Source organism: Pogoniulus pusillus, unplaced genomic scaffold (assembly GCF_015220805.1).
Source record: "Pogoniulus pusillus isolate bPogPus1 unplaced genomic scaffold, bPogPus1.pri scaffold_58_arrow_ctg1, whole genome shotgun sequence".
In the NCBI taxonomy this organism is placed as follows: domain Eukaryota; kingdom Metazoa; phylum Chordata; class Aves; order Piciformes; family Lybiidae; genus Pogoniulus; species Pogoniulus pusillus.
In genome coordinates, this window is record NW_026974711.1 from 637800 (window position 1) to 898190 (window position 260391).

Sequence of the window (260391 nt, forward strand, 5' to 3'; positions counted from 1 at the left end):
AACCATACCACATCATGCCTGTGCCATACCCATACCATCCCCTGCCTGTGCCATACCCATCCCGCGCCACCCCATCCCATGCCCATACATTCCATCCTACAGCCGTGCCCCTGCCCATCCCGCCCCTATCCCGTATCCCCCCCCCATATCCATTCTCCGCCTTTCTCTCCCTGCCCTATTCCTTTCCCTACCCCTGCCCACCGGCGCATGCGCACAGGACACCCCAACGCCCCCCGGCCCCATCCCCGCCTCTCCCCCTCCCCAAACTCGCCCCCTCCCCTTCCCCTCGCGCACAGCGGCGGCAGCTCCGGCGGCGGCGAGGGCTCGCGCCCGGTGACGTCAGGCGGGCGGCGGCGCGCGCTCCATCCCTCCCTCCGCCGCGGCGGCGGCGCGCGCAGCCCCCCCCCCAGCCTCTATCCCCCGTCCACCCCCCCCCAACACACCTCCTCCCGTTCCCTCCCCTCCCACCGCCGCCACCCCCCCCCCCCCCCGCCCCGACCACCGCCACCGCCTCCTCCTCCTCCCAGCCCCGGAGGGTTCCGCCCGCCCCGTCCCGTCCCGTCGCTCCCTCCCCCGCCTCCTCCTCCTCCCGCCGCGGATGTCGGTGCGCGGGCCCGGGACGCGCCGCCCCGCGGGCAGCACGGCGTGAGGAGCTGCCGCGGCCGCTGCCTCCGCTGCCACCGCCACCGAGCCGCCGGAATGGGGCCGCTGCTGCCCCTCGCCGGGTGCCTGCTGGCCGTGCTGGCCGCCCCCGCCGCCCGCGCCCTCGAAGGTGAGTCCCGGAGGCGGCGGGGACACCGAGGTTGGGGGTGGGAAGGAGTAAGGGGGAGATAGCGCGGCCCCGGGAGTAGCCGGGCTCCGTTCAGCGGGGCCGAGAAAGGGGGGCGGGAGGCGCCGCGCCGCCGCTGCCGCCGTGACAAAGCAGAGCGGGCGCTGCCCGGCCCCGCCGCGCTGCGGGGGGAGCACCGAGGGGAGCACCGGGAAGGTGGGGGGGTACCGGGAGCGGACTCGGCCTTTGCCTGCGCCGCAGTGCATGGATGCGGCCTGTCCCCCCCCGCCAGCTCCGGCCCCGTCCTCCCACTCCGCTCCCCTTCCCCCCCCCCCCAAACCGCAGCCGCGGGGGCTGCTCGCTCCCGCTCCCCATTTTCTCCCGTTTCTGCCCCATTCCGGTGACTCTCAGCTCCTCTCCCATCCCCTTTCCCTTCTCAATCCAAAGTTTTCCCTGCAGCCAAGCAGCGAAGTTGGAGCTCGGCGCTGTTGAGGGGGCCAAGGACAGGGGGAGGGGTGCTGGGGGGGGGTCGGGTCCCCTCTGCTCCGTGGGGACACCCGTGACAGCCCTTCCTCGCTCCCCGTCTTGCGTAACCGGAGGCGCTTCTCCGGGGGCCGCCACAACCCGGCTGCCGAGTCCGGTGGCACCAGGCAAGCGTTTGCCCAGGGATGGGGGCAGCTCGTCCGTGCGTCCTGCTGCCCGTCCATCCGTCCGTCCGGCTGCCTATCCGTCTGTCCGTCCGCTCCTCGCGGCCCCGTTTCACCGAGCTGCTCACATCTCAGCCCCACTGGTACCAGCTGGTCCGGTAAATAGTTTATCGGTGCCCGTCAGCCCCGCTGGACTTGGCACGACCGTGCCGAGGGCCTTCTCTTGGCAGTGCGGCTGGAGCTGGCAGCCAGCGCGCCGGGAAAGGCGCTGGAGAAGTTCTTGTGACGCCTGAGCGTGCCGGGCAGGGAGGCGATGTTCCCCTTTTCCCCCTGGAAAGCAGAAAAATGTGGATCCCCAGCTGGTTCCCTCTGCTCTCCCCTTGTCCCGGTGGGAATGGCCTGGAAAAGGCCAGGGACTGGAGCCGTGCGTTGGTTAGGGTGAGGTTTGGGGACGTTTTGCTGTCCCTTTCCTTGCACCTTGAGGCAAGAATCGTTGAGGTTTGGAAAAGAGCCTTGGGGTCAGCGAGACTCACCAAAGCTGCGGCGTGGCAGCGGCAGCGCTGACCCTGCACCGGCTGGGAGGGATGGAGGAGGAGGAGGAGAAGGTTGGGGCTGGCACCAGATGCCGGCCGCTGCTCAGTATCTGGGGCTCCAGGGGGCTGGAGCCTGCGGTTCCTGTCCCTCCAACCCCTCCTCGCCCTGCTGCGAGCCCAGGCGCTTTTTGGGGTACCGCCGGAGCAGAGGGGCAGGAGCAGAGTGGCTCCGGCACCCTGCTGCCAGCCGCGCTCGTTACTGCAGGGTCGATTGAGCTGCTCGACAGCGCAGGAGAGGGCTGACAGCTGAGTCCTTGCTCCCAGCCGGCTCCTGGGGACCCCAGACCTCGCGTGTCCCCCTCAGCTCGGCGATGGCAGCTCCCCAGGCTGGGGGCGGAGGGGCAGGCGCCGCTCGTTGCATAAGCTGCGTTGCCTCTGGAAACGAGGCTGTGGAGCGGGGATGTGCTGAGGAAGTTCCTCTCCATCCTCCTCTCCGCCCTGCAAGCTGTGCCGGGGCGAGAGCCGGAGCAGAGCTGTCCCTCCCGCTCCAGTGACCCCTGCCCCCGCCTAGGAGCTCCCCTTTATTTTGGAGGGGGATGGCCTTGGGTGTGCAGTGCTGTTCTGCTCCGCGGAATCTCGGGCAGGGCAAGAGGTCCTCCAGGAAGCTGTGGAAGCAGCTGTTGAGGGGCTGTGCGTGGGAGGATGAAGAGGGGGCTCTGCAAGCCTCCCCACTCTATCTGGGCCATGACTGGGAAGCAGAAGGTGACACCTTGATGGCACCTGGACTGGTGCCTTGGCCACAATGTTCCTGGCCAGGCACCGATTTCTCCGATGGGGAGAGGATCTCCTGCTGCCCAAGCCCTGGGGGATCTGTCATGGAACTGATGCCACCCAGGTGCCACTGGGAGTGGGGTGCAGGTCCTTGTCCTTTTCCAGAACCCAGCTCCCTAAACCTGCTGCCTCGGTTGGTGACTCTGAAGCCAGGTTTGTTCCTGGCATCAGCTGCAGGAGAAAGAGGAGGCAAAGTCCAGCTGGTTAGGGGAGAGCCCTTCTAGGGGGACAAAGGGCACCGGTGTCCAGTTTGGAGCTTTCCTGCCTCCCAGGGCCTTGGCAGCCAGAGCCTGTGGGAGAGGAAGGAGGGTGGGAAGGGGTTGCCCCACTGGGCATAGCCATGGCAAGGGGTGGCTGCTGTGGGGTTTCAGTGCAGCTCTTCCCTCTCAGCACCTTGGTGGTCTGACGTGTCCTGGGAGCGCATGTGCCCTCGTGTGCACGTGTGTGTGCCCACACGTGTGCCCTGCTGCTTTCCTGGGCATGCATGGACATGCCCAGAGCTGTGATGGGTTCAGCAGAGGTGAAGAGAGGAGTGTCTGGGGGGGAGGCTGCTGGGAGGGGAAGGCAGGAGGTGATGGGGGCTGCCATGGGAATGGAGACTGCCAAAAGGACCGACCTGGGGGTCCTCTGTGGCATGGTGTGGAGGGAAGGGTGCCTGGCATCCCCACATGGAACATCTTTGGGGGTGAGGATAAGAGGAAAGGGTCCAGGTTGGCCACGAGGAACAATTTCTGTCCTGCAAGAGTGGTCAGGCTCTGGCACAGGCTGCCCAGGGAGGTGCTGGAGTCCCCATCCCTGGAGGTGTTCAAGAAGCCTGTGGCCGTGGCACCTGGGGCCATGCAGATGTGCCCATGTTGGTGTTGGGTTGGTGTTGGAGACCTTTTCCTTCCGAGGTGATTCTGTGGTTGTATCTGGGAGATGCTGTGGTGGGATTCCAGCATGTCCTGGAGCTGCTGTGGTGTTTGGAGCAGAGCACTGAGCTCCAGTCCCCATCCCTGTCTGGTGGCATGAGGATGGGGCACCAGTGAGGCATCCTTGGCAGTGCCACTCATTTTGGGGTGAAACCGAGGCACTGCCTTCTCGCTGCTTCCAGAGCTGTTTGGAGCTGCTGTGGGGGTTGGGGCAGCTGTGGTGTGCCTCTGTCTTTAGTGTCTCAGCCCCACCACTTGCCCCTCAGTTTCTCTCTGTGCCATTTCTGTGTGTTCTGTGGGAGCTGCTGATGTCTCTGGTGTTGGCTGGGCTGAAAGGGAGCAAAGCCACCTTGGCCCTCCCTGCTCCTCAAAGCCCTTGGTCCCTGAAGCTCCATTCCTGCAGGAGCTGACTCTGCTTTGGTGTCCTTTGGTTCCTCTTCAGCCCGTGCTGGATCCGTGGCTGGCTCCTCGGTGGGGCAAGGCTGGTTGCTGCGTGGGGACCCCAGAAACACAATCTTTGAGTGTAGGGAGTGGGGACAGGAGGGTCACCTGCCCCTTGGAGATGTCTGAGAAAGGACCATGTGCAGGTTAGGCTGAGCTCCACTCCTCCAACCACCGGGAGGGTGTGGGAGGATGTGGCTGCTGCCTGGGATCTGCGGTAGCATCCTGCTGGTCTCCTGGCGCTGGCTGTGGGCTGAGACTGAGGATGGAGGATGGGCCAGGGTGAGGAAGAGCCTGGAGCATCGATGCCCTCCACGAAGGTGACCGTGGTGGGGCCGCGGGGCGCGTGGGCATCCGCGGAGCATCGCCGGTGTGTGGCGGGGGCTGCCCGGTGCCGCGTTGCTGCCGGCGGGGGCTGCCCGGTGCCGCGTTGCTGCCGGCGGGGGCTGCCCGGTGCCGCGTTGCTGCCGGTGGAGGCTGCCCGGTGCCGCACTGCTGCCGGCGGGGGCTGCCCGATGCCGTGCTGCTGTCGCAGCTCGCTCCTGCGCGGTGACAGCGCCGCGAGCTGCCGCTGCCGGTGCCGGTGCCGGGGCGGAGGGGGCCGAGCTGCTGCCAGCTGCATCCATCCAGTGCTGAGCTCTCGCCACCATCTCGCGAGCGCTGGGGAGGCTGCACAGCAGTGGGGCTGCTCCCTGCGCTCCGCTGCCCCTGCTCCAGGCATCTTCCCCCCGGGCATGGGGGGGTTGCCCTCGCTGCCCTGTGTGGCACCGATGCCCCAGGGTCCAGGAGGAGCTGAGCTCACAGACCTCCAGGATTTTGGCTATGCCTTCAGGATGCCTTCCTGTGCCACTCCTGGATGGTTCTTCAGCAGGGATTTGGTCCTGAGGAGCTTTCCCCAAAGGGAGCAGGGGCTCCGTGCCCCTCCAAGTGCCCTTTACCCAGGGGAGGGGTCCCATGTTTTGGGAATCCATGGGGCAGCCTGGTCAGGGCTGGGCCCTCAGGAGCTGGTGAGCAGCCGGGGTGGGACAGGCTGTGCCACGGTCCCGCCGAGCCTGCCGGATGAGTGCGGTGGGAACCAGGAGGTGCAGCTGTGGCTTGGCGGTGGGGCAGGCGGTTCCTCATCCAGGCACAGAGATGATTTCGGTTCCCAGATGCACACTGAGCACATTCTTCGTGCCAGCACCACAGACGAGCTCCCTGCTCTGTGCCCCTGAGACCCCCCCCAGCCTGACTCACAGCTTGGGGGCTTCATCGCTCCTAGAGTCCTTCTGCTCCCAGCTCATCCCAACGAGTCTGGGCTGAAATGCCCAGGATGACTCCAGTGGTGCCAGGGTTGGGCAAGGAGCTCCCTGGGGATGGTGCCGGCGGCCGCGGCTCGGCGGGCGAGCGGTGGCCACGTCTGCCCAGTTCCTTCCTGTGGCCCTGCCTGGCCAGGCAGACAAGGCTCTGCTTGTGCCTGGCCTGAGGCTTGTCTCTGGCCACGTTCCCAGGGATGTCCTGCTCGCTGTGGTATCCTTGGCCCTCAGCCAGGAGCCTGCAGGCTGGGGTCCTTCTGACAGCCACCTTGGCCACCCATGGGGTCCTGCGTGGGGTGGGAGCCTAGGCTGGAGGCTGCCCTTGTTGGGGTAGGTGGTGGTGGCACCTGGCTTGGAGGTTTTGTGCCTGATGTCAGCTCTGTCCGTGCTGGAGCTGGTTGCTGAGGTGTCACATTTTCCTCTGGGTCAGGCTTTGCAGGCCAGCATGAGCCCAGCTCAGGCTGGCATGGCCTGGGTGTCGCTGGCGACAGCTTCCCAGTCCCTTCCAGTTGCCTCTCTCTGCAGCTGACCTGCAGTGAGCACCAGCAGCACCTTCAGTGTTTTCCTAACTGGGCTCCAGCTTCTCATTTTCTTCTCTGTGCCACCTTACTTGAAGAAGGGAGAGGGCTGGGTGCTTTGAGTGCCCCCCTGCCACGCCAGGCTGCTGTCCTCAGCGCAGCCCAGCCACTTCTGGGGCTAAATATAGACACCCAAAGTCCTTCCTGAGCCAGGGGACGGAGCAGGCTGGAGCTGCAGCCCTGCTGGTGCTCTGCAGGATCAGAGATGGTCCCAGCACCGCCTGAAGGCTTGTGGGGTTGGCAACAAATGCTGGGTAAGGAGCTGGGGGTTGCTCCTGTGGGACCTCTGCTCACACTGGGGACAATGAGAGGGTCAAGATGAGCCTGGGGAGCATCAGCCTGCTGCCAAGGTGAGAGCAGCTCTGTGATGGCCAAAAGAGGTGGACTGAGGCGCTGGGGAACTGCGGGTGGCTGGGAGGGAATCTAATGGAGTTGGAAGCTGCATCTTTAATTGAGTGGACTTAATTAGCCTCTTGCAAGATGCTGCTTCTCCAAACTGGAGCGCGGCAGGGATGGGCAGGCGGTGACGGTCGCATGCCGGTGACGGACAGGTGAAGGGCGAGGGGGAGCGGGAGCCAGCGGCTGGCTGGGTACAGCCTGGGGGGCTGCTGCCGTGGTTGGCGTGGGGGTAGGCAGGGAGGCGATTCCTGCTTTTATCCTTCCTGCCAGACCCGGAGCTCAGGGCTCCAGTCCTTGGTGATGGAACTGAGGAGGAGGATGTCAGCTGAGGAGGGGTGGGGGGAGGTGATGAAGGTTTTCCAAGCTGCAGCTGCCCTGGCTGGGGTGGGGGTTGGGGGGTTGGGGAGGGCTGTGCTGCGCTTGCTGGGGGCTGCCAAGCAAATTGTTGTTTTAATCTGCTGAGAGCTCTGAAGGCAGCCACCGGCTGCCAGGGGTGACAATGATGCAGCATCAATCTCCTGCGAGGGTGACAATGATGCAGCTCTTTGTTCGCTGCCGCCGCAGCCGTCTCAGGCGCGGGCATCCAGCGCTCGTGGGGTCCTGGGCTCTCACAGCCTCTCATTGTCACCCAGCGTCCCCTCTGCCCGTGCCATCGGCCAGGTGGGCACTGCCCGGGGGTGCCTGACCTCTTGCCGCAGCGTCAGGCTCTGTGGAGGCTCCTGGTGTCCCCTCCATCCCTCCTCACCTTGGGGCACAGAGCCCCTGGATGGTGCAGGGGCAGGAGCTGGCACGCTGAGGATGTGCCCAGCGATTGTCTGGTGCTGGCTGTGCTTGATACTTGGATGTGGTGGTCTGAAGGATTGCTCGGGAATGAAAGGCTCTGAGGGGCTGGAGCGGGGCCAGGGAAGGGCAACCAAGGTGGGGAAGGGTCTGGAGAACAAGGCTGGGGAGGAGCAGCTGAGGGAGCTGGAGGTGTCCAGCCTGGAGAGAAGGCTCCAGGGGGACCTCAGAGCTGCCTGCCAGTGCCTGAAGGGATCCTGCAGGAAGGCTGCAGAGGGACTTGGCATGAGGATGTCTGAGCCAGGCCAAGGGGCAATGGTTTGGAGCTGAGGCAGAGCAGGGTTGGAATGGATCTAAGGAAGAAGTTCTGCAGCAGGAAGGTGCTGAGAGTCTGGCACAGGCTGCCCAGGGAGGCTGTGGCTGTCTCCTGCCTGGGGATGTTCAAGGCCAGGCTGGATGAGGCCTTGAGCAGCTGAGTCTAGCCGAGAGGTGTCCCTGGGCACGGCAGGAGGTTGGGGATGAGCTCTGAGCTCCCTTCCAGCCTGAGCCATGCTCTGATTCCGTGACCCTTGTGCCCACCCTGGGCTCCCGCAGCTCCGTGTGCTGGATCCATCCCCGCAGGCAGCTGTGGGGGGAGGCTGTGAGGGCTTCCTGGCGGCGCTCGGCGGTGCCGGTGGATTGTTTGCAGAAGGAAGCTTTTGGCTTTAATGCTTCCCGTGGTGGCCACGTTCCTGCGGCCCGGGCGGACGCCGCGGGGCACCGGGGGCAGGCGCCGTGCGCGGAGGTGTCCGGGGCTGGCTGCTGCCTCGCCCCTGAGCCCTTCCCAGGTCATTTCCAAGAGGGACTTTTCTTCCCCTAGTCCTGACAGCGTGAGCTGAAGTGTCTGCAGGCCCCCGGGACGATCTCCTGCCTGACCTTGGGGACAGCTCCTGGCAGGAACAATGGTGCTGAGCTGGGTCAGCATCCCTCGGTCAGTGCTGGCACCACGGCAGGCACTGGGCACCACTGCTCCTTCCAGATGGATTCCCTCAGTATCTCCTCGTGTGCCCAGAGTGTTTTGCCCACTCATGCTGTGGCATAGGTGGCACCGTGGCTCTGTGACCTTGTCCTCCCCAAGGCTGTGAGATGCCTCCTGGAGCAAGAACCTCAGGAGGAGGCCTGGAGGTGCAGCTTGGTCCCCAGGTCCTGTCAGTGGTGCCCAGTGAGAGGATAAGAGGCAATGGACACAAGCTTGAGCAGAGGAAATTCCACCCCAACATGAGGAGGAACTTCTTTGAGGGTGGTAGAGGGTCCAGGCCACCCAGAGAGGCCATTCAAAACAGCTGGGCACCATCCTGTGCACCCTGCTCTTGGTGCCCCTGCCCTGGCATGGGGCTGGACTGGATGATCTCAAGAGGTCCCTTCTAACCCCTCCCATGCTGGGCTGCTGTCCCCCTCTGAGAGCACCCCACAGCAGGACCTGTCCCCTGCTGTCCCCCCCAGAGCATGCCACAGCAGGACCTATCCCTTGCTATTCCCCCCCACCAAGCACCCCACAGCAGCACCTGTCCTCTGCTGTCCCCCCCAGAGCACCCCACAGCAGCACCTGTCCCCTGCTGTCCCCCCCAGAGCACTCCACAGCAGGACCTGTCCCCTGCTGTCCCCCCCAGAGCACCCCACAGCAGGACCTGTCCCCTGCTGTCCCCCCCAGAGCACTCCACAGCAGGACCTGTTCCCTGCTGTCCCCCCCCAGAGCACCCCACAGCAGGTCCTGTCCCCTGCCATTCCCCCCAGTAAGTACCCCACAGCAGGTCCTGTCCCCCCCCCCCCGAGCACCCCACAGCTCCCGGGGCAGGACAGGTGAGTGCAAAGGGCAACTCCTCCTTGAGGCAGTACCCACACTGGCGACCACCCTGGGGTGGCCCTCACAAGCTGGTGCTGGCCAGGGTCACCCTTGGCACTGGGGCTGCGTTCACACGGGCAGGTGGACCAGAATCCAGAGCAGGTCTGCGCGGGGGCTGCGCTCCTCGGGAATAAAAGTCCCTTTATGCTGGATAATTAAAGTGCTCAGAGCCTGCTAATTATTCCGGGATAAAGGTGACTTTTATTCCGGCAGAGTGGCCTCTCAAAGGGCTCTTTCTGCCCGCTCCGGGGGCACAATAGCAGCTCTGCTCCGCTTCCCAATCCCAGACAAAGTCCTGCTTTGCCGAGCCAGCGAAATGGAGTTGACTGAGGAATTAAGGCCAATGGCTCTGGCTGGGCTCCAGCCCTTTGAAAGCCTTTGGCCAGCTGATGCCCGGGCAGCACCCAAGCCCAGCACCAATCGTGACACCCAACCCCAGCACCCAGTCCTGGCACCCAGGAAAGCATCCAAACCAAATGCCCAGCACAGCAGCCAAACATGGCACCGAAGCATGGCACCCCAAAAGAGAACCTGCCCAGGGTATTCAAACTCAGCCTGGCACCCAACCCCAGCACCCAGCCCTGGCACCCAGGAAAGCATCCAAACCCAATGCCCAGCACAGCAGCCAAACATGGCACCGAAGCATGGCACCCCAAAAGAGAACCTGCCCAGGGTACTCAAACTCAGCCTGGCACCCAACCCCAGCACCCAGCCCTGGCACCCAGGAAAGCATCCAAACCCAATGCCCAGCACAGCAGCCAAACATGGCACCAAAGCATGGCACCCCAAAAGAGAACCTGCCCAGGGTATTCAAACTCAGCCTGGCACCCAACCCCAGCACCTAGCCCTGGCACCAAAGCATGGCACCCCAAAAGAGAACCTGCCCAGGGTACTCAAACTCAGCCTGGCACCCAACCCCAGCACCCAGCCATAGCACCCTCTGGTGCTGTGCTGTGGGGCTCTGGCCGTGCCTGCTGCCCATTTCCCATGCCCATGAGGTGCTTGTTAATTAATCTGTGCCCTGCGGGCAGGGCCCTGAGGAAGCTCTTAGCAGCTGGAGCCAGAGAGAGCTGCAGAGCATCAAGGGCTGCTTGGGCTCCTGGCTGCCCAGGGTGGCACAGGAACAGAGAACTGGGGTTGGAAGGGACCTTCAGAGGTCATCCAGTCCAACCCCTGCCAGAGCAGGGTGCCCAGGGCAGGTCACACAGGAACACATCCAGGAGGAATTGGAAGCTCTCTAGAGGAGACTCCACAGCCTCTCTGGGCAGCCTGCTCCAGGCTCCAGCACCCTCACACCAAAGAAACTTCTCCTCACCTTGAGGTGGCACCTCCTGGATTCCAGCTTGTGCCCCTTTTGCCTTGTCCTGTCACTGGGCACCCCTAACCAGAGCCTGGCACCTTCACCTTGCCCCCCACCTCCCAGATGTTTACTGACACTGATCAGGTCCCCTCTCAGCCTCCTCCTCACCAGCCCAAATAGCCCCAGAGCCTCTCAGCCTTTCCTGCACACCAGAGACGTTCCAGGCCCTTCATCATCCTCGCAGCATCTGTCAGACTCTCTCCAGCAGTCCCTGCCCCTTGAGCTGGCTCCATCACAGCCACAGAACTATCCAGGCTGGAAAACCCTCGGGAATGATCCAGTCCCAGCAGTGCCCCAGCAGTGCCCCAGCACCACCATGGGCCCTGCCACTGCTTTGCCCTTGGCTTGATTTTCCCTTTGATTCCCCCCACACCTTTCCCCCCCCCTTATTTTTCTGTCTTTGTTTTGCCTTGCTTGGTTTTTTTTCCTTAGTTTTTCCTCTTGTCTTCTTTTCCTTGTTTTTTCTTTCCTCTTTCCCATCTTGTTTTCCTTTGCTTTCTTTTCCTTCTTTTCTTTTATTCCCTTTCTCCTTCCTTTATTTCCCCCCCTTGTTTCCCCCCTTGTTTCCTCCTGCCTTCTTTATTCCTTTGCATTTTCCCTGGGCTTTTTTTCCCTTGTTTTTTTTATCCTTTCTTCCCCCTTTCCCCCTTTGTTTCTTTGTTTCCTTTTCCTCGATTCCTCTTCCCTGATTGTTTCTTTTTCCTTTTTTTTTTCTGTTTTTTTTTTCCCCTTTTTTCCCCCATTTTTTTTACCTGATTTTTTTCCCCCTTGGTTTCTCTTTTCCTTGTTTTTTCTTCCCTGCTTTTTTCTTTCCTTGCTTTTTTCTTTCCTTGCTTTTTTCTTTCCTTGCTTTTTCCTTTCCTTGCTTTTTCCTTTCCTTGCTTTTTCCTTTCCTTGCTTTTTCCTTTCCTTGGTTTTTTTTTCCCTTGTTTTTTTTTTTCCTTCCTTGGTTTTCCCCTTTTATTTACTTTTTTCCCCTTCTTCTTTTTCCTTGTTTTTTTTTTTTCTTTGTTTTCTCCTTTTCTTTTCCTTGTTTTTTTTTTGTCTTTTCCTTTTTTCTTTTTTTTTCTTGATTTTTCCTTGTTTGTTTTTTTTTTCCTTGATTTTCCCTTTTTTTTCCCTTGTTTTTTTCCCCTGTTTTTTTTTTCCCTTGCTTTTTCTTTCCTTTATTTCCTCCTTATTTTTTCTCTTTGTTTTTTTTTCTCTTTGTTTTTTTTTTTCCTTGTTTTTATTCTCCTTTTTTTCCTCCTTTTTTCCCCCTTGCTTTTTCCCTTGGCTTTTTTCCCTTTTTTTTTCCTGTTTTTTTTTCCCCTTGCTTTTTCTTTTCTTTTTTTTTTCTCTCTTTTTTTTTAATGGGTTTTTCTCCTTGTTTTTTCCTTTCCTTGTTTTTTTCCTTTCCTTGTTTTTTTTCCTCGTTTTTTTCCTTTCCTTATTTTTTCCTTTCCTTATTTTTTTCCTTTCCTTATTTTTTTCCTTTCCTTGTTTATTTCCTTTCCTTATTTCCTTTCCTTGTTTATTTCCTTTCCTTGTTGTATTTTCCCTTGTGTTTTTTTCCCTTTTTTTTTTTCCCACATCTTGTTTTTTCCCTTTTATTTTTTTATTTCCTTGTTGTGTTTTTTTTTTCCCTTGATTGTCTTGGGTTTTTTCCCCTTGATTTTTTTCCCCTCCCTTCCCTTTTGTTTTGTTCTGGAGTTGCATTTCAATTGCAGATAAGCCACGAAAAAAGAAGAGAGAAAGAAATCCTCAAATCCCAGGATTCTTCCTTGAAAGCTGCTCCACTGGAGCTGGAACCTGTCCCTCCTGCCCCCCTCTCCTGGGTGGGGTCAGCCTCTTCTCTCCCCTCTCCCAGTGCTGAGGAAACTCTGGACTGGGTTCAGCTGCTTCCATCTCTGCCATCCTTCAGCCCATTCCCTGGGGAGCGCTGCGAGGGGCCAGAGGCAGCACTGGGTGGGAGGGGGCAAGGGGGGAGCTGTGCTGCAGCCTCTGGGTTTGGTTTAAAATGCAAATCTCTGGCCCGGGGCGGGGGGGGGGGAACTTGCTTTGGGGATCTTTTTTTTCCTTCCTTCCTTTATTTACTGGAAAAAAAACCACCACTCCCCTTCCAAATTAAAAAATAATTATTTCCTCCTTTTTCTCTTTTTTATTCTTTCCCTCTTTTTTTTCCTCATTTTTCCCTCCTCTTTTTTCACCTCCTTTTTCCCCCCTCTCTCTTTTTCCTCCTTCCCCCCCCTTTTCCCTTCTTTTTTCCATCTCTCTTTTCTTTTTTCCCCTCTCTTTTTTCCTCCTTTTTTCCCCTCTCTTTTTTCCTCCTTTTTCTCCCCTCTCTTTTTTCCTCCTTTCCACCCCCTCTTTTTTCCCTCCTTTTCCCCCCCTTTTCCCCCCCCCCCTTTTTCCTCCTTTCCCCCCCCCTTTTTCCTCCTTTCCCCACCCTCTTTTTCCTCCTTTCCCCCCCCTCTTTTTCCTCCTTTCCCCCCCCTCTTTTTCCTCCTTCCCCCCCCCTCTTTTTCCTCCTTTCCCCCTCTCTTTTTTCCCTCCTTTTCCCCCCCCCCTTTTTTTCCTCCTTTTTTCCCCTCTCTTTTTTCCTCCTTCTCCCCCCCTCCTTTTTCCTCTCCTTTTTCCTTTTTTTTTCTCCTTCCTTTTTTTTCTTTCCCCTCTTTGTTTCCCTCTCCCTATCAAGTCAGTATTGATTCAGTCCTTGGGCAGCTCCTCCCCTCCGTGCATACCTGCGGCTTTTCCAGTGGGAATGACAGAGCAGGGAGGGCTGGGAGTGGAAGTGGCTTGGATCAGATATGACCAGGAGCAGGAATGGCTGGGAATGGGAATGGCTGTGAGTGGGAATGGCTGGGAGAAGAAATGGCCAGGAGTGGGAAGAACAGGATTGGGAACAGCTTGGAGCAGGAATAACTGGGATCAACAATGGCCAGGATCAGGAACAGCTGGAAGTGGGAACTGCCAGAAGCAGGACAGGAGCAGAAATGACTGGGAATGGGAATGACAGGGAGCAGGAAGGGCCAGGAGCAGGAATGGCTGGGATCAGACACGGCCAGGAGTGGGAAGGGCCAGGAGTGGCTGGGAGCACGCAGCAGGATCTGGTTTAAATCTTCCCTTTGGATGGGGCCGGCTGCAGGAATGGCAAAAATGCATCGGAGCTGTTTGGAGCTCATTTTTAAAGGCAAAGCAAACAAATGAGCTTCACTTTCCCCTTCCCTGCAGACATCTCCCTCCCAGCTCCTGCTGCCTGCCCCTCTGCAGCTCCCTGGAGCTGGAGGTGCTGGAAGGTTGCCGGTGGCCATCAGCTGGTCCTGCCGTGGGCCAAATCCTGGCAGGTTTGGGCATCAGCTGCCCTGGTTCTGGCTCAGCTCCTGGCCTGGGTGGGCTGAAGGAGCTGAGAGGTCTCTGTGTGTTTCCGAGCCTTATCCCATGGGAAGCTCTGGGAAGTCTGAAGAGTGTAGAAAGGGCTTTTGGGAAGCCTGGGGGGGGGAGCCTGGGGTGATGTGGGGCAGCAGAGGGCAGGTCTGAGTGGCTGAGTCCTGGGCTGGGTGGGTTGGGTGCTTTGGATGCCCTCTCAGCCTGAGTGCCATCGGTCCCGGTGCCAGGGGACTGTGCCAGCAGCTCAGGGGGTGCCACAAGGACATAGGCTTGGCTGTGGTTGGGAAGAGAGGTCCTGGAGCTGTGGAGTGCTGTGGGAGCACAGCAGCACCTTAAGGTGCCTCAAACCTTCCTGGTGTGCGCTGGCACACCCATGGTGCCAACGTGCTGGCCATGGTGGTGACCTCACCATGGCTCAACGAGGCTGGAGCATGCTGAGTGCTGCCTTTGCTGGCCAGGGCTTTGCCCTGCCTCCTGCTCCAGGCTCTGGTGGTTTCCCACCCAGCTTTTGCCCTCCAGAAGGACCTGGCAGCTGTTTGTTTGGCCAAGGCGACGCATTGGGTGCCAGGAGCATCCAGCTGGCAGTGCCCAGCGCCGGCTGCCCAGCTGTTTGCCTGGCACAGGATGGAGGAGGGGGGGGGGATTTGACCAGCTCCTCACCATGTGGGTTGGGTTGTGTGAGCGTGGAGCTGGGGATGGAGACCTGGGAGGAATGTGGAGAGGTTTATTTTGCTCCCTCAGAACATCTGGTTTGCACATCAGGCTCATTCCAAGTCTTCTTTATGGCCAGCGCCGTTTCCTCTGCTCACCTCCTCCCGAGACCAGCAGGAGGAGGAGGAGGAGGAGGAGGAGCTGGGCTGAAGAGGCTTTGCTGAGGGAAGTTCTTGCTTGGTTTCGTGGTTTGCTTCCAGCCTCTCTGCTCTTTTCCTGCTGTGCCCAGCTGTGCGCTGGAGGCTTCTGCTCGTGGTGAAGCCCTCCTGCTCCTCAGCCTCTCCCTAGGGTGGGTTCTTTGTGTTGGGCAAAGCTGGCACAGTTGTGGCTGTGAGTCTCTTGGCAACCTTTTCCCAACCCATTGCACTCAGAGCCTCTGGGGATCCATGTCCATGGGAAGGCATTGCCTGAAAGGGGCTGCAGGAGAGCTGAGGAGGGACTCTGGGCGAGGGCTGGGAGTGCCAGGCAAGGGACAATGGCTTTGAGCTGGGAGAGGGGAGAGTGAGAGTGGAGAGGAGGAAGGAATTGTTGAAAGTGAGGCTGGGGAGACACTGGCACAGGTTGCCCAGGGTGGCTGTGGCTGCCCCCTGCCTAGATGTGCTCAAGGCCAGGCTGGATGAGGCCTTGGGTGTGTGGGAGGGGTCCCTGCCAGAGCAGGGTCACCCAGGGGCACATCCAGGTGGAACTGGAATCTCTCCAGGGATGGAGGCTCCACCACCGCTCTGGGCAGCCTGCTCCAGGGCTCTGCCACCCTCAAAGCCAAGAAGCCCCTGCCCATGTCTGGATGGAACTTCCACCATTCTGGGCAGCCTGCTCCAGGGCTCTGCCACCCTCAAAGCCAAGAAGCCCCTGCCCATGTCTGGATGGAGCTTCCTACATCCCAGTCCCCTTTGTTGTTCCTATTTCTTGTACCCACCTGACCATTTTGTGCCTTTCTCCCCCCCATTTTCCAGGCTGTGCCCCCTTTGGGTGCCCTCCCAGCAGGGCTGTCTCTGGAGCTGCCAGGACATGTCCCCTGGGCTGGCTGTTGCAGCTGTCCCTGCCATGCTCTGAGCCTGGCATTGTGTGCCCATGAAGGCCTCTTTATGCTCCCGGACGGAGCTGCTGCTGCTGCTGCTGCTGCTGCCTTCCGCAGGGAACTTGGCTGCTGCTGAAGGCTGCATTAAGAGACCCCTCCTCTGGCTGCCCACCTGGCACTGAGGCCCCCCAGCCTTCTCCAGTGCTCTTCAGCTGGCTGGGGATGCATTGTGCCAGGACAGGGCTGCCTGGTGGGGTGAGAGCCAATCCCTGCCCTTCTCCCTCCTGTGTGGGGGCTCCTGCCAGGGCCCCAAAACCACTCTGGGAAGGGCTGAAGCTGTCCTGGTCCTGGGGGACACACTCTGGGTTGAGTTGGGTTGAGATGCCCAGTGGTGGTGAGGAGCAGGGGGATGGTTCCGTGGGGTTTGCCTGCCCCAAGAGGAGGTTGACTGCAGGAGGAGGCTGAGTCAGGTGGGGTTGGGCTCAGCTCCCCAGTGCCAGCTGATAGGAGGAGAGTGAATGGCCTGGAGTGGTGCCAGGGGAGGTCCAGGTTGGCCACGAGGAGCAATTTCTGTCCTGCAAGAGTAGTCAGGGACTGAAACAGGCTGCCCAGGGAGGTGGTGGAGTGTCCATCCCTGAAGGTGTTTCAGAAACCTGTGGCCATGGTGCCTGGGGCCATGGTTTGGTGCCAGGGTGGGGTTGGGTTGATGCTGGACTGGATCCTCCATGCTGCTGGTGAACATCTCTGCTCCAGGACTGCTGTCAGCAGTTGCAAAGCAGGGCCCTGGGCTAGCTCTGGCTTTTCCCATGGGCTGGGAACCACTTTCTGGGAGTTTGTCCTTCTCTTGCAGCTCTGCCCTCAGCGGGCAGCTGCGAGCCAGCAGCTGAGCTCAGCCAGGGGCTGGTGGTGCCCACTTGGCCCATCGGGCAGGGTGCTGGGCGCTGGCTGCGGTCGGTGCGGTGCTGGCCGCAGCTGTAGGTCACTTTGTGGCTTCTGGAGCCCTGGGGGCTGAAGGAAATCCCGAGGGAATGTGGCTCTGCGCTGTGGTTTTCCTGGTGGATCCTGCATCTGCTGCGCCGTGCCGGGAGGTGGAGGCGGCAGAGGAGCTCTGGGCTGCGGGAGGGACCGAGCCGGCTCCGGGGCAGGGATCTGCTGGTGCCCAGGCAGAGCATGGGCACAGGCTTGGTGCCCAGGCCACCTCCTGCCCGCAGAAGGGAGGTGTGTGAGGTGCTGGGACCAGGCAGGGTTCATCCATTTTGCTCCGTCCAAGCTCCATCTTGGCTGCTCCCAGCTCCCCGTGGAGCTGCTCCGGCTCCAGCCGATGCCGTACGGGGGAAGGAGCCAGGTCTGGGCTGGGGGCAGCTCCTCCATCAAAGCTGTGCCCCCCCCCCCGAGCAGCCTGTGCCGGGCGGGGTGCAGCGAGACCCCTCCCATTGCATCCTGTGCTTTGGGCAGGGGGTGCAGGGACCCCCTCCCTGCTGCAGCCACCCCCCCTGCTGACCCTCACACCCTCCCACCCCCCAATTTCCTAGGCAGGGAATGGGTGCAGACCTCTACACCTCTCCTGTCCCCCTGCCTGCTGCTGCGGTTTAAACAACCTGACTGAGATTTGGTCTCCTTTGGCCTTTTTTTTTCCCCTTCCTATTTTATCTTTTGCTGTCGAACAGAGAGAAAACAAAACAGCCCCGGCCCGGCCCGGCCCCGCCCGCCTCGGGCTGCCGGCAGCAAAACTCCTGCCGGTGAAATGGGCTTTAAGGTCTGCTGCTGCTTCCAGGACCTCAGGTCCTGTTCTCTTCCCCTGCGTAATTGATGCTTCCATTGCAGCTTCTCCCCCTCCGCAGGGGCAGGGCTGATGGATCTGCTGCCAGCCTCCGCTTCTCGTCCCCGGACCAGCCGGTGGCAGCCGCCCCCAGCCCCGGTTCCGTCCTGAAGTGACTTTGCTTCCCTCTCTGGGCTCCAGGACCGATCCTGGTTACTCTTCCTCTTCTCTCTCTGCAGCGCCCAAGACCTGCAGCCCCAAGCAGTTTGCCTGCAGGGATCAGGTCACCTGCATCTCCAAGGGCTGGCGCTGCGACGGCGAGAAGGACTGCCCCGACGGCTCCGACGAGGCCTCCGACATCTGTGCGTATGCCCTGCCAGTCTGCCCGCCCTGCCTGCCTGCCTGCCTGCCCTATCAGCTTTCCTTTCCTTCCTCCTCTCTTCCTCCCCTCTTCACCCCTTCTCCCCCCTCTTCTCCCCCCCATCTCCCTCCCTTCTTCCCCCTTCTCCCACTATCTCCCCCCCCTCCTCTCCCCCTCTCCTTACTCTCTGCCTTCCTCTCCACCGTCCCCCTGTTCCACTCCCTTTCCCCCCTCTCTTCCTCCCCTCTTCTCTTGCTCTTCCCCTTCCCCCACTTCTCTTCCTCTTCTCTCTTTCCCCCCCTCTTCTCTCTTCTCTCTTTCCCCCCCTCTTCTCTCTTCTCTCTTCCCCCCCCTCTTCTCTCTTCTCTCTTTCCCCCCTCTTTCCCCCCCTCTTCTCTCTTTCCCCCCTCTTCTCTCTTTCCCCCCCTCTTCTCTCTTTCCCCCCTCTTCTCTCTTTCCCCCCCTCTTTCCCCCCCTCTTTCCCCACTCTTCCTCTCCTCTTCCCCCTCTCTTCCTCCCCCTCTTCCCCCACTCATCCATTGGTTTGCTGCCATCCACTCTCCCTCCAGAATCCCAGCATGGTGGAGTTTGGAAGGGACCTCTGGAGCCAGAGGGAGGGTTGGAAGCTCTCCAGAGAAGGAGACTCCAGAACCTCTCTGGGCAGCCTGCTCCAGGCCTCCATCAGCCTCGCTCCAAAGTTTCTCCTCCTGCTCTGGTGTAACCTCCTGGGTTCCAGTTTGTGCCCCTTGGCCCTTGTCCTGTTCCTGGGCACCACTGAGCAGGGTCTGGCCCCTGGTTCTTCACCCCCAGGGTCAGGACCCTCCACTTGCCCTGGCTGAGCTTTGTGAGCTCCCACTCAGGTGGCATTGCACAACCTCTACCTCATCTCCTCTTTGGTACCAGCAGCTCCAGCATCTCAGGAGGTGGAGAGGGTGGATGAGCACCACCCCAGGCAGGCATCCCACCTGTCCCTCTGTCCGTCCTCCCTGGCTGACCTCCTTTTACCTCCACAGGGGCTGGAGATGGGGCATAAGGGCTGGGGCTGGGTCAATGGCTGCAGGGAGGAGTGAGCCAGAGCCATGCTGGCACTGGAGCTTGGCTCCAGCTGTGCTGGAGTGAGGATCTCCCTCTCCTGCATCCCAGTGTCTCCCCCTGCCCACTGAAGGGGGCCAGTGGCCATCAAATCTTGCCCTCTGGTCCAAGCACCCTTGGACTCCTGCTTCTCACTGTGCTTGGCAGAAAGGTCTCTTCTGAAGCCAATTTCTGGTTCATCCCCAGGGTTATTTATTTCTTAAGGCAAAATGATGCAACCAACCCCTCCGTGGGAGGGGTGAGGGGGCTGGGTGGGGGGGGGCTGAGATCAGCTGTCTGGCTCCAGGCAGTCAGCAGCCCTGGAAAATTACAGCAGGAGGACTTGGAAGCCCTTCCCTGGCTGGAAGAAATCCGTCCTGACTGACAGACTCTGCTCAGTCCACCCCATCCACCCCGACAGGTGGATGCAGAACGAAGCCCTCTGATGCTTCTCCTTCTTCCTCCTCATTCTTCACTGTGAAGGCTCAACTGGTTGAGCCCAAAGTGTCCATCCCCACTGCAGACCCTCAGCTCTGGACATGCTCTTTGCCTCTGGTGCCTCAGAAGTGACTGCTGAGGTTTGAGGACCTAAGGGGTCTTCAGACAGGACCATGTTGGCCTTTGTGGGTACAGTTGGAGGTGGCTGCTTGGGTAGGGCTGGAGGTTGCTGCCTGCTCCTTGCCTGCTCCTGCCCAGACTTGCTTGAGCCAGAGCCTGACCTGTCAGCACATGCCAGGACTCCCAGCCTGGCATCTCCAGGGTTTCTAGGCCAGCTTTTCTCTCACCATTTTGGCACTGGGCTTCTCATTCAGCAGCTTCTCATCTCCAGTCTCAATCTCCCCTCGCTGAGCTCAAAGCCATTGTCCCTTGTCCTGGCACTCCCAGCCCTTGTCCCAAGTCCCTCCCCAGCTCTCCTGTTGCCCCTTCAGGCACTGCAAGGCTGCTCTGAGGTCTCCCTGGAGCCTTCTCCAGGCTGCACAGCTCCAACCTTTCCAGCCTGTCCCCACAGAGGAGGTTCTGCAGCCTCTGATCACTTTGTGGCCTCCTCTGGACCCTGTCCAGCAGCTCCAGGTCCTTCTTGTGCTGGGGCCCCAGAGCTGGAGGCAATGCTGCAGGTGGGGTCTGAGCAGAGCAGAGCATAGCAGAGGGGCAGAATCTCCTCCCTCAGCCTCCTTCTTTCCCGGGCTCTGCTCTGGTTCCAGGACTCCCCTGCAGGGCTCCTCCTCCCCGGGGAATCCTTTGGAGCATTCCTGGCGTTGCTCACGACTGAGCTGAGCACAGGAAGGGTTCAATTCCCTGCTCGTGTCTGCGCGAGTGGCTCCTGCCCTGTTCTTGCCCAGTCAATCGAATTTTCACTCCTGGGAGGGGAAAATCTTGGCCAGGAGCCTCCCTGCTCTCAGAGTTGCAGGGCAGTGAGGGGCTCTGCGGGTTGGATTTGCTGTGCCTGGGCTGCAGCTGGCATCTGGCCGCTGTGTCCTGGCTGGCTCCGTGCCCGGTGCTCTGCCAGCTCAGCTGGGTGCCCTGGCCAGCCTGGGCCTCTGTCCCTGGGCAGGGTGGTTGAGCTCCCAGCTGATCTTCCTCATTTCTTCACTGGAGGTCACTCTGCAGGTCCACAGCCTTCAGTTTCTTGGGTGTTTGCAGTTTGTCATCCTGGGGTTCAGGAGGTCTCTCTGGTCCTGCTGCCAGCGTGGCCTTGCTCAGGGTCAGGCACACCTTGAGCAGGACCTGCAAGGCTTTTGCTCTGCTCCTGCTGCTGGGAAGGCTCAGCAGACCCATCCTGGCCAGGCTGTGCCAGTGCTTGGCTGCTGGTCCTACTCTCAGCTCCTCCTTTGCCCATTCCTCCACATCCACATCTTTTTGGGCTGCTGCCAAATCACCTCCAGGCTGCCTTTGCAGGAGGAGGATTTTTGCTTTTCTTCTTCCCTTCTCTTTTCTTTTCCCTGCTGCTTCCCAGGTGGTTTGGAGAGGTTAGAAATTCCTGCCCAGTTCAGCTGCTTGGGCTGTACCAGGGCCTTGTCCCAGGTGATAAATTGGCTGCTTTAGACTGTGCCAAACACAGGCAAAAGCAAACAGTGGCTGGGAGGTTAAATCCTGCCCTGCCTGCCATAAGTGGCTTGGTCCAGGCTCTTTGCAAGGCAGGAGTGGATGCAGCAGAACAGCTCTGCCTGAGCAGCTCTGCCCTGGGGCTCAGCCCCTCCATGCTTTTGGCCTCTGCATTGCTGACCCTTCATGAACCCTTTGTTGTCCTCTGTAGTGTTGCTCTGCAGCCTCCTCCCTCTGCAACAAAAGCTTGCCCAGGAATCATCTCATGGGTGTCCCGGGCTGGGAAAGAGGAGAAAGCCATGGCCTGGGCTCCATGGCACCATGGAATGGGTTGGGTTGAAGGGGACCTTAAAGATCAGCCAGTTCCAACGCCCTGCCGTGGGCAGGGACACCTCCTGCTAGCCTCATCCAGCATGGCCTTGATGGGGCAGGAAGGGGGCTGGAGGAGGAGGAGGCTGGGGTGGAGGAGGCTGTGCTGGCACATGCAGTGCTGGAAGGTTCTCTCCAAGGAGAGCTTATCCAGGCCAACCTCCCACAGCAGAACCCTTGCTGGAGCTGCCTGCTCCGTGGAGCTGCCTCTGGGACTGTGCCTGGCCAGAGCCTGCCATGTGCTGTGGGTGCCCTTCTCAGGACATCCCAGGTGCCTCTCCTGCACTGAAGGACAGGAGGTCCCCAGGGAGCTCAGGAGCTGTTTTTGCCACTCTCCCCATGCCAGCAGGGCTGGGAGCTGCCTGCCCTGCCAGGGGCTGAGGCACAGCCAGACACAGTCCCCCTGGCAGATGGGACTCGTGCAGATGCTGGGCTGCAGGAGCCTCCTGTGGTGCCTCTGTGACACTTCTGCCTTCTTCTGTCCTGCAGGTCCCCAGAGCAAGGTGTCACGATGCCAACCCAACGAGCACAACTGCCTGGGCACGGAGCTCTGCATCCACATGAGCAAGCTCTGCAACGGCCTCCACGACTGCTTCGACGGCTCCGACGAGGGCTCACACTGCCGGGGTGGGTGTCTGGGGTGGGGGCAGGGCCCTGGAACCATTGGGGCTGGAAAGGACCCTTCCAGCTCATCAGGTCCAACTCTTACCCCAGCACTGCCAGGGCACTGCCAAGCACCCTCAGCACGGAGATGTGGCCCTCAGCATCACATCTCCAAGGCTTTGAAACCCTTCTAGGGATGGAGACTCAGTGGATGGTGGTTGGGAGGGGGCTGTGGTCTGGGGGTCTGCCCTGTGTGGTGCTGCCCCTGCCCCTGTCCTGCCTGCTGGGTGCTCAGGGACAAGGCTCAGTGGGGACCTTACAGTGCTGGAAGGCAGATTGGGCTGAGAGGATCCTGAAGGCATCTTCCAAGCAAGGATGTTCTGGGATGCTGCCACAAGGTCTCCACTTGCCCCTTGGCTGCCTCTGGCTGTGCCTGACTGCCTCTAGATGCCCCTGGCTGCCCCTGGTTCCTCTCTGGGTGGTGTGAGCCCCAGGCTGGGTTCGTGTGGCAGCTCCAGGCCGATCCCATTGCTCTGCCCTGTCCCGGGGCCATGGATCCAGGGATTATCCCGCGGCTGCAGTGCCTGCTCCCCAGCCTGCAGGTCAGAGAATGGCTGCATTGTGCCCAGGCTCTGCAGGCTGGCAGGGGCTGGGCACTGCTGCAGATGAGAGACAGCAGCAGGGGCTTGTGCCTAATTTTCAGGAGCTTTGAGCCCCCCTCCTGTTGCTAATCCTGCTGGAAGCCTCTCCCGGGGCAGCCTGTGCCAGCTCGCTGGGCACAGATTAGTGGCTCAGAATCGTGTCCTGGGCTGACCTCTGGGCTGGGGCTCTCTGAGCTCTGCTCTCCTGCCCAGTTTGTCCCATCTCAGCTGCAGGACCTTGCACTTCATGTCCCATGGGATCCATCTCTCCTTCCCATTCCAGAGCTGAGCTCCAGCTGCCAGGGGAGGAGCAGCCCGGGGTGGGTTCTGCAGCTGGCAATTAACATTTGGCTAATTGTTCTCATTGCCCCAGGTGGGGGTTGGTTTCTCACAGCACGTGGCCAGCACACACGAGGGGAGGGCAGGTCGTGCGTGGTTGCTGCTCACAGGTTTGGGCATGCTGGAGATATAAGCCCAAACCTGTGTCAGATGCCAAGGTCCGGCACGGGCAGAGCTGATGGTGCCACCCTGCTGAGGCATTTCCTTGCAGCTGGTTGTGAGCCCAGCCCCAACCTGCCTCTGCCTCAGGCTTGGCCTCAGGAGATAAGTTGGCACCTTGGTCCATGCTGCTGGTTGCCTGTTTGTGTGGTGGGACAAGAGGGAGTGGATGGAAGCTTGGGAAGGGAGGTTTGGAGTGGAGCTGAGGAAGAAATTCTTGAGAGCGAGGGTGGGGAGACCCTGGCACAGTCTTGCAGCTTTGAGTACCCCCTGGTGACCTCCTGTCCCCTCTTGTGCCACAGAGCAATTGGCCAACTGCACGGCGCTGGGCTGCCAGCACCACTGTGTGCCCACACTGGCTGGACCTGCCTGCTACTGCAACAACTCCTTCCAGCTGGCAGAGGACCGCAGGAGCTGCAGAGGTTGGTGTGGGCTGAGCACAGCTGGCACCAGGGCACGGCGCTGGCAGCTCCTCAGCTGTGGTTGTTGCTGTGGTTTTGGGGCTTGAACTCAGGGCACTGGGACTCAGCAGACCTTGGTCTTATGGGAGAGAATGGAGGGGCTGGTGGGATGGGAGTCTGGGGTGGGATGGGAGTCTCATGGGATGGGAATCTCCTGGGATGGGACTCTGGAGAGGATGCTGCCAGGCAGGAGAGGGTCAGCAAGGCAGGATGAGATCAGTGGCTGGCAGTGTGAGGTGGCAGCAGCTCCATCTCCTTCCTTGCCCTGAGCAGAGCTGCAAGAGACCTCTGCCAGCTCCTGCAGGCAGCTCTGGGGCCAGAGGTCCTCGCTGGGGACTCCTCTTTCATCTGGCAGAAGGAAGCCATCAGCAGGAGCTTCGGGAGCTGCAGCTGGAGGAGCAGAGCTGGCAGCGGGGGAGGGGGGGGCTGGGGAATGATGAGGGCTGGGGAAGGCTCCTCCGTGGGGCCGGAGCTGTCCCTCGGCTGCTGCTGCAGGTGCAGGATCCCTCAGGCAGGGATTCCTCCCAGAGTTTGGGGGTCACATCCTGCCCTGCAGCCCTGCCCGGGGAGAAGGGAGGTTCTGTGTCCTCTCAGGGGAGCTCAGGAGATGTTGGCAGGTCCAAGCCTGGGGCTGTTGCTTTCCTTCTCAGACTTCGATGAGTGCAGCATCTATGGGACCTGCAGCCAGACCTGCACCAACTCGGAGGGCTCCTACACCTGCAGCTGCGTGGAAGGTTACCTGCTGCAGCCAGACAACAGGTCCTGCAAGGCCAAGAATGGTGAGAGCCTCGGGGAGACCACAGCCTCCATGCCAACCGTGGCCTCCTGCCCTGCTTCCTTGCTTCAGGCTGCCCTTGCTTGAGGACTCTTCTGTGCTCCCAGCTCCCTGCCCGTGTCGGGCTGCACATCGTGGCCTTGTCCCTGGAGCAGAGGAGCAGGGCTGCAGCCTGGCTCTGTGCAGCCATGAGCCCTGCCATGGCCTCCCTGCCACAGCCACAGCCTCCCTGCTATGGCTACCTTATCACAGCCACAGCCTCCCTGCCATGACCACCCTGCCATGGCCATGACCTCCCTTCCATGGCCATTCTGCCATAGCCATGACATCCCTGCCGCAGCCACCCTGCCATGGCCACGACCTCCCTGCCACAGCCTCCCTGCCACAGCCTCCCTGCCACAGCCTCCCTGCCACAGCCTCCCTGCCACAGCCACCCTGCCACAGCCACAGCCTCTCTGCCACAGCCTCTCTGCCACAGCCACCCTGCCATGGCTTCCCTGCCATGACCTCCCTACCACAGCCTCCCTGCCACAGCCATGACCTCCCTGCCACAGCCACCCAGCCCTGACCACTCTGCACCCCTTCCCCCCAGAGCCTGTGGACCGCCCCCCGGTGCTGCTGATCGCCAACTCCCAGAACATCCTGGCCACCTACCTGAGCGGAGCCCCCGTGCCCAACATCACCCCCACCAGTGCCAAGCAGACCACGGCCATGGACTTCAACTACGCTGAGGACACAGTGTGCTGGGTGCACGTGGGGGACAGTGCCTCCCAGACCGTGCTCAAGTGTGCCAGGATCCCCAACCTGAAGGGCTTCGTGGAGGAGCGCTCCATCAACATCTCGCTCAGCCTGCACCGTGAGTGCTGCTCCCCCCCAGGGCTGCTCCTGCTCCCCACCTGGGGCTGCTCCTGCTCCCCACCTGGGGCTGCTCCTGCTCCCCACCTGGGGCTGCTCCTGCTCCCCACCTGGGGCTGCTCCTGCTCCCCACCTGGGGCTGCTCCTGCTTCCCACCTGGGGCTACTCCTGCTCCCCACCTGGAGCTTGCTCCTGTTCCCTGCTGAGGCTGCTCCTGCTCCCCCCTGGGGCTGCTCCTGCTCCCCACCTGGAGCTTGCTCCTGCTCCCCACCTCGAGGCTGCTTCTGCTCCCCCTTGGGGCTTGCTCCTGCTCCCCCCTTATACTTGCTCCTGCTCCCCACCTGGAGCTTGCTCCTGCTCCCCACCTGGAGCTTGCTCCTGCTCCCCCCTGGGGCTTGCTCCTGCTCCCCCCTGGGGCTTGCTTCTGCTCCCCCCTGGAGCTTGCTCCTGCTCCCCACCTGGATCTTGCTCCTACTCTTGCTGCCATCTCCTTTCCAGCCCTGGTGTGTCCCCAGCAGTGGCAGTGTCACCAGGCTGTATCTGGGCAGGAGACAACTTTCTGTGGGTCCAGACACTGAGGGTTCAGCGTCCTGGCTCTGCTTCTCCTTCCTCCTTTCTATTTGCAGCAGGTTCTGTGGTTTCTTTCATGAGGAGGAGGAGGAGGAGCAGGGCTGGCACCTGTGGAGCAGGTTCAGGGGTGAAGGTTTCCCTGATTCCTCTTGTGTGTTTTTTTTCCACCCTTTGGCCAGGCCAGGAGCTGGTCCCACCCCAAGAGGTGACAGCAAACCCCAGGGCAGCTCTGTGAGTCAGCAGTGCCCAGGGGCAGGAGGTGGTTTCCTTGTGCCAGGGTGGTTACAGCTCCAGCTGCAGCTTGGCCTTGCTGGTCCCAGCTCAGCAGCCACAATGGGAGCAGAGTTCCCTGCTGGGGTTTCAGCTTGCCCCAGGCTGGTGGCTGTGTGGTGAACTCGAGCTGGCTCTGGGTATTTTTAGGGCAGGTTTATTTTTAGGGAGAGGCCTCACCCTCTGCAGGCCACAGCCTGAAATTAGGCTCAGCTCTGCTCCCCCCACCCTGCTTTGAGGAGGTTTGGGTCTCTTGCTCCTCTCCTAAAGCTTCAGAGATCCAGGGAGTGGTTTGGGTTGGAAGGGACCTTGAAGACCATCCAAGGCCAACATCCTGCCATGGGTAGGGACACCAGGCAGGGAGCAGCCACAACCTCCCTGGGTAACCTGTGCCAGTGTCTCCTCAGCCTCTCTCTCCAGAATTTCTTCCTCCTCTCCAATCTGTCTCCCCTCTTCCAGCTCAAAGCCTTTGGCTCTTGTCCTGGCACTCCCAGCCCTTGACCCAAGTCCCTCCCCAGCTCTCCTGGAGCCCCTTCAGGCACTGCAAGGCTGCTCTAAGGTCTCCCTGGAGCCTTCTCTTCTCCAGGCTGCACAGCCACAGCTCTTCCAGCCTGTCCCCACAGGGGAGGTTCTGCAGCCTCTGATCACTTTGTGGCCTCCTCTGGACCCTGTCCAGCAGCTCCAGATCCTTCATGTGCTGGGGCCCCAGAGCAGGAGGCAATGCTGCAGGTGGGGTCTGAGCAGAGCAGAGCAGAGGGGCAGAATCCCCTCCCTGTGCTGCTGCTCTCTTTGCTCCTGCTGCAGCCCAGGACACGTTTGGCTCTTTGGGCTGCCAGTGCCCATTGCTGGCTCATTGCATGGCAGTGCCCAGGGCTTCCTCAGGCTGGGTTTGCTCACCCTGTGGCTCCCTGGTGGGGCAGCTCCGTGTGGAGCTCAGCCTCTGCTCTTCCCATCCAGCTCCTTTGGTGTTGTAACTTCCTGAGCTGGGAGGGCAGCAGGGTGGTGGCTGGCAGCGGGCACGTGAGGCATGGGCTGTGGTTGAGCCAGGGGAAGGGAAACTGCTGGGGTGCAGCTGGGAGGTCTCGAGGTGTTCCTGAATCAGAATCACAGAGTCACAGAATCGTTTGGGTTGGAAGAGGTTCCCTGAGGCCATCGAGTTCAGCTGCTGAGCCAGCACCGCCATGGGCACCAAACCGTGCCCCCAGGTGCCATGGCTGAGTGGGGTTTGAACACCTCCAAGGATGGGGACTCCACCACCTCTCTGAGCAGGCAGCCCAAGATGTCCTTCCTCAGCCAGGTGCCCATGCTGGGAGGGTCCTGAGCTGTCTGAGTTGCCTTCTGCTGGCTGAGGATGCAGCAGCTCCAGGGGTCGTGACCTGGCTTGTGGGTTTAGGGTGGCTGCAGGAAGCCCACCCTGGGCAGAGCAGGTGGTGGGGAGGTGCTGGTGCAGGACCTGCAGCACCCATCCTGGCCAGAAGAGACTGTTGGCTGCTGGGGGCTTGGTTGGGCTGCAGGAGGCTGCTGTGAGCCGTGCCCAAGGGGAGAGGGCTGCTCCTGAGGAGGGCATCTGCAAGCCCAGGCAAGAGAAGCTGCCTTGGCCTCCTGCTGGGCTGTGACAGCTCAGGATGGAAGAGAGGAATTCAGCTGACCCGGGTGGGGAAGGCTCTGCCCTTGCCCCAGGGCACAGGAAAAGTGCCCATCCCTTGGGCCGGGCTGGGTGAGCTCCAGAGGTCCCTTTCAAGCCCACGGTGCTGGGATGCTGTGCAGCACAAAGGAGCTGGAGGAAGAGATCTCCCCCAGCCCTGGGGGTGATGCTGCAGCCACTGCTGGCAGGTGCCCAGGGGTCCCTCATAGAATCAGTCAGGGTTGGAAGGGACCACAAGGATCATCTGGTTCCAACTCCCCTGCCACGGGCAGGGACATCCTACCCTAGGGCAGGCTGGCCAGAGCCTCATCCAGCCTGGCACAGAAGTGGCACCTTCCAGCCAGCCCCCGGGGCTCAGCTCCCCTGCTGGGGGTTGCCCTTCTCTCTGGACCCACCTTGCAGGGGCTGATCCCTGCCCTCCGAGGCCTCTCTGGTCCCGTGGGTTTCCTCGGTCAGATCCCAGCCTCCACGTGTGCCTGAGACAATGTCCTCGTTTGTCTGGAGCTGAGCTTCCAAGGAATTCCAGAGCAAAACAACGCAGCAGAAACCCCAGAGCCCAGCAGGAGCTGCTGCCAAGCCTTGCGCTGCTGAGCCTGGGCACTGCTGGGGGGTCCACTGCAGGTCCTGCCCAGGGCTGGGATGGCTTTGGGTAGCTCTCCCCCAGCTCTGCCCACCCAGCTCAGTCCCCTGCCTGTGTCCCAGCCTTAGGCTGGCATCTGGGCCAAGCCCTGAGCTCTGCAGCCCTGCGGTGCCAGGGTTTGGCTCAGTGCAGTCTCTGTGCTGAGAGCTCCTTGGTGCCAGTGCTGCACCCACTGGTGCCAGGTCACAGCACCAAAGCTCAGGTGCCAGAGATTTGATTCCCTTCCAGCACAGGGCAGGTCTGAGCATCCCAGGGGATTTGGGCTGGTGCTGGGGGAGGGGTTAGAGCTGGCTCCTAGGAATGTCCTCTGTGCTGTGGGACACAGCCAGGGCTGCTGGGGAGGGGCTGCTGGGGAAGGGCTGCTGCAGCCTCTTTGATTTATTATTCCTTGGGTTAGGGTTTGTTGTTTTCTCTCTTTTTCTTTGGGCAAACAACTCCCCCCCCCAGGAAGGGCTTTGGAATCTCAGGAGGTCAGGTCCTGGCTGTGTTACCAACCCTGAGCAGCAGCAATCTGCCTGGTGCTGAAGGCTGCAGCAGATGAGCCTTGGGGTCCCTTCCAGCCTGGCATTCTGTGCCTCTGATTGAAATTCCTCCCTGGGCAGCTTCCTCCTCACCCAGCTGGTCTGGAGGTTGTTTTCCTTGACTCCACTTCAGCTCTGTTACTCCTAATGACCCAGACCTTGCCAGCAAGCAGAGCTGGGCCGGAGGGCTTGGGGACAGAAAGATTCCAGGAGCTGTAGCTCTGCAGAGCAGCCCAAGGTCATTTCTTGCCTTCCTTGGCATGGAAACCCAATTTGTGCTTCTTGCCTGTCTCAGCCCAGCCAGGAGGAGGCTCTGATATGAAGTCCCTTGGCAGGAGACCCAAAGGATTGGGAGTTAGCTGCTGGTGGCTTTTGCTCTGCCCTTGCTGATCCCTGGGGCTTAGGGACTTAAAAGCCCCAAGAGCCACAGAATGGTTTGGGTTGGAGAAGGCCTCTGAGAGCATCCAGGCCAACACCAACCCAGCACCACCATGGCCACCAAACCACAGCCTCAGGTGCCATGGCCACAGGGGTATGAACCCCTCCAGGCATGGGGGCTCCAGCACCTCCCTGGGCAGTCTGTGCTCCCTGTCCTGTCCCTTGTTCCTTGGCAGAAGAGCCCAAGCCCACCTGGCTCCAGCCTCTTCTTGGGGAGCTGCAGAGAGCCAGGAGGTCTCCCCTCAGGCTCCTCTTCTCCAGGCTGAGCACTCCCAGCTCCCTCAGCTGCTCCCAAACCTGAGCCCAGTTTGTCCAACAAGGGGACACAGCCTGAAGCTGTGCCAGGGCAGGCTCAGGCTGGATGTTGTTAGGAAGTTGTTGTCAGAGAGAGTGATTGGCACTGGAATGGGCTGCCCAGGGAGGTGGTGCAGTGCCCATGGCTGGAAGTGTTGGTGCCAAGCCTGGCTGGGGCACTGAGAGCCATGGTCTGGTTGGTTGGACAGGGCTGGGGGCTGGGTTGGGCTGGATGAGCTTGGAGCTCTCTGCCAACCTGCCTGATTCTTTGGTTCTATGATTTGTGGCCACTGCAAGCCTCTGATCACAGAATCACAGAGTGAAGCAGGTTGGAAGAGGCCTCTGGGATCACCCAGTCCAACCTAACACCTAACCCCTCTAATTAACTAACCCCTGGCACTAAGTGCTCACTCAGCCTCCTTTTAAACACCTCCAGGGATGGGCACTCCACCATCTCCCTGGGCAGCCCATTCCAATGCCAACAACTTCCTCCTAACATCCATTCTGAACCTGCCCTGGCACAGCTTGAGGCTGTGTCCCTGGGTGCCTGGCAGCAGAGACCAACCCCACCTGGCTACAGCCTCCCTTCAGGTGGTTGTAGAGAGCAATGAGGTCCCTCCTGATGGAGCAGGGAAAGGTCTTCTTTGCTTCTCCTCTTCTCAGGACAGAGAAGTCCTCACTGGTGTCCCCCCCCACAGAGGGGGAGCTCATTGCCAGGCTGCTGGAGGCAGAGGGGTGAGGAGAATGCCTGCAGAGGTTGGGATGCTCCTGTGCACAGAGCCTGCTTGGGTTGCCAGTGGATCTCAGATCCATGCTGGTGCCAGGTGCCCCACAGCTGAGCCCTGCTGGCATCCTCTCTACCTACCCTGCCCCCATTTTCCCTTTGTGGTCTCTCCTGCTGCCCAGAGCCATCCTGATGCCATCTCCCCGGGTTCCTGTGGAGCCTGTGGCCCTCTCCTCTCACCCCAAGAGCCTTGTGCTGAGCGTTGCTGCCCACCGAGTGGCCTCATTAGGCACAGTAATTAGCGAGCCCTTGGCTGCCCTCCCTGGCACTCAGAGGAGCAAGACCCAGCTCTGCTCCTGCTCTCCCCAGGCTCCCGTGGCCATGGTGGTGCTGGGCTGGAGGGTCTCAGGGCTGTGCCAGCCTTGTTGGCTCTGCTGCCCCTCTCTGGCTCCCTACCGGTGCTGGCCAAGGCTCCAGTGTCTGGGGCTGGTGCCAGAGGGCTCCAGACAGCCCAGGGCTCTGTGGGGGTGCTCCAGAATCTTCCATCCACCTCTCCCTGGGGGTGGATGGGGCTGGGCATTGCCCCACAGAGCAGGGTGGGCTTTGGGGGTGCTGTTGTACCCCCTGGCAGTGCTGGGGCTGTGTGGGTTGGGGCCACGAGGTCCTGCCCAGCATCCACTCAAGTTGTCCTGGCCTGGGCCACCAATTTCCACCCAGCATCACCACCTCCTCCTCCTCCTCCTCCTCCTCCTCCTCCTCCTCCTCTTCCTCCTCTTCCTCCTCTTCCTCCTCTTCCTCCTCTTCCTCCTCTTCCTCCTCTTCCTCCTCTTCCTCCTCCTCCTCCAGGCTCAGCAGCTCCAGAGAGGGCAGGGGGAGAGTTTATTTATTCCTTAGCCTAGTTTCTTTGAGGGAATGAGACTGAGGTGATCCTGGGGGCTCTACCTGCTGCTCACTGAGCTCCCCACATGCATGGTGTGGTGGGGCTGGAAGGGACTTCTGGAGCCCTCCCAGCCCAACCCCCCTGCTCCATCCAGCAGGGCACCCACAGCATCTTGCCCGGGCCCACAGTGCCCAGGTAGGTTCTGGAAACACCCAGAGAAGGAGACTCCAGTCTGGGCAGCCTGCTCCAGGGCTCTGAACCCTCAAAGTCCAGAATGTTTTTGTGTGGTCCCCACTTGGGGAGCAGGGTCGAGGTGGTGACTCCTCAGGCAAGGGGAGCGGGGGGTCTGTTCTGGGCAGCAGGGGTGGGCTGTGTCAGAGCCTGGAACAGTGCAGGGTGTCTGTCTGCCCTCCCCTGGCAAGCACCCTGAGGGCTGGAGTTTGCCTTTATGCCTGTCCTGGGGAGGGCAGATGGAGCCCAGGAGCTGTGTTTATCCAGGGCTGGGGCGCACAGAGCCTGGCTTGTTCTCGCGGGGGGGGGCAGGGGAAGAGCCTGCAGATCATGGCATTCTGTCAGCCTATCCAAGGGATCATTCCCTCCCAGAAGGAGAGTAGGAAGCCGATGGATGTGTGGAGCCCTTGGGACCACATTCCTGGCGAGCCTGCAGCCTGCGTCCCTCTGCTGGAGGCGGCTTGGAACCGAAGCCTTCCGCAGCAGCCTCCCTGCCTTGGCTCTCTGGTGCCTGCTGCCCTGTGGGCATCCTGCTGGGTGGCCCTTTGGACACGGCCCACCCCTGTCCCCAACCCCTGGGGCTCTGGCTCGGGGGGGGGGATGGGTTGCCAGCAGCAGGAGATGGTTCAGCACTCGGCCAGCCCAGGAGCTGGCTCTCAGAGTGGCTTCTCTGCTCCCATCCTGGCGTGGGCTGCTGTCTGCTTGGGCTGAGGGCTCCGTGGGTGTCCTTTCATGGGCTACCTGCCCACATCCCTGGCACCATCCCAGGTCAGGTTTGGGGCTCTGAACAACCTGCTTTGGTTGGGGATGTCCCTGCGGGCTGCAGGGGCTTGGCCGAGGTGTGACCTCCAGGGGTCCCCGTCTAAGCCGATGCAGCCTGCGGTTTGCTGAGCAATCTGCACCTTTGCCTCTCTCGGTGGTTGCTCTTCCACGTGGAGCTGAGCAGGAGCCCAGGGAGCTGCTGCTGGCCGTGGGCAGCCCCGGGGCAGCTGCCCTGGCGGTGTCGAAATCGCTGCCCGCAGCCGAGCAGCGCAGGGCTGGAGCCGTTTCCTTCCTCCGGGCTCAGGCCACGACTGAGCTGCTTGCAGAGTGCACAGCAACTGATTCACGCCGGGGGGGGGGGAAGTTATCTGCTGGCTCAGCACAGCTCCCTCCCCAGCAGCCCACAGCCGTGCTCAGGGCTGAGTTGGCTGCTCCAGCCCTCGGGGCTGAGGCAGGGAGAAGCTCTGGCAGGACGATCCTTGAGCTGCTGACCCCTTGGTGTCAAGAGACTCTTTGACAGGGACAAGATGATCCCAGCACAGGATAAGGCTGGAGCTGGGGAGGGAGAAGGTCAGTGCTGAGAGTGCCTGGAAACGTTTGGAAGAGTAGATGAGGCCAAGAACTCCTTGGGTGGAGGCTGGACCCTTCTGCTGGGACTGTTGCTGGCCCTTAGCATGCCCTGATAGTGCTGCACTGGGTCTTAGCCCAGGGCCAGAAGAGCCTGGGCTGGAGAGGACACCTGAGAGTCTTCTCCAGCTAGCCACAGGGCTGTTGGCCCCAAAGCATTTTCAGCCTCCTCCACTGGTGACCATGGCAGTCAAAGGCCTTGAGCAGTCTGGGCTGGTGGAGGTGTCCTTCCCATGGCAGGAGGTTGGCACTGGATGGGTCTTCAAGGTCCCTTCCAACCCAACCCATTTGAGGAATCTATGACCAGATTGCCAGGCTGGGAGGGACCCCAAGGCTCATCTGGCCCAACCTTTGCAGGTGGCAGTGGAGGTGACAGGAGCTGGCCCAGCACTCTGTCAGGCTGGGTCTTTAAACTGCCCAGCATGAGGAACTCCACTGCTGCCCCTGGGAGCTGATCCCAGTCTCTGGCTGAGCTCATGGAGAAGGGAACAGAGATGGCTTCGTGTGGGAACTGCAGCAAAAGCTTGGTCAGGATCTCTGAGCCCAGGAAACATCTGCCAGGGTGGCTGCCAGGCTCTGCTGGGGTTGCCAGCCTGCCCTTGTTGAGCAACCTGCTGTGATGATGAAGTTCTTGGTGCTCCCTCTGCCCTCTCCCCGTGAGGATGGCCATGGGCAAAGGCAGCCTCAAATCCTGGGGTCAGCCCTGGGCCCCTCACTGCAGGAAGGACATTGAGGGGCTGGAGCAGGTTCAGAGAAGGCCAACAAAGTTGGGGAAGGATCTTGAGAGGAGAACTGGTGAGGGGCAGCAGAGGGGGCTGGGGGTCTTCAGCCTGAGAAGGGGAGGCTGAGCCTCACACCAGCCTCCTTCAGGGAAGCTGGAGCCAGGTGAGGTTGGTCTCTTCTCCCAAGGACCCAGGGCTAGAATGGGAGGAAATGGCCTCAAGTTGATCCAGGTGAGGTTTGGTTTGGCCATGAGAGACAATTTCTGCCCTGCAGGGGTGGTCAGGGACTGGCACAGGCTGCCCAGGGAGGTGGTGAAGTGCCCATCCCTGGAGGTGTTCCATAAACCTGAGGCCATGGCACCTGGAGCCATGGTTTGGTGCCAGGGTGGTGCTGGGTTGGTGTTGGACTGGATGGTCCTGGAGAGCTTTCCCAACCCATTCTGTGATTCTCCTGCCCTGTGGCTCTGAGTGGGGCTGTGGCTGTGGCTCCCCAGCTGCTGAGCCTGCTCAGCTCCTTCCAGGAAGAGCCTTCCCAGTTGACCTTCCCTGTTCGTGCCCCCAGCTCGTTCCTCAAACTCCAGCCCACAGATCAGTCTTGGGCAATGAGCTCTGAGTGTTGCAACTGCTCACAGCCCTGGCTGAGCACGGGGGAGGATGTGGAGTGGGAGCTGGTGGGGGTGGACTCACCAACCAGCTCCTACCCACTGCTGGCAGCTGTGGGCAGGAGGAGAGGGGGTGGGCACCACCTCCTGGCTTCATCCTTTCAGGAGGGTTGTTCACAGGCGTGGACTGGTCCCTGCTGGTGTCCCTGGGCTGGGTCCTTGCTGCAATTTGTTGCTCATGGGTGGCTGTGGGATAGAGAATGATAGAATCAGTCAGGGAGGGACCAGAAAGATCATCCAGTTCCACAGTTCCAACCCCCCTGCAATGGGCAGGGACACCCTACCCTAGCTCAGACTGCACAGAGCCTCATCCAGCCTGGCCTTAAACCCCTCCAGGGATGGGCATGGGCAGGGACCCTCTACCCTAGCTCAGGCTGCCCACAGCCTCAGCCAGCCTGGCCTTAAACACCTCCAGGAATGAGTCCACAACCACCTCCCTGAGCAACCCATTCCAGGCTCTCACCATTCTCATGCTGAACAACTTCCTCCTCAACATCTACTGCCCTCCTCGGTGGGGGGCACAGAATTGGGGTGGGGAGAGAGGCTGCATCCCTCCTTCCCTCCCCCAAAGGCAAGGAGGGGGGGAGAGGTCCCTGCAGGTTGCCAGGAGGGGTTCAAAACAAGCATCTGCTCCATGAGCTCCTGGAGAAGGGTCAGGAGGAAATCCAGGTTTAGCTGAGGCTACGAGAAAGAGCTGGAAAATAATGATGGTAAATAATAATTATTATCATTAATAACACAAAGTGGTTCCCGGGGAGGGGCTGGGAGGCTGTGGAGAGCTGGGAGAGGAGCAGAGAGCTGCAAAACAAAAGCCTTTGAGCAGGGTAATGCTTTCCAGCTGCAAAAATACAGCCTGGGAGGGGAGCTTGCGTCACCCCCAGCACTCTGCTGCCCCGGGATGAGCTGGGGGCCTGACTGGGAGACCCCCGGGAGGAGCAGGAACCTTCCCCCTCCCAGGAGCAGCAGGACCCCCCCCACTCCGGTGCTCAGCTGGGGTCCCAGAGTTTGCTTTGTGCCTTTCCCCTCTGATCCCTGTGCAGCCTCTGAGGGACTCTTTGTTGGTGAACTTGTCCCTGCTGGCGAGCAGGAGGTGTCCTGGCTGCGGGGGCAGGAGATGGCTGCAGCGCAGCAGGGCAAGGCTGGTGAGGTGGCAACCCCCGGGGCAGCAGGGTGAGGGGGCACAGCAGCAGCGAGGTGTGCTGGTGATGATGATGGTGGCCATCCTGAGAGGAAGGCAGTGAGGAGCAGCCCATTCTGCATCCAGGGAGAGCTGGAGGCCTCCCAGTGTCCTGCTCCCATCCTCTCCCTCCCTCCCTCCCCCCCCCCCCGGGTCCTGTGACTGTGACTCAGCCCCGCGGGCGCCAGCCCAGACCTGCTGGTTTGGGGAATTCTCGCACATCGCTGAGCTGCAGCCGCCCCCTGCCCTGCTCCGGGGGTGAATCAGGCCTGGGGGGTGCAGGGGCAGGTGGGTGCTTGGCCAACACCACCTCAAGAGCCTGGCCTTTGCCTGCCCCAACCCCCCCCCCCACCAAAGCCCCCCACCCCAGGCACATTTTGGGTGGTTTTCAGCACAAAACCCCTTGGGCACCCAGGCACTGGGCAGGGGGTGCAGGGGCTCTGCCTGCACTTGGGAGCCCAAATTTTGCCCTGGGAGCCCCCCAGCAGCTCTGGCACGTTGGGCAGTGCAGCAGGAGCTGGTCTGAGGCCAATTCCTTGGCTTTTGGCTCTCCCTTCTTGTTTTCATGAGCTGCATCATGCTGGGTGGTGGCCGCAGGCTTCGCAACCTCACCCTTCCGCAGGGCAGGGTGGTTGGTCACCAGCTGGCCACCACCACTGCCAGGACATCTCCATCCCTGAGGACACAAAATGCTCCCTTGGAGGAGAGCAGACTTGATCTGGCCTCCTTGGAGGGCTTTGGGGTTTGTGTTTGTGCTGGGACAGGACACCCCCAGGCAGCAGAGTTGCTCTGCTGAGGCTCACCAGCGGCCAAGGAGGACTTTGTGGTGCTGCAGCCAGACAGGGCCTGAGCCCATGGGGCTGAGTCCCACGAGCAGGGGAAGCCTGAGGCAGAACCTCCTGGCTTGGGCCATCCTCTCCTTCTCTCTGCTTTAGAGCTCCACAAGATCTGGCTGGGCTCCTCCAGGGCTGCCTGGATCCTGCTGCCCACAGCTGGTTGGGCTCCAGGGATGCTCCTGTCCCCATGGAGCTGCTGGGTCACTGCACGAGGTCTTGTGGAGCACCACCACCCTAAGGGACAGACCTGCTTTGGTCTTGGGGGCACCAGCCTAAGGGCCAAGCCTTCCAAACACTTGGCATCATCCCACAGAGCTCCCAGGAGCTTCAGCCTCTCAGCCTGGTCTTTGGGCTGGGGCGGAGGGTGCAGAGCAGCTGCAGGCACTGCCTTGGGTGCAGGGTCAGACCACCTGTGGGGTCCCTGGCCCCATCCCTGCCTGCCTGAGCTGTCCTCTCCCTGCCTGCAGACGTGGAGCAGATGGCCATCGACTGGCTCACAGGCAACTTCTACTTCGTGGACGACATCGACGACAGAATCTTCGTCTGCAACAGGAACGGCGTCACCTGCGTCACGCTGCTGGACCTGGAGCTCTACAACCCCAAGGGCATCGCCCTGGACCCAGCCATGGGGTGAGAGGTTGGGCTGGGAGGGCTCCTGGGCCTGCCAGGGGAGGTGCAGCAGGGCAGGAGGCTGCAGCTGCTGTTGGGTGCTGCTGGAGAAGTGGTGGAGGAGAAGCTCAGCAGGAGCCAGCAGTGTGCACTTGCAGCCCAGAGAGCCAAGCAGAGCCTGGGCTGCAGCAGCAGCAGTGTGGCCAGCAGGGCCAGGGAGGGGATTCTCCTCCTCTGCTCTGCTCTGCTGAGAGCCCACCTGGAGTCCTGCATCCAGCTCTGGAGCCCCTGGGCCAAGAGGGCTGTGGAGATGCTGGAGAGTGTCCAGAGCAGGGCCAGGAGGATGCTGAGAGCAGCTCTGCTGTGAGCACAGCCTGAAAGAGTTGGGGCTGTGCAGGCTGGAGCAGAGGAGGCTCCCAGGGGACCTTCTTGTGGCCTTGCAGGATCTGAAGTAGCTCCAAAAAAGCTGGGGAGGGACTTTTGAGGATATCAGAGAATGACAGGACTGGGGGGGAAGGAGCAAAGTTGGAGGTAGAGAGAGTCAGACTGGAGGTGAGGAGGAAGTTGTTGGGCAGGAGAGTGGTGAGAGGCTGGAATGGGTTGCCCAGGGAGGGGGTTGAGGCTCCATGGCTGGAGGTGTTTGAGGCCAGGCTGGGTGAGGCTGTGGGCAGCCTGCTCTAGGGTAGGGTGTCCCTGGGCATGGCAGGGGGGTTGGAACTGCCTGATCCTTGTGGTGCCTTCCAACTCTGACTGATTCTGTGATTCTAAGTGATCCCTCCTGTCCCTGAGGTCCTGCTGGCCTTGGGGGGCTAATGGAGCCTCCTCTCCTACCTGGTGCTGGTGGGGTCTGGGCTGAGGGTGGTGCCCAGGCTCTGAGCCCCTGCTTTTGCCTCCTGCTCCTGCAGCAAAGTCTTCTTCACCGACTATGGGCAGATCCCCAAGGTGGAGAGGTGTGACATGGACGGGCAGAACCGCACCAAGCTGGTGGACAGCAAAATCGTCTTCCCCCATGGCATCACCCTGGACCTGGTCAACCGCTTGGTCTACTGGGCTGATGCCTACCTGGACTACATCGAGGTGGTGGACTATGAGGGCAAAAACAGGCACACCATCATCCAGGGCATCCTGGTGAGTGCCAGAGCGCCTCAGGCTGGGTCTTGCTGGTGCAGCCCAGGAAGGGGTGGAAAGCCTTTGACGCCGTCGGCCGCAAGCAGCTCCTGGCACAGCTGGCAGCTCGTGGCTTGGACAGGTTCACTGTGATATGGCTCAAGAACTGGCTGGAGGGCTGGGCTCAGAGAGTGGTGGTGAATGGTGCCACATCCAGTTGGCAGCTGGCACCAGTGGTGTGCCCCATGGAGGAGTGCTGGGCACAGTCCTGTTCAATATCTTTATTGGTGATCTGGAGCAGGGGATTGAGTCCAGCAGCAGTGAGTCTGCAGATGGCACCAAGCTAGGAGCAGCTGTGGAGCTGTTGGAGGGTAGCAGAGCCCTGCAGAGGGACCTGGCCAGGCTGCATGGGTGGGCAGAGGCCAATGGGATGAGATTGAACAAGGCCATGTGCAGGGTTCTGCACTTTGGCCACAACAACCCCAAGCAGCTCCAGGCTGGGGCCAGAGTGGCTGAGAGCAGGCAGGCAGAGAGGGCCCTGGGGGTGCTGGCAGAGAGGAGCTGCAGAGGAGGCAGCAGTGCCCAGGTGGGCAGCAGAGCCAATGGCATCCTGGGCTGGCTCAGGAGCAGTGTGGGCAGCAGGACAAGGGAGGTTCTTGTGCCCCTGTGCTCAGCACTGCTCAGGCCACCCCTGCAGTGCTGTGTCCAGCTCTGGGCTCCTCCATTGCAGAGAGCTGTTGAGGTGCTGGAAGGTGCCCAGAGCAGGGCAGCAAGGCTGGGGAGGGGCCTGGAGCAGAGCCCTGTGAGGAGAGGCTGAGGGAGCTGGGGGGGTGCAGCCTCCAGCAGAGGAGGCTGAGGGCAGAGCTGATTGCTGCCTGCAGCTGCCTGCAGGGAGGCTGTAGCCAGGTGGGGTTGGGCTCTGCTGCCAGGCAGGCAGGGCCAGGAGAAGGGGACACAGCCTGAAGCTGTGGCAGGGCAGGGTCAGGCTGGATGTTGTTAGGAAGTTGTTGTCAGAGAGAGTGATTGGCACTGGAATGGGCTGCCCAGGGAGGTGGTGCAGTGCCCATGGCTGGAGGTGTTGGTGCCAAGCCTGGCTGGGGCACTGAGTGCCATGGTCTGGTTGGTTGGGCTGGGCTGGGGGCTGGGTTGGGCTTGGGGAGCTTGGAGCTCTCTGCCAACCTGCTTGGTTCTATGATTCTATGTAACTGCTGCCCCCCCCCTCTACCAGTCCTGCAGCACCTCCTGCCCCAAAGGAGAGCAGGGCCAGAGCCGTGGGGTGGGAACAGGGCAGGCGCCGGGGGCTGGCAGGTGGCATTGCGGTGTCGTCTCCTGAGTGCCTGGCACGGTGCCCACCCCCCCTCCTCCCCCCAGATCGAGCACCTCTACGGGCTGACTGTCTTTGAGAACTATCTCTACGCCACCAACTCGGACAACGCCAACGCCCAGCAGAAGACCAGCGTCATCCGGGTCAACCGCTTCAACAGCACCGAGTACCAGGTGGTCACCAGGGTGGACAAGGGTGGGGCCCTGCACATCTACCACCAGCGGCGCCAGCCCACAGGTGCGACCCTGGCAAGGGGCAAGAGCCTCTGCCCCCTCCCCCAGAGGCTGGGTGGTGGTGCTAGGGAGCTGCTGCGCTTCCCACGTTCCCGCTCCTCGTGGAGCAAGCTCCCTGCAGCGGGATCCTGGAATCAGGGAGTTGATTTGGTTGGGAAAGAGCCTTCAGGTCGTTGAGGCCAACCACTGGCACCTGTGTGGACTTGAAGCTGTGTGCCTCAGTGCCAGGGCAGGATGGGTCCAGCTGCCTGGTCCCTGCAGCTCCCCCCCCCCCCCCAGCTGGGCTGTAGTGGGACCCTCACTCAGGGCATGGTTGGGCAGCCAAGAGCCCCAGGGTGGGGATGGGACCCACCTAAAGCCCAGAGAGGCATGGCAAGGGTGGGGGCACCTTGAGACTAGGCCCATGTCACTGCAGTTGCATCCTGGTGTCCCCTTCCTGGATGGCATGGACCTGTGGTGGGGCAGGGCATTGTTGAGCTGGGGCAGCAGATCCCTGCAGTGGATCAGGACACTGCTGAGCTGGGGCAGCAGATCCCTGTGGGGGCACAGCAGATGCCTATGGGAGGGGGTGGTGTCAGCAGATCCCTGTGGAGGCACAGCAGATCCCTTGTGGGGAGGGGGGGAGTGGATCCCTGCAGGGGGCACAGCAGATCTCTGCAAGGGTGGCATCGGATCCCTGTGAGAGCACAGTGGATCCCTGTGGAGCACAGCAGATCCCTTGAGAAGGGGGAGTGGATCCCTGCGGGAGGCTGAGCAGATCCCTGGGCGGGGGGCACAGCAGATCCCTGCGGGGGGAGGGGAAAACGGATCCCTGCTGGGGCACAGCAGATGCCTGCGGGGGGCGCTGCAGTGGCTCCCCGCTGCAGCCGCCCCTGGCCGTGTTGCAGTCCGCAGCCATGCCTGTGAGCCGGACCAGTTCGGCAAGCCCGGGGGCTGCTCCGACATCTGCCTGCTGGCCAACAGCCACAAGAGCCGCACCTGCCGCTGCCGCTCCGGCTTCAGCCTGGGCAGCGACGGCAAATCCTGCAAGAGTGAGTCCCGGCAGAGCTGCGGGGTCCGGGGTGGGGGCTGGTGGCCACCCCTCGGCGGTGCCAGGGGCAGGGGTGGCGGTGCCAGGGGCAGGGGTGGCGGTGCCAGGGGCAAAGCTGGCGGTGCCAGAGCATGTGGAGCACAAGGCTGCTCTCTTCTTGGCCCTAGCTGGGCGCTGCTCTGGGCTCCCCAGGGAGCTGCTGGGTGCAGGGGGTGGGTCGCTGCCTTGGTGTGGACCCCTCCCTGCAGTCCCATTGCCACGGGCGTGGGGCTGCCCAGCGCTGCTCTGGCTGGTGGGGATGGTTCTGTCACCTTGTGCCCTCCCGTGCAGAGCCCGAGCACGAACTGTTCCTGGTGTATGGGAAGGGGCGGCCTGGCATCATCCGTGGCATGGACATGGGTGCCAAGGTGCCAGACGAGCACATGATCCCCATCGAGAACCTGATGAACCCTCGTGCCCTGGACTTCCACGCCGAGACTGGCTTCATCTACTTCGCCGACACCACCAGCTACCTGATCGGCCGCCAGAAGATCGACGGCACCGAGCGCGAGACCATCCTGAAGGAGGGTGGGTGCCTGGCAGCCCCTCCTGCCCTCCTTGCCCACCTGGGCAGCGCCCTGCAGCGGTGCCCATCCATGTGGCCCCTATGGAGCAGCAGCTCCTGTCCCTTCCCTTGGCTCTCAGAGCTTTCAGATGAAGCCCCGGAGCTGCTGCTTGGGTTTCTCTCAGGTGGAGACCGGACAGGTCCATGTGCCCCAGCAGAGGTGGGAGAGGGAGCTCAGGCTGGGGTCAGATGGGAGGAAGAGGAGGAGGAGGAGGAAAAGGAGGAGGAGGAGGAGGAGGAGGAGGAGGAGGAGGAGAGGAGGAAGAAAAAGAAGGGGAGGAGGAGGAGGAGGAGGAGGAGGAGAGGAGAAAAAGAAGGGGAGGAGGTGGAGGAGGAAGAGGAGGAGAAGGAGGAGGAGGAGGAGAGGAGAAGGAGAAGGAGGAGGAGGAGGAGGAAGAGGAGGAGGAGGAGGAGGAGGAGGAGGAGGAGGAGGAGAGGAGAAGGAGGAGGGAGGGAAGATGCTCAGGCAGGGTCCCTGGGGTACAGATGACCCATCCCCATGCTGCCAGCTGTCTTGCCTTGGGGTGAAGCAGCCAAGGATACTCCTGGTTTGCCTTTCTGCAGCCAGATGGCTTCTTCCATCATCCTCCTCCTCCTCACCTTGTGCTGGGTGACCCCCATGGAGGTGTCGCTTCCACTGCTCGCCTGCAGCCCTGCTGAGCTGCTGCTGCTGCTGCTGCTTTCCCCAAAGGCATCCACAACGTGGAGGGCATCGCCGTGGACTGGATGGGCAACAACCTCTACTGGACAGACGATGGCCCCAAGAAGACCATCAGCGTGGCACGGCTGGAGAAGGCTGCCCAGATGCGCAAGACGCTGATCGAGGGGAAGATGACTCACCCCAGGGCCATTGTGGTGGACCCCCTGAACGGGTGAGTGGGCCAGGGTGGGCAGGGCTGGCTCCTGGAGCTTGAGGAGGACAGGTTGGGACTGGAGATGAGGAAGAGATTCTTGAGAGTGAGGGTTGGGAGACACTGGCACAGGTTGCCCAGGGAGGTTGTGGCTGCCCTCAAACTGGAGGTGTCCAAGGCCAGGCTGGGCCAGTGGGAGGTGTCATGCCTGTGGCAGGGGGTTGGAACTGGATGGTCTTTGAGGTTGCTTTCAACCCGTTCCATGATCCAGGTGTTTGTGGTGGCTCATGAGCTATGGCACCTGTGTGCTGAGGATGGGCACCATGGGGTGCTGCCCATAGGCACAGGGCAGCAAGATCCATGGAATGGGTTGGGTTGAAAGCATCTTGGAGGTCATCCAGTGCCAACCCCCTGCCAGGGGCAGGGACACCTCCACTAGCCCAGGCTGCTCCAGGCCTGATCCAGCCTGGCCTAGGACTCGTCACTGCTGCTTTGGCTCGCTGGGTGGAGGCTGAGCTCAGCCTTCTCCAGATGGGCACTGGGTGGGCTGTGACGGGTTGGTGACCGCGGCAGGTGGATGTACTGGACGGACTGGGAGGAGGACCCCAAGGACAGCAAGAGGGGCAAGATCGAGAGGGCCTGGATGGATGGCTCCAACCGCAACATCTTCATCACCTCCAAGACTGTGCTGTGGCCCAATGGGCTGAGCCTCGACATCCCTGCCAAGATCCTCTACTGGGTGGATGCCTTCTACGACCGCATCGAGATGGTTTACCTCAACGGCACCGAGCGCAAGGCCAGTGGAGCCCCAGGGGCTGGGAGTGGCCCAGCTGCTCCTCATCCTCTGGGTCTGCTTGGTGGGGGCTGGGTGGGGGCAGCATGGAGAGGAGAATGCTCCAGAGAGACCTAAGAGCAGCCTTCCAGTAGCTGAAGGGGCTCCAGGAGAGGGACCCTGGGCAAGGGCTGGGAGTGCCAGGTGAGGGACAGTGGCTTTGAGCTGGGAGAGGGGAGAGTGAGAATGGAGAGGAGGAAGGAATTCTGGACACTGAGGGTGGGGAGACACTGGCACAGGTTGCCCGGGGAGGCTGTGGCTGCCCTCTTCCTGGAGGTGTCTAAGGCCAGGTTGGATGAGGCCTTGAGCAACCTGGGCTGGTGGGGAGGGTCCCTGCCCATGGCAGGAGGTTGGCACTGGATGGCCTTGAAAGTCCTTTCCAACCCGACCCCTTCCACGATCCCATGTTCAACCTCACTCCACGGCCACCTGTCTCCTTCCTGCCCCCTTCTGTCTCTCTGTCCCCTTCCAGGGTGGTATTTCCCTGGGCACCCCTCCTGGTTAACCTCTTGGGGCACCCTGCAGATCGTGTACGAGGGCCCCGAGCTCAACCACGCCTTCGGGCTGTGCCACTACGGCGGCTTCCTCTTCTGGACCGAGTACCGCAGCGGCAGCATCTATCGGCTGCAGCGCAGCGCCAAGGCTGTGGCCCTGCTGCGCAGCGAGCGCCCGCCCGTCTTCGAGATCCGGATGTATGATGCCCAGCAGCAGCAAGGTAGATGCTGCTGGGCATCACCTGGCACCGCACACGCAGCCGTGGGGCTGGGGGAACCTCGTCTGGGATGTGTCCCTGCCCCTCCGTCCATCCCCGCGCGCAGCTCCTGCCCTCCCAGCCCTTCCTCTCCTCCTCCTCCTGTGCCCACTCTGCCAGGCTTGAGGTTCCCTGGGGGTCACCAGTGTCCTGGGTGAGCTCCTGCCCTCTCAGCCTTTCCTCTCCTCCTCCTGTACCCACTCTGCCAGGCTTGATGTCCCCTGGGGGTTACCAGTGTCCTGGGTGGGCTCCTGCCCTCCCAGCCCTTCCTCTCCTCCTCCTCCTGTGCCCACTCTGCCAGGCTTGATGTCCCCTGGGGGTCACCAGTGTCTTGGGTGGGCTTCTGCCCTCCCAGCCCTTCCTATCCTCCTCCTGCTCCCAGTCCCACTCTGTCAGGCTTCCATAAAGCCAAACTTGGTGTCCCTGGGCATCACCTTGGCTGGGCTCATGAACTGGGGGCTCCAGCAGGGTTCCACCTGTAGAACTCACTGAGGGAAGGTGGGGTGCCAGGGACACCTGGTGCCAGGGACATCCGGTGCTTGCTGTGGCTCCCTGGGCACTGCAGCCTGCCCTCACCCCTGCCCATCTTCCGCAGTGGGCTCCAACAAGTGCCGGGTGAACAATGGAGGCTGCAGCAGCCTGTGCCTGGCCACCCCCCGCGGCCGGCAATGCGCCTGCGCCGAGGACCAGATGCTGGGCTCCGACTCTGTCACCTGCCAAGGTAGGTGGGCATCTATGGCAGCCTGAAGGCAAGCTCCAGGAGCACAACTGCCTATAGGGTCACAGAGCTGCTGGGCATTTGTGCCAACATCCGAGAACCCCCGCGTGGAGTGGCAGGAAGGGAGCTCTGGAGCTCAGGCAGTGCCCTCAGCAGGGCAAAGCAGAGCCCTGGGAGAACCTCCCTGTGCCATGCTGGCACCAGCGGCGTGCCCCGCACTGCTGCCCTGTCCGGGTCTCTTGGCTCACTCCTGCCTGTGCCCTTCCCTTGCAGCCAACCCCTCCTATGTGCCACCGCCGCAGTGCCAGCCTGGGGAGTTCGCCTGCAGGAACAATCGCTGCATCCAGGAGCGCTGGAAGTGTGATGGTGACAACGACTGCCTGGACAACAGCGACGAGGCCCCGGAGCTCTGCCGTGCGTGGGCACCCCCGGCCTGGCGGGGTCCTGGGCTGGGCGCCACAGAGGGCACAACCAGGGAATGGGTTGGGTTGGAAGAGACCTCAGAGATCAGCCAGTTCCAACCCTCTGCCGGGGACAGGGACACCTCCCCCATACCAGGCTGCCCAAGACCTCATCCAGCCTGGCCTTGGACACCTCCAGGGAGGTGCTCAGCACCAATTTGGGCTAGAATGGGGATCATGAAGGTTGGAAAGGGCCTCTCAGCTGGCGTTGGGTGGGGGGTTAGGGACATGGATGGGGCTGTGTACAGGGAGGTCAGAGAGGAGTGAGGGTTGGAAGGCAGCTCTGGAGCTCAGCCAGTCCAGCCCCTGCCAGAGCAAGGTCGCCCTGAGCAGATTCCATAGGAACACCTTCAGGTGCTCCATGGAAGTCCCCAGGGATGGAGGCTCCAGCGCCTCCCTGGGCAGCCTGTGCCCGAACAGGGATCGGGTCCTGCCTCCCTCTCATGCTGCTGCCCTCTCCTCTCCTGGTTTTCCTCCCCGCCAGCCGTGGGGGCATCGCGGGGGCGGGCTTGGGGCGCGGGGTGGTGCTGAGTCCTTGCGGGATGGTGCTGAGGCCACCGTGTCCCCCCCAGACCAGCACACCTGCCCCTCCGACCGCTTCAAGTGCCGCAACAATCGCTGCATCCCCAACCGCTGGCTCTGCGACGGCGACAACGACTGCGGCAACAACGAGGACGAGTCCAACTCCACCTGCTCGGGTGAGGGCCAGCCCCTGCCCAGCCCCTGCCCCATGCGCCCCCGCCCCCTCAGTTGCTAAAGCTGTGTCTGTCTGTCTGTCCCTGGCCAGCCCGGACCTGCTCTCCCAACCAGTTCTCCTGTGCCAGCGGCCGCTGCATCCCCATCTCCTGGACCTGCGACCTGGATGATGACTGCGGGGACCGCTCCGACGAGTCTGCGTCCTGTGGTGAGCTGGCACGGGGGGCACGGGGGGCACTGTGGGTACAGGACTTTCGTGGGGCAGCTCTGGGGGCATGGAGCTCTTTTGGAGAATGTTTGGGGCGCAGAACCCTTTGGGCACAGGACCTGTTGGGGCAGCGCTGGGGGTGCAGAGGATTTTGGGGCATCTGTGGGGGCACAGAGGGTATTGGTGGGGCTGGGGGTGAGGATTGGGGTACAGGGTGTGCCCTCCCCCCGCTAAGGGTGCCCTCCCTCCTCCACAGCCTACCCGACCTGCTTCCCCCTGACGCAGTTCACCTGCACCAATGGGCGCTGCATCAACATCAACTGGCGCTGTGACAACGGTGAGGAGCCCACCGGGGCTGGGGGGCATGCAGCCAGGCACTGCCACATCCCACACAGGGGTGCCAGCCTGGCAGGGCTCCCTGTTCCTGCAAGGGCCACTTCTCAGCACTGTGCAAACCAGCAGAGCCCTGGTCTGAGGGAGGAGATGTTGGCTGAAGCTCATCCTACAGCAGCAAGCCTGTGGTGTCTCCTTGGCTGCCCTTGGGGCACAGAGTGGCAGGAGGAGGCTGGCAGGGATCATCTCTGCAGCCCTTGGCCTGCTTTGCAAGGTGGCCAAACCCTGCCACAGTGCCTGAGAACAGCAGGGCTGGGGGGAGCTGTGCTGGGGCTGAGCCAGGGCCTGCAGCCCTGGGGTGGGCAGCAAAGGTCTCCTGGAGCTGGCAGGGTGGGCAGCAGAGGTCTCCTGGAGCTGGCATCTGGCCTCGAGTCAGCTTTCAGGACCAGGTCTGTGAGGAAAGGGACTTGGCCTGGGACTGCTGTGCTCCCCCACAGCTTGAGTGCAGCCTTGGCAACCCTGGCACCGTTGGGTTTGATCAGTGCTCACCTTAGAGCTGCTGGTTCAGGGGGTCAGGGGAGCTGCAACTGCAGAGCTCTCCTTGGGGTCTGCTGGGCAGACAGCTCCACCCCGTGGGGCAGCCCCACCAATGGACCACCCCCACCTCAGGACCACCCCCACCAAGGGACACTTCACTTTTCCTGGGCACCCAGCAGTGCTGGCAGCCCTGGCACGGAGCACCCTGGTGCCCCACTCAGCACCCATGGGACAGAGCTGCAGGATGAGAGGCTGCCAGCTCCACTGCCCCGCGCTGCCCAGCACCCTCTGCTGCTTCTGGTCTCTCCTCCCGTGCCTGTGCCCTTTGTGTGTCCCTCTCTGTGTGTCCAGCTGCCTGTGTCGGTTTGCCACTGGTGCCACCCTGTGTCTGTGCCCCGTGGTGGTGTCTGTCACTGTGCCCACTCCTGTCTGGTTGGTTCTGTGTTTCAGAAAAAGATTGTGGGGATGGCTCTGACGAAAAGAACTGTGCACAGCCTGCCGGTTAGTGCAGCCAGCATGCACCAGCCCCGTGCCAGCCCCGTGCCAGCCCACTGCCACCCCACGCCCCCACAGCCGACAGCCCCTGGGCTGCAGCTCTGGACACTGGCAATGCCCCCCCCCCCCCCCCGCCATGCTCCCTGGCAGTGCCAAACTTCCTGGCAGTGTTCCTTGAGCTCTTTGGCAGTGCTGCATTCTTGGGCAATGTCCCCCATGCTGCCTGGCAATGCCACTTGAGATCCCTGGCAATGCCCCTCATGCTCCATAGCAATGCCACTCGAGATCCCTGGCAATGCCCCGCAATGGTCCCTGGCAATGCCACTCAATCTCTCTGGCAGTGCCACTGTGTTCTTTGGTAATGCCACTCTCAGCCAACATCCCCTGTGTTCTCTGACAGCACCCCTCAGGCTTGCTGGCAGTGCCACACTTGCTGGCAATGCCCCCTGAGCTCCTGGGTAATGCCTCTCAAGCACCCTGCAATGCCACCTGTTATCTCAGTCAATGCCATGCTCCCTAGCAATGGCCCTTGAGCAACCTGGCAATGCCCTCCATGCTCCAGCAGCCAGCTGGGGGGAGGCTGGTGAGGTCACTGGAGCCACAGCAGCTGTTGGTGCCATCATCCCCATGCCCACCTTGAGCTGCCCTTGTGTAGGCACTGACAGGGGCAGAAGGAGACAGAGGCCTTTTTCCAGCCCTGTGCCCCATTTCCTCTGCCCAGTGCCAGCAGGGCAAGCACAGGAGTTGCACTGCCAGCATCATGGCATCATCAGACCGAGGCCCCCCCAGCCCATCAGCAGGTTGTGAGGTGCCATCCAAGCAAACAACCCCCTCCACATTAGCCATTACCAACCTACCCCCTACGGATGCCCCCCAGAAAGGGGTGCCCAGTGCCCCCCTAGCTGTGCTGCAGAGCAGCCTCTTTGGCACTGTGCCGCCTGCCAGCCCCTCAGGTCCATGGCTGATCTGTGCAGTTTCTGTGTTTCATTCTGTCTGTGCTGGGGGGGCGGGGGGGGGGTGCTGGGAGCAATCCTCAGCTCTGCCTCCCCAGTGGGGGGGGTGCCCCCACCCTGTGTCCTGTCTGCTGCCCTGCTCTGTCTGACCCTTGTGTGCCCCTGGCAGGCGCCCTGGCAGCGGGTGGGTGTCTCTGCTTCTGTGCCTTCAGCAGCCTTGCTCCCTATGCCCCTACCCCGGGCAGCTGGGCACTCCCTGAGCACTCCCCCCCCCCCCCCGCTGCCCTTTGCCCCTCTGCAGACAACGACTGTGGGGACAACAGCGACGAGGCTGGGTGCAGCCACTCCTGCTCCAGCAACCAGTTCAAGTGCAACAGTGGCCGCTGCATCCCTGTGCACTGGACCTGCGACGGCGACAACGACTGCGGCGACTACAGCGACGAGACCCATGCCAACTGCACCAACCAGGGTCAGCCACTGCCCCCTGCCCTCTCTGCGGGCACCCAGCTTTGCTATGCCCTCCTGCCCAGAGAGCCAAATTCCACCCCACACCCATACATGCAGCAGACCACCCCCCACCCCTGGGGTGCTCAGATGACCCCGTCCTGCACCTCTGGGTGTCCTCAAGCCTTTTCTATGCCATACTGATGCCCGATCCTCCCTGTACCCCTCACCCCAAGCCTGCCCCATTGGCAGCCGCCAGGGGCAGAGGCAGTGAGCTGCTGCTCGTGCCCCTGCCCAGCCACGCGGCCGCCCGGAGGGTGCCACACGGACGAGTTCCAGTGCCGCCTGGATGGGCTCTGCATCCCCATGCGCTGGCGCTGCGACGGCGACACCGACTGCATGGACTCCAGCGACGAGAAGAGCTGCGAGGGAGTCACCCACGTCTGCGACCCCAACGTCAAGTTTGGCTGCAAGGACTCTGGTGAGAGCCCTCAGCACAGGCAGTGCAGCCCCAGCCGGGTGTTGGCATCCTGGGCAAGCTGCCCCTGCTTGGCTCAAGAGCGGCCTCGAGTTGTGCCAGGGGAGAGTCAGGTCTGAAGAAAGGCACCAAAAATGGGGAAGGGTCTGGAGAAGAGGGCTGGGGAGGAGCGGCTGAGGGTGTTGAGCTTGGAGAAGGGGAGGCTGAAGGGAGACCTCTTGAGAAGAGGCTGGAGCTGGGTGGGGGTTGTGCTCTGCTGCCAAGGGGCGAGGCACAGGAAGCTCTTTGGTGCCCACGGCGGTGCTGGGTTGGTGCTTAGGCTCCATGGTCTTAGAGGCCTTCTTCAACCCCATCAGTTCTGTGGCTCTCTTGGTGATGCTAAAGTCTCTTAAGTGCTGCAGCTCTGCTGGTTGGGCATGGGGACAGCAGTGAGGGGACAGCAGCTGCGGGGCAGCTGAGCCCCTGCAGTACCCGAGGTAAGCCCTTGGCACCTGCCGTGCCCCACAGCTCGCTGCATCAGCAAGGCCTGGGTGTGCGATGGGGACAGCGACTGCGAGGACAACTCCGACGAGGAGAACTGCGAGTCCCTGGTGTGCAAACCTCCGTCCCACACCTGTGCCAACACCACCTCCATCTGCCTGCCCCCCGACAAGCTCTGCGATGGCACCGATGACTGCGGCGATGGCTCCGACGAGGGCGAGCTCTGCGGTGGGCACAGGGCTGGGGCTGCCCTCCCCCAGGGGTCTCCGTGGGCTGGCATGGGGCTGGGATGTTGATCTGGTGCCTTCTCTCCACAGATCAGTGCTCCCTCAACAACGGTGGCTGCAGCCACAACTGCACCGTGGCCCCTGGCGAGGGCATCGTCTGCTCCTGCCCGCTGGGCATGGAGCTGGGTGCCGACAACAAGAGCTGCCAGATCCAGAGCTACTGTGCCAAGCACCTCAAGTGCAGCCAGAAGTGTGAACAGGACAAGTTCAATGTGAAGTGCTCCTGCTATGAGGGCTGGATGCTGGAGCCCGACGGCGAGAGCTGTCGCAGCCTGGGTGGGTGCCTGTGGGCACGCAGGGCTGGCAGCGACGCTGCGGCCGAGGACGGTGCCAGGGCATGTGTTGAAGGTTGAACTTGGTGGTCTTGGAGGGCATCTCCAGCTGAAGTGATTCTGTGATTTGTGATGGGCATGGCCAGGGCCTTGGTGGAGGGATCTGGAGGTGTTCAAGGCCAAGCTGGATGAGGCCTTGAGCAGCCTGGGCTGGTGGGAGGTGTCCCTGACCGTGCCAGGGGCTTGGCACCGGATGAGATCTCTTCCAACCCAACCCATTCCATGGACCAGTGAATTCTGACCTGTCACCAGGGCACCCTTCTCTCCCCTCACCAGGCACAAGCAGTTCTTGAGGGCATGGCAGGGTGGGTGATCCCTTAGCTGGGGTTGGTGCCCTGAGTGTGGACATCCCTTCCCCCTGCCATGCCCATGCCTCATTCTGACCCTGTCTTGCTCTGCCCAGACCCCTTCAAACCCTTCATCATCTTCTCCAACCGCCACGAGATCCGCCGCATCGACCTGCAGCGGGGGGACTACAGCGTGCTGGTGCCAGGGCTGCGCAACACCATCGCCCTGGACTTCCACCTCAACCAGAGCTCGCTCTACTGGACAGACGTGGTGGAGGACAAGATCTACAGGGGCAAGCTGCTGGAGAACGGCGGTGAGTAGCCCTTCTCGGGGGTGCCAGTCTGGGCTAGGGTGCTGGCAGCGGCTCCTTGGCACCCCGCTGTAGTGGTGATGCCCTCCAAAGCTGCTCGTGGAGGTGTTGGGCACCAGCTGGCAGGGGTGAGGTGGGATGTGGGTTAGTTGCCGTGGGGGTGCTGGGTAGAAGGTTGTACTTAGTGGTCTTGGAGGCCTTTTCCAGCCTGCTTCAAGCCCTGTCTGGAGGTGCAGCTTCCCCCCGACTGCCCCCAGCCAAGCTGGGTGGAGCTGTGCGGGGCTGGGATGTGCTGGTGGTGAGTGGCCTGGGGAGGAGGAACCATCCTGAGCCTTGCTGGTGCTGTGCCCCACAGCTCTGACCAGCTTCGAGGTGGTGATCCAGTATGGCCTGGCCACCCCTGAGGGGCTGGCTGTGGACTGGATCGCTGGCAACATCTACTGGGTGGAGAGCAACCTGGACCAGATCGAGGTGGCCAAACTGGATGGCACCATGAGGACCACACTGCTGGCAGGGGACATCGAGCACCCCCGTGCCATTGCCCTGGACCCTCGCTATGGGTAAGGCAGGAGGGCATCAGGCACTGGGACACTGCATCCAGGTCTGGGCTCCCCAGTTCCAGAGGGACAGGGAAGCACTGGAAAGAGTTCAGGGGAGGGCTGGGTAGAGGCTGAGGGGCAGCTCTGAGGAGTAAAGCCCTGGGACTGAGAGCCTGGAGCAGAGCAGCCCCAGAGGGCATCTGAGCAATGCTCAGCAAGAGCTGAAGTGTCAGGGGCAAGAGGCTGGGGCCAGACTCTACTGAGTGGTGCCTAGGGCTGGGATGTGCCCATGCTGACCGTGCCCGCTGCTGTGCCTGGCAGGATCCTGTTCTGGACAGACTGGGATGCCAGCCTGCCCCGCATCGAGGCTGCCTCCATGAGCGGCGCTGGCCGCAGGACCATCCACAAGGAGACAGGCTCGGGGGGGTGGCCGAATGGGCTCACCGTGGACTACCTGGAGAAGAGAATCCTCTGGATCGATGCCAGGTGGGACCCAGCTCTGCCCCAGGCCTCCCCTCTGCACCCCTCTCCTCCCTGTGCTCTCTGGACCTTGTCCCTCCACGTCCCCTCTAGACCCCTGCCCTCTCCATCTCCTCTGGACCTTGTCCCTCCACGTGCCCCGTGGCGGTGGTGGAGTCACCATCCCTGGAGGTGTTCAGGACAAGCCTGGATGGGGCACCTAGTGCCATGGTCTGGTTGATTGGATAGGACTGGGGGATAGGTTGGGCTGGATGAGCTTGGAGCTCTCTGCCAACCTGGCTGGTTCTATGATTCTATGACCCATCCTTCCTGGCCCTTGAACCCAGCCCTGGCTCTGGGTGGGCTCAGGTCCTGGTGTCCCTCAGCCGCTGTCCCCTCCGTGGCTCTGTGCGGAGCAGAGGAGGAGGCTGCTCAGGGGCTCCTTGCTGCTGGGTTGAAGCGCTGCTGGCTGCCACCCAGGCGTCCCCCTCCTCTCATGCCCTCCTATCTGCTGGGCACAGGTCTGATGCCATCTACTCAGCGCTGTACGACGGGACAGGGCACATCGAGGTGCTGCGGGGCCACGAGTACCTGTCCCACCCCTTTGCTGTCACCCTCTACGGGGGCGAGGTCTACTGGACCGACTGGCGCACCAACACCCTGGCCAAGGCCAACAAGTGGACAGGGCACAACGTCACCGTGGTGCAGAGGACCAACACCCAGCCCTTCGACCTGCAGGTCTACCACCCCTCCAGGCAGCCCCTGGGTGAGGCTGGGAGAGCTGCAGCTGCTGGGGTGGGCGGAGGGCGGCGGGCAGATGATGCCAGTATGTTTGCCATGCCCACCTGGGAGCTGCCTCCTCCCCTGTGTCTCTTCTCACCCCCAGAGAAGGGTCCTGGGGTGATCAGTGGGGGTCAGAGCTCCTGGACAGGCCAGGCAGGGTCTGGGACATCCTGTCTGGATGTGTTCCTCTGTGGTCTGTGTTAGTATGGTCCTGCTCGGGCAGAGGGGGTTGGACTCGATGATCTCCTTGGGTCCCTTCCAACCCCTAACTCCTGTGATCCTATGGGAGGTGCCCAGCTCTCAGGGGTCTTCTCCCGGGTGGGTGTCCCCTGGGACAGGGCCATGGCTGAGTCTCTCCTCTTTGCAGCTCCTAACCCCTGTGAAGCCAACGGGGGCAGGGGGCCCTGCTCCCACCTCTGCCTCATCAACTACAACCGCAGCCTGTCCTGTGCCTGCCCCCACCTCATGAAGCTGGACAAGGACAACACCACCTGCTATGGTATGGACTGCCCAGGGTGCCCTGGGTGGGGAGGAGAGTGGCAGCCTGTGTGGTGCCAGCTGTCCCCTGAGGTGTCAGCAGCAGCTCATGAGGTGCCAGCTGTGCTCTGAGGTGCCAGCTGTGCTTTGAGGTGCCAGTGGCAGCTCGTGAGTTGCCAGCTGTGCCCTGAGGTGCCAGTGCCAGCTGTGCTCTGAGGTGCCAGCGGCAGCTTGGGAGTTGCCCACTGTGCCCTGAGATGCCAGTGGCAACTTGCAAGGTGCCAGCTGTGCTCTGAGGTGCCAGCGGCAGCTTGGGAGTTGCCCACTGTGCCCTGAGATGCCAGTGGCAACTTGCAAGGTGCCAGCTGTGCTCTGAGGTGCCAGCAGCAGCTCTCAAGGTCTCAGCTGTTCCCTCAGATGCCAGTGGCAGCTTGAGAGTTGCCCACTGTGCTCTGAGGTGCCAGCAGCAGCTCGCAAGGTGCCAGCTCTGCTCTGAGGTGCCAGCTGTGCCCTGCGGTGCCAGCTGCGCTGTGCCCTGCCCGCAGAGTTCCGGAAGTTCCTGCTGTACGCGCGGCAGATGGAGATCCGCGGCGTGGACGTCGACAACCCCTACTACAACTACATCATCTCCTTCACCGTGCCCGACATCGACAACGTCACCGTGCTGGACTTCGACGCCCTGGAGCAGCGAATCTACTGGTCTGACGTCCGCACCCAGACCATCAAGAGAGCCTTCATCAACGGCACCGGCGTGGAGAGCGTCGTGTCCGCAGGTGCGCCCCGACCGCTGCCCTGCGCGCGCTGCCCGCGGCTCCCTTGGCACCTCTCGGGAGGGGCCATCCACAGCCTCCCTGAGCGACCTGGTCCACAGGCAGCCTGGTCCAGAGGCAGCTTTCAACCCTTCCTCTTCGTCTCAGCATCATCCCAGCTCCGTTCTCGCGCCTAAGGACTCTTCCTTGCTCTGCTCCCTTCCAGACCTGCCCAATGCCCATGGCCTCGCCGTGGATTGGGTCTCCAGGAACCTCTTCTGGACCAGCTACGATGCCAACAAGAAGCAGATCAACGTGGCACGGCTGGATGGCTCCTTTAAGAATGCTGTGATCCAGGGGCTGGACAAACCTCACTGCCTGGTGGTGCACCCCCTGCGAGGGTAGGGCTGGGGGCACATGGGGCCAGGGGTGTTGAAGGAGGAGGAGGAGGTGCAGGGCCCTGTGTGGTGGGCAGAGCCCAGGGTGCCGGAGCAGTGTGAGGGGTTGGTGCCAGCCCCATCTGTGGCTCTGATGGGAAGCAGCAAGGTCCCCACAGCCCCAGCACAGAGCTGGAAGCAGCCTGGGGGTGGTAGGGGCTGTCAGGGCTGGGAGGTGACCACCAGGCTGAGTGCCCCTCACTGGTGCAGGAAGCTGTTCTGGACAGATGGGGACAACATCAGCGTGGCCAACATGGATGGCAGCAACCGCACCCTGCTCTTCACCAACCAGAAGGGGCCTGTTGGTACGAACTCCCCCATGCCCTCCGGTGCCACCTCACCTTGTGGTGCCCTTCTTGGCCCAGGTAGCCCCAAGCATCCGTGCTGGCTTCCTGATTGCTGACAGCTGCTTTGTACCCGGTCACCTTGACCTCATGTACCCATTGCCTCCCATCGCCCCATCCTCAGTGCTGCTTCCATCCCACCTCCTGGATGGTGCCAGCCCCTTGGTGCCAGGTGGGCACTGATGGTCCCTCCCTTTCCAGGCCTGGCTATTGACTACCCAGAGAGCAAACTCTACTGGATCAGCTCTGGCAATGGCACCATCAACAGATGTGACCTGGATGGCAGCAACCTGGAGGTGATCGAGTCCATGAAGGGTCAGCTGGCCAAGGCCACCGCTCTGGCCATCATGGGTGAGAGCTGGCAGGGTGGCAGGAGCAGTCACCTTGCCCTTACTCCTGGCCCTGCCTGAGCACAGGCAACTCATTGCCACCTCCAGCAGCCACGGAGGGGACACTGTCCCCCGGCAGCCGAGCTCAAGCTCTGGTTTCCGGCCCCTTGCATGGAAAGCTGCAGGGAACCACAGCTCGGCGCGGCTGAGGCGGGAGGGGCTGGGGCCAGCTGCTGCATGCTGCTGCCTTGTGCCCGCAGGGGACAAGCTGTGGTGGGCAGACCAAGCCTCGGAGCGGATGGGCACCTGCAGCAAGAGGGACGGGTCGGGGGTGCGGGTGCTGCGCAACAGCACCACGCTGGTGATGCACATGAAGGTCTACGACGAGAGCCTGCAGCAAGGTCAGCAGGGGCTAGCAGGGGCTCTGCAGGGCAAGTACCACCTCAGCCTCTCTGCCAGCCCCTGGCCCGTGCTGGCCAGGTGGTCCTGTGAGCCCTGTCCCTTCTTGGCCAAAGCCTGGGCCCCACTCTCCGGCCAGGTCATAGCAACATGGACACAGAATTGTTTGGGATGGAGGAGACCTCCCAGATGCTCCAGTCCAACCATTGCCCAGCTCTGCCAGGGCTGGGGCTGACCCTTGGCCCTCAGCACCACAACTCTGCCTTTTGCAGACACCCCCCAAAAAGGATGGGCATTCAGCCACCTCTCTGGGCAGCCTGTGCCAGGCTTTGAGAACCCTTCCAGGGAAGAAGTTGCTTCTGATGTCCAACTTGAACCTCCCCTGGGGCAACTTGAGGCCATTTCCTCTTGTCCTGTCCCTTGTTCCCTGGCGGCAGAGCCCAACCCCCACCCGGCTCCAGCCTGCTCTCAGGGAGCTGCAGAGAGCCAGGAGGTCTCCCCTTGGCCTCCTCTTCTCCAGCCTCAACACCCCCAGGTCCCTCAGCCTCTCCTTGCCAGCTGGCACAGAGCATTCCTGTCCTCTGTGGCTGCCCTCAGCAGTGTTGTCCCTCAGCCTCTCCCCAGTCGCCCACAGCCCTGGGGGGGTTTGTCCTCTGTGCCCTGGCTGCCTCTCACCCCTTTTGTCTCCTTGGCAGCTGGAACCAACCCCTGCAGCCTCAACAATGGAGACTGCTCCCAGCTCTGCCTGCCCACGTCTGAGACCTCTCGCTCCTGCATGTGCACCGCAGGCTACAGCCTCAAGAGTGGGCAGCAGTCCTGTGAAGGTGGGCAGCACCCTAGCCCCCGACCCTGACCACCCCCTCAGAGCAGAGAGAGACTCCCCTGGCCATGCCCACCATGTCCTGCAGCTCCACCGGTGCCACACAGCTGTGTGCCAGTGCAGTGCCCAGGGACTGGTGACTCCTCGCTCCAGCTGCCCTGTGCCTCCCTGCATCCCCTGCATGAGGCAGGGGGCTCAGGGCACAGCTAGACCCTGGTGTGAGCTGTCCCTGTGAGGGTCTGGCAGCAGCAGGCATTGCAGGGGGGCACTGAGGGTTTAGTGGGAAGAGGGCAGCACACTGGGACCCTTGGTGGGCAGTGGGTTTGGGTTACTGACTTGCCACCACCACCAGGAACATTGTTGGCTCTGCACAGCCCCAGTCCCTGCCCAGTTTGCCACCATCTCACTCAGGAGAGAAGAGCTCCTCCTACCCCAGCTCCCTGGGCACTGCCAGGGCCTCTCAAAGGCTGTTTGTGTGCAGAATGTTCCGGCTGGTTTTGGAGTGGGCTGGCAGAGCTGTGGCACCATCTGGGTCAGGGCAGGGGCTGAATACCAAATGCTTGCCCTGACCCAGATGCAGCTCAGAGCCTTTGCCAGGGTTGGGAGTGGAGGTGGCTCTGGAAAGGGCCTCTTTTGTGCCTCCCTGTGCCCTGGGAGCCCCCCTTGAAGGGGCTGCTTCGGAGCTTGCAGCCCTCCAGGGAGGTCCAGGCAGGGCTTTGCTGGAGCCCATCTCATCCATCCCATCCCACCTCATCTTGTCCTATCTAATCCCATCCCACCCAATCTCATCCCTGTGCTTCACCACGGAGCTGCTGTTGTGGTTTTCCATGAGCTGGGGCCATTGGCTGGGACACTGTGGGACACACCTGGCTGTTCTCTCTTCCCTGGCACAGGCGTTGGCTCCTTCCTGCTGTACTCAGTCCATGAGGGCATCCGTGGCATCCCCCTGGATCCCAACGACAAGTCAGATGCTCTGGTGCCAGTGTCTGGCACCTCCCTGGCCGTGGGAATCGACTTCCATGCAGGTGACAAAGGGACTGGGAGAGCTTGGAAGGGGGAATCACAGAACCATGGGATGGGTTGGGTTGGAAGGGACCTTAAAGAGCATCCAGTGCCAACCTCCTGCCAGGGTCACCTCCACCAGCCCAGGCTGCTCAAGGCCTCATCCAGCCTGGCCTTGGACACTTTCAGGGAAGAGGCATCCACAGCCTCCCTGGGCAACCTGTGCCAGTGTCTCCCCATCCTCACTGCCAGGACTTTCTCCCTCCTCTTCACTCTCAATCTGCCCTCTCCCAGCCCAACGCCATTATCCCTCATCCTGGCATTCCCAGCACCTGCCCAAAGTCCCTTCCCAGCTCTCCTGCAGCCCCTTCAGGCACTGGGACCATGAAGGGAGCCACCACCAGACCAAGGAACATCTCTGAGCAGCTCTGGGTGCGGGAGGGGTCAGCCCAGCTCTGTGTCCCCTTCGGAGTGACCCAGGGGTGGTCACTGACAGCCACACTCCTGCTCCCCAGAGAACGACACCATCTACTGGGTGGACATGGGGCTGAGCACCATCAGCCGAGCCAAGCGGGACCAGACGTGGCGCGAGGATGTGGTGACCAACGGCATCGGGCGCGTGGAGGGCATCGCCGTGGACTGGATTGCAGGTGAGGGCAGCGCCAGGGCAGCAGGGTCGGGGGCAGGCAGCGGCAGGGTGGGGGGCAGGCAGCGGCAGGGCGGGCAGCTGGGGTGGCTGCTGCTGCTCACAGCCCTCTCTGCAGGGAACATCTACTGGACGGATCAGGGCTTCGACGTCATCGAGGTGGCCAGGCTGAACGGCTCCTTCCGCTACGTCGTCATCTCCCAGGGCCTGGACAAGCCGCGAGCCATCACGGTCCACCCGGAGAAGGGGTGAGGCAGGCACAGAAGCCACCCAGAGGGGGCCATCAGCTGGGGTGGGCACGTGCTGGAGACCCCTAGCACCCTCCTGGCAGAGCCCTTTGTGCTGAGTGGGGAAGGACTCACTCCTGGGTCTCCTGTCGCACCAAGGGACAGGGTCCAAAGCAGCTGAGTTTAACCCCGTGGGTGCTCCTGGTGGCTTCCTGGATGCCAGCATCTTGGAACACCTAAGTGGAGCCTCCCCAGAGCAGCTCCAGCTTCAGACAGGGCCAGAGGGCTGCAGGCTGCTGGTGGGCTCCATGGTGCCATCCCCACAGGTACCTGTTCTGGACGGAGTGGGGGCAGTACCCCCGCATCGAGCGGTCGCGGCTGGACGGCTCCGAGCGCGTGGTGCTGGTGAACGTCAGCATCAGTTGGCCCAACGGCATCTCGGTCGACTACGAGGTAGAGTCTCTGGCTGGGGCTGCCCAGGAGTCTGTGGCCCCTCGGTCCCTGCTTGCGGGGGGGGGGTGGGGGAGCTCTAGGGGCACCACCACCTCCCCCCTTAGGCCCTGGAGTCTCCTCCCCAACGCTGGGGAGGGTTGTGCAGGGCAGTCAGCAGACAACTTCAGACCTTCTGCCAGACGTGGTGGGAGGCATGAGGGGTGTCCTAGTGCCACCCCCTGCTTGCCCGTGGCTGACCGGGTGGCCCCCCCAGGATGGGAAGCTGTACTGGTGTGATGCCCGCACGGACAAGATCGAGCGCATCGACCTGGAGAGCGGCGAGAACCGCGAGGTGGTGCTGGCCAGCAACAACATGGACATGTTCTCCGTCTCCGTCTTCGAGGAGTACATCTACTGGAGCGACAGGTAGGGGGTCCCGGGGCACTGCTGCTGCCAGGGGTGCCACGGGCACCAGCAGCGCAGAGGCTGGCGAGCGCCGCGGGGCAGGGGGCAGAGCTGGGTCCCGCCGTGAGGTGCAGCTGCGGCGAGATCCGCTCTGGCTGCTCACCACCCCTGGGCCTTTCTTAGGACTCATGCAAATGGCTCCATCAAGAGAGGCAACAAGGACAATGCCACCGAGTCGGTGTCGCTGCGGACGGGCATCGGTGTGCAGCTCAAGGACATCAAAGTCTTCAACCGGGCCCGGCAGAAGGGTGAGCGCAGGCTGTGGTCCCTCGCAGCATCTTAGGGGTCGTAAGGGAGCAGCTGAGCAGCGAAGGGCCACCGAGGCTGGGCTCTGGCAGCAGGCTGCGGGGCAGGGACAAGCAACTACAGCGCCCTCAGGGAGCTGCTCAGCTGCTTTCCTCAGCCCCTTCCTTAGGCAGCAGTGCGGAGTGGTTGGGCAGGAACACACAGAGCTTGCCCAGCCCCTCAGACCGCCCCCACGACCCTCCCTAGGCACCAACATCTGCGCCCAGAACAACGGCGGCTGCCAGCAGCTGTGCCTGTACCGCGGCGGCGGGCGGCGGAGCTGCGCCTGTGCCCACGGCATGCTGGCAGAGGACGGGCAGGGCTGCAGGGACTACGACGGCTACCTGCTCTACTCGGAGCGCACCATCCTGAAGAGCATCCACCTGTCCGACGAGAACAACCTCAACGCCCCCATCAAGCCCTTCGAGGACGCCGAGCACATGAAGAACGTCATCGCCTTGGCCTTCGACTACCGCTACGGCTCCAAGGGCAGCAACCGCATCTTCTACAGCGACATCCACTTCGGCAACATCCAGCAGATCAACGACGACGGCAGCGGGCGCAGGACCATCGTGGAGAGTGAGTCCCTCCCCTCCCCTCAACTCCCCTCCCCTTCCCCTCCCCTCTTCTTCCCCTGTCCCTTCCCCTCCCTTTCCCCTTCTCCTCCTCTTTCCTCTCCTCCCCTTCCTCTTCCCCTTCCCCTTCCCTTCCCCTTCTCCTTCCCCTTCCCCTCCCCTTCCCCTTCCCCTCCTCTTCCCTTCCCCTTCCCCTCTCCTTTTCCTCCTCTTTCCCTCCTCTTGCCCTCCCTTTGCCCTCCCCTTCCCCTCCCCTTCCCCTTCTCCTTCTCCTTCCCCTTCTCTTTCCCTTCCCTCCCCTCCCCTCCTCTCAACTCTCCTCCCCTTCCCCTCCCCTCTTCTTCCCCTTTCCCTTCCCCTCCCTTTCCCCTTCTCCTCCCCTTCCCTCTCCTCCCCTTCCGCTTCTCCTTCCCCTTCCACTTCCCTTCCCCTTCTCCTTCCCCTTCCCCTCCCCTTTCCCTCCTCTTTCCCTCCTCTTTCCCTCCCTTTGCCCTCCCCTTCCCCTTCTCCTTCCCTTCTCCTTCCCTTCCCTTCCCTTCCCTTCCCCTCCCCTCCCATCCCCTTCCTTTCCCCCTTCCCCAAAGGCTTTTCCAGAGTCATTGAGCTTGCAAACTCCTCTAAGGCCATCAGGTCCAACCCTCAACCCAGCACCTCCATGCCCACTAAACCATGTACACAAGGGCCACATCCCCATGGTTTCTGAACACCTCTAGGGGTGGTGACTCCACCACTTCCCTGGGTAGCTCTGGCTGGTTGAGGTGGGGCAGGCAGCCTGGCCAGGAGGATGGGGCTGGATGTGACCCTCTGCTCTCCTGGCCTGCAGACGTGGGCTCGGTGGAGGGCCTGGCCTACCACCGTGGCTGGGACACGCTCTACTGGACCAGCTACACCACCTCCACCATCACCCGGCACACCGTGGACCAGAGCCGCGTGGGGGCCTTCGAGAGGGAGACTGTGATCACCATGTCAGGGGATGACCACCCCCGTGCCTTCGTGCTGGACGAGTGCCATAAGTGAGTTGGTACTGATGGTCCAATCTCCCATCCGTGGCTCCACCTGGTGCCAAGGCCAGCGCCCAGGCAGAGCCCCCGCCCTGCAGTGTGTGGGGGGCACAGGTCCCCAGCAGAGGCCCCCAGGGAGGGGGAGCCCCAATCCAGCCGCTTCACAGCACCATAGAATGGTTTCAGTTGGGAAGGACCTCTGAGGGCATCAAGTCCAAGCATTGACCCAGCACCACCAGCCCATCAGCACAGAAACTCCATCCCACCTGGAGTTCATCACCCAGGGTGCCCACTTACCCACCCAGGGTACCACAGGGTACCACATTTGCCAGCTGGCTCGTTCAGCCCTTCTGGAGGGTCTCACCTCTCCCTGGAAGCCCTACAGCAGCAGAGAGATGCCCTGACCCAGCCTGTGGGTGGCTACCAAACCACCAAATGCCTTTTCCCTTTCCAGCTTGATGTTCTGGACCAACTGGAATGAGCAGCACCCAAGCATCATGCGTGCCACCCTTTCTGGTGCCAACGTGCTCATCATCATTGACCAGGACATCCGGACCCCCAACGGCCTGGCCATCGACCACAGGGCTGAGAAGATTTACTTCTCTGATGCCACCCTGGACAAGATCGAGCGCTGCGAGTACGACGGCTCCCAGCGCCACGTGAGTCCAGGGCTGTGCCAGGGCCACGGCAGGGAGGGGGGTGCCAGAGGAAAGCAGAGCCCCTGTGGTGTGCAGGGAGTTGGGCACATGGGTATGGAATCACCCAGTGGATCTCTGGACATCACCCAGTCCAACCCACCTGCCAGAGCAGGGGCACCCAGAGAAGGCTGCCCAGGACGGAGTCCTGGTGGGTTTGGAATGACTCCAGGGATGGAGACTTGTCCACCCCTCTGGGCAGCCTGTCCCACGCTCCAGCAGGTTCAGTTCCTCCTGACATTCCAGTTTGTGCCCACTGCCCCTTGTCCTGTCCCTGGGCACCACTGACACAAGCCTGGGCCCATCTTCCTCCACTGAGAAACTCCTCGCTGGGCTTGCAGCCGGGGTGGTGCTGAGTGCCCACTGCCAGGCTGCACCACGCTCGTGGTCCCTGTGTCCTTCAGGTGATCCTGAAGTCGGAGCCTGTGCACCCCTTTGGGCTGGCAGTCTATGGGGATTACATCTTCTGGACGGACTGGGTGCGCCGTGCCGTGCAGCGTGCCAACAAGTACGTGGGCACCGACATGAAGCTGCTGCGCGTCGACATCCCCCAGCAGCCCATGGGCATCATCGCCGTGGCCAACGACACCGACAGCTGTAAGGACCCCTCCCTGTGCCCCACCTCCTGCCCTGCACTCCTGCCACAGCTCTGCCCCTGCCCGGCAGTGCTGCTCCTTCAGCCCTGAGAGACAGAGACAGGCTCTAAGGTCCACCCTGCAGCCCAGCACCACCACGGTCACCAGACCCTGTCCCTGAGTGCCATGGCTGTGGCCCCGGGTTCCTTGAACCCCTCCAGGGATGGGCACTCCACCGCCTTCCTGGGCAGCCTGGTCCAGGGCCTGACCACTCTGGCAGGACAGAAATTGTTCCTCATGGCCAACCTGAACCTGTCCTGGGGCAGCCTGAGGCTGTCTCTGCTCATCTAATGCTAGGGAGGACCCAAGTGCAGGACCCAGCACCTGACCTTTTCAGCCTCATAGCAGTGACCTTGGCCATCTTCAGCCCTTCCCACCACCCTTCCTGGCCTGTCAGTGCCATTCTGGGACCCTCATACCAAGGTCTGGCTGTTTGCAGACCCTGGGCAGGCTGAGGAAGGAGACAATTTACCCCTTTTGTGCTCTTCCTGAGGAGACCTGGGGCAGCTGAGTGCTCCCAACTCCAGCATTCCCTGGAACCCCATCTGAAGAGCCTGGGGGGAGACCCAAAGTTCCTCCCCCCAGCAGAGGACAAGGCCAGGCTGGATGAGGCCTCGAGCAGCCAGGTCTAGCTGAGAGGTGTCCCTGCCCATGGCAGGAGGTTGGAGGAGCTGAGCTCTGAGGTCCCTTCCAACCTGTTGCGTGACAGCTGAGAGGTGTCCCTGCCCATGGCAGGAGGTTGGAGGAGATGAGCTCTGAGGTCCCTTCCAACCATTCCGTGGTTGTGTGACAGCTGGCAGTGCCCCTGTGGTGACTGCTCTCTGCCCCTCCCAGGTGAGCTGTCCGCATGCAGGGTGAACAACGGTGGCTGCCAGGACCTCTGCCTGCTGACGCCCAAGGGCCACGTCAACTGCTCCTGCCGCGGGGAGAGGGTCCTGCAGGAGGACTTGACCTGCAAAGGTGGAGATGGGGAGCTGGAAGTGGGAGCTGCTGGGGGTGGGGAGGGGAGGTTGGGCTCCTCCTGGCCGAGCTGACGCTCCTGCTGCCCTCCCCAGCCTTGAATTCCAGCTGCAGGCTTCACGACGAGTTCGAGTGTGGCAATGGAGACTGCATCGACTTCAGCCAGACCTGCGACGGCGTCGTGCACTGCAAGGACAAGTCTGACGAGAAGCAAACCTACTGCAGTAAGGTTCCTCCTGCTGCTGCTTTGCTCAAACGCCCCCAGCACCCTGCCCCAGCTCTCTGCTCCCCCCCAGCCACAGACAGGGCTCCTGGGTGTCTCCTGCTGTCCTTCCCTTGCCCAGGGTGTCCCCTCCCTGGAGGTGTTTCAGGCCAGGCTGGATGAGGTCTGGAGCAACCTGGGCTGGTGGGAGGGGTCCCTGCCAACCCGTTCCATGGTGCTGTGCCTTGCCAGCTGGGGTTTAAGAGCTGTGGATCTCCCCTGGCTTTAGGAGCAGGCTGGAGAGTGAGAACATCCTGAGCTGCCCCAGCTGCAGCTGCCACTGCCAGCAGCCCCGGGAAGGGACTGTGCTGGGGGAGGGCTCTGCTTGGCCTCACACCGTGGCCACCACACCACGGAGCAGCCTGCCCGGGGAGGCCCCTGAAGAGCTGAGATCTGGAGCTTCCAACCCAACCCTTGTGCTCACCTCCTCTTCCTCCTTTTTGTCCTACTCCCCCTGTCCTCCTTTTCTTCTTTCTACTGTCCTCCTCTTCCTCCTCTTTTTCCTGTCTCCCACTTCCTCCTGTCTTTCTCTTCGTCTTTCTACTGTCCTCCTCCTCCTCTTTCTCCTCCTTCTGTCCTCTTTCTCCTGTCCTACTCTTCCTCCTCTTTTTCCTGTTGCCCATTTGCTCCTCCTGTCCTTCTTTTCCTCTTTCTCCTGTCCTCTTCCTCCTCTTCCTCCTCCTTCTGTCCTCTTTCTCCTGTCCTACTTCTGTCTTCCTCTTCTTCATCCACCTGTCCTCCTCCTGTCCTCCTTTTGCTGCCCTGCTCCTCCTGTCCTCCTTCTCCTGTCCTCCTTCATCCACCTGTCCTCCTCCTTCTCCTTTTCCTGTCCTCCTCCTCTTTCTGTCCTCCTTCTCTTGTCCTTCTTCTCTCCTCCTCCTCCTCCTCCCCTCCCCCCGCCCCCGCGCAGGCAGCCGCCGGTGCCGCCGAGGCTTCCTGCACTGCATGAACGGGCGCTGCATCCCGAGCCGCCTCTGGTGCAACGGCGCCGACGACTGCGGGGACAACTCTGACGAAGTGCCCTGCAACAGTAAGCCCCCGGAGCCGCTGCTGGCCACCAGCCAGCCTGCCGGGCACGGGCACGGGCACGGGCACAGCAGCTCTGGGAGAGTCACTTTTAGCTTGACAGGAGCAGAGCAGAGCCAAGGGCTGACCCTTGTGCCACCAAGCTCTTGGAAGGAAGCTCCACGGCAGCTGGGAGGAAGAAGTCCTAGACCCAGAGCCTCCTGAGAGGCTTTGGCACCCAGCAGGGGCACAGGATGATGCCAAGGGGCAGTGTCACCATGGCACAGCACCCCCAGAGGGCTGCAGGAGCCTACCTGCTTGCTTCAGAGCTGCTGGGGAAGGTCAGGAGCTTCCCGGAGCCCGTCCAGGTCTAGTAGTGACTATGCAGGAGGTTCCCTGAGCTCATCCAGGTCTGGTACTGACCCTCCAGGAGCTTCCCTGAGCCCATCCAGGTCTGGTAGTGACCAACCAGAAGCTTCCCTGAGCCCATCCAGGTCTGGTAGTGACTATGCAGGAAGTTCCCTGAGCTCATCCAGGTCTGGTAGTGACCAACCAGGAGCTTCCTTGAGCCTGTCCAGGTCCAGTACTGACCATCCAGAAGCTTCCCTGAGCCCATCCAGGTCTGATAGTGACCATTCAGGAGATTCCCGGGACAGAAGAGTTGAGCTGGGGAGGAGCCAACATTCCCTGGGGGAAGGGATCAGGCGGTGCTGGGCACCACAGGAGCGGGGCCACAGGGCACGGACTGAGACCTCCCGGCCCAGCCTGACCCCTGCTGGGGGTTCTTGCAGAGACCAGCTGTGCCCCCAGCGAGTTCCGCTGCCGGGATGGGAGCTGCATCGGGAATGCCAGCCGCTGCAACCAGGTCATCGACTGCCAGGATGCCTCGGATGAGATGAACTGCAGTGAGTGTGCCCGCAGCACTGCCTGGTGCCAGCATGGCACCTCGACACCCACCGCCCCTCACAAGCGTTTAACTGGTCCCAGCAGCTCGGGATGCTGGTGGACAGAGTGCCCCCGGTGCTGCCAAGGGGTGGGCAGCGGGGCGAGGGCTGTGCCAGGCCATGGGTGCTGTGCCATTGGGTGAGCAGTACCCCTCAGCCTGGGCTCCTGCTCTGCTTCCTTGCAGCTGCCACTGACTGCAGCAGCTACTTCCAGCTGGGGGTGAAGAGGTTGAGCTTCCAGCCCTGCGAGTCCACCTCGCTCTGCTACGCTCCCAGCTGGGTCTGCGACGGTGCCAACGACTGTGGGGACTTCTCAGACGAGCGCAACTGCCCCGGTGAGTGGCACAGCCCTGGTGAGTGGCACAGCCCTGGCACCGAGTCCAGCTGCCAGCCCAGCACCACCACGTGCCTTGGGGCTGTGTGCTGCTCACAGGAGCTGTTGTCTTTTGCCTGCACTGCTCTACCGTGGAGGGGGCTGTGGGGTCACAGAAGCTTTCTAGGGGGGGGATCTCTGGGTTGGGAGGAGGCAGGGCCTGTCTGTGCCACCCTCCTTACTGCTGTTCCCTTCCCACAGCAGGGGGAAGGAAGCCCAAGTGTCCTGCCAACTACTTTGCCTGCCCGAGTGGGAGGTGCATCCCCACGACCTGGACCTGCGACAAGGAACCTGACTGCGAGAACGGCGAAGATGAGACCCAGTGCAGTGAGCGGCAGGGTGGGACAGTGAGGGACCCGGGGGCAGCTGGGGGGGCAGTGAGGGACCCGGGGGCAGCTGGGGGGGCAGTGAGGGACCCGGGGGCAGCTGGGGGGCAGTGAGGGACCTGGGGGATAGCTGGAGGGGCAGTGAGGGACCCAGGGCAATGAGTAGCAGGGTGAGACAGAGGAGGGACCCGGGGGACAGCTGGGGGGCAGTGAAGGACCTGGGGGACAGCTGGGGGGGCAGTGAGGGACTCCAGGGGACAGCTGGGGCTGAGCAGGACCTGAGGTTTTCACTTGAACTTAAGGAGGGATCAGAGCCTGGAGCAGGCTGCCCAGAGAGTTTGTGGAGTGTCCTCTGGAGAGCTTCCAACTGCCCCTGGCCATGGTGGCCCTGGGCAAGCTGCAAGCTGCTGGGTGCCCAGCTGGAGCAGGGTGGGGTTGGACTGGGTGGGCTCCAGAGGTCCCTGCCAGGCCCCCACCCTCCTGTGCTGGGATTCTGAGCCACAGCCCCTGTGCTCTGCTGCTGTGTCCTTCCCCTGACATCCTGGCACCAGCCAAGCCCTGACCTGTCCTCTCCTGCTCCCCCAGACAAGTTCTGCTACCCGGTGCAGTTCGAGTGCAACAATCACCGCTGCATCAACAAGCTGTGGGTGTGCGACGGCGCCGACGACTGCGGCGATGGCTCGGACGAGGACAGTCGCTGCCGTGAGTGCCCCTGCCCTGCCCTGCCCTGCCCTGCCTTGCCCTGCTGCTCGCCCATCTCTGTGTGCTCCAGCCCCATCTCGGTGCCCTCCTGCCCTCTGTCCATCCTCCCACCCTTGCTGTACTCACTCTTCCCCTGGGTTCCTGGGCTTCCCTTCAGACATGGGGAGGACACTCAGCCCGGCTCTGCAGCAGGGGGGATGGCTGAGTGCCCTCTGTCCTGCCTCTGCCCTGCCCAGAGCTGACCACTTGCAGCGCGGGCTCCTTCCACTGCCCGGGCAGCCACGTCTGCGTGCCCGAGCGCTGGCTCTGCGATGGGGACAAGGACTGCGCCGATGGAGCCGATGAGACCCTGGCTGCTGGCTGCTGTGAGTCCCCCAGGGCTGGGGCACAGGGGCTGAGGGGCAACAGAGCTCCGAGCCTGGAGATGCTCAAGGCCAGGCTGGATGGGGCCTTGAGCAAGCTGGTGCAGGAGGTGTCCCTGCCCATTGAAGCTCAACGACCTTTAAGGCTTCTTCCAACCAGCCCCATGCTGTTGTCGCTACAGTGCCTGGGTGCTGTTCACAGACCTGGGAGCTGGGTGGGGGTGAGGAGGTGGGACTCCCTGCTCCCTCAGCATCCCCGGGGTGCAGGCTGGGGGTGCCAGGGCTGATGGAGCTGACTGCCTGCAGTGTACAACAACACCTGCGACGAGCGCGAGTTCCTGTGCCGCAACCGCCAGTGCATCCCCAAGCACTTCGTCTGCGACCACGACGACGACTGCGGCGATGGCTCCGACGAGTCCCCCGAGTGTGGTGGGTGCTGTCCCTGGGGTCAGAGAGCACAGCCAAGGCACCTCCTCTGGCACAGCATCTGGGCTCCCTGGGTTGGGGGATGGGATCCCGAAAGGTTGTCCATGATTGTGGCATTGTGAGCTCCAGGCGAGTGGTTGGACTCGATCCAAAAGGTCTCCTCCAGCCTTGGCACCAGTGTGGTTCTGTGGTCCTGTGGTTCCACAGTCCTGTGGTCCAGAAGGGATTTGATAGGAGAGAAGGGTGAGGGGGAACCAGGAGAAGGAACAGGAAGGGGGTCAATGCTGGAGTGCCACAGGAGAGCTGCTCTGCCAACCACAGGGCATCCAGAAAGTCATTCTGCAGACACCCAAACCCATCTGCCACCCTGCTGGCACTGCAGTGCAGCCTGCAGCTGCATTTGGGCACCTGTGCCACAGGCCCGTGGTGCCCTGATGCCCCCCACTTGGCTCCCGAGGGTGGGCCCTGCCCTCTGAGCCAGCCCCCTCTGAGCCAGCCCCTCCTGCAGAGTACCCAACCTGTGGCCCCAACGAGTTCCGCTGCGCCAACGGCCGCTGCCTCAGCAACCGGCAGTGGGAGTGCGACGGTGACTTTGACTGCCACGACCACTCGGATGAGAAGCCCAAGAACCCTCACTGCAGCAGCCCAGGTACCCCCGGGGCCAGGCTGGGGGGTGGCACTGTCTCACCCACCCCACGCTCACCACCACCACATCTCTCCTTTTCCCCTTCCTTTCCCCCTTCCTTTTCCCCTTCCTTTAATTTCCTTTCCCCTCCCTTTCCCCTTCCTTCCTTCCCCTTTCCTATTCCCTTTCCCTTCCCCTTTCCCTTTCCTTTTCTCCTTTCATTTCCTCTTCCCTTCTCCCTCTCCCTCTCCCTCTTTCTCTCCTCTCCAGAGAACAAGTGCAACGACTCCTTCTTCCTCTGCAAGTCCGGAAAGTGCATCCCAGAGGCTCTGCTCTGTGACAACAACAACGACTGTGGGGATGGCTCAGACGAGCTCAACTGCTTCATCAATGAGTGCCTCAACAAGAAGCTGAGTGGCTGCTCCCAGGAGTGTGAAGACCTCAAGATAGGCTACAAGGTAGGGACCTGCAGGCTTCGATCTCAGACTGGATCTAAGGAAGGAATTTGGGATGTTGAGGGTGGCGAGACGCTGGTGAGCTGCCACATCCCTAGAGCCATCCCAGGTCAGGCTGCTGAAGGCTTTGCTCAGCCTGCTGTAGTTGAGGATGTCCTTGCTGGCTGCAGGGATTTGGCTTCCAACCCCAACCAGTCTGGGATTCCACGAGGAATGCTCTCCCAGCTTGCCCAGGGTCACAATGGCATGGGGGGGTTGGAAGCTCTCCAGAGAAGCAGGCTCCACAACCTTTCTGGGCAGCCTGCTCCAAGCCTCCAGCACCCTCACACCTAAGCTTCTCCAAGCTGTCCACAGCTGAGCCCGAGCCCATCCCGTGGAGATTCCTGTCACGTCCCAGGCTGCAGCTCCTGGCTGTCACTAACAGCTCCTGGTTGCCTCCCGCAGTGCCGCTGCCGCGCCGGGTTCCGGCTGAAGGACGACGGCAGGACCTGCGTGGACATCGATGAGTGCTCCACCACCTACCCCTGCAGCCAGCGCTGCATCAACACCCTGGGGAGCTACAAATGCCTCTGCGTCGAGGGCTACAGGCTCAGGCCTGACAACCCCACCAGCTGCAAAGCTGTCACGGGTGAGAGCCAGGGCGGCTGCAGGGGGCAGGGAGCAGCTCCTGGCAGCCGCCAGGGGCTGCCAGACTCGGAGTCGGTCATAGAGCTCTGCAAGTCAAAGTGGCTGCCCCTGACTCCGGGGGAAGATCTGGGGTGCAGTGGGGCAGGGGATCTGCCCACATCCCAGCTTCCTCACAGCTCTGCTGCTTCCCTGTGCAGGTGAAGAGCCCTTCCTCATCTTTGCCAACCGCTACTACCTGAGGAAGCTCAACCTGGATGGTTCCAACTACACCCTGCTCAAGCAGGTGGGAGCAGCAGGGGACATCAGCCCCGTGGGGTGGGGCTTTAGAATCGTAGAATCAGTCAGGGCTGGAAGGCACCACGAGGATCTCATCCAGTTCCAACCCCGCTGCCATGGCCAGGGACACCCTACCCCAGAGCAGGCTGCCCACAGCCTCATCCAGCCTGGCCCTAAACACCTCCAGGCACAGGCCCTCAACCACCTCCCTGGGCAACCCATGCCAGGCTCTCACCACTCTCATGGTGCAGAACTTCCTCCTCACCTCCAGTCTGAACCTACCCATCTTCAACTTCACTCCATTCCCCCCACTCCTGTCACTCCCTGACAGCCTCAAAAGTCCCTCCCCAGCTTTTCTGTAGGCCCCTTTCAGATCCTGGAAGGCCACAAGAAGGTCACTTTATTGGGGCTGGAGAGGGGGCCTGGGGGTGGGAGAGCAGCTCAAGCTCTTGGCTTCAGGTGCAGCTCTGTCTGAGGGGTGCAGGAGGTCCTGGGTGAGTGTGGGCAGGGCTCGGGGCCGTTGGCTGCTGAGCTGTGAGCTGTCCCTGCAGGGGCTGAACAACGCCGTGGCGCTGGACTTCGACTACCGCGAGCAGATGATCTACTGGACAGACGTCACCACGCAGGGCAGCATGATCCGGCGCATGCACATCAACGGCAGCAACGTCCAGGTGGGCACTGAGGAAGCCCCCCTGGGTGCCCTCTGCTTGGGCAGCTGGGCTGCACCTCACCTCCAGCTCAGAGGCTGCCTGAAGGGGCCCTGAGCGTCACTAGGGCCACCAGGGAAGAGGGCACAGGCCCTGCTGCGGGGCTGCCGTTGAGGTTGTTCTGGGGATGTTTTGCAGCAGCATCCTGGGCAGAGGTGGGCTGCATGGTGCCCAGGAGCAGTGGGCAAGGAGAAGGAGACTGGGCAGGGGGGTTGCAATTGGTGGTCTCTGAGGTCCCTTTCAACCCAAGCTGTTCTCTGATGACCTGCAGAGACGATGCTGGGTGGGGGGAGGCTGTTGTCATCTCTGGGGCACCAGGGCAGCCCTGGCTGCTCCCTGTCCAGCCTCAGCATCTCTTATTCTCTGGCAACAGGTTCTGCACCGCACTGGGCTCAGCAACCCTGATGGGCTGGCAGTGGACTGGGTTGGGGGCAACCTGTACTGGTGTGACAAGGGCAGGGACACCATCGAAGTGTCCAAGCTGAACGGTGCCTACCGCACCGTGCTGGTCAACTCCGGCCTGCGCGAGCCCCGGGCACTGGTGGTGGATGTGCAGCATGGGTGAGGGCCTGGGCACCTGCAGGGGTGGGCTGGTGGCCTCTGGCTTGTCAGGGGTTTGGATGCGAGAAGGGAGTGGGCTGGGAGATGAGATGAGGCTGGGAAATGGGATGAGGATGAGAGATGGGATGAGGCTGGGAGAAGGGATGAGGATGGGAGGTGAGATGAGGATGGGGGAAGGGATGGGGCTGGGAGAAGGGAGGGGCTGGGAGAAGGGAGGGGGCAGTGAGATGGGATGAGGCTGGGAGAAGAGAGGGGGCTGGGAGATGGAATGGGGCTGGGAGAAGGGAGGGGGCAGGGAGAAGGGAGGGGGCTGGGAGAAGGGATGAGGCTGGGAGAAGGGAGGGGGCAGGGAGATGGAGTGGGGCTGGGAGATGGGATGAGGCTGGGAGAATAGAGGGGGCTGGGAGATGGAGTGGGGCTGGGAGATGGGATGAGGCTGGGAGATGGGATGAGGCTGGGAGAATAGAGGGGGCTGGGAGAAGGGATGAGGCTGTGAGAAGGGTCAGAGCCAGGAGCTGGTCCTTGCTCACCTCTGTGATGTTCCTCTGCCTCTCCCTGCCCTGCACCTGCGAGCCTGAGCTTAGCCACAGCCAGCAGAGCGTGGCCACCGCCGGGTCCTGGGCCAGACCCAAACTCTCTCTGCTCTCCTGCCCCCAGTTACCTGTACTGGACGGACTGGGGGGACCACTCGCTGATAGGCAAGATCGGGATGGACGGCAGCAACCGCAGCGTCATCGTGGACACCAAGATCACTTGGCCCAACGGCCTCACGCTGGACTACATCAACAGCCGCATCTACTGGGCCGACGCCCGCGAGGACTACATCGAGTTTGCCAGCCTGGACGGCTCCAACCGGCACACGGGTGAGTGCCCCACGGTGCCCAGGGGCCCTGTGCTCTGCTTTGGTCGTGCAGTCGTGGAATGGGTTGGGTCGAGTTGGGAAAGCCCTCCCAGGTCATCCAGTTCAACGTCAACCCAGCCCCACCGTGCCCACCCAAACGTGGCCACAAGTGCCATGGCCACGGGTTTTATGGAAGACCTCCAGGGATGGGGAGTTCACCACCTTGCTGGGCAGCCTGTACCAGGGCCTAACCGCCCTGGCAGGACAGAAATTGTTCCTCATAGCTGACCTGAACCTGCTCTGGGGCAATCCGAGGCTGTTTCCTCTTGTCCTGTCCCTTGTTCCTTGCAGAAGAGCCCAGTGCCCAACTGGTTCTTCTCCAGCCTCAACACCCACAGCTCCCTCAGCTGCCTCTCCCCAGCCCTGTTTTCCAGGCAGGAGCAGGAGCCAGGGCTGCTAGGAGTGGTCCTCAGCTGCAGCAGCTGCTCTGGTACAGGGCAGGGGTTTGGTCCCTGCAGAGCTGTGGGATGGGTGCCCAGGGCAGGGGTTTGGTCCCTGCAGAGCTGTGAGATGGGTGCCCAGGGCAGGGGTTTGGTCCCTGCAGAGCTGTGGGATGGGTGCCCAGGGCAGGGGTTTGGTCCCTGCAGAACCGTGAGATGGGTGCCCAGGGCAGGGGTTTGGTCTCTGCAGAGCTGTGAGATGGGTGCCCAGGGCAGGGGTTTGGTCCCTGCAGAGCTGTGGGATGGGTGCCCAGGGCAGGGGTTTGGTCTCTGCAGAGCTGTGGGATGGGTGCCCAGGGCAGGGGTTTGGTCTCTGCAGAGCTGTGAGATGGGTGCCCAGGGCAGGGGTTTGGTCTCTGCAGAGCTGTGGGATGGGTGCCCAGGGCAGGGGTTTGGTCCCTGCAGAGTGTGAGATGGATGCCCAGGGCAGGGGTTTGGTCCCTGCAGAGTGTAAGATGAGTGCCCAGGACAGCCCTGACTCAGCTGCCCTCTGCCCTCCGCAGTGCTGAGCCAGGACATCCCCCACATCTTCGCCCTCACCCTGTTCGAGGATTACATCTACTGGACAGACTGGGAGACCAAATCCATCAACCGGGCCCACAAGACCACGGGGGCCAACAAGACCCTGCTGATCAGCACCCTGCACCGCCCCATGGACATCCACATCTACCACCCCCACCGCCAGCCCGACGGTCAGCACCGGGCAGCTGCGGCAGGGGCAGTGCGGCAGGGCTGGGCACTGCGTGGGAAGGGGCACTGGGCTGGGCAGGGGCAGCAGCAGGCGGTGGTGAGAAGGCTCCTGCAGCTGGTGGTCCACGAGGGTCTCCTGCCCTCGGTGTGACCCAGGATTGTCTCCTACTCTCCCCAGTTCCTAACCACCCCTGCAAGACCAACAATGGAGGCTGCAGCAACCTCTGCCTGCTGTCACCGGGCGGGGGACACAAATGTGCCTGTCCCACCAACTTCTACCTGGGCAGTGATGGCAAGACCTGTGTCTCCAACTGCACAGCCAGCCAGGTAACAGCCTGCCCCTGCCTTCTGGGTGCTGGTGGGTGCTGGTGGGTGCTGGTGTGTTGTAGCCTCCTCCAGGAGCAGGCAGTGCCCTGCTCTGTGGCGCATCCCAGCAGATGCAGGCTGCAGGGGCCTGGGGCATGCTGGGGTTGTCCCCATCCTGGGGCAGCCCTCAGCAGCTGCCTCCTGTCCCCAGTTCGTCTGCAGGAACGACAAATGCATCCCTTTCTGGTGGAAATGCGACACCGAGGACGACTGCGGGGACCGCTCCGACGAGCCCGAGGACTGCCGTGAGTGTCCCGGGAGGGCTTCTGGCACTGCCCCTGCAGCCAGTGCCCAATGTCCTGCTGCTGCTTGGGTCCTGAGGTAGCCTGGTTCTGGGACAGCCCAGCTCTGGCATAGCCTGGCTCTGGGACAGCCTGGCCCCAGGATTAGCCCTGCTCCAGGACAGCCCAGCTCTGGGACAGCCTGGCCCCAGGATTAGCCCTGCTCCAGGACAGCCCAGCTCTGGGACAGCCTGGCCCCAGGATTAGCCCTGCTCCAGGACAGCCCAGCTCTGGGACAGCCTGGCCCCAGGACAGCCCTGCTGCTCCCTGCTCAGCTCTGGCAGAGAGGAGCCTGTTACCCCCTTACCAGGAGGGTTACCCCCTTACCAGGGCTCAGAGAAGCAGGAGAAGTCACTGTCCCTGCGGAGGGCATTACCCTGTAGAGGAAAACAGCCACCTGCTGCCCTTGGAGCAGTTGCCCCTTCACCGTGCCAGAGCCCAGGGCTGGGTCCTTGCTGAGGTTTGTCCCCCCAGAGCAAACATTTTCCCCTCTCTACCTCACCTCCACAGCTGAGTTCAAATGCAGACCAGGGCAGTTCCAGTGCTCCACTGGCATCTGCACCAACCCAGCCTTCATCTGCGACGGAGACAACGACTGCCAGGACAACTCGGATGAAGCCAACTGTGGTAGGTTCTCCTCCTCCCCCTCTTAGGGCCCTCAAAGCCCAGCAGGGCTGCAGCTGAGGTGCTCCATGGCAGCTTTCCCTCTCCCTGCCCAGACATCCACGTCTGCCTGCCCAGCCAGTTCAAATGCACCAACACCAACCGCTGCATCCCTGGCATCTTCCGCTGCAACGGGCAGGACAACTGCGGGGATGGGGAGGACGAGAAGGACTGTCGTGAGTAGGGGGTGGGGGCTCAGGGACTCCTGGAAGGGCTTGGGTTGGAAGGGGCCTTAAGAATCATCCAGTGCTGACCCCCTGCCATGGGCAAGGACACCTCTCATCATCCCAGGCTGCTCAAAGCCTCATCCAGCCTGGCTTTGAGCACCTCCAGGGAGGGGGCATCGCTGGTATAGTGTCAGGGTGTGGCAGACCCTCCCCCCAGTGCCTCTGGCTGACTCTGCTCCTCACTGCTGCAGCGGAGGTGACCTGTGCCCCCAACCAGTTCCAGTGTGCCATCACCAAGCGCTGCATCCCCCGCGTCTGGGTCTGCGACAGGGACAACGACTGCGTGGATGGCTCTGACGAACCTGCCAACTGCAGTGAGGACCCCTGGGAGCTGGGGGGGGGGTGTCCTAGAGGGTTCACCACCCTCATGGGGTAGAGCTTCCTCCTAATGTCTCAGCTCAATCCAGCTGCTCCCAAAGCCCTCATCCTGGCACTCCCAGCCCTTGTCCCAAGTCCCACTCCAGCTCTCCTGCAGCCTCTCCAGGCACTGGAAGCTGCTCTGAGGTCTCTCTAGCCTTCTTCAGGCTGAACAGTTCCAACACTCCCAGCCTGGCCCCACAGAGGAACTTTTCCAGCCTCTGATCATCTTCCTGGCCCCTTCTGAACCCTTTCCAGCAGCTCCATGTCCCTCTCATGCTGTCATCTTGCTCCCCCCCCAGCCCAAATGACCTGCGGGGTGGACGAGTTCCGCTGCAAGGACTCAGGCAGGTGCATCCCTGCGCGCTGGAAGTGCGACGGAGAGGACGACTGCGGCGACGGCTCCGACGAGCCCAAGGAGGAGTGTGGTGAGCAGGGGCTGGCAGAGCAGCTCAGAGGGCAGCTTGTGCCCCTCAGTCCCTAAATCACAGCATGGTGGGGTTGGAAGGGACCTCTGGACATCGTCCAGTCCAACCTCCCGCCCCATCCAGAGCAGAGTCACCCAGGGCAGGGCACACAGGAACACATCCAGATGGGGTTGGAAGCTTCCCAGAGAAGCAGATTCCAGCACCTCTCTGGGCAGTCTGCTCCAGGCCTCCAGCACCCTTCTGTTACCTCTGCACGTTTAGATGGAACTTCTGATGACAGAGATGTCCCAGTGCCCTCCACAGCCCTTTGCTGTTCCCTCTCAAGCAGTTCCCTGCCCTTCTTTAACTGGAGAACCCAGAACTGGCCACAGTATTCCAGATGAGGCCTCACCAGGGCAGTTTAGAGAGGGATAAGAACCTCCCTAGACCTGCTGGCCACACTTCTTGATTCCCCTCAGGAGCTGATTGGCCTTCCCTAGGGTCAGGCTGCCTTGGCTGTGGCTGTCCCCTCCAGTGTGCCAGAGCTAGGAAAGCTTTAGCTGCGACTAGAGCACCCTGCTGGGCACTGTGCCCATCCCTCCCCTTGTGCTGAGAGCCTTGGAATCTCGAATGCTGGAGAAGACTTCCGAGATCCCCAAGTCCAAGCAGTGACCCAACCCCACCCTGGCCACCCAGCCCTGTCCCCAGGGTGACTCCTGGCCCTGTCTGCCCCCCCAGATGAGCGAACCTGTGAGCCCTACCAGTTCCGCTGCAAGAACAACCGCTGCGTGCCAGGGCGCTGGCAGTGCGACTACGACAACGACTGCGGTGACAACTCTGACGAGGAGAGCTGCAGTACGTGTGCCACCTGCCCCCACTGCTGCCAGCCCTGCTGCCAGGGCTGCCAGCCCTGCAGTGCAGCACGTCGAGGCCCACCAGCCCTTCTGCCAGTGCTCCTGGAGCAGCCTGGCGCTGGCAGCTGGGCAGCTGCAGGAGCAGCTTCTGCTGCCTAGCCAGAACGAGTCTGGTGCTGGGGTCTGGCTAGAGTGGTGCCACAGCCAGGGCTAGGAGAGCCCCAGGGGGGATAGGTGAAGGGGAGAGGTGACCTGTGGGGCTCCTGAGTGCCTCATCCACCCACGGTGCAGCAGCTTTGCTTCGGACCATCAGCCCTGGGCGCTGGGCAGCCTGGCAGGCAGCAGCCTGTGCTTTGGCCTGGGAAGGTGGTGGGGACAGATGGAACTTTTGGGACGGGAGCTGTGGAACTCCTTGGACCTAGGCCAGCCTGTGGGACAGTGCCCGGTGCCCAGAGGCTGTGGGCAGGTGCTGGAGTTTCTGCCTCTTCATGACTTACCTCTCCTAAGAGATATGCCAGCACCTGCCCTGCTGGGCAGCAGAGGACCATGACCAGAGGTGGTTCCTGGGGCTCTGCTGCCAGCTGGTTGGGGCTGGAAGGGAGCTGAAAGATCATCCAGCTCCATCCCCCTGCCATAGACAGGGGCACCTCCCAGCAGTGCAGGCTGCTCAAGGCCTGTCCCTCGGGAGGGAGCCAAGGTGCCTATGGGCCAGCACCAGGATCTGCTGCCTGCTGCAGGAGCCTGGGTAGAGCCAGATCCTCTTCCCACCCTCAGTGCCCACCCCCGGGTCCCTCCTGTCTGCTTGGCAGCTGTTCTCAGGGTGCAGTTTGGTGTCTGTTCTGTGCTCTCAGTGGTGGGGGTCACCTGGTGCCATTTCACCTCATCTTATGTTTTTCTCCATTTCCACACTGTCGTTCTGGGGCGCTCAGAGGTAGGTTCCTGCCAACATCTTTTGATTCCCTCTGCAGTCTCTGAACAATAACCCAAGACAAAAAACTTGTAGGTGAGGGCAGAAGGGCTCAGGACTGGACAAGCTGAGCACCAGCGCCAGCATCTCTGCCTCCACTGGAGCTGCAGGCAGGGAGAGTCTGATCCTGCAGCCTTCACTACCAGGGCCCATGCATGGCTCCTTCTCTGCTCCAGAGGCTGTCCCTCCTTTGACCCTTCCTGCTCCAGCTGGATCCCCCCTGCCCCTCTCTTCCCCAGCAGCCCTCTTGGCTCTTGCCATGTGCCCAGAGTGGCTGCTGGCCCCAGCTTGTCCTGTGCTTCAGGGAAAGGGTCCCCAGAGCCATCCCAGGTGGGTGGCCACACCGTGTGCCATTCTCCTGCAGATGGATTTGGCACAGTCTGTGCCACCCAGTGCAAGTTCAGCAGGGGCACTGAGCTGTGAAGAGTCTGTCCCCATGCCCTCTAAGGAGGGGACAAGGGGATGACTCTGCCAGAACTAGTCAGGCCCTTTTCCTCCTGCTGCTGGGGCTGTGGGGAGCTGTGGGGCAGCCTTCGGTGGATGATGATGTGGAAGCTGCCAGGAGTGAGTCTATGGCTGCAGTACCCCCCACACCTCCCCAAAACCTGGAGGTGGTATCAGATGTGCCCCTCTCTGGCAGCTCCCCTGGCTCTGCTTGCACCTTCCTTGTCCCCAGTGCCACTGGACGTGTGTCTGTGTCACCTGTGCCCCCTGCTCCTCCAGCTGCTGGCCAAGGAGGCCTGGTGCCCTGGCAGCCCAGGCTCAGGGGCACCCTGTGTCTGTGTCCCCAGCACCCCGGCCCTGCTCTGAGAGTGAGTTCTCCTGTGCCAATGGGCGCTGCATTGCCGGCAGGTGGAAGTGCGACGGCGACCACGACTGTGCCGATGGCTCTGATGAGGTACTGAGGGCAGGGGCACCCTGCCACCACCTCCACCCTGCCAGGAGCACCCTGCCACCACCTCCACCCTGCCCACCTGCGGGACCCGCTCTGCCCACGGTGCTCTGCCACCACCAAGCAGGGGCTGAGAACTGGGTGCTGGGTGCTGTGCTGGGACAGGAGGTTGCCACAGCTGGCATTGTCCCTGCTGAGCGTGGTGCCCTGCCCTGCTCCCGCAGAAAGACTGCACTCCACGCTGCGAGTTTGACCAGTTCCAGTGCAAGAATGGGCACTGCATCCCCATGCGCTGGCGCTGCGATGCCGACGCCGACTGCATGGATGGCACAGATGAAGAGAACTGCGGCACCGGGGGTGAGGGCAGCCCTGGAGCTCCCCTGCGCTCCTCTTCGCCACCCCACGCCCTGCTGCCCCTGCTGGGGTTTCCCTGTGCATGGCCCTAGGGCACAGGCAGAGTTCTGAGCTCCTCCCCCCACCCCGGCCCCAGCTGGACTGGCAGTGGGTGTCCGGCGAGGGGTGGCACTGTGGCAGCCCGGGGGCAGTGTGTGACGCGTGTCGGTGCCCTGGCAGTGCGCACCTGTCCCCTGGACGAGTTCCAGTGCAACAATACCCTCTGCAAGCCCCTGGCCTGGAAGTGCGATGGGGAGGACGACTGCGGGGACAACTCCGACGAGAACCCCGAGGAGTGCTGTGAGTGACGCCGGGCGGCGTCCCCTGGCACCCCTCTGCCCCGAGCAGCCGCACACTGGGCACGGGTGACAGTCCCGCAGTGTGGGCATTGCTGCAGGCACCCGGAGAGAGGGAGCTGGCACCTCTGGCAGCTCCGAACATCCCCTTGAGATGGGTGGGGGTGGCGGATGGGGCCGAGGGGACAGGAGGTGGCTTTGGTTGAGAGGGTGAAGTGGCAGAGACTGAGCCGGGCAGGGGCCAGGAGGTGACCCTGGAGGAGCGGCGGAGTCTGAGCCAGGCAGGGGCCAGGAGGTGGCTCTAGAGGAGTGGCAGAGACTGAACCAGGCAGAGGCAGGAGGCGGGGAGCGGAGCCTGGGTGTGAGGGGCTGGGTGAGGACCCTCCCGCAGCAGGTTCCCCCCGCCCCGGGGCGATTTTTCTTTGCTTCAATCTCTTTGTTCAGCCTCCCGGAGCCGCTCGCCCTGCAGGGCTGGGGACGCCCCCGGGCCAAGGAGGGCAGGCAGAGGCCGCGCAGCAACTCGCGACACGTGTGACCGCCTGGCTGCGGCGTCTCCTTTCACCGCCACCGTTTGTTTCTGTTTGCCGGTGCAGTGAAATTCCAGTGTCCCCCCAACAGACCGTTCCGCTGCAAGAACGACCGCGTCTGCCTCTGGATCGGGCGCCAGTGCGACGGCGTCGACAACTGCGGCGACGGCACCGACGAGAGGGACTGCGGTGAGCGGCGGGCACCAGTGCCCAGCGTCGCAGGGTGGGGGAGAGGGGGGGCTAGGAGGGAAGGGAGGAGGGGGTCTGGAGCAGGCTGCCCAGGGAGGTTGTGGGGTCGTCCTTCTGTGCAGAGCTTCCAACCCCCACCCTGGTCGTGGTGACCTGCTGTGGGTAGCCTGCTGGAGCAGGGTGGGGTTGGACTGGGGTGTACTCCAGAGGTCCCTTCCGTGCTGCATGCTGCGGGGCCTGGCACATCACAGCCTCTGCCTGTGCTCCTGCAGAGTCCCCCACGGCCAAGCCCAGGAGCTGCAGCCAGGACAAGAACGAGTTCCTGTGCCACAACCAGCAGTGCATCAGCGCCAACCTGCGCTGCAACTTCTTCGATGACTGCGGGGATGGCTCTGACGAGGAGTCCTGCTCCCACGGTGGGTGCCAGGGCTGGGCAGAGAGGGTGCTGGGGGGCAGCAGAGGGCTCTGGTGCTGACAACTGATCCCACCCCAGACCACAAGTCCTACGACTGCGTCACCAACAGCACCATGTGTGGGGACGAGGCTCAGTGCGTCCAGTCGCGCTCCGACTCCTACTGCAGCTGCCGCAGAGGCTTCCAGAAGGTGCCAGGCAGGAACTACTGCCAAGGTGAGGGAGTGCCCACTGTTGCTGGAGGGGTCCAGAGGCAGGCTTGTGATTGGGTTTAGTAGTCACAGGATCGTTAAGGTTGTAAAAGAGCTTCAAAATCAACTCCAACCATCAACCCAGCACTGCCTGCCATGGCTCCAAGAGCCGTGGCCACAGGTTTATGGAACACCTCCAGGGATGGCTACTCCAGCACCTCACTGGGCAACCTGGACCAGGGTCTGACCACTCCTGCATGACAGAAATTGTTCCTCATGGCCAAGCTGAACCTGCCCTGGGGCAACCTGAGGCTGTTTCCTCTTGTCCCATATCTGAGGACAGGAGATCTCAACCTCACCTGGCTCCAGCCTCCTCTCAGGATGCTGCAGAGAGCAAAGAGGTCTCTCCTTGGCCTCCTCCAGGCTCACCACCCCCAGCTCCCTTAGCTGCTCCTCCCCAGCCCTGTTCTCCAGACCCTTCCCCAGCTTCATTGCCCTTCCTTGGACCCACTGCAGCCCCTCAACATCCTTCTTGCAGTCAGAGGCTGGTGAGATGTGCCTGGGGCGTCAGAAGTGGTGTCCTTGGGGTGCAGCCACCAGGGCTGGGGACAGACGAGATCTCAGAGCCCTGAGTGGCTTAGGGAGGGACCACCTGCATGAGACACCCCCTGGTGCCCCTTTGACCCCCATCTCCTGCCCAGACATCAACGAGTGCCTGCGCTTCGGGACCTGCTCCCAGCTCTGCAACAACACGAAGGGCTCCCACGTCTGCAGCTGCGCCAAGAACTTCATGAAGACAGACACCATGTGCAAGGCGGAAGGTGAGCAGCGGCCGGGGGCCTCCGCACCCTCTGTCCATCCCTGCGCCACCTTCCCTGCTCCTCCTCCCCGCTGCGGGTGGGGGCTGGGCTCTGCCGGTGCTTCCAGTCCCCCACTCCGAAGGACTGCCAGGCTCCAGCACTCCCCCCACGCCCGGGGCAGGGCAGAGCTCTGTGCCCGTGCCCTCGCCACAGCCGCGGCTGCCCCGCAGGCTCGGAGCACCAGATCCTGTACATCGCGGACGACAACAAGATCCGCAGCATGTACCCGTTCAGCCCCAACGCCGCGCACGAGCCTGCCTTCCAGGGCGACGCCAGCGTGCGCATCGACGCCATGGACATCCACGTCAAGGCCAACCGCATCTACTGGACCAACTGGCACACGGGCAGGATCTCCTTCCGCGAGCTGCCCGCCTCTTCCAGCGCCTCCACCGCCTCCAACCGCAACCGGCGCCAGATCGACGGCGGCGTCACGCACCTCAACGTGGGTCCTGCGGGGGGTGCGCCACCGGCAAGGGGTGGTGGGACCGGGCTTGCTGCTGTGCTTTGCCCTCACCCTGCCTGCTCCCTGCCCTCTGCAGATCTCGGGGCTGAAGATGCCGCGGGGCATCGCCGTGGACTGGGTGGCAGGGAACATCTACTGGACGGACTCGGGGCGCGACGTCATCGAGGTGGCGCAGATGAAGGGCGAGAACCGCAAGACGCTGATCTCGGGCATGATCGACGAGCCCCATGCCATCGTGGTGGATCCCCTGCGAGGGTGAGAGGCTGCAGCTCCTCCCTCTGCCGGTCTCCTCCCACTGCCAAGCCCATCTGTGGTGGGAGCCGTCCAGGAGCCACCAGCGCTCTTCGTGGCAGCTTGAGCTGCTGGGGGGTCACATTGGTGACTCTAGCACACAGCGAGAAGAACATGGACGCATGGAATGGGTTGGGTTGGGTTGGGAGAAACCCTCAGGATCAGCCAGTTCCAACTCCCTGCTGTGGGCAGGGACAGCTCCCACCAGCCCAAGCTGCTCAAGGCATCATCCAGCCTGGCCTTGAACGCTGCCAGGGAGGAGACAGACACAGCCTTCTAGGGCAGCCTGTTCCAGGGTCCCACAACCCTCACTGCCTCTCCAGACACTGCAGTGCTGGACTGTCCTGTCCTTCCCCTCTTGCTCTCTGATGGGAGTGACCCCCCCTGTGTGCTCCACAGGACTATGTACTGGTCAGACTGGGGCAACCACCCCAAGATCGAGACAGCTGCCATGGACGGGACCCTACGGGAGACCCTGGTGCAGGACAACATCCAGTGGCCAACAGGTGAAGGGAGGTGGGGGCTGGGGGTGGGACTAGGACTGCTGCTGGTCACTTGGTCAGGAGAGGCTTGGGGTGAGCCTGGGGCCTGTTCCTCACCACGGTGAGCTTATCCCTCAGGCCTGGCCGTGGACTACCACAACGAGCGGCTGTACTGGGCCGATGCCAAGCTCTCCGTCATCGGCAGCATCCGGCTCAACGGCACTGACCCCGTGGTGGCCATCGACAACAAGAAGGGTGAGCACCCTCTTGACCTTCACTGTCTTGTCCTCCATCCTCTTGAACTTCCACCCTCTTCCTGGGGCTGTTAAGCCTGGGGAGGAGCAGTCCCAGATGGGATCTTCCCAGTGCAGGAGGGTTGGGCTTGGATGAGCTCCAGAGGTCCCTTCCAGCCCCTCCCTGATGCTGGGATTCTGTGACCTCAGAGATCTTTTCCAACCAGGACAATTCTGTGTCCCCTCTTTGCTCCCCCAGGGCTGAGCCACCCCTTCAGCATTGACATCTTTGAGGACTACATCTATGGTGTCACCTACATGAACAACCGCATCTTCAAGATCCACAAGTTTGGGCACAAGGCTGTCACCAACCTGACCTCTGGCCTCAACCATGCCACCGACGTGGTGCTCTACCACCAGTACAAGCAGCCAGAGGGTGTGTGCTGGGCTGGGCACCTTCCTGGGGTGGCAGAGAGGCGCTGATCTCTGATGTGTGGTGCCAGAGGGTGAGAGGAGCTCTGGCAGAGCTCGAAGCCACCAAACTTCTCTGCCCAAAGTGGAGGGTGTCCGGATGGGCAGAGCAGGGGTGGGTAGGGAGGAGGCCAGGTGCCACGGTGAGCTGGGCGCAGGGCCGGGGCAGCTGTAGGGCTCTGTGGGATGTCTTGAAGCTGTTGGGGGGATGTTGGCCAGGAGGACCATAGTGACCCTGCACTGTCCCCTCTTGGCAGTGACCAACCCCTGTGACCGCAAGAAGTGTGAGTGGCTCTGCCTGCTGAGCCCCAGCGGCCCTGTCTGCACCTGCCCCAACGGCAAGCGCCTGGACAACGGCACCTGCGTGCTCGTCCCCTCCCCAACCCTGTCCCCTGCCGGTAGGTGGGAAAGGGGAGGGGGAGGGGAAGGGAAAGGCAAAGGACAAAGGAGGAGAAGGGGAAGGACAAAGGAGTGGAAGGGGAAAGGGAAGGGAAAGGACAAAGGGGGGGAAGGACAAAGGAGGAGAAAGGGAAGGACAAAGGAGGAGAAAGGGAAGGACAAAGGAGGGGAAGGGGAAAGGGAAGGGAAAGGACAAAGGAGGGGAAGGGGAAAGGGAAGGGGAAGGACAAAGGAGGGGAAAGACAAAGGAGGGGAAGGGAAAGGCAAAGGACAAAGGAGAAAGAGAAGGGGAAGGAGGAAGGAGGGTCAGGGGAAGGGTAAGGACAAGGAGGGGAAGGAGAAAGGGAAGGGAAAGGACAGGAGGGGAAGAACAAAGGAGGGGAAGAACAAAGGAGGGGAAGGACAAAAGAGGGGGAGGGGAAGGACAAAGGAGGGGCACTTGACCTGACCCCTCTCACACCCTCCCTCCCCGCCCAGTGCCCACCACGGACACCTGTGACCTGGTCTGCCTGAACGGTGGCAGCTGCTTCCTGAACGCCCGCAAGCAGGCCAAGTGCCGCTGCCAGCCGCGCTACAACGGCGACCGGTGCCAGATCGACCAGTGCTGGGACTACTGCCAGAGCGGGGGCACCTGCGCCGCCTCCCCCTCGGGTGAGCCTGGGCCGCGAGGGCCGCGCAGAGGGCGGGCAGCAGGCGGGCAGCAGGCGGGCAGCAGGCTGACAGCTCTCCTCCTCAGGCATGCCAACCTGCCGCTGCCCCACCGGCTTCACCGGGCCGCGCTGCAACCAGCAGGTGTGCGGCGACTACTGCATGCACAACGGCAGCTGCAGCGTCAACCAGGGCAACCAGCCCAGCTGCCGCTGCCCGCCCGGCTTCATCGGCGACCGCTGCCAGTACCGTGAGTGCCAGGGCTGGGGCTCTGCTGGGGTCTCCTGGGGGCAGCTCCGGAGAGTTTGGACCCCGCAGGTCCTGGCTCTCCAGAGGGATGCTCCACGCAGATCTCGCCTGCGAGGTTGGGCTCCTGCGTAGCCCTCCCGGGTGGTGCTCCCTCGGCTCCCCCTCTTCTCAGGGGTGATCTCTGAGGACCTGGGGTGTTGTGGTAGGGCAGTGGTCCAATGGGCTGGTGTGGGGCTGCCTGCCCTGACTCCAGCATCTACTGCAGGGCAGTGCTTCGACTACTGCGAGAATGATGGCATCTGCCAGATGACTGCCAGCGGTGCCAAGCAGTGCCGCTGCCCTCCGCAGTTTGAAGGCACCCAATGCCAGGACAGTAAATGCTCCAGGTGCCAGGAGGGCAAGTGCAGCATCAACAAGCAGAGTGGAGAAGTCTCCTGCATGTAGGTACCAGGGACATGGAACCCAAGGAAGGAAGGAGGGGGTGATGGGCATGAGGACCCAAGACAACACCTGTGGCTGGATTGTTGGGGATCAGCCATGGCTGAGAGATGCCACAAACCTGAGGGGCACAGGCAGGTTGGAGGGTACACTTGTGCCTGATCCTTTCTGCTCCACAGCTGCCCAGATGGCAAGATAGCCCCCAGCTGCCTGACCTGTGACAGCTACTGCCTGCATGGTGGCACCTGCTCCATCAGCGACAAGACGCAGCTGCCCGAGTGCCTGTAAGCAGGGCTGGGGGCTGAGGGCTGGGAGGGGAGAGGGGGCAGGTGGGCTGCTCACCCACGAAGCAGAGACAGCTCTGACTGACAGACCCCACTCTGTGTGCCAAACCCTCCCTGACCCCCAGGTCTGTCCCCCCTACCACCTTGCCCTCACCTTCCCTGCATGCCCCCACTAACCCTGGTGCTCTCCCTGTGCCCTCAGGTGCCCGGTGGGGCTGACAGGGACACGCTGCGAGGACTTCATCGTTGGGGAGCAGCAGAGCAGCCGTGCGTACCCCCAGTGCCCACAGTACCCCCAGTGCCCACAGTACCCCCAGACAGCCCTGCCCGGGGGTGCACTGTGAGGCTCAATCTCCTGAGCTGCTGCACCCCCTTTGATGGAGCGGGGCCAGGTCCTTCCCCGTGGGGCAGGGCAGGACTTGCTGCTGCCCAGGAAGGGTGAGGCTGACCAGACCTCTGCTCCTACAGGAACGGCCTCCATCGTCATCCCCATCCTGCTGCTGCTCATCCTGCTCTCCGTGGTGGCTTTTGTCTGGTACAAGTGGAGGATTAAAGGGTGAGTGGGGCAGGGGAAGTGATGGTGCCCCTGGACTGGGCCACCTTGGGGCCAGTTTTGGGCCAGCTGGGATACAAACCCTGCCTGCAGAGCTTCCGCACCCCTCTGTGGTGCAGGACAAATGGGCGGGGGGAGGATGGGGGCTACACTCTGTGTTGCTGGCACTGACTCCTCCTCTCACCACCCCCTCCACAGTGCCAAGGGCTTCCAGCACCAGCGCATGACCAACGGGGCCATGAACGTGGAGATTGGGAACCCAACCTACAAGATGTACGAGGGGGAGCCTGACGACGACGTCGGGGAGCTGCTGGACGCCGACTTCGCCCTGGACCCCGACAAGGTGAGGGGCAGGAGGTACCTTGGTGTGGAGGGGCTGTGCAGGGGGGTGTCACTGCGGTGGTGCTCTGAGGGGTGACAAAGGCTGGGTGGAGGTGGTGGGCAGGGATGGTGCCAGCGGTGGGGCTCAGCGCTGCTGTTCTGCGAGGAGGTTGCGGCTGGTGCCCGGCGCTCACCGAGGCACCACAGGGCAGGGGGCACCTCAGGGGAGCTCTCTGCTGGGCAGAGAGGTGTCCGTGCTCCCTCCCATACACTACCCCAACTCTCCACAGCCCACCAACTTCACCAACCCCGTCTATGCCACACTCTACATGGGTGCCCACAACAGCCGCAACTCGCTGGCCAGCACGGACGAGAAGCGGGAGCTGCTGGCGCGGGGTGCGGACGATGACCTGGCAGATCCCCTGGCATAGGGGCAGGATTTGGGGAAGGGGGGGGGTGGGGAGGGTAGAAAAAAAAAGGGCCAAGCGGGCAGCCGTGCCCAGGCCTGGCACAGATAGCCGTGGCAGCGGGCGGGCAGGGCTGGGGGCAGCCGGGAGCCGCTGTATAAATGTACAAATGAAGGATTATTACTTTTCTATGTGAGCAGTATTATTACCTGTATATTCCCCTGGCACCCAGCCTGGGCACCCAGCCTGGGCACCTCCCGTGGCCAGACCTGCCTCTGGTTTTGTTTTAAATCTCTTTACATTGCCCACACCCCCCCGCCCCTACCCTCCCCTTTCCTACCCTCCTGCGGGACAAGCAGGGACGGTGCCACGCTGCGTGCCAGGCGGTGCCACAGTGGCAGCACCGGGGTGACAGCTACGTGGGGCATGGGCAGGGGGCATCAGAGCAGAGGCTAACACTCCCCTAGTTCTCAGCTTTGCCCCTCCCCGAACCCTCTCCAGGGTTTCCTCCTCCCTCTCCTCAGATCACCTCCTTCCCACGTCCCTCTCTTTTCCCCTGCAGCTTGGCCTCTGCAAGCCCCACCCTGGACCTTCTCTCTCCCACCCCCTATCCTCTACCCGACTGTTACAGGGGACAAGGACAAACCAACACCCCCCCCCCCCCCCACCCCCTCCTCCCAGCCCCTGCTGCCCCCAACCCTGGCGGGGTGCAGAGGGTCCCCGGTGGGCTCCTCACCCTGGCTTGTCTCTTGCACCATCCCCCCCCCAAAAATGCACATTTTTTAACAGGAGAAGAATACAAATCCCCTCCCCTCCCCCCCCCCCGGCTTTTGTAGTAGAGAGAAAGGAGAGCATGCGGGGGCGGGGGGGGGCGCCCCAGGCTTTCACTGGGGGGGGGGGAAAGCGTTTTAATAACTTTTGCTGGATTTCCTTTACAACTAAACACGAACAACAGAAATTGTTATAAATAAACTTTGTACAAACTGAGCCCAGGCTGCTGCCTGCTGCCTGCTGCCAGCCGGGGGGGGGGCTGGGGGGGAGAGGGCAGGGTGGGCACTGTGGTGCTGCTGGAGCTCTTGGGGCTGCCAAGGTGGTGGTGGGGCTGGGGGTGTGTGTAGAGGGGGTGTGACTTTGGTCACTGTGATGGGGTTGGGGCTGTGGGAGCTCTGAGGGGGGGTCAAAGACTGGATGGAGGTGGTGGGCAGGGATGGTGCTGAGGGGGTGGCTAGGGGTGTGCCAGGCACTGGTACCAACTGGGCATGGCATCACTGGGCGTCGTGGTTGTAGCACCTTCAGAGCCCAGAGGTGCTGGGTTGCAGGGTGGGGAGGTGAAGGCAGGAGGATCCCACTGAGGTGGGGAAGCACAGGGTTGGCCGTGCAGCAGCCCCCCCGATGGGTGAGCTGGGTACACTGGGTCTGGTGATGGGGTGCTGTGGGGTGGCAGTGCCCACGGGTCACGTTGGGCGATGCATGCTTGGGCACTCGGGTGTGTGAGAGCTCTCTGCTGCTGGCAGCACCTCCTGGGGCTGCTGCCGCACTGGCTCCTCCCTTCCTGGCAGAAACACCGGGAGGCACCGGGCACTGAGCAGTGGGTACCATCCCGGGCACTGAGCACTGGGTACCAGCCACAGGGCACTGAGCGCTGAGCGTTAAGCACCAGGCACTGGGCGCACTCCCGGTAGCCGCCACCAGATGGCGCCGCTGTCCATAGGAACAGAGCCTGGGGGGGGGTCCTGTCTGTGCACCCCCTCGCCCTGCCGTGCCCCCACCGCTCCTTATGCCCTTCGTGTGCCCTCATGTGCCCTCACCTCTCCGCTCCTCATCGCTCCGTGCGCCCCTCGTGTGTTGCCCTACGTGTGCCACCCCACCTGCTATGTGCCCCCTCCCCGCGCCCCCCCCCAGCTGCACGTGCAGAGGCACAGGACCCCTTCCCACCCAGCTTCTGACGGGGCAGTGTCCGAGGGTCGCTTTAGCCAAGGTCTATCCCCTCCCTGGTGTCCCCACCCCACCACTCCTTGCCCTGGTCATGCTCACCTCAGCATGGCACCGGGCAGCGGGCACTGGGCACTGGGCAAGAACAGCTGGGGCAGCAGTGGGTGCTGAGGGAGGGGAGCTCTGGGGAGCATCTGCAGCCTTCAGCCGATGGCAGAGGTTTGGAGGGCGAGGCTGGGGGCTCAAAGCCACCCTGCTGGGCAAGGGCTGGCATCTGCCAGAGAGGGCACCAAGCTGGCAGCCACACCCAGCCACCCTCACCTTTGCCATGTGCCCAGAACGCGCAGAAGAAGGTCGTGAGGAGAGCCCACGGGCAGGGCAGGACCTGAGGTACCCCCGGTCTGAGCCTCGGCCCTGAGCACCCTCTGTACCAGCTTCCACCTTGGCATCAACCCCCACCCCGGGTATCCCCCGGTGCCAGGCTGGTGCCTTTGAAACACCCCCCCCCGCCCCGAGCCCCTCGGCAGAGGCTCTGCGGCCTCAGATCTATTTCGGCAGCGACTCCTTTGTTCCCTTATCGGCTTCTTTATCTCCTCCGGAGCCTTTTTCGCTCCTTTTCCTTTTTCCCTTTTTTCCCTTCAATCTCTTCACATTTTTTTCACACACAGACGCCCCCCAACCTCCCTCCCCCCCCCCCCGCCCCATCCTATGCCCTCGCAGATCTCAGCCCCTTGGGTTGTTAATTGTGTGGGAGGGGTCTTCCCACGGCCCCAGGCCGGACCTCTTGCAGTCTCTTTGCTCCCTGGGCAGACCCCAGGGACCCTCCTCAAGGACCTCTCACAGCATCCTTGCTCCCTGGGGAGACCCCCAGAGACCTCAGGGACATCACCCACCCCCCTGGGGAGACCCCCAGAGACCTGAGGGACATCACCCACCCCCCTGGGGAGACCCCCAGAGACCTCAGGGATATCACCCATGCCCCTGGGGAGATGCTCAGAGACCTCAGGGACATCACCCACCCCCTAGGACATTACCCCAGCGATGTGGGGTGAGGACCTGGCTGCACAGGGGGAGTGGGTCTGGAGCAGGGGAAAGTTGAACCCCCCCAAGCCTCCTGCCAGGGCTCAGCTGCCCCCTCCCCTCCGCAGCCCTGAGATGAAAAGGGTGAACACAGCCCCGGGTGGGCAACCAGCCCCGAGAGGGCATCCAGCCAGGTGGGCTCCCAGCTGGGCAGGTAAGACTCTGACAGTGTGGGAAGTGAGGAGATGGAGAGGAGCAGGACCCTGGCTGTGGGGCTGTCAGTGGGTCTCATGCCAGCTGCTAGCATTGGCACCAAGCTGGCACCATGGTGGCTGCAAGAGAGACAGACTGAAGGGATCCTTCAGTGGAGAGGGGTGGGGAGCACTTTGCACCCCAGCTGCAGACCCCAGACCCTGACATCTACACAATGTTGGCAGAGGTGGGCACTGCAGTGCCCAGGCCTGCTGTGGGGCTGGCATGGGCCTGGCTTTACGGTGCCAGGGCTCCTGCATCCCCTCCTCCCACTGCCCTGTCCTTTGCCTTCCCTTTCCTTCCCTGTTTTCCCTCATTTTTCTCCCGTTCCATTGCCTCTTTCTCCTGCACTTTTTAGTCATTCCAGCTCCACACGTCTGCAATGCCCCCCCCCAGCCCACGCGTGTCTGTGTCCCCCCAGCCCATGAGTGTGTTCCCCCAGCCCATGCTTGCCCCCCCCACCCCAAGCCCCACTGGTAGCAAAGCACCCCCCATGCCCAGCAGCTCCCCGGGAGGGGTGGCAGGGGGCTGACAGCTCTATAAGGGCAATCACCAGGAATTAATTGGGGGGGGGGGGGTGTCCCCCTGCTGAGCTGGGGGGGCTGAGGATGCCTAGCAGGACCACCCTCCCCCCCCCAAGAAAAGGAGAGGCCGAGCTCAGGGCTGAGCACTCCTGTGTGACACGAGTGGCAGGGGTCGTCTGCCCAACTGGTGGGGGGAGGCTTGTCCGGGGGGGGGCTGTTTGTGTGCTCTGGGGTGTGAAGAGCCCTTGGTGTGTGTGCAAGGCCTGGGAACTGCCCCCCAGAGACCCCCAAAGGGGTGGTCCCCCCCTTCTGTGGTGGACTGTTGGGCGGGAGGAGGAGCAGCAGGGGACCCCCTCCCCAGCACAGGATGGAGATGGGCAGGGCTGTGTCCCCCCCCACGCTGTGAGTGCATCGCCCCAGCAGGGACAGCACCGGCAGCATCCCGGGGTGCAGGGGTCCACCGGGAGGCGGGGGACAGCACGGGAAGCACCCCAAGGTGTGGGGGGGCTCTTGAGAAGGAGGTGGGGGGGCAGCCCCTTTCTGACCCCCTCCCCGGACCCAAACCTGACCCGAGGCCTCCTGTGGATGCGGGCAGGTGCCGGTTCCCAGGCGCATTCCGCCCAGGGAGCCTCCGCCGCCCCCTCCCGGTACCCGGTACCCGGTTACCGGTGCTCCCCCTTCCCGTGTCCGTCCGTCCCCCCCCCGCGGGTCGGGATTGGCGGGGGCTCGGCGGAGGCACCGCCCGGCCCCAGCAAGTCTCCAACTTTCTTCCTGCCTCCCGCCGCCGCCTCCCGTCGCCGCCCGCCAGCCCCGGAGCCCCGCGATGCTCCGCCGCCGCCTGCCCCGCTTCGGGCCGTGGCTGCTGCCGCTGCTGCTGCAGGTACCGGGAGGGGACCGGCGCTGGAGCCGGGGCTGGGTAGTATTGGTCGGGGGGGGACACACACAACATTGGGGTGCGTCCCGCCCGCGGGCGGCAAAGTTGCTGCTGCCACCGCACCGGGATCTTGGGGTGGGGGCTATCGGAGGGGGGGTCCCGTTACCGGGGGCTGTAATTACCGCCGGTCTGTAATTACCGAGGGGTGGGTTGTAGTTACCGGGGGTCCTGTTACCGGGGCAGCAGTTCAGTTACCGGGGGGTGGGTGACAGTGTTGGGGGGTGAGGGGGGAGTCCGTGCAATTGGCGGGGGGGGGGGGAGACGGTGCTGAAGGGTGACAGTGTCGGGGTTGGGGGGGGGGGGGGCTGCAGCAATTACTGGGGGGGGGGTGCAAGAGTCGGGGTGGGCAGATCGTGCAGTTACCGGGGAGGGGGCGATAATGTCGGGGTGAGGGGGGTGTGATGTTGAAATTACCGGGGGGGTGAAGGGTGCCGGGGAAGGGGGGGGGGGGGGGAAGGGGAGGTGCCGTGCAATTACCGGAGAGTGCTGTAGTTTGGGGGGGGGGCTGCAATTACCATGGGGCGAGGGAGTTCAATTTCGGGGGGTCGGTGCAGTGCTGGCGGCGGGGGGGGGGGGCGGGGGGGGTGTCTTGCAATCACCGAGGCGTGTTGTAGTTTCAGGACCAAGTGTGTGTGGGGGGGGGGGGGGGGGGGGGAGGTCTTGCAATGATTATGGGGAGGGGGGCACAGTTTCGGAGGGTCTGTGCAGTCTAGAGTGGGGGGGGGAGGGGGTTATGGCAGTGGAGGGGACGCCGTGGGGGTTATTGAGACATGCAATTTTGGGGGGGGGGGGAGAGAGGGGGTGCTCGTGTAGCCGCGGGGGCTTGTGCTGCCACGGAGGTAGCAGATAATTGGGGGGGGGGAGATGCAATTTTGAGGAGGGGGTCGTGCAATGATTGGGGGGGGCGGCGTTTGGGGGAGGTGAGTGACAAGAGTTGCACAGCGCTGGGGTGGGGGCAGCGGGCAGGGATTACGGAGCTGCTGGGGGGGGGAGGGGGTGTCCGAAGTTGGTGAGGGCTTGGGGCTGTCCTGGGCTCTGTGGGGTGGGGGGCACCGCGCCCGGGCACTGGGAGGAGTTGGTGACCGAGAAGGGAGGGATTCGTTGGGCTTGGGGGTGCTGGGTACAACCCCCCGGTCGCAAGCAGAGCCCCCCCCCCCCCCCCATTGCAGAGAGCAGAAGGCGTCGTCTGGCAGGGGCCGGGGGGGGGGGGGAACGCAGCAAGATGAATCCACGCGTGGGAGGGGGGGTCCTGGGCACTTCGCATCCCACACCTGCGAGTGGGAGCGGTGGGCAGGGGTGGGAGGCAGGGTGAGCCCCCCCCCAATTCCTTGGCTGGCTGAACTGGTGATGCTGGGTGAGGGTCCAGCTGGGAGGGGCTGTGGGGGGGTGACAGAGCTTCTTCCACCCCCCGAGGGCTGCGAGCACCCAAACCACCTGCAGAGGTGACAATGCCTCAATGCCTCATCCCTGTCGTGACTCAGTGCGGGCTCAGCTCTCTGAGCTGAGTGGGGAGCAGCTCTCGTCCCGTGCCCCCACCTCACTAAAGTGCCCCCCGGGCTGGGGGGGGGGGGGGCTCTGGGCATTTACCCCAGGACAGGCTTGACCTTGCCCAGCTCGGGGCCGGGCTGGGGGGGTGCTTTTTGCCTGCTCTTACCTCTTCACCTGTGCGTGGAAGGTGAGGAGCAGCTGCAGCTGCAGACACCTGCCCCAGAGCCCCCCCCTACCCCCCCTTCAGAGCCCCCCCACTCCATGTCCCCAGGTCCCAGATGCTTCCCAAGGCCACTTACCCTTGTGCCAGTCCCCTCCTCCCTGCTCCTTCCTCCTGGAGCCCCAAGAGGCTTTATCCCCCCCCTACCACGGGCTGGGGGCTCCAGCAGCCTTTGGTGCTGGTGTCTGTGGTGGTCATCAATAAGAGGGGGGGGGGATCTATGAGCTCCCCCCCCCCCACTCGCCGCCTTGCCGGGTTTGGGGAGGGGGGGGCAGGCTCATCGCCCAGCATCTGTGATTTCCTGACACTCCATTTTTACTTTCCGTGTTTCATGAATAAAATCAAACGAGTCAATTCCCTCTCGGGAATTGGATGCACATCAGGGACCCCCCCCCTCCCCCTCCTACCAGCCCCCCCCGCCCCGCAACCCTACACAACCCTACCCCCCCTCAGGCATAAGCTCTTGCAACTTGTCTCTCCCTGCCACGCTCCCCTCGCCGGGCGCGGAGCCGGGGATGGATTTGTGCGTGTGGCTGTGTGTGGGGGTGGCTCTGCGTGACCCCCCCCCCACACACACACAACCCCCCCTGCCCGCCGCCCCCCTCCCCGTGTCCATCTAACGCGGAGCATCTGTCGGTGCTGGAGCTGCTTCAAGACAAATGGGTTTGTTTTGATGGAATCAGGAGCAGGGCGCTGCCCCTGCCCCCCCCACCCCTGCCCGTCAGGCAGAGATGATGGGAGGGTGGTTGGGGGGGGGGGGGGGGCTTGCAGCTGGGGGTACTGGACCCGTCCTGGGGCGCTGAGAGGGGGCATAGCCGCGGGTGATGCTGGCAGGAGTGGTGAACCCCCAACCCCTCTGCGGCTGCTGATGCGGGGATTGGGGGGGGAGCCTGTTCTTACCCCTCAGTCCTCTGCATTTGTAGGGGTGAAAGCTTCGGGGGGGGGTGGAACACGGACAGGAGGCAGCTGGATGAGCGGGGGAGGGGCCCCCACCGGCTCCCCCCAGCCCAGCTTCTGCACTGAACCTAAGCTCCCCTGCACCGCGTCCCAGGCAAGGCAGTGTGGGAGCCGTGGGGCAGGTGTGGCTGCAGTGGAGGCCTTCACCCCTGGGTGGGTGTTGGTGACATACCCCAGGGGGTGTGTGCCCCCCCCCAGCCAGGTTGCCCTTGCTGGGTGCCCATCTCTCTGCTGCCACGGACAAGCTCTCGGGGCCCAGCAGGTGCCCGGTGGGTGCCTGTCTGTGCCGTGTGTGTGGTGCAGAGCACCTCCCCTCAGCCCCCCCCCCCACCTTTCACCACTGCTGCTGCCCAGGAGTTGCCTTCTCCCTCCTTGTGCCAGGGCTAGGGCCGGGGCTGGCACAGCTCAGAGTGGTGCCAGAGTTGCTGTTCCAATGCCCCCCATGGGTCAGCTCCCCACTCACCCCACCAGGCTGCTGCTTTGTGGGTTAGTATCTGGATGTGTTCTGAGCATTAAATCTTGGGGGTCCCTCAGGGCGGGGCTGGCTGCCCCCTGCTTTGGGGCCCATCCAGCCCAGCCCAGGTGCACTGGGAGCAGTGGGAGAGACACTGGGGCTGGGGCAGGCTGGGCTGGGCTGGGGCAGGCTGTGCTGAGCTGGGGTAGACTGAGCTGTGCTGTGCTGTGCTGGGGCAGGCTGTGCTGAACTGGGGTAGGCTGGGCTGGGGCAGGCTGAGCTGAGCTGGGGTAGACTGAGCTGGGGCAGACTGGGCTGGGGCAGGCTGTGCTGAACTGGGGTAGGCTGGGCTGGGGCAGACTGGGCTGGGGCAGGCTGTGCTGAACTGGGGTAGGCTGGGCTGGGGCAGGCTGGGCTGGGCTGGGGCAGGTTGTGCTGAGATGGGTTAGGCTGAGCTGGGACAGGCTGCGCTGAGCTGGTGCAGGCTGCGCTGAGCTGGGACGAGCTGAGCTGGGACGGGCTGGGCTGGGGCAGGCTTGTCTGGAGCAAGCTTGGCATAGCTCTGCCCTTGGGCTCACAGAAGCAGCTGTCACTTTGCAGAGGAAGGACAATTCCTGGCCAAGACCTCCTGGCCTTCTGGGATGTAGATGCCAGCCTTAGCCCCACGGTCCCCGATGCCCAGGTGACAGCGTTACCCACACCAGGTGCCCAACAAGAGCCAGCGGTGGAGGGGGGGGACCGTGTGCCACTGATCCTGAAGCAGGGTGCTAGACGAGGGTTGGTGCCAGGGTGCAGCCTGGGAGGGGAGTGGGATGTGGGGGCTCAGAGCCAGCACCAGAGCCCAGCTCCTGTGCCTCTGCAGGAACGTGCCTGCCTGGCACTCTGCCTCGGTTTCCCTGCTCGGGGAGGTGAGACGGTGGGTGGTGGGCGTCTGCGAAGCACCTGGAGTGTTGCTGGCAAGTTTCTCCTTCCTGGATTAACCCTTCCGAGGAAAATCCCTGCCTTGCAGTGCCTGGTGGCCATGCCAGTGGGAAGCTGGTGGCGTGGGATGCCAGCCTCTGGGGAAACTCACCCTGCTGCCACCCAAGAGCTGTCACACGTCTGCGGGGCGGTTGGCTGGCAGATGGCTTTGCTCTTAAGCAGACGCTGCCACCCCCTCCAGAGCAAGGACATCCCCTGCCCCCCAGCTCCCTTCACTGAGGACCATTTAACCAGTTCATAGGCTCATGGAATGGGTTGGCTTGGAAGGGACCTTCAAGATCAGCCGGTGCCAACCCCCTGCCATGGGCATGGACCCTCTTACCAGCCCAGGCTGCTCAAGGTCTCATCCAACCTGGCCTTGGACACCTCCAGGGAGGAGACAGCCACAGCCTCCCTGGGAAATCTGTTCCATGGCTCAGATTCCCCATCTGGAACCAGGCGCTGGGCAGCTGAGATTCGGGTGGCAGTGCAGCCCTGCCAGTCTGACGGACGGTTGCTGCGGACACGGAGCCGCAGAGATGGGTGCTGGATAGTGCCCGGGGAGCCTCTCCCGGCGTGCTCCCGCTGCCGGCTGCTGCGGCGCTCGGCGCTGCCCGGCGTTGCGGCTGGGTGCTGTGTGCTGTGTGCTCGGCAGGGCTGAGCTAATCCAGCGCCAAACAAACAGGCTCTGCGCTTCCCGAAGAAGGTTTCCAAGCGACTCATTTCCCTTTTTTTAATAACTCTTCCCTCTGGTGCCCTTTGCACCCCGAGCTGGGAGATTCAATAAGGCTGGAGCCTGGAGCGTGGCGCGGCTCAGCCTCCCACCCAGGCGGGGGGGGAGCAGCAGCTAGGGAGGAAGAGGAGGAGGAGGGGGAGCACCCCTGGGTGCCCCCCGGCCAGACTCACTCCTGTTGTGCCACTGCCTTGTTCTGACTGGAATCTGGGGCCTGTTTTATTGCTTCTCCCCACCCCCCTCCCCCCCATCACCACCTCCCCTCTGATTTTTCATCGTCAGTTTTCTGCCTGCTGCCAGGAAGGGGTGCCCAGAACTGGGACAACCACAAAGCTGAGCACCCATCACCACTTCCCCCCCCCCTCTTCCCCCCCCCAGCTAATCACATCTGTGCCAATTAACACTCCCTGATGAAGGAGTTTTGCCCCTTCTGCCCCTTTCCTCTCCTCTTCCCATCCTGCTCCCCACATCTACAGCTCCTCCAGGGAGCCAAAGTCTTGGCACTCGGTGAACCAGCCATGGGGGGGGGTGATAATGATGATGATGATGGTGATGATGATGATGCCACATTGAGACCCCAGCAACTGAACCTTCCAAATCCGCCCCTCCCCTGCCCCCACCTCTGCCTGCCCTGGCCAAGCTCCAGCATCACTGAAGAGCTGCTTGGCTTAGCCTTCGCGCTCGGGCGCTGAAGGTAAATGGCCCAGGAAAGATGAAGGTTCCTCTCCAGCCGCTTGGATTGCTACTAAAGAAATAATCACGTCCCTGGGCCCTGGCTCTCCCCCCCCTCAACTCCAACCCCCTCCTTGCCTTTTTTTTTTTTCCCTCCTCTTTTTTTTTTTTTCCCTCCCCTGATCGCTGTTGCAAAAGGAAAATCATTGTGGAAATGAGAGCCCAGCCTGCAGAAATGAGCAGCAGCAGCAGCAGCAGCAGCAGCAGCAGCACAGCCTGCGGGGCCCTGCGCTCGCTGCCGGATCTCTCCCTGCCCTCCCCACATAAATCCCGGCCAGGTCCCGCTGCTCAGGCTGGGGCTGGCTGCTGCGCGCTCAGGCTTGGTGGCATTGTTTAGTCAGTGCTGCTACAGACATCGTCTGGCCCCCCTCGTGGGTGTCCCCTCTGCTGCGTGGGTGTCACCGTGGGCAAAGAGGTCCTCTCATTCCCCATCCTGTCACTTCAGCACTGGGATGCCAGGGATCTGTCCTTGGCATTGCTGGGCAGGTGTTTGGGACCAGGAGCTTGGGCAGGGCTGGGTGTCACAGGGGACAAAATACCCACCCCCACCTTCTACCCCACTCTGTGCCCTCCAGCACTAGGAGCAGATTCTTGGGTTTGCTGGGCACCTGCTTGGGAGTGGGAGCCTGGGCAGGGTTGTGTGTGCCAAGCAGAGCACTGGGGTCATGAGGGGCTCCTGGAAGACCCTTTGTCCCCTGGTGCCTAGTTTCAGCAGGGCACAGTCCTTGTAACCTCAACAGTGCCCACGGGGGAGAGTCCCTTGCACCCTTGGGTGTCTCGGAGGGTTTTAAGCATCCTCTGCTTGTGTGTAGGGGTGCAGGGGACAGTGAGTCTCTGCCACTGCTCCTCCCTGCTTTCTGCTCCTGGGGGAACAAATCCTGGCTGGCCCTGGGAATGGGCAGGGAGGGGAAGATCATAGAATCATAGAATCAACCAGGTTGGAAGAGACCTCCAAGATCATCCAGTCCAATCTATCACCCAGCCCTATCGAGTCAACTAGACCGTGGGGCAGGGAGGGGGAGATGGGGTAGGGAAGGGGAAATGGGGTAGGGAGGGGGAGATGGGGTAGGGAGGTGGAGATGGGGCAGGGAAGGAGAGATGGGGCAGGGAAGGGGAGATGGGGCAGGGAAGGGGAGATGGGGCAGGGAAGGAGATAGGGAAGGGGAGATGGGGCAGGGAAGGGGAAATGGGGCAGGGAGGGGGAGATGGGGCAGGGAAGGGGAAATGGGGCAGGGAGGGGGAGATGGGGTAGGGAAGGAGAGATGGGGCAGGGAAGGAGAGATCGGGCAGGGAAAGGGAGATGGGGCAGGGAAGGAGAGATGGGGTAGGGAAGGGGAAATGGGGTAGGGAAGGAGAGATGGGGCAGGGAAGGAGAGATGGGGCAGGGAAGGAGAGATGGGGTAGGGAAGGAGAGATGGGGCAGGGAAGGAGAGATGGGTCAGGGAAGGGGAGATGGGGCAGGGAAGGAGAGATGGGGTAGGGAAGGAGAGATGGGGCAGGGAAGGAGAGATGGGGTAGGGAAGGAGAGATGGGGCAGGGAAGGGGAGATGGGGCAGGGAAGCAGGACGTGAGGGCAGTGAGTGAGGTGTGGGAACAGGGACAGCATCCCCAGCGGCAGCCTCGCGTTTGCCCCTCTCTCTGTGCTGACCTTGGCACCGGCCCTGTCGCCTCACGGGGAGGGGGGGTGTGGAGGGTGTGTGGTGCAGAGGGAGGCGGGGGGGGGGGTCTGGCAATGCAATTTATGATCCCTCCTGATACGATCTTATAAAATTTCCCGGGCACACTCGAAATTACATTTCCATAGCTCAGGAGCAGCGAGCTCGGCGCTCCGGTACCTGCCACTTTTATGGCTACATTTATTGCAATAATAAAGTGAAATGGGAAGGCTTGAGGGGGGGGTTGGGGGGGGTGGGGTTGGGGAGGCAGCTGGGCAGGAGGTGGGGGCTGTGTCCCCAGGGGTTTTCTGCTTTAGGGCGAGGGGGAGGGCTCAAGGGAAGCTGCCAATTCTTTGCGCCCCGCAGAAAGATGTCACCTGCAAGAGAGCTGCGAAGGGTGGAGGGAGCCCTGAGCTTGCTCTGCGGTGGGGACACTGAAGCTGAGTTGTGGGGACACTGAGGCAGAGACACAAGGATGGAGGTGGGGGGAATGTAGTGTCCTGGCTGGACAGCCCTGGCAGTGGGGGGCACTGGGGTGTCCCTTCTGGCTCTGCCTGCAGTGAGCTGCCCATGTCTGCCCGCTCCTGAGCATGAGGGTCTCAGCTGAGGAAGCCACAACTCTGGCACTGCACAGGAAGGGAACAGTTGCTCTCCCCAGTGCCCCCCAGCCCCTACCACCCATCTCGTGCCATGCCAGACCCTACCAGCTGAGCCAAGCTGGGCATTGCAGGCAATCTGGGCTCTGGCTGGTAGCAGGGCTGCTGCCAAGGTGCTGCCTGGCTGAGCAGGATTCATTTCTCCCAAGCCCATCAGCCCATGGTCCCTATTCCTCCTGCCACCCCCGTGCCCCCCCCTCTCCTGCACACCCTCTCCCCTCTTCCCGCTCCCTTTAGCTCCTCATTTTCCCATTCATTCTTTTTTCTTCCTTGAGTCCAATGAGTCACACAAGCCCTGAATCCTTTGCCTGCTGCTGTCTCCTCCCTTCTATTATGTTTCTTTTTTCTCCTTTCCTTTGCTCTTAACAGCACTTTTCTTTTTCACCCGTGGGGGGGGAGAGACTGGGGAGGAACATTTTTTTTCCCTGCTCCCCCTCCCCTTCCCTGCCTCTCCACCAGCCACCTACCAGCTCCTGTCTCACCGCGAAGCCCTTAAAAAGTAATAAATAAATAAACCCACGGCTGAGAAAAGAAAAGGCAGGAAACGAGTGACAGGGAAAAGGAACCAAAACGAAAGAGAGAAGAAGGAGGAAGAAGGAGGGGGGGGGGGAAAGAGAGAAAGTCCTACTCGGGCTATGAAATATTTATCAGGCAGCGCGTGCCGAGCGCGTTAATAAAGCCACAGCATTTGCATATCTGCCTGCGAGGAGCCAGGGGTCTGCCCGGGGGGTGAAACGTGGCCGTGGGAAGTCAGCTCCCCCTGGCCCCACTCCGGCCGTGCTCCTGCACGTCAGTGTCACCTCGAGCTGGGTGCCACCCAGAGCAGGAGCCCAGAGTGGGTGCTGGCAGCTCCAGCAGCCCTGTGACATCGTAGTGACCCCAGGGGTGGGTTTGGGTTTGTGGAGCTCATCTGGATCCTTCCCTCCCTCAGGTATCCCAGGGCTGGGTTTGTCTATTCCAGCGCTGGCTTTGTCCACCCCAGGGGTGGTTTTGTTCACCCCAGTGCTGGCTTTGCCCATCCTGGTGCTGGGTTTTTCACCCTGATGCTGGATCTGCCTGTGCTGGGGGTCTGCAGCTGCCTGCCCACCATGCCCCTGCGGATCCTGGCCAGGGAGAGGGAGATGAGTGATCCTGGGGGGGGGGGGAGCGCTGCAAGCTGAAGAGGGGAAGGGATGTGGGGTGTGTGGCTGTGTGGTGAGCTGCTGCCTGCACTGAAGTGGGTCTCTGTGCGGCATGGCTGGTGCCAGCGGTGCCAGGGAGGGCACCTCCTGGGTGCTCCAGTGTTGCTGGCCATGAATGGGCTTTTGAGTGTCTTTGAGTGGGGAGTCGATGGGACACGGGGGTGGCTGCTGGGAACAGCCAAATTGGCTTCTCCTCTTGCCCTTTGAGACTGTCCTGCACCCCATTCCCACACTTCTTGCCCCAGGGCACCCCACAGCCCTCCCCCTAGTCCCCTCTGACTCTCTCCTCTGCCCCAACCCCCATCCCCCAGCCTTGTCCTATTGCCCTTGATCCCTCAAGGAGCCTTTGGCCACAACCTCCCCGGGGCAGTCAGGATGGGACTCACTCTGCAGCCCTCAGCCTCCTCCCAGCTCCACCAGCACCCTGGATCCAGCCTGAGTGTGCCCAGCATGTGAGGCTGGGCATACCCTGGTTAATCCGTTGCCCTGGCACCAAGGAGTCATCTCTGCAGATTCGCCTTAGGGGGACTTGCATGAGCAGCACCAAGCCCCATCTGCGCTTGCAAGGCGGTGGCAGCAGGGCACAGACGTTGGCACAGCCATACCCTGACACCTCCTGGGGCAGGAGGCACCGGAACGCGTCCACCCTGGGGGTGCACAGGCGAAGGGAAGAGCAGCAGCAGCTTCCCTGCAAGGGAGGGCAGGCTCCACGCGTGTAACCGTGCAGGCAGGGACACGCAGGACACATGAAGGCTTCCATGCCCGCTCTGCTGCTGCTGCATGCGTGCGTGGGCAAAGGCTCGCTGCGGGTGCACGCTGGGCCGGGCGGGCAGTGGGTGATGTGCCTGGCACCCTGCTTGCTGGCACACACAGCCATGGGGACACTGCTTCTGACGTTTCGTCGCAGGCTTGGGCGTGTGCCTGGGGGGCCCTGCCCGCAGCCCACCCTGCACCGCCGCATTAGCACCCGCGCCGTGCCGGCGAGATAAATGGGAGCTGTCAGCGGCACCTTGTTTGCTGCTAACCTTTGGAAATGCCACACGGCCCCGAGCCGGGGGGGAGCCAGCCCGAGGGGATTGTTCCTCACCACCTCCAATTAATCTCCTGGCGCTAACGAAGGCAGTGGGGTGACAGGGGAGAGGCTGCATTGACCCTGCGCCCATAGGGAGAGCTGGAGAACCCCCATCAGCAGATCAGTGCCTGCTCTGACACTGACCCCCCCACCCAGATGGGGGAGGGTTTGGAGTCAGGTCGGGGATGTGGTGCCGAGGGGACATGGTTTAGCACTGGTTGGACTGGATGATCTTAAAGGTTCCAGCTCAAATGATTCCACCTTTCTATGGAGACACTCAGGATGAGAGTCGATGTGGCCCGGGGCAGCCTGCTCCAGCTTGGGATGTCTCTGCTCCCCGCAGGGTGGGGGTTGGACAGGATGACCTTGGAGGGTCCCTTCCAACCCGGTGCAGTCTGTGAACGGCAGGGCCTTTGTCCCGGGTGGTGTGCCCCTGGCACGGGCAGGGGCTGGTTTGCCTTCAGCTGGCACACCAACAGCCGCAGCCCTGTTCTTGGGGTGCTGGGAGCTCACCACAGCCCCTCCCTGCCCATCCACTCCCCTCTGCCAAGGTGACCGCAGGTCCCGGGGGAGCAGCTGCCGGCGCCTTGGTCCTGCTGGCAAATCGGATGTGAGTGGCCATCACCGCTGGTCCTGACAAGCCAAATTGATGCCGGCACCGAGAGCCTTCCCAGTCCCTCCCAGCCCTTCCTGTACCCTTGCCTTGTGCTTGAGCACGGATAGAAGCGACAGACGGGGTGCCCACGGACGCATGGCACAGCCCTGCAGCCACACAGTGAAGTGCACCAGAGGCTGGAGAGCAGCAAAATCATCTCTCCGTGTCTGGGGGCCACGCGTGGATGCAGCAGAGTGGGTGTGTGACAGCAACAAACAAGGGCAAACAGGCAGGAATGGTGGAGCTCAGCACATCCTGGAGCTGGGCACGGCCTGCTTCTGGCTCAGGGGTGGTTATGGAGGAGGAGGGGGCTCTGCACACACCCGTGGAGGACCAGGAGGCACTGGCACCCCCGTGAACCGTGTCCGAGCGCTTCCTGTGCGTGCTGCACCCCAACTGCTCGCAAGCAGAGCCATGAATATTGAACACGAGGTGCAACCGGGACCTGCCCTGCATGCCAACAGCGCTGCCAGGGTGCAGGGGAGATCACCCTGGCTCCCCCCGGTGCTTGTCCTAGCTCTGTTTTACTGTGCCCCTTGTCCACAGGCTCCGACACCCCCGGGAAGCTGGGGAGGCCGTGGCAGGGGTGCTCTGGGGGCTGTGGGGCTGAGGTCTCCCCACACCCTGCTCTGCCCGCGGCCCCCGGCTGCGCTCACGCCGCGATCGATAGCCCTGGCTGCAGCCCTGCCCTGCAGCCCTGCCCTGCTCTGCAATTCCCTTTCATCCCCAGCAGCTCCTGGGGAGGGACCTGGGGGTGGGCGGAGGCTGCCAGCATCGGCCCTTGTCCGGGGGACGGCACATCTCTCCCAAGAGTGTCCTTGCTGTGCCCATTCTGTGCCCCGCAGACCCATCCTGCCCCATCCTCCTGCACAAGCCAGGCCAAGGGACCCACAACTCTGAGCAGGGCAGGGAGCTGGTGCCTGAGCCCCCATCCCCAAAACCTGCCTGTCCCCATTGTGTCCCCTCTCCACTGCCTGTCCCAGGCACTTCCCTGTCCCTACAGCATCTCTGTCTCCGTCAGTTCCCCTTCCCCATGTCCACTGCTTCCCCACTACTGTGGATCATGGAAGAGGGATGAATTGGGAAGGGAAACTGAGGCAGAGGGCAGAAGGCAGCAGCAGCTCCTGCAGCAGTGCTGGTTGCACTGCTCACAGCCCCACCTGAGATAGAAAACCACTACAGAGCTGGAACCCTCCAGAAATCTTCCCAGGCTGGGGGGCTCTGAGGCAGTGGGGGGCTCTGAGGCAGTAGGGTGCTCGTGTCCCCCACGGGGGCTGCAGCCTCTGTGCTGCTCCCTGTCCCCTCTCCTTAGGTGCAGGGAGGGAGGTTTAGGGGCTCTGCCAACTGGGTGGAACTAAGTGCCCCCTGCCCTCCTGGGCTCATCTCATGGAAGGAGGTCCATGGTGGGCTCCTGGGGTGAGGGTGATGGACTCCCCATCCCTGTAGGTGTCCCATGGTTTGGTGGCCATGGTGGTGTTGGGGCCATGGCAGGACTCGATGGCCTTGGAGGTCTTCTCCAGCCAGAACAGCTCCACAATTCTGCAGTACCTGAGTGGGACTCAGGACGGAGCATCGGCAGGGTGGAGGTGAGCCACTGGTCTCACCAGGGCCACTCTGTCCGTGTGTTGCTGGCTGGAGGGAGGGGCGCTGGGGGGCTGCCCTTCTCCCCCTCCCCCATTTATCTTTCCATCCGCGCTCGCTCCCTCGCTCCCTCCCTGCCTGGCACAGGCACCAGGCTTTGAAGCTGCCTTGAAATATAGATAAGGGCGAGAGCAGCAGCGGCAGTGCTCAAAGAGAGGCTGGGGAGGGAGCTGGGGGGCTGCTCAGCTGCTGCTTCTCCCTGTGCTGGCCTGAGACCTACCCCCCCTCCCCCCCAAACCTTCCTCAGACCCAAAGCTGCATCTTCTGCTGGGTGACAACAGGCAAGAGTGGGGAGATGCCCAGGCAGATTTAGGGGCTGAGCCTGGCACATGTGGCACTGCTGGGATGAGGGAATAGATCCCAGTAAAGAGACCCCTCCCCAGGAATATATCCCTGTGAATACATCCTAGTAAGTAAATCCCAGCAAATAGATCCCAGTGAATAGATCCCTGTGACAGCTGAGCACAGCCTGGCTGGAGACCCCAGCAAAGCAGCTGGAGGGGACCAGGACACCCAGCTGGGGGCCCTGAGGGTGTTCAGGCTGGACAAAAGGAGGCTGAGGGAAGACCTTCGGACTCTCTGCAACTGCCTGAGAGGAGCCTGGAGCCAGGTGGGAGCTTGGTCTCTTCTGCCAAGGAGCAAGGGACAGGACAAGAGGAAACAGCCTCAAAAGTTGTCCCGGGGGAGGTTTAGGTTGGCCATGAGGAACAATTTCTGTCCTGCAGGAGTGGTCAGGGACTGGCACAGGCTGCCCAGGGAGGTGGTGGAGTCCCCATCCCTGGAGGTGCCCGAGAAGCCTGTGACCATGGCACCTGAGCACAAGATTTGGTGGCCATGGGGGTTGGACTCCACCAACCTGGAGGGCATTTCCAGCCCAAACCATTCTGTGATCAGACGAGACCCCAGCAATGCCAGGCAGCTCCTGCCCTGCTTCCAGCTCTGCTCCATGCCTCACTCTCCCACGGGAACACAGCCCCCCTGCTCCTCCTGGTCCATCCAGCTGTCTCCTCCACCCCACACCCTGCTTGGGAAGGAGGTCAGTGAGAGCAAGAGCTGCCAGAGCAGCCCCAGCACCTGCCAGCTCCGGGGTGACAGTGATTGACGAGCCCGGGGCTGACAGAGCAGCATCCTGCACGCAGGAGCAGCTGGCAGGGCAGGCAGGGCACGGCGGGCACCGGGGAGGTGCAGAGCCAGGAGCAGTCAGGCTGAGGGACAGGGAAGCAGGGGGGCAGGTGGGCTCGGGCAAGGAAAGGACAAGGGACACGTCAGTGCTGGGCTCCCAGGGCTGAAGAGGTGCCAGCTGGCTCAGCTCATTGCTACTGAGCTGAGCTGTGGCCTGGCAGCTGGACAGGCAGTGCCATCACTGTGGGGAAGCTCAGGAAGGAGACAAGGTGGCTCCCAGACCCCGAGGTGGGTCCCAGTCCCCAGGGTGGGTTCCAGCCCCTCTATATGCAGGGTCCTCTTCTCAACTGGGAGCTGCTGCTTGCCACCTCAGTGCTGGCTGCATCTCCAGAGGGTCGTGGTGTGCCAGTGCCCACCAGCACTGTGGTAGCAGCTCACTCGGTTTGGAGAGACCTATCTCCATCACAGCATGGGCAGGGTGCAACCATGCTCAGCTCAGGGCACAGCAGCGGGCACGGTGGGTGGGAGTGGGCAGTGTCGAAGTGGTGTGTGGTGCTGGAAGGATACGTGGGCACCAAAGGGGTGCAAGAGTGGTATGTGGGGTAAATGTGTGATGCTGGAGGGGTACACAGGCACAGAAAGGCTCCTGGGCACAGTCAGGGGCAGGAGGATGAGCCGGGGGCTGGGGGGGGAGGGGGAGGAGGGGGCGTTCCAGGCGCCGCTGGTGCAGTCTCTGTCTTCTCTTCCAAGCCCTTGTGTGCTGGGGGCCACATCACCAAGACCCTGGGCTACCTGGAGCTGGGCACCTCCGGCCTCCTCAAGGATGTCCCTTACGGCACCCTGAAGCCCCCAACGCTCGATGCCGGGCGGCTGATTCCTGCAGAGCTCCCGCGGGGCGCGGGGACCCCCTCGGGCGCTGCGCGGACCCCTTGGGACTGGCAGAAGAACCAAACCGCGGGGGAGCTGCTGAGCGGCCGCGCCCGGCGCAAGCCTGCGCTCAAATCCGGGCGCACCAAGAAGATCTTCGGCTGGGGAGACTTCTACTTCAACATCAAAACGCTCAAGTTCAGCCTGCTGGTGACCGGCAAGATCGTGGACCACATCAACGGCACCTTCAGCGTCTACTTTCGCCACAACTCCTCCAGCCTGGGCAACGTCTCGGTCAGCATCGTGCCCCCGTCTAAAGCCGTAGGGTTCGAGGTGCTGGTACCCGGCCCTTGGGTGCCTCTCCCACCCCTCCAGCAGAGCACCCTGCCCGAGGGGCGCCCCACCAAAGCCCTCAACTGCCACGTGGAGTACGAGAAGACCAACCGGGCGCGGAAGAACAAACCCTGCCTGTACGACCCCTCCAAGGTCTGCTTCACCGAGCACACGCAGAGCCACGCCGCCTGGCTCTGCGCCAAGCCCTTCAAGGTCATCTGCATCTTCATCTCCTTCCTCAGCATCGACTACAAGCTGGTGCAGAAGGTCTGCCCCGACTACAACTTCCAGCACGACAATCCCTACTTCGGCTGATGCCACCAGGGCCGGGGCAGGGGGAGCCTGGAGGGGGTCTCCTGCTCCTCGTCTTCTGACGGCCACCAGAGCTGCGCGGATGGAGGTTGGGCTTCTCCTGCGCCTTGCCCCCTGCCATCACCCCTGCACCGGGCTCCTCTTCATCACAGCAGCGCTCCTGGGGTGTGGGGTCAGGAATGGTGCACCCAGGACACAGCTGGCAGAAGGGATCCTGGTCCCGATGCCCACCGCAGCCACGCTCCTGTCCGTGCAGCTGGGGTGGGGGTGCAGGCAGCAGGGGCTGGGGTCCGTGGGGGAGTCAGGGTGTGCAGCCCTGCACGATGGCCTGGGCTGGGTGTGTGTCTCCTCCAGGGTGGGCACAGGGGCAGCTGTAGTGAGAGGGTTCCACCATGGTCATGGTGCTGGGGGAGTGGGAGCACCTCCTTACCCTGTATTTTGAGGGGGGGGGGGTGACACCTGGCCAGGTATTCTGAAGCTTTCCCTCCACCTCCCAGGGTGAGGCAGTTTTGGGGGCTCCAAACCAAGCCCTTGGTGCCCCACGGAGCACCACACACGCACTGGGAGACCCCTGCCCAGATTCACCACCCACAACCCGGGTTTGTAGCCCCTTGCCCACCGGTGCTGCCTGCACCCAACCCCCACCGTGAAGAAGAGCCACATCGGAGGCAGGGACCTGAGGGTTTCTGGGGGCTACCCCTAACCCCCATCCCCCACCCCCGCCAGGGTCATCTTCATATTTTTTTTTTAGAAAAAAAAATAAAATGGAAAAAAAAAAAAAAGGAAAATAAAGAAAAAGATTTTGGGGGGGAAAAAAAGAAGAGTGAAGTGTGCTGAGCCCAGGAGCCCCCGGAGCGAGGGGGCAGGGAGAGGGGAGTGGGGCAGGGAGGGAGGGGACAGGGAGCAGGGGCTGGGGGAAAGGAGGGAGGGGCAGGGAGTGAGGGCAGGGATGGAGGGGACAGGGAGCAGGGAGCAAGGAGGGAGGGGACGGGGAGTGGGGGCTGGGGGCAGGCGTGGAGGGGACAGGGAGAGAAGGCTGGGGGCGAGGATGGAGGGGACAGGAGAGGGGGCTGGGGGAGAAGATGGAGGGGACAGGGAGAGGGGGCTGGGGGCAGGCGTGGAGGGGACAGGAGAGGGGGCAGGGAGCAAGGAGGGAGGGGACAGGAGAGGGGGCTGGGGGAGAAGATGGAGGGGACAGGGAGAGAGGGCTGGGGGCAGGCGTGGAGGGGACAGAGAGTGGGAGATAGGGGCAGGGATGGAGGGGACAGGGAGAGAGGGCTGGGGGCAAGGATGGAGGGGTCAGGGCTTGGGATGTGGGAGGGGTCCAAGGTGGGGGTGTGGGGGGCAAGGATGGAGGTACAAGGGGATAGAATTGGGGTGCAGTGGACAGGGATGGGGGTATGAGGGGATGGGACTTGGGGTGCAAGGGGCAAGGATGGGGATGCAGGGGATGGGGATGGGGGTACAAGGGGATGGGAATTGGGGTGCAGCAGACAGGGATGGGGTGCATGGGACAGGGATGGGGGTGCGGGGGGATGGGAATTGGGGTGCAGGGGGCAGGGATGGGGGTGCGGGGGGATGGGAATTGGGGTGCAGAGGGCAGGGATGGGGGTGCGGGGGGATGGGAATTGGGGTGCGGGGGGCAGGGATGTGGGTGCGGGGGGATGGGAATTGGGGTGCAGAGGGCAGGGATGGGGGTGCGGGGGATGGGAATTGGGGTGCAGAGGGCAGGGATGGGGGTGCGGGGGGATGGGAATTGGGGTGCAGAGGGCAGGGATGGGGGGTGCGGGGGATGGGAATTGGGGTGCAGAGGGCAGGGATGGGGGTGCGGGGGGATGGGAATTGGGGTGCGGGGGGCAGGGATGGGGGGGCGGGGGCGGCCAGAGTTCGCGATGCGGGGGTGAAGGTCAGGGATGGATGTGGAGGGGTCATGGTCGGGGCACCCCCGTTTGGCGGGGGGGGGGGGGGGGGGGGGGGGCACTGCCGCTGCACCTCCGCCTTCCCATCAGCCCCCGCGCTACCGGCAGCCTCTTGGCCCCGCCCCGGCAGCGCTCGCGCGGCGGCCCCGGTGGGGGCGGGGCCGGGGCGGGGAGCGGGAGCGGCACCGGGAGCCGGCCGGGAGCCGCCGGCAGCGCCAACCGCGATGTGGCCGCTCCGCCTGGGCAGGGTGAGGCACGGAGCTGGGCAGGGGGTCCCGGGGCGGGGGTGTCCCGGTATCCGCGGGGCTGCCCCGGTGCCCCCAGTGTGTTCCAACACCCGGAAAGGGGTCCCGGTAACTGGGAGGTTCCCGGTGCCCGTAGGGTATCCGAGCCCCCGGCGTGTTTTGGTGCTCATAGTGGGGTCCCGGTGCCCGTCGCGGAGGGGAACGGGGCGGTGTGTGTGTGTGTGGGGGGGTCCAGCTAGCCACGAGGTCTCCCGGTGCCCGGTGGCTCTCTGCCTAACTTCTCCCGGTTCCTCGCTTTGCCCCACACCCGCAGCTCTGCCCGGTGAGGGTCTGAGCAGTGCTGCCCCCTCCGCCCCCTCCCCCAGCCCCGGTCCCCGTTCCCGTGTTGTGTCCCCTCCCCAGCCCAGCTGTCCCCCCCCGGTGGACTTTGCATCCGTCTCAGAGTCCCCGGTACCGGGGCAATCACCGCCGCCGACCTTGGCTCCTGCCCAGTGCCCGCGGGCCCGCGGGTGATGCAACGAGGCAGCGGCGGTTACATCACCCGGGCACCAGTTAGCCCCCCCTCGGTTGATGGGGAACAAGTGGGAGACCCCCAGGGCACCCCCCCCAGCGGCACAGGGAGGAGGGTCCCCATGTGCCCACCCTGCAGGGTGGCTCTGGGGTCTTGCTCCTGGCACTGTCACCTCCCTGGTCTGGGGGGTAGCTTTGGGGGGGGGGGGGGGTGTCCCATCGATGTCCTTTGCAGGCTCTGCAGCGATGTGGTGGTCGGGTGACCGCTGGCAGCAGCCGGAGGGCACAGCATGGCACCGCCGCGGCAGCTGCCCCCGGGCATGTGCCAGGCTGGACGGGGCAGGAGAGCCTGGCCGAGAGCGATCCCGAGGTCTGGAGCCTGGTCCAGAAGGAGAAGGATCGGCAGTGCCGGGGGCTGGAGCTCATCGCCTCTGAGGTGGGGTCTGGGCTGCTTGGGGCAGGGGCTGGTGGTGGTCCTGGGGTACCCCTGCTGAGGTGGGGGCTCTGCTGGCACAGCTCTGAGCCCCTTTTGTGCCCCACTCCCCTCTCTCCCCCCAGAACTTCTGCAGCAGGGCAGCGCTGGAGGCGTTGGGATCCTGCCTCAACAACAAGTACTCAGAGGGGTACCCTGGCAAGAGGTGAGAGGGTAGGGGGGTGCTGGGGGGGGCAGGAAGGTGCTGTTGGGGGCCAGGAGAGTGCTGGTGAGGAGCAGGATGGTGCTGGTGGGGAGCAAGAGGGTGCTGGTGAGGGGCAAGAGGGTGCTGATGGGGGCAGGAGAGTGATGGTGGGGGACAGGAGAGTTCGGGGGGGGGCAGGAGGGTGCTGGTGAGGGGCAGGAGTGTGCTGGTGGTTGCAGGAGTGTGCTGGTGGGGGGCTGGAGGGTGCTGATGGGGGCAGGAGTGTGCTGGTGGGGGGCTGGAGGGTACTGATGGGGGCAGGAGGGTGCTGATGGGTGCAGGAGTGTGCTGGTGTGGGGCTGGAGGGTGCTGGTGGCTGCAGGAGTGTGCTAGTGGGCAGCTGGAGGGTGCTGATGGGGGCAGGAGGGTGCTGAGGGGTGCAGGAGTGTGCTGGTGGGGGGCTGGAGGGTGCTGGTGGGGGGCAGGAGGGTGCTGATGGTGATAGGAGAGTGCTGGTGGGGGACAGGAGGTTGCTGGTGGATGCAGGAGGATGCTGGTGAGGGGCAGGAGAGTGCTAGTGGGGGACAGGAGGGTGCTGGGGGGGGGGGCAGGAGAGTGCTGGTGGGTGACTGGAGGGTGCTGATGTGAGGCAGGAGGGCACTGGTGGCATCAGAGGTCCTCCTGCAGCTGGGACTGGGCTGCAAGAAAGATTAATCCCAGAATGGCAGCACGGAGAGGCTCTTCTCCAGGCTCTCAGCCTTTGCTCCAAGCCCTTCAGCACCTTCCCAGCCTCCCCTGGACTCTCTCCAGCAGTTCCCTGCCTCCCTTGACCTGGGGAGCCCAGACCTAGGCCCTTGTCAGCAGTTCTACAACTACCATAAAGGAGGTTGTTGCCAGCTGGGGTTGGTCTCTTGTGCCAGGCACCCAAGGGACAGAGAAGACTCAGCCTCAAGCTGTGCCAGGGCAGGTTCAGGCTGGATGTTAGGAAGAGGGAAGAGAGACTGGCATTGGAATGGGCTGCCCAGGGAGTGCCCTGCCCTGGAGGTGTTGAAGAGGAGACTGAGTGGTGCCAGGGTTTAGTGGATGAGGCTTAGGTGATCCTGGAGGTCTCTTCCAACCTGCTCCGCTCTGTGGTCCCCTCCCCCCTGCAGGTACTACGGCGGAGCGGAGGTGGTGGATCAGATCGAGCTGCTCTGCGAGCAGAGGGCTCTGGAGGCCTTCGACCTGGACCCTGCCCGCTGGGGGGTCAACGTCCAGCCCTACTCGGGGTCCCCTGCCAACTTCGCAGCCTACACAGCCCTGCTGCAGCCCCACGACCGCCTGATGGGGCTGGACCTGCCCGACGGGGGCCAGTGCGTAGAGGGGGGGGGGCGCCTGCAGCCTGCTGTGTGCCCCAGGGTGGGGTCCAGCCTCACCCTGCCCCTCTCTGCCTTCTCCTGCAGCCTCACCCACGGCTACATGTCGGACGTCAAGAGGATCTCTGCCACCTCCATCTTCTTCGAGTCCATGCCCTACAAACTTGATGTGAGCCATGGAGTGGGGGCAGGAGGGGGTCTGCTGGCCAAGCTGCTGACCCTGTGGTGCCCCTGAGGTGCCCAAGCTGCTCTGCCATCCTCTGCCCTCCCCTCCCAGTGTCCTCCAACTCCATGCCGCTGCCGCGGTGGGCTTGGGAGCCAAAGATGCTGTGCGAGGGGCTGGGGACAGAGGAGGCTCAGGTGCCTCAGCGAGCTCTGTCTGTCTGTCTGTCCCTCACAGCCAGCCACGGGGCTGATCAACTATGAGCAGCTGGAGGTCACAGCCAGGCTCTTCCGTCCCCGCCTGGTCATCGCTGGCACCAGCGCCTACGCCCGGCTCATCGACTACGCTCGCATGAGGAAGGTGGGTGCTGGGCACTGCCACCCTCTGCAGCAGCTCCAGGCTGGTCACTGCCTGCCCCTGGCCGTGGGGACAGCTGTGACTCGCAGTGTCCCCAGGTGTGTGACGAGGTGAAGGCCTACCTGCTGGCAGACATGGCACACATCAGCGGGCTGGTGGCAGCCAAGGTCATCCCCTCGCCCTTCGAGCACGCCGATGTGGTCACCAGCACCACGCACAAGACCCTGCGCGGTGCCAGGTGAGGCTGTGCCCTGCTGCCACCTCCTCCGCAGGGTGCGGCGTGGTCACAGGGCAGATGTGGCACTTCTGGGGCCAGAGCTGAGCGGGAGGGTGGTAGGGCAGGAGAGACCCACAGGAGAGTGACAGAGCAAAGGGACCCACGGGAGGGTGGCAGAGCAGAGGGATCCCTGGGAGGGTGGCAGAGCAGGAGAGACCCACAGGAGAGTGACAGAGCAAAGGAATCTATGGGAGGGTGGCAGAGCAGAGGGATCTATGGGAGGGTGGCAGAGCAGAGGAGTCCACAGGAAGGTGGCAGAGCAGGAGAGACCCACGGGAGGGTGGCAGAGCAGAAGAGTCCAAGGGAGGGTGGCAGAGCAGGAGAGACCCACGGGAGGGTGGCAGAGCAGAAGAGTCCAAGGGAGGGTGGCAGAGCAGGAGAGACCCACGGGAGGGTGGCAGAGCAGAGGAATCCACGGGAGGGTGGCAGAGCAGAGAAGACCCACGGGAGGGTAGCAGAGCAGGGGTGTCCCTGGGAGGGTGGCAGAGCAGAGGAGTCCATGGGAGGGTGGCAGTGGTGTCGGTGCTGCCTCACGGTGCCCGGGGGCAGTGACAGGCAGGAGGAGCAGCTTCAGTTGTCTCTTGCCCGCAGGTCAGGGCTGATCTTCTACCGCAAGGGCGTGCGCTGGGTGGACAAGAAGACAGGCAAGGAGACCCTCTACGACCTGGAGGACAGGATCAACTTTGCTGTCTTCCCCTCGCTGCAGGGGGGGCCACACAACCATGCCATCGCCGCCGTGGCTGTGGCACTCAAGCAGGTCTGTGCCAGGGTGGGGGGCTCGGGGCTGGGTGTGGCCCAGGCCCCACTCTGACGCCGTGCCCCCTCTCAGGCCAGCTCGCCAGCGTTCCAGCAGTACTGCCAGCAGGTCCTGAAGAACGCCAAAGCCATGGCACAGGCCCTGCTCCAGCGTGGCTACACCCTGGTGTCAGGTAGTGCCCCTTGCCCTGTGCCTCTGGGGGCAAGGAGGGGTGAGGCTGCAGCAGGTCACAAGTGGCACCGCTTGCCCTTGGTGCCCAGCGTGGCTTTGGGGGGCAGAGGATGGGGGTGCAAGGCAGGACAGGGCTTGGGAGGTGGACTGGGGGTGCAGGGAAGGGGCTGGGATGTGGCAGGGTGGAGGAGGGGTGCTGAGGGGTTTCCTCACCCCCTTCCTTTGTTCCCCAGGTGGCACAGACAACCACCTGGTGCTGGTGGACCTGCGGCCCAAGGGCATCGATGGGGCACGGGCAGAGCGGGTGCTGGAGCTCGTCTCCATCACTGCCAACAAGAACACCTGCCCCGGGGACCGGAGCGCGCTCACGCCGGGGGGGCTGCGCCTGGGTGAGGCCTGGGGGGTGGTCCTCCTGCCCCCCACCCAGCCCCTTCCCTGGGGGCCTCCCCAGCCTTCACCCCAGGGCATCCCCTCTCAGTTTCACCTCTCTCTGAGGGCTCCAGGGTGGGAATTTGGAGCTGGTTCCTGGCTCAGACTGGGCACAAGGTCCCATGGGGGCCGGGACTTGGGCAGAGCCGTGGTGGGGTTGGCTTTTGTGCCCACTCCGAGCAGCTCCCAGCCCTGACAGGCTCCCTCCCGTCATGGGCTGCATCCCCCCAGGTGCCCCTGCCCTGACCTCCCGCCACTTCCGTGAGGAGGACTTCCAGAAGGTCGTAGCCTTCATCGATGAGGGCATCAACCTGGCCCTGGATGTCAAGAGCAAAACCAGTGAGTGACCTGGGCTGGGGTCTCCCCCATTCCCCTCCTTGGACTTTTGGGGGTGCAGGGATTGTGCCCCAAGCGTCTGCCAGCCTCCCCCTTTGCAGTCGTTGAGGTTGGTGAAGCTCCCTGAGCCCAACCCTGCTCTGCAGACCCCTCCCCAGCTCCATTGCCCCTCCCTGGCTCCGCTCAGCCGCTCGGTGTCCGCCTGGGAGCAAGGAGCCCGAAGCTGACCCCAGGGTTCCAACTGTGGCCTCCCCTCCCCAGTGCCCAACCCGGGGGGCACCTTCTCACCCTCTGCCCACCTCACCCACAGGCAAGCTGCAGGACTTCAAGAGCTTCCTGCTGCAGGACCCTGGGACGCAGCAGCGCCTGGCACAGCTGCGCCAGCGTGTGGAGAGCTTCGCCCGTGCCTTCCCCATGCCAGGCTTCAGCGACCACTGAGCACGGGGCTGGGGCACCTGGGGGGCTGTGGGGGAGCCTTGACCTTCCCCTCTGCCTTCCCCACCAGCACCTTTGGCGTCCTGGGGTGGGGACAGCCCCTACATCCTGCTGTCAGTGTTAGGGGACAGAGGGTCCCCCCCCCTAACCCAAGGAGATGCTGATGGGGGAGGGACCAGACCTGGCTCCAGCCTTGTGCCCTCTGTCCAACTCTTGCACTTTTCTACCTGGGGGGTGAGGCTAATAAAAGTGGGGGCAGAAGCTGATGGCACAGAGATCTGTGGGTGCTGAACTGGGCTGGTGACAGTGTCCTTGGGGACAGTGCCAGGGTGCTGGGAGGGTGGGCACAGAGCTCTGTGTCTCACTGCCCATGGTCGTGCCCCAGACTGGGATGGGTGTGGGAGTGGGGCTGTGACCCAGCTGCTCTCCCTGCTGTGAGATGCAGACACCTCCCCCCCCCTCCCTCCCCGAGCCTGGCCAAGCCTCTCTTGCTCCCTGTGGCACTGCCTATCATCCCAGCACATCCACGCTGGCACGTTGCCCTGGCACACACACCCCCGGCACACCCCCCCGGCATACCTCCTGGCACACCTCCCCCGGCGCACCCCCCTGGCGTTTCCACACTCTTCCAGGTCATCTGGCCAGGAGCTCCCAACATGACCTTGGCCAAACCAAACAGCACCAGGCAGGATTCACCCCCTCACACCCCCCACATCTGGCAAAGGCCAAGCTGTGATCTTCCCTTGGCCCCAAAGGTCTCTTTATCTCTGGGGGGGGGTGGGGGGGTTGGGGGCAGGGTGGTCCCCAGGCAGCCCCAGGAGCGTGGGAGAGCGGAAATGCTGCTTGCAGCAGGCTGGGAACCCCCAGCTCAGCCTTCCTCACGGGAGAGGGACACACACACAATGTCCCCTGTGCTTGTGAGCCTGGGAAGTGACACTCAGCATCCACCCACCACACCCTGCCCTCTGCCCCCCTCCCCGTTTATTGCTGCCCCGTGGCACCTTGTGGGGGTATTGTGGCACCCACAGTGATGTGTTTATTTGGGGGGGGACCCACAGCCCCAAGGTTTGGGGGTGCTGAAGAAGCAGATGGATGCGTGGTGACTGCCATGGAGCTGGAGGGGTGCTGCTGGAGGTGTGTGTGGGGGGGCACATTTTTCCTTGCCCCAGCACATCAGACCTGGGGGGGGCAGCTCAGAAGCTGGGGCGCTCCTTCTTCAGGTTCTTGTAGTCAGTGGAAACTGCCAGGAACTGGAGAAGGGGAGGGTGGGGCTGAGAGGGTCCTGCAGCCCCCTCCCATCCTCAGCCACTGCTGCAGCCTGGCCTTGGCTGGGGGAAAGTCAGCATTCATCCCCCCCCCCCCCCCTCCTCCCCCAGACTCTGGGCACACAGAGCTGGAGGGCTCAGGGTGCTGCCACCTCTGCCCCTTCCCCGAGGAAGATGCCAGGTCTTGCCCTGAACGTGGCAATTCCACACCCCTCCACCCAGCCAGCCCCACGGTGCCAGGACCCCCACCCCCCCAGTGCTCACTTTGTACTGGTCCGTGGGGCTCAGCTTATTCCAGGGCTCAGGATTGTTCTTTCGGTCCCAGCTGCAAGGTTGGGGGGCACCATCAGCACCTGCAAGGGGGGTGGGGGTAGAAAAGCCTCCCCCCCAGCCCCATCTCCCTGCAAAAATGACCCCAGGTGCCAGCACAGTCCCCTCCTGGCTTCTGCTGGGGTGGGCAGGCTGGTGGGAGGCTCTCACCAGGTCACTCCAAGTCCCTCCCCAGCCCGCGGTGTGGAGCTGGGGCGGGGGAGGTCAGACCCAAGGGGTCCCATGAGGCTGCTCCCAGAGCATCCCGGTCCTGGCTGTGCCACAGCCGTGTCCTGACTCAGCCAAACCGCAGCCTGGCAGCCGCCCTGGCTCAAGGCTGGCCCGAGGTGTACGTGCGGGAGTGCACATCGGCCTGCCCCCTCCCCCCCCACCACAGCCAGCGCGGCTGTGGGCACTGCCCTGCTGCACCCCCGCCTGGAGCTGGGGGAGAGGGGGACCGGGAAGGGGGAGGGGGCACTGCCTGCTCTGCCACTCTCCTCTGGCCCCAGAGCCTCCCTGAGCTCCCAGACCTCATCCACTCCGTGTGCAAGAATTGGGAATATTGAAGTGTTAGGGGTGTGGAAGGGCTGGGAATGTGCAAGGGTTGGGAGTGTGCAAGGGTTGGGAGTATGGAAGGGTGGGGAATGTGCAAGGGTGGGGAGTGTGGAAAGGTTTGGAGTGTGGAAACATTGGGAGTGTGCAAAGGTTGGGATTGTGCAAGGGTTGGGAATGTGGAAGGGTTGGGAATGTGGAAGGGTTGGGAGTGTGCAAGGGTTGGGAATGTGCAAGGGTTGGGAATGTGGAAGGGTTGGGAGTGTGCAAGGGTTGGGAATGTGCAAGGGTTGGGAATGTGCAAGGGTTGGGAATGTGCAAGGGTTGGGAGTGTGCAAGGGTTGGGAATGTGGAAGGGTTGGGAGTGTGCAAGGGTTGGGAATGTGCAAGGGTTGGGAATGTGGAAGGGTTGGGAGTGTGCAAGGGTTGGGAATGTGCAAGGGTTGGGAATGTGGAAGGGTTGGGAGTGTGCAAGGGTTGGGAATGTGCAAGGGTTGGGAATGTGCAAGGGTTGGGAGTGTGCAAGGGTTGGGAATGTGGAAGGGTTGGGAGTGTGCAAGGGTTGGGAGTGTGCAAGGGTTGGGAATGTGGAAGGGTTGGGAGTGTGCAAGGGTTGGGAATGTGCAAGGGTTGGGAATGTGGAAGGGTTGGGAGTGTGCAAGGGTTGGGAATGTGGAAGGGTTGGGAATGTGCAAGGGTTGGGAATGTGGAAGGGTTGGGAATGTGCAAGGGTTGGGAATGTGCAAGGCAAGGGCCCGGGCGGGCTGACGCCGGCCGCAGCCTTCCCGAGGAGCGCACGTCCCGTCCCGTCCCGTCCCGTCCCGTCCCGTCCCGTCTTGTCCCGGGAGGGGCCGCGGAGGCTCAGCGAAGCCGTGGGATGGGTCCCCGGAGGGACCTGCTCCTGCCTGCCCCTCTCCCCCCTCCGCTGCTCTCCTCCGGCGCTGGCCGAGAGCAGAATTTTCCATCCGGGAAGAGTCTCGCGTGTGTGCGAGCACGGCCGGGCCGGGGCGTGGGCGTGGGCGTGGGCGTGGGGGGGTTGCGCTGCCAGTGCAGACCCCTGGAGCCGTCTAATGGCACTGACGCGCTGGGGGGGTGCTGCTGTGCCTGTGCCCCCTCACACGTACGCACTCACAGCCCCGCGACTGCACCATCGAAGCCGAGGTGCTTGGATCTGCCAACTGCCGAGCCGAGCCCCCTGGGCAGCGGCTGGCACATGGAACCAGGGAGCATTTCCCTGGGAGCAAACAAATCCTGCAGCTGCCCCGGGGACGCTGCGGCTGTGGGGGGGCTGTGGGGAGCTGCGGGGCCGTGGGGCTGTGGAGGGCCGTGGGGGCTACCAGGGAAAACCCAGCTCATGTGGCACAGTGTCCTGTGCCACTCCATTCCTCCTCTCCATTCACCCTTGTCCTGGGGATGCTGTGGCTGTGGGGGGCTGTGGGGAGCTCTGGGGAGCTGTGGGGGGGGCCGTGGAGCTACCAAGGAAAACCCAGCTCATGTGGCACAGTGTCCTGTGCCAATCCATCCCTCTGCCCCCAGCCTGCCATCCTTACACCTCCTCCCCCTCCCCATTCATCCTTACAGGCTGCTTTGTTCCCATCCATTCCTTCCATCCTTCTCTCCTTTGCTCTTTCTCTCCCCATTCCTTCTCCCTCTTTCCACCCATCTCACCGGATCCCCACTCCTCTCTCAGTCCCTCTCTCCCTGCACTCTCTCCCCAGCTCCATTGGTCTCATTCTGCTTTTATCTGCCCTGTCACCAACCCATCTGTCCTTGTCACCCTCCTCTGTCCCCATCGCCATGAAGGTGTCACAATGTGCCCAGGCATCCTGTGTGCCCCAACACCTATTTGCTGCTGCTGGGCATCAAACTCCCAGCTGCAGGGACACGGAGCAGTGTGCCCAATGGGTGCCCAGGGGTGCAGAATGCATGCTTCAGGGGAGCCCATGCTCATGAGGTGGGTGCCTGAGGGGTGCCCAGCAGCATGGGTGCCCAAGAGCTGCCCAGAGTGCTGGAGGGATGATGAAGGGCTCCAAGTGGGTGCTCCAGGGGCATCCATGAGCACTCCAACCCATACCTGACATCAGGGCTGTACAGGGCCAGCCTCAGCAAGTAGAGGACAGCACTGCCCATGCCAACGCTGATGAAGCCAATGAGGGGAATGAGCTGCAGGGAGAGAGAGAGGAGAGAGAGAGAGAGAGAGAAAGAGAGAGAGAAAAATGAAAAATACCCCAATAAAATGAATATTTATCAGGGCGAGCAGAGAGTGAAAGGCAGAGCTGACACCCGGGAGATTTACAGGGGAGTGTGGCACAGCAATCCTGTAGCCAGGCTGCAGTACACAGTGTAGCTGTCAGCCTGAGTGACTGAATTAAAAGAGGGAGAGAAAAATCGGCTCGTGCTGGAGAGGAATTGGATTTGGAATGAGGAATTGCTGCCTGCTGCTGCCCGGTGCCTGTGCTGCCTGGCACGGCTGGGGGCGAGGGGCTGAGGTTCCTGGTGTCTGCAATGCCCACTGCTTGAGCCTCCATCGATTCCTCCACCAATGATTCCTCCACCAATGATTCCTCCCCAAGGGATTTGGTCACTGCCTGGCACAGGGCTGGAGCATGGGCAGGGTTTGACCCTGAGTCACGTTGCCTACACCAGCAGGTTTGCTGTTCCCACCCCCGGACACTGCATACACCCCCCCCTCCACACACACCCACCCACCCACCCCCAAACACCAAGATCAGGAGGGTTCAATTCCTCTGCCCCTAAACCCCCACCAAGGATGGGCTGGGATGCACTGGGACCAGACATCACACCAGTGGCTGAGCAGCTGGGTCCAGAGCAAGTCTGGGGGATACGGTGCCAGCATAGCATGGGGGGCACTGAGTGCCACCCCCCAGCAGCCATCCTTGCAGGCAGGAGATGCCCTCTCCTGGCTCCGTGCACACAAAGGCTCCAATCACACTTTGCGAGGCCACCAGCTCCATCTTCTGATCGGCGCCGCCGCTGCCAATCCCCTGCTGCCCAGGGGGACGCGGCCTCAATTCCAAGGCTGCTTTGACCTCCCCTAAATTGCCACAGCCCTCCCCAATCCCCCCGTGCCAGGGAAGACAGCCAGAGCCTAATGAACCTCCCGCCAAGCTGTGCCCCTGGGAGGGTGAACGCGGCCGGGGCCTCGCCGTGCCCATTAGCCGGGAGCGGGGCTGGCGGTGCCGTGAGAGCTGTGCTGCTTCCAATGCCACCCCCCGAGCCACCCCCCCCCCCCGCCCCGGGTTAGGTTTGTAGCTCTGCTCGGCAGCTTGAGCACTAAAAAAAACCATCTCCAAGCATAATGCTGGGACTCAGTTTCCCCACTTGGATGAGGGTGAGGTGGGGGTGACTCTAAAGCATGACAAAGAGGGGACCCTGGAATGGGTTGGGTTGGAAGGGACCTTAAAGATCATCCAGTGCCAACCTCCTGCCATGGGTAGGGACACCTCTCACCAGCCTCATCCAGCCTGGCCTTGAACACCTCCAGGGAGGGGGCAGCCACAACCTCCCTGGACGACCTGTGCCAGTGTCTCCCCACCCTCATTGTCAAGCCAAGCAGCTCTCTGCGCTCTGCCAGCTGATGGAGCATCGGGCGGGTGCCAGCACCAGCCTGGGAGGTTGGAGGCATCAGTGGCTAATGATCTTCTGCGCCGTGTGCGGCCAGGTGCCAGGAGGATCTGGCAGTGGCCTCTGCCCAGCCGCTCAGGCTAATCAAGAGGAGCTCCGCAGCGCCGGGAATTGCGCCGGGAATTGCGGTGTCTGCTGGAGGAGATTTGGGGCGAGAGGTTCAGTCTCACCATCTGCTGCCGACACCTTCTGGGTAATTAATGCCTGGGAAGAGTTAAGGATAAGGGGGAGCTGGGGGAGCAGCTCCTGCAGCAGCAGAGGGGCTCTGGAGCTGCAGGTGCCCCCTTCAAGACTGGCACACAAATAAACAGGATGCGTGGAGAGCTCCGCCCGAAGCCTGTGGAGTCTCAGCGCTGCTGCTGCTGCTGCTGCGTGTGTGCAGCTTTTACCTCCTAACCCTGCTCCTGGGGACCTCATGGGAGCGAGGTCGGAGCTGCACTGCTCTCACGGACCCCCCCCCCAGTCCCACCACGGCCCCAGCCAACACTCAAGTGACCTGACAGAGAGCTGGCACCACTCTGCCAGGGTGAGGGTCTGACTCTGTGCTCCCACTGTCCTGGCTACAAAACCAGCGGGAAGCAGAAAACCACCAGGTGAGGAGGGGGCTCTGTGCCTGGACAGGATGGGACCCTCATGCCAGGGTGAGGTTCCTTGGCAGAGGACCACATGCCAAGGTGAGTGGATGATGTGATGCAGCACTGAGCTCTGCCAAGTGCCCAAATGGTGCCTACTGAGCAGTGCAGCCCCCACCCCCGGACCGCCATGCCAGGCTCCTGTGATGGCCCAGCGGTGCTGCACCTCCCTGCCTGGGGCACTGGTCGCTGCCAGGCGGGCAGGCAGCTGAGCACACTGTGCTATGACTGCCTCTTGCCAGGTGAAAGTGCTGATGTGCCCCCCCCGGCGTGAGCTGCAGCTGATGGTGTGTGATGGATGGCACAGCCAGAACTGCCCCAGCACTCATCCTGCTGAGCAGCACTCGGCAGGCACTCAGCACCAGCCCCATTGCACACAGACTGTTTGGGGGCTCTCTGTGCCCCCCTCCTCTCCATGTCAGACACAGCCTTTTGTTTGACAGCTTGGCAAACCGTGGTGGCATCAAGCCCCAAGCCCCCCTCTTCTGCACCCAGAAACACGCAGCAGTGTCCTGAGGAGGGCACAGAAGCCCTGGCCTCTGCCATCTGTCCATCCACCCACACCCAGGCACCCTGGGGACCCATCTGTCCTGAGCCTGGGCTGCTGGCAGAGGGCAGGAACCTGCCTTTCGCTGGAGCAACCCTGCCGAGGATGCCTCCTGCTATAGCCCTGGATCCCTCCCCCACTGCCAGAGCCCTCCGATGAGGCAGGAGTCTGTCTGTCCTGCTGCCCAGCCGTGGCTCAGCATCCTCCCCAGCCTGGCTGCTCTACCCAGCCCAACCCCAGCTGCCAGCAGCTTACGTGAGAGCCTGCAACTCCTCAATGCTCCACAGCCCCTGCCAGGGCTCCAGGGAGGTCACTGGGAAGTGTGGACAAGCGAGGGGGAGAACTGGGGACCTCCAGGCAAGGGTTGGGTCTCTGCTGCTGCAGGAGGGAATCCATAGGCCAGCCCTGGGACCCTCAGGGACCCTCACCCAGCTGCCACCAGCTCTAAGGGGCTCTCATTTCTGAGGGTTTCAGCAGCTGTGTACAAAACCTCTCAGCTTGGGATGTTGAGGGCAGTGGATGGGGACAGATCTGAGCTAAAAGGACAGCTGGGAGGTGACACTTCCAAGCTGGGGCTACCAGATGAGTGAGGAAGGGGCTCGATTTCTGTTCCCACCCTCCCAAAGGTGTCCCCCGAGCAGGGTGTAGCAGCAGGAGGAGACGGAGCAGCAGCCTCCAGCCAAGCAGGGAGATCACCCAGCTGCCCTGAGGGGTGCTGCAAGAGCCGGGAGGGTGGCATGAAGGGTACACTGCAAGCAGGGGCAGCTGGGGAGGGCACAGGGAGCTGGACCAGGAGGCTGAGAAGTGGTCTGGGGAGCGGGGGCAAGAGGGGAGCCGTGGAGGGCAGGGGAAGAAGGGAAGGAGAGAGAAGAACGTGGAGAAGGAAAAGATCCCCGAGGCACAGGGTGGGAAAAGAGCCTGTGGGGGTCCCTGGGAGGAGAAGAGGCACAGGGGTGGGGAGCAATGCGGGGGTCCCTGGAGGGGTGAGGGGTGACTCACCCCGGGGTGCCGCTTGACATGCCGGGAGAACATAGCTCCGAGCAGGGGACCCTTCATGGCGAGGCAAGGTCCGGCTGCCGTGGCAGGTTCCCGACTGCTGTCCGAGGATGGAGCCTGGGCAGGAGGCGCAAGGGAGGCGTCTGCGGAGGGGCTGGGAGGGACGGGGCGGGACAGGGACCAGCATCCCGGCCCAGGGAAGCTGCTGGCTGGACTGGGAGGAGGAGGAGGAGGAGGAGGCTGAGGTGAGATCCTGAGCCTGCTGCACCCTAACCCATGGTGAGCCCCAGTGACTGCGTCAGCTACCAGCTTCGGGGTTTGGACTCCCGAGGTGCTCACAGGCTGCTGCTGCTGCTGCAGCCCGAGGCACCACTCGTGCCTCAGTTTCCCCTCTCCGAGCCAGCAATCAGCCCCTTCCCTCCCCTGGCTCAGCTCCTTCAGCGGTTGCCCCTGCACCTCGCTGCCAGGGCGAGGGATGAGAAGCCTGATTTGTTATGACAACTTCGCCCATGTTTGCTGCCTCCCCTCGGCAGCGCCCCCCCCGCCCCCCCCACTCATGATAAATGGCATAACACCCAATTTACATTTAGTGATGCAGATCTGCCCGGCAGGAGCAGCTGCTGCTCTGCATATGGAAACCAAACAATTTGCACCCACTGGTTCTTAACAAAGGACTGAGGAGCTGGACCGAGCCGCCAGGAGGCTGGGCCAGAGCCGGGACTGGGCCTGCCAGGCCCTTAGCAAGGGGCAACTGGTGGTGCTCTGGCAGCCTGTGGCTGAGGGCACAGCACGGGGAGGTGACCTGTGACGGTGGCAGTGCCACTTACCTGATAGGCACAGCAGCAGCTGCACCTTCAGCTGAGGGCTCGTGGTCAAAAGACAGTGTCCCCCCCCACTGCCCTCCCCCACCATGGGTGAGTCTTTGTCCCTATAGATACACACACGTGTGCACAGGGAGGGAACACACAGGGACAGGCTGAGAACAGGCATGGACAGGCTGAGAACAGGCATGGACATGCAGGGAACAGGCACGGACAGGCTGAGAACAGGCATGGACAGGCAGGGAACACACAGGGACAGGCTGAGAACAGGCATGGACAGGCAGGGAACAGGCATGGACAGGCAGGAAACAGGCATGGACAGGCAGAACTTACATGGACAAGCAGGGAACATGCATGGACAGGCAGAACATACATGGACAGGCAGGGAACACACACAGACAGGCAGAGAACATGCATGGACAGGCAAGGAACACACACAGACAGGCAGAGAACATGCATGGACAGGCAAGGAACACACATGGACAGGCAGAACATACATGGACAGGCAGGGAACATGCATGGACAGGCAGGGAACACGCATGGACAGGCAGGGAACATGCATGGACAGACAGAACACACATGGGCAGGCAGAGAACAGGCATGGACAGGCAGGGAACACCTCTGCTCAGCACCCCCACTTGTATGTGCACACACACAGAGCTCTGCAGTTCATCTCCTCACTGCCCTGCAAGCCCCAACCTTGCACCTTTGCCCTGAGGCACCCCAAGGACCCTCCTGCACTCCTCCCCCATCCCTCTGAGTGCCTCCAGCCGCCTCCCCCATCCCAAGCTCGCTGCCCCAGCTCAGCATCCCCAATCCCTTCCTTCTTGCTTCCAGCAGAGTCTGAGAGGACAAAGGGGAGAAACTTCTCCGGAGCTGCTGGGAATGAAGCAGCAGGAGCTGAGCGCAGCCAGCGGCGCCGTGTGGAGGCCTTTGGTGATCCAATTAGGGTTTAGAGATGAGATTGATTAAGAGCCACTCCCAGAGGCACCGCCGCTGCATCCTGCCCACGACACGCGTGGCCTCTGCTGTGCCCTGCTGCCGGCGGCTGCCGCGGCGCTGGAGCGGTGGCACTGTCACCAACTCGGGCGGGGCGGGGGGAAGGGAATCTTTTGCGGGGACAGGGTCTTGTCACCTTCCCATCAACTCCTTTGCAGCCCTGCGGTGATGTGGTGGTCACCAGCAGCTGGAGGGCAGAGCAGGGCACCCACCAAAGCACTCAGCAGGCATCCCAAGGGGGTGTCCAGCAGCGTTAGGACCCCAGGAAGCACCGGGGGGGGGGGGGGTGTGGGGTGTGTGTTGTACGGGGAGGTGTCCCAGTTCCACCTCAGCCAGACCTGCTTTGGAGCACCTTGCATCCCAGCTCCGTGCAGCTCCTAATTCCCCAGGACTTCCCCTGGAGCTGCACTGGGATTCCCTGCCCACAGAGCCCAGCTGCCTCCATGCTCATTAACGACTGTAATTAAGAGCCGCTTTAATTCTCTGCTGCGTTTCTCTCTTCATGCTGGTTACAGCTGCTTGGGACCACCCCCCCTCCCCAAACCCTCGACCCCCAACCATGGCAGGCTGCCTGCAGTCCCCTCCCTGGAGCCTGGCAGGGGCTCAAGCTCGACAGCGCAGTTGAGGGGACTATGGTGAGACCCTCCCCACTCTGGGAGACACAGAAAGAGGAATAAGCAGGAGCTGCTGGAGCTGCTGGAGCTGCTGGAGCTGCTGGTTCGCGGCTGGCAGCAAGCCCAGGCGATGGGTCAGCGATTTTGGGCAAGGAGAAAACAGCCCAGAAACGCCTCCTGGAGAGAGCAGGATTCCAGCAGCAGGCGTGGGGAGGGGGCAGAGGGATGGGGACCCTGCTGCGACACAGAGCTACAGCTGTGTGTGTGCCAGGCAGCTCTGCGTGCACCTGTGTGTGTGCACCGGGACCTGTCCCTGCCTGCACCTCCACACCTGTGTGTGTGCACCGGGACCTGTCCCTGCCTGCACCTCCACACATGAGTGCACTGAGACCTGTCCCTGCCTGCACCTCCACACCTGTGTGTGTGCACCGAGACCTGTCCCTGCCTGCACCTCCACACCTGTGTGTGTGCACCGGGACCTGTCCCTGCCTGCACCTCCACACCCGTGTGTGTGCAGCGGGACCTGTCCCTGCCTGCACCTCCACACCTGTGTGTGTGCACCGGGACCTGTCCCTGCCTGCACCTCCACACCTGTGTGTGTGCACTGAGACCTGTCCCTGCCTGCACCTCCACACCTGTGTGTGTGCACCGAGACCTGTCCCTGCCTGCACCTCCACACCTGTGTGTGTGCACCGAGACCTGTCCCTGCCTGCACCTCCACACCTGTGTGTGTGCACCGGGACCTGTCCCTGCCTGCACCTCCACACATGAGTGCACTGAGACCTGTCCCTGCCTGCACCTCCACACCTGTGTGTGTGCACCGGGACCTGTCCCTGCCTGCACCTCCACACCTCTGTGTGTGCACCGAGACCTGTCCCTGCCTGCACCTCCACACCTGTGTGTGTGCACCGGGACCTGTCCCTGCCTGCACCTCCACACCTGTGTGTGTGCACCGAGACCTGTCCCTGCCTGCACACAGGGCACATGGAACTGCTGTGCTTGGAGAGGCTCTCCGAGCTCCTCCAATCCACCATCAACCCAACACCACTGAACCCCAGGTGCCACAGCCACAGGTTTCTGTGGAACACCTCCAGGGGTGGGGACTCCACTCAGGGGCACAGACTCACGGACCCCCCCTCACCCCCTCCTCCCCCTTTGTGAGCAGACAGACACCTGCACACCCGGAGCAGAGAGGCTGCAGGCTCACACGCACGTCTGCTGCGTGGGCCCCTCGGGAGGGGCTGTGGGGAGCTGAGAAGACAAATGGAGGTGGGGGACACCCGGCAGTGGAGGTGCCTGCGCTGGCAGCTGCTGGGCAGGGTTATTTTACAACCACTCCAAAAATATTATTCAAGATGAAGGAGAATCAGAGCTGCTGCCAGCGAGCGCGGGGCCGGCGTGGGGGAATTTATCACTCGGAATTGGGTGCTCCCCCGCCCCACCCCCCCCCGCGCCACGCCGCGGTGATGAAGTGCTTCATTAATGGGAGATGCTGCAGCTCGGGGGGCTTGAACGTGCCTGCACCTGAGCGCCGCTCCTCTGCCTCCCAGCCCACCCCCACCCCCACGCAGCTCCAGCCAGCCTCCTGGAGCAACACAACCACCCCCCACCCCCACCACAGCACCACTGCAGGGGCTGCCCCACGGCCTCACAGCCTCCCCAACACCACAGCTGGTACCCAGTGGTCGTGTGCTCCACTGCCCAAAGGGTTTCATGGCACCCTCATCATTGCAGGGGCTGCTCCACAGCCTCCCTGGAACCACAGTTGGTACCCACTGGTTGTGTGCCCCACTGCCCAAACGGTTTCCTGGCACCTTGGCCACTGCAGGGGCTGCCCCACAGCCTTCCTGACTCCACAGCTGGTACCCAGTGGTTGTGTGCCACACTGCCTAACTGATTTCCTGGCACCCTTGCCACTGCAGGAGCTGCCCCACAGCCCACAGCCTTCCTGACACCACAGCTGGTACCCACTGGTGGTGTGCCACACTGCCCACATGGTTTCCTGGCACCCTTGCCACTGCAGGAGCTGCCCCACAGCCCACAGCCTTCCTGACACCACAGCTGGTACCCACTGGTCGTGTGCCCCACTACCCACATGGTTTCCTGGCTCCACACACCTCATCACCCCCTCACCATTGCAGGAGCAGCCCCACAGCCCCCCTGACTCCACAGCTGGTACCCACTGGTTGTGCCCCTCTCACCCCCACACCCAGAGCTGGGAGTCACCAGCCCAAGCCCCCCTGGGATGCTGACACGGGGGTCACCCCTCGCCGCCAGAGGGGACCCTGCCCCCGTTAAGGCTCTGCTCCGAGCTGTAGATCTCAGTGGGTTTTGGCAGGGAGTGCTGGAAGCCGTCATAAAAAATTCATCCCCACTAAAGCAAACAAACAATAAACAAACAGTCAGTAATTAAATGGTGAATTAACAGAGAGGCTCCACGGCCCCTCGGAGCTGCGCCGCGGGACGGGGCCCAGCCCGGGCAGAAGGGGCTGGATCCTGGGCGGAGCAAAGAGGATGGTCCTGGTGCTGCTGCTGCTGCACAGCACCCCTCAACCAGGACCCCTTGCTTGGAATCCTCCAGCCAGCACCCCTCAACCAGGACCCCTTGCCTGGAATCCTCCAGCCAGCACCCCTCAACCAGGACCTCTTGCTTGGAATCCCTCAGCCAGCACCCCTCAAACAGGACCTCTTGCTTGGAATCCCTCAGCCAGCACCCCTCAACCAGGACCTCCTGCCTGGAATCCCTCAGCCAGCACCCCTCAACCAGGACCCCTTGCCTGGAACCCCTCACCCAGGATCACTCACAGGGACCCTTCCTAGGGCTGGTGAGGCTGAGCAGCAGCGTCAGCTCCACAGGGGGCACCACAGCTCAGCACTGTCGTGACATGTCGTGAGGAGCTGCACAGCCAGGCAATGGCAGAGCAACCACCACCCTCCCTCCTTCCCTCCCTGCCAGACCCTCTCGTTCCGGCGCTGTCCCACTCGGAGCTCGTGAGTGACGTCACGACCACCCTACTACGTCACGGCCACCTCGTGAGGTCGCCAATCTCCATGGCATCACCACCCTCCTTGCCTGCCTCTGAGCGCCCCTGTCTGCCCAGCAGGCCTGGCCTCATCCATCAGGCAGCGCAGGCAGCGGCGGGCACATGTCACTGGGAACTGGCACCTTCATTTAAGGACTAATTATCACCCTAATTCCCCCCATTAATCACGGGCCGCTGGCTGAGCAGCACCAGCAGAGCCACTCGCTGGCCCCCCGTGGGGGACACACACACAAGCCCAAAGCCCCCAGACTTTGCTACCCCCCCCCTGGCCGTGCTGTGGAAGGTGGCACTCACCCTTGTCCCCTGAGCCAGCGCCTAAGGATGCCCTTTTTGGGCATCTGGGTTTGGAGAAGGGGTGGGGGGCGGGGAGGGAGCTTGCCCCCCACCACTGAGGGCTGAGACTGCAAGGTAGTAGCCTCGGCTTGGGGAGGGGGCGGGGGCAGGCACACGTCAGTGCCCCCCCAGCCGCGGAGGCGTTTCCTGGAGCCGACCCCTCCAGCAGCACAGCCTCGGCCCCGGCCCCGGCCCCAGATCGATTCCTTTTTTTCCTCGCTCTGTCTGTGATGCTGTGAAGCAAAAGCCGAGCCCGGAGCTGCGATTTGCAGCGCTGCTTTATAAATAACCGAGGTCAGCAGCTGCCGGTTGCGGGAACGCTGCCGCCATGCGATTTAATAAACATAATGGCCTCTTCCCTCGGCGTGACAAAGACACTGGTGGGGACCCAGACGCCGGCTGCCGGGAGCACGGCTGAGGCGCCGCGCACATGGCCGCGACGTGAGCACATGGCTGGGACACGGGAACACAGGGCTGGGGTGGAGGAACACACAGCTGGGACGTGGGGACACAGGGCTGGGACACGGGAACACAGGGCTGGGATGGAGGAACACAGGGCTGGGGTAGAGGAACACACAGCTGGGACATGGGAACACAGGGCTGGGAGATGGGAACACAGGGCTGGGGTAGAGGAACACACAGCTGGGACGTGGGGACACAGGGCTGGGGTAGAGGAACACACAGCTGGGACGTGGGGACACAGGGCTGGGACACGGGAACACAGGGCTGGGATAGAGGAACACACAGCTGGGACGTGGGGACACAGGACTGGGAGATGGGAACACAGGGCTGGGATAGAGGAACACACAGCTGGGACATGGGAACACACAGCTGGGACGTGGGGACACAGCTGGGACATGGGAACACAGGGCTGGGAGATGGGAACACAGCTGGGACATGGGAACACACAGCTGGGACGTGGGGACACAGCTGGGACACAGGGACACAGGGCTGGGACATGGGAACACAGATGGGACATGGGAACACACAGCTGGGACACAGGAACGCAGGGCTGGGAGATGTATGTAGGTGGCTGAGACGTGAACACAGCTGAGCCGCGCACACAGGGCCGAGACAGGCACAGGCGCCACGCACACAGCCGCCACGCACACGGCCGCCACGCACACGGCCGCCACGCACACGGCCGCCAGCACCGGCAGCTGCCAGGCGTGCAGGCAGCCGAGAGGTGCCCGCTGCTGGGCCAGCAGCGCCCAGGCCCGGGCCGGGCACATGCCAGCCCCCCCCCATCGCACAGGGTCCTGACTCCCACCTCCAACCTCGCCCCCCCCGGGGGCGCGCACGCACGTGCCCGCGGGACCGCTTCCTCGCGAGGCCGCCCCAGGGCCTCCGGGGTGCTTGTGGCGCCCCCTTGTGGCCGTCGAGGACCGGGACCGGCACCTGAGCCAGCCTCGGGCCCGACACCGGCCCAGGCTCGGACTCTCCTCGCTGCTGCGGCCGGCCCGGCGGCCCCCGGTGCCACGGCAACCCCCTGGGCTGTGTGCTAGGAGCGGCGGCTCCTGTCGTGCTCCCCCAACCCTGCACCCACCCCCTTCCTGGGGCCAAGGGAGCCACCACCCCGGTGCAAGGAACCCCCCCACCCACACACCAAATCCACCCAGCCCCCCCAGCACTCTCAGGAGGCAGCTCGGGCACAGAGCGACGACATTCCGGGTTGAGGGACATCGCCCCAGCATCTCCGCATCACATCTCCCACCGCACCGCGTGGGGAAGGTTTGTCTGTAAGGAGCCCCCCCCCTACCAGCTGTGCCTCTCCCCCTCCCCATTTTTCCATCTCCCACCCCCGGACCTGCTGGCTCATGCCAGAGGCTCCAAAATCAATTCCCGTCCCCGCCAGGACACAGCGAGAAGGCGACAAATGACGGCGGCAGCTCCGCGGCCCCAGCGCCTCATTTTTCTTGCTGAGCTCCAGAAGCAGAAATCGATGGCAGAGGCTCTGCATCGCCCCTCGCCGGGACAGGCGGGGACAGGTCCTCGCACAGACACCCCCAGCACCCAGCCCCCCTCATCAGACTCCAACGCTGGTGGGGACCACACTGCAGGGCAGGTCCCTCCCCCGTTGGTAGAGCTGAACCTTTCCTTGGCTCTCCAAAAGCTCCTGAAAAGCTCCCCCCAAAGACCTGGACCCTTCCTCGACTCCCCACAAGCTCCTCAAAAGCCCCCCCCAAGACTTAGACCCTTCCTCAACTCACCACAAGCTCCTCAAAAGCCCCCCCAAAGATTTAGACCCTTCCTCAACTCACCACAAGCTCCCCCCAAAGACCTGGACCCTTCCTCGACTCACCACAAGCTCCTCAAAAGCCCCCCCCAAAGAATTAGACCCTTCCTTGACTCACCACAAGCTCCCCCAAAGACCTGGACCCTTCCTCAACTCCCCACAAGCTCCCCAAAAGCTCCCCTAAAGCTCCCCAAAGGCTCCTCCAAAGCTCCCAGTGGCTCCCAGAAGAGTCCCCAAAACCTCCTCAGAAGCTTCTCAGATGTTCTCCCAGAAAGCTCCCCGAAGCCCCCCAGGGCCGGAGGGGGACCCAGTTGCACCGGGCCAGGCTGGCTCCCACCCACAGCACAGAGCCCTTGGGTGCTCCATCCAGGTCTGTGCCACCTCCACCCCAGCCCAGGTGGGTGAAGACTGGAGGTGGGGAGGGCACAGACATGCTGGGGGGGGGTGTGTTGGAGCACTCTGGGTGCAGATGTGTGGGAGGGGGGTGTCAGAGCTCCCTGTGGATGCAGATGTGCCGGGGGGGAGGGGGGGTGTCGGAGCACCATGTGGATGCAGATGTGTGGGGGGGGTGTTGGAGCACTCTGGGTGCAGATGTGCGGAGAGGTCGCAGCTCCCTGTGGATGTAGATTGGAGGGGATGTGTCGGAGCTCCTTGTGGATGCAGATGTTCGGGAGGGGGGGGTCGGAGCTCCCTGTGGATGTAGATGGGGGGGGGGAGTGTCGGAGCTCCTGTGGATGCAGATGTGCGGGAGGGGGGGCTCGGAGCTCCCTGTGGATGTAGATGGGGGGGGGGGAGTGTCGGAGCTCCTGTGGATGCAGATGTGCGGGAGGGGGGGGGTCGGAGCTCCCTGTGGATGCAGATGTGCGGTGGGGGGGGGTATTGGATCGCCCCGTGGGTGTAGATTTGGGGGGTTTTGGGGAGGGGCTGCTGTCACGCGGCAGCTGCAGCAGCCGCCGAAGGGCCAGTGCCGGGGGGGGGGCGGCTCCAATTAGCTGTAATCTCGCTTCCCCGCAGCGCCTGACACCGCCAAACCCACATCATTACCCGCAGCCACAGCCCAGGCAAGGCCGGCAGCTTCGGCTTAATTGAGTGTTTACAGCCCTCCGAGGGGGGGCCAGAACAGCTCGGCACAAATCAAACACCCCCCCCCCACCACCTCCACCCCCCTCAACCGCAGGAGCCCCGCGGAAGGGAGGCACAACCCTACGTAATCACAGAACCATCGAGGGTGGGCTCGGTCCTTTGCCACAAGCTTTGCTCTGTCCTCACAGCATCCCCCCAGAGGGTGTCCCCCCACCCCTCCTCGGGGATGTCCCCATCGCTGTCCCCAGGTAGATTGGACCAGGTAGCCTCTGCCACCGCTGCCACCACCGGCGGCTCCTGGTTGACTTGCAAATGAAGCGGCAGGAGCTGGAGGTCTTGCTCCTGTCAGCCAGGCTGAAATCCCTGGAGCCAGCAAGGAAAGGGAGGGGGGGACCACATCCTGCTGTGTCCCCGGAGCTGATGATGGGACGCGGGGACAGGCCTGGCCAAGGTCTGGGGCCTCCTGCAGCGACAGAAGACGTAGGCACAGAGGGGTGGCCACGTTTGGGCTGGCAGGGTCACACCAAGGAGGGTGTGACAAAGTGACAGGCATCAGACCCCATCCTGCCACCGACACCCACCTGCCCACGCTGTGCCACCCCCAGTCCTGGCGGGCACAGCTCCTGCCTGGATGCTTTCTGCTCCTCAATCTTTCATGAGCTCGGTGGCAAATCTGCCTCTGGTGCCACCGCAGACCCATAGCAATGAGCCACGGTGGCAGTCCCGGGCCAGGCACCGCCGGTGGCAGGGGACAGCCGGGGCCAGAGGTCTCCGAAGGCAGCATGAGCAGGGCTCTTCCCTCGACCTCCACAATGCTCTTCCCTCGACCTCCACAACGATGTGCACCCCAGAGCAATGTGTGGGGGGCACACGCACTGGGCACGTTCACGGGGCACACCCACGGGGCACACCCATGGGGCACACCCATGGGCACATCCCCCTCAGCAACAGGGCACCCTGGAGGCCTCACAGATCATCTCACCCTGGAGATGCCAGCGCTGGCATCTTCCCTTCCCACCATGCCCCCAACAGCTGGGGCAGACAGGGGCTGTTTGCTGTACCCCACGACTTATGGACCCTCAGTGGGTGGCTGGGGATGAGTGGGGTGCACTGATGTCCCCCCCACGCACCGTGCCAGCCCAGAGGGTGCTTGGGCAAGGATCCAAGCCCTGTGCTGGTGCTTGCTCCACCTCTGTGTGCTGTCACCATGCAGAGCCTGGTGGTGCTGAGCAAGGAGCCCCAAAATAGAGCTTGGGAGGGAAGAGGGGGGGGTGGGGTGGGGTGTGTCCAGACAGCTTTCTGCCAGACCAAGACCTGCCCCCCCCCTAAGGATGTCTGCCACTTTCAGCTGTGCCCAACCAGAATGGCTAATTCCAATAGACCCAGGCTAGATTAATTTTCATTTCCCCATGCAAATCAGTGCTAATTAGGATGGATTTAGTTCACACCACCGGGGCTGTGGGGACAGAGCCTGCACACGGTTGGCACTCCCCAGCCAGGCTTCAGGGTGTTGCAGCCTTGCTTAATGATTTGGGAGGGTGGACCCCACAGTCTGGAGGTCAGGAGCCAGGGTGGGAGCAGCAGGTGGCACAGGGATTGTCCTCTGCTCCTTCTGACAGTGCTCAGGAGCTGGTCAAAATGCACCCCCTCCCCCCCCCCCCGACCAGGACATTCCCCTCCCCAGGCCCTGACTAATGCCCGTGTCGGGTGTGACTGGACCACAGAGGTGATGGGAGAGGCTGATGAGGTCAACTTGGGTGCCAGGGAGAAGAGTGGCATCTCACCACCCAGAGACTCGAGGCTGGGCAAGGAGGTGCTGGGTTGCATGGCTCAGAGAGAGCTGAGGGGTGATGGGGAGGGGAGGGGGTCCCTGGGGGTGTCTCTCTTCAGCAGCAGCCTTTGGGAAGAGGAAGGCTGGGCTGGGTGCTGCTGGCAAGCAATGAGCCCAGCACCGGCCAAGCCAGCAGGATGCGACCATCCCCCCTCCCCAGCCCTGCTCTGCAGTGGGGGCAGGTGACAGCACGAAATGTGTGTCCCCCCCCCCCAGCTCTTGCAGATCCTGTCTGTGCCTCCTCCTTTGCCAAATATTTAACTAATTAACGCTGCCCGCAGGCTCCTGTTTACGCAGCTTGTTGTGGAGCCAAGGAGGGCTCCTGGCTGCTCACAGAGACGCTGCAAACTGCAGACGGGACCCCCGGGCACAAAGCTCACACCACCACCCCCCCACCCCCCCACCCTCCCTCCCACCTCGATTCCATCCCCAGGAAGGGCTGAGGCACCTGAGCTCTCCCCACTGCTGCCTGCCACACAGGGCTGAGCCGCCCCTGCCCCAGCACAGCCCACAGCTGCCACCAACCCTGTGCCAGCACCACGCAGCCCCCAGGACCTGGCACACGTGGCAGTGGCTTGTCCATCCCCCCGGCCTCAGGAGGCAGTACTGTCCCACGCCCCCCATGCTATGCCCCTCTGTGCCCTGGCTGCAGCCTCCTTTGCCCCTCACTCTGCAGCCACCCCAAAATCTGCCTTTTCTGGTGCCTCTTGCTCCTACCCCACAGCTCAAGGTCCCCCAAACTCCTCTGCACCCCCAAGCCTGAGCAGTGCTGCTCCTGCTCTGCAGCACCGCAGAGATCAAGGCAGCCTGGAGCAGGGGCAGGAAGGGGGCACTGCCCAGCTTCCCCCCCCCCCATCTCTCCTCCCTTACTGAGGTGTTCACAGCACTGGGGGGGGGGGGCAAAGGGAGGGGGTGTACCAATGCAAAACCCCCCAGCGTGGTTCTCTGTCCCCGGGGGGCACAGCCTGGATGTGGGGCAACCCCACAGACTCGGTGCTGGTGTCATGGGCTCCAGAGCCTGCACTGGCAGCCCCTAAAAGGGCAGGGGGTTCAGCGCTGGGGTTGGGGGGGCACCGTGCTGGGCCATGCCGGAGGGAAGGGTCTGTGCAGTATGGTTTGGGGTCTGAGCAGGCAGCCAGTGACAAACAGCCAGAGGCACTGCCTGCCGCCTGCCCTCATTAAATCCCCCCTAACGAGCTCAGCACTGAGCCCTGGGGGCCAGCTGGACTCGGAGCTGGTCATTAGGGCTGACAAGGACCTGTCAAAGTGGGAGCTGGGGGGGGGCCGTGTGTGTGGGGACACACAAGGAGGGGGGAGCACCACAATGCTGGGGACATCTAAGCCCCCCAAACCTCGCCAGGTCCTCTCTTGCCCTTCCCTGGGAGCCGAGTTGGAAGATAACTGTGTCCCCCCCCCCGCCAGGTGTGGGTGCAGGATGTGGCCCCTCTCTTTGCTCATGCTGCTACCTGGTGGGGGGCGAGTGGGACACAAGGTGAAGGGAGCTGTGTGGGGACCTCCCCAGGCAGCACCTGGTGGAGGGGAGGGGAAGGGAAAGGAAGGGAATGGGCACAAGACAAGGACAGAAGCAGCCCCAAGAAGCACTGGGCCAGGTGGGTGACAGCGATGGAGAGGCACTGGCCCAGGATGTGTGTGCGTGGGAGCTGTGGGACACGGCTGCTGCCCAGCTCCCCCCTCCGAGCTCCTCTCGCAGGACTCGCCTGGAGCGGGAGAGATGAAGGCTGAGGAGCAGCCCCCCCCCCCCCCCCCCCCACTGCTGCTCGGTTCCCCGAGCGGAGCTGCTCCTTCCCGGGAGCCCCCTGGCACAGATAAGGAGCCCTGGCGATCCCCAGGGCACATTTAATCTGGGACAGGACAGTTATTGGATAAATACCATGAATATGTAAATTGCATTTATGCTGATTTACGGCGGGGGGGGGGGCAGGTGGGGAGCTGAGACACTTTAGTTTAGTTTAATGCATTTATTTTCTTTTCCCCCTGCGTGGAGATGGAGAACAACCTCCGAGCGCCGCATCTGCCGGGCGGCAGGAGACGGTGCCGGCAGGAGACGGTGCCGGCAGATGGAAGCAGCCCAGGGCCAGGCTGCTTGGGCAGGCAGTGGGGAGCCGCTCGTGGGGACAGGGCTAGGGAGGTGTGTGCAGTGCAGCACCCATCCATCCCCCCCCCCCGCCCCACACACACCTCCCCAAGCCTCATCAGTCCCTGGGGCTCGCTTGTCCTCACCTGCATCCCCAAAGGGGTGGGCAGGAGGCAGGTGCCCCCCGTCCCCTCCACGCCGGTCTGCTGCTGGGGATGATGAATGGATCCATGGATCCAGCACGAGACCAGAGCGATTCCAATTAATTTCTGGGCCTCGCAGAGACTCCTCCTGACCTTTCCCGAGACGCAGAGAGGAATGGAGGTGATTAATCTGGCAGGTCAAGGCGGCTCCTCCATCCTGACGTCCCCGCTGTGTGCTACCCGGGGTGGGGCGGACAGCAGAGCCCTTCGCGTAGCCCAGGGTCGAGGGGGGTTGGGGGATGTTAGCAGCCAGACCCTGAGCCTGCTCCGGGGCTGGCAGAGTGGCAGCTTTGCTCTGCAAACAGCTGCCTCACCACCGAGCCGCGGGCACCAGGAATGGCATCAAAACAAGAGCAAGACCAAAGTCTGAAGCTGTGCCACGCGGCCGTGCCCAGATGGGTGCGTCCCAGGCTGCCCCTGGAGGAGCTGTGCCTGCAGCAGGAGAGCAGAGGCCCTCACACACCCAACCTGCCCACGCAGGGAGGCCTTGGCACCCTCAAGCCATCATCCATCAGATGAAAACCACTCCCCTCCACCTCTGCCTGCCCCTCACACCCATCCCAGGAAGGGGCAGGGTGGGCAGAGGGGCTGCACCCAGCGGTGGGCAACAACCTGGGCAGCTGGGATGCAGAAGGTGGAAGTGGGGAGGGGAAAGGATCCAACCTCTTAATTTCCTATTAAATTCTGCTCAATCCATTTAGGTCCTGGATGTAAATGAAAGACATCTGCTGGGTCCCAGCGCCGCCCCCCCCCCCCCCCCCCCCTCCTCCCCACCCCACAGCAAGCCCTGTCCTGTGCACAGCGCTGGCAGGCAAGGGGAGGCTGGTGAAGGGGAGGTTGGTGAAGGGGAGGCTGGTGAAGGGGAGGCTGGTGAAGGGGTTTTACCCAGTTTTCCAGATGACTCTAATTAAGTTGTTCTCTTCAGCTGTTAAATTAGCTGAAGCCCTCCCCCCTTCCCTGGGTGGTTTCCCCTCCTCCCCTCCCTACTCTTCAGATGCAGCAAATCAGCTTCCAGCCCTCACCCCCCCGCAGGGCTCTGCAAATAAATAAATAGACAGGCCCAGTAAAATTAACCGTATGAGGAGCTGCAAATGAGGTGGAAAATTTTAATGGTTCGGCATTTAGAAGCTGTCTGACAGGAGGCAGAGATGGGAGTGAGCAGGAGGGAACAGTCCCTGGAGCGGTGCATGGCCCCCTCCTGCCCCCCAACCCCCCCCTCCCCCCCCCCCGCCCCAGTTTCACCATCACTCTCTGCTGCCCTGCAGCAGCTTCTCTCCCAGCTGCTGCTTGAGATGCTGGGACTGGGAGGAAGACCTCAATGTGGGGGTCCAGGCGTCTGAACCCCATCCAGCAGCAGCCTCGGGGACACCTCCAGACACGGGAGAAGCTGCAGCCCTCGGCTCTTGGTGGTGCCAGCAGGACCTGGCAGAGGTTAAGTTGGGCTGAGCCCGGTCTGAGGACCGCGAAGTGATCACTCCCCCCGCCCCCTCCATGAGTGGCAGGAAGCCCCCTGGGGGCGCCGCCTCCTGTGTGCCCTTCCCTGGGCACCAGCAGCCCCAGTACAGCCCAGTTAGTGGAAGAAGACGGCAGCAGAGCGCTGGGGCGAGCAGAGCCAGCCCCATGCCCTCCACCCCTCCACCCTGGCTTGCTCCCGCAGCTGGGGGCGCCCCCCCCCGGCCCCTGCCGATGCCTCCCGGGGCAGCCTCGGTGGTGATGGCTGTGGAGCAGCGGGACCGGCAGCACCACGACGCCCTCCCGGTGGGGACTGCGGTCTGTGTCGGAGGCCTTCATCCTTGAACCTCCCTTCCCAGCGAGGGCCTGGCTGTGCATATTCATGGCGGTGGCAGCGAGCGACAAGGACGAGGCTCAGCAAGCAGCGGGCTCCGGGGCAGGGCTGACGGAACACGGACAGGAAGCGCCCCCCCGGCTGGGCGGCGGCGAGTCCTAGGAACCGGGACCGGGAGGGGGCAGCTCAGCGTTCAGTGTGCGCAACGCTGCGAGCCGTCCGCCAGGGGGCGCCATAACGCGCGGTCATTTGCATGTGGTTTGCATGCATTTGCATGCGGCGTGGGCGCACGGCGCGTCCGCAGCGCCCCCTGGCGGCAGCACTACGGCAGCGCCCCTGGAGCCCCCGGGTGCCGCCGCGACCCTCCTCGCCGGTACCGGGTGGTCCCCGTCCCGCCGCTGCCTGTCGCCATGGTGACCTGTAGCAGCCTCCCCCCCCCTTCCCCCCGCCACCCCCTTCTCGTCGCTATGGTAACCGCTGGCGTCACGGCTCCGGGACGTCACCGGCGGCCGCGGCCCCCTCCCGGGCACCTGTTCGGTGCTGGCGTCCCAAGGACTCGTCCTGTCCCCGCTCCGTCACCTGTCGGTCCCGGGCCCTATTTGGGCTGTGCCGGGCCCTGTGCCAGCGCTTGGCCGGGAGGGTTGGCCCCCGGCGGGGGAAAGCTTCCAGCTGGGACATGAAGAGCTCAGCCGTAGAGGGTCCTGCATGGGGTCCTGGGGCTTGCATTGCGAGGGGGGGAGGGGGTCACGGATTGGCATGGAAGAGACCTTGGAGATTGTCATGTCCAGCCCTCCCGCCAGGGCACCACCAACCCACGGCCCTCAGCACCACAGCTCCGGGGATGGGCACCGCACCACTGCCCTGGGCACCTTGGCCAGGCCTGGGCACCTCTCAAGGTGCAGAAATTGTTCCTCACGTCCCAGCCTGGGCTGGGCTGGTTCTTGTGTGTGCATGCAGTGGGCAGCCTCCTGGCCCAGGCCACAGCAGATGGGGCCACCAGCAGCCCCCCACAGTGACCCCCCCAGAATCCAAAGCAGGGCTCTCGGGTGGGGAGGCAGAGCTGTATTGCCAAGCACAGGGTCACACACAGCAGCCAGACAGGACCATGCTGAGCCCCCTGAGGCACCCGGTGCCCACCACCTCTGGCAGAGGAGAGGCTGGGTGGCCTCCAAAGCGAGTCTGGGGGTGCCCTCTCCTTGCACCCAACGTCTCTGAAGGCACCAAAATACCCACGAGGGAAATAGCTGGAGGTGCACCTCCCACAGTCCTCGGTCCTCACCAGAGACCCCATCCCTGCAGGCACAGGGTGGGGGGGGACAGGGGTGCCCATCCCCATCCCTGCCCAGCCTTGGCAGCTCCCTGCAGCCAGGATGCATCTGTGCCCCCCACAAGCTGGAGGGCCCTGGGATGCTGCCCCACTCAGATCTCCTGCAGGAAGCCCACTGGGAAGAGTCCAACTTTGCGGCCGGTGTAGACCTTGACGTAGCCATTCACCTCCTCACCCTTCTGCACCACGATCTGGGGGGCAAGAGGGGGGGCGAGTGAGGCTCCTGGGACCCCCCACAGAGCCAGAGGGAGCCCTCAGGCTGGGTGGGGTGGCTGGGAGGGCGCAGTGCCAGGAGGCTGGGGTAGAGGCACTGGTAGGGGTCGGAGTGGCACAGGCTGGGAGCTGGTGGTGCCATCTCACCTGGTCCTTCTTGAGCGTGATCTGCCCGATCTCCCGGTTGCCCACGAAGGACCGGGTCACCTTGTGCACCCTCTCGCCCGCCCGCACCCGGATGATGAAGTTGGGGGGGAAGTAGCCAACTTTTTCACCGATCTTCCCCTGGAAGAAGTCAGTTGATGGGCACCAGGAAGGAGGCTGGAGCCCATCTGCACCGCTCCCGCTGCTAAGGAGCCTGCAGGTGGAGCCAGCACGTTTAGGAGGTTGTCTCCCACCCTTAGGTTGACCTCTCCCCTGCGCCTTTGTCCTCGGTGCTCAGAGCACAGCAGCCTTACCCTCCACCACTCCTCGTTGGAGTCATCCACCACTGTGATCTTCTCCCCTGGCCTGCAAATGCAAAGGAGGGCTCAGTGCAAGGGACCACCCCCCCACCCCCCCCCCCACGACCCTGGATGGAGAATTGCTCTGCCCCCAGCCCCATCTCCAGGGTGGGCTGAGAAATGCAGACCCCACAGGGGACAAAGCCTCAAGCATGGGGGTGCAAGAAACCAGTGGCAATACAGCAAGACCATGGAACCACAGGACAGCAACCAGGAGCCCTGGAGCTGAGGCTTGTGCCCAAAACCTGAGAGCTGGGAGAGGTGGCACAGGGGGAGGAGAGGCTCCAGCTCAATGTGCAGCCCCTGAGCAAGGCAGAGCAGACCCAAAGTGGCACCAACGTGGCTCTGACTCCTGCCCTCCCTCCCTTGGTCTCCCCTTCCTTTCCTTCACAGACCCCTCCTGACCCTGAGAGCCTTGTTGCTGAGGTGAAGACTTCTCCTGATGCCCACTGGGCATTGCCCTCCTCACCCCTGTGCCCACTCATGGCTGGGCACCTACGGGAAGTCCAGGTCATCCTTCTCCAGGGCTTTGAAGCGGTAAAGTGCCACGAAGTAGTGGGACTGGGGGTAGCCTGGCTGCGGCTTCTTGCTCTGGGTGGGGGGAAAGAGGGGTTCAGGGCCCAGAGAAGCTGAGGACAACCCTGAGGAGCCCAGCAGGGAGGTCCCTGCAGCCTCTGCCCACCCTGCTGCAACGCCTTGGGGTGCAGAGGGGGGGATGGTGTCTACCTTGTCATCTGCTGGGTTCTTCTCAGCCTTCTTGTCCCCTTCAGAGGTGCCTGCAGACGGGAGGAGGGAGGTCACATCGCCTGGTGCTCCTCCCAAGGACCTCCTCCACCCGACAAAGGGAAGCAGAGAGAGCCCCAGGGTGGAGACCCAAAGACTCCCTTTCTGCAGGGCAAACCCCAGCCTGGTGCACCCCCAGGTGCAGCCTCCCCATCAGGCTCCCTCCCTGCCCCACGCTGGTGGCTGGAGCTCAGTTCCCCGTCCCAGGCATCACTCACCAGCCTCAGCCTTGCCTCCTTCCGGCTTCGCAGCCTCTGGCTCCTCGTCCATCATAGCAGCCAAAGGCTGCAGGCAGAGAGCTGTCAGGGGTGCAGAGCGGGCAGGGGGGGTGGGGCAGCAGCGGGGTGCGGGTGGGGGGTGCCCACACTCACGTTTTTCTTGTCCTCCTGCCCTTTCTTGCGCTCCTTATTGGCCATGATGACTCCCGTCCGCAGCGTCTCGAACACGGGGTCGCTCCTGTTGGCTGCTGCTGGGGACAGGGATGCTGGGAGGGAGGCGCTCAGCGCGGGGGCAGCAGGGGGTGGGGGCAGCCCAGCCTGGGGCAGCACTTACAGAGGGGGTCCTTGCTGCAGGCAGACTGCTGGTCGCTGTAGAGGGGGGAGCTGTACGCGCGGCGAAAGCCTGGGGGCTGCCAGGAGAGAGGGGGGGCAGAGCATCACCAACCACCCCCCAACGCCCGAGGGTCCTCCCGGGATAGCTGAGCGGGCCCTAAGGGTGAGCACCCAGCAGCGATGCGGTGCTTGGGTGTCCTCTTCGGAGCCAGGAGGAGAGGTGGGTCCCAGTTCACGGCACCTGGGTGACGCCCATGAGGACCAAGCTGGCCGCTCCCTGGCAGCAGGTGCCCGAGGGGCAGGCGGAAGGCTCGGGGCCGGGGCACACTCACGATCTTGCCGAAGCAGCGCTGCATCTCCACGTAGGACTGGCAGTGGTGGTGGATGTTGGTCTTGCAGTTCTTGCACCTCAGGCCAAATTTGTTGTTGACTGGCGGCGATGGGAGGGGGTCGGGGAGGGTAGGGAGGAGAAGCAATGGGACACTGTGGCACTGCTGTGGCACCGCCGCTGCGGGTCGGCTGCGCCGGAACCCTTCCTGGCCAGCCTTAGCCCTCGCCCTGCCCGCGGCCCCCAGCCCCCAGACTCACGGACGATCATGCGGGCACAGACGTCGCAGAACTTGGGCTTCTTGAAGTAGTGATCCCGGAGCTTGTGCGGTCTGTCATTGACCAGCTTCTGCGGCTCGGGCGGCGGCTCGGGCTCCTCTTCTTCCTCCTCCTCCTCATCCTCATAGATGTAGTAGATGGGTCCCCCCGAGGGGCTGACCAGCTCCCCGTTGGGTTGTGGCTCTGGTGCCATCTCCTCCTTGGGTTTCCGCTGGAAGAGTTGCTTCAGCTTCTGCAGCTGCTGGGGCAGGAGAGGATGCATGGCATAGGGTGGGCAGAGCAGCTGGTGCCTGGCTCCCTGCCCCCTCACTCTAACCTGGAGACCCTTCCTCAGGCACCAAGGGGCAGAGATGCTGTGAGAACAGGAAGCCTCCTCCTGGCCTCGGGAGGTACCTCCTGGGCACCACGTGGATGTGGGCAGCCTGGGGAAGAGCCAGGCTGGGAAATACCCACCCGGTGCCCTGCTGGGTCAGGATCCCACCAGGCATCCCTGGCCCCACAAGGACTCCTGCGGCTGAGGCAGCGACCAGGCCAGGTGGGTGGCTTCCCTCACCCACCCAGGCTGCCCAGTGGGCACCCACTTACCCGGCTCTTGGGTTTCCCACCTGAAGCAGGTGAAGCTGGTGGCTCTGGCACTTCCTTCTCTGTCATGCTAGGAGGTCAAAAGAGAGACATCACCTTGGCTGGGGCTGCTGCCACTTGCAGGTGCCCGATGAGCACAGGAATGGCCAGACCCTGCTGCACGGGAAGCATCTCTTGAGCCATCACCCAGCTCTACCCCAGCAGCACCGACTGCTGCCACCCTGCCTGCAGCTCCTGTCCCAGTAAGGACCAGTCTTGCTGCTGCTGAGTGCCTGGGCACCCACTGTGCCCGGCTGTGCAGGCTGGGGAATGGCAGCTCAAGCCCAGCTGGCACAGCACCACTGCTGGATGTGGTGCCAAGCGCTGTGAGCCAGTCAGCCCTTGGTTTACCTACAGGTGCCCACCCCTGTCTGGGCATCTCCCTCTGACCATTAACTGCAAACAAGCATGGTTGTGACACCCTCTGGCATCACCACACAGCCCTGCAGCCTCCTGCACAGGAGCTCCAAGCCACCACGGGGGCAGGAGCTGCTCTGGCATCCTCTAAAGCATGTCTGATGCCAACTCTGACCATCGGCCAGCCCCACAGTCCCACCCAGACACCGCTACTGATGGTGGCACCCCCCCCATGAGATGCCCCCCATGGAAACCAACCAGGATGACCCTCAGAGGAGCAGCAACGGGGGGCAGGGAGGCCTGGGCTGAGGGGGAGGGTGGAGGACCCTGGAGTCCAGCTGCATGGCTGCAGCAGAGGGCCGGGGAGGGGGTGGGGGAGGGCAGTGCCATGGTAAGGGGGAAGCCAAGCAGGGAAACTCACTCAGGCTGCGTCTGAAGCTCTCCTCCCTCGATGGAAAAGCCCTCGAGGGGTGGCTGATGTTGGGGTGCTGTGGCCCAGCTGGCTGTGGAGCCCCCAGGTCTCTCTGCTGGGTGTGCAGGGAGGGGGGCAGCTGCCCCCAAGTGCCGTGGAGAGAAGGAGTGACAGAGTGGCAGAGTGACAGACCAGGGGGGACAACAGCTGAGCGCTGGCGGAGGCTGACGCCGAGAAATTGGAGCCCATGGGTGAGCCTGGAGGGCAGCAGGAGGGGCAGGAGCAGAGGGAGGGGACAGCAGCAGGGAGGGGGGACAGGAGCCGCTGGCTATTTGCGTTAGTGGGCTGCTGGGTGTGCCAAGGTCCCACCCCCCCGTGCCCGGCGTGGGGCACACTGAGTGCTGCAGCCCTCAGCTCTCCTTTGCTCTGCCGCTTGAGGTCTCTGCAGCTGGCAGGGGGAGAAGGGCAGAGTTGGGGTCTCCCATGGGCAGCTCTCGGGGCTGCCCTGGACCCTCTCCTCTGGCAGCCAACTCTGGTGTGTTCCCCAGCCTGCAGAGGGTGCCAGGTCCCTGGAAGTGGATGAGGGCACCCCAGTGCCAGAGGCTCTGGAGCTGTGTCTCTGCCAGGCTGTGGGTGGCAGTGGGGCAGGAGTTTATAGTAAGCCTGGGGTTGGAACCCACCCCCCTTTCAGGCAGCTCTTACCTCTCCCCTTGGCACCAGCTCTTGAAGGTGGCATCTAGACACTACAAGAGGCTTCAGCTGCTGTGTGCAATGCCACGGTGAGGGCAGTGCCAGCCCCATCCTGTACCCACAGGGCACACAGGCAGACCTGCACCCATCATCCTGGGGGCAGTAAGCAGGAGGAACCTGCTGCTTGCTGGCAGGGGGGCACCCTGTGCCCAGTTTGTGCCACTGCCCAGCAGCTGGGCAAAGAGGCTACAGTGCAGGGGGGACACCAGTCCCAGGCCAAGGTGCTCTGTGCTCCTCTCCTGCTCTCACCTCCCAGCCTTGCCCAGCTTGCAGCCCTCCTGCATGCCAAGCAGAGGGACAGAGGAGCTGGGCAGGAGCTCCTGTGAGTGCCCCTTTGTCTCCTTAGCTGCCCCCCCCACCCCACAGAGACACCACTGAGAGCCCTGGCACCAGTGCTGGCAGAGAAGTGGAAAGCAGCAAGAGAAGCCACGGCCAAGGTTGGGTTTTGTATTTAAAAACTTCCTCTCCTCTTGCCCCAAACCAAACCAACCCCCCCCGAAAAAAAAAACCAAACATCTCCCACTCCAGCCCCCCCCTCCCCCTCCCCAGATTAAATAAAGTGTGCAGTGACCACAGCAACCAGCAGCTGTATGTGCAGCTCAACACAGTGCTCAGCACAACCACGGACAGAGGGCAGGGGGCGGCGGGCACGGGGAGGGGGGGCACGGGGGGGGGCACCACTGCCCCCGAGGAGATCAATGCCAAGAATTAAAAAAAAAAAATCCTTTTTCTGGTTGGGTTTGGTTTTTTTTTTTGTCCTTTGTCTCTTCATTCTGTCCATATAAATACAGCCAGGAAGGGAGGAGGGAGGGGGGGGAAGAAGAAGAACCGGGGGTTAGGGGGTGCGGGCAGGGAGTGCCCACCCTACCCCCATCACCCCCCCCCCCTCCCCGGTGCCCTACTGGGAGCTGGCTCGCTCCAGGACGCGCAGGTCGAGGCTCCGCTTGGCCACACGCAGGCGGAACCGGCTGGGGGCGCTGTTGAGGCGTACGGAGGCGTCTTGGGCGGCTACGGGGCTAGGGAACACCGCGACCACCGTGTACCGAGCCGCCAGGTCGCTGTGCCGCCCGTTCTCCGCCGTCCCGGGGCTGTCCCCTCCGCCGCCGCCGCCGCCGCCGTCTCCTCGCCGCCCCTGAGTCTCTTTGAGCCACTGGATCTTGGCGCCGGCCATGGCCAGCTGGGTGAAGAGTTTGTCAGCTTCTGTCCGGGTGATGCCCTCGGGCAGGTCGGTGACCTCCAGCACTCGGCCCAGCACTGCGGGAGACAGCAGAGTGGCAGCGGGGGGCAGGAGGCAGAGTGGCAGCAGTGGTGATGCAGGAGACTGGCAGTAGTGGGCAGGAGGCAGAGTGGCAGCAGTGGTGATGCAGGAGACTGGCAGTAGTGGGCAGAGGGCAGAGTGGCAGCAGAAGGGACACAAAGAGTGGCAGTGGTGGGGACATGCAGGGTGGCAGCGGTGGGCACGCAGCAGAGTGGCAGGGGTGGGGACGTGGCAGTGGTGGGGACGCTGGAGATTGGCAGTAGTGGACACGGGGCAGAGTGGCAGTAGTGGGCAGGGGGCAGTGGCAGCAGAAGGGACACAAAGAGTGGCAGCAGAGGGGACACGCAGGGTGGCAGTGGTGGGCACACAGCAGAGTGGCAGTGGTGGGCACACAGCAGAGTGGCAGTGGTGGGGACACGCAGGGTGGCAGTGGTGGGCACACAGCAGAGTGGCAGTGGTGGGCACACGGCAGAGTGGCAGCAGAGGGGACACGCAGGGTGGCAGTGGTGGGCACACAGCAGAGTGGCAGTGGTGGGCACACAGCAGAGTGGCAGTGGTGAGGACACGGCAGAGTGGCAGCAGAGGGGACACGCAGGGTGGCAGTGGTGGGCACAGAGCAGAGTGGCACAGCACCTTGGGCCAGCTGGGTTAGGCAGAGGTGCCCCAGCCCCTGGCAGGGCTCGGAGCTGGATGATCCTGAAGGTCCCTTCCAGCCCAACCCCTTCCATGGATCTCTGGAGGACCTCAGGCTGTGTGGATCCTCAGCGTGACCCTGCCCCGTGTGCTCCCCCCCGCGGGTGAAAGAGGCTCCCCTCGTGTGCCCAGTGCCCTGGCAGCCTCCCTGCCCCTGCTGGGTGGTACCCACGGGCTCCTGCTGCCCGCCCTGGCTGCGGGCTCAGCGCGGGGCTGCATTCGTTGCTAATATTAACGTGGCATGCGAGGGGCACGCCAGGCATGGGGAGGGGGCAGCTCTTAAAGGGCCCCCTGCAGCCAGCTGCTGGGGCTGCTGGTGACGTGGAGGTGACATGGGGGACAAGCCTGAAGCCTACAGAGAGCCACTGAAGGCTGCGTCCCTGCCAGGCTGCCTGGCTCATGCCCAAGCAGCAGGCCCTGTCTCGCTGCGGGCAGATGCCAGCCCTGTGCCTCTCAATAGGATGGCCAAGTGGAGACCCTCCAGGGTGGGCACCAAGGAGACCCTTCCCCTATGGAGTGAAACGATCCAGTGGGGGACTTCCACCTCTGGAATATCCCAGAGCCCACTGCAAAGGTTCTGCAGCTCCTGGCCCCACTGGGAAGTGGAAGGGTGAGGGAGGAGTGGCACTTACAGAATCCAGCAGGTTGGCAGAGAGCTCCAAGCTCAGCCAGCCCAACCCAACCAGACCATGGCACTAAGTGCCCCAGCCAGGCTTGGCTTCAACACCTCCAGCCATGGGCACTGCACCACCTCCTTGGGCAGCCCATTCCAGTGCCAATCACTCTCTCTGCCAACAACTTCCTCCTAGCATCCAGCCTGAGCCTGCCCTGGCACAGCTTGAGGCTGTGTCCCCTCGTTCTGTTCCTGGTTGCCTGGCAGAAGAGACTGCTTGAGGAGGCAGTGGTAGGAGCTCACTTTCTGTTGCCAGCAAGATCCCAGGATTTCTGCCAGCTGCATCCTTTCAGCCCTCCCAGGGGCAGGAATGGGGCCCAGGTGCCCCAGCAGGAGCTCACCCCTGACTCTCCAGCAGTTCCTCCCCATTCTCCCTACAGAGCTTTGCTCAGTGCAGGCATTTCTAAGGTCTTGAGCAAGCCTTGTCCCACCTGCCAACAGGTGGCTGGAGATGAGGAGGAAGTTCTTCATCATGAGAGTGGTTGCCCAGGGAGGTGGTTGAGGCCCCATGGCTGGAGGTGTTTAAGGTCAGGCTGGATGAGGCTGTGGGCAGCCTGCTCTAGGGTAGGGTGTCCCTGCCCATGGCAGGGGGGTTGGAACTGGCTGATCCTGGTGGTCCCTTCCAACCCTGACTGATTCTGTGATTCTAGGTGCTGCTGGCTGGGACCAGTTCTGCTGCACCCCCACCTCGTGTGGGCTGCAGGAGAGGGGCAGGGGGCAGTGGGGAACTGCTTAGGAAGGCCACTTGCCTATGTCGCTGGTGCCAAGGTCAGTGGATGCTGACTTGAGGGCTTGTCTCTTGCTGCGGTTTCCATGCTTCATTCCAGTCTGCCCCTTGAAGAGGAAAAGCAGGAGTGGATCACCTGAGGATCCACTGCAGCCTCACAGCTCCACAGAGCATCCCAGAGAGGGCAGCAAAGCCAGACCTGACTGGGCCACGGTTGGGAAGGGGAATGAAGATGCTCAGGTGAAGCCTGAGCCCCTGCCACCTCCAGTGACCCCACACTTGGGTAGGGCAGAGATCAGGGCACAGCCACAGCTCCAAGGGCTTGGAGCTGACACTTCTGGGCAAAGCTGGGAGCAGGATGGAATTTCAGCCTGCTGCCAGGCCCCAAGGGATTCCACTGCCACCAGCAGCTCCACAGAGACAGCAGCAGCGTGGGGTGGGCATCCTGCGACCGCATCGAGGAGAGTCCAGGCAGAGCCTGAGCTTCACTTCTCAGCCACTCCTGAGCCCTGCCTGCAGAGAGGCTGCCCAGGAGCAGGCTGGGGGTGGTCTCGTTCTGCTCCCAGGCCAGGGAAAGGGAGTGGGGGTCGTACCTGGTGCGCAGTGTAGCTGGGCTGGCTGTGGAGCAGGGGCGGGGGGCAGATGGAGAGGTTGTACTGCAGCGGTTGGCCCAGCAGGGAGTAGCGACCATCACCTGCCGAGAGCAGCCCGGGGTCGGAGGGGCTCGGCAGGCCCCGGGCAGCCCCAGCCCCCTGCTGGCCCTTACCTTGTGCTGGGCCCATGGGCCGGGGGAACTGGGTGAGGACGGGCAGGGGGCTCAGCCCCGTGCAGACGCTGTTGAGGTTGGTGACTGGCGACGGCGTCGGGGACTGGGTGGGGGACGTGATGGGACTGCTCAGCTGGGTGCTGGCCTGGGGAGGGGGAAGAGCAGCAGGCAGCCCCAGGGCTTGTCACCAGTCCCACACCCACCTCCAGATCAGCCACCCCCCTCCCAGCACAGAACTGGTTGGGCTGGAGACAGGCTCCAAGAGCAGCCAGTCCAACACCAACCCAGCACCACTGTGGCCACCAAACTCTGTCCCCAGGAGCCGTGGCCACAGGTTTCTTGAGCACCTCTAGGGATGGGCACTCCAGTACCCACCCTGGGCAGCCTGTGCCAGTCTCTGGCCACTCTTGCAGGACAGAAATTGTTCCTCATGCCCAACCTGAACCTCTCCCTGGCACATTTTCAGGCCATTTCCTCTCCTATCACCTGATACTGGGCAGAAGAAACCAACCCCCCCCTCACCCCAACCTCCTCCCAGCTCCTCCCACAGCCCACCCCCACCCACCCCGCAGGGCTGCTGGGGTCCCCTCTCTCCCCAGAGGTCCTCTCCACACCTGGGCACTGGTGTCAGGGCTGTAGAGGTCTCCTGGCTTCTGGCCCCTCTGCTCCAGGCTGTAGTATTTGCAGTGGCTCCACTGCACCACGGGGGGGTTCTGGGGGCCCTGGGGGCCGTTGGGGACGTTCAGCTGCATCACCACCACGCCAGGGCCTGATGGATTCACACCTGAGCAGGGACAAGGGCAGGAAGATTGACCAAGCTCTGGGCACCTGCACACTCTGCCCTACAGCCCCACTCTTGTGTCCTCAACTCTGGCACTCCTGCCCAGGGAGGCTGCCAAAAAGCCTGCCCAGTACCCACCCCTAACCACCCCAGCTGGCACCAGAGTGCTGCTCTGTAACCCGGGAGGAAGGAGAGCAGAGGGGACACATGAAGGGCAATGTTGTGACCTCTGAGTACCTCAGCAGAACCTCAGGCAAAGAATCTAACCCCAGAGCTGGGCACAGAGCCTGAGGATCCCAGTGCCAGCTCCTATGCCAGCTCACCAGGACCCAGCTGAGCCAGGCTGCAGCAACCCTGATGCTCCTCTCACCCCCTGCTCCCCAGTCCCAGCAGCTGCCCTGGTGACACCAAGCCACGGTGCCAGCAGAGGGAGTCTGCAGGCCACAGCAGCTCCCTCCACCTCCTCCAATCCTGGCTGACAAGGAGATGCCAGGCACTGCTGGACCTGGCTCTGAGCTGTGCCCTCTGCAGCCCCCCCACAGGCTGAGCTGATCTGGGCAGAGCCAGCCCCCAGCCCTCTTACCTGAATACTGCTGCTGCATCTGGGGTGGGCTGCAGGGGGATGGGGACTGTGGCATCTGATACTGGTCAGAGCCAGGGGGCTGAAGGAACCCCACCGAAGGGCTGTGGAGCAGAGAGAGCACTGGTGAGGGGCTGGGCATGGGGGGCAACAGCCTGACCAGCAGGGCAGGCAGCCCCCAGCTCCCCCAGGGCTGAGATGGCTGAACAGAGCTGCAGGGAGGCCACAGCTGGAGGAGCCCTGCTGGAGCAGAGGCCTGGACTGGGTGAGCTCCAGAGGTCTCTTCCAGCCCAACAGTGCTGGCATGATGCCTCTGAGGAGCACAGGATGCTGCAGGGCAGCTCTGGCACCACATCATCTGGTGCCCTGGCACTCCCCCAGCTGCCAGAGCAAGAGGTGATGCTCTTCCAGCAGAAGCCCAGGGGCAGAGGTGCAGCAGCTGTACCTGGAGCCGTTCTGCTGGCCAGGTGGGATGACACTGTAGTAGATGGGGACCCCCCCAGCCTGAAGCCCCCCCTGAACAGACTGGCTGGCTGGCACCAGCACAGGCTGCTGGTAGGGCTGCTGGACCACACTCTGGGACTCATTGGCCACAGGAACCTGTGAAGGGAGGAAAGAAGCAGCCCTGTAGAATGACAGCAGAGCAGGAGCTGGCAGAGCTGGCCCCAGAGAGACACCAGCGAGGGCCCTGCAGGGGACATGCCAGGAGCCCACAGCAAACTGTGCCCAGGCAAGGAGAGACCCTCCCCAGCTCTGCTGCAAACATGAGAGGGGAAGGTACCAGCCACACTTCGCCCTCCTCCAGGCATGGCCCACACAGGCTCAAGTGTGGACAGCCCCCACCAGCTGCCCAGCATGCAGCATCTGCCCAAGGTGAAGAACTCTGCCCCCTGGGCTGCAGCACTCGGGCACAGGACTGGCACACACCCTGCAAGGCCTGCATAGCTCAGCTCAGCCTCCCCCCCACCCCAGCACCCCCTCAGCAGCAAGCAGCTGATGCCTACCTGGTATGAAGGCAGTGGAGTGTACTGCACCATCAGGCCTTGCATCTGGCTCCCCACCCCACTCCTCTGGTTGCTGAGCAGCCCTGGGGGCTGTGCCTGCTGCACCCCCAGCACGCTCTGCATCTGGCCCCCCATGCTGCTCCTCTGGCTGTTGAGCAGCCCAGGGGGCTGTGCCTGCTGCACCCCCATCACACCTTGGTAGGTCTGCTGCTGGTTGGACATCATTGGCTGTAAACCTGGGGGAACAGGGCTGGAATGGAGCAGCAGCTGCAACCTGCTCCCCCCACATCCCCGTCCCCCACCCCAAGCTGTGGCTCCAAAGCCTTCAGTTTGTGTTCAGTAAGAGCCCAAGTTTGATGTTGACATTGGGAGTCCCAAATTTCTTGGGGCTCTGAAATAGCTGCCATGGGATTGGAAGGAGCAGGAACAGCCTCCAGGGCTGGCACTTCCCCTGGGGGAAGCAGATCAGGGCTCAGACCCTGCCCCTGCTCCTCGTTTCTTGTTGAACAGAGGGAAAAGAGCTTCCCCCTGTGCAGATATGAAAAGCCCTGGAGGAAGCTCCTGGCTTTATTTCCACCTTTCAGCACCTCACTGAGCGCTCAGGGAGCAGGAAAAGCTCCAGGCAGCCTTTGCAGCCAAGTTTTAACCTCCCTTAGTGGAGCCAAGAGGATTCTCCAGGCAGGGAGGCCAGGGAAGAGCAGCCCAGCCCCAGGCAGCGCATGGAGGCTGCTCAGGAGCCACCGAGAGTGGCAGGGAAGGGAAGCAGACCCCCACCCCCCTCTCCTGCAGCCCCTTACCAGGCTGCTGGGACTGCTGGGGCAGCTGCTGGGAGCGCTGGGAGCTGTAGGCCACTGGGTGAGTGAGGGATCGATATTGCTGGCTGGAGCTGGGGTACTGCCCGGGAGGGTAGTAAGAGACCTGAATCTGCAGGGGGGGGGAGACAAGCAGAGATGAGAAGTCAAGAAGAGAGTGGCACCAGGAATGCTGCTCCCCCAGAGCCACTTCCCTCTCACCTGGCCTGGCTTCTGCTGAAGGGAACCACCCAGGACAAGGGCCCTGGCTGCCCCCTGCCCAGCCTCTGCCCATCCCACCTGGCCCTGTGGTGCAGGAGCACAGAGGCACAGCCACAGCTCAGGGGGACAAGGGGGACAGAGACCATCCTGTGCCTGGCAAAGGCTGTGTGCCCCCTCTGCAGTGCCCCACCATGAAGTGCCACAGCAGAAGAGGGGACCCATTCTCAAGGACCTGCTCTGGGAGCTGCTGCCCAGCAGCCCTTTGCCTGCCAGCTCTGGGCTGAGGGCTGCATTCCCCCCCCCAACCCCAAGCCCTCTGCGTGTCCTTACTTGCTGGGGAGGCTGAATGTAGCCTTGGGGCTGCAGCACCTGCTGTGTGGGGGCCGTGTGCCCTGAGGCAGAGTAGTTGGAGGTGGGAATGGGCTGCCCAGGGGGTGCCATGATGAATCCTGGCTGCTGGGGGTGCTGGGAGATGAGGGACGACTGGAACATGGCCGAGGAAGGATCCGGCGCCTCCGCGGAGCCCTGGCGGCTGAGGCTGATCTGCCCGAAGGGGCTGCTGAGCTCCTCGGCCTGCAGTGGGCACATGTAGGGGGTGGGTGAAGGAGGAGAGCTGAAGGACAGCAGCAGGGAGGACACAGCTGCCTGCAGTCCTTCTCCCTGCGGAGCAGCTCGCCCAAGGCAGCCCCAGAGACCAGCCACGGACAAAGCATTCTGCAGGGCAGAGACATGCGAGCTGCTGGGGGGGGGAGGCCCAGATGTTCCAAGCAGACACTGGTGACATCTAGGGGGGGCCCCACACAGGCAGGGGTGACCCCAGCCCTGAGGTCACATCCCATGGGATGCACCAGTCCACCAGTCCCAAACGATCCCGGAGGAGCCAACACAGAGGAGCTGCCTGAGAGCACAGGCAGGGCAGGGCAGTCGCTGCCCCTGGACCCCAGTGCTGGGCACCAGCCTGGCTTCCTGCTGGAGCTCTGAGCTTGGCATCAGCCACTCTGGCAGTGCCCAGCCCCGGGTTCCCCCAAGCCTCAAGCCCCCTCCTCCTGCCTTGACCCCCAGAGCCTCCACGAATCCCAGACCCAGGGTGGGCAGCAGCCGTGCTGCAGCTGACAGCAAAAGCTCAAACACCACAAACACAGCACAGGAGGACAACAGAGAAGGAGCAGAAGAGGAAATTGGGTTTATACCAAGTTGTACTGCTGGGGTGGAGAGACTGGCAAGAGGACTTGGGGGCAGGAGCTTGGAGAATACTGAACAGGCTGCAGCGCTGGGACCGGCTAAGACCAGCAGAGAAGGGTGTGGAGGAGAGAGAGTTGGGTGGGAAGGGGGTGGGGGTGAGGGGAGGGAGGAAGGAGAGAGAGAAGGAACAAGAGGTTAGTTGAGTGAGACGGCTGCAGACAGGTGGGGGCAGTGCGGGGGCCGTAAGCAGGGGGCAGCAGGGGGGCACCCCTGGCCATGCTGCAGACACGGCCGGGCAGTGGCTTTGGGCAGGGCTGGCCTCGTCCCCAAAGCAGCTCCTGCCCGGCAGGGACAGGGACACAGCTCCACACAGCCACGGGCACCAGCAGCAGGAGAGTTGCCTCCCCCAGCACCCCTCCACTGCCCACTCGTGCGTGGACTCTGCAGGCAGCTCTCTGCAGAGCTTCGTGGCCTTCCCTGCTGGTCAAGGTCTTCTCCTCAGCCCTGCCTCCTGCAAAGGCTTCTCCCTCAGTCACTGCCAGGACCTGCTGCCTGCCTGTTCATGACAGGACCCAACTCAAGCATCACAGGTGGTGCTTTGGGCACTAAACCGTCATTGGCCAGCACTGGGTTGGATCCCTGCTCATTGATTTGACCTCTGAAGCAGAAGGTGGCAGGGAGGGGACACAAACTCTGCATTCTCAGACCTTTCACCAACAGCTAAACATGAAAAAAGTCCTTCCAGGACCTAAAGCATCAAAGAGCCAAAGAGCAGAAGACAGAAAACAAAACCTCAGCAGCACATCATGATCCTGAACAAGCTCCAGAAGCCTCCAGCTCCTACTGTGTGTCCCCAGACCTCCCACCCAGGGCACTGCTCTGTTCCAGCCACGGCTCAGACCCTCCTGCCAGATCTCAGCCAGGAGCTGTCCCTGTCAGCTGCAGCAGAAGCTGCTGGAGTTTTGTTTCCTCTTCCCATTCCAGCCCACTGGAAACACCTGGAGCTATGGAGCAGCCCAGCTTGGAAGTGACCTCAGAAGATGATCTGCTCCAACACTCCCTGGGAAAGGGAGCCCAGATGAGATCCTCCAGCACCCTCCCTGGCCAACCACAGCTTGAAGAGCTCCACTGGGACAGTTCTTTGCTGCAGGACACAAGGGTGAGCAGTAAGGACCAGGAAGGATCCCTCTTAACACTCCCAGGCAGGCTGAGGTCCAGGCTGGACACAATGCTGTGGACAGGCAGGTGCTGAGGCCACTTCCCATGCAGCCCATCCAGCTCTGGATCCACTGACTAGGAGGCAGTTTCACTCTTCAGCCAACCCCAGCAGCTCTGGGGCTGTGGTTCCTGGCAGGCTCAGCAGCAGAGCACAGCAGGTAGGACTGCACCCACCAGGGCCTTCCAGAGGGCTCCATCCTCACCACAGCTCTGTGAGCCAGGGAACATCACCTGGGGTCAGGGAGGGTCTGCAGAATGCACCCAGACAGTTCCAGCTCTGCCTCTCCCCAGGCAGGGAGCAGCCTGAGATTTCAGCACTGGGGACCTCAAAGGCAGCTACTGCTTAGGATGGTCCCTCAGTGGGAGGGCAGCTGGGCCCAGAACGTTTTTCTGCCACTCAGCAAAGGGCCACAGGCCCCTTGCCAGGAGGGCTGCTGGCCCAAGCAGATACAGAAGAGGATGGAAAGCTGAGATGTGCCACAGCATCATCTTCAGGGACAGCAAAGCCTCTGAGAGGGGCAGTCACTGCCCAGCTGGCAGCAAGCGTGGGTGCTGAGTATCCTCAGTGAGCAGCTGTGAGTCCAGGGCCCCCCCTGGGCACAGGCTGCCTCTGCCTCCCACCTGTGTGCCCAGGGAGCTGCATGAGCCCTGGGCACTCTGCAAGGACTCACCTGGGACATCAGGTGGCTGCTGATGGGTGGCTGCTGCTGGGCTGCAGCTGGGAGTCCCTGGGGCTGTGGTGGTGGCTGCTGGGGGGGCTGTGGCTGTGGAGCTGTGCAGGGTAGGAGGCCACGGCTGGGCTGGGAGGAGGGAGATTGGCTGCAGGCTTCAGGGGCACCTAGAACCAGACCTTGAAGAGAGAAAGGCAGGACAGGGTTGGTCACTGTGAGGAAGAAGAGGCTGGCAGGCTGGAAGCAATTCCCATGGCAGGAAGAACAGTTAGGAAGGCTGCTGGATGCTGCAGGGCACCCTGCTGGGGAAGGTCTCCTGCAGTCCACTCCTCGGGAGAGCAAAGGAGCTCTGGAACCAGTGGCTGCTGTTTAACTGATTCCTGCCTCTGATGTGCATTTCAGCAGCCAATCCTCAGGCACTCTGCTGAGCTCCTGCCCAGCAGCCACATGCTGCAAAGGGGACCCTGCTGCCAGGAGCAGGAAGGCTGAGATGGGAAGAGAGCCCCAGAGCCCTCAGCTCTTCCTGCTCTGTGAACATGAGGAGACAGAGGCTGAGCTCTGCTCTCACCCCCAGGTGAAAACTCCCTTGGATGTTTTTTGTCTTCCCCCAAGATGTTTCTGACCCTTCCCATTATATAAAGCCTGGAGAGCAAAGTGGCTTCTGCTCCCAGGAGAGAGCTGGAGGGGAAACAGAGGAAGAGGGAAAAAAGCAGCCCCTGTCCTGCTCTGCTCTGCACAGAACTGCCCCCAGCAGCTGCAGGAATCAGAGCAAGAGCAGCCCTGAGCACAATGCAAAGAGGCCCAGGAGATGAAGCAGGAACCTTCAAACTGCAGGATTCAGGCACCCACGGAACAGGCTGGGACCTTGACCACCACCCAGAGCCCCTGCCACGGCTAAGGGCACCTCCCACCAGCCCGAGCTGCTGAAAGCCTCATCCAGCCTGCCCACGGACACCTCCGGGGTGGAGCAGGCATGCCAGGAGCACAGGTACCTGCCCGGGAGGTCCTGCTGGCAGTGCTGCCCTTGCTGCTGCCGATGCTGTCCCCCCGCGTCAGGATGGAGATGCCACTGAAGCTGCTGGCTTTGGTCACCGGAGGGCGCAGGCTGCGGGCGGAGCCCTCCGAGTCGGTGCTGCTCCAGGGCCGCGGCTCCAGCGCCTTCGCCTCGCCCTCGCTGCTGCTCTGCCTGCTGCTGCAGGCCCGGCTCAGGCTGTCCCGGGGCCCCCTGCGGGGAACAAGAGTCAGAGCGCAGGGCACGCAGCCAGGCCGTGCCACTGCACGGCGGCACCCTGGGGGCTGCCCCCGGGTCCCAGCTTTCTCGGGCATGCACTGCAAAGAGCCCAGACCCTGCTGAGCTCCCCTGGCCTGTGCTGGGAGCTTGCTCCTGGCCTTTTGCTTAGCCAGCTCCCAGCCTGGAAGATGCCAGCAGGGTCAGAGCCTAGTACCTTGCTAAAGCCCTCCCTGTCCAAAGCCTTGAGACAAGGCTGGTGGAGACCCTGCAAGGTCACCTTCCAGATGAGTTGCCATGGGTTGGCTGGGTAGGGACCTTCAAGACCATCCAGTTCTATGGGAAGTTCTCCTCAGAGAGCTTCCAGCAGTCTCTGGGCAGCACTCACCTGCTGTCTGTCAGGTATCCATTCTGGCCCGTCTGGGGGCATGGAAGAAGACATGGAGGGAAGAGAAAGGGAAGAAAAGAGAGACTTAGCCACTTGGAAAGCAAATTCAGGCAACTCCAAAGCAAAGAGGAGCAAAGCACCAACAGTGCAGGGCTCACAGAGCAAAGAGGAGAGGGCTCAAAGCCAGCCCAGCCCTTCCTGTGACAGCCACCCCTGCCTCTGGAGGTCCCACTCAAAGCCCACAGGGTGAGGAGGTGTCCAGGACTTCAGGCAGAGCTGCCTGCTGCCACATCTGGATGGCTTTGGGCAGTGAAAACTGCCTGCAGTCACCAGCTGCAGCCTGGTGACCTGAGCAGAGCCTTGGCAGAGCAGCTGCCTCAGTGTCCTCCTGGGCCAAGCACCTGGCAATGCCCACCAGGCCAAAGGAAAAGCTGTTGTTCCCAAGACAGTGCAAAGCAGCAGGCAAGAAGATGGACTCTGACCATGATCCATGGCAGATGAGCACTTGGAATTGTCCCTGACTCCATCATTTGCCACTTGGCACAGCAAGGAGAGCTGCCTCCAGCTGGCAGACAGCACTAGAGCCAGCAGAGCACAGCAGCCTCTGAGCCAGACGTGAGCAGGGACCACAGCTCCAGCCTGGAGGAGCTCCACAGAGTGAACAGAGATCTCCAGGAAGCCATAACTGATCTGGACAAAAAAACGTGCCCAGGCTCATGCTGTAAAGGCAGAGCCCAAGGCCAGCACTGCCAAGTCAGGAGGGCAAGGCTGCAGCACTGGAGAGAGGCTAAGCAGGCAGCCACTGCTCCTTTTGGCTTCCTCCAGCCATCTGCTCATCACCCCTGAAGAGCTTCAGCATCTTGCTGGGCAACAAGAAGCAGAAGCAGCTCCTGTCTGCCCCCCACACATCTTTGCCCCCCAAACAGGGCACTCTGGGGAAGGAGCTGGGGGGGGGTGGAGGTGTGGCTGCCCTAGCTCAGTGTCTCACAGAATCATGGAATGGGTTGGAAGGACCTTGGAGACCTCCCCTCCTCCAGCCCAAAGCCATTCTCCCTCCAAGCCCTTGCCAAAAGCCCCTTCCTGGCTTCCTCACAGGCCCCTTCAGGTACTGAAGGCCAGCAGAAGGTCTCCCCTTCAGGTACTGACCAACCCCTTTGCTGGGAGCTGGAACTCAGCAGCAGGTACCAAGAAGAGCAGGGAGTTTGCAGCAAAGGCAGTGACAAGCTCTGACCTCTCCAAGCAGCCAAGGGCAGCTCCTAGCCCAGGGCAGCTCCTGGGGGGGCTGGGGGGTCCCAGGCTCACCTCCCGCGCGAAGATGCGCTCCCGGACCCGCTGGTACTCCTCCTCCCGCTCCTCGATGGATTTGCTCCTTCTCCCATCCTGCAAGGGGAGTCTGATCTGAAGGGACAAACACAGCTCAGGGGTCAGCAGTCGCCAGCAGGAGCAGGGGCAGCAGTCAGCTGCTGGCATTCTTAGGTAGCAGTCTGGCTGTGGGCTCTGGGCACAGCCTCTGCCTCGGAACCCAGCTGCTGCGCACCGAAATCTAGGGATCAGCATCTGCAGAGATCCATGGAATGGGTTGGGTTGGAAGGGACTTCAGTTCAACCCAGCCTTGAACATCTCCAGGAAGGGGCATCCACAACCCTTCCAGCAGCACTGCCAGGTCCTGACAACTTCTCAGCCTGATGCTGCAGGTCCCAGCAGGGACTTGAGGTGTTGGCAACGTTCAGCTCCGGGGCACTCCCCCAAGGAGATCTTAGCAAAGGCTTCCCCTCAAAGCCTGGCCCAGCTACCAGGTGACACTCAGGGTGCAGAACAGCACCCACACCCTTCCCCAGAACCCAGACAAACCCCTCCTGCATTCCCATGGGAGTTTTCCCATTTTCAGGATCTGTCTGGGTGCTGCTGCTTGGGGTGGGAGCTTCACTGCAGGAAACCCAGCAAAAAGGAGGCTCGAAAGGGAGGTTTGGTCCTCAGCCTGCAGAAGCTGCATTTGACCCCCAGAAAGCAGGCAGGGCCCCCCTGGCACCCCTTACCTGGTTGTCATCTCGGTCCATGCTGGCATCATCTCGCTTGAGGATGAACCTCTGGGGGAAGTCTGAGCTCTTCTCATCCTTGATGTGCTCAGAGAACCTCTGCTCAGGGCTGCAGGGAGAACCAGGCCTGGTTAGAGGCAAGACCAGGCCCAGAGCTGCCTTTGTGGAATCAGAGCTAGGCAGGGAGGGGGCGAGAGGGGGGGGCGAGAGGGGGGGAAGAGAGGGGGGGAAGAGAGGGGGGGAAGAGAGGGGGGGAAGAGAGGGGGGGAAGAGAGGGGGGGAAGAGAGGGGGGGAAGAGAGGGGGGGAAGAGAGGGGGGGAAGAGAGGGGGGGAAGAGAGGGGGGGAAGAGAGGGGGGGAAGAGAGGGGGGGAAGAGAGGGGGGGAAGAGAGGGGGGGAAGAGAGGGGGGGAAGAGAGGGGGGGAAGAGAGGGGGGGAAGAGAGGGGGGGAAGAGAGGGGGGGAAGAGAGGGGGGGAAGAGAGGGGGGGAAGAGAGGGGGGAAGAGAGGGGGGAAAGGGCCCTGCCCTGCTTGTGGAGGTGAAGCACAAGTGTGGAGTTCACCCTGCTCTGGGTCAGGCCAGGGCTGCGGCTGGGGGAGGGGAGGGGGGAAGGGGGGTGGCAGTGCCCAGCTGCCCTCCCTACATGCGGGTGTTGCTGGTCTTGTTGATGATGACAGCCTTGCCCGTCTGGTCCACGTTGTGGTCCATGCCAAAGTAGGCAGCCACGCGGTGCAGCAGCATCCTGTGGTATGAGGTCATCTGAGGGAACTTCTTGAACTGGTTGCTGAGGGGAGAAAGCTTTGAAGGCCTTGGAACAGTGTCCCAGAGACCTCCCCCCCCACACACACCTTCCCCTGGGTGCTCTTAACCTCCACATCATCGACCTCTGCTGCTGGGCACACACCTGGTGCCCACGGCCCAGGCTTTGGTGCCAGCTCTGAGGCCAACCTCAGACGGTTTGCCCACCCCATGCCCACTTACTTGTTGTCACTAATGAACTCCAGGATCTCCTGTTCTAACTTCAGCAGCATCATTCTGTCCCTGCCAAGGAATGAGAATGGAAGAGGTCACCTTTAGGGACAAGGAAGCAACATTCTCTGCTTGGCACCCCCCTCCCTGCCCCAGAGAGGACCCAAACACCTGCAGCAAGCAGCTCTCTTAGGCAGGCTGCACACACAGGACCCACTCCAGATGCCACATTCGAGTTGCTCCAGAGACTCAACTAGGCTGGAAGAGACTTCCAAGATCCTCCAGTCCAACCTCCCAGCCCATCCCCAAGAGCATTCTTTGGTTGTTCAGTCTGAAGCTGTTTTGCTGACAGCTCTTGGCTTTGGTACCACTGAATCCCTGCTCTGCTGGAAGCTCCCCTGCCAGCTTCCAGCTCTGCTCTTCCCCTGCCAGCCTGGTGACATTTCTGAGTGACACAGCAGCAGCCCCTGCAGTGCTGGTGTCTGACAGGCATCAGGGAGCAGGGTTTGAAGCCATGAGGACTCCTCCCTGCCTGTACTCAACACCAACCCTTCTCTCCAGCACAGCTCCACGCTCTGCTGCCTGCCAGTTGTGCTGTTTTGGTACTGTCCCAGCTTCAGCAACATTCTCTGGGCTCCAGAAAGGGAATCACACTTCCAGGTGCCTTCTGCAGTGTCACTTCCTCCCCAGCAGCAGCAGCAGCAGCACCTCCCTGAGCCAGGGCCTGCAGAGCCCAGCACAGCTCTGCCCTCCTGCAGGAGGCTCTCACCACCAGGGCACCTACCGAGGGTTTTTTTTCAGGGTGCTCACTAGGAACTCGTGCAGGTCTATCCCGGTGGAGTCTGTGTACTCCTGGCTGGAATCTGAAACAACAGCAGCAGTCAGCAAAGCACCACAACAGCACAGGCTGAAGGGCAGAGCTCTGGGACTCCTCTCTGCAAGAGGATGATGTCCCCACATGGCTGCTGGCAGAGGGAATTCAGCTTCACTCTCAGCACCAAGGATTCAGAAAGGAGGAAGAAGAGCCCAGTTCTGAGCCCAGCTTGGCCAAGCTGCACAGTCTGGGTTCAGCTCAGCTGGGCTCAAGCCCAGTTCCCAGCACAGGGTCTGGATCATAGAATCACAGAATGTGAGGGGCTGGAAGGGACCTGGAAAGCTCATCTGGCCCAGCTGCCCTGCCAGAGCAGGATCACCCAGAGCAGACACACAGGAACACATCCAGATGGTTCTTGAACATCTCCAGAGGAGAAGACTCCACAACCTCCCTGGGCAGCCTGTTCCAGTGCTCTGTCACCCTCACAGGGAAAAAAATCTTCCTCAGGTTCACATGGAACCTCCTAGGCCTCAAGTGCCACCCAGTGCCCCTTGGCCTGTAGCTGGGCACTACTGAGAAGAGGCTGGCTCCAGCCTCCTGGCACTCACCCTGCACATAAACATTCCTGAGCTCACCCCCATCATCCTCAGGCATGATACCCTCAGGAGCACACAGCTGGCACTGAGCTCCCTGCACCCATGGCAGTGGTCAGTAAGTCAAACCCAGCTGGAAGCAGAGGTCCACACTGTGGCTCTCCTTGGCAGTGTCTCTGCACCGTGACAAAGCCACCTGCTGCCTCTAACCCTTGCAGAGAGCCTGCAAGGCTGTTTGGAGACAGAGAAATGTGTCCCTCCCTCCCCATGCTTTGCTCCAAAAAGGCTGTTCCAGAGGTGAGCTGGTCCTGTAGCACAGCCAGCAGCAGAGAGCAGCTCTGCTCCTGGCCAGCAGGACCCTCAGTGTGGCCAGGCCAGGACCTGCCCTGTTCAAGTGAGCTTCTCACCTCGAGACAGCATTTTCCTGGGGGCCTTTTCTTTATTCTTCTCTTTTTCTTCTTTTTCAGCCCCATCCTTTGTGGGCTTTTCCTCCTCCTTGTCAGAGGGGCAGCTGACATGCAGCTGAATGATGTCCTGGAAGCAAACAAAGCAAAGAGGAGGTTGGGAGGAGACCTTCTGACTGTCTGCAAGTCCCTGGCTGGAGCCAGGTAGGGGTTGGGCTCTGCTCCTTAGGATCAAGTGATGGAAGGAGAGGAGATGGCCTCGTGTTGGCCTAGGGGAGGTTCAGGGTTGGACATGAGGAACACTTTGTCCCCTGGAAGGGTTGCCAAGCTCAGCTTGCCTCGTTCTAGGCTCACCTGGGACTCCAGCAGCCCATCTACAAAGGGGCTCGAGGACTCTTCACACACAGCCAAACTCCTGACCAGTTTGAGCTTCGAATTAGACTGGAGAAGGAAAAGAGAGTTAGATTCAAGGCCCCTCAGCTCAGCACCTGCTGCTGCTGCAACATCAATCTGCAGGCTCTGCTAATTAAGGGCCTCAAAACAGCTTCTTGCAGCAAACAGGAGCAGATAGAAGCTTGGAGTCCCACAGCAGATGATTGCTTTTCTTCCCTTCAGCCAGGCCTTTTCCAGCCACAAGGACTCCATGGCTTTGTGGCCTGATGACTTTGGGCACTTTGGGTTATGTTGCAGGGCTCAGAAGAAATGCTTCAGACAAAGTGTGCCCTGCCAGGGCTCTGTGGGAGGTTGCCTCACGTGGGTGACCAACAGGACAGAACTGAGCCAGTCAGGCACAGGAGAGCCCAGGAGCTCAGATGGAGGAAGGCCTGAGGTGCACAGAGCACCCTAAGGCTGGGATCACAACTCAGCTCAAGTGGAAGAGGAAGAGACATCAGCAGAGCTCCTACCTTGGCTCTCTTCCTGGCGTGGCCATGACTTGAGGTTCGCCTCTGTGGAGGAGAGAGAGAGAAGGGAAGGAGCTGAGTGTGGGGGTGCAGAGTGCAGGAGGCCCTGGAGAAAAGCTCCAGCTGACTGGGAGGGAAGAGCTGCCAAGAGGAAGGCCTTGGGACCTCTGTCCTGCCAGGCCCATCTGGGCCCAGACTGCTTTGGAGCCTTCCCATGGGCTGAACTCGGGTGGAGTTCCAAGGACAGACTGCAAGCACCACAGCTTGGTGCCCCTTGGGGGGTGACAGCAGAGTCTTGGGTCCCCTTCAGAAGGGAGAGCAACTGGTTTGTGTTTGCCAGAGAGCAGGAGAGTCCCCAGGAGCTGGTGGAGAGGCTCTGAGCTCATCTGCACCCTCACCTGGGATTCCTGGCGCACGCTGACCTCCTCCCCCCCATCCTTCTCCACCTCCTCCTTGCTCGGTGACCTGCAGACGTGTTTGGGTTTGTTCACAGGCTCCTCCACCACCTTCTTCTCAGACTCCTTCATTATCTCCAGAGCCTCCTGCGTGGTGCTGCTGTTGGACATCTTCAGAGACTCACCACGGCGCAGCGGGCACCTGCCAGGGGTGAGAGCAAGGGCAGGAGTCAGGGGAGAGCTCCCACCTGGAGCACAAACTGGCACATGAAGGTTCCAACATCCTCAGGACTCATCTGGGGGCTTCAGAAGACTGCTGACCAAACACTCCAGTGACAGACAGAGCAGCAGCTGCCTCAAGGGCACCATGCAGGAGCTCCATGGCCATCACCAGGGCTCTGGATTTGCTCACAGCCTCCTTAGTGGGAGTCTGCCTGAGGCAGGAGGTGAACTCTGCCTCCCTGCTCCTCAAAATGTTCTGTGCTGCAGGGAACTGCTCCAGCCTCGTGTGCAGGCCAGGAGGATCTGCAGCAGCTTTGGGGAAGAGAAGCAGGAGGAACCTGCCCTGACCTGCTGCCACTTCCTCTGCACTGGAAGCGAGGAGCAGGCTCTGTGCAGCTCCTTCTCTCTGCAGCAGCTGCCCTGGCCCAGGGCTTTCTCCCCAGAGCAGGCAGCTGAGCCAGCCAGGAGAAGGGGCAGGGGATTTTGCTCCTCACACTGCACACAGCCAGAGGAGCAGCAGCAGCTCTCCCTCTCCTCTCCCACATGAGATGACTCAGAGCCACTGAATGGACACCACCACCGGGAGGCTGCCCTCACCCGACAGCGTTACTGTGCCCAGCAGCTTCCTCCAGGATCTCTCCCTGCACATAAAAGCCACCCAAGATTTGTGCTGCTGGAGCTGCTGGCTGGGATGAATCAGCTCTGCAGCCAGGACAGGCGGGGGAGGCAGCGAGGGGGTGGCAGCCAGGAGCGGTGACAGACAGCGGCGTGCAGAGGGGGTGGAAGTTCAGGGGGGCGACAGGACTGAGCTGTGGCTTGCCAGGGAGGTCACAGAGATGCAGCATCTGTGCAGAGGTGTGAGGGGGTTGGGTCACAGCAATGCTGTGGCCACCGGGACCAGGGAGGTGATTTTTACCTCAGCTCTGGGCACTGGGCAGGCCACAGCTGGAATTGTGGAGTCAGCTTTAGGCCACTCACTCCAAGAAGGACATTGAGGGGCTAGAAGAGGGCCAGAGATGGACAGCAGAGCTGAGGAAGGGTCTGCAGAACAGGGCTGGGGAGGAGCAGCTGAGGGACCCTAACTCTCTCAGCCTGTCCCCACAGGGGAGGTCCTGCAGCTCCAGGTTCCTGATCCACTCCATGGCCCAACCAGGCTACTGCAGCATGCTGAGTGCTGGGAGGAGAGGAGGATGAGGAGGAAGCTTTCCTGGGGTAACTGATAAGGAAACCCAGGAGGGCAGGCTGGAGGAGCAGGGGCAGGGGTGGGCAGGCAGTGGCCTTTGTGCAGCACCTGAGGGGTTCAGCTCACCCCTCTGGGCCAGGCTCTGGCCCCAGCATCCCCCAGCAGTGCCGAGCTGCTGCGATGCTCTCCTGAGCGAGCTGCTGATTGGCTTCCGGGAGAGCCAATGGGAGCCCCAGCACCATGGCAACCTCCCTGGCACCAGGAGCCACCGGAGGAGTCTGGGGGTGATTTCCATTCCCACTCCCCTTCCCCAGCTCCAGGAAAAGGTTTTCACAGGATAAAGTGGAGGTGGTGAGGTGCAGAGAGGCTGCTGCAGGCTCTGGGCTCTGCTGACAAGCACTGAGGGAATCTCAGAGGCTTCCGAAGCTCCTTTTGGGGCAGAGCACAGCAGCTGGGAAGATCTTCCATGGGTTCAAGTTCACCTCCTGTCACCAGAGGCTCTGCTACTGTGACCAACACAGGCCACAGAGCTCTTGAGGTGTCCCTGTTTAGGTTTCAGTCTGCTCTGCACCAGCATTCCCAGGGGAAGTTCTTCATGAGGGTGGTGAAGCCCTGGAAGAGGCTGCCCAGGGATGTGGTGCAAGTCTCGCTGCTGGACACGTTCAAGCTCAGCCCTGGGCAGCCTGATCCAGCTGGAGGTGTCCCTGCTGCCTGCAAGGGGCTTGGACAAGATCTTTGAGGGTTCCTTCCAATCTGGGAACACCACAGGAAGTCTGCAGCCTCAGCTGGGACATGCACAGCTCCAGAGCCCTTGGAGCAGTTCCTTTCCACCCTGTTAGAGAAACCAGCTCCAGAGCTACCAGCTTCACCTAGAACCAGCACCTGGAACCAGCAGGGAACCTCAGGAACACTCAAGCTGCAACTAAGCCAGCAAAGAACTTCTCCTGAATTATCTCCATGGCTTTTTTTGTCCAGATCAGTGGAAGAAAGGGATCCAATTCCTCACTTCCCTACAGTTCCTACAAATCCAAGCCAAAAAATCCCACCCAACAGGAGGCCTGCACAGTGCCCAGGCTCCCAGTGCTTAGTCACTGCTTAAATCTTCATCTCCACCCCCAGATGACATCAAAGAGGTGAAGCTGTGATGCATATGGAAGGGTTTGACTTCAGGTGGGAAGGGGGAAATGACCTGTGCAGGAGGAGCCAGCAAGTGCAAGTGGGGTGGGAAGGCCTTCAAGTTAACTCTGCAGAGCACCAGGAGGGCTCCAGCAGGACCCTCTCAAAGAATTCCCAATTCTTAGAGCATGAAGAGGTTTCCAATATGTCCCTCCACAGAATTCCAGGGAAGGTAGAACACCACCAGTTAAACCACCCCCCAGCTGGACTGGGCACTGGCAAGGTCACACCTGGAATCCTGGGGTCAGTTTTGGCAGGAGGCAGCCACAGCCTCTCTGGGCAACCTGTGCCAGGGTCTCAGGAATTTCTTCCTCATCTCCAGCCTCAAGCTCCAGCTTCAACCCACTCCCCTTGTCCTATCACTCCAAGCCCCTGCCAGAAGTCCTTTAGGCAGAGAGGTGGAGAAAGAGACAAAGCTGAGGAGCTCCTCGGCAGAGCTGCTTCCCCACCTCACCCTGCTTCTGCTCTCCCCATCACGAGCCATTCCTGAGCTATTCCCGAGCTATTCCTGTACCGTCTGAAGAGCAGGGAACTGCTCCTGTGACGTCAAAGCAGTTTCCCAGCAACAATTACCGAGGGCTGTCCACCACGGGGGTTTCCTGAAGAGCTGGGGAGGCAGCGGCGCCTCCCTCGGCAGGGGCAGGCGGCACTAGGACCGCGGCGAGCAGGAGCAGCTCTTAACCCTTCCCTGGCCCCGGGACGGCTCCGGCAGTGCCTTCCGAGGGTCCCTTCCGCAGCAGGCAGGGTGTGGGCACTCCACGGCAAGCAGGCTCAGGACATGACCCTCTCCTGGCACCCTCCTGTGCCCTGCCTGCCTCAGAGGCGGAAACGCAAAGCAGGCGACGGGAGTCGAAGGAGTTCCCCAGCGCAGCTCAGTGCTGGGGGCTGCCACCCCGGACCCACAGCAAACCCTTGGCACGGAGTGCCCTGAGCCTGCCTGCACCCCTGCATCCCTCCTTGCCAGGCTGCTGACCCTGCCTGCACCCCTGTATCCCTGCTCGCCAGGCTGCTGACCCTGCCTGCATCCCTGCTCGCCAGGCTGCTGGCCCTGCCTGCATCCCTGCTTGCCAGGCTGCTGGCCCTGCCTGCATCCCTGCTCGCCAGGCTGCTGACCCTGCCTGCATCCCTCCTTGCCAGGCTGCTGACCCTGCCTGCACCCCTGTATCCCTGCTTGCCAGGCTGCTGACCCTGCCTGCACCCCTGTATCCCTGCTTGCCAGGCTGCTGACCCTGCCTGCATCCCTGCATCCCTCCTTGCCAGGCTGCTGACCTTGCCTACATCCCTGCTCGCCAGGCTGCTGGCCCTGCCTGCATCCCTGCTTGCCAGGCTGCTGGCCCTGCCTGCACCCCTGTATCCCTGCTTGCCAGGCTGCTGACCCTGCCTGCATCCCTCCTTGCCAGGCTGCTGACCCTGCCTGCATCCCTGCATCCCTGCATCCCTCCTTGCCAGGCTGCTGGCCCTGCCTGCATCCCTGCATCCCTGCTCGCCAGGCTGCTGGCCCTGCCTGCATCCCTGCATCCCTGCTTGCCAGGCTGCTGGCCCTGCCTGCATCCCTGATTGCCAGGCTGCTGGCCCTGCCTGTCACTGCTGGCAGAGGCCACTGAGTCCCTCACCACAGCCCAGCCGAGGGGTACCCAATAAATCCAAGAGGCTGAAGCTGTTTTCCAGAGGGGGATTCAGGAATTGATTTGCTTCAAGAGTTGGGGGTGGGGGTGGGGGGGGGAGTGAGAATCAAAAGAAATGAATTTGCTCTCCTGGCTGCCAGCTGCAGAAGTTGGATTCGACAGTGCAGGGGGAGCCTAAAGGGCAGGCAGGGAATTCCCTGCCCTCTTTCCCTTGCTGCCGAGGTGCTCCCCCAGCACTGCAGCAGCTCTCAGAGACCTGGAGGATCTCTCTGCAGCTCCTCAGGCCACAGCTGATGCTCCCAGTTCCAAAATGCATTTTAAAGCCATGGAAGCAAACGAGCCCCAAGGTAGCTGGGCACAGACCCTGCAGCCTGGCAAGTGGTTAACAGCTCCAGCCCAAGAAGAGCAGCTCCCAGCACTGAGGCTCCAGTGAAGGAAGCAGCACCTCCTGCATCAGGGTTTGATGCAAGACTGGATGATGAAGGTGTGAGGAAGAGGAGGCAGAGGCAGTCCCAACTCCTAACTCCACTAAAATCCAGACCTAATTCATTCGGAGGGCCCAAAGCATTTTAAATGGGGTTGGTAACTCTGTGAGAGAGACCTGCAGGACACCAAACTGCACAACTCAGCCCCAGCACCACCTGGCTGGCAGCCCAGGAAGCATCTCCCAACCTGCCCAGCCTCAAGCAAGCAAAGTCCCTCAAGGTCTCACCCAGCACAGAGCAGGGGTTGGGCTCTGCACAGCCAAGGGCCAGGAGCCAGCTGCACAAACACCAGGCTGAGAGGCAGGAGGAGAGCCCAGGAGGCTGTCCCGGGGAACTCCTCAGTGATGGCAGAGCTGAGGAGCAGGGATTCCCCCAGCTCCCGAGGAGCCTCCCCACACCACCTCAAGAGCAAGGAGAGAGCTCAGCTGAGTGCTCTCAGGAACGGAGCTGCAGAGCTGCAGCTTCAGCTCAGCACCATCTTAACTCCAGCCAGCAACAACCACTTCAGGAAGCACAGAACAGCTTTGGCTGGAGGAGACCTGCAAGATCATCTGCCCAACCTCCCACCCAGGTGAGTGATGCCAGGTCCCCATCCCTGACACACTGCCTTGCATTTGGCCCTGGTCTGCTTCTGCAGCGAGGTGGGGACAGGGAGAGGAAAAGCAAAGTCTCTGGGCAGGTCCTTCTCCAGCCCTAACCATCTGAAGCCTGATTCCAAACAAAAAAACAATCAACTCACCGTGGTGCTTTGGCACTCTCAGGTCATCTGCTTGCTGCTGCCGGTGGAGCCTTCATTGCCACCACCAGGTCAAGGGAACTGCTGCCAAGGCATCACCGCTCCTCAGGAGCCCCCTGCCAGCTCTCACCCCAGACCCAGGGCAGGGATCTTTGCTGCTGCCACAGCCAGAGCAAGCTTGAGCAGCTCTGACAAGCAGCTCTGAAGCAAAGCAGAGCCCAGCTGCTCGCAGGGATGTCACAGAGAGCTCTGCCAATAGCCACATGCACAGCCCCCCCCTGCTCTCATTCAAATACTTCAATGGAGCTGCCTCCGCACAGCCCTGGGAAGGCTTTAAAGACACAGCAGCCATCCCCTGCCAGGCAGCAGCTCGGATGGAAGGGGAGGAGGACAGCAGAGGCACCACAGCAAGCAGCAGTTCCCCAGAGCACCCCAGAGCCCCCCCGGGGCCTGCAGGACACCCAGCACACGCCCTGGCAGGTTGCAGGCAGCCTGGCTTTGCCCTGCTCCCACCCTGCCTGCTCCCAGCTCCGTTTCAGAGCTGTGACTGAACGATGTCGCCAGCAGGGCAGGGCAGGGCAGGGTCGGGTCTCCTCCTCCCCTCTGCCCAGCTGAGGCCACAGCTGGAGGACTGGGGCCAGCTCTGGGCTGACCAGAGAGGCAAGGAACTACTGCAGAGGGTCCAGTGGAGGCTGGGAAGATGCTGAGAGGCCTCTGTGAGGAGCAAAGAGCCTGGAGAAGAGCAGCCCCAGAAGGGATTTGATCAGTGCTCAGCACCCAGTCCAACCCCCCCTGCCAGGATAGGGGCACCCAGAGAGGGTCACTCAGGAACACATACAGGTGGGTTTGGAATGATTCTAGGGATGAAGACTTCACAATCCCTCTGGGCAGCTTGCTCCAGCACCCTTCAATTCCTCCTCACCTTGATGCTCCAATTGGTGCCCACTGCCCCTTGTCCTGGCACTGGGCACCACTGACATGAGCCTGGCCCCATCCTGCTGCCCCCAATCCTTGAACCTCACCTCAGCAGTGATGAGTCCCCCTCAGGCTGCTCTCCTGCAGCCTAAGCAGCCCCCAAGCTCTGAGCCTTCCCTCAGCAGAGGTGTCCCAGTGCCCTCAGCACCTGTGCTGTGCCCTCTCCAGGACCAGGCCTTCAGCTGAGCTCTCAGGCTCTGCTCTGGGTCCCTCTGCTGCACAGTAAGCCCTGAGAGGCAGCAAAGTGCCTGCAGCAGCTCCATGGATTGCTCAGCAGGAATCCAGCCTGGACACCTCTGTCCCCTGGCACTGAAAGCATGCTCAGAGTGACTCCCTGTGGCAGCTGAACCCAGCCGAGCTGCCAGCTCCTGGCTGGGATGAGGTTAGTTCAGCTCAGGCCTTTCCTCTCTCTTCAGATCATCTGCTCTGGGGTTGCTTATTCCTGTCACCTCAGCAGGCCCCAGGAGCTCCAAACCTGCACTTCTGATCCCTGGAGCAAACTCCAGCAGCAGCTACTTTGCAGATGAAGCAGCAGTGGGACAGAGGAACTCAGGTCCAGCACAGCCTGCCAGTGCCAAGGAGCTCTGCTCCACACAGAGCCTCCAAACCTGCACAGACCCAGGGAGAGACTGCCAGAGAACTCCCTCCTGCTGACAGCCTCTGCTGCACCTCAGCTTGGCATCACTAAGGACAGCTGCTGGCACCTCTGCTCCTCAGCACTAACAGGGGAAGGGCCCGTGGGAGCTGTTCCTCCCTTCCACCAGGCCTCCCTGCCTTCAAAGCCACCCAGGGAGGCTGTGGCTGCCCCCTCCCTGGAAGTGTCCAAGGCCAGGCTGGATGAGGCCTTGAGCAACCTGGGCTGGCAGAGGTGTCCCTGCCCCTGGCAGTGGTTTGAAGCTGGGGGATCCTGAAGGTCCCTTCCAACTCAACCCCTTCCAGGAACCTATGAAGATGCTCAGAGCTTGGGACCCTCTGGTGGACCCCCACTGGCAGCTCTTAGCTGTGACATGGAAGCAGAAGCAAAGCAGCTCCAGAAGCTGAGCCTCCACCCTGGTCTCTGGCAGACTCCTGGCAGATGGCACAGCAGGGACAGGTTCCCAGGGAGAAATCCAAGCCTCAGCTGCAGCTCTCCAAGCCCACTGTGAGCTGGCAGCTCCTCACTTCCACAGACCGACAGAAAGGGCTGAAAGGACCTTCCAGCAGCAGGGACACCTCCCACTGGCCCAGGCTGCTCAGGCCTGCAGGCACCACCTTGTGTGCCAGAGGATTTCCTAAGCTGCAGCCTTCTCCTTAGGTAGGGACACAGCAAATCCTGGGCTGGAGGAGGAGGAGGAGGAGAAAGAGTGAGTCAGCCCCAGCCAGCAGCAGGCAGGACAAAGCCCTGGAGAGGAGGCTGCAGCCTCTCCCTCTCCATTCACTGAGGGCTGGAGAGCTGCACACAGAAGTAGGTCAGTGGAAGCAGGGCAGAGGAAATGCAGAACTCAGGTCCTGTCTGTGCTGCCAGCTTGTGCCCAGCACAGACACAGAGCACTGGGACCAGAGCCACCTCCACTCAGGGCAGACAGGGACCAGAGGAGAGGGCACAGCAAAGGGCTGCAAAGGTGCTGAGGGCACAGGAACATCTCTGGTGAGGAAGGGCTGAGAGCTTGGGGCTGCTTAGGCTGCAGAAGAGCAGCCTGAGGGGGACTCATCACTGCTGAGCAACACTTCAAGGGTGGGGGGAGGAGGATGGGGCCAGGCTGGTGTCAGTGGTGCCCAGTGCCAGGACAAGGGGCAATGGGCACGAAGTGGAGCATCAGAAGGTCTACCAAATGTGAGAAGGAGCTTCTGGAATTGAAGGGTGCTGGAATCCCTGGAGCAGGCTGCCCAGAGGGGTTGTGGAGCCTCCACCTCTGGGATGTGTTCCTGTGTGACCCTCTCTGTGTGCCCCTGCCCTGGCACAGAGCTTGGGCTTGGATGACCTCCAGAGGTCCCTTCCAGCCCCTACCCTTCTGTGACCCTGAGACAAGGCTTTAACCTGCCCAGCTCAGAAGACCTCTCCATGGCAGCCCCAGCAGAAGGAAGGGGCAGGGAGAGGAAATAAAGTCAAGACCTGTGACACCAAACTGGGGTGGGGGGAGGCAGTGGTGGGGTGGCACTGCTTGCTGACCGAGGAGCTCTGAGCCAGCCTCAGCCATGCCCACAGCCCCTGCTGCTGGCACCTCCTTGGCACGTGCCTGTGTGCTCACGTGTGGAGGTGTCTCTGTGCCAGGCTGGCACCAGGCAGGGAACAAGGATTTGGGCTTCCTTTTGGAGTTTTTTTTTTCCAAAGGGGCCTTCCACTGAAACGTGGCTGAGCTGAGGATGTGCTGGCATAGCAACCACCCCACCCTGTGCCCCATCAGACACACGGAGCCGAACGATCCTCCCCCACCAACGGGTTGGGACCATCCAGTGCCAACCCTCTGCCAACGACAGGGACACCTCCCACCAGCCCAGGTTGCTCAAGGCCTCATCCAACCTGGCCTTGAACACCTCCAGGGAAGTGCACCCACGGCCTCCCTAGGGAACCTGTGCCAGTGTCTCCCCACCCTCACTGCCAAGAATTTCTCCCTCCTCTCCACTCCCAATCTGCCCTCTCCCAGCTCAAAGCCATTTCCCCTCTCCTGGCACTCCCAGCCCTTGCCAGAGTCTGTCCACAGCTTTCCTGAAGCTGCTCTCCAAGGAAAGGGCACCAGCACTTGACATGAACCCAATCTGTCAATGGCTTGGGCAGACACGTGGGCAGTGAGGAGCAGGAGGGGAACCCTAAGCAGGCTCCATTCAGCTCCAGAGACTGATAAATAATTCAGGAGCAGCAGTGCCGCAATCCAGAGCGCTTAAAAATAGCACAGGAGCGGCGCCAGGGGAGGGGAGGGGTGGGAGAGGAGCTGGGAGAGGTGGCATGGAGCACAGGGAGAGGTGGCATGGAGCACAGGGAGAGGTGGCATGGAGCACAGGGAGAGGTGGCATGGAGCACAGGGAGAGGTGGCATGGAGCACAGGGAGAGGTGGCAAGGAGCACAGGGAGAGGTGGCAAGGAGCACAGGGAGAGGTGGCATGGAGCACAGGGAGAGGTGGCAAGGAGCACAGGGAGAGGTGGCATGGAGCGGTGGCATGGAGCACAGGGAGAGGTGGCATGGAGCACAGCATGTGTGGCACCAGGCTGAGCAGCTCCAGGAACCTGCAGCAACTCAGCTCTAGGTTCTGCTCCCAGCGGACCCCAGCACGGTGGGGGCTGGAAGGGTCCTCTGGGGCTTACCCAGCCCAAGCCCCCTGCACCAGCAGGGTAGCCACAGCTGCTTGCCCGGGGTCACAATGGCCAGGCTGGGTTGGGAGCCTTCCAGAGATGACTCCACAACCTCTCTGGGCAGCCTGCTCCTGGCCTGCAGCAGGGAAGTTTCTCCTCCTGTTGCGACAGAAGTGTCTCGGCGAGGCTGCAGTGTGGCTGTCCCCCAGCTCTGGCTGGTGCCTGCTGGCTTTGCCCTGCCCACAGGGCAGCAGGCAGGGCAAGGATCCCACCACCAGCATGCCCAAAGCCTCCAAAAGAGGCCAGCTCCGGAGACACGGCCAAGCCCTTCTGTGACGCAAGAGGTTCCTGTGCCTAGGCTGAGCTGAGGAGGAGCCAGATTCCCAAAGAAAGGATGCCAAAGCCAGAGGGAAAAGGGGAAAGCTTCGTTAAAAACCCCAGCAGAGCTCTCGGGAAGGCTGCTCCGAGGAGGCTGCAGCTGCCCACACTCAAGCGGCAGCACAGTTCCGCGGGAGGCAGCAGTGACTCAGCCTGCAGCACCCAGAGCCTGCCTGTGCTCCCCGCGCAGGAGGACCCTGGGCTGGGGACGGAGCCAGGCAGGAGCCAGGCATGCGCCAGGCAGGGGAATCCCAGCGCCGGCAGCAGCGGGCACAGCCCTGCCCACAGCCCTGCCCACGCCGCCGCGGAAACCACTGCTGCCAGCAGGGCTGGGGGCTCGCAGGGACCAAAGGACCCAGCTGGGCACCGGGGAGGTCACATCTGGAACCCCGGGGTCAGCTGTGGGCCCCTCGCTCCACGAAGGGGCTGGAGCAGGGCCAGAGAAGGGCAAGGAAGCTGGGCAAGGGTCCTGAGAACAAGGCTGGGGAGGAGCAGCTGAGGGAGCTGGGGAAGGACTTTTTAGGCTATCAGGGAGTGAGAGGACTGGGGGGGATGGAGCAAAGCTGGAGGTGGGGAGGGTGAGGCTGGAGGGGAGGAGGAAGTTGTTGAGCAGGAGAGTGGTGAGAGGCTGGCAGGGGGTGCCCAGGGAGGGGGTTGAGGCCCCATGGCTGGAGGTGTTTAAGGCCAGGCTGGGTGAGGCTCTGTGCAGCCTGCTCTAGGGTAGGGTGTCCCTGCCCGTGCCCATCCCTGCAGGTGTTTAAGGCCAGGTTGGATGAGGCTCTGGGCAGCCTGTTCTAGGGTAGGGTGTCCCTGCTCATGGCAGGGGGGTTGGCACTGGATGATCCTTGTGGTGCCTTCCAACCCTGACTGATTCTGTGATTCTGAGCTGGGAGTGGTGAGGCTGAAGGAGAGGAAGCTGAGGGGGGACCTCCTGGCTCTCTGCAACTGCCTGAGAGGAGGCTGGAGCCAGGTGGGGTTGGGCTCTGCTGCCTAGGATCAGGTGGTAGAATGAGAGGAAGCAGCCTGGAGCTGTGCCAGGGGAGGGCCAGGGTGGACATGAGGAAGGAACATTTTTTCCTGTCCTGGAGGCTGCCCACGGAGGTGGGAGCTGCCCCATCCCTGTTAGCATCCCAGGTCAGGCTGTTTGGGGCTCTGAGCAGCCTGCTCCAGTTGGGGATGTCCTTGCAGGCTGCAATGAGAGGGTTGGATGAGATGATCCTTGGAAATGTCCTCCCAGCCCAGGAGTCTCTGAGAATTCAAACCCTACAGAGAGCTCAGACCAGAGCCAGTCACAGAATCACAGAATCAGTCAGAGTTGGAAGGGGACCACAAGGATCAGGCAGTGCCAACCCCTGCCATGCCCAGGGACACCCTACCCTAGAGCAGGCTGCACACAGCCTCACCCAGCCTGGCCTTAAACACCTCCAGCCATGGGGCCTCAACCCCCTCCCTGGGCAAACCCTGCCAGGCTCTCACCACTCTCATGGTGCAGAACTTCCTCCTCACCTCCAGCCTCACTCTCCCCACCTCCAGCTCTGCTCCATCCCCCCCACTCCTGCCACTCCCTCACAGCCTCAAAAGTCTCTGCCCAGCTTTTTTGTAGTCCCCTTCAGCTCCTGGCAGGCCACAAGAAGGTCACCTGGGAGCCTCCTCTGCTCCAGCCTGCACAGCCCCAACTCTTTCAGGCTGTGCTCACAGCAGAGCTGCTCCAGCCCTCTGCTCATCCCCATGGCCCTGCCTCTGCACAAGTCCTACAGGAAGGCTTTTTTCTAACGATGATTATTTTCTGAACTGGAGGATTTCTCCCCCTTGCACTCCGGAGTGGGGGTTAGAGATAGCAGCACTGGCAGGGGTTTAAATTTAGCAGCACAAATGGCATGGGTGCTAAAAGGGGAGCTGAGTGCATCTGCGCTGCGAGGGGAGGACTCGGGGCACAGGCAGCACAGGGGAACGTCTGAAGTACCCACGGAGAGCCAGCTCCAAGGAGATGGAGAAGGGATCAAGGGACAAGATTCTCAACAAGTAACAAGGACAGGAAACCAGGTGGGGCTTGGGGTTTGTTCTGCCAAGGGACAGGGCAAGAGGAAATGGCCTCGAGTTGCTCCAGGGTTGGGCATCAGAAGCAAATTCCTCAGTGGCCCAGGCTGCCCATTTGATTGAATCATCACCTCTGAGTGGTTTCAAAGGCTTGGGCAGCCTGGAGGGTGTCCTGCCAATGCCAGGCAGGCTGGAAATGGAAGATCTTCAAGGTCATTTCCAACCCAACCCATCCTGTGAATCCACGAATGAAAGCTGCAGAGATGTGGTGCTGAGGGCCATGGTTCAGCACCAGCTTCGGCAGTTAAGAGAAGGGTTGGGCTGGATGAGCTCCTCCAGCCCAGACAGCTCCATGCTGAGACACCCTGGAGCAACAAATGCACTGAGCAGAGGCCAAGTTGATAAATCAGCTCCTGGGAAGAGGAATCAATTCACCTCCCTGTGAAACCTCACAGCTGCTCTGGGGGCATCATCCCCACGGTGTGACACCAGCACAGCCAGACCCCAGACCTGGAAGGTGAGGAGCTGAGGTGGTCACCCACGGCACAGTCCAGCTGAGATACCAATCTGGAAAGCCATTTCCAACCCAGAATTCGAGGCAGGGTCTAGAAGGGACCTAACCACCTTCTGCCCACCACATCTGCAGGCCAGGCCAGAGGAGCTGCCTGCAGGCAGTCGCTGCCCTGCCAGACACAGCCAGCCCCGAGGGTGAAGCAGGACACGGGGAAGAAGAGAGGCAAAGACCTCACCACCAAGTTCGGGTTCTCAGTGGCTTAACAAAGAGACCAAAGAACAGTTGCTGAGTTAACTGCTAAGAAAAGAGACAGCAGGAAACCCTCAGGGGCTGCAAATCGCCTTCAGGGGCTGCAAATCGCTTTCAGGGGCTGCAAATCGCCCTCAGGGGCTGCAAATCGCCCTCAGAGAGGTGGTTATGAGCTGCCTAAAGCCTTGCCCGCTGGCACAGCCCTAATCTACATCTGTGGTGCCCTTCCAAGAGGCAAACGCCCTCCTCCAGGAGGGCTCCGAAAGACAAAAGGATCACCAAGTCGTTTTGAACACCAGAGGCCAGTGGAGCAGCCCAGGCCTGGGCTCTGCCTTCTTGCTCAGCACAAAACAAAAAGAAAAGGGCAGAAGGAACAATGGAAGGCAGCAGAGGTTGCTGCCAAGGAGAGATAATGTAGATGGAATCCTAAAGGGACTGAAGATTCAGAGAGTGAGTTGGCAGAGGTCAGGTCCCACCAGCTGCATGCTCACCGTACCAGGAGCCTCTATCAGACCACTCCAAGCAGGCCAAAGCAAGACTCGAAGCCATCCCAAGGGACCTGTGAACCACACTGCCAGAACAGTGCCCTGGCAGGGGTCAGAAGCAGCTCTTGCCACACTCAGGCAGCTCCAACATCCACATGTACCCCAAACATCCCTGTACGACGAGGCAGGGAACAGCGAGCACCAAACCAACCCCTCCATCTGCCCTGCCAGTGGCCCTCGGAACACCTCTCCTGCGCTCCAGCCAAGCCAGGGAGACCTCCAGCTCCACAGCATCTCCACACAGCAGCGCCCCGCAAGCCAGCGACGCTCCCAGGGAAGCGTTTCAAAGCAAAAGACGTCGTCTGGGAGGGCACCAGAAAGCTCTCCCCGCACTGCCCGGGCACTGCACCGCAGGCCGGGGGCTGCTCCCCCACCTGTTGCTCCTCTTCCTCCTCAGCCTCCTGCCAGCGCCGCAGCGCCCGCAGAGAGCGGCGAGCGAGGCACAGGCTCACCGGGATCACACCGGGATCACACCGGGATGACACCGGGATCACAGCGGGATCACAGCGGGATGACACCGGGATCACAGCGGGATCACACCGGGATCACAGCGGGATCACAGCGGGATGACACCGGGATCACACCGGGATGACACCGGGATCACAGCGGGATCACAGCGGGATGCCAACGTACCCGGGGCAGCCGCAGCGCCCATGTGCTCCGTGAACTCGCCGAGGCGAGCGACCTGCTGCCAGCTCCCCCACGCACCGACACGGCTGAGGAGATGGCGGAGACCTCGCCGGCCCCCGGCCCCGAGGGGCGGTCAAACTCGGCCCCCGGGGGCTCCCTGCCCACCCGGGAGCCCCACGCACACTCCAAAGCCAGGGAAAGAGCGGGGACGCGAGGAGGACACCGCACGCCGGTGCCCCGGGTGCCGCCTGTCGCCTCTCGGCTCGGGGGCACCGCCGACTGCCCTGACGGCGCCGAACCCCAGGCCCAGCCCTCCCCGCTCGGCTCCCCCGCGCTCTGTGCGGCCCCCCCCCCCCCGCCCCCCCTCACCGCGCCCACCCTACCCCCCCCCCCCCCCGGCAGCAAGCACTTACCGGGCCGGGCCGGGTCGGGCCCTGCGCCGCGGCGCCGCCGCCGCCGCCACCACCCCGGGCCGGGCTTGGGCCAGCGCGGGCCACCCGGGCGGGGCGGCGGAGACGGCGGGAGGGTGCAGGGGGACAGGACGGGGAGAAGGGGGCGGCCGGAACGGGGAGGAAAGGGAAAAGAAACAGAGAGGAGGGGGGGGGGGGGGGGAGGGGGAGGGGAAAAAAAAAGAGAGAGGGGGAAAAAAAAAAGGAGGCAGGCGGCGGCGGCCCCCCCGCGCGCGTGCGTCACGCCCCTGCGTGTCGCGTCATCGCCGCGCGCCCGCCGCGTTGCCGTGGCAACCGCCAGGACGCGGCGCAGGAACCCCCCCCCCGCGGCGGGTGTCGACAGCGCCCCCTAACGGCGCGGAGGCCGCAGAGGGAGATCACAGCCTCGCAGCGTCACAGTAGCACAGGAACACAGGATCACAGGATCACAGTGCCACAGGATCACAGCATCACAGCATCACAGCATCACAGTATCACAGCATCACAGGATCACAGGATCACAGTATCACAGCATCACAGGATCACAGGATCACAGGATCACAGGATCACAGGATCACAGAATCACAGAATCACAGGATCACAGCATCACAGCATCACAGAATCACAGGATCACAGCATCACAGGATCACAGAATCACAGCATCACAGTATCACAGCATCACAGAATCACAGCATCACAGTATCACAGCATCACAGCACCACAGAATCACAGTCTCACAGTATGACCGAGGTTGGAAGAGACCTCACAGCTCATCAAGTCCAACCCTTTAGCACAGAGCTCAAGGCCAGACCATGGCACCAAGTGCCACATCCAACCTTGCCTTGAACAGCTCCAGGGACGGCGACTCCACCACCTCCCCGGGCAGCCCATTCCAGTGTCCAATGACTCTCTCAGTGAAGAACTTTCTCCTCACCTCCAGCCTAAATCTCCCCTGGCACAGCCTGAGGCTGTGTCCTCTTGTTCTGGTGCTGGCCACCTGAGAGAAGAGAGCAACCTCCTCCTGGCCACAACCTCCCCTCAGGTAGTTGTAGACAGCAATGAGGTCTCCCCTGAGCCTCCTCTTCTCCAGGCTAACCAATCCCAGCTCCCTCAGCCTCTCCTCGTAGGGCTGTGCTCAAGGCCTCTCCCCAGCCTCTTTGCCCTTCTCTGGACACGCTCAAGCATCTCAATGTCCCTCCTAAACTGGGGGGCCCAGATGGAGCTCTGGGGTGTGGAGCCAGCTGAGGCACTGCCCTTAGGGGAGGGGTCATAGAATGGTAGGATCAGGCAGGTTGGAAGAGAGCTCTGAGCTCACCCAGCCCAATCTAGCACCCAGCCCGATCCGATCAACCAGACCATGGCACTGAGTGCCCCAGCCAGGCTTGGCTTCAACACCTCCAGCCATGGGCACTGCACCACCTCCCTGGGCAGCCCATTCCAGTGCCAATCACTCTCTCAGTGCAGAGCTTCCTCCTAACATGCAGCCTACACCAGTGCCAGTCTCTGTCCACTCACTACTGTGGCCCCGTCCCTAGCGGACTGCCCTGGGGGGTCCTCCCCTTGTCCCGGTGGTCTCCCTCCTCCCCGGCGTTCCTTCTGCTCTGCCCCGAGGGTCTCCATCTCCCGGCCGAGTCTCCCTTCTGCCGAGGGTTCCTCCTCTCCCGATGGTCCCCTCTCTCCCGGGCATCCCCCTCTCCCTGGAGCCTTTCGTCTCCAGAGGGTCTCCTTGTCCCCGGGGGTCCTCCTCTCCCAGTGGTCCCACCTCGCCCCATGGGGAACCCCCACATTGCGCCATGGGCACCTGCCGCCCAACTCCCTGCCATCTGCCTGGGCACCCCCATCCTGGGGTCGGCACCGGAGTGGACCCGGGGTGGGATTCCTTGCCCCGACAGCTCCGGGTCCCCGCCCAGACCGAAGTGCCCCCGCCCGGCTCCACCTTAACCGGGGACGAGCGGCGCAGCGGCTGCCCCGTGCCGGGAGAGGCTGCTGCGGATTCCCAGGGCCCTTTATCTCGCCCGGGATCAGCCAATATTTGCGGTCACGTCAGGGGAACGAGCCCTTCTCCGCTCCCCGCCGCCGCCGAGCCTGCCTCTGCCCCACCTGCTGCCGCCCTCGGCTCTCCCGGCCCCATTCAGGCTCATCGGGCAGTCGGAGGAACTCTGTCCGTACCCTTCCTCAAGCTGTCACCTCCTGGCGCCAGAGATGAGCGCCAAGGTGGCTTTCCTGCTCCTGAGCCTTTTGAGGATGACAGCTCCCAAGGGAATGCGGTGCCCAGCCTGTGGGCTGGCAGCGCTGGCACCCAGCACGCAGCAGGACGTGCTGAAGGCGCTGGCCAAGCAGAGCATCCTCTCCAAGCTCCGCTTGCCCGACAGGCCAAACATCACCCAGCCTGTGCCCAGGGGAGCTCTGCTGACCGCTCTGCACAGGCTGCGTGCGCAGCACACGGACGCGGCCGAGCCCTCGGGGATACCCCGGGATGGCAACACCCCACGCCTGCGTCCTGGGGTGAGCCTACAGGAATACGAGATCCTGAGCTTTGCTGAGTCAGGTAGGTACAGACCCCCACGCCCCGCGGGCATGGAGGTGGGGGACTGTTACGAGCGGTGGGAAGAAAGGCTCTGCTTGCGGGAGGGTGGTGAGGGCTGAGAGCCCATTTCCTTTTGTCCTGTCCCTTGTTCCTTGGCAGAAGAGACCAAGCCCCACCTGGCTCCAGCCTCCTTTCAGTGAGCTGTGCAGCAGCCCGAGAAGGAGGAGCAGCAGTGGGGCCCCTCTATGTGCTGTGCCCTGCTCCCTGCTTTGGCTGCATCCTCCCTTTGCTCTGGCTCAGTAGCCCCCGGCTGAGGGACCCCTCACACACACCTCCTCCTCGCTTCACCTCCTGACTCTGCTTTCGGTTCTGTGCTCAGGGTCCTCCACCTCCCGCAGTGTCCTCCTTCATTTCCTCTTCACCCGGGACCTGTCCGGGAGCATCGAGATCCTCCAGGCCACCCTCTACCTCTTCTGGACAGTCCCCGGTCTTGGGACTCATCCTGTCACCGTCAGGCTCCTGCAGCCAGACCCGACGGGGCTGCACACGACGGTGACCAGCGAGACTCGGCTGCAGGTGCCGAGGAGCGGCTGGACCACGCTGGACGTGGGTGCTGCTGTCCAGCAGCTCTTCGGCCAAGGCAGCCAGAGGCTCACCGTGGAGCTGGAGGTGCCGGAGGCCCGGGGATCTCCCCTCCTGGCTGACCACAGTGACTCTCGCTGGCCCTTTGTGGCAGCCCGGGCGCGGGCAAGGGCACAGCACCACGTCCAGCGGCGCGGCATCGACTGCAGCGGGGACTCCCGCATGTGCTGCCGCAGGGAATTCTTCGTGGACTTCAAGGAGATCGGCTGGGAGGATTGGATCATCCATCCCGAGGGCTACCACATGAACTACTGCGCGGGGCTCTGCCCCCGGCACATGGCTGCCGCCCCCGGTCTCGCCGCCTCCTTCCACACCGCCGTCCTCAACCTCATCAAAGCCACCAACGCGGAGGCGGCTGCGGACTCCTGCTGCGTGCCCACCCAGCGCCGTCCGCTCTCGCTGCTCTACTATGACCGGGACAGCAACATCGTCAAGACTGACATCCCCGACATGATCGTGGATGCCTGCGGCTGTACCTGAGCCGCCCAGAGGAGGGGGGAGGGCAGGGCCTGTGCTGCGTGGGGTTCCCCTCCTCCTGGCCTCTCTGCTGGGAGACGGGAACCTGCCGAGGTGTTTCTCCTCCTGAGGCTGAAGCATCGAGGGTGATGCTGATCTGAGAGTCCTCTCCTTCCTCACCTCCCACATGGCTCTTCTGCCCCTTCAGATCTGCCCTCTCTGCCTCTGAGGTCAGCTCCTGATGGACACCAGACCCTTCTTCCATCTGTAAGGACCTCTGCTGAGCACAGCTCCCTGGGGGGCTTGGGGTAGCCCCAGCTCACCCTGCTGCTGGTCCCAGCCCAAGGCCATGGTGCAGCCCTCAACACAAACACGCTCAGCAGGTGCCAGCAGCAGCTGTCTGGAGCTGCTGGGGGAGACAGAAGCTGGGAAGATGCTGGGAGATGGCTGGGCCTGAGGGGAGGGGACCATCCATGGGACCCTGATCAGCTGGACATCAGGGTGAGGAGGGGTGAGGAAGGGGAAACTGATCCCAGGGGGAGGAAGGTGTCTCCCTCTGCCTGATGTTCAATAAAAGACTCCCAGCAGTGGTGTGTTCACGTGTGGGTGTGCCCACGTGGGTGTGCCCGTGTGAGCATGCACGAGTGCCCTCTCACCAGCCTGCAGGTCTTGCCTCCTCACCAAGGTGCAAGGTGCTGGATGTGCCCTGGCACAGACGGCCCCAGGATGGCACAGAATGGACCCATTCTGTCACATGCAGTCCTCTAGCCAACACCTTGGCCCTGGGCACTGAGGTTGGGCATCCAGCACCAGGATGCACCTTGCCCAAGGCCTGCAGTGCTGCTGGTCCCCACTGCTCTTGTGTTCTCTGCTCCTCAGCTGCCTTTCAGGGTGGCATTCAGAGCCCCTGATCTGGCTCAGCCATATCCTAGGCATGGCATGGGAGACTCTGGACACAGTGGGTGTGTGATTCCCACCAGGAAAGCCACCATTCCCTAGGCAAATTTCCCACTCCACTCAAACCACCTTTGGCCAATCCTGTCCCACATGGATACAAAACTGAGCAACTTTCCTCCCTTTTGGAGGGGATGGAAGCTGCCAGGAGAGACCCCCAAAGTCAAGGTGCCCGACACAACCCCATGCCAGCTCCCTCACTGGGCAGCAGCCTCTTGGCACGTCTCTGGCCCGTGGCCCAGAGCTGTTGCTGCTCTCACTGCCCCTTGCCAGCCATGCTGGCAGCAAAGTGGGACACGTTGGTGCTGTGAGAGCTGGGGGCAAAGAGCAGCTGTGACACAGCAGCTCCCTTACGTAACCTCGTGTCAGGGTTTCTCCACCTGGGAGGGCTGCAGAAGCAGGGAGAGGGTGCTGGGGGTGGGAGGTTCATGAGGGGAGCTCCCACCCAGGAGGATCCCCTGAGCTGTGTGCAGCTGCCTGGGGTGGAAGCAGGGTCCCATGGCCCACACTGCAAGCACTGATGAGCTCACCCCAGAAGCTGGAGACAGAGCTGAAGCAGGTGAGAAGAGGCTGGCAGAGAGAGGAGGCTGGCATAGGGCACTCTGGGTTGGCATCTGCTGTCCCACTCCAGGATCAGGTTGGTTGTTGCCATGAGTGGTTCTGGCTGGAGCTGGAGCCAGGATGAACATTGCCATCTGGGAATCTGTGGCAGCTGGAGTGGGGATGGAACAATCAGGAGCAGCAGTCAGTGTCTGTCCACATGAGCTGGTGGCAGCTGCTGCCCTTCTGGGGTGCAGAGCTGCACCTCCCCACCAGGTCACAGCACCTCCCATGCTGAGATCCAACCTCCCAGGCCTTGGTGCCTGCAGGACCTGGACTCAAAGGGTTTCCACTGACCCTGCACAGGCAGGGTGGAAGATCTGGGGATCAATAAGCCTTGGGGATCAATGAGGCCTGGGGATCGATGAGGTCTGGGGATCAATATTGTCTGGGACCCAAGGCCGCTTGCACAACCCCAAAGTGGGTTTGGTGTTTGCTTTGCCCTGCTTTTTTCCCTCCTTTTCCCAACTCCTCCTTTCCCTTTGGTGACCAAACAGCTTTCCTGGGGCTGGTGCTGAGCTCTTCAGGCTGCAGCAGGCGTGGGCAGGAAGGGGCTGAGGAGCTGGTTGCTGCTCACCGTGGCCCTGCAGATGGTGCAGCTCAGGGTGGCACAGGTCCACCTCAGGATGCCACAAGCTCTGGAGCAGGGCTGGATGCTCCCAGTTCCCCTTCGTGGCTCTACAGCACTCCTGCCAGGAACTTCCTTCAGTGCAGATGAGATCTGGCTTCCCCTCACTGTTCCACAGCCCTCATGGGGCACAACCCCCTCCTGCCACCCTCTCCCCACAGCCCAACTCTGCCTTTGCTGGGCTGCACACCTCAAGACATGCAGCAGGCTCTGCTGTCAGCCCTGCCCTCAGGCACAGGGACTTTGGGCATCTCCTGGTCCAGACCTCCCTTGTCATCAACATTGCTTCCTGTCACCTGGGCTGTGGCATAGCCACACCAAGACCCACAGGGCAGCTGCATCCCGATGGACACTAAGGCTCTGCTGATTTGAGGTGCCAGGGACAGCAGCAGCTTCCCTAAGAGGGGTGCCAGGTTCTGAGGCTCCTCCCTGTCCCTGGCAGCTTGACACAAGGACAGAACACAACGTCCTGGGGCTTGCCAACCACCTGAAAAGGTGCCCTCTGTGGTGCCTGCAGGCCAGAGGTTCCCCAGATGTGGAAGGGTCTCACCACACAGTGACTCCTGTCCACACATGGGGCTTGCCCTGCTCCCACAGTGGAGCCCTACAGCCCCTTCCCCACCCACAGCATGGGGCAAGGGTGAGCAAGGAACCCCTGGTGGCATTTAGACCTGGGCAACAGTGTGGTGTGAGCAGGGTGCAGCAGAAGAAGGGTGAGCCTGGCACAGCTCCATCCCTGCCTGCCAGAGCAGGGCCTCCAGCACACACAAGGAGCTTCTCAACCTGCAGCTGGTGGCCGTGGCAGGAGCTGCAGGTGGAGAAGTGACAGCCTGGGAAAAGTGACAGCCTGGGAAAAGTGACAGCCTGAGCTGCAGCACAGCCCCAGCTAATTTCACAAGAGTCCTCCCTCAGCAGTGAGAGTAACCTTGGTGTCAGAGTGGTGGCAAAGTACAGGTGGAGCTCTTCAGGGAGCAGGAGAGGAAAACTGAGACTTCCCACTGGGCATCCACTGGTGGGAAGAGAGGGGATGAGGGCAATGTTCACATCACACAATCCCAGGATGCCAGCATGGAGGGGTTGGAAGGGACCTCTGGAGCTCACCCAGTCCAACCTCTCTGCTCCAGCAGGGCACCCACAGCAGCTTGCACAGGGCCACAGTGGCATGGGGGGGTTGGAAGCTCTCTAAAGAAGACTCCACAACCACTCTGGGCTGCCTGCTCCAGGACTCCAGCACCCACACATCAAAGTTTCTCCTGGGTGCCAGTTTGTGCCCACTGCCCCTTGTCTTGTCTCTTGGCACCACTGAGCAGAGTCTGGCCCCAGCCTCTTGGCCCTCACCCTTCAGCTCTTGCTGAGCATTGCTCAGCTCCCCTCTGGGGCTGCTCTCCTGCAGGCTCTCAGCCCCAGGGCTTTCAGCCTTTGCTCCTCACAGAGCTGCTCCAGGCCCTTCAGCATCTTTAGAGCCTCCTTTGGCCTCCCTCCAGCAGTTCCCTGCCCCTTTTGAACTGGGAATCCCTGGACTGGGCATACTGCAGCGTCCCCTCTCCCCCTGCTGTGACACTGCATTTCTGCTGGGGTCCCCTCCTCACTCAGGGGGGGCTTTGGAGGGCAATGTTTCATCTGGGTACTCTGCCATGCTGCTCTGCTGGTCCTGCTGGGGCCAGTAAGCCTGGCAGGGAGCCCACTCTGCAGGCCCCCAGCCTGGCCCAGTGCTGGAGATGCCAAGCAGATAGAATCGAGCAGGCACTTGGGCTATGCCAGAGGTGACACAGGGAACAGGAGCTGCTGTCCCCTTGGCCCCCCGCTGCAGGAGGGGACAGGGATGTGAGGCTGCCGCGGGTGGCTCCTGGAAGGAGCCTTTGCCAGTATCAACAGACTCCGAAGCAAAGGTCCCAGCGCTGTGTGCCAGGGCGTCCCTCGCCAGGGCCAGGTTCTCAGGGGAGGGGTGGGAATTCCTGACAGCCCCCGGGCTTGCCTTGAAAAGGCTTAATCTTTAATTTCCCGATCCCACGGGCAGCTTCCAGCCGCAGTCGCCGGCTCCAAGACATCTTCCGTTCGGCTGCTGCGCGGCGCCGGTGCCCCTCTGCCCGCCCCCGCGCCAGGGATGCTCCTGCGGCCGTCGGTGCTACCCCCATGGGCTACCCCTCTGCCCGTGGGTTGCCGTCAGCCCCGACCAGGAGCTCGCAGGACCGGAGCCGGCTGAGGCCGGCGGGGTCGGGCCGGGGCCGGGGGCGGCTCAGCGCCAGCGGGAGGAGCCCGCGGGCTGCGGCAGTCGCCAGGTCCCGGGGAAGCTCCGGGACCGGAGGCTGCGGGGGATGGCTCCTTTGCCCCTCGCCCCTTCGCCGGGGTAGGCGACCTCGTTCCTTCGCGTCCCGGTGCGGCTGGGCTAGGAGCGCTGCCGTCGGGGCCGGCGACCTTCCCTCGCTGGCCCTAAGCCCTGGCCTCGTTCCCTTCCCACGGTCACCCGCGGCCCGCCCGGCCCCACCAGCCCCGTTCCTCCGGTCCTCGCCCAGGGGGTGCCAGCTGCCCACCCCCAGTCCTGCTCCTGCTCCAGCTCCAGCCCTCGCTGTGCCCTCAGCCCCCGCAGCTGCTCCCCCGAGCACCCCCTCTGGTGCATGAGCTCCTGTGCTTGCTCCAGGGGTGAGAGGTCTACGAGGTGGAAGCTTCTCAGTGCAGCCAGCACATGGCCTGTGCCATGACCATCCCCGGGAGGAGCTCCCCAGCTGCTTCTGGCACTTTTTAGGGTGGCACAGGTGGCAGAGCCACTCAGAAATGGAAGCCCCAGCAGGAGCCCTGCTCAGGTGCTGGTGCATGAGCTGTTGCTGGGTGGGTTCCTTGCCTAACCTTGTCCATTGGCACCTCTAGGTTGGGTCACCAGGTGCCACACTTGCCCCACCGGACACAGGGTCAGAGGTCCAGGACCCATGTGTGAAGCAAGTGCTGGGGGGGGGGGGGGGGCACCTGGGGGGTATTTTGGTCAGGTTGGTCCCTGGGCTTTGCTTTCTGGGAACTGTTTAATCAACAACACTCTTATGCAATGGGAGCAAGAACCACTCACAGCTCCACGCTGACCCCTGGCCTACATCTGGCCAGACTGAATGTGGGGAGTGGGCCTGAAGTTGTGGCATGGGGGGGGGGGGGGGCAAAGGATGGGATGCTCTTGTTAAGCTGGAGGTGAAAGGTGGGGGGGGGGTGTCATGGCAGCAGTTGGGGGGAGCTGGCCAGAGCAGAGGGATCTGGGCAGGTTTGGAGGGACTAATCCTATTGAGCAGACCTTGGTGAGGGTGGTAGGTTAGAGGGCACCCTGCCTGGCACTGCTCTTTGCCTCCTGTGCTATGCTGTGCCACAGCCCTGATCAGAGAATAGATCATGTAATGGTTTGGGTTGGAAGGGTCCTTTAAGGCTCATCTCATCCTCCTGCAGTCAGCAGGGACAGCTTCATCTGGTTCATGCTGCTCAGAGCCCCAGCAAGCCTGACCTTGAGTGTCTCCAGCAGCTTCCACTGGGCAACCTGTCCCTGTGTGCCACCACCCTCTGTGGATCTGGCAGGGAAGGAGGAGCTCAGCCCAGCACTGTGCCTCAGTGTCCCTTCTCTGCAGGTGTGAAGGTGGAAGGTGATGGCTGCTGGAAGGTGGAGGTGGTGGCACAGAGGTTTTAATGACCCCCCCCCGGCCTGGCACCAGGGCCAGTGCCACTCTGTGATGCTTCATGTGGGGCAGGTGTCAGGTGCAGGGACTTGTTTGCCTCCACGGGTTGGGAATTTCACCTTCCCTGGGAGACAGAGAGGAAAACCCCACAGCATGGCAACATGGCACAAAAGGCATGGGCATGGGCACGGGGTGGGCATGGGCACGGGGTGGGCACCTCCACAAACACCCAAATATTCAAGACAGGGCTTGAAAGGGAGTGTGCAGCTGTGTGGGCACCACGGTGCCAGCGAGTGCACCATGAGCACGCCCTGTGCCCCGGTGCCCACGTAGAAGTGCCATCTGCTCCGCTCCGCCAGCGCCCAGCAGTGCCACGGGCACGCTGCCTGCAGCCAGGGCTCACAGGCCCCGTGGGAGCCAGGCTCCCAGGCCAGGCTGTGCCCACTCTTTCCTTCTGTTGACATTCCTGAGCTATTCTGGGAGCTGCCAGCAGGCCAAGCCAGCCAAGAACTTTGCCCCTTGCACCGCGGTTGCATCATCTCCGGTGGGTACTTTTTTCCCAGACAGCCCACTCTGTTTACACGTCACCTCGGTGCCCGGCCAGGGGCAGAGGCTCTGTGTGGTCAAGACCTTGGAGTCGGTGCTGCGTGGCACAGTAGGCACATACTTGAAGGCCTGGTTGGGCTTTGTGCCCCCTCTGGACTTGGTGGGTTCTCCGCTCTGGCACAGCGCTGGGCCAGCAGACTGGCACCTCATGCCAGTTCTGGGGGGTGTGTGTGGGGGGGGTCCTACAGGACCCTGTGCCCTTCTCTAAGTGCAGAACATCCTCAGGTTGATGGGACCTGCTCCCTCGGGAGCCCTCAGGGCACAGGATGCCAGCTTCAGTTCTAGGGGAGGCTTAGTGTGGCCCTTTGCTGGCCCTGCCCAGCTCTGTCGTGGGGTCAGGCTGGAGCAGGCAGCCTCAGGAAGGGCTCAGCCCCCCCAAGACTCAGCACATCATACCCAGAGACGTCAACAGTCCCATCCTAGGAATGTCCCCCGAACCCTGCTGGGCTCTCTGTGGGTCTGGGCCTCTTAGGGTACCCCGGGGGGGGCAATGCACAGGCTCGTGGAGTGCAGCTTTGTAGGCTGCACGGGCAGGCAGGTGAGGCTGGGATCCATCCGGGATCCACCTGAGATGCTGCTCCAGGATCCCTGCTCTTCCACACAGCCCTCCCACCCTGCGGGTTCTGGCCCAGGCAGAGACGCCCAGCACTGAGCTGTCCCCCGTCAGGGGCTGCCAGCCTGGGCCCCCCCTGCACCCCGAGGGAGATGCCAGAGCCCACGAGTGTGCAAGCCCTTGGAGCAGCCCCTGCACGTTGCACACCCAGGTGAAGCTTCGCCCTGCACAGCCCTCTCGTGTGCCCCCCCTCTAGCTCACGCCCAGCTCCCACGATGCTGCGTTCCTTTCGAGGACCCTCCCGGGGTGGGACCCCACGCCCTGGCACGGAGCACGAAGCCCCTTCCCCCGGGAAAACGGGTCTCTGCCCGCCCCCTCCGCGGGGAGGTGGGGGGGGGGGGGGGGCTAATCCCGGTAAATCCCCGGCCGCAACCCGCCGGGATGGGACGGGACGGGCAGGTGAGCTGGCCAATGGCGGGGGGGCGCACCGGGCCCGCCCCCAGCCTCAGGTGCCCAAAGCGGACGGGTCGCGGCTCGCCACCACCGGTACCGTTCCGGTGCGTCCCGTCGGTGCGGATGGCGACGGCTAGAGGCGCGGGGCCGTGGCTGCTGCTGGCCGCGGTCGTGCTATGCGCGGCGGCGGAGCCTCGCTGCCCGGGCTGCGCGGCGGCAGCGGAGCGGAGGCTGCTGGAGGAAGCAGCCAAACGGCAGCTGCTGGAGAAGCTCCGGCTCCGGGAACGACCCAAGCTCATCCACGCCGTGCCCCGCGCTGCCGTGGCCCGGGCACTGCGGAGGCTGCAGGCGGGAGGTGCCCGTCGAGGCCCCGAGGAGGAGGAGGAAGAAGAAGAGCGGAGCTACGAGATCATCAGCTTCGGGGAGCCAGGTGGGTACCGGCTGCCAGCCTCGACGGGGCTGGCGGGAGATGGGCTGTGCCCGGTGCCAGACCGGGGCACCCCGGGAGAGCCTTCCCCTGGGGATGTGCAGCTCCCCCAAGCCCTGCGAGCTGGAGCAGGGATGGGGCAGGGGTCGCTGCCACCCACCCCGTGCAGCAGGGTGGAGCTGCCTGGAGCTGGTGCAGGCTTCTAGAACTGTGAGGCTGGAGAAGACCTTGGAGGGCATCGAGTCCAACCACTCACCCAGAGCTCACATCCACACCACTGCTGCTAAACCACATCCCTCAGCACCACATCCACGTGTCCCTTGGACACCTCCAGGGATGGGCAATCCACCACCTCCCTGGGCAGCCTGTTCCAGGGCCAGAGCACCTCTACCTTGAGGTGCTGGAAGGTGTCCAGAGAAGGGTGACAAAGCAGGTGGGGGGCCTGGAGCACAGCCCTGTGAGGAGAGGCTGAGGGAGCTGGGGGGGTGCAGCCTGCAGCAGAGGAGGCTCAGGGCAGAGCTGATTGCTGCCTGCAGCTGCCTGCAGGGAGGCTGTAGCCAGGTGGGGTTGGGCTCTGCTGCCAGGCAGGCAGGGCCAGGAGAAGGGGACATAGCCTCAAGCTGTGCCAGGGCAGGCTCAGGCTGGATGTTGTTAGGAAGCTGTACCCAGAGAGAGTGATTGGCACTGGAATGGGCTGCCCAGGGAGGTGGTGCAGTGCCCATGGCTGGAGGTGTTGGTGCCAAGCCTGGCTGGGGCACTTAGTGCCATGGTCTGGTTGGTTGGGCAGGGCTGGGGGCTGAGTTGGGCTGGGTGAGCTTGGAGCTCTCTGCCAACCTGGTTGATTCTATGATTCTAATATCCAACCTGAACCTCCCCTGGCACAACTGGAGGCAGTTTCCTCTTGTCCTGCCACCTGTTGCACGTGAGAAGAGACCAACTCCCACCTCACTCCCACCTCCTTTGAGGTTGTTGAGGAGGGTGATGAGGTCTCCCCTCCAGTCTTCTGAAGACTAAACAACACTTCCCTCAGCATTCCTCACAAGACCTCCCTGTGAAGATTCTTAGAATGGGTTGGGTTGGAAGGGAACTCCAAAATCAGTCAGTGCCAACCCCCTGCCACGGGCAGGGACACCAGCCTGGCCTTGAACACCTCCAGAGAAAGGACATCCACAACCTCCCTGGGCAACCTGCACCAGTGTCTCCTCACCCTCACCCTGTCACTGCCAGCCCTTGCCCAAACTCCCTCCCCAGCTCTCCTGGAGCCCCTTCAGCTACTGGAAGGCTGCTCTAAGGTCTCTCTGGAGCCTTCTCTTCTCCAGGCTGAACAGCTCCAACTCCCTCATCCTGCCCCATAGGGGAGGTGCTCCAGAAAGAAACTGAACAAGATTGGCCCAGATGTGCAGGAAGGTGGCACAGCCTCACCCCCACCAGCACCCTGCAGCCTTCACCTTGTCCCTTTCTCCCCTCAGAGCCCAGGTCCCCCTCTGCCTTGGGGCTGCAGTTCCAGTTCAGCCACACCCAGGACCAGGACATTCACATCCTGCAGGCTCAGCTTTGGCTCTACCTCCGAGTGCCCCAAGACCTGGTGACCAGCCTCACCCTGAGGATCTTCCTTGCCGGTGGGGCAGGGGAGGTGGCAGGAGGCAACCGCACGCTGCTGAGCGAGCAGCAGCTGAGTGCCAGGGGCAGCGGCTGGCACACCCTCACCCTCATGCCCACCCTGCAGAGCTTCTTCGGGGGAGAGGGCAGGACCCTGCGGCTGGAACTGGAAAGCCACGGGGCCGGGGGTGATATCCTGGCGATGGTCAATGCCAGCTGGTCCCACCAGCCCTTCCTGGTGGCCAAAGCCAGGCTGAGGGAGCCAGGGCACCGCGTGGGCAAGCGCAGCCTCCGCTGCAGCCAGAACTCCAACCTCTGCTGCCGCAGGGACTACTACGTGGACTTCCGCGACATCGGCTGGAGCGACTGGATCATAAAGCCTGAGGGCTACCAGATAAACTACTGCGTGGGCCAGTGCCCACTCCACGTGGCTGGCAGCCCTGGCATGGCCTCCTCCTTCCACACAGCCGTCTTCAACCTGGTGAAAGCCAACAACATCCAGGCGTCGGGGCACTCCTGCTGCGTGCCCACGCGCCGCCGCCCGCTCTCCGTCCTCTACTTCGATCGCCACAGCAACATCGTCAAGACTGACATCCCTGACATGATTGTGGATGCCTGTGGCTGTAGCTAGGGTTGAGGGAGCCTTGCTGGGTCCCCCCCTCCCTTCTCCAGGACTGCCTCTTGAGGTGGAGGTTGGAGATGATGGAGACCTCTCTTGAGTGGGAGTCAGACCGTGGTGCAACGGATGCCTTTGGAATTCCAGGCTGGGAGGGAGAGGGTCTCACCAGAGGGAGCAGGGGTTGTGTCCAGAGAGCACCTGGGGCAGGGACTGCTGGGCACAAGCAGGACAGAGCCAAGGCCACACGAGACTGCCTGAGTCCAAGCTGTGGGTGGTCCATGACTGGCATCCCTGCTGCGACTGGCAGCATCTCTCTGGTCCCAAGTCGATCCCATGCTCCTGGTGGTTGCATTCCCCTCCGGGTGGGGGAGGGGTCCTGCTTTGTTCACCTTTGGAGTGCGTGGTGGCAGTCTGGGACTGGAGCCTGCTCGGGAGCAGTGGGGAAGGGGTCTGGCTGCTCCTAGTGGGAAGCTGGGGGACAAGAGGCAGTTCTGCTTCTCTGCCCTACTGCAGCAACTCTTGGGCCTGGTGCTGGGGACAGGTGGAATGAGGCCCAGGCAACAGGCTGGGAAGATGAGGATGGAGGGGCTGATGTTGTCAAGAACCCCAGAACCTCACTGACACCACTCAAGGGAGGCTCTGACTCAGGCTTTGTCTGTAAGACCACGCTGAAGGTAGAGGTTGGTTTTGTGCCTCCAGTTCTGCAGCTGCTGACAGCACTTCTGCAGCTGCTGGGGCTCTCTGCTGCCCTTGTCCTGCCTGCTCACCTCTCTCCTGGAGCTCCCACTCTGCCTCAGGACCTCAGAACTGCTGAGGCTGGAAGAGACCTTTGAGATCATCACACCCAACCCCTTGCCTAGAGCTCACCACAGCCCTTCCTGACACTTCTGCACCCACATGGGCTCTGCTTTTAATTTATTTGAGTGCTTTGGAGCAGCTTCCCCAATAAATGGTGGAAATGCAACCTCCAGGCTCTGGCTGCTCCCTCCTGGCACTGTCTGCTGAGACCCTGTGTGGGCAGGGCTGCAAAGGGAGCTCTTCCCTGGGGATGGGCAACCCAGGAACAGGGCAGGGCTGGGAACTGGGCATCACCTCGCTGGGAGCTGGTGAAGGGTAGGCTGTTCTGTGAGTGAGCATCTCAGAAGCTGCTCCCCAGCAGGGTGGGCACTGGGGTGGGGGTGTGGGGGGGGTACAGCCTCACTTGATGTTGGTGTTCTCCAACTGAACCAGTCCCCAGTGGAGCTCAGCTACAGCTCTGGAGACTCTGGGCCCAGCAGGGTGAGCCTAAGTGAGGCACAGCCCACCCCCAGCTCCTGTGCCCCCAGTGTAAGTACCAGGGGTTGTACCCCAGCCATGTCCCAGTACCCTCTCCAGGCCACTCGTGTCCTCCCCTAAACACCACATCACAGCCACAGTCTTGATCCTGCAGCAACCAGTCACAGAGCCTGGCATTGCCCATGGTGGTGGGCAGTGGGGAGTCTCCTCTGTAATTTGGGGTGGCAGCAGGTGCCCTCTGCTCATCCCTCTGAGGTCCTCCATGGCTGGTCTGGGTGCTTGTTGCACAAGCACCTACTCAAAGCTCAGTTTGTGGACAACCCCAGAGTCTTTTCCAGCCTTGGCCCTGTGCTGCTGTGCCCTGCGAGCGGGCAAAGGGCAGCTTTCATCAGCTAGCCACAGCTGGCAGCCCTCTGGCTGCAGGGGCGGGCATCACCCTGCTCCCCAAAACCTCTGCACCCACAGAGGTGGTTTCTGCCAATGGGATGCCTCAGCCTCAATCTGCTGGGCACTGCCTCATCCCCAGCACATCCCTGAGTGCCCAGTGGGGCATTTTGGTGGCGTCCCTGCTGCCAGGAGCCTGTGCTGCCATACACGTGGTGAGGGTTGCAGGTGCCAGGGAAGCAGGGGAGGATGTGGTCAGCGTCTGCACAGCCTCCCTGCTCCCTCCACACCAGCACCCTTGCTCTAACCAGTGCCAACTGGTTGGACCAGATGCTCCTTGGGGCTCCTTCCCACCTGGCATTCTGTGTGAACTGGGAGGTGAGGCAGGCAGGGAGGCACCCCCCAAAGACAGCACATCTCAGCCTTGCCTGTGCCAGCAGCACAGCCTCTTCCCCTGCCCCAGGGGCCGCCTGTCCCCACGTGTGCGTGGCGGGGGCAGGCTGTGCCCACGCGTGTGCGTGACGTGCTGACTCACTGGCACACTGACACGCTGACCCACCAGCCCCACGCTGGCATGCTGAGCTGGCCGTGGTGCCACCCTTAAGTCTCTAATCTGGGTGATCATCTGGCCCTGCTCTGAGCAGCTTTAACTTTCCTAAACAGGAGATTAACCATGGGGGTGGGAGGGACAGGGCAGGGCCGGGGGGACCTGGTGGTGAAGAGCTGTTAGAGTGGGGGGGGGCAGCTGCCCAAGCTTTGTTTCCACTCGTGGGGCTCAAAGCCAGTAGCAGTGTGGGCCTGAGCTTGCCTGGCCGTGCTGATAGCCTTGAGGAGAGCTGAGTGGTCTTGGGGGCAAGTCCCCAGACCTTAGGAGTGAGGCTCTTGGCTGGGCTATGGTGCTGTGGGCGGCAGGGCTGGCACTGCCCGGTGCCCGAGTGGGTCTTTCCTGGCAGCTTAGTCAGGGTCACACTCAGCTCAGGAGTAAAGCTGCTGAGCTGCTTATGCCTCTTACAAAACGGGCACCCAGCAAAGCCCCCTGGCCAGCACCCACCACCTTGGCCCTGCCCTGGGGCTGCTGCTCTGGAAGGGGATCCCCTGCAGCAGTCTGGGGATGCTGCTGGCTGTCCTCCTGCTCCCAGAGGAAGCAAGGAGCTGCTGGAGCTTCCCTGGCAGGCAGACACCCCCTCCTCAGCCCTGCTGACCCCTCCTCACCCCTGGCCAGCAGCAGAAGGAGATGATCTCAGGACAGCACAGAGGGAGCCTGAGAGAGGGAGCTGAGTCTTTGGCTGGCCGTGGTTGGGAGCTGCTTCCTGAAGTCTCTCTCCTGCTGCAGTCCCTATGCTGCCCCCCCTGCTCTGGGGGTCCTGTGCAGCCAGTGCAGAGGTGTTCCCCAGAGCTGCAGCGCAGGTCACACCATGAAGGTCCCCCTGAGGTGCGTGACGACACCCAGGGGCACAGGGAGGACAGGCTAAAGCCCCAGCAGGGGTAATCCTGCTAAGAGGCTCTCAGGTCAGGACAGATGTGTGCTGCAGCTCCCACCGCCTCTGAGGCTCGCACTCAGCAGCAGTGGCTCAGAGAGCAGGAGGGACCTGGCAGGAGCAGCTGAGCCCTAGGCTAGGCTGGCAGCGCGCAGCCTCCACGCAGGAAGCGTGTCCGCGGCCCTCTGGGGAGCTGAGCACGCACAAGGTGGGGCAGGTGCCCCCTCCTAGCAAGTTCTCCTCCCGTGGGAGCCCCTGGAACGCTCCCGTCACAGACTCACACACTCACCTCGCTTGGGAAGGACCTTTGAGCTCCTCCGCTCCGACCCTTCTCCAGCTCCGCCACCCCGCGCCGCCACCAGGGGGCGCTGTCCCCCCGTGCCCGCTTGCGGCTGCCGGCCGCGGTGGGGGGGTGCTTGGTTGGAGACCTCCCGGCAGGTTGCTGGGGCTCGGGGGAGGTCCGGACACTCTGTGGGGTGATTCGTGGCTCCATCAGATGCCCTGGGCAGGGTCCTGTGCCCGGCGATGTCACTGTCACTGCCTCTGCTTGCCCACGGCGCCCGCTGCAGTCCACGGGCACCGCCTGGGTTCCTGTCGCTCTCCATCTCCCCTCCCGGCAGCGCTCCCCAGCAGCACACTCAGGGCTTCCTGGGCGGCACTTGGGCACAAGGGTGGCTGAAGCCACCCAGCTGCCTGCCAGGGGTCTCCTGAGAGAGGTGAATTCACTCTGGATGAGAGTGGTCCTGGCTCAGAGACATCTGAGGTGCAGGCAGAGGCTCCATCCGGACCCCCAGCGGTATCCAGGATGCAGGAAGAGAACCCCAGCATGGAGGGGTTGGAAGGGACCCCTGGAACTCATCCACCCCAACTCCCCTGCTCCAGCAGGGCACCCACAGCAGTTTGCACAGGGCCACAGTGGTGTGGGGGGGGGGGTTGGAAGCTCTCTAGAGAGGACTCCACAACCTCTCAGGGCAGCCTGCCCCAGGCCTCCAGCATCTACATGTCACCGTTTCTCCTGGGTGCCAGTTTGTGCCCACTGCCCCTTGTCTTGTCCCTTGGCACCACTGAGCAGAGTCTGGCTCCAGCCTCTTGACTCCCACAGCTCCTTTAGCTCATGCTGAGCATTGCTCAGATCCTCTCTGGGGCTGCTCTCCTGCAGGCTCTCAGCCCCAGGGCTCTCAGCCTCTGCTCCTCACAGAGCTGCTCCAGGCCCCTCAGCATCTTCCCAGCCTCCACTGGACTCTCTCCAGCAGTTCTCTCTCTCTCTTTCTCTCCCTCTCAGTCTGGAGCCGATGCTGAGCCCATGCTGGGATGTGCCAGCCTGAAACACCCCACAGCTGCCTGCTCCCCCCTTGCAGCCCCCCCACGATCCCTGCACTGGGCACTTCTGTCTCCCCAGCTGGGGCAATGGGAGCTGCTGGACCTCAGGCCCTGGGCACCTCGGTGGGGTTCTGTGGCCGAGGGATGCTTGTCCAGATGGTGCTCTATGTCCATCTGTGGGCTGTGCCCACGCGTGTCCGTGTATCCGTGCCCAAACACCCTGTCTGTGCCACCGTGAGCTGGTGCTCTGAGCCCTCACACACACACAGGGTGGGCACACACATACGTGCCCGCTTTGCTGGCACGTACCCACGGCACACGCGGGCACACCAAGCCTGGTGGGCACCCGCCGGTGGGACCCGTGCCTGTGGACTGCCCTGAGCACGGACACGGGTGTGCGCGGCGCTGAACGCGCGGGACGGCCCCGTGCGTGTGCACGGCGTGTGCGCGTACCCCGGATCCATCCCGGGTTTTCGGAGCGGCCCGGGGCCGGCGGCGCTCCCGGTCGGGGTCTCCCGTCCCGAGCTCGCCGCCGCCGCCGCCCAAGTTGGCGGAGCGGGACCCGCGGCTCCGCCGGTTTGGCCGGGACGCGCCGCCCCCGCGGGGCTCCGGCAACTTTCACCGGGAGCCCGGGGGCGGGCCGGGGAAGTGCGGGGGGCACCGAACCGTCCCGCCCCGACCCGAGCGCCCGGGTCCCCTCTGGATGTGCCGCTTCTCGCCCGGACCGAGCCGCAGCCAGGGCAGAGGGGAGCGCGGAGCCACCGGACCCGCCTGGGGCCGCCCGGAGGTAGGAGCCGTCGGGCGAGTTCGGGGCCGCGGGAAGGGGCTCCCCGCAGGAGCCAGGATGGCGCCGGGGCCGCCCGCTCCCGCGTCCCGTCGGTAACGGGAGGGGGGGAACCTCGACCGGAGCCCAAACACCGGGTCTCAGCGGAGCGGCGGTCAGATCTCACGGGGCAGCCTGGCGGCCCCGGGCCTCGACGGGGCGACTACTCCCGGGGGTCCGGGGAGCAGGAGGCGGGCAGCGCGCCCCGGCCCCGCCGCTCTGCTCGGCACGTAGAGCCCCGCTCCCGGCCGCTCCCACGCCCCCGCGCTCCGTGCGCCGGTGGGTGGCGGGTGGGTGGGCTCCGGCCGCGCCGCTGCTGTCCCCGCCCGGCGAAACCCCCGGGGAGGGGAGGGAAGAGCTGGACTCGGTGGTCCAGGGCAGGGCAGAGCCGGTGCCAGGCTGGTGTTGGACCGGGAGCAGTCACCGAGTGGAAGTCACTGCCCCGGCCCTGGTGACGCAGCAGCCGCAGGACTGTGCCCGGGCGCACACGGTGCCACCCGCGCTGCCAGCTCCTGCCTGTCCTCAGCCCTTTTATCCTGGGCCACTCGTGGTGAACGTGGGGATCCACCACCCAGCTTGTGGGCCTCCGAAAGTTGCGTGGGCAGGGCACAGAGCTGGGGGTCACCAGTGGCTGTGTCCCCACCAGCAGCACTCTCTGTTCCCAGGGCGCTGGGCAAGGCTCCGAGGGGAGGAAGGTTTGGCCCTGGCACAATGTGTCCCCCTTCTTGCTCCCCTGCCAGGCTGTGTGTGCCAGGCATGAGGCACAGGGAGACTCTGCACGCCCCAAGGAGCCTCCAGACTGTGCAGGTCGTGGTGCACTTCAGCTTCTCACCCCTCAGCTCCTGGAGCTGAAGGCCCTGAGATGTGCTCAGCACAGCGAGCAGCAGGGCAGGAGCTCACCGAGCCCGTGAGGAACCCCCAGGCTGTACCCAGCCCTCAGTGAGCCAGGAGGGCAGGAAGGCCAAGGGCAGAGGAAGTGTCCCTCTGGAGTCTCTGTGCCATGGTGGCCCAGCAGCAGTGCTGGGGTTGGGAGCTCTGGGTGAGTGGTTGGACTTGATCCCAAAGGTCTCTTCCAAACTCAACAGCTCCATGGTTCTTTGGTGCCCTGGACTCAAGTCCAGCTGGTCCCAAGTCCTCATGGGGGACTCTCAGCACAGCAGTGCCAGCCTGAGGGCTGTGGCTCTCCTGTGAGGGTGGAGAGCTTGGCACCTGGGTCTCAGTGGAGCTGGAATGCTGGGTTTGGGGTGTGGGAACTCCAAGCACTGCTGGGGTCCTGTGCCCAGCTCTGGGGGTCAGCAGATGCTGCTGGGTGCCTGGGTACCTGCATTTCACCCTGCTTCACTCCAGGTGATGTGTGGTGAACCTGGGCTGGTGGATGCAGCATCCTGAAGGTGGGCATGAGGTGGGTAAGGGGGAAGTGAAGAGAATGCAGCTGGAATGAAAGTTCTTCAGACCCAGGAAGCCTTCCAAGTGTGGCTGTGTCCAGCTGAGCTGCCTCTGTGGGTGCTGGAGGCTGGCTTGGCGATGCCCATGTCTCTGTGGAGCAGGAGCTGCCCTCCTTTCAGCCCTTCCCTGGCACACTGAAGGTTGCTGGTACTCAGCAAGGATCTTTGAGGGCAAGAGGGACTGTAAGAAGTGGAGACCCTGGAGCAGATCCACACCAAAACTCCCTGTGCCTGGTAGGACTCTCAGATTCCTCTGAGGAAACTGGCATGAGCCCACCAGTGCCTTCCTTCAGCTGGCATCTGCCAGGCCAGCTGCCTCTGTCTGCTCCCAGTAATGCTTTCAAGTGGACTTATGAGGTCCTCTTGTAGCCAAGGCAGTGGCTGCTCGTGGGGGGTCCTCATCTCCCCCATGTTCCAGGGCCTTTTCATGTCAGGAAGACAACCCCAAATCCAGGGGCAGCTTGGAGCTGAAGGCCTCTAGAAGGTGGTGGAACAAACTCAGTGCTGCTTTCCCCACCTGGTACTGGATATGGAGCTGGGGCTGGGGGTTGAGCTGGAGCTGGAGCTTGGGATGGGGCTGGAGCTGGAAATGGAGCTGGGGCTGAGGGTTGAGCTGGAGCTGGAGCTTGGAATGGGGCTGGAGCTGGAGCTGGAAATGGAGCTGGGGCTGGAGCTTGGGATGGGGCTGGAGCTGGAGCTGGAAATGGAGCTGGGGCTGGAGCTTGGAATGGGGCTGGATCTGGGGCTGGGGGTTGAGCTGGAGCTTGGGATGGGGATGGGGATGGGGCTGGAGCTGGAAATGGACCTGGAAACGGAGCTGGGGATTGAGCTGGAGGTTGGGATGGGGCTGGAGCTTGGACTGGTTCTGGGACTGGAGCTGGCTGGAGCAGAGAAGTTTCCATCCAGGGGAGAGAGCCAGCGTGGACACCTTGTGACACTGTTGTCATGCCAGGGCAGCCTGGAGAGAGGCAGACCTTGAGCTGGGGCTTGGGGAGGGATCTGCAGCTCAGGACGTGCGAGGGGTGGGTGGGCAGCTGGGCTGGGATGCACCAAGCTCCTTCTTGCAGTGCAGCTGGGCCATGCCGGTGGGATGGAGCTGAGCACTCCAGCTGCAGTGCTGCAGAGGCTGCCCCTGCTCCCAGGGCACTGCCAGGCTGGGGCCTGTGTGCCCGTGGGTGAGCTTCACCTGCATGGCCACTGAGCTGCTGGCTGATGTCTTCAGTGCAGGCACCTGAGTGCCTCAGTTTCCCTCCACATCTCCTGGTGTTCAGCAGGCTCAGTGATGCAGGATCGGTCCCACAGCCATCGGATGGGTCCTTGGTGAGGCTGAAGGGCAGTCCTCAGGGGGAGGCAGTGAGGGTGCCCAGCCCCAGGCCTTTGGGGCACACCAGCCCCCTTTGAACGCTGCAGGACAGCAGGGGGGACAGCTGATAAAATAGCTGCAGCAGCCTGGGGACAGGCAGCAACAACAGAGTCGGGTTTCAGCTCTGCCGCATCTGGGGCAGGGGTGGGGATGCTTCCAGATGTGGTGCAGCTCCCCCCTGTCAAACTGCCAGCCACGACCCAGCAGCAGCAGCAGCAGCAGCGAGCAAAGCCCTGGCTGGTGCCCTCCACGGTGGCAGGCAGCTGAGGGGATGGGGGCTGCTGGGGGTGTGGACAGAGCAGGGCTCCAGCGGAGGAAGAGGAGAGCAGAGGTCTGCGCCGGCCACCTCCACGGGTGGCAGACGCTCCTGAGGGGACAAACGTGTGCCAGCAGGGCAGGGGGCACTGGGGACTTCTGGCAAGAGCCCAAGGCCACCACCACGGGGCGGGGGGGGGGTTCATCTGCCCCAAAGGAGGAGCAGTTTATGCCTCCTGAGTCTCCAAGGTGCTCACCTTACTCCACGCTCAGCCTGTCAAGAGAGGAGCAGTTCCACGGATGTTGATTCCTCCGGTGGCTGCCGAGGGCCCTGCCAGGTCCTGCACATCCTCCTCTTCCCCTCTCCTGAGGGCTCCTGCGGGATGGAGCTGCTGAGGCTCAGTGTGAAGCACCCTGGGGGCAGGGGGAGGCCAGAGGACCCTGCAGCCCTGCCCACGTCCTGCCTTCTGTGCCTCAGCTCAGGAGGGTCCTCTCAGGACCCCTCAGCTCAGGAGGGTCCTCTGAGCAGAGCCTCTGCTCCTGGGTGTCCCTCAGGTCCCAGCTGAGCGTGCAGGGCTGGGGGGGGGGGGCAATGCCCTGGTGCCATGGGAAGGAGCAGTGCCTGGCAGGGGCTCCCACAGCCATGACTCAGGGCTGGGCTTTTATGGGTCCCACATGTTCGATTTTGCCATTTCCCTCCAGTGCTGGGCAGGAAGGGGGAAAGCATAAAAATTCCTCACTGCAGCTGCTGCCACGGGCACAAACCCCTTTGCCCTCACCCCAAAACCTTGCCCTCACCCCAAAACCTTGCCCCCACCCCAACTCCAGCCCAGGCAAGCAAAAGCGTGGGGCAGGGAAGTGGCTTTATGTGAGCAATTTGCAGGGGCAGTGCTCGCTGGGGGCCAAAGCAAACAACTGCAAGCCCCTGACAATTGCCTGCCTGCCTTGGGACCACCTATCAAGCCCCAGCGCTCCTGCCCAGCCTGCCACGGCTTCCTGAGCGGCTCAGCCTGCGGTCGAGGGGTGGTGGTCCCTGCCGGGACGGGCTCAGGGAGCGTGGAGCTGGCAGCTCCCACCCTGCTGCGCTCCTCCGTGGGCTCTCTGCCCTGGGATACGCCAGCAGTGGGGGTGGGGGTGGGTCAGGGCTGCACCTCAGCCTGCTCCCCCTCCCCACAGCACACGCGTGGTAGCCTGTGTTGGCGTGTCTGGAGGCAAGTCAGGACACGGTCCCGAGTGGGTGTGGATGCACGTGGGAGCGAGGGGCTGGATTGTTTTGCTCCCCCTCACCCCCCCCCCCCTGCTGAGGTGCAGTGTTGGGTGCTGGTGCAGCGTGGCTGAGCTGCTGGAGGGATGGGGTGGGCTGGGGAGGGACCTCTGGTCCTTGCTGGAAGTGGTGTGAAGGGCAAGAGGAGAATTTTGCCGTGGGGTGGGGTATGAGTTTGGTTCATTTGCCGTGGGGTGGAGTATGAGTTTGGTTCAGCTTCTGAAGGAGAAGGGAAGGAGGGAGAATCAAGTGGAGGATGTCCTGAACCTGTCCTGGCGTGGAGGTCTCTGCCCCTTTCCCTCCACGTGTGTATCACCTTCCCCCAGAGCTTGTTCTTCTCTGCCTCATCTTTTGCAGGCAAAGAGACCACCTTGGAACGAGCCTGGCAGCCCACACCAGCATGAGATCATGACCCTGAATCATCCCCTTTCAGACCCCCTGAACCCGAAGCAATGAGCTTTGTGGCAGCCACAGTCCTGGCCAGATTAGCTGCCCCATGCAGAGCAGCTTGGGCTGGCCCCCAAGGCCTGGCCCACCCGTGGGGTCAGAGCACGGCAGTGAAAGGGGCGGGGGGGGGTGTGTCTGCACTGGGAGAGGGGTCAGGGGAAGCAGCTCCCCAGTACAGACTGGGTCCAGCTTGGTCCAAGGTGGGCAGAAGAGGCTTCTCTGGGGGGAGCATCACTGTCTTTGCTCCCCCCTCCCCACCAGTGGCCTTTCCCCACCCCAGCAGGTGCCAGCTCTGGTGCCCAGGGAGGTGACACAGCATGCAGGAGGCACCACAGCCAGGGAGGGGCAACGCTGATGCTGTCAGACCCTCCTGCTGCGGGAGGCAGCTGGGATGTGTCCCCCTGAGCCTGGGCTGTTGCTGCCATGAGAGATCATTGACTCTTCCAGCTTTGCCACTTGCACCTTGGTGCTGCAGCTCAGCCTGGTCCCTGCCCTGGTCCTGCTCTGTGTCTGCAGAACCTCCCTGCCCCAGCTTTGTCCCAGCTGCTGCCCCACTGCAGGGGGACAGCGAATCTCAAAGCACAGCAGAGCTTTCCCTAAGGCCCTGCAGGGTTAAACCAACTGGGGCATGTGGCTGACCCTGGGTCACAGGGTGGCAAAGGCCAGGGCTGCCAGGGCATCATAGGGCTGCTGGGGTGTCTGAGAGCTTCCAGGGTGTCCCAGGGCTCTGTGCCTGCAGTGGGCTCAGAGGTTTGCCTACCCCAAGGCTGGAGCCCACCTCTCCTGAAGGGGTGAAAAGGATGTGCAGTGGTGACCTTCTGGGGTGTTCCACCCCTGTCACCCATAATGCTGCACCCTACTCTCTGTCTGCCTCTTCTCTCTGCCCTGGCCCTCCCTTGCTGCCTTAGTGAGGAAGTGGCCAGACACTGGCACAGGTTGCCCAGGGAGGCTGTGGATGCTCCCTCCCTGGAGGTGTTCAGGGCCAGGCTGGATGAGGCCTTGAGCAAGCTGGGCTGGTGGGAGGTGTCCCTGCCCGTGGCAGGGGTTTGGCACTGGCTGCTCTGTAAAGTACCTTCCAACCCATTCCACGGAGCTCTGGAGGCTTCGGGGATCTGCAGGCAGATGCTGGCTCCACCTCACTGCTGCTGTAGGTCCCCACACACACACATGCAGATGTGCACACACGCATGGGAACACAGGCACAGCAGCATGCCCAGAGCACAGAGCACACAGCAGCACCCCCAGAGTGCACAGCAGCACCCCCAGAGCGCACAGAGCACACAGCAGCACCCCCAGAGCGCACAGAGCACACAGCAGCACCCCCAGAGTGCACAGAGCACACAGCAGCACCCCCAGAGCACACAGCAGCACCCCCAGAATGCACAGAGCACACAGCAGCACCCCCAGAGCACACAGCAACACCCCCAGAGTGCACAGAGCACACAGCAGCACCCCCAGAGTGCACAGAGCAGCACCCCCAGAATGCCCAGGGCACACTGCAACACCCCCAGAGCACACAGCAGCACCCCCAGAGCGCAGAGCAGCACCCCCAGAGCACTCAGCAGCACCCCTAGAGCACAGACCAGCACCCCCAGAGTGCAGAGCAGCACCCCCAGAGCACTCAGCAGCACCCCCAGAGTGCAGAGCAGCACCCCCAGAGCACTCAGCAGCACCCCCAGAGTGCAGAGCAGCACCCCCAGAGCACTCAGCAGTACCCCCAGAGTGCACACCAGCACCCCCAGAGCGCAGAGCAGCACCCCCAGAGTGCACAGCAGCACCCCCAGAGCGCAGAGCAGCACCCCCAGAGCACTCAGCAGCACCCCCAGAGCGCAGAGCAGCACCCCCAGAGCGCAGAGCAGCACCCCCAGAGCACTCAGCAGCACCCCCAGAGCACAGAGCAGCAGCTCCTCCCCACATGCACACACGTGTGCCCAGCCTGCCGCGTTCACACACGGCCCCCACGCATGCACAGCCACCAGCCCTCCTCCAGGCCCCCCACGCTGGGGGCTGTGCCGGGCGGGTTGATGGATTGTGCCACACACAGCTCGGCGCTGCTGGGCTATCGGCTGGGATCTCCTAATCCAGCCCTGACATCACATTCCTCCACAGTGGGGCTCCGGGACGGTTAACCCTGCCGGGGCTGGGCCTGGGGCAGGAGGGGACGGGGACAGTGCCGAGGGGCACCGCCGGGTGGTGATGGGCTGGGTGGCAGCCGCCCTCCTGCCGCCCGCTGCCAGCCAGTGCTGCGGGCCGGCTGGAAGTGGGTCTGGCTGGATGTGGGTCTGGCTGGATGTGGGTCTGGATGGATGTGGGTCTGGATGGATGTGGGTCTGGCTGGAAGGGAAGTGAGGTTGGCTGGGAACAGAGCTGGCCACGAGTGGGAGCGTGCCTGGTGGGAGCTAAGAGTTGGGTGGGGGTCTGCCCTGCCACGGGGTGCCGTGGGGGTGCAGCTGCCTCTGCCCCTCTCGCAGCCAGCTCTCTGAGGAGAGTGCAAGTCCCCTGGCAGTGCCCAGGTCTCGGTTCCTGCCTCCTGCCCATCCCTTTGCACCGCCGCCAGCACTGTCAGCATCCCACCGCTGTCCTGCGAGCCCTCTGCGGCTCCCTTCCCCTTCTGCCTTCTCTCCTCCTTCTCCTCCGCCGCCTTCTCCTCCCTCTCCCCTATTCCCCGGTGTCCTCAGGAAAACTGGAGCCAGATGACAGATTTTAGATGTGTTTGCAGGAAATAAAAGGCGAGGAGCTGGGGTGGGGGGCGGGGGGGGATGGGGATGGGGATGGCCAGTCCTGACCCCCTCCTGTGCGGGGTTCGCTGTCTGGAGCCAGCCTTGCCTCGGCTGCCGCTGCCGCTGGCTGCGCTCCTTGTTTTCTTGGCAGGGAGGAGCAGGAATGTGTTTCAGTTTGAGTTTCTTGGCAGGAGGAGACCGAGGGAAGATTCCCCTGAATCCCGGCTGCGCCTGGCTCTCAAATTTATGCCCATAGGCTGCGACTTGGGTGGGCCGCGGCGGTGTGCGGCGGGCGGGGGAGGCGAGCGCGGCGGTGGGGAGCCGCGGGGCCGGTTCTCATTGGCGCCCCCCGGCCCCCTCCGGTTGCCCCTGCTCCGGCGAGCCCCCCCCGCCATGGGCTGGGGGCAGCATCTTGCAGCTGGGACCCGCGGGTGCTGGGGCTGGGCGCTTTCTGCTTGGCACGGCCACCCCTGCCGTGCTGGTGCGCAGCAGGGGAAGGGGCAGGGTGGCTGCCCTCATGCCTGCCTGGCACCCGCATCTCTCCTGGCTGCCCCAGCGGGGAGACCCAGCCCTTGCCAGGGTCCCCAGACTCCTCCTCTCTGCCTGGGCTGCACTCAGACTGGTACAGTGAGCCCTGGCCCCTCCTGCTGTGCCCAGAGGTGACTTGGGGTGGTGGGGACCAGAGCCTCGCTGAGGTGCCCCTCCTCCCGTGTGATGAGTGCTGCAGGGGGCACAAACCACCCCGGGAAGGGAGATGGTGCACAAGGCTGGAGAGCTGTGGGTGCTCCCTGCCCATATGTGCCTGGTGGCATGCTGGGCACGGCTGTGCAGGGTCTGGCAGCTGCCAAGGTCAAGGAGATATCACAAAGGCTCGAGGTGAATCAGACCTTCTCCTGCAAGCTGTGGGTGCCCCACCAGTGGTGCCCCATCTGCTTAGAACTCGGGGGCAGCAGGTCCCCAGTCCAGGTCAGGACAGGGAGCTGTGGGCTGGTGGGGGCCAGCAGGTCCCAGAGCAGAGCCCACGCTCCAGTGATGCTGCCAGGACAGACACAGCCCCACGGGACCCACTGCCCTTGGGGCTGCCTCATCTGGTAGCTGCACGGCAGCCACCTGCCTGCTGGGTGGCAAGGAGTGGGTGGGCAAAGACTGTGGCTCCGGGGCAAGCTGGGGAGCTCAGGTCTCAGGAGGGGGAGGGGAGGGGGCTTTGGCTTTGCTGAAACCCATCCCACAGCCCTCATCATCTCCCAGCCTGTCCAGATGTGTGCACATGTGTGTTCACACGCGTGTGTGTGCAGGTGTGAGCGGCACAAGGGGCTGGGGAGGTGCTGAGGGGGAGACTCCACCACTAAACGAACTTCTCTGAGGGTCTTATAAGGCCTCTTCTTGTGGCTGGCAGGGGGGGGGTGGGGGTGGGGGTGCGGATGGGAGGCTTCCCTGGAGCTCTTCCCCATCTTTGCTGCAATGTCGAGGTTCAGCAGGCAGGTAAAGAGGCTCCTCCTCTGCCACCCCCCACCCCTCATTCCTACTCATCTCGCTCTGCCTGGGCTGCCCCCAGCGCCACCTTCCCGGGTACCTCCCTCCCCCTTTGCCTGCCCTGCTGCCCCCCCCCCCCTCCATTCTTCGCGGCTGACACTCTGACAAAGCCCCGAGACGAGCTTTGAAAGGGGCAACTCATGCGGAAGAATTGCTGCCCCCCTCGCCCCCCCGTGCTCCAAACTCAACCCAGCACTTTCCCAGCAGGGTGAGGGGCTCCCACTTCCCCCAGACCCCTTGTTTGGGGGGATTCCCTTTAGTCTCTTAAGGGGGAAGGCTGAGGGGGCAGGAGGACTTCTTTCCAGTGCCACCCACATCAGCTTCTCCCTCACGCTGTGGTTGTTTCTGCTCTCAGAGCCTCCTGAAAGCCCTCGGGGGTCGTGGGGCACGGCAGTGACCATGGGTGGGGACGGAGCTGTGGGTCAGGAGCTAGGCACAGAGGGTGGAAGGCTCAGCCATGGTTGGACATCCTGGCAGATGGAACTGAGAGCCCGTGGAGGGCAGGAACCTGCAGGCAGGGATGTGATAGAGGGCTGGGCTGAGCCCTGTGGGCGGGGGTGCGATGTGTGGGTGGCACAGGGCAGGGTTTGGACCTGCAGGCTGGGTGGGGACTAAGCAGGGCTGCGTGGGACCGGCAGATGCTGCGAGGACCCAAGAGGAGGGCAGAGCGTGGTGCCAGCTCTGGTCCTCTGACCAAGCTGGTTCTAACTGTGCCTTGGTTTCCCCTTTGGGCAGCTGGGGGTGTGCTGGAGCACGGGTGTGCGTGTGCCAGTCTGGCTGCACACGGGTGTGGGTCATTCCCCAGCTGGGGTGGGATTTGGCTTTGCTGGGCTGGGACCCTCTTAGCACAGTGCCAGGCACGGGGGCGCCTTGGTAAGGCAGTGCTCGTGATGGCTGCAGCAGTGCCACTGGAGGTCTCCATACCCTGTGGGGTGTCTCCATGCCCGGGGGGGTTCTCTCTGCCCTAGGAGGTGTTTCTGTGCCCTTAGGGGGTCTCGATGCCCCGGAAGGAGGTCTATATGCTCGACGGGCTCAACGCCTAGGGAGGAGTGTCTGCATACCAGGCGGACTCCCGTGCCCTGGGTAGTGTCTCCATGCCCTATGCAGTGTCTCCGTGCCCTGGGCAGTGTCTCCATGCCCTGGGCAGTATCTCCGTGCCCTGGGCAGTGTCTCCGTGCCGTGGGCAGTGTCTCCATGCCCTGAGCAGTATCTCCGTGCCCTGGGCAGTGTCTCCGTGCCGTGGGCAGTGTCTCCGTGCCCTGGGCAGTGTCTCCGTGCCGTGGGCGGTGTCTCCGCGCCGTGGGCAGTGTCTCCGTGCCGTGGGCAGTGTCTCCGTGCCCTGGGCGGTGTCTCCGTGCCCTGGGCGGTATCTCCGTGCCGTGGGCAGTGTCTCCGTGCCGTGGGCAATGTTTCCGTGCCCTGGGCGGTATCTCCGTGCCGTGGGCAGTGTCTCCGTGCCGTGGGCAGTATCTCCGTGCCGTGGGCAGTGTCTCCATGCCCTGAGCAGTATCTCCGTGCCCTGGGCAGTGTCTCCGTGCCGTGGGCAGTGTCTCCGTGCCGTGGGCGTTATCTCCGTGCCGTGGGCAGTGTCTCCGTGCCGTGGGCAGTGTCTCCGCGCCGTGGGCAGTGTCTCCGTGCCCTGGGCAGTGTCTCCGTGCCGTGGGCGTTTTCTCCGTGCCGTGGGCAGTGTCTCCGTGCCGTGGGCGGTATCTCCGTGCCGGGGGCAGTGTCTCCGTGCCCTGGACAGTGTTTCCGTGCCGTGGGCAGTGTCTCCGTGCCCTGGGCAGTGTTTCCGTGCCGTGGGCAGTGTCTCCGTGCCCTGGACAGTGTCTCCGTGCCGTGGGCGGTATCTCCGTGCCCTGGGCGTTATCTCCGTGCCGGGGGCAGTGTCTCCGTGCCGTGGGCAGTGTCTCCGTGCCCGGGGCGTTATCTCCGTGCCGGGGGCAGTGTCTCCGTGCCGTGGGCAGTGTCTCCGTGCCGTGGGCAGTGTCTCCGTGCCCAGCGGGAGTCTCGCTCCGGGTGCCCTCGGCTCGGCCCGGGCAGTGCCGCGGCTGCGCTGTGCGGTGGCGCCGCCTGGCGGCCGGGGCTGCCATCCCACCCTTGTCGTCCGCAGGCCCCGAGCGGCTCCAGCCCCTCGGCCCTGCCCCCGCCGCACTGCTGAACCCGTCCGAGCCCTGTCGCGACATGTTCGACCCCACCAGCCCTCCGGCCGCCGGTTATGCTGAGCACTGCTGCCTGCGACCACCCCGCGGACCGGCCCCGGCTGCTCCAGGGCCACCAGGTCGGTTGTAGCTCCCCTCGTCCTGGGCTGGAGCAGAGCCTGGCATGGGTACGAGGGGCACCCAACCTCAGGTCCAGTTCCTGGGTTCTGGGGGTCTCCAGTTCCCCTTGTGCCACCCACCCTGATGAGCCTTCCCATCTTTCTCCTCGCCCTGCCAGGACTCGATTTCCCCTTATGCCACCAGCCAACCCTCACCAGCAGTCACCGCGGCTACGGGCTGGTGCCAGGAGCCGAGCACCCAGGCAGCGGTGATGGTGAGTCCCCAGCCTTGGGAGGGCTGCCACGAGGGCTTTGGCATCTCCTGGTTGTGCCAGGAGTGGGAGTGCTGGCTGGCAGCAGCTCAGTAGGAACCAGCACCCTGCCCTGGCACCGTTTTAAGAAGGATGTGAAGGTCCCTTGGAGTTACCCAGAGGACAACTAAGCTGGTGCCAGGGCTGGATGGGGTAGCTGAGGACTCCTGGTGTGTCTGGTTTGGAGAAAAGGAGGCTGAGGAATGACCTCATTGCTCCCTATGGCTTCCTGAGGAGGGCACATGGAGAGGGAGGTGCTGACCTCTTCTCCCTGGGTTCTCCCTGGGTGACAGGATGTGTGGGCATGGCTTGAAGTGGTGCCAGGGTGGTTTAGACTGGACACGAGGAAGTGGTTCTTTGCTGAGAGAGTGGCCAGAGCCTGGAACAGGCTTCCCGGTGAGGTGGTTGGTGCCCCGAGTTTGCCAGGGTCTGTCAGGCACTTGGGTGATGCCCTTGGCGTGTGGTAGCCTCTGGGCTAGAAGACCTTCGAGGGGCTGCAGCTGAAGTGCTCTGGTCTAGTCTGAGCCAGAAGCTAACTGGCACGCTCCGGGCACCCACTAGAGCACCAGGCTTGTGTCCTTGGGGGCTTCTCCAGCCTCCTAGGACCCACGCTGAGAGGAGTGCCCCCTGCTCTGCTGCCACCCCAGGCTCACGGTTCTCCACGCCCCGCGGCGCAGGCAAGCTGGGCAAGAAGCGAGCTCTGTCCATCTCCCCCCTGTCAGACTCCAGCCTCGACCTGCAGACTGTCATCCGCACCTCCCCCAACTCCCTGGTGGCCTTCATCAACTCCCGCTGCGCCTCTGCCAGCGGCTCCTACGGGCACCTCTCCATCAGCACCATCAGGTGGGCACCAGGCACACCCTGCCAGCCTGAAAGCCACCTCCTGCCCTGGGAAGGAGGGAAGGAGGTGGGAGCATGAGTCAGGGAAGGAGGGGGTGGAGCTGAGCCGCATGGGAGCCCCTGGCGCAGGAGACCTCCGTTCCTGTCCCCTCCCCAGTGCCATCAGCTCATCCTCTCGCCCTTTGCAGCCCATCCCTGGGGTACCAGAGTCCACCGGCGCAGCAGAAGGGCCAAGGCCACCTGTACACCCACACCACCCCCCCTCCACCCTGTAGCTCCCACGAACACCTCCCCCCCCGCCCAGGGCTCCTGCACCATGGCCCAGCCCGAGGGACCCTCAAACACTGCCAGGTAAGGAGGCTTCACACCCGCACGAGTGGTGGCGCAGGAGGCATCTCGGTGCCAACTGTCGCCCAATTTCCCCCTACCTACCCTGGCAGCAGCTGAAGCTGGAGTGGAGCCTGAGCAGCCCTCTGAGTGTCAAGTACCCAGAGGAACGATCTGAGGGTGACATCTCCAGCCCAGCTTCCACGGGCACCCAGGTACTCCCTGGGGCTCTGCGCTCCTCCCTGGCACCGCTCCCAGTAACAGGGAGCACGCAGGGTGGTGCCTGGGAGGGCTCATCCAGCCCTGCTCCCTAGGACCCCTTGCTGGGCATGCTGGATGTCCGGGAGGATCTGGAGAAGGAGGATGGGAAGCCTGAGTCCGAGGCTGTCTATGAAACCAACTGCTACTGGGATGGCTGCACCAAGGAGTTCGACACGCAGGAGCAGCTGGTGCATGTGAGTGGGGTCCTGCCAGCCTCAGAACCTGCCCACGGGCACACTCCCCTCTGCCAACCCCACTCTGCAACTGTCCTGGGCTGGGTTGCTGCTGTGCCCCAGCCCTGAGAGCTCCCCATACTCCTCTATGGCAAGGGTGGGCAAGGTCTTGGTGACATTCCCATGCCATGTCCCTAGGGGCAGCACCCAGCCTGGCCCTCCTCACCTCTGGGGAAGCTCTCCTGAGCCCCTGCTGCATCCAGCTGCCTCCTTTGCTCTTTGTCTCCTTCCAGACACCACAACTCTCCTATATGCCCTTGCCCACCTCTCAGACCACCCTGACCTCTGTCTTCTTGGTCCTGCCAAGGCAACCCTCAGCCATGTCCTGCCTCCATTGCCTTCTCTGGGCACCACCTGACCGCTCTGTCTTTCTCCTCCCCTCTGATGTCTCCACCATCCATTCCGTAGCCATGTCTCTTAAGACACCTTGGCACCCTCCCCAGTGCCACCAGTGATGCCCCTCTCTCCTCAGCACATCAACAACGAACACATCCACGGGGAGAAGAAGGAGTTTGTGTGCCACTGGGCAGCGTGCTCCCGCGAGCAGAGGCCCTTCAAGGCTCAGTACATGCTGGTGGTGCACATGAGGCGGCACACGGGCGAGAAGCCTCACAAATGCACGGTGAGATGGCACCAGCCTTGGCTAAGCTGGGGTGCCAGGCTCAGGGCAGGCTGGGGAGCTGGCCCTTCGTGGCACTGAGGAGGACTGTGGTGGGGAAAACGAGGTGGGGCAGCCTCGGGGGGGAGGGGGCAGGAGCGTGGTAGAGCATCGTTAGGGAGGGCTTCATGCGTGGTGTGGCAGAGATGCCACAGGGGAAGTTAGCCAGCTGGGTGTGGTGTGGCAGAGATACCACAGAGGAAGTTAGCCAGCTGGGTGAGGTGGCACCATATGGGCCAGAGGGTGCCACGTGGCCAGGGCACCAGATGGGCCAGGGCAGCGTGGTGTGAGGCCATGCAGCTGCAGGCTGCTTCGGGTGGCGCTCGTGGCCGTGGCAGCCGTGGCCGTGGCAGCGGCGTGGGGTCTGCCGTGGCACAGGCTCTGCTGAAGGCTCGTGGCCCTGTGCCCCCTTCCTGCTTGCCCACACAGTTCGAGGGCTGCCACAAGGCCTACTCCCGCCTGGAGAACCTCAAGACTCACCTGCGCTCGCACACGGGCGAGAAGCCCTACGTGTGTGAGCATGAGGGCTGCAACAAAGCCTTCTCCAACGCCTCCGACCGCGCCAAGCACCAGAACCGCACCCACTCCAACGAGGTACCCACCCCGCGCTGGGCACGGGCTCCCTGTGCTGGCCTGACCTGGTCAGGGTCTCTTTTAAGGCCCTCCCACCTAATCATAGAATCATAGAACCAAGCAGGTTGGCAGAGAGCTCCAAGCTCAGCCAGCCCAGCATAGCACCCAGCCCTGCCCAACCAGCCCATGGCACTCAGTGCCCCAGCCAGGCTTGGCACCAACACCTCCAGCCATGGGCACTGCACCACCTCCCTGGGCAGCCCATTCCAGTGCCAATCACTCTCTCTGACAACAACTTCCTAACAACATCCAGCCTGAACCTGCCCTGGCACAGCTTCAGGCTGTGTCCCCTTCTCCTGGCCCTGCCTGCCTGGCAGCAGAGCCCAACCCCACCTGGCTACAGCCTCCCTGCAGGCAGCTGCAGGCAGCAATCAGCTCTGCCCTGAGCCTCCTCTGCTGCAGGCTGCACACCCCCAGCTCCCTCAGCCTCTCCTCACAGGGCTGTGCTCCAGGCCCCTCCCCAGCCTTGCTGCCCTGTTCTGGGCACCTTCCAGCACCTCAACATCTCTCTGCAGTGGAGGAGCCCAGAACTGGACACAGCACTCCAGGGGTGGCCTGAGCAGTGCTGAGCACAGGGGCACAAGAACCTCCCTGCTCCTGCTGCCCACACTGCTCCTGAGCCAGCCCAGGATGCCATTGGCTCTGCTGCCCACCTGGGCACATAGAATAGAATGGTTTAGGTTGGAAGGGAGCTCAAACTCATCCAGTTCCAACCTCGTTTGCCCTGGGCAGGGGCACCTCATGCTGACCTGGGCTGCTCAGGGTCTCTTTTGAGTCCTTCCCACCTTATAGAAGCACAGAAAGGTTTAGGTTGGAAGGGAGCTAAAAGCTCATCCAGTTCCAACCCATGGCTAGGGACAGCTTCAGCTGGAAGAGGTTGCTCAAGATCTCATCCAGCCTGGCCCTGAACACCTCCAGGGAGGTTGTGGAGCACTGAATCACCGAATGTGATCAAAGATCACATTCGGTGATTCAGTGCTCCACAACCTCCCTGGGTAACCTGTGCCAGTGTCTCACCACCCTCAACCTGTGCCACTGTCTCACCACCCTCACTGCCAAGACCCCTTCCCTAACATCCAGTCTCAACCTCCCCTCTGCCACTTCCAACCTATTCCTCCTCTCCCCGCCACAAGCCCTTATCCGTAGTCCCTCCTCATCCATCCTGTAAGCCCCCTTCAGATCCTGAAGCATCAGGAGCCTACTGCAGAGGAGGGGAGGGGGATTGGTCTCATGCCCAGCTGGACCTCACTCCTCCTCCTCCACCCCTCACCCACCCCAGAAGCCCTACGTGTGCAAGATCCCAGGCTGCACCAAGCGCTACACCGACCCCAGCTCCCTGCGCAAGCACGTCAAGACCGTGCACGGCCCCGATGCCCACGTCACCAAGAAGCACAGAGGGGATGTGGTGCCAGGCCGTGGGATGCCCACCCCTGCTGCTCCCCAGGACATGAAGCAGGAGAAGGAGACAAATTGCCCCAATGAGCACCGAAAGGATGACAGCAGCAAACTCTTGGTGCCCGACTTGGCCTTGGTAAGGAGTTGGAGATGTTACATGTGTGGCATCTGGAGGGTTGGAGAAGCCCTCAAAGGTCATCTAAGTGCCAACCTCCTGCTCTTGGTGCCCAACTTGGCCTTGGTAAGGAGTTGGAGATGTTACATGTGTGGCATCTGGAGGGTTAGAAAAGCCCTCAAAGGTCATCTAGTGCCAACCTCCTGCTCTTGGTGCCCAACTTGGCCTTGGTAAGGAGTTGGAGATGTTACATGTGTGGCATCTGGAGGGTTGGAGAAGCCCTCAAAGGTCATCTAAGTGCCAACCTCCTGCTCTTGGTGCCCTTGGCATTGGTAGGGAGTTGGAGATGTTACATGTGTGGCATCTGGAGGGTTGGAAAAGCCCTCAAAGGTCATCTAGTGCCAACCTCCTGCTCTTGGTGCCCTTGGCATTGGTAAGGAGTCGGAGATGTTACATGTGTGGCATCTGGAGGGTTGGAGAAGCCCTCAAAGGTCATCTAGTGCCAACCTCCTGCTCTTGGTGCCCTTGGCATTGGTAAGGAGTTGGAGATGTTACATGTGTGGCATCTGGAGGGTTGGAGAAGCCCTCAAAGGTCATCTAAGTGCCAACCTCCTGCTCTTGGTGCCCTTGGCATTGGTAAGGAGTTGGAGATGTTACATGTGTGGCATCTGGAGGGTTAGAGGAGCCCTCAAAGGTCATCTAAGTGCCAACCTCCTGCTCTTGGTGCGCTTGGCATTGGTAAGGAGTTGGAGATGTTACATGTGTGGCATCTGGAGGGTTAGAGGAGCCCTCAAAGGTCATCTAAGTGCCAACCTCCTGCCATGGGCAGAGACACCTCCCACCAGCACAGGTTGCTCAAGACCTCATCCAGCCTGGTCCTGAACACCTCCAGGGAGGTTGTGGAGCACAGAAGCACAGAATGGGCTCAAAGATCACATTTGGTGCTTCTGTGCTCCACAACCTCCCTGGGCAACCTGTGCCAAGGTCTCACCACCCTCACACTCCAGAATTTCTCCCTCCTCTCCAGTCTCAATCTGCCCTCTCCCAGCTCAGATCCACTGCCCTCCCCCTGGCACTCCCAGCCCTCCTCAAAAGTCCCTCCCCGGAGCGGTGGTGGTGGTGGTTGGGGGAGTCCCAACCAGGCTTGGTGGAGCAGAGGAGTCCATCTCCAGGGTGCAGGCTGGCAGGTGGCATGAGTGGAGATCTGACCCCCGTGCTCCTTGTCTCATGCCATGGGCACTCCAGAAGCCACAGCCCAGCCCCGGTGGGCAATCGTCCTGCAGCAGCGACCACTCCCCGCTGGGCAGCACCACCAACAACGACAGCGGCGTGGAGATGGCTGGCAACGCCGGCGGCAGCTACGAGGACCTGTCCACCCTGGAGGACGTGGTGCCCGGGGAGCCCATGGGCACCTCGGGGCTCATGGCCCTGCACAAGCTGGAGAATCTCCGCATCGACAAACTGAAGCAGCTGCGGAAGCCTTCGGCCACCAAGGGCCTGAACCTGCCACCCATCGCCGGAGCCGGTGAGACCCTGGCGGGGGGAGGGGGATGGGGGGTCCCTACCGGCACCAGCGCCGTGGGCACCGTGCCAGGATCGGGCTGGTTTGCAGCTTGGGGTATCCTTCCCGGTTCCAGGTCTAACTTCTTCCTTCTCTCTCTCCTCAGGCTTGCCCGGGGAGGTGCCCGGGCTGCCGGTACCCGCCGCGGCTGCCTCGCACCGGCGCATCGCGGAGCTGTCGGCGGCGGAGCTGGGCTTGGCGGGCAGCGAACGCCGCAGCAGTGCCACCAGCACCGTCAGCTCTGCCTACACCGTCAGCCGCCGCTCCTCCCTGGTGTCCCCGTACCTGCCCGGACCCTGCCTGGGCGGCGAGGTGGGCACAGTGCCCGGCGGGACCAGCTCGGCAGATGGTTACGACCCCATCTCTCCGGACGGCTCACGCCGCTCCAGCGATGCCAGCCACGGCGGGGGGCTGCCGGGCGTGGGCAGCCTCACCCCTGCCCAGCGCTACCGCCTGAAGGCCAAATACGCTGCGGCCACGGGCGGGCCACCCCCGACCCCCCTGCCCAGCGTGGAGCGGGTGCCCATGGGTGGGCACGGCAGCTCCCCCCGGGATTACCCGGGGCCAGCCCAACCTCGCTGCCTTGCCAATGGGCTGCTGCGGAGGCACAGCTCCAACGACTCCCCCGGCTGCGTGGGCAGCCTTGCCCATCACCCTGTGCCACACAACGGCGTGCGGAGGGCCAGCGACCCTGCCCGGCCCGCAGCCAACCCTCACACCGTGCCCAGGGTGCACCGATTCAAGAGCATGGGCAACGTGAACGTGCCAGGAGGTGGCAGAACTGTGCTGCAGCCCTTGGGCGGCTCCGATGCCAATCTCCAGCGCCACCTCTTCTCCCCGTGCCCACCCAGCATCAGTGAGAATGTCTTCCTGGAGGGTGCGAGCGTGGAGGGCCCTGGCATCGAGCCTGGCATGCTGGAGATGGAGCAGTACTTGAGCTACCCTGAGGAGAGCTTCCCATGCCAGGCAGTGGGCACAGAGCTCCAGTGTGAAGGTCTCTATGGCAGCACTCACCGGACCACGGGGGGCATGCAACTGAACCCAGCAGGACACGGGGACATGGGGCAGGGCTTGCTGCAGGCTGACTTCTCCCTCCCTCAGTGCCAGCTGAACCAGCACTTCAGCAGTGTGCATGCCAGCAACGGGACCATGCCAGCTCCGTGGGATCAACCTCCCCAGGGCGCTCTGGAGATGAGTTCTGCCCAGTCCGGGCTTGGCACCTCTGCTGCAGCCATGCCCGGGCCCCACTGCCACCACCAAAGCACTGAGTACCCACAGCCCCGCTCCTGTGGGCAGCAGCCCAAGCTCCTCAGCTCATGCCAGGCCCCCGGGTTCGCTGGGGGGCAGCGCCAGAGCCGCCTGCAGATCAAGTCTGAGCAGCGTTACCCAGCGCCTGCCCCGGCGCTGCCACCCTGCCAGAGCACCAAGCTTGCTGGGCACCTGCAGCCTCCTGCCTCCTTTGGCCAAGCTGTGACCATGGCGCCTGGCAGCTACCAGCCCGAGGAGCAGGCAGCTGGTGGCTACGTGGGCATGCTGAGCCCAGGGGGCAGAAGAGCCCAGACGCCCACCCTGCAGACCAAGGAGGTGATGGTCCGCAGCTACGTGCAGGCCCAGCAGGCTCTGATGTGGGGAGACCAAGCAGCCTCCAAGGCAGGGGAGGCTGGCATGGGGCTGGGCAGTGAACCTGGGCAGTGCCAAGCCATGCAAGCACCGCTCTACCTGAGCCCCAAGTACTCTGCTTACCAAACCAAACCAGACCACCTGCCGGGGCTGGCAGAGCCTCACCACCTCCTGAGTGCCCCCTGCTTCAACCCCGAGCTGGTGCCACATCCCCCTGGTGGCCCTAAACCACCTGGGCACCAGAACAGCCTGAACTATGGGGGTGGCCTGGCACAGCCAGCTCATGCCTACGAGGGAGCAGAGGCCAGTGCCCGGCGGGCGCTTCGCCTGCCCCCTGCCCACCCCACACCTGAGGGGTCCAGCAGCTCCCTGCAGTATTACCCAGGCCAGGGCACGCATCTGCAGGTGGGCAAAGGTGGGCAGAAGCTGCTGGGCCAAGCGTCGGCAAGCTGTGGGCATTACGGTGGGGGGTTGGAAGGACTCAAAGGCAGCTCCTGTTACTACCTGGAGGCAGGGGAGCAGGTGGCCAACAGCCTGGACTCGCTGGACCTGGAGAACACACACCTCGACTTCGCTGCCATTGTGGAGGACCCAGAACCCCCTGCACTGCTGCCCGGCCCCCCCGGGCCCCCCAGCCCTGCCTCTGGCCTCCTGCTTCCCGCATCTGGTGGTGCCAACATGGCCGTGGGCGATATGAGCTCCATGCTGAGCACTCTGGCAGGGGAGAGCAATTTCCTCAACTCTCTCTCCTAACCGAGAGGTACCAACCCTCGGGCGGGCACGGCTGCAGCTGGCACGGGGAGGTCCAAGCCACAGCTGGGCGTGGAGTTGTGCCCGTGCGGAGAGAAGCATCCCCCGGAGCCTCCTCTTGCCCGGTCAGGGTCAGGCTTTGAAGGAAGGGACCTCGCTGGGTCTCAGACGCAGCTGCCACCCCTCGGCTGGTGCCACAGCTCAGCTCTCAGGTGGGAGCTGCTTCTGCCCAGCCCTTCCCTTCCCAGCGCCTGGAAGCCTTCCCCAGCCCCCCCCCCCCCCCCCCCCCCCCGTGCCCTGCGCAGTCTCAATGTGGAAACCAAAGAGTTCGGCCCCCGCCGGGGCCGTGGGCAGAGCCATCCCTGCGCTGCCGCTGCCCCCTGCCTCGCGTCCCGGTCTCCGGCAGGGCTGCAGCCCCTCCGCGCTTGGCGAGCCCTGCCCCATCCCCCCCCGGGCAGCTCCAGGAGGGAGAAGGGGAAGGGGAAGGCAGCTCCCCATGGCCGGGCTGGGGGTGCCCGGTGCTGCCCCTGCCACTTTGTACATATGTGCCAACGTCTGTCCCTCCCGTGGGGGGTACCCCACGCTTCCAGCAGTGCCCCCCCGCCCCAAATTAAACCCTTTCTCAGGGGAGTGTGAGCTCTGTGCTTTTTGATCCTGTGGCAGACGCTGTACAGTTCCCTCCCCTTGCCCCCTTCCTGCTTTTCTCATCTGGGACCCATGGCTCTGAAACCTCTCCTGGCCCTGGGCAGCCTGAGCCAGACCTTAACAACCCTCAAGGAGCAAAAACTGTTCCTCATGTCCAACTTCAACCTCTTCTGCCCCTGTGCTCAGCACTGCTCAGGCCACCCCTGCAGTGCTGTGTCCAGTTCTGGGCTCCTCCATTGCAGAGAGCTGTTGAGGTGCTGGAAGGTGCCCAGAGCAGGGCAGCAAGGCTGGGGAGGGGCCTGGAGCACAGCCCTGTGAGGAGAGGCTGAGGGAGCTGGGGGGGTGCAGCCTGCAGCAGAGGAGGCTCAGGGCAGAGCTGATTGCTGCCTGCAGCTGCCTGCAGGGAGGCTGTAGCCAGGTGGGGTTGGGCTCTGCTGCCAGGCAGGCAGGGCCAGGAGAAGGGGACACAGCCTCAAGCTGTGCCAGGGCAGGCTCAGGCTGGATGTTAGGAGGAAGCTGTGGGCAGAGAGAGAGATTGGCACTGGAATGGGCTGCCCAGGGAGGTGGTGCAGTGCCCATGGCTGGAGGTGTTGGTGCCAAGCCTGGCTGGGGCACTGAGTGCCATGGTCTGGTTGGTTGGGCAGGGCTGGGTTGAGCTTGGAGCTCTGTGCCAACCTGCTTGGTTCTGTGATTCTCTCCTGGGACGACCTGGAGCTGTTTCCTCTCCTGTTCCCTGCAAGAGCTCAAGCTCCACCTGGCCTCGCGTTCAGGCAGCTGCAGGGCGCCAGAGGCTCTCTCCGCAGCCTCCTCTCCTCCCGCCCAGCTCCCGCAGCTGCCCCTCCCAGCCCTGCTCTCCAGACCCTTCTCTGGACCTGTTCCAGCCTCTCAGTGCCCTTCTCGGAGTGAGGACCCCAAAGCTGACGCCGGTGCCGAGGTGCAGCTCCACCAGCGCCCAGCACGGGGGCAGGATCCTTCCCCCGCCCCCGCCGGTCACCGCTGCTGCCCCACGCCAGGCCGCCGGTGCCATTCGTGGCCTCGCACACGAGTCCTGCGCCGGCCCCAGCGCCGCTGCCGAACGGCGGCAGCGGAGCACAGAATCGGCAGCAGCTTTGCGGCCGCCAGCGCTGCTCGGTACCGACAAACGGAACGTCAGGTCCGAAGCGACCGAGCCCGCGGCACCGAGAGCGGCCTGCGACCGGCACCGAGAGCGGCCTGCGACCGGCACCGAGAGAGGCCTGCGACCGGCACCGAGAGCACCGCGACCGCGCCCGGCGCTTCCCGGAAGTGCTCATCCGAGCTCCGGAAATCACGTGTCACGGACGGAAGTATTCTCGGGCTCCGGCCGAGCCCCTCTGTCCTCCAGGGCAGCCCTCTATGGTGCGCAGTCCTCCGGAGCCGCTCTCTATGGTCCGCGGTCCTCCTCCGGGGCCGCTCTCTATGGTGCGCAGTCCTCCTCCGGGGCCGCTCTCTATGGTGCGCAGTCCTCCTCCGGAGCCGCTCTCTATGGTGCGCAGTCCTCCGGAGCCGCTCTCTATGGTGCGCAGTCCTCCGGGGCCGCTCTCTATGGTCCGCGGTCCTCCGGAGCCGCTCTCTATGGTCCGCGGTCCTCCTCCGGAGCCGCTCTCTATGGTCCGCAGTCCTCCGGGGCCGCTCTCTATGGTCCGCAGTCCTCCTCCGGGACAGCTCTCTATGGTGCGCAGTCCTCCTCCGGGACAGCTCTCTATGGTGCGCAGTCCTCCTCCGGAGCCGCTCTCTATGGTGCGCAGTCCTCCGGAGCCGCTCTCTATGGTCCGCAGTCCTCCGGAGCCGCTCTCTATGGTCCGCAGTCCTCCGGGGCCGCTCTCTATGGTCCGCAGTCCTCCGGGGCCGCTCTCTATGGTCCGCAGTCCTCCTCCGGGGCCGCTCAGGCGATTAACTCGCGGCCGCTGGGGGGCAGCAGGGACCCGGCGGACGCCTCGGGGCTGCCAGCGCAGCTCAGCCGGGACCGGGGCAGAGCCCAGCCCGGGGCAGGAAGAAGCCTCCCGGAGCGGGACAGGGAGGGGACAGCGCCGGGGAGCAGCTCCGCAGGGTAGGAGCTGCCAGCGCTGGGCACAGCAACCTGCCCTGGTGGCCGAGGAGCCCCTGGCGGCGTGCAGGGGGCATGCAGCGGAGCGTGGGCAGCAAGGCAGGGCAGGCTCTGCCCTCTGCTCTGCCCCAGCGTGGGCACTGCTGGGGGACTGTGCCCAGCTCTGGGCTGCCCAGGGGCAGAGGGACAGGGAAGGGCTGGGGGAGAGGCCAGAGGAGGCTGCGAGGGGCCTGGAGCAGCTCTGTGAGGAGCAGAGGCTGAGCCCTGGGGCTGAGAGCCTGCAGCAGAGCAGCCCCAGAGGGCATCTGAGCAGTGCCCAGCAGGAGCTGAAGGAGCTGGGGAGGGGGCAAGAGGCTGGGGCCAGGCTGTGCTGAGTGGTGCCCAGGGGCAGGAGAAATGAACCCAGGAGCTTCTGCTTGGGCATGAGGAGAAACTTTGGTGTGAGGCTGCAGCTGGAGCTTGGCCACCTTCTGGCCCTGGTCCAACGGTGCTGACTCTGGGCTGGGCACCAGACTCCTGCTGCCATCACCAGCAGCAGCAGCAGCAGGGAAGGAACATCTCTAAGCACTGAACCAATACCGAGCTGGCAGCTCCGTGCCCACCTCAGCTCTCATGTGCCATCCTGCCAGGCTGCCTCCAGAGCTGTGGTGAAGCCTTTGGGGCTTCCAGGGTGTTCCCCACCGTGGAGCTCTGCTGGGTCTGGGTCTCCTTGGTGCCTTGCTAAGTGTGTCAGGAGTGGATTGGTCTCAGCAGGGCTGCTGGAAACATCTGGTTTGAATTCTTCTGGAAAGCCACAGCATCCATTTGGACACCAAACCACTTTCCTTTCATCTCTCTGTGGCAGAGCAGCTGACTTTCTTCTGCCTGCCATCATCCTGCAGGAAGAAAGAGGTCACAGAAGAGCCAAGGCTTAGCAGCAGACGTCTCAGGAGAGGTTGGCAGCTCTCAGCTGATCCTTTCCTGCTCCTCTGTCTCCTTAGAGCTCTTTTCAGCTCTTTTTCAAGGCTCACAGTTCCGTCAGCAAGGCTCAGAGGGGCTCAGAGCCCAGCTCAGACCTGGTTTGCCCCTGAGAGCCCACACCCTTGAGCCCCAGAATCCAGCGTGGGGGGATGGGGAGCAGGAGGGACTTCCAGAGATCATCCACCCCCTCCCTGCTCCAGCAGGGCACTCACAGCAGCTTGCCCAGGATCAAAATGTCCAGCTGGGGTTGGAATCTCTCCAGAGGAGACTCCACAACCTCTCTGGGCAGCCTGCTCCAGGGCTCTGAACCCTCACACCAGAGGCTTTTTTTCCTCCTGCTTGGCTGGAAGCTCCCTCACAGCCTCCCCTGGACCCCTCAGCTGGACCCCTCAGCTGCTCCCTCACATCCCAGGCTGCCTGGAAGCAGAGGGAAGGTTCAGCCCAAGCCAGGCAGGCTCTTGGCTGCGTGTCTATGCCTGAGCTCAGCAGAGATGCTGCAGTGGAGTTTGCAGAAGGATTTTGCTTTCCAGGCGAAGCTGAGTCTCAGCAGCGTGGGAGAGGAGCCTGGGGCAGCTCGGGGCTGGTGAGCAGCAGTTGCTGGGTGTGATCCTGAGCTGCAGCTCCGCGGGCAGCTGGCGCCCAGAGCTGCACTTCCCCTGCCGGCCGCGGCTACGCCCAGGGACTTGGCAGCCAAGAAAGCCCAGGCAGGAACAGCACAGGCAGCAGCGCTGCCCTCCTGCAGCTGCCACAGCTTTACCTGGCTCTTGGATTCATGGAATGGGTTGGAAGGGACCTTACAGACCACTCAGTGCCAGCCTCCTGCCATAGGCAGGGACACCTCCACCAGCCCAGGCTGCTCAAGGCATCACCCAGCCTGGCCTTGGGCACCACCAGGCAGGGGCCAGGCACAGCCTCCCTGGGCAGCCTGTGCCAGTGTTCCACCAGCCTGTGTGCAGACCTTCCTGCGTCCAGCCTTAGCTCAGGTGGAGCTTTGGCTACCCACAGGTTGTCCTCCTGGCTGCACCAAGACCACCTCCAGGCCAGGCAGGAGCAGCCTGGGTGATCTGCCCTGCAGGGGTGAGGGGCAGAGCTGAAGGATCCCTCTGCCTTCTCCTTCTTGTTGCACCCAGGACTAGGAGCTCCTGGCAGAGCAGAGGAGTGAAGGAAGCAGCAGAGAGCTGGAGCAGGAAGTGCTGCTGCCAGGCTGACTCAGCCTGGGTCCCTCTTGGACCTTGGACAGGAGCAGCTCTGGGGGCTGTTAATGTTTAACTCCATCAGAAGTCCCCTGCGCAGCCACAGGCAGCTGAGAGGCAACAGCTTCTGCCAGGAGGCCTTTGGCTCTGCCAGGAGCTGTGCTGCTCTCAGCTCTGCCCACTGGGACTGGCAGAGGCAGTTAAGTCCAAAGGGCCTCACGGAGTCAGAGGAGGAAGGAGATGGATAAAGCAAGGGCGTGGGTCAGGGCACCTCTGCAGGAGCACAGCCCAGGACAGACCCACACCAGCAGCTGTTTGTGCTCAGTGGCACCCAAAGAGCACTGCAGAGGCTCTGCCTTCCTGCTCTCCTCTCTCCCCATCCCTCACACGCCCTTCCCAAGGACATTTCAGTCCTCTTTAGGGGACAAAGCTTAAGAGGCAGGGCTGGGACCTCAGGCTTTGATCCCAGCCTTGGTGCTGGTTGCTCAAGAGCTATTCCAGATTCCTGCCCGTTGCAAAGTGCAGGGCGGGGGGGGGATGGGGATGGTGCTTCCTGAGCTCCACACTGCACCACTCACCTAAGGAGTACTAATGAGGAAGATTTAACAGCAAATCACTGCATCAGTAGCTGTGAAATAGCTGTTAGAGGGCTGGCAGTGGATGGCAAGCCCCAGTTAGCAGGCTCCAAGAGCTGCTGGTGGCAAGAAGAGGCAGAAGCTGGCAGGAAAAATGCTCTCCAAGAGCATCCTGCAGCCCCTCCAGCCCCTCTGTGGCAGCCTTTGCACTGCCCTGAAACAGGCACAAAAGGGAAGGGAGGCAGAGCTGTGCTCAGCAGCAGATCCAGTGTCTCTCTTTGTCCCTCTCAGGGCTGAGTGAGGATGAGTTCTTTAGCTGAAGAAAATGAAGCAGTTCTGGGGATGAAAGAGCTCACAGAAAGCACCACCTGGGTCAGGTTACCTGCAGGTAAAATGGGGCTGGCAGCAGCCTGGTGAAGGGAAGGGACTGAAGCTGGAAGAGGAGAGATTTGGTGTGGAGATGAGGAAGGAATTCTTTACAGTGAGGGTTGGGAGACACTGGCACAGGTTGCCCCAGGGAGGTTGTGGATGCTCCCTCCTTGGAGATGTTCAAGGCCAGGTTGGAAGAGGCCTTGAGCAGCCTGTGCTGGTGGGAGGGGTCCCTGCCCATGGCAGGGGGTTGGAGCTGGATGATCTCTGAGGTTCCTTCCAACACAAACCCATTCCATGATTCCATGAATCCATGGCTGGGGCAGGGATCAGGCTGCCCTCTGGGTCCTGGCACCACTAGGGCATGGTGGGGCTGTGCTGGAGGGAGCCTGGGATGCATTCCTCATCAACAGCAGCTTTGGCTTGAGCAGCCTGCACTCAGAGCTGTAACACAGCAGCTGGGCTGAGACCTGAGCTGTAGAAGGCACTGGAAAGAGGTAAACATGAGGTGTCTGAGTGGACATGATCCAGAATTCCTTGGGATAGCCAAAGTGACTGGGAAGAGCTGGAAAAGGATTCACAGAGTGGTGAGGGCATTGGAGGGACCCCTGGAGATCACCCAGCCCAACCCCCCCCTGCCAGGGCAGGGCACTCAGGAGCACATCCAGGTGGGTCTCAAAAGTCTCCAGAAAAGGAGACTCCAGAACCTCTCTGTGCAGCCTGCTCCAGGCCTCCAGCACCCTCACACCAAGGAAGTTTCTCCTCCTGCCCAGCTGGAACCTCCTGGGTGCCACTTTGTGCCCCTTGGCATCACTGAGCAGTGTCTGGCCCCAGCCTCTCTGCAGGATCACAGTCAGGGGTTGGAAGGGACCCAAGGAGCTCATCGAGTCCAAGCCCCCTGCCAGGGCAGGACAATGCTAACACAGACCACAGAGGAGCACATCCAGACAGGGCTGGAAAGGCTCCAGAGGAGGAGACTCCTCAGCCTCTCTGGGCAGCCTGTGCCAGGCTCTGGGACCATCATAGTCAAGAAGTTCCCTCTTGGGCTGAGCTGGAACCTCCTGTGCTGGGCTGCAGCTTCCATCCATTGCTCCTTGACCTATCCCAGGGAGCAGTGAGCAGAGCCTGACCCCCAACCCCTGACCCCCAGAGTCTGTCCCCCCTCTCCTGACCCCCAGAGTCTGTCTCCCCCCTCCTGGCAGCCTTCAGATACTTATAAACATTCATCAGACCCCCTCTCAGAACCAGAGAACCCATCAGGCTGGCAGAGAGCTCCAAGCTCAAACAGCCCAACCCAGCCCTGCCCAACCAACCAGACCATGGCACTCAGTGCCCCAGCCAGACTTGGCACCAGCACCTCCAGCCATGGGCACTGCACTCCCTCCCTGGGCAGTGCCAATCACTCTCTCTGACAACAACTTCCTAACAACATCCAGCCTGAGCCTGCCCTGGCACAGCTTGAGGCTGTGTCCCCTTCTTCTGCCCCTGCCTGCCTGGCAGCAGAGCCCAACCCCACCTGGCTACAGCCTCCCTGCAGGCAGCTGCAGGCAGCAATCAGCTCTGCCCTCAGCCTCCTCTGCTGCAGGCTGCACCCCCCCAGCTCCCTCAGCCTCTCCTCACAGGGCTGTGCTCCAGGCCCCTCCCCAGCCTTGCTGCCCTGCTCTGGGCACCTTCCAGCACCTCAACAGCTCTCTGCAATGGAGGAGCCCAGAGCTGGGCACAGCACTGCAGGGGTGGCCTGAGCAGTGCTGAGCACAGGGGCACAAGAACCTCCCTTGTCCTGCTGCCCACACTGCTCCTGAGCCAGCCCAGGATGCCATTGGCTCTGCTGCCCACCTGGGCACTGCTGCCTCAGCTTCAGCTCCTCTCCCCCAGCACCCCCAGGGCCCTCTCTGCCTGCCTGCTCTCAGCCACTCTGGCCCCAGCCTGGAGCTGCTTGGGGTTGTTGTGGCCAAAGTGCAGAACCTGCACTTGGCCTTGTTCAGTCTCATCCCCTTGGCCTCTGCCCACCCATGCAGCCTGGCCAGGTCCCTCTGCAGGGCTCTGCTACCCTCCAACATCTCCACAGCTGCTCCTAGCTTGGTGCCAGCTGCAAACTGACTGCTGCTGGACTCAATCCCCTGCTCCAGACCAGATCCCCTCTGTGGCTGCTCTGCTCCAGAGCCCCAGGTCCCATCCTCTCCCCTGGGCTGTGAGCTGCCTCCTCCTCGGAGCCTGCAGGGCTGTGGTGCTTCAGTGCTTGTTGTGGTTTATCAGAACACAAAGAGGGAATGTGGGGACCGACAGCGCCGGGAAGGGAAATAAAATTCCACTTCAATCACTGATTAAACAAAGCAGTGGCACTGCTGGGAGGGGTCACACAGAGTTCACTGCTCGGGTGGAGATCTGCAACCCAAAAAAACCTCCCATGAGGGTGTCTGAGTCCTGTCCCTGCCAGGGGTTGTTCTGCCTCACCCTACCTGGTAGTGCTGGGTCGCATCTGCAGGCAGCTGAGCAGCCCCTAGCAAACAGCATCAGCCCAGAGCACCTCGGGCAGTGCTGCTGCTCCACACCAGAGACACTTGGATGAGACCTCCAAAAGGAAGGGCTGAAGACAGAAAAGATTGCTTAGGGTCCTCCTGTCTGCTGTAAATCCACTGCTGGAGCTGCTGCCTCCTGCTCTGAGTGTGCCAGGGCAGGCTCAGGCTGAATGGCAGGAGTGGGACACAGCCTCAAGCTGTGCCAGGGCAGGCTGAGGCTGGATGTTGTTAGGAAGTTGTTGTCAGAGAGAGTGATTGGCACTGGAATGGGCTGCCCAGGGAGGTGGTGCAGTGCCCATGGCTGGAGGTGTTGGTGCCAAGCCTGGCTGGGGCACTTAGTGCCATGGGCTGGTTGGTTGGGCAGGGCTGGGGGCTGGGTTGGGCTGGGGGAGCTTGGAGCTCTCTGCCAACCTGCTTGGTTCTATGAATCACAGAATCAGGCAGGGTTGGAAAGGACACAAGGATCAGGCAGTGCCAACCTCTGCCATGCCCAGGGACACCCTACCCTAGAGCAGGCTGCACACAGCCTCAGCCAGCCTGGCCTCAAACACCTCCAGCCATGGGGCCTCAGCCACCTCCCTGGGCAACCCATTCCAGCCTCTCACCACTCTCCTGCTCAACAACTTCCTCCTCACCTCCAGCTCTGTTCCATCCCCCCCACTCCTGACACTCACTCACAGCCTCAAAAGTCCCTCCCCAGCTTTTTTGGAGCCCACTTCAGATCCTGGCAGGCCACAAGAAGGTCCCCTGGGAGCTTCCTCTGCTCCAGCCTGCACAGCCCCAACTCTTTCAGTCTGTGCTCACAGCAGAGCTGCTGCAGCCTCTGAGCATCCTCCTGGCCCTGCTCTGGACACTCTCCAGCATCTCCACAGCCCTCTTATCCCAGGGGCTCCAGAGCTGGATGCAGGACTCCAGGTGGGGTCTCAGCAGAGCAGAGCAGAGGAGGAGAATCCCCTCCCTGGCCCTGCTGGCCACACTGCTGCTGCTGCAGCCCAGGCTCTGCTTGGCTCTCTGGGCTGCAAGTGCACACTGCTGGCTCCTGCTGAGCTTCTCCTCCAGCAGCACCCCCAAGTGCCTCTCCTCAGGGCTGCTCTCCAGCCTGGCACTGCCCAGACCTCTTCTCCAGACTACAGGGCTGGGGGATAAGTTGGACTGGATGAGCTTGGAGGTCTCTTCCAGCCTGGTTGGTTCCATGAGGGATGCCAGCCTCTGGCAGGAGCAAGCCCAATAAACCTGTGGATGACCACCCTGAGGGTGTTCTCTCTGAACAGTTTGGTCACAGCTTGGTGACTTCTCACCCTTCACACCTGCAACTCACCACAGGCTCTCACCCACCCCCAGAGAGCAGCTTTGGAATCAGTGCTGAGCTGGGAGCCATCAGCTGCAGCTCAGCAGACATTGGCAGCGCTGAGGCTCTGCAGCCACCGGCAGCAGGCAGCAGAAGGACCCCGAGCAGGGGCCACAGCCTTGGGTTTGCTCTCACAGAGCTCCTGGGTCATTCTGTGGTTCAGGTTGGAAAAGGCCTCCGAGATCAAGCCCAGGAGCCAATGCTGGGAGCTGTGGGGACAGCAGAGCCCACGTGAAACGCCTGGCAGCAGTGGGGAGGCTGAGGTGAAGCCCTGGTCCCAGGAGATTGGCTTTGAACTCGGTAACTGGGTGCTCTGCACGGCGTGGGGGACAGCATGGGACGGAGCAAGCACCTGCAGCTGCTCCTGAAAGCTCCTGTGCAGGTAAACACTCGAGGAGCTGCTGCGTGGGCTGGAGCAGGAGCACGAAGGGCTCCTGCAGGACACGACCTGCAGGGCCAGGAATGCAAGGACCTGGCAGCTGCGGCTCTGCCTCCTGTGTCCCCACGAAACAAGGCTCTGGGGGACCCCGGAACAGGCACACAGCACCTTACACTGCCCAGCACCGGGCACAGGCACCGCTCACACTGCCCAGCACCGGGCACAGGCATCCCTCACACTGCCCAGCACCGGGCACAGGCACACAGCCCCTTACACAGCCCAGCACTGGGCACAGGCACCCCTCACACTGCCCAGCACCGGGCACAGGCACCCCTCACACTGCCCAGCACCGGGCACAGGAACGGCTCACACTGCCCAGCACCTGGCACAGGCACCGCTCACACTGCTCAGCACCTGGCACAGGCACCGCTCACACTGCCCAGCACCGGGCACAGGCACCGGGCACAGCCCCTCGGCAGCCCCTCCCGGAGAGCAGGCTCGTTCCTGGCAGAGATGCCAAGGTGTGGCTCTGAGACTCTCCGGTCCACCACGACCACGGCTCCGAGACCCTTCTGCCCTTCCCCACGGCGGCGGCTCCGAGACCTTTCCTTCCGCCGCCACCACCTCGCCGGGCCGGGAAGCTGCCTGTGGGTCCCCAGCCCACCCCAGCCCTGCCGCGCTCAGGGCCGCGTCACCAACTGCCAGGACCCCCCCGGCACGGGGCAGGCCGTAAGGAAGAACCGGGGCAGGCTGAAACCCTTCCCCAGCTCCCCCACCGCGGAGCTACCACCGAACAGCGACCCCCACCCGCCCGCGGGGTACCCCCCGGGGAGCCTCGGCCGGGGGGGGGAAGGAGGCGCAATGCGCACGCGCGGGGGAAGCCCCAGGCCAGAGGGCGGGGCCGTGGGCGGGGCTGGGGGCGGGGCCCGGGCGGCTCGCGGGCGGCTCTGGCGCGCGGGGCCGCAGTCGCCGCCTCGGTCCGGCAGGTGCGCGCGGGCAGCCCCGCAGGTGCGTACGGGCCCGGGGGGGGGGGGGAGGGGGAGGTACGGGACCGACAGCGCCGCCGGGCGGCAGGGGCCGCGCTGCTGCCAGCGCCGCCGGGAGCTCCGCCGGTAGGTCTGCCCGGAGCCCGATCCGCTCCGCCGGTAGGTCTGCCCGGAGCCCGATCCGCGCCGGGGCGGCCGGTGGTGAGGCTGTACAGGTGCCCCCAACCCGGTTGCCCGTCCCGCAGGTAGGCTCCGGTTGGCTTTTTCCTCCGGTGCCGGACCCCACTGGCAGCACTCGCGAAGGGCACCGGGGCTCTGTCGGCTCGCCCGGCTGGCAGCCCGCACCTGGGTGCGGGGAGTTCCGCCTGTGCGGGGCAGTGACAGCAGGGCCCTGCCCTGCCCGAGCCGGGCGCGGGGAGCGGCGGGGAGCGGCGCTGCAAGGAGCGCGGAGCGGTGCCGGCAGGAGCGCGGAGCGGTGCCGCTTAGCGCCGCGGGAAGGTGCCCCTTTAGGGCCAGCTCCGGAGGGCGTCTCGGCGGTCAGAGCCGCCCCGAGCCGGGGGCTGCGTGCCTGGCTCCCAGCCCCTCGCTGCCGCCCGTTCGTGCCCCGCTGCCCGCTCAGCTCTTAGCTGATGAGATGCTTCAGCAGATGGCCCCGCAGACGCTTCAACCACCTGTCGCAAGGCAGCCGGTTCAGCTCCGGGGCAGGTGTCACCGGAGAGGGCTTTTTCCAGGCTCTCAGCCCTCTTGCGGAGCTTTCCTCCTGCTCCGCCAAAGCTGTCGGGGGCAAACCTGGTGCGTGTCAGAGGCTCCATCGCAGCCCTTCCCCTCCTCAACGTCTTGCACAACTCCAGGTTCCCTGTCCCCTCCTCCAGCTCCCTCCTGTCTTCGGCCCGACCTGGCTGTGCTCTGATCTCCAGGATTTCAGTGTTAAGGACTTTCCTGCGGTGACTTAGGTTGAATTATTCAGAAGCAGCAGCAGGAAAAGCAGGGAGCTGCTTGGACTCCGTGGAGCTGTAAACCTGGGGGGAGCATGGTGAGAAGGAGGAGTGGTGTTAGTGTGGGAGCAGAGCTTTCAGGGCACTTCAGCGTTCTGGTTTGTGTCTGAGGTTGCAAATGTGCTGCTGAACTTTCTCTGTTGGAAGGTCCCAGCAGCAGCTCCTGCTTTTGGAAAGAGGTTTTTATCATAGGATCAGGCAGGGTTGGAAGGGACCACAAGGATCAGGCAGTGCCAACCCCTGCCATGCCCAGGGACACCCTACCCTAGAGCTGGCTGCACACAGCCTCACCCAGCCTGGCCTCAAACACCTCCAGCCGTGGGGCCTCAACCCCCTCCCTGGGCAACCCCTGCCAGCCTCTCACCACTCTCCTGCTCAACAACTTCCTCCTCACCTCCAGCCTCACTCTCCTCACCTCCAGCTCTGCTCCATTCCCCCCAGTCCTGTCACTCCCTCACAGCCTCAGAAGTCCCTCCCCAGCTTTTTTGGAGCCCCCTTCAGGTCCTGGCAGGCCACAAGAAGGTCCCCTGGGAGCCTCCTCTGCTCCAGCCTGCACAGCCCCAACTCTTTCAGGCTGTGCTCACAGCAGAGCTGCTGCAGCCTCTGAGCATCCTCCTGGCCCTGCTCTGGACACTCTCCAGCATCTCCACAGCCCTCTTGTCCCAGGGGCTCCAGAACTGGATGCATCCAGGTCTGATTGTTTTAGTGCACCTGTGGAGAAGATGCTTGGGAAAGACCAAAATAAACCCCCCCCACCACAGCAGGAGAAAATTTCATCCACCCAGAAGGGTCAGCAGAAGCTGCAGTGAGATGCTCAGCATCAGACCCAGGTTGGTCTTCTGAACAGTGATCTTCTCTCTCAGTGTTTCACTGCAGCTGCCCTTCCATGGCAGGTGCTGTCAACGCTGACCTGTTCTCCCTGCCAAGGCAGAGGCTTCTCCTGAATGCCTCTTCCCTGGGCACTGCTGACTCTTTGTTTTGTCCCAGGCAATTTAAACTGCAGTGTTGGGCTTCAGCTGAGCTCCTCTTGGCTGGAGGTGAATCCTAACCCAGAAGTGAGACCTGCAATGCTCCGAGGCAGGTTCACAACTCTTTGGGTTTAGCTTGGAGTTGTGCTTTTCAGCAGCAAGTTCTGCACAGAGGATCTTGGAGTCACTTTCAGTGAAGAAATTGTTCCTCATGTCCAGCCTAAACCTTCCTTGCTTGGTGTCTTTGGGGTGAGGAGCTCTGTGTTAAATCTGGGTGCTAACTGCTGGCTTGTGGGGGGGCTGTAGCCAGAGAAATGGGGACTTAGTGCATGTGCAACCTGCAGGGAGCAAATGGAGCTCTCCTGGAGCTCTAATGAGATCCCTTTTCTCTGGGGTGATCCTCTGGGCAGGTGGCAGAGGCTGGCAGCTCTTCTGAGCCAGCAAAACTGAAAGGAGGCTGGAGCCAGGGGGGGGGTTTGGTCTCTTCTCCCAAGGAACAAGTGGCAGGACGAGAGGAGATGGTACCAGATGAGGTCAATGTTGGACAGAAGGAACAACTTTTTTTCTCCTTGAGGGTTGTCCAGGCCTGACCCAGGCTGCTTAGGGCAGTGATGGAGTCCCCATCCCTAGAGGGCTTTTCAAGCATCCTTCTAAGCCCAGGCTGAACAACCAGGTCTGGTGCAGGGGGTCCCTGCCCATGGCAGGGGGGGTTGGAACTGGATGATCTTTAGGCTCCTTCCCAAGCCAAACCATTCCATGAATCCACAGATCTGTGAACCTCAGGGCAGAGCCACCCAAGCTCCTCTTGCTTGACTCCCTGGGGGGGCTCTGTGCCCCTCACACCTTGCCTGGAGCAGTCCTGCTCTCCACCGCGGCTGTGGAATTCAGGAGGGGGAGTCCCAGCTGCATTCCCGGGCAGCAGCAGCAGCAACTTACCTGCTGCCTGTTCGTGGCTGTGCAGCAGCAGGGAGCAGCACTGCAGATGCTCCTCTGGCTCCAGCTCCAGCACTGGCATTTGGAGAGGGTCACAGGGGTCCGGGGGGGGAGCTTTGCCTGCTGCTGCAGAGCTCTGGGCTGAGCTGCTGCAGGCTCCAGGCTCTGTCCTTCTCCAGCAGTTGTGTTCCATGCCTGGGAGGAATGAATCCTTCCCTGCATCTGAGTGGCTGCTTCTCCCCAGAGCTGAGCACGGTGGGGTTGGGAAGGGCCTCTGGAGCTCCCCCAGTGCAGCCTCCCTGCTCCAGCAGGGCACCCGCAGCAGCTCGCCCAGGGGCACAATGGCCAGGGGGGGTTTGGAAGCTCTCCAGAGAAGGAGACCTCACAACCTCTCTGGGTAGCCTGCTCCAGGCCTCCAGCACCCTCACACCAAACAACTTTCTCCTCCTGCTCAGTTGGAACCTCCTGGGTGCCAGTTTGTGCCCCTTGTCCTGTCCCTGGGCACCACTCAGCAGAGCCTGGCCTCAGGCTCTTGCTCCCCACAGCTCCTTCAGCTCTTGCTGAGCACTGCTCAAACGCCCTCTGGGGTTGCCCTTCTGCAGGCTCTCAGCCTCTGCTCCTCACAGAGCTGCTCCAGGCTCTTCAAGCATCCTCACAGCCTCTCTTGGGCTCTCTCCAGCAATTCCCTGCCCCTCTGGAACTGGGGAGCCCAGAACTGGCTCCAGGCCTCCATCTATGGCCTCCTTGGGGCAGAGCAGAGGGAGAGGAGAACCTCCTTTGCCCTGCTGGCCACAAGCTATCAAGGTTTTTGTTATGCCAAGTTGTCTCAAGGTGTTTCCATTTGCTGAGTGACTCCTGCCCAAACACTCCTGTGCTTGGATCTGCGACCTGATGGTGATGGAAAAGCTGAGGAAGGGCTTCAGGCAAGCTGGAGTTGGCTGTGCAGGAGCAGGCAGTGCACTTGCTGCAGGCATTGTGTGACACCAGGCCAGGGATAAAGGAAAAGAGGAGGAAAGGAAAGGCGTTGCCCTGCCAGCTTTATTTGTGTCTTATCAGGGAGCTCTTGAAATGCACCTCCCCTCCTTTCCTCCTTCACTAAAGGAAAATGAGTAGGTCAAAAACCAAACCCACCATACAATAACCTGCTCCAGGCTTGTGGTGAGGAGTGGCAGAGGAGCTCAGAGCTGCCAGCAGCCCTCTAGGGAGCTGGGAGCTGTTGAACAGGAGCTGCGTGGGGGACCTGAACCTGTTGGCACTGAGGAAGCCACAGCAATGCTGGAAGCTCCTCTGCTGTGAGGCCAGGCTGAGAGAGTTGAGGTTGCTCAGCCTGGGGAAGGGAAGGCTCCAGGGAGACCTTCTGGTGGTCTCTCGGTGCTTAAAGGGGATGATCAGAAAGCTGGGGACAGGCTTCCAGAGTCATGGAACCGTGGTGCTGGCCTGGCTGAAGGGAGGCTGTAGCCAGGTGGGGTTGGGCTCTGCTGCCAGGCAGACAGGGACAGGACAAGGGACACAGCCTCAAGCTGTGCCAGGGCAGGCTCAGGCTGGATGTTGTTAGGAAGTTGTTGTCAGAGAGAGTGATTGGCACTGGAATGGGCTGCCCAGGGAGGTGGTGCAGTGCCCATGGCTGGAGGTGTTGGTGCCAAGCCTGGCTGGGGCACTGAGTGCCATGGTCTGGTTGGTTGGGCAGGGCTGGGTTGGGCTGGGTGAGCTTGGAGCTCTCTGCTTGGTTCTATGATTCTGTGATCAGTGCTCAACAGGAGCTAAAGGGGGGGGCAAGAGGAACCAGATGAAGCTCAACAAGGACCAGTGCAGAGTCCTGCACCTGGGGAGGAATAATAAACTGCAGCAGTCCAGGCTGGGAGGTGACTGCAGGAGAGTGGCCCTGTGGAGAGGGACCTGGGGGTGCTGATGGCTAAGAAGTTCCCCATGGCACAGCAATGTGCCCTGCTGGCCAAGGAGGAGGTGGTGCAGTGCCCATGGCTGGAGGTGTTGAAGCCAAGCCTGGCTGGGGCACTTAGTGCCATGGTCTGGTTGGTTGGGCAGGGCTGGGGGCTGGGTTGGGCTGGGGGAGCTTGGAGTTCTCTTCCAACCTGCTTGATTCTATGACTCTATGATTCAGAGGCCCCTTCCACCCTCAAGCATCCTGATGTTTGCAGCTGCTGCCCCCCAGCAGCTCACAGAGAGCTGCTGCAGTGCTCAGGGGTGAATGGAAACTGTTTGCATGGCATTGGCATCCTCTGAGCTTTCCTAAGCCCAGCCCTACCGAAGTGCAGCACTCTTGGGTTAGACACCAGAAGAAGAGAGGGCACTGGAGCCTCCCCCAGCCCCTGCCTGTGTGCAGGAAGGGCAGAGCTTCACCTTGGCATCCTCTGCAGCCACACTTTGCTGCTTCCTCCTGCCCTGGCTACAGCTCATGTCCCACCCAGTCACTGTGGGCTGTGTTCTCATCAAGGGCTCCATCTCAGTGGCTCCTGGGGAGGGAAAGCATCGAGGTCATCTGGTGGCTTTATTTAACCTGTTGGTGGGGGAGAGCTGAAGCATGAGGGGTTGGTGGCACTACTGCACGTGTCAAAAGCAGCCTGATCTGCTTGGATGTGTCCCTGCTGAACACCAAGATGCCCTTTTGAGGGTCCCTTCCAACCTGACACAGTCTGGGGGGGTCCCTCGTGGAGCTGCTTTAGTGCTGCTTTGCTGCTGCTGCTGACTGGGGCTGTGCTTTCTTCCCAGGGAGGTGGTGCCTGGGGCCAGGATGGAGCCTTCCCCGTTCAACAGGAGACAATGGACCTCACAGTCTCTGAAAATCACTGCCAGAGAGCTCTCTCTTGTCAACAAGAACAAGTCATCAGCTCTCATGGAGAGGTTCTCCAAGTAAGTGCTGGGTGCCAGCTGGGTGTAGGTTGGCAGCTGGTGCCGTGAGCGGTGGCTGCTGCCCCTCAGAGAGGACAGAGGTCTGTGGGCAGTGAAGTTTCTGCTTCAGCAAGTGCTGGGCAAAAGAGTTTCCAGTTGCTGATTGTTTTCCAGGGAGGTTGTGGCTGCCTCTTCCCCTGGAGGTGTGGTTCAAGGCCAGCTTGAGCAGCCTGGGCTGGTGGAGGTGTCCCTGCCTGTGGCAGAGGGTTGGAGCTGAATGATCTCTAAAGTCCCTTCCAACCCAAACCATTCCATGGATCTGTGAGAGCTGAGTGGTGCTGCCTTGGCTGGGAGCTCTGGAAAGGCTTTCATTTCCTTCAGGAATTCTCTGGACTACAGCTTGGCTTCCCAATGGGATTTGCTGTCATAGCATAGGGAAGTTTTGGAGTAGTTAAATCTCTGGGGGGAGGGGGAAGGGGAGGAAGAAGCCTTCTGGAGCCTCCAGAGGATGCAGAAGTGCAATCCAGACAGGGTCTAAGTGCCTCTGGAAGAGCCCTGGCCTAGGGGAAGCTGCTGCCCCCCCCAACCCCTGCTATTGTTCAGGTAATTTATCCACTCATTGGAGCTTGATTGCAGCCTCTGCTCATCTCCCTAAACGTTGCTAATCCTCTGGAAAAGGCTTACTGGAAGTAATCCAAACCTGCCAATCCTTAATCAGCTGGGTCCTGGCACACAGCATCAGCTCCTTGCAGGCTCACAGCCCTGCTTTAGGGGCTCTGCTCTCCCCTGAAGGGATCCTGCAGAGGGAAACCACGATTTGGAGGGCAGAGCTTCAGTCTCTGACAGGCTGAGCCCTGGGGCTGCTGAGCCTGCAAAGGAGAAGACCTGCAGGGACCTCAGAGCTGCCTGCCAATGCCCGAAGGGATCCTGCAGGAAGGCTGCAGAGAGACTTTGCAGGATGATGCCTGGAGACAGGTCAAGAGGGAATGGTTTGGAGCTGAGGCAGAGCAGGGTGAGAGTGGAGCTGAGGAAGAGTGCTGAGAGTCTGGCACAGGCTGCCCAAGGAGGCTGTGGCTGCCTTCTGCCTGGGGGTGTTGGAGGCCAGGCAGACCTTGAGCAGCTGAGAGGTGTCCCTGGGCATGGCAGGGAGTCAGAGGAGGAGATGAGCTCTGAGGTCTTTTCCAGCCTGTCCCTGGGCATGGCAGGGAGTCAGAGGAGGAGATGAGCTCTGAGGTCTCTTCCAGCCTGAGCCATTCCCTGGTTCTGAAAGGACTTTGACGGTGATCAGCTGCAGCTTAACCTTCAGAGGGCTGCGATTACTGCGTTCCACCTCTGGGATGGCTTCAGCTGCTGGGGGGGAAGCAGCAGCTGCCGAATGGGTGCAGTTTACAACTCAGCACAGCAAAAGAAAGTGGCACTTATGGAGATTTCTCTGCCTATGCCAAGCTGTAATTTGTCACAGTTCAGCAGCTGCTGGATAAAGAGCTGAGTTATTCCTGCGGGGGGAGGAAGCACAGCAGACAGCTGGGTGCTGAAAACAATCCAGCTCTTCCAAGGTAAACGCTCTGGAGTTGGGAATTTGAGTGCTTGGGGTAGTGAAAAACCATCAATGTTCTGTTGTTCCTGTAAACCGAAGGACTTAAACTGTGTCCTGGCATTGTTCTGCTGCTGTTTGCTACTGGCTTGTGTGGGGCTTTCTTTTTTTTCCTCCCCAGCCCCTGGTTTTATTGGATGGGTCTGGGCAGTGCACAGAGTTCCTCGGTGGGGAGAGCAAATCTCAGCTGGCTGCAAGAGGCATTCTGGTTAAAACAAAAACTGTGGTGTGCTTCTCTCCCCCTCTTTCTCTCTCTCCCTTCCCTCTTTCTCTTTCTCTCTCTCTCTCTCCCTTCCCTCTTTCTCTCTCTCTCTCTCCCTTCCCTCTTTCTCTCTCTCTCTCTCCCTTCCCTCTTTCTCTCTCTCTCTCTCCCTTCCCTCTTTCTCTCTCTCTCTCCCTTCCCTCTTTCTCTCTCTCTCTCCCTTCCCTCTCTCTCTCTCCCTTCCCTCTCTCTCAAAGGTATCAGAAAGCAGCTGAGGAGGCCACTGCTGAGAAGAGGAGAACTGTGAGTATTTCTGTGCTAGCAATGAGCAGCAGCCCACGGTGGGAGTGGGGGAAGCTTTGTGCGGTGGCTCTGTGGTGCTTGGGGTTTGGGAATATCAAAGCTGCTGCCGTGTGTCCTACAGGAAGCTTGCCCAGGGCACAGTGTTTGCTTTCTTGACTCATTCCCCTGACCCTTTCCCAGGGCAAGTGACAGGAAAGCAAACCCAGTTCCTTGCCCAGAGCTATTTGCTGAATCACCAATTCGCTCCTAAGCAGAAGGCAAAAGGATTTAACCGCAGGACAGGGATCTCCAGGCTGTGTTCTTAGCTGCAGGCAGTCCTGTGCTACCTCTTCCTTTCTTAACTAAATGAGAGAGGCTGCTTAAAAGCAGCTCAACATCTCCCCTGCGCCTTGGGTTCTCGGTTCAGAACGCCCCGGAGGAGACAGAGCCAAACTTTCTGGCTCTGTTCCAGCCTCACTTTCCCTCCTGGGAGCTGCAGCTGCCTGTGCTGGGCTGGGGGGACCCTGGCTCAGACACCAGGCAGGGCTCTGTGGCAGATTCCCAGCTGAGTTTTTTACCTAAACCCACGTTTTGAGCATATCCAGGTAAGATCTTGTCAGACCACACTGCCTTCATCTCTTTGGTGCTTGCTGAGTCACTGAAGTTCTGCTTGGGATGGAGGTGTGAGCAAATAGTCCAGAGCAGGACTGCTGGAGCAGCTCTGCTGTGAGGACAGGCTGGAGGTGTGCAGCCTGGAGAGGAGAAGGCTCCAGGGGGACCTGGAGCTGCCTGCCTGTGCCTGAAGGGATCCTGCAGGAAGGCTGCAGAGAGACTTTGCAGGATGATGTCTGGAGACAGGTCAAGGTTTGGGGCTGAGGCAGAGCAGGGTGAGACTGGAGCTCTGCAGTAGGAGGGTGGTGAGACACTGGCATAGGCTGCCCAGGCAGGCTGTGGCTGCCTTCTGCGTGGGGGTGTTCAAGGCCAGGTTGGATCAGGCCTTGAGCAGCTGAGAGGTGTCCCTGGGCAGGGGGGTTGAAACTGGGTGGTCTTTAAAGTCCCTTCCAACCCATTCCATGAAGCTGTGAATGAAACCTGCTGCAAAGTGCCCCTAGGAGCACAGACTGGCTGGCAGGGACCCATCCAGCCCAGCCTTCAGGCTGAGTTCTTCTCTTCCAATCTTTACCTTAACGACTTCAGTGCTCTCTTTTAAGCACAACAAAGTGATCTTTTGTTTAAGTCTGGGTGGATCCAAGTCAATTTGCAAAGCAGCATCCAAAATACAACCAGAAGAGTAATAGGGTGAGGGACTTAGATCCCAATATAGCTGCTAATCCTGGTTAATGCCTGTAAAGCCTTGCAGACCTGCTCCACTTGCAGTGAGTTTGATACACCCTGGGCTCCACGAGGGAGAGGCAGCAAAGATGCAGTGGTGGCAGGTATTCGAGGTGGGAATTGAGCAGACCTGGGCTGGGCTGGTGCTTTGAGGAGAGATGTTTGGGTCTGAGGGGTGGCTGCTGCTGTGTGTGGTGAGGCAGAGCCTGCTGAGAGCTTGAAGTGTGCTGAGGGAAATAGAGGAAGGACTCACCCTGAGTGCTGTGTCCAGTTCTGGGCTCCTCCATTGCAGAGAGATGCTGAGGTGCTGGAAGGTGCCCAGAGCAGGGCAGCAAGGCTGGGGAGGGGCCTGGAGCACAGCCCTGTGAGGAGAGGCTGAGGGAGCTGGGGGGGTGCAGCCTGCAGCAGAGGAGGCTCAGGGCAGAGCTGATTGCTGCCTGCAGCTGCCTGCAGGGAGGCTGTAGCCAGGTGGGGTTGGGCTCTGCTGCCAGGCAGGCAGGGGCAGGAGAAGGGGCCACAGCCTGAAGCTGTGCCAGGGCAGGCTGAGGCTGGATGTTGTTAGGAAGTTGTTGTCAGAGAGAGTGATTGGCACTGGAATGGGCTGCCCAGGGAGGTGGTGCAGTGCCCATGGCTGGAGGTGTTGGTGCCAAGCCTGGCTGGGGCACTGAGTGCCATGGTCTGGGTGATTGGCCTGGGCTGGGGGTGCTTGGAGCTCTCTGCCAACCTGCCTGGTTCTGTGATTCCAAGAATCCAGCAAACGATCTGGGAGCTCTGAGCAGAGACAAAGCTGCCTGCTGCCCCTGCCCAGCTAGTGTGGAGTAAAACCCTGGGCAGAGCCCTTCTAAGCCCAGCTCTGCTGGCAGCTGGAGGGCATCCCTGCAAGGCAGTGGTGTCTGAAGGCTCAGCTGTAAACTTTCTGGGGGCCTGACCCAGCTGGAAGATGTGGCCACATCTGGCACAGGACTCACCTCTCCTGTGCCTGCTTTTGCTCCTCTTGGCTCTTTCCTAGGGGTAGGGACCCCCCGTGGGCTTCGCTCCCTTTTCCCTCGCCTGCCGACTGAAGCCTTTTGTGTCTGCTTTAACTCGTTCGAGCTCGGCTCCCCCTTCCCTTATAAGGCCCATCCTGTTTGCTCACTTCCTGCCTTCGCTCCCGATTTTCTCTGCTCCCCCTCCTCCCTTCCCACTCCTGGATGCTTTCTCCATGTGGCTCAGCGGTAACCGCTCGCAGCTGTCTGCAGGAGCGGAGCTCAGCCTCGGCTGCCCTCGGCGCAGGGAGGAAGCGCCGGGGCCCTTCCGACGGCTCCCTGCACTCCGCCTCTCGCTCTTTGCAGAACGCAGAAGGTCTCCCCCAGCACCTCCGAAGGGGCAACCTCAGCCTGCTGAAGAAGAAGTGGGAGAACCCAGCCCCGGCCGCCGAGCCCCGCAGGGAGCCTCTCCGGAGCGCCGGTACCGAGCTCAGGCACAGGCTCGGTGGCTCCGGGCTCGCAGCGAGCAGCAGCTCAGCCTCTTCCGAGCAGCCCCCGGGGGCTGGCGAAGCACCTAAGGCTCAGGTCTCTCCTGCCAGCACCTCTGGCCAGCCGCAGGCTCCTGCTGCTGACAGCAGAAAGCTCAGGAGCCACTCACCGGACAGTGGGAAGATGGAAAACTGCCTGAGAGAGGCCAGGGAGGTGGAAAAGAGTGAAGGCAGCGAGAGCTCGGAGCCCTCGGGGAGGATCGAGAGGTACAACGTGCCGCTGAACAAGCTCAAGATGATGTTTGAGAAGGGAGAAGCGGCTCAGAGCAAGGTAAGGATCCATCCCGAGGGAAGCCAAAGCTCTGCTGCCTCGGGAAGAGTCCCTGGAGGGAGTGGCTCCAGCTCGGGGCTCTGCGAATCCTCCCAGGCATTGTTCGGAGCTGCTCAGTCTGAGTCGTCCCAGCGCTGCCAGCGCCTGCAGCGCGCCCGGGGCTGGGGCTGCCTGAGCCCGAGATGGGTTTGGGTTGGGAAGGAGATTTAGAGTCTGGGTTTGGGTGGGAAGGGACCCTTAGAGCTCATCTTTGGGTGGGAAGGGACCCTTAGAGCTCATCTTTGGGTGGGAAGGGACCCTTAGAGCTCATCTTTGGGTGGGAAGGGACCCTTAGAGCTCATCTTTGGGTGGGAAGGGACCCTTAGAGCTCATTTTTGGGTGGGAAGGGACCCTTAGAGCTCATCTTTGGGTGGGAAGGGACCCTTAAAGCTCATCTTTGGGTAGGAAGGGACCCTTAGAGCTCATTTTTGGGTAGGAAGGGACCCTTAAAGCTCATTTTTGGGTGAGAAGGGACCCTTAAAGCTCATCTTTGGGTAGGAAGGGACCCTTAGAGCTCATCTTTGGGTGGGAAGGGACCCTTAGAGCTCATCTCTTTGGGTGAGAAGGAACCCTTAAAGCTCATTTTTGGGTGGGAAGGGACCCTTAAAGCTCATTTTTGGGTGGGAAGGGACCCTTAAAGCTCATTTTTGGGTGGGAAGGGACCCTTAAAGCTCATTTTTGGGTGAGAAGGGACCCTTAGAGCTCATCTTTGGATGGGAAGGGACCCTTAAAGCTCATACTTGGGTGGGAAGGGACACTTAAAACTCATCTTTGGGTGGGAAGGGACCCTTAAAGCTCATACTTGGGTGAGAAGGGACCCTTAGAGCTCATCTTTGGGTCGGAAGGGACCCTTAGAGCTCATCTTTGGGTGATAAGGGACCCTTGAAGCTCATCCAACTTACTCCTTGGGAGATGCAAAGAGACTCTGCCTGTGAAGGGGTCGCAGTGAACGAGAGGAGGTTGTTAAGGGTTGGTCTGTGGTGTTCGGGTCCCTTTTTAAAGCCCCTTGGGATCGTTTGTGTCTTATCTCTCAAGTGATGGGAATGTGCCTGGGCTCCAAGAGATAAAATCAGATGTAGTTGGATGTGTAGAGAGAAAAGAAACAGGAACTGTTTGAGGTGAGCTTCCCAAATCTCCAGCAGCTGCCCTTGAACTGGAAGTGCTGCCAGAGTTGAGAGAGGCTTTTCTATAGCCCTGAGTCACTGATGCAGAGGTGGAAACATCTCCACCTTTTTCCTTGCTCCTTTTCCTTTCCCCTGCCTCCCTCCTCCCCCTTTTTTCCTTCCTCTTCTTCTTCCCCTCTCTCTTTTCTTTGCAGCTTTAACAAATTTTAGGGGGGGGGGTTAGGTTTTTTTTTTTAACCAGACAAATCTTCACGGGGCAATAACAAACCCAACCCAACTCAACCCCAAACCTGCAGCACGGAGGGATGGCCGCAGCAGCTCCTGCCCTCGCCAGTTCTGACTTGCAAATGCAGAGGGCTTGCATTTTTTCTCCTCCAGCCGCTCATGAAACCCGATCCCGGCTGTGGACTGCAGCCTGCCTGTCCCCGGGGAGAATTGCTTAACCAGAAAATGAGTTGCATATGCTGGTGGCTTGCAACATAGTCCTGGGGCCTTGATTTTGCTGGAGTTTCCAGCTTTCTCAGAGTTTCCTAGGCTTCTGCCCTTTGTTTTGCTGCGGTGTTGAGTGCAAACCTCCTCCCCCCCCCCCACCCCAAGAGGCTGGACAGAAGGGGTTAAGTGAGTAATCAAAGCATCCAACCCAACCCTGCTCTGCCTCAGCTCCAAAACTTTCCCCTCTTGTCTTAGAGGCAGAGAATCAACCAGGTTGGATTATTCAGTCCAACCTATAAGAGAATCAACCAGGTTGGAAGAGAGCTCCAAGATCATCCAGTCCAAGCTAGCACCCAGCCCTGCCCAACCAACCAGACCATGGCACTCAGTGCCCCAGCCAGGCTTGGCACCAACACCTCCAGCCATGGGCACTGCACCACCTCCCTGGGCAGCCCATTCCAGTGCCAATCACTCTCTCTGGGTACAGCTTCCTAACAACATCCAGCCTCAGCCTGCCCTGGCACAGCTTCAGGCTGTGTCCCCTTCTCCTGCCCCTGCCTGCCTGGCAGCAGAGCCCAACCCCACCTGGCTACAACCTCCCTGCAGGCAGCTGCAGGCAGCAATCAGCTCTGCCCTGAGCCTCCTCTCTGCTGCAGGCTGCACCCCCCCAGCTCCCTCAGCCTCTCCTCATATGGTTGGAGGTCTTTTCCAATCTGATTGATTCTATGAGTCTAAGTCTCTCTGAAGGCTTCCTGCAGGAGCAGTCAGGAAGAAAGGCACCTGGGGGTACTGGTAAGCTCCTCAAGCTGGAAGGTGTTGTTTGTAATTCCAATCCTTTAAGCACAGCCTCTGTGTTTATTTCAAGCTTTGTCCCTCAAGGCAGTTCTGTTCAATATCTTTAGTGATGCTCTGGAGCAGGGGATTGAGTCCAGCAGCAGTCAGTTTGCAGCTGGCACCAAGCTAAGGGCAGCTGTGGAGCTGTTGGAGGGTAGCAGAGCCCTGCAGAGGGACCTGGCCAGGCTGCATGGGTGGGCAGAGGCCAAGGGGATGAGACTGAACAAGGCCAAGTTCAATCCCCCAAGGCTGGGGCCAGAGTGGCTGAGAGCAGGCAGGCAGAGAGGGCCCTGGGGGTGCTGGGGGAGAGGAGCTGCAGAGGAGGCAGCAGTGCCCAGGTGGGCAGCAGAGCCAATGGCATCCTGGGCTGGCTCAGGAGCAGTGTGGGCAGCAGGAGCAGGGAGGTTCTTGTGCCCCTGTGCTCAGCACTGCTCAGGCCACCCCTGCAGTGCTGTGTCCAGCTCTGGGCTCCTCTCTGTCTCTGATGGGTGCTGGAGCCTTTGCTGCTGGTAAAAGTGCAGAGGTTTGGGATTGGTTTGGAGCTGGCTGATCTTTGAGAGCCCTTCCAGCCCAGCTCATTTCCATGCCAGTCTAAAGCTGAGCTCTTGTCTTGAGCCATTTAATCATAGAACCAGGCAGGGTTGGAAGGCACCACAAGGATTAGGCAGTGCCAAGCCCCCTGCCATGGTCAGGGACACCCTACCCTAGAGCAGGCTGCCCTCAGCCTCATCCAACCTGGCCTGAAACGCCTCCTGGGATGGGCATGGACACCCTACCCTGGCTCAGGCTGCCCTCAGCCTCATCCAGCCTGGCCTCAAACACCTCCTGGGATGGGCATGCCCAGGGACACCCTACCCTAGAGCAGGCTGCACACAGCCTCACCCAGCCTGGCCTCAAACACCTTCAGCCAAGGAGCCTCAACCACCTCCCTGGGCAACCCCTGCCAGCCTCTCACCACTGTCCTGCTCAACAACTTCCTCCTTCCCTCCAGCCTCACTCTCCTCACCTCCAGCTTTGCTCCATCCCCCCCAGTCCTGTCACTCCCTGACAGCCTCAAAAGTCCCTCCCCAGCTTTTTTGGAGCCCCCTTCAGCTCCTGAGTCCTGGGGTGCAGCAGCTCTGCCCTGGGCTCAGGGTGACACTGAAGCAGTGCCAGGCTGAACGAGAGTCACCCAAGAGCAGTTTACACTGAGTGGGGACTCTGCAAGTCCCCACAAGTGTGCAGACACTCCCAAGCTGAAGCTGTTGCACACCTGATGGAAAGGAGGAGGCTTTGTCCTAGCTGAGCTCTTTTCCAGTAAGAAAACTTCCTGAAGCCTTAAACCACAGAGCTGGAAAATATTTCCCATGGCAATGGAAACAGAAAGAGATTTTCCAGCTGCATTTCCCTCCCCTCACAGCCATCACCTCCCAGTGCAGCTCTGCTCAGCTCAGGCTTGGGAATTTCCTCACTCTGGTGACCAGCAAAGCTGAAACTTGTTGGAGGTTGGGTGTGGGGGGGCTGGAATGTGTGGTTGGAGCATCCTGCCAAAGCTGCCTTGTTTTCATTGCTTTAGCCTCAGTCTTCGTTTCCCCTGGCTCTGATGTGACCTTTCCCAGGGTGGAGATGAAGATCTGTCACCTTCTGGTAGTGTAGAGGAGGGAGGATGGAGCCAGGCTCTGCTCTAGTGGTGTGCAAGGGTAGCACAAGGGGCATTGGGTGCCAGCTGGAGCGGAGGAGGTGCCTGTGAGGATGCTGGAAGCCTGGAGCAGGCTACCCAGAGAGGTTGTGGAGTCTCCTCCATCTCAAACCCACCTGGATCTGTTCCTGTGGGACCTGCCCTGAGTGACCCTGCTCTGCCAGGGGGCTTGACCTCCAAGAACCTTTGAGGTCCCTTCCAGCCCCTACCTCTCTGGGACTTGCAGCTGGGAAAACTGAAGCAGAGGATCTCTCAGGCCCTTTCCAGCCTAAGCCATTCTATGAAGACTTCCAACCTGAGGAAGTCAGAGGAAATTCTGCACTCGAGGAGCATGCTGGAATGTAGTTTCTGTTCTCCTGGGCATTCAGGTTTTCTGGAGCTGGTCTCCAGAGATGAGTTTCAGATCTGGCTCAGGCTGCTACAGAAGAGCCCTCAGGGTGCTGCAAGGCTGCAGCTGCAGAAGAGCCCTCAGGGTGCTGCATCCTTATAGCTGCAGAAGAGCCCTCAGAGTACTGCAAGGTTGCAAGGCTGCAGAAGAGCCCTCAGGGTGCTGTAAGGCTGCAGAAGAGCCCTCAGGGTGCTGCATCCTTATAGCTGCAGAAGAGCTCTCAGAGTGCTGCAAGGTTGCAAGGCTGCTACAGAAGAGCCCTCAGAGTGCTGCAAGGCTGCAGAAGAGCCCTCAGAGTGCTGCAAGGCTGCTACAGAAGAACCCTCAGGGTGCTGCAAGGTTGCAGAAGAGCCCTCAGGGTGCTGCATCCTTATAGCTGCAGAAGAGCTCTCAGAGTGCTGCAAAGTTGCAAGGCTGCAGCTGCAGAAGAGCCCTCAGAGTGCTGCAAGGCTGCTACAGAAGAGCCCTCAGGGTGCTGCAAGGCTGCAGAAGAGCCCTCAGAGTGCTGCAAGGCTGCAGAAGAGCCCTCAGGGTGCTGCAAGGCTGCTACAGAAGAGCCCTCAGAGTGCTGCAAGGCTGCTACAGAAGAGCTCTCAGGGTGCTGCAAGGTTGCAGAAGAGCCCTCAGAGTGCTGCAAGGCTGCAGAAGAGCCCTCAGGGTGCTGCAGGGCTGCAGAAGAGCCCTCAGGGTGCTGCAGGGCTGCAGAAGAGCCCTCAGAGTGCTGCAAGGCTGCTACAGAAGAGCCCTCAGAGTGCTGCAAGGCTGCTACAGAAGAGCCCTCAGAGTGCTGCAAGGCTGCTACAGAAGAGCCCTCAGGGTGCTGCAAGGTTGCAGAAGAGCCCTCAGGGTGCTGCAGGGCTGCAGAAGAGCCCTCAGAGTGCTGCAAGGCTGCAGAAGAGCCCTCAGAGTGCTGCAAGGCTGCAGAAGAGCCCTCAGAGTGCTGCAAGGCTGCTACAGAAGAGCCCTCAGGGTGCTGCAAGGTTGCAGAAGAGCCCTCAGGGTGCTGCAGGGCTGCAGAAGAGCCCTCAGAGTGCTGCAAGGCTGCAGAAGAGCCCTCAGAGTGCTGCAAGGCTGCAGAAGAGCCCTCAGAGTGCTGCAAGGCTGCTACAGAAGAGCCCTCAGAGTGCTGCAAGGCTGCAGAAGAGCCCTCAGAGTGCTGCAAGGCTGCTACAGAAGAGCCCTCAGAGTGCTGCAGCCTTGCAGCTGCTGATCCTCCTGGATATCTGAGAGTGTTTCTCTCTGGCACTCTCCTGCCTAAGCTTCAGCCTTATCAGCCCTAATGAGGGCATGGTTTGGTATCAAATGCATGAGGCAGCCACAGCCAAACAAGAGCCTTCAGGTGCCACAGCAGCCTTCATTCTTCTCTCTGTGACTGAGCACAGGTGGACACTTGGGATAAACCATTCACAGATTGGGTTGGGTTGGAAGGGACCCTCCAAGGGCATCTTGTCAAGGGCATCTTGTCCAACCCCTCTGCAGTCAGCAGGGACACCTCCAACTGGAGCAGGCTGCCCAGGGCCACAGCAAGTCTGATCTTGACTAGCTGCAGGGATGGGACCTCAGGCACCTCCCTGGGGAACCTCTGCCAGTGTCTCCCCACCCTCACCCTGAAGAATTTCTTCCTCCTCTCCAGTCTCAATCTCTCCTCTTCCACCTTCAATCCATTGCCCTTTGTCCTATCACATCAAGCCTCTCTAAAAGGTCCCTTCCCTGGTTTAGGAGCAAGGAGAAGTCAAAGGGCCTGTCCTGACCTCTTCAGGAGGTTGTTTCAGGCTGCCAGGGTCAGGCATTCTGTGATCAAACTCTGGGCTGGTTAACCAAGATGTCAGCTGCTGGCAGAGCAGATTTGCCAGTGGCACCTGCACCTCTGGCAGGATCATGGGCAGCAGCCTCTGAGTGTGCAGGCAGCTGAGAGCTGGTGGTGGGGTCTTGTCTCCAGCAGGTCCCTAGAGACCAGAGGAAGGCAGCAGTGGGTAGGAGGATCTCTGAAAACAGCCTCTCCTCAGAGGACTTCGATGGTGGGCAAGGAGAGAAGAGCCATGGTACATCAGGTGAGTCAAGCTCCTACTCTGGGTCTTGGGGGGAGCTCTTTTGGCTTCAGGAGGAGCTTTTGCTCTTTGGAAAGGGAAGGAGGTGAAGCCATCTCCTGTCTGCACTCCAGGTGAGCATCCCTACTTCAGGGGAGTTTTAAACCTTGACCATGGCAAACCAAGGAGACAATTAGCAACTTAATCATGGCTTGGGTTGGGAGGGACCTCAGAGGTCATCACCTCCCACCCCCAACCCTGCTGTGGGCAGAGACACCTTCCTGGGGCTGGTATTGGATCTCCCTTGCCCAGTGGGGCTGTGTCCTTGCTTGAGCTGTGCTGGAAGAACTCCTTACATGAGTTTATTATCCCCCAAGAGGGACTTGAATGATCTGAACAGCAGTCACTGGAGGCTGGTAGCTAATGAAAGGTCATTCATTTATCATCCTGTGCTGAGCAGTGAAGCTGTTGCCAAGGACCTGGCTGCTGTACAGGGAAGTGCAACGGCAGAGCGGTCACAGGAGCTGCTTTTTCCACCTCCCTGACAGCAGAAATGGCAGCAGAGATGCAGACAGGTCTGCTGCTGGCCCTGGGAGTCAGCCCTTGGCTTCTTTCTGCAGGCTGTCTTGTGGACACCAGCCCAGAGAAGGCAGAGAGCAAGAAGAGCCTGGAGCTGCCTCGTTTGACAGAGACGTCGATAAAGGACAGGCTGGCCAAGTACCAGGCAGCTGTGTCCAAGCAGGGCACCTCCCCAGGCCTCACTGCCATGGTAAGTCTGTCCTGTCACCTGTGCCAGCCTGCCCTGTGCCAAGCCCATGCCATCTCCCACCCCTTCATGCAGCAGGTTGTTCCTTTCCAGCTGCAGAGCTCCACGCTCGTGGCGAGGAGCTGCAGCTGGAGGGATCCCAGGAGGCTCAGCTTGGGTTCCAAAGTGCTTGAACTGCCTGCCTGGGAGTTTGGCTTGGTGAGGAGACTCTTGGTGCCTGAAGATGACTTTTGTTAGCCAGAGTAGGACATCTAAAGAGGCCTTTTACAGGTAGAGAGCTTGCAGTGGGCATGAGAGCCAGCAACATCAGCTGGGGGCTTGAGGAGGCTCTCTGGGCTTCCAGGGAGTCTTTGCAGAGGGGCAAAAGGCTCTCCCCAGCTGAAGTGGTTGCTGCCTGTCACAGGGGGGGTCGACTTCTCCAGCCCTTGGGAGGAAAGCTGAGCAAAGTTCCCTGCTGAGTGGCATCACTGGGGCCAGTGCCCCACATCTGGTGAGCTGCTGAGGGCTGATTTCTGCTCCCCATTCTCTGCTGGTTTCACTTTGCTGGCTTTGCCTTTTCCCAGTGTGCAGCTCAGGGTGGGAGCAGAACCACCAAGTGGTGTCCCAGTGGCAAGAGAGTCTCTGGACTCTTGTTGGCAAACCTTCAAGGCCACCAGTTTGGGCCAGTTTGGCAAAGAACCCCTTTTGATTCTGGCCTGGCAGCTTGCCCAGGGCAGCAGAGAGAGAGGATGGAGCAAACAGCAGTGGGAGACCAAAGATCTGCAGCCCTTCTAAAGCTGTTTGGCATCCTCCTGCCCTGCTGACACAGCAACTGAGGGCTCCTATCATAGAATGGGTTAGGTTGGGAGGGAGCTCAAAGCTCAGCCAGTTCCAACCCCCTGCCATAGGCAGGGACAGCTTCAGCTAGAACAGGTCACTCAAGGACTTATCCAACCTAGACTTGAGCACCTCCAGGGAGGTTGTGGAGCACAGAAGCACAGAATGGGATCAAAGATCCCATTCTGTGCTTCTGTGCTCCACAACCTCCCTGGGAAACCTGTGCCAGGCTCTCTCCACCCTCAACCTGTGCCAGGCTCTCTCCACCCTCAACCTGTACCAGGCTCTCTCCACCCTCAACCTGTGCCAGTCTCTCACCACCCTCACTAAGGGAAGGCAAAGGCTGGGTTCAAACTGAGAGAGGCTTTTACAGCTGGTCAGTGAGAAGCAATCATTGTGTGCAGGAAAGGAAGGGAGGGGAGACATCAGAGAGTGGTGGAGTGGGTTGGGTTGGAAAGAGACCTTGGAGGTATCTAGTTCTGACCCCCTGCCATGGACAGGGACACCTTCAGTATAGTAGCTGCAGAGGAGGCAGCAGTGTGCCCAGGTGGGCAGCAGAGCCAATGGCATCCTGGGCTGGCTCAGGAGCAGTGTGGGCAGCAGGACAAGGGAGGTTCTTGTGCCCCTGTGCTCAGCACTGCTCAGGCCACCCCTGGAGTGCTGTGCCCAGTTCTGGGCTCCTCCATTGCAGAGAGCTGTTGAGGTGCTGGAAGGTGCCCAGAGCAGGGCAGCAAGGCTGGGGAGGGGCCTGGAGCACAGCCCTGTGAGGAGAGGCTGAGGGAGCTGGGGGGGTGCAGCCTGCAGCAGAGGAGGCTCAGGGCAGAGCTGATTGCTGCCTGCAGGGAGGCTGTAGCCAGGTGGGGTTGGGCTCTGCTGCCAGGCAGCCAGGGCCAGGAGAAGGGGACACAGCCTGAAGCTGTGCCAGGGCAGGCTGAGGCTGGATGTTGTTAGGAAGTTGTTGTCAGAGAGAGTGATTGGCACTGGAATGGGCTGCCCAGGGAGGTGGTGCAGTGCCCATGGCTGGAGGTGTTGGTGCCAAGCCTGGCTGGGGCACTTAGTGCCATGCTCTGGGTGATTGGTTAGGGCTGGGTGCTGGGTTGGGCTGGGGGAGCTTGGAGCTCTCTTCCACCCTGCTGGGTTCTATGATCCATCTAGCCCAGCCTGCCCTCCTTGAACAGTCCCAGCTCCCTCAGCCTGTCCCCACAGGGGAGATACCACAACCCTCTGTGCCCTCCTCTGGAGCTGGGATGGAGAAGGGCAGTCAGAGATCTGCACATCCCAGCTCTGCCCTTCAGCTCCATCCCCACCCCATGTGGCAATCCAGCAGGCTGCTGATGCTGCTGGTGCCTGATGCCCTGTGGAGGGCAACAGGAGTCCTGTGGCAGTGCAGGAGCCACGAGGTTCAGCTGGGCTCTGTGGGGCTGCTTTCATCAGCCTGAAAGAGTCTCTTGTGAAGACCTTCAAGGAGGCAGTTGGTCAGGAACAAAACCTCTCAGTAAACAGCAGCATTGTGAGTTTGGAGTGGAGTGGGGAAGCTTCTGTGGGTTTGCTTTCATGTCGAGTTGCAGTCCTCAGTGCTCTGGGGTAGTGCTTGCCCTGAAGTGTCAGCTGAGGAGTTAATGCTGTGGGGCAGGGAGGTGTGGACTGAGCAGGAGAAAAGGAGAGGTGATTTCCAAACAGGAAGCTTGAAGGTAGAGACAAAGAAGCTGGTTGGAAAGTGCTGAATTGCCTCAAAGCACAGAAATGCTGCAGGACAGCTCTGCAGAGGCAACTCAGAATGGGTTGGGTTGAGAGAGGGACCTTAAAGGTCAGCCAGTGCCAACCTCCTGCTGTGGGCAGGGACACTTCTCACCAGCACAGCTTGCTCAGGGCCACATCCAGCCTGGTCCTGAACACCTTCAGGGAGGTTGTGGAGCACAGAAGCACCCAATGTGATCAAAGATCACATTGGGTGCTTCTGTGCTCCACAACCTCCCTGGGAAACCTGTGCCAGGGTCTCCCCACCCTCACCCTGTGCCACTCTCTCCCCACCCTCACCCTGTGCCACTCTCTCCCCACCTTCACTCTCCAGAAGTTCTTCCTCACCTCCAGTCTGTTTCTCCCCTTATAGAATGGTTTAGGTTGGAAGGGACCTCAAAGCTCAGCCAGGGCCCTTGGGACCTCAAAGCTCAGCCAGGGCCCTTGGGACCTCAAAGCTCAGCCAGGGCCCTTGGGACCTCAAAGCTCACCCAGTGCCTTTGGGACCTCAAAGCTCAGCCAGTGCCTTTGGGACCTCAAAGCTCAGCCAGGGCCCTTGGGACCTCAAAGCTCAGCCAGTGCCTTTGGGACCTCAAAGCTCAGCCAGTGCCTTTGGGACCTCAAAGCTCAGCCAGTGCCTTTGGGACCTCAAAGCTCAGCCAGTGCCTTTGGGACCTCAAAGCTCAGCCAGTGCCTTTGGGACCTCAAAGCTCAGCCAGTGCCTTTGGGACCTCAAAGCTCACCCAGGGCCCTTGGGACCTCAAAGCTCACCCAGTGCCTTTGGGACCTCAAAGCTTAGCCAGGGCCCTTGGGACCTCAAAGCTCACCCAGTGCCTTTGGGACCTCAAAGCTCAGCCAGGGCCCTTGGGACCTCAAAGCTCAGCCAGGGCCCTTGGGACCTCAAAGCTCAGCCAGGCCCTTGCCCAGGGCAGTCACAGCCTCCCTGGGCAAACCTGTGCCCAGGCTCTCCCCACCCTCACTCTCCAGAATTCCTTCCTCATCTCCAGTCTCCATCTCCCCTCTCCCAGCTCAAATCCATTGTCCTTGTCCTGGAACTCCCAGCCCTTGTCAAAAGTCCTTCCCCAGCTCTCCTGTAGCTACTTCAGGTCCTGGAAGGTTGCTCTAAGGTCTCCCTGGAGCCTTCTCTTCTAGAATTCATCACCTCCCAAGTCTGTGTAGATTTTGATGCCCTCTCCCCTAAGGACCACTGTGTGAGTGGTGTCCTGGGGACAAGAACCTGTCACCTTTCAAGTGCTTTGTCCTGTAGAGTGAGATTCAAGCCAGTGAGGGTGGACTGGAGCATTACAGATCTGAGCAGAAGGAGAATGTGGCACCAAGGCTTGAGGACTGCATTTCCTGGCAGGATGGGGAGAAGGTAAGATGTGCACAAGGATGCCACTTCAGGTGGTTCATAGACTCAGAGAATGGTTTGGGTTGGAAGGGACCTTAAAGGTTATCCAGTGCCAAACCCTTGCCATGGGCAGGGACAGCTCCCACTGGAACAGGTCACTCAAAGCCTCATCCAAGCTGGTCCTGATCACCTGCAGGGAGGTTGTGGAGCACAGAAGCACAGAATGGGATCTTTGATCCCATTCTGTGCTTCTGTGCTCCACAACCTCCCTGGGAAACCTGTGCCAGGCTCTCACCACCCTCAACCTCTGCCAGGCTCTCACCACCCTCACTTCTTCCTCACACTCACTTTCAATCTCCCCTCTGCCACTCCAAACCCATTCCTCCTCCTCCTCCTGCCATTCCCAGACCTTCTCAACAGTCCCTCCCCAGCCCTCCTGCAGCTCCCTTCACACCCTGCAAGGCCACTCCAAGGTCCCCTCCAAGCCTTCTCCTCTCCAGCCTGCACAGCCCCAACTCTCTCAGCCTGTGCTCAGAGCAGAGCTGCTGCAGCCCTCTCAGCATCTTGGTGGCCTCCTCTGGGCTGGCTCCAACCCTTCCATGTGCTGCTTGTGCTGGGGGCTGCAGAACTGCCCCCAGGACTGCAGGTGGGGGCTGAGGAGAGCAGAGCCAAGGGGCAGAATCCCCTCCCTTGCCCTGTGCCCACACTGCTCTGGCTGCAGCCCAGCACAGGCTTGTGTCTGGGCTGCACTCACCCTGCAGGCTCCTGTGGAGCTTTGCATCACCCCAGACCCCCAGGTCCTGTTCCTCAGAGCTGCTCTCAGCCATTCCCCACCCAGCCTGGAGCTGTGCTTGGGATTGTGCCCACTCAGGTGAGCAGGAAATCCTGGAGAGTGAGGGGGGGCAGACACTGGCACAGGTTGCCCAGGGGGGGTTGTGGATGCTCCCTCCCTGGGGGTGTTAAAGTTAGACTGGATGAGACCTGGGGCAAGCTGGGCTGCTGGCAGTGTCCCTGCCCATGGCATGGGGGTTGGCACTGGCTGACCTTTAAGGTCCCTTCCAACTGAAACCATTGCATGACTCTATGGATCTGTGAGAGGTTGAGCAGCCAGAGCTGTGACTCCAACAGCCTCAGAACCAGGCTGAGGCACTTCCCAGTCTCCCAATGCTTCTCCTCAGCAGAGCATGTTCATGTCTGGAATTTGCTTCCTCCTGACCTCATTAATTTGCAGCCTTCAGCTGCTTGCCCTGGACCTTTCCATTAGGGATGATTTGCAGCTAATCAGGTTACAGCAGTTTAGTTTCTCAGGGTAGCTGCTTCAAACGATTTGATTGAACAGCAGCAGTGCCACAGCCCAGAAAGAAATGGCCTCAGGGGCTTGGTCTGAGGTGTGGGCAGGAGCTGCTGGCACTGCCTTGGAACCACAGCTGGGTTGGGTTGGCTTTGAATTGGTTTTGTTTCATTTTATTTCATTGATGGAGATGTTTCAGGCCAGGCTGGATGAGGCTGTGGGCAGCCTGCTCTAGGGTAGGGTGTACCTGGGCATGGCAGGGGGCTTGGCACTGCCTGATCCTTGTGGTCCCTTCCAACCTTCCAGCCATGGGGCCTCAACCCCCTCCCTGGGCAACCCATTCCAGCCTCTCACCACTCTCATGCTCAACAACTTCCTCCTCACCTCCAGCCTGGCTCTCCTCACCTCCAGCTTTGCTCCATTCCCCCCAGTCCTGCCACTCCCTCACAGCCTCAAAAGTCCCTCCCCAGCGTTTTTGGAGCCCACTTCAGGTCCTGGCAGGCCACAAGAAGGTCACCTGGGAGCCTCCTCTGCTCCAGCCTGCACAGCCCCAACTCTTTCAGGCTGTGCTCACAGCAGAGCTGCTGCAGCCTCTCAGCATCCTCCTGGCACTGCTCTGGACACTCTCCAGCATCTCCACAGCCCTCTTGGCCCAGGGGCTCCAGAGCTGGATGCAGGACTCCAGGTGGGCTCTCAGCAGAGCAGAGCAGAGGGGCAGAATCCCCTCCCTGGCCCTGCTGGCCACACTGCTGCTGCTGCAGCCCAGGCTCTGCTTGGCTCTCTGGGCTGCAAGTGCACACTGCTGGCTCCTGCTGAGCTTCTCCTCCAGCAGCAGCACCCCCAAGGCTCTCTCCTCAGGGCTGCTCTCCAGCCTGGCACTGCCCAGCCTGCATTGGTGCTTGGCATTGCCTCGACCCAGCTGCAGGACCTTGCACTTGGTCTCATTGAACCTCCTGAGCTTGGCTTGTGCCCACTACTCCATCCTGTCCAGGTCCCTCTGGATGCCATCCCTGCCCTCCAGCCTGTCTGCTGCACCACACAGCTTGGTGTGGGCAGCAGCCTTGCTGAGGCTGCACTCAGTGCCACCCAGGAGGTGCCAGCAGAAAATCTGCAGGCTGGAGGTGTCCAAGCTGCAGGTGTTTGGGAAAGCAGAGCAGGATGCTGGTGTGTGCCAGCACCAGGGCAGAGGGCCTGAACATGGCAAAAGCTATGAAATCCTGAGGCTGGAACAAGGACTCACTCTGCTGGCAGCCAGCTGGGCCCTGCCTTGTGCCTTACACAGCAAAAAGCAGCTTCAGATGCAGCTCAGTGTGGCTGGTCTGGGGCTGAGAGTGGCCAAGTGCCTATTGTGTGACTCAGGCTGCAGGTCAGAGCTGCTCATTGTCTGCTGCTCTCTTGCAGGGTGCTGCAGGTGACAACACTTTGGCTTCCCACTCTGCTCTTCTGGAGGATGACAACGGTAAGCATTCAGCTACCCCAGCAAGAGCAGAGCACATGGGGCTGGGCACAAGCTCTGACTGCTCAGCTGGGTGCAGCTCAGTCCTGACAGGTGATGAATTGGACCTGTCAGATCCTGCCTTGCACTCAAGACTCTGCCCTGGGCCTCACTCCAACCTGAACAGGAATTTTTCAGCTTCAGAAGATTGTTTGCAGCTGCAATTCTAAGAGCCTGCAGCTCCTGATTGCTGTGGATCAGAGAATGGTTCAGGTTGGAAGTGAGCTGAAAAGCTCAGCCAGTTCCAAACCCCCCATCTGACATGGGTAGGGACAGCTTCAGCTACAAGAAGTTGGTTAAGGCCTCATCCAAGCTGGTCCTGAACACCTGCAGGGAGGTTGTGGAGCACAGAAGCACAGAATGGGATCTTTGATCCCATTCTGTGCTTCTGTGCTCCACAACCTCCCTGGGAAACCTGTGCCAGGCTCTCATCACCCTCACCCTGTGCCAGCCTCTCACCACCCTCACTTCTTCCTCACATCCACTTTCAATCTCCCCCTCTGCCAGTTCCAACCCATTCCTCCTCCTGTCATCCCAAGCCCTTCTCAATAGTCCCTCCCCAGCCTTCCTGTAGCTCCCTTCAGATCCTGGAAGGCCACTCCAAGGTCTCCTCTAAGGCTTCTCCTCTCCAGGCTCTTCATAGAGCCATGGAATGGGCTGGGTTGGAAGGGACCTTCAAGCTCATCACCTCCTTGTGATGGGCAGGGACACCTCCCACCAGCCCAGGTTGTTCAAGACCTCATCCAGCCTGGCCTTGGACACCTGCAGGGAGGGGACATCCCCAACCTCTTTGGGACCCTCCTACCCTCTCCAGAATGTTTCCATCCTCTCCAGTCTCAGTCTCTTGGAGGTGTTCAAGATCTAAGGGTTTAACAGGGTATTGGAAGACAAAATGTCTTAGTCCTTGGCTGGCAGCAGTGCTCCTGGGGCTCAGGAGTGGAAGCTTTCTGTGGGTTCTAAGCCTTTGTAGTGATCTCTTCTTCCTCCTCTGCTCCTTCAGCTGGACAAGGCTTGGAGAACGAGGCAGAGGCTCCGAAGGCTGTGGGCATGAAGCAGCACAGCAGTGGCTCCAAACCAGATGCAGCTCAGCCAAAAGCAGTGAAGGTAAAGCAGCTTTTCCATCTTGGTGATGGTCAAAACCAAGCAGCTTCTCTGTTTAATGGTCAGAAGCCTTCATGTGGCCAATATGGTCACACTTGGGCTGCCAGGAACTGCATCAGTCCTGAGCTGGTGCTCCTCAGAATGGGTTCCCTTGGGGGTGCAGAAGCATCTCCAGCTGGGCAGGCTCTCTGCAAAGGCTGCTGGAGCTGCTTGCTGGCAGCATGTCCCTGGGCAGAGGCAGCTGCTCTTCAGTGGGAGGGTGGTGAGACTCTGGCACAGGCTGCCCAGGGAGGCTGTGGCTGTCTCCTCCCTGGAGGTGCTCAGGAGCAGGCCAGCAGTATGCCCAGGTGGGCAGCAGAGCCAATGGCATCCTGGGCTGGCTCAGGAGCAGTGTGGGCAGCAGGACAAGGGAGGTTCTTGTGCCCCTGTGCTCAGCACTGCTCAGGCCACCCCTGCAGTGCTGTGTCCAGTTCTGGGCTCCTCCATTGCAGAGAGATGTTGAGGTGCTGGAAGGTGCCCAGAGCAGGGCAGCAAGGCTGGGGAGGGGCCTGGAGCACAGCCCTGTGAGGAGAGGCTGAGGGAGCTGGGGGGGTGCAGCCTGCAGCAGAGGAGGCTCAGGGCAGAGCTGATTGCTGCCTGCAGCTGCCTGCAGGGAGGCTGTAGCCAGGTGGGGTTGGGCTCTGCTGCCAGGCAGGCAGGGGCAGGAGAAGGGGACACAGCCTGAAGCTGTGCCAGGGCAGGCTCAGGCTGGATGTTGTTAGGAAGTTGTTGTCAGAGAGAGTGATTGGCACTGGAATGGGCTGCCCAGGGAGGTGGTGCAGTGCCCATGGCTGGAGGTGTTGGTGCCAAGCCTGGCTGGGGCACTGAGTGCCATGGTCTGGGTGATTGGCCAGGGCTGGGGGCTGGGTTGGGCTGGATGAGCTTGGAGCTCTCTGCCAACCTGCTTGATTCTATGATTCTATGGATGAGGCCTCGAGCAGCTGAGTCTGGCTGAGAGCTGTCCCTGCCCACGCTGGGGAGGTTGGAGGAGTTGAGCTCCCAGCAGCTTTCCAACCTGAGCCATGCTCTGCTTCGTAACAAGGGCACTGCAAGGGATCAGAAAGACCTCCTGTGGGATTCTTGCAGGTCCCATTTTCTTTGGCAGGAGCTGTGAAGCACAAAGCAGATGGAGAAGTTCTCCTGCAGGAATGTGGTTTGCTAATCTCCTTAGGCACCAGGAGCAGTGCTGGAGGCTTGACCACGCTGCTCCATCACGTGTGCTGTCTGCACTTGGGATCCCTGTAGCCTGGGCTGCCCCAGGCTTCCTGCCTCACTCCTGAGGAAACAACTGGGCCTTTGTTCATTTCCCCATCTTTGGGAGGAGCAGCACTGACCTCAGCAAGCCCAGGGAGCTGTAGCTTCCCACTGTGTGGAACTGGAGCTGCCTGTAAGGCTTTGGGGCGCTCTCAGCCTGCTGAAGCGTTGGAGCTGCCCAGGGCTTGTGTGTGTGTTGTGGTCCTCTGGGCCACCTCTTTGTCTTCACCAGAACCATTTCAGTCCTCTGCCTTGTTACTGCCTTAGATGCTGCACAGCTGAGATAGAAACCCAGCTGCTGTTTATTCATGGATGGTTCCTATTTGTCTCTTCCAGCTTCTGTTTCCTGTTCTTGGTTCCTAACCTCTACTCCTGCCTTCTGCTTCCCTCCTAATGTGAGCTCAACTCTCAGCTTTCTCTCAAGTGCTTTAGATTTTATTGGGCTTCACCTTCCTCCTGTAGCTCCTAGGAACCTCTCTCTCTTCACACCCCAAAAGGCCTCTCCATCAGCCATAGGGCTCATTGCTACCCAAGTAAGTTGCTCTGCTGGGATGGGGATGGGTTGCCGAAGCAGGAGCCAGCCCTTGCCACGTCACCGAGCTGCCCGGGAGAGCTCTGCTGGGCAAGCAAACGACTGCTGCCTTGCTCCCTCTGGGGAGCAGATCTGCATCAAACTCTCAGATTTCACTCTCAAACTCTCAGATTTCATTCAGTGACTCAAAAACTCTCCTTTGGCAGCACCTAGAGATGATGGATTGGTGCCAGAGGAGCCCTCAGCTCCCACTGGTCAGGCTGCGTTCGCAGTCGGAGCTTGACTCTGCTGCAAGCGATGCCTGCAAGTGCAAAGACCTCTTCAGCTGTGAGGAAACTGGCAGCAGAGCTGATGGCTGGGACAAAGTGACTGCAGCTGTGATGGCTGTGACAAGTGACTGCAGCTGGCTCTGTCTTCAGCAATCAGCCCCTTGTGTGTTAGAACTTCCCTAGTCTGGCAGGAATAAACTGGGTGTAATTATGGCTTCCTGTCACCTTCCTGCTCTCTTTGCTTTGCTTTAGCCATCAGGTTGCCTCTTTTCATTTTAGTGGTGAGCTTGTAGCAGGTCATTTGTTTATGGTTTTGGTTTTTTTTTGGGGGGGTTTATTCTTTCTGTTTGTTTTCTTTCCCCATCATTTCCCTTTTAAAGCTCTTCAGTGGCTCTGGAGCAGGCAATTCTTTGTCGCTGCACCACGGCTGCGCAGGGTGAGCTGAAGTGGTTGTGATCAAGCTGCAGCCTGAGGCTGTTTTTTAGCTCTTCAGTTATTTAGGGCTTTATTTTTTTATTCTTCCATTAAATTATTTTCCCCTGGTGGCCAAACTCAGGAGGTCCCAAGAGGTGAATGGCAGCAGAGGTCTGCTCTGCTGTCAGTGCAGAACGCTGCCGCTGGTTGCCATGCAGCCCAGCAGCGATGCTCAGCTCCTGGCAGCTGAAGTTTGCTCCTGGCAGCTGAAGTTTGCTCCTGGCAGCTGAAGTTTGCTCCTACCCTGAACTCTTCAGGAAATTCTTTGTGAGCACAGAAAGAGATTTTTTTTTGCACCTCAAAAACTCTGTTCCCTTTTAAGACTTTCAGGGCTGCATGGCCTTGAAACCTGAGTGTAGTTTCTTTGGGATAGAATTGGAATTGCTTACAGATGAAGTCAGGAGGGTTTCCTGCTGCCTGTGTCTGTGCTGAGGCTGTTTCCTCCTCTGAGGAGCCACTGAGCAGCCTGTTCTGCTCCTTTCCCTTCCCACCCTTTACCTTTTGTTTGGGTTTTTTTTCCCCTCCTGAGGTCACTTCAGCTCTTTCTCCACTTGTTTTGCTGAGTCTCATTCTGGCTCTTACCTCCCCATGTTTCTTCCTCCTTTTCCCATCAAGGAAAGTTGAGGCTGCAGGGAAAGATGAAGCAGCTTTTTGGGGGGGACTGGCTCAGAGCTCTGCTCCTTTCCCTTCCCACCCTCTACCTTTTGTTTGGGTTTTTTTTCCCCTCCCGAGGTCACTTCAGCTCTTTCTCCACTTGTTTTGCTGAGTCTCATTCTGGCTCTTACCTCCCCATGTTTCTTCCTCCTTTTCCCATCAAGGAAAGTTGAGGCTGCAGGGAGAGATGAAGCAGCTTTTTTGGGGGGGACTGGCTCAGAGCTCTGAGCTCTGCTCCTTTCCCTTCCCACCCTCTACCTTTTGCTCTGAGCTCTGCTCCTTTCCCTTCCCACCCTCTACCTTTTGCTCTGAGCTCTGCTCTTTTCCCTTCCCACCTTTTACCTTTTGTTTGGGGTTTTTTTCCCCTCCCGAGGTCACTTCAGCTCTTTCTCCACTTGTTTTGCTGAGTCTCATTCTGGCTTTTACCTCCCCATGTTTCTTCCTCCTTTTCCCATCAAGGAAAGTTGAGGCTGCAGGGAGAGATGAAGCAGCTTTTTGGGGGGGACTGGCTCAGAGCTCTGCTCCTTTCCCTTCCTACTCTCAACCTTTTGCTCTGAGCTGTGCTCCTTTCCCTTCCCACCCTTTACCTTTTGTTTGGGTTTTTTTTCCCCTCCTGAGGTCACTTCAGTTCTTTCTCCACTTGTTTTGCTGAGTCTCATTCTGGCTCTTACCTCCCCATGTTTCTTCCTCCTTTTCCCATCAAGGAAAGTTGAGGCTGCAGGGAGAGATGAAGCAGCTTTTTGGGGGGGACTGGCTCAGAGCTCTGCTCCTTTCCCTTCCCACCCTCTACCTTTTGTTTGGGTTTTTTTCCCCTCCCGAGGTCACTTCAGCTCTTTCTCCACTTGTTTTGCTGAGTCTCATTCTGGCTCTTACCTCCCCATGTTTCTTCCTCCTTTTCCCATCAAGGAAAGTTGAGGCTGCAGGGAGAGATGAAGCAGCTTTTTGAGGGGGACTGGCTCAGAGCTCTGCTCCTTTCCCTTCCTACTCTCAACCTTTTGCTCTGAGCTCTGCTCCTTTCCCTTCCCACCCTCTACCTTTTGTTTGGGTTTTTTTTCCCCTCCTGAGGTCACTTCAGCTCTTTCTCCACTTGTTTTGCTGAGTCTCATTCTGGCTCTTACCTCTCCACATTTCTTCCTCCTTTTCCCATCAAGCAAAGTTGAGGCTGCAGGGAGAGACGAGGCAGCTTTTTGGGGGGGACTGGCTCAGAGCTCTAACTGAGCTCTGCTGTTTTCATTGTTCCTTCTCAACTGTTGCTCAACTTTGTGATGCTTGAGCTGTGGAATTCAGCAGGGCAAAGTCCTGGCTGGCTGGCAGGCCACAGGCTCTCTCCCTGCTCGTTTGCCCACCAGAGCCCAGAGTTAGCAGCGTGGAGAAGGAATTGCTGCAGCTTACCTTTTTTTGTGTGCTCTGGGAGCTGTGCATGAACCAACACCAAGTTCCCCAGCAGCTGGTTCCTCTCCCAGCCAACAAGCTTCCTCTTTTTCCCACAGAAATTCCAGCTGCCCATGAAGGAAACCTGTGTTGGCTGCCAGAAGACTGTGTACCCCATGGAGAGGCTCTTTGCCAACCAGCAGGTCTTTCACATCAGCTGCTTCCGCTGCTCCTACTGCAACAGCAAGCTCAGGTAAGCTGCCTGCTGCCTTGGGCTGCCCTCTGGGGCTTCCCTCTTGACCTCTGTTCTGCTCAGACCCCACCTGCAGCACTGCATCCAGTTGTGGTGCCTCCAGCACAAGAAAGACCTGGAACTGTTGGAGCAGGTCTGAAGATGGCCACGAAGATGAGCAGAGGCTGAAGAACCTCCTCTGCGGGGACAGGGTGGGAGAGTTGGGGCTGCTCAGGCTGGAGAAGGCTCTGGGGAGACCTTAGAGCAGCCTTCCCAGGTGGGCAGCAGAGCCAATGACATCCTGGGCTGGCTCAGGAGCAGTGTGGGCAGCAGGACAAGGGAGGTTCTTGTGCCCCTGTGCTCAGCAATGCTCAGACCACTCCTTGAGTTCTGTGTCCAGTTCTGGGCTCCTCCATTGCAGAGAGATGTTGAGGTGCTGGAAGGTGCCCAGAGCAGGGCAGCAAGGCTGGGGAGGGGCCTGGAACACAGCCCTGTGAGGAGAGGCTGAGGGAGCTGGGGGTGTGCAGCCTGCAGCAGAGGAGGCTCAGGGCAGAGCTCATTGCTGCCTGCAGCTGCCTGCAGGGAGGCTGTAGCCAGGTGGGGTTGGGCTCTGCTGCCAGGCAGGCAGGGGCAGGAGAAGGGGACACAGCCTGAAGCTGTGCCAGGGCAGGCTCAGGCTGGATGTTGTTAGGAAGTTGTTGTCAGAGAGAGTGATTGGCACTGGAATGGGCTGCCCAGGGAGGTGGTGCAGTGCCCATGGCTGGAGGTGTTGGTGCCAAGCCTGGCTGGGGCACTGAGTGCCATGGTCTGGGTGACTGGCCAGGGCTGGGGGCTGGGTTGGGCTGGGGGAGCTTGGAGCTCTCTTCCAACCTGCCTGGTTCTGTGTTTCTTTCAGTTGCTGAAGGAGAGCTGGGGAGGGACTTTGTACAAGGGCTTGGAGTGACAGAGTGAGGCACAGTGAGCTGTGAGAGGGGAGATTTGGAGCGGAGATGAGGAAGGAATTCTCGAGAGCAAGGGTGGGGAGAGACTGGCACAGGATGCCCAGGGAGGTTGTGGATGCCTCCTCCCTTGGGGGTGTTCAAAGCCAAGCTGGATCAGGCCTTAAGCAAGCTGGGCTGGTGGAGGTGTGAGCCTTTGGGTGGCTGGGGACAGAACATTCCCACCTGACTCTGTGTCCTCCCCAACAGCCTGGGCACCTACGCGTCCCTGCGGGGCAACATCTACTGCAAGCCTCACTTCAATCAGCTCTTCAAATCTAAAGGCAACTACGACGAAGGCTTCGGGCACAAGCAGCACAAGGAGCTGTGGGCAGGCAAAAGTGAAGGTGAGGAACCCCTGGAGAGAACCATCCACGGTGGGAATGCAACAGAAAACCCTCAGAGCCCAGGAGTAGAAGATGCTCCAATTGCCAAAGTAGGAGTCCTGGCAGCAAGCATGGAGGCAAAGGCTTCGGCTGTGCCCGACAGGGAGGAGAGACCAGCAGAGACCAAGAAGCTGCGCATCGCTTGGCCGCCTCCCTCCGACCAGAGCATCCAAGGAAGTGCCTTAGAGGAGGGCATCAAAGTACTCAAACCCAAGTGGCCCCCAGAGGAGGAGAGTTCCAAGGCAGACGTGCTGGAGGAGGTGGACCTGGATCTGAAGAAGCTGAGGAGATCTTCCTCGCTGAAGGAGCGCAGCCGACCCTTCACCGTCGCAGCCTCCTTCAGAACCCTGTCTGTGAAAGGCCACAGGGCAGAGAATTCCTCCTCTCCTCCCAGGGCACAGAGAGACAGGTCGAGGAGGGGTGAGGAGCTGGAGAGAGAGGCTGCAGCAGTCAAAAAGCCAAAGGGAAAGAAGGCTGAGAACAGGAACATGCAGAGCGACGAAGAAAGAAACGTGGAGGAGGAGGAGGAGGAAGAGGAATTATCTGGTACCAAAACAGTGCAGACCTTGGTGGAAAATGGTCAGGTGAGTGCAGATGAGGAAGAGCAGGAAATGGAAAAGGAAGGATTCCTTGAACCAAGGTCTCCTAAACATCCCAACCTGGCCAATGTGACTGCTAAGGATTCGTCCCCTAACCAGAACCGCAAATCCCAAGACGTTGGTTTCTGGGAGGGGGAAGATGTGGAGGATCTGTCTGTGGAGGAGCAGATCAAGAGGAATCGTTACTATGAGGAGGAGGAGGAGGAGGATGAAGAATAAATTTGCCTTCTAGAAGACTTGCTGCCAGGTGCTGGGCCTTTTCAATCGATGTTTTTAGCTTTAACCAGCAGCTCTCCTCCACGAGACCGATGCTACCTGCACACCCCCACCCAGGGACATCTCCCCTGCAGACCATCTCAACTTGAAATAAGACTCTGGAAGCCTGCAAAGAGTTTGCCCAGGTGCTTTGGGAGCAAGGAGCTGGCACTGGGATGGCTCCACAGGTAGTGGCTGCCCTCCAGGAGCACGGAGCTGTGCTGTGCTCCTGCTCGCCCTCTCCTCTCGGAGCTCCAGAACGTATCTCACTCACAGTTTACACCACCCCCTACACTCCGACCTGGTGGTGTGGAACAGGCTCTGGCACACTGCTCTGACCACTACAGATGCTACTGCAGTGCTTAGGGACCCATTTCAAAGGGACTTTCTGGCCTGCTTGGTAACTTCATGCACTTTAAGAGGTGCAAAGGGCACAGCTGGGATCGCTCTGAACAGCATCACAGCGCCCACAGTGTGCTCAGCATCCGACGCCTGCCTGGGTGCAGTGGGATCCTCCTCAATCCAGGCTGCCAGCTGAAGGCTTCCTGCTCCTTTCCCTTCCCCCTGTGCAACTGGAACTGTGTGCCCAGTGCCAGCTGAAGGCTTCCTGCTCCTTTCCCTTCCCTCTGTGCAACTGGAACTGTGTGCCCAGTGCCAGCTGAAGGCTTCCTGCTCCTTTCCCTTCCCTCTCTGCAGCTGGAACTGTGTGCCCACAGCCAGCTGAAGGCTTCCTGCTCCTTTCCCTTCCCTCTGTGCAGCTGGAACTGTGTGCCCAGTGCCAGCTGAAGGCTTCCTGCTCCTTTCCCTTCCCTCTGTGCAACTGGAACTGTGTGCCCAGTGCCAGCTGAAGGCTTCCTGCTCCTTTCCCTTCCCTCTGTGCAACTGGAACTGTGTGCCCAGTGCCAGCTGAAGGCTTCCTGCTCCTTTCCCTTCCCTCTGTGCAACTGGAACTGTGTGCCCACAGCTGGAGCATCCCTAGTGCAGTGCTGTCTCATCCCACAGATGATTGAGGAGCAGGCAACCCTTTTGCAGCAGCCTGCAGGGCATTACTTGGACATTTCAGATGGATTTGAAGTGGAGGGGTTGGGTTGGGTTGGTTTTTGGTTTTGATTTGGGTTTTTTTTTAACTTGGGGAGTTCATTTTAAAGTGCAGATAATGTTTTGAAGGCCTTTTGTCAGCTTTGCAATCCTGCTTCTGCCAATCTGCCATAAACCTTCTTGGTTGTGGCTGTGAAATTAGGGCTGGAATGGGATGGGGGGAGGGGAAAAAAAAGGGTCTGGACAAGGAAACTTTTGTGATTGCTCCCATTCAAGGGTTTTAAACTTCATTTCTTTGGCCTGGCAGTGGGGGAGGATGCCCTTTGCTGTTAGCTTTCTCTGTACTGCATTCTTAGCTTTAACTCTACTCGAGGTGTAAAATATTCTGCTCTTAACACTCCTGCTAACTACACAACCTTCAAATAAACTTCGGTCATTTGCATTCCAATTGAGGCCTGGATTGGTGCTGCTTTGGAGGCAGCTTCATAGAACCAAGCAGGTTGGCAGAGAGCTCCAAGCTCCCCCAGCCCAACCCAGCCCCCAGCCCTGCCCAACCAACCAGACCATGGCACTCAGTGCCCCAGCCAGGCTTGGCACCAACACCTCCAGCCATGGGCACTGCACCACCTCCCTGGGCAGCCCATTCCAGTACCAATCACTCTCTCTGACAACAACTTCCTAACAACATCCAGCCTGAGCCTGCCCTGGCACAGCTTCAGGCTGTGTCCCCTTCTCCTGGCCCTGCCTGCCTGGCAGCAGAGCCCAACCCCACCTGGCTACAGCCTCCCTGCAGGCAGCTGCAGGCAGAAATGAGCTCTGCCCTGAGCCTCCTCTGCTGCAGGCTGCACCCCCCCAGCTCCCTCAGCCTCTCCTCACAGGGCTGTGCCCCAGGCCCCTCCCCAGCCTTGCTGCCCTGCTCTGGGCACTGCAGCTCCTTTTGGGCAGCAGTGACCACAACTGTCAGAGAGTCACTGAGCAGGCTGGGTTGGAATGGAGCTCCTGGAGGTGTTTTCCAGCCCCACCAATTCCAGGGCTTCAGGGAGGTGCAGCTCTGAAAGCGCTGGGGCTGGCAGGGCAGCTGGAGCCCAGGCAGGGAGTGCTCTGGTGCCACTAGGTGCCACTGTGTGCCCAGGCTGGCAGCCGCAGGCTCTGTGCAGAGGAAGGGTTAGAGCAGGATGGGAGAGGCAGAGAGGACCTGTGGGGGTCTCACACTGCCATTTGTGCCATCAGGTGCTGCTCAGGGTGTGGCAGCTGAGGAAGATGAGGGCTTCCCCCTCCCCTCCTTCCTTTAATCAGCTTTGTGCTGCAGTTCAACCTGAGGAGGGTTTGATTGGGGCAGCCAGAGGCTGAGCCCAGAATGTCCTGCAGCAGCAGGAGGAAATGTGGATTTAGCAGGAGGAGAAGGCAGGAGCAGGCTGAGGGGAGCTGGAGGGTTAGCAGCTGCACATCAGGAGGCTTTTCTGTCCTTGAAGGGAGCAGCAAGACCTGGACAACAGTGCCAGAGCTGCTGTGCAAGCAGACACTGCTGGCTGCAGCCTTCCTCCCCTTCCCCCAGCCCCAGCATGGGTTGGAGGAGCCTCTGGTTTGGTATCAGTTCCCTCAAACTGCTCAGCAGCTGGAGGGGTTTCTGCCTGGAAGTGGTGCTGAGTGTTTGCAAGGGGAGAGAGGAAAGTCTGCTGTGGACTTGGATGTGTGGAGTTTGCTTCAGTGCCTGTTCCTTAGGAGGCTTGAATTGGAGCATCACAGCATGGCTCAGGCTGGA

The 260391-nt window shown here is 61.9% G+C and overlaps 10 protein-coding genes across 17 annotated transcripts; 7 read left to right on the forward strand and 3 right to left on the reverse strand.

The window, feature by feature from the left end:
* The first annotated feature begins 505 nt into the window (after positions 1-505).
* LRP1 (LDL receptor related protein 1) lies at positions 506-86369 on the forward strand. 2 transcript variants are annotated; one of them, XM_064141508.1, is made up of 89 exons: positions 506-772; positions 17523-17645; positions 21617-21754; positions 23172-23291; positions 23981-24109; positions 24698-24961; positions 36427-36589; positions 37474-37696; positions 39047-39236; positions 40120-40263; positions 40593-40829; positions 41558-41738; positions 42291-42513; positions 43075-43264; positions 43896-44021; positions 44292-44432; positions 45052-45177; positions 45267-45383; positions 45640-45720; positions 48003-48170; positions 48444-48626; positions 49131-49331; positions 49421-49666; positions 50126-50323; positions 50676-50880; positions 51181-51345; positions 51840-52084; positions 52469-52600; positions 53124-53351; positions 53554-53728; positions 53975-54069; positions 54310-54459; positions 54698-54838; positions 55532-55660; positions 56550-56681; positions 57174-57308; positions 57423-57552; positions 57858-57984; positions 58238-58389; positions 58552-58676; positions 58921-59292; positions 60112-60301; positions 60744-60948; positions 61389-61581; positions 62454-62579; positions 62675-62803; positions 63752-63871; positions 64638-64751; positions 64976-65125; positions 65365-65502; positions 66075-66191; positions 66428-66556; positions 66860-66982; positions 67488-67628; positions 67875-68062; positions 68504-68687; positions 68884-68969; positions 69514-69633; positions 70043-70230; positions 70888-71093; positions 72075-72263; positions 72440-72588; positions 72779-72872; positions 73419-73535; positions 73628-73747; positions 73990-74112; positions 74458-74583; positions 75301-75417; positions 77175-77281; positions 77500-77632; positions 77849-77968; positions 78558-78680; positions 78953-79096; positions 79174-79308; positions 79985-80104; positions 80314-80585; positions 80683-80861; positions 81297-81403; positions 81518-81634; positions 81872-82048; positions 82341-82481; positions 82960-83133; positions 83219-83380; positions 83645-83819; positions 83997-84101; positions 84304-84368; positions 84570-84657; positions 84853-84997; positions 85266-86369. In XM_064141508.1, the coding sequence occupies exons 1-89, from the start codon at positions 700-702 to the stop codon at positions 85404-85406; spliced, it is 13635 nt and encodes a 4544-aa protein (XP_063997578.1). In that variant the 5' UTR covers positions 506-699; the 3' UTR covers positions 85407-86369. The 2 variants fall into 2 exon arrangements, with proteins under 2 accessions (XP_063997578.1, XP_063997579.1); XM_064141509.1 differs by having other exon boundaries at positions 65365-65490.
* A 3366-nt stretch (positions 86370-89735) lies between these two features.
* Positions 89736-105883, forward strand: NXPH4 (neurexophilin 4). The gene is made up of 2 exons (XM_064141541.1): positions 89736-89990; positions 104321-105883. Exons 1-2 carry the CDS (start codon positions 89934-89936, stop codon positions 105083-105085), a joined length of 822 nt encoding a protein of 273 aa, XP_063997611.1. The 5' UTR covers positions 89736-89933; the 3' UTR covers positions 105086-105883.
* A 1271-nt stretch (positions 105884-107154) lies between these two features.
* SHMT2 (serine hydroxymethyltransferase 2) lies at positions 107155-112914 on the forward strand. The gene is made up of 12 exons (XM_064141535.1): positions 107155-107249; positions 107992-108192; positions 108315-108394; positions 109525-109725; positions 109816-109897; positions 110129-110251; positions 110347-110486; positions 111117-111282; positions 111355-111454; positions 111687-111842; positions 112114-112221; positions 112529-112914. The coding sequence occupies exons 1-12, from the start codon at positions 107226-107228 to the stop codon at positions 112654-112656; spliced, it is 1509 nt and encodes a 502-aa protein (XP_063997605.1). The 5' UTR covers positions 107155-107225; the 3' UTR covers positions 112657-112914.
* Positions 112915-113666: 752 nt separating this feature from the next.
* NDUFA4L2 (NDUFA4 mitochondrial complex associated like 2) lies at positions 113667-120696 on the reverse strand. Its single transcript, XM_064141552.1, has 4 exons — positions 120603-120696; positions 116854-116942; positions 114183-114243; positions 113667-113903 (listed from the first exon to the last, which is right to left on the reverse strand). Exons 1-4 carry the CDS (start codon positions 120657-120659, stop codon positions 113847-113849), a joined length of 264 nt encoding a protein of 87 aa, XP_063997622.1. The 5' UTR covers positions 120660-120696; the 3' UTR covers positions 113667-113846.
* A 15995-nt stretch (positions 120697-136691) lies between these two features.
* On the reverse strand, positions 136692-141108 carry STAC3 (SH3 and cysteine rich domain 3). The gene is made up of 12 exons (XM_064141554.1): positions 141027-141108; positions 140213-140279; positions 139610-139868; positions 139354-139451; positions 139023-139098; positions 138842-138936; positions 138689-138755; positions 138414-138463; positions 138187-138278; positions 137643-137694; positions 137332-137469; positions 136692-137162 (listed from the first exon to the last, which is right to left on the reverse strand). Exons 2-12 carry the CDS (start codon positions 140276-140278, stop codon positions 137064-137066), a joined length of 1092 nt encoding a protein of 363 aa, XP_063997624.1. The 5' UTR covers position 140279; positions 141027-141108; the 3' UTR covers positions 136692-137063.
* A 1229-nt stretch (positions 141109-142337) lies between these two features.
* Positions 142338-174682, reverse strand: R3HDM2 (R3H domain containing 2). 5 transcript variants are annotated; one of them, XM_064141515.1, is made up of 24 exons: positions 174498-174682; positions 160066-160264; positions 159671-159712; positions 159120-159206; positions 158769-158895; positions 157739-157817; positions 156967-157026; positions 156629-156769; positions 155986-156094; positions 155252-155347; positions 153950-153981; positions 153326-153558; positions 152334-152512; positions 150453-150542; positions 149593-149835; positions 149047-149173; positions 148250-148485; positions 147691-147845; positions 147249-147349; positions 146499-146668; positions 145885-146029; positions 145712-145812; positions 145141-145225; positions 142338-143021 (listed from the first exon to the last, which is right to left on the reverse strand). In XM_064141515.1, exons 2-24 carry the CDS (start codon positions 160231-160233, stop codon positions 142666-142668), a joined length of 3162 nt encoding a protein of 1053 aa, XP_063997585.1. In that variant the 5' UTR covers positions 160234-160264; positions 174498-174682; the 3' UTR covers positions 142338-142665. The 5 variants fall into 5 exon arrangements, with proteins under 5 accessions (XP_063997585.1, XP_063997586.1, XP_063997584.1 ...); XM_064141516.1 differs by lacking the exon at positions 174498-174682 and adding an exon at positions 165493-165687 and having other exon boundaries at positions 155252-155329; XM_064141514.1 differs by lacking the exon at positions 174498-174682 and adding an exon at positions 165493-165686.
* LOC135174310 (inhibin beta C chain-like) lies at positions 174179-178622 on the forward strand. The gene is made up of 4 exons (XM_064141562.1): positions 174179-174422; positions 174487-174610; positions 176648-177095; positions 177343-178622. Exons 1-4 carry the CDS (start codon positions 174179-174181, stop codon positions 178159-178161), a joined length of 1635 nt encoding a protein of 544 aa, XP_063997632.1. The 3' UTR covers positions 178162-178622.
* A 7079-nt stretch (positions 178623-185701) lies between these two features.
* Positions 185702-189334, forward strand: LOC135174293 (inhibin beta C chain-like). Its single transcript, XM_064141539.1, has 2 exons — positions 185702-186008; positions 187475-189334. The coding sequence occupies exons 1-2, from the start codon at positions 185702-185704 to the stop codon at positions 188233-188235; spliced, it is 1068 nt and encodes a 355-aa protein (XP_063997609.1). The 3' UTR covers positions 188236-189334.
* Positions 189335-193392: 4058 nt separating this feature from the next.
* Positions 193393-213764, forward strand: GLI1 (GLI family zinc finger 1). Its single transcript, XM_064141553.1, has 12 exons — positions 193393-193467; positions 204644-204811; positions 204970-205065; positions 205749-205944; positions 206130-206292; positions 206382-206483; positions 206583-206723; positions 207235-207384; positions 207850-208014; positions 209333-209584; positions 210809-211088; positions 211231-213764. Exons 2-12 carry the CDS (start codon positions 204715-204717, stop codon positions 213495-213497), a joined length of 3909 nt encoding a protein of 1302 aa, XP_063997623.1. The 5' UTR covers positions 193393-193467; positions 204644-204714; the 3' UTR covers positions 213498-213764.
* Positions 213765-224477: 10713 nt separating this feature from the next.
* Positions 224478-259077, forward strand: LIMA1 (LIM domain and actin binding 1). Of its 3 annotated transcripts, none has more exons than XM_064141564.1 (11): positions 224478-224555; positions 230157-230297; positions 232330-232375; positions 235018-235470; positions 241905-242016; positions 242613-242761; positions 246579-246686; positions 249355-249412; positions 250449-250552; positions 255262-255395; positions 256562-259077. In XM_064141564.1, exons 2-11 carry the CDS (start codon positions 230179-230181, stop codon positions 257553-257555), a joined length of 2277 nt encoding a protein of 758 aa, XP_063997634.1. In that variant the 5' UTR covers positions 224478-224555; positions 230157-230178; the 3' UTR covers positions 257556-259077. The 3 variants fall into 3 exon arrangements, with proteins under 3 accessions (XP_063997634.1, XP_063997635.1, XP_063997636.1); XM_064141565.1 differs by having other exon boundaries at positions 241908-242016; XM_064141566.1 differs by lacking the exon at positions 246579-246686.
* The last annotated feature ends 1314 nt before the right edge of the window (positions 259078-260391 follow it).

What these genes read in the sequence shown, in the direction of transcription:
- LRP1 (XM_064141508.1), top strand. Translation starts at nt 700, where the DNA reads ATGGGGCCGCTGCTGCCCCTCGCCGGGTGCCTGCTGGCCGTGCTGGCC. An exon ending in CCAGTGCAGTGAGCGGCAGG is followed by an intron (nt 65,503 to 66,074) that starts GTGGGACAGTGA and finishes CTGCTCCCCCAG; the next exon opens with ACAAGTTCTGCTACCCGGTG. An exon ending in CGAGAACCCCGAGGAGTGCT is followed by an intron (nt 77,969 to 78,557) that starts GTGAGTGACGCC and finishes TTGCCGGTGCAG; the next exon opens with TGAAATTCCAGTGTCCCCCC.
- NXPH4 (XM_064141541.1), top strand. Translation starts at nt 89,934, where the DNA reads ATGCTCCGCCGCCGCCTGCCCCGCTTCGGGCCGTGGCTGCTGCCGCTG. An exon ending in TGCTGCCGCTGCTGCTGCAG is followed by an intron (nt 89,991 to 104,320) that starts GTACCGGGAGGG and finishes TTCTCTTCCAAG; the next exon opens with CCCTTGTGTGCTGGGGGCCA.
- SHMT2 (XM_064141535.1), top strand. Translation starts at nt 107,226, where the DNA reads ATGTGGCCGCTCCGCCTGGGCAGG. An exon ending in GGCCGCTCCGCCTGGGCAGG is followed by an intron (nt 107,250 to 107,991) that starts GTGAGGCACGGA and finishes TGTCCTTTGCAG; the next exon opens with GCTCTGCAGCGATGTGGTGG. An exon ending in CCATGCCCTACAAACTTGAT is followed by an intron (nt 109,898 to 110,128) that starts GTGAGCCATGGA and finishes TGTCCCTCACAG; the next exon opens with CCAGCCACGGGGCTGATCAA.
- NDUFA4L2 (XM_064141552.1), bottom strand. Translation starts at nt 120,659, where the DNA reads ATGAAGGGTCCCCTGCTCGGAGCTATGTTCTCCCGGCATGTCAAGCGG. An exon ending in CTGTACAGCCCTGATGTCAG is followed by an intron (nt 114,244 to 116,853) that starts GTATGGGTTGGA and finishes CCAACCTTGCAG; the next exon opens with CTGGGACCGAAAGAACAATC. An exon ending in GCCCCACGGACCAGTACAAA is followed by an intron (nt 113,904 to 114,182) that starts GTGAGCACTGGG and finishes CCCCTTCTCCAG; the next exon opens with TTCCTGGCAGTTTCCACTGA.
- STAC3 (XM_064141554.1), bottom strand. Translation starts at nt 140,278, where the DNA reads ATGACAGAGAAGGAAGTGCCAGAGCCACCAGCTTCACCTGCTTCAGGT. An exon ending in GTGGGAAACCCAAGAGCCGG is followed by an intron (nt 139,869 to 140,212) that starts GTAAGTGGGTGC and finishes CTCCTGCCCCAG; the next exon opens with CAGCTGCAGAAGCTGAAGCA. An exon ending in TCACGCTCAAGAAGGACCAG is followed by an intron (nt 137,163 to 137,331) that starts GTGAGATGGCAC and finishes CTTGCCCCCCAG; the next exon opens with ATCGTGGTGCAGAAGGGTGA.
- R3HDM2 (XM_064141515.1), bottom strand. Translation starts at nt 160,233, where the DNA reads ATGTCCAACAGCAGCACCACGCAGGAGGCTCTGGAGATAATGAAGGAG. An exon ending in GAGTTCATTAGTGACAACAA is followed by an intron (nt 156,770 to 156,966) that starts GTAAGTGGGCAT and finishes TTCTCCCCTCAG; the next exon opens with CAACCAGTTCAAGAAGTTCC. An exon ending in AGCGCATCTTCGCGCGGGAG is followed by an intron (nt 153,982 to 155,251) that starts GTGAGCCTGGGA and finishes CCATGCCCCCAG; the next exon opens with ACGGGCCAGAATGGATACCT.
- LOC135174310 (XM_064141562.1), top strand. Translation starts at nt 174,179, where the DNA reads ATGGCGGAGACCTCGCCGGCCCCCGGCCCCGAGGGGCGGTCAAACTCG. An exon ending in GCTCGGCTCCCCCGCGCTCT is followed by an intron (nt 174,423 to 174,486) that starts GTGCGGCCCCCC and finishes CCCCCCCGGCAG; the next exon opens with CAAGCACTTACCGGGCCGGG. An exon ending in CACGCCCCGCGGGCATGGAG is followed by an intron (nt 177,096 to 177,342) that starts GTGGGGGACTGT and finishes CTGGCTCAGTAG; the next exon opens with CCCCCGGCTGAGGGACCCCT.
- LOC135174293 (XM_064141539.1), top strand. Translation starts at nt 185,702, where the DNA reads ATGGCGACGGCTAGAGGCGCGGGGCCGTGGCTGCTGCTGGCCGCGGTC. An exon ending in CATCAGCTTCGGGGAGCCAG is followed by an intron (nt 186,009 to 187,474) that starts GTGGGTACCGGC and finishes TTCTCCCCTCAG; the next exon opens with AGCCCAGGTCCCCCTCTGCC.
- GLI1 (XM_064141553.1), top strand. Translation starts at nt 204,715, where the DNA reads ATGTTCGACCCCACCAGCCCTCCGGCCGCCGGTTATGCTGAGCACTGC. An exon ending in CTCTCCATCAGCACCATCAG is followed by an intron (nt 205,945 to 206,129) that starts GTGGGCACCAGG and finishes CGCCCTTTGCAG; the next exon opens with CCCATCCCTGGGGTACCAGA. An exon ending in ACCGCACCCACTCCAACGAG is followed by an intron (nt 208,015 to 209,332) that starts GTACCCACCCCG and finishes CACCCACCCCAG; the next exon opens with AAGCCCTACGTGTGCAAGAT.
- LIMA1 (XM_064141564.1), top strand. Translation starts at nt 230,179, where the DNA reads ATGGAGCCTTCCCCGTTCAACAGGAGACAATGGACCTCACAGTCTCTG. An exon ending in CTCATGGAGAGGTTCTCCAA is followed by an intron (nt 230,298 to 232,329) that starts GTAAGTGCTGGG and finishes TCTCTCTCAAAG; the next exon opens with GTATCAGAAAGCAGCTGAGG. An exon ending in CTGCTGAGAAGAGGAGAACT is followed by an intron (nt 232,376 to 235,017) that starts GTGAGTATTTCT and finishes CGCTCTTTGCAG; the next exon opens with AACGCAGAAGGTCTCCCCCA.